The sequence below is a fragment of the Columba livia genome, chromosome 3 (genome assembly GCF_036013475.1).
Source record: "Columba livia isolate bColLiv1 breed racing homer chromosome 3, bColLiv1.pat.W.v2, whole genome shotgun sequence".
NCBI classification, from domain to species: domain Eukaryota; kingdom Metazoa; phylum Chordata; class Aves; order Columbiformes; family Columbidae; genus Columba; species Columba livia.
The window spans coordinates 62,794,941-63,038,733 of record NC_088604.1 but is presented as its reverse complement, the minus strand read 5'-3'; the positions used below and the strand labels follow the sequence as shown (position 1 = coordinate 63,038,733).

Below are 243,793 nucleotides of genomic sequence, written 5' to 3'. Positions count from 1 at the left end.
GTGACATGACTGCTACCATAAATAAATGAACTTGTGTAACCTTCAGATCGTTCACTGGATGTGGCACCAAGTAAGTCGCAAAAGGGAAAAGAATATTCTGCAAAATGTGTTCCTCTGATGAGGCAGAGCTAGTCTGGCACATTTATTTCCAACATTTTGGCTAGGCATGTACCTGTCTCACATACTTAATAAACACAAGATTATTTTCCAGAATTCCACTGAGTAATTTTTGCCATTAAACACTAAAAAGGAGAAAAAAAAATCAACCATTCACTATTAAAAGACTTTAATTATTTGGAACACTAACATCAAGACTGTTTACTTGAAAATGTTTCTTTCCACTTTAGTCCATCTTCAAACCTGTTATACTATATTCCACTGACTAGCATTACAAATTACGCTGACATATTTCCTCATACTTGTAAAAGATAGAACTACAGTAAATTGTTTCACAAGGTCTTCGGAAAAAAAGATATAAGAAACAATTCTTTCCCTCTTCCCTGATTAAGCGGAAGCTTAAAGTAATAAGAACAGTCATTATATAGCTAAATATACTTGACACATTTAACCTCACAAATAAATAAATATATACAAGGGAGGTTACAGCATGTCAACTACAAAGTAGAAGCTTTACATTGTAGAATTGACAGCATTCAAGAGCATCTAACTGACACAGACAGTTTAAGATTACTACATGGTAGTAAAAAAAGAGAAAAAAAAATCTTAATTCAGCAAAAATTCAGGTAGCTGTCCATTAAACTGATTGGTTACAGCTCAGCTTCAGTCAGGATACTGTGTTTGCTTTTTATTTATATTTTACTAATATGTTTTATCGATTCCTCATTTTTTCAGGAATGTTTGGTTTTTCTTCACTTCTGAACATCTTAATCAGGTAGAAATCTCACAGTAAGCTGCTATATGAACACTATTATCTACAGTAGTTAAGCAAGTGGGATGATAAAATGTAAGTTCAGTAAATGCTTGTACATAATCTCTCCCTAAATTATTTCCCTTCTTAAAGATATCTGATAACACTTATCCCTGTTAACAATTACATTTTAAATGAATCGAGTTGACTTTATTCATACCACCATGTAAGTAAGTCTTTGCAGTTACAAGACCGAGGTTTCGTTATGTGTAGCGACGGCAGTGTTTCTGGACAGAATACTGTCAGTCCATCCTCCTCCCGCCTGGTGTTTCCAGCCAGGGAAAATATGCCATTTGTGCGGTCACAGCATTAAAGGTTCTCTGCATGCAAAAGCATGTGCAAAGAGCAGAGAAAGGCACAAATCCACATCCCTAATCACTGAACATCCACCTGCTTGGCAACTGAAAATCTCACAGCGCGACTTTCTGGTCATCTTCAGAATAAAATTAATTTGGCTAAGAATATTTTGGTAAAAAAAAAAAACAAAAAAACAAAAAACCAAAAACAAACAAACAAAAAAACCAAACAAAAAACAAAACCAAAATTTCCATTAGGAGACATTATCCTGTGGAAACATAATTTGAAAACACTATTGATGTTTTGGTCCATGCTTCAGCAACATATACAGTTACAATTTTTATAAAACTTGTCATGAGGTGAGAGGTGCATTGTGGGGAGACATGCACTTTTGGCAGTCATGGCCACATGCTAACCTGTCACACATTTGTAAAGACTGAAATAAGTAAGCATTTTATGCTCTTGTCTCTTTGCACACAGACACTCCTCCCCCCAGCCCCCTTAGAGTTGCTATGCATACAGTATAGCAATGCAAAATTCCCTAATGTTGCCTGAACACTGTTTAAACTCTGTGCTTCCAACAACCTCAGTCAAGTCACTGAACTGGGGGGCAGGAGAGGGATACTGATAATGTTACATGACCGGGAAGAATTTATTTATTTGTTTGTTTGTTTGTTTGTTTATTACTGGTAAATGTACTCCAGGTTATCCTAATGTTGCAATGCCACCTGACGGAGGTGTCCATACACACAGTATGTCTGAAGTACAAAGCCTGACAAATGAACCCATGCGCTTACAAAGAATTAATCTTTAGCACGGTTCATTGTTTTTGGATTTTCTGTGGTACACATGGTTTCCTCTGTAATATTTTACTGTGTGCATTACTATAAAATGGGTGGAGAGAGATCTACCTATATATTTATATATCTATATATAGTTGAATGTATTTCAATTTATTTAGTGAAAAAGAACATTAAACACAGGATCACATACGTTGGCATAGACATTGTGTAACAAGTGTTGTGATGGGAGATGCCACATTTCACACATACCTATGAATAAATGCTGACAAATGACTTTGTGTAAACTTTGGATCTACCTGTGTACTTGCTCTGCACCAATGTGAGTGAATCATATGCATGATGGTACGTTTCCATATATGAAATTTGCAGTTACTCGCAACTTGCACACCCTTCTCAGCCAGCACCTCTATGTAATAAGTGTTTCTCTATGTACTTGGATACAAAATAGCCTGAATTTAGAGCACATAGTGTTTTGGTAAGCAAGATTTGCATGGTTAGGTCTATTTAGTAAAAAATGGTTTAAAATAACCCTTTAACATTGGTTTAGGGTTTTATTCACTTATGAATAAAGAACGGACAGCTCTAGACAGTCAAGAAGCAAGAATCTACAAGTGTCGTAGTGAAAATCCATATTCTTCAAAAGAAAAAGACCATCAGTAAACTGTTCAATAAGAGCTTGCCTGTATTGGGTGATGTCTGCTATTTTCTCCAGGAGTCAAGACTTGCTTCTGTTTGGAATGTATAATTTAAGAGTTAGGCTTGTGGCTCTTCAGTCTTAAAAAATATTTACACAGGATTACAATTAGCTGTCCAGACATCACGTTGGCTGGCACACATTTGAAAACAGCTCAATACCATGGTGGAAAATTGTCTTTCTCCACAACAGTAAAAAGACAGAGAATTGGTCCTTGAGTGGAAGCTGTTAACAGGAGAACATCATAAACTGGGCAAAAAAGTAAATAGATCACATTCTATGATATCCAGTATTCTCAGTTCCAGGCAGACTTCTGTCATCCTTTGGTTCAAAAAATTCAGAAGCCCAGTTAGAACTTTGTGCTGTGACTAAATGTGTCAGACATGATGATATTTTTATAGAAATTTTCGGAGTGAGGATTGCAGTATCCCTTGACTTTGTCAATAACCTGGTGGACAGGGATGATTGATGTCTGTTCTCCATCTTCTTGGGCAAATTTTGAAGATGGCTTGTCAAGAAAAACATTCTCTAGGAAAAGGAAAATCAACAACAAGAAGTTAGGGTTTCTTAAGCAAACTAATATTTTAAGAGGCATGTCACTCCCACATAGATATGCCTTCAATTACCTCTACTGCTGAATGAAATTACTGACCTAAAAGCCAACAAACAACTTTTTGGCTTGGCATTGCTGCTTCGCAATTCTTTCCAGACACCCGGTTTTGTGGGCAGACCTCTCAGGTCTCTCTTGAAATTATCCCCCTACTATTTTGCCTGAAGTGTAACTGACTCCTACGAGCCTTTACATATTAATTTACTGTTGATGCTTTGAATCTTACAAATTAAAAAAATTTTGACTGCACTGGAAAAAGGGTGACCTCCATAACATCTGGTAAATAACATACCCACATAATAAACCAGCAGAAAGTGACAGTAAATTGATTTAATTATTTAAACAGTGAAGATTTTAAGCTATGCACAGAAATTATGTATTCTGTGCAGAATGCAGCAGAAGATGACTTGCGTCTTAAATCAGATAACCAGAGCTGAAAGTGGCCTAAACTTTGTGCTTGCCTAGAATCACTTCGTCTTCTCCATCATGTGGAAGGTACAGAATGAACAACTGTGGGGAGGAAAAGATGCACAAAACTTGCATCCCTCCAGAGTTTGTGTATTATAAGCCACGAGTGGAGCTGAAAGGAAAAAAGGAGCAAGGCAAATTCCCAGCCAGTCTGGTTCAGCCTGCTTCAGGGGCTGACAGTATCGCTGTTCGGAGAACGGCCAGTAGGTAGAGCTCATGGAGCAAGCTATGAGAAGGAAGGAGCCTGTGCCTCATCTGCTCCAGTAGGTTGTCCTAAAGAGCTTTCTTATCTCTTCCACTGCAGTGAGAATACAGCTGGAATTAATTCTCTTAACCTAAGCAAGGTCTGGGCCATCAGAAGCTGATCATAAAATGGGAGTATCCTGTGAAGCAATGGTTTCTACAAGTGACATTTTTGATTGCTGCTTACAAGACCTTGGTGAAATCACCTTAAAAAATTCCTTGGAAAAGGAATTTAAAAAATTAGCATATTACTGAAACTATTATTTCATGCCTTTTTTTTTTCTTACAGAAATTAATTAAAAATAAACAGAAAAGTAACCCACCCCTGCAGAAATCATAATATCAAGCCATAAATGAGTATAAAGTGTTACAAAGGAGAAATGGATTGCAGAGTGAGGAATCAAAACAGTTTTACTCATGAAAAAAAGAAACAAGCATGTTTAGGCATATCAGGATGATTTTTTAAAAGCACGCAAGAATGTTCATGAATTGCAGCAGATAACTCCATGTCCGACAGCAAACTCCTGAGTTATGTGTGCCTGTCAAATGTATTAACTAGCTAATGGTACTGCCTTTTGAAGTCTTTCTACATACTGAGTATCTTATTACAATGATGAGAAGTTAATTGTCTGTCTTTAGGTAAAGTTTTTGGAATTCCTTTCAGATATGTACACTTTTTTTCACAAGGCATCACTAAATTGTTAAATACCAGTTATTTTACCAGTTATTTCCTCATGAAATTTGAAAGCAGTGGGGGCCTTTTTTTTTAGCTCAATGGGCTTCACACCCAATTACAGGGTTAAAATCCCACATCAGTGAAGCAAATAGGAGCTGTATGCCTAAATTCTCTGCAGAAATAATCTTAAATTCTAATTCATAGTAGACTATAACATGGTATTTATGTAGTATCTATAACAAGTTTGTGTCAGTCTCATAGAGACAGCAGTGCCACAAGATGCCAAAGTGATTCATTTTGTCCACCAGGTAGGGTCCACTCAATATTCATATCCCAGTAGGTGCATTCTGCATTCAACCAGCAGTTGAATTAGGCTTTCAGGCATATATAGTTTGTCATTCACACATACTTTGGGTGTGACTGGATATGAAAAAAACAATGGCTATAAGACTAATTCCATAATGGCCATAGTACACATAGAAATACAATATCTTAAAATTGCTGTAATAACTTTTAAAAATATTTAAAGTTTTTACAAGACTCAATCAGATTGGTTTTACTTTTTGATGTATGTTTTGTGTATGCGTATTTCAACCTACTCTTCTTCCCCCAAACTACTGTAACGCAGGCATTAATGTCAGGACATGGTCTGTTTTCTAAAATGCTATCTTCCAAATGCTCCATGCCCCATGCAGAGTTCAGACACCCAGAGCTGGAAGCACACTTATTTTTGATTTAGCATCAGTGGCACAAGATGTAATAGTGAGAAATAAGCAAAGTTTCTGATTAGCAAAGTTCTTTGTGTCAATGAGGACATCATGCAAGTGGCATCCCTCCACCCTGTATAACCCATGCATTCAGCAAAAGCAATTCTCACTTTACCTGTAATGCTCCACCACTGATGAGGAAAGGGCCTTAGAAGACATTATCTATACCACAAACACATGAATGCTTGTGTCAATTCCAGGGAGCACATTATAATTATATTAACAAGAGCTGCCAAGACATGTGGCTATCACATTATTTGACTGTAATTTAGCTAAAACATCAAACCGAGAAGTTTAGCTGTATTAAATATCAGAATCTTAGTGTTATTTTTTTATTATTTTAACACATGAGATCATACGCCAGTATTAAAAAACCTAACTTTAGTAAAAATTCCTTTGGATTATCACAAGTAAATGTGTTTTTTCAGATGTCAAAACAAAACTTATTAAAATATTTAAAATATAGAGAAAACTGTGATATTCCCTTAATGTCCAATAAATATCACATGACAAGATATGATTACATTACCAACTATAATCCCTTCCAGTAAATCATTTATACATGGGACAGTTCACCACTTTTGAAAAAAGTACATGAGCATGTTCCTAACGGCAAGGTTCTTCTAACTTACTTTTTATCTGGAACTGGTTTATTGTTTTGCTTCAAGACTGCATTACAAAACCTCCAGCACTAAGTCTCTCTAATTGTCAGACTGAGAAAAAGCCCAGAGTCCAGCAAAACATCTAAGTATATTTTTATTGCTAATCCCAGTGCCAAGGGTCTAAAGGTTGATCTGCCACAAGTACAAATGGGAATTTTAATATCTAAACCATTGCTTCTAGCTAATATTTTAAAGCAAGAAAATACACCTTTGGGTTAAATATGTCTGCAGATTTTATTTCTGCTATGTTTTGGAAGAAGATTCTGTGATTTTATGTGACTTCATACAGGACAAAAACATGGGTTCACAAAAACCCAGGAACAAAAAAAATTGGAACTATTTAAGTGATTTTCTGAAATATTATCTGAAATATAAGCAAACAGACTTGCAAATCATTCCAGCCCCTCTCTTCTTGAGCTCCTTTAATGTGTTATTAAAACAAGCACATTTTCATGGCATGAGTGGAATACAGGTGGGCCCTTTTACTACATACACCATTGACATCTAAATAAATAAGTAGTGGATATGGCTTGCTATTCGTAGAAGGGAAAGACAATGCGTATCTGGGGAAGACAGTAGCCAGACATTTCCAAGTAGCCTCCACTTGTCACTTCACCTATAAATGTGTTGCAGTGAAATGGAAGCAGTTTGACCAAGTGAATCAACTAGGATTCAGAAGACTTGATGCCTATTTCCAGCTGTTCTGCTAGCCTTTATGTTAACTTGGGTGATGAGTGTCCTATCTCTGTGCTTAGGCTACTCTTGGGTTTACAATGGGCTAATAAGACTTACCTTCTTTTAGCCAAAGAGGTGAAAGTGCTATAGAAGGAAGGTTTGCTTTTGTCACACCTACTTTGTTTAGTATGGGAACAAACTCAGATCAGAACTATATATTGGATGTATTGTATATTAGGTTAAGATTCTTTTTAAACAGGAAGATATATTTTGCAAAGGGTGAAAATATATGAATTGGTGACATTTTCTCATATTAACTTTTAGGTAGAAATTCCTACTGTACATTTAACATGAAACTACATATTTACAGATGTACTGTGTTACAGGGCAAGAACTCACCTGTATGGCTGTTTCGTTTACAATATGTATTTGTTGTAGATTTTGATTTGGATGTTAAGTAGGTTGAATTGGAGCCAATGGAACTAGAGGATAAGGATTTTCCAAGATTATCAGAACTCTTCTTTATAATATTGGTTGCTGTTTTGCTCCAATCTAAAAATGATTGAAAAGTTTTACATAAATAATTACCATCAGTAATAAATGCAAAATTTACTCAATTATTAACACTTCTAGTATCAGATGCATTTCTTAACATTACTTATTGCAGCCTATCATTTTCCTGTCAGGTAGCCACTTTGGTTCTTAAGAAATACAAGAATGATTCCAACTTGATTTACTTTGTTATTAACTACATTAGTTCAAATTGGTAGCTCTAACATGCTAAATATCCTTTTGTTGGATGTTAGAACTGTAAGTAAGAGCCAGCTTTCCAGTATGCAGGAGAGCAGCGAAGAACTGCAGTGGTATAAAGATGCCAAAGTTTCATCACCTGAACAGAGAAATCTGAAGGGATGGACAGGAAAGGGATGAATAGGAGCATTTACAGAGCTTTTATTGTCTGAGGGCATGATCTGATAAGGTAGATACTAAATACTAGTGGATTTGCACTTGATATAGGGATTAACATATTGGTGCACTATTAATAACAATGAATATTAATGTATATTTAATAGTTCACATTTGAAGAGTTTTGTACAAACCATTAAAACAACAGGATCATATACTGGAATGACTTCCAAAATTAAATAAAATAACTAATGCCAATAAAATTATTGAGGAAAACTGACACTGAAAAACTCATCATGTGTCTCAATGCTAGTAGCATAAATGCATCTTAACTACTTCTGTATCATATACTTGTAGGCTGGTACAGATAGTTTCACACTTTAGTCTCGTTGCCGTATTTCACCGTCCTGTAATTAAATTCACAAAAGAGAAGTCCAACCCAAAGACACATGGGCCATGCTAGCCTTGATTTAAGTCAAGGCAAATATTTTATCCTAAATGATTGCTATAGGGTATAGTTTACTATTTATCTGATCTGCAGTGTTGCAAGGCTTTGACTTGCTTGTCACTTTGCTCTATCATAGCACACCCTAAACTACTCTTAAATCAGATAGATATGTAAGTTCATATTTGGCATATATTTCACCATTCTACCTGAAAACTGTATTAGGTTCATGGAGAATAAAACCAGCTGGTGGTGATGGACTGGTTAATGCTAGGCGTAATGACAGCACATTAACACTGAAGTACTCAAATCCTTCAGGTTTTTATTTCTATCATACCCGCAAGCTGCCCAACAGCAGCATAAAAATCTGGAAATAATTTGATCCATCTGATTTTTCCAGTTCAGGAGTTACAGCATTGAACCACATGGAAAATGAACATATGAAATGATCTGGATGCCTGATCAGAATGAATACACTTTTCCTAATTTGTATTAACTCTTTGAAATCAGGAATCAGGTTTTCTTACTACAAAGTGAAAGCATAAATGTTTCATAGTGTACAGTGAGAATGCATTCCCTAAACAAAACAGAGCAAGACAAAGCAGAATTCTTGATGACAAAGCAGTTACTTAAAACCTTGAAACAACCCTTAGAGGCCTTGCAGCACTGCTTTTATCTGGCATAGGCTGGCTTAACTCACTATGCAATGAGCTGATGCCACCTTACATCAACTTTAGATTTCAACCCTGCTTGTTGAGCAAGAACCATATGAGCAAGAATTATATATTCCAAAATCGTTACTTCATAAAGCAAACCAAGATCTAGTTGTCTAAATGCAGGAATCTAATGCCATCTGAGATGGCCAAAGGTTAAGGTGATTATAAACACAGTATCCTCAGCGTTATAATTCGAAGCATCCAAACTAACTGTTCTCCTTCTGAGAGTCACAGGTAAAGATGAACTTCGATACTGTAACCCAATCAGCCTTCAGCTACAGGAATTTATTATGTTTTGAGTCTCTAATGGTCTCTCTGAATTATATGGTGAAAGACAGAACAGTTTGAAAAGACAAAGATCAAGGCAAAAGTATTTCTACCTGCCTTTTAAGATTTGCTCCTACATCAACCTAACAGTCTACACCATTCAGTCAACATACTGCAATGTAGGAGAAAAGGAATAAGATGGGCTTTTGAATGACAGAGTTTGAATCTCAGAATTATTTTCTCCTTTTTTTTTTTTTTTTTTTTAAGTTTCTCCCAGGGTCTAAAGGGCCTTCCAAAACCATGCTCATAACACCGCAAAATTTACCAACTGCCTTCAATGGAAGACTGAAAGAGAAGACTTGAGAACTTTTATGAAGTGATATCTGAAAAGTCCCTTGGCAATTGTTAGTACCGAAGTTAAGCGACAGCATATGATTAATATATTTTTCCACATCTCTGGCTTACATTGTGTTACATTAAAAATAACATAACAAACCGTTCACCTGGACTTTTATGGACTACGGTATCTAAGGACAGAAGTTATGAATTGCTTTTACCTGAATTGTCTGCCAGTCGGAATCTGCCACAACAGAGATGTCTTCTCCATTGTTTCTGCACATTTTCTTTCATAGCGCAATGGAATACAAATATAAATAAACCTGTGACGAAAGCAAATTAACAACAAATGAAACATGTATTTGTAAATACACAAACAGATTAACTATAATCTGCTAACAAAAGACTATGAAGTACAAGCAAAGGAAAAACATCTTAAAGTTTTCTTATTGTCATCTATGCCTCATTTAAGAAGTATGGACATGAATTAAAGCTTTCGCATCATCTAGCTGCTATATGAGTGTCTGAAATACCAGAAGAGAGAGAACCAGATCCCTTTTATTGATACTGTTGATTTAGATTCAGCTCAGTGTGGATCTTCTATTTTTTTTTTTTTTCAGTCTTAAAGGAAAATAATTAAGAGGTTTTGTCTTAGAACCAAATGAATATTTTGCACCCAAGAGAACTGCAAGAGCCAGATTGCAAAGTAAATACAGACACAACTATATTAGCAAGAACATATTTTATCTCCTCCTGTTCCACTTCTACAGAACTGTGGGCTATATTCTTTTAAAACCAGATGTCTTGTAATTGGCACTAAAGAGTCCCTTGAAAAAGCAACTTGGATTTATGTGCATCACATGCATGTACTTGAAATGATTATGAAAATGGTAAGAATATGTTCACAAGTACTAATTAGCTGTCCAGCTACTTATTTCTGAAGAAAATTACCTGGTTTGTGCATATAAATGCAATAAATGTGTTTAAGAATGTTTTTGTAGAGTCCATATTTCTCATGCAATTGCATAATTTTTATTTTCAAGACAAAAGATAAGCATCTATCATGTGGAAAAGAAGGTCTTTATGGGGCGTATGGTAAGATTTCATCATTTTACAGAGATACTTTGGAGCTAAATATAGGAACTGGAAATCTCATATGCTCCTGGCACTTCCCAGGCAGGCACCAGCTGTGGAATCTTCCATCATTCTCTGGCTTGGCCTGTTCTTGTTTTACTCTTTTTCACTGGGAGAGAGCCAACCTGGGGCTGAACACCTGATGGCAAAATGTTACTGCCAAATCCCTCATGATTATATCTTAAACATGAATAAACGTTACGTAATGTGGGCAAACAGGGCTAAGTGCCATCCTGTAAGACTGTTCTTTATGATCATCATGAATAGCTCCGTGTACTAACGCCTACTATGTCTCAGCTGGTGAAACACAATGGCAGGGTATAGCTTGGAAAAAAATGCTCTGAAGCATAAAATTATCCTCTCCTCTCCAAAGTGCCGAGGTCAACTCTTGCATGAATGCTTGCCTTTGAATTGGACTTGCATTTGCTTGTAGCCATGAGGCCAAGATAAGACCACTGAGATCAGTTAAATTTAGGTAAAGGTTGTGTCATGAAACACATTTTTTGCAATTTTTTTCAAGAGCTCATGGAAAAAAGAAAGAAATAATACACAATTTGAGAAAGGCAAACATACCTTAATGCATCCCATATGCAAGCTCTGTTGTATTATGGTTACTGTGTTTGTATTCAGTAAAATATTTGTGTGTTATTTCTTTTAAGCACCAAGTAATTCCAATGCAATCACTGGCAGCTCTTACAGACTTAGAGATATGCAGTTGTTTGTGGCCCAAAGTACTTCTTAAGACTTTTACACTGCTACAAATGTCCTAAATTGATACTTAATTAAATTGTGATGAATGTTAGGAACACTCTGAATGGTTAAAAAGGAAAATATGTATGTCTATAGCAATACAAACCAAATGTACTGCATTAAGCACTTTGCCTTTGCCCTATCTGGGCTTGGTCTCTGAAATTTTTTCTCTGTATTTCATTATTCATTAAGTTTACAATGTGCTTTAGTAATACAGCTTTGGTTTTGTTTCCCAGAGCCAAATCAGACCCTAGGCTTGGCTCTAGCTTGGCTCTGACTTGAAAGTGTTTGGCTTGCCGAGGCATATATATAAATGAGCAGCCAAAAAAGAGATGTTCCCAGATTTTTTACTCTGAGCATCAAAGAGAGAAAAATCATTTCCTATGTAGATGAAATAGCAAAGCACAGTAACACTAGTAGTTGCTGCAATTAACTTTTTCACTGCCAGTGTGCAGAAAATGGAGGCTGCAGGTATAGCTTAAAATACTAGCGCCGTTTTCAAAAACTTGAGAGAATAAACATATTTACTGTGGGCTCAATAATTAAGCTCATGCTAATACTGATGAAAGACTTGCCATGCTGAACTATTTTTTGCCGCTAGGAAATGCTTTCTGATACAAATCCTCATTTTTTTTTCCTTTGTTCCATTCCATTCCCTTACTGCTTTGTGTGTACTGCACCAGTTATTTGTGATTAGAAATATCCTCTTCCTTGTTTCCTTAGCTTCACCTGGCTCTTTTGGACACAGCAATAAGCATTTTCAGATATAGGATTGTTATATAACTTCCTGTGCTTGATATGATGTGCCTGAACATATACTGTGTTGTCATTGCTACCACAACCGAGGAAAAGTTCATCACTCCTCTTTTTGCATTTACTCCCCAGGTTTTTTAGTTTCATCTTCTGACTTAAGTGCTTTCCAAATATTAATTTGCCATTGAACAGTGCTATTATCCCACAGAGACTTGAGCAATGGTGGTCAACCTTGTGTGTACTCTGCACATACAAGCTTAATTGATTGTACTGGAAATTCTGGTTATTGAGAACTTGTTGAATTTGATCCTTGGCATGCTTTTCAGAGCTTTAATCCTTTTTCATGTTTTTCCCATACTTCTAATCTCTCTAGGCCCTTCTGATTTTTTAACACAGACACGTTGCTGCAAATACTTCATTATGCTGCTAGGGGAGTATCAGAATCTGTCCTTTGGAGAAAAAGACTTAAATAAGAACACCACATCCAAACATTTTTTGCCATTTTGCCTAGCATTTTAGGTTGAAACTGACCCAAACCAAAATCCACAACATTATTCTCTTTCCACGAAAACTCAATAAATCTTTTAGTGCAGTAAATACCTCTCAACTGTAACAGATAAAATCCACATAGTGTGACATTAAGTACTTTTTCCATAAGGGGAATATACTATGCCGACTCTGGGAAAATTTATTTTTTATCTCAATATTTGTGTGGCATAACACCTGCCCCTCCTGTGTCCTTCTTGGCTTTTTCTTTTTGTTATGTTTTCAGTTGTTCTTTATTAGCGAGTAGAGCAAGCGGAGGTGGAGATTCTTACGTCATTTGGTACACATGCAAATTTTAGCTCTGAGTTGAAATTCTTTTAAATGTTGGCTATATAATTCTGTAATTTATAACCATTTGATTACAATTTACAGCATTTTTCAGAAGGATGAACTACACTGGAAAAGTAAAAGATTCAAAAACTTCAGTAAAGGAAACAAAAATAAACTAACTATAACGGTCACTGGAATTTCCTTAAAGAACCAAAGAATATCCCATATATCCCCGCAATGCAACAGGACTGAATTTTTTTAATGAGCTTCTCAGTCCTTAATAAAACAGTTATGAGCTTTACAGATTCCCTACAGGAATAAACTAAGGAAAGAGGCTTCCTAGATTTGTTATAATCAGTGAAAGGAAATGCTGAAGGCCATACAGGATCTATCTCAACAGAGATCACTACAGATTGCTAGCTAGGAATAGCACTGTTTATAATACAGCCCATTTTATGGAAAAGACCTTGAAACATTAATTAATTTAACTAAGATATTCAACCCATATGTAGTTGGTATCATTATTCTACATAAGGAGAAATTAATGATGGTTTAGTATCAAGTAAATATCCAGAGAGTTTGGATCTGAGTTCCTTAGTCAAATCACTGGACACAATATGTCCCAGAACAGCTACAGCTTGAATATCACAAAAACAGAAATTCAGCTTACCTTGCAATGAATTGAAAATTGAGAAGAGGTAAAGGAAAGCAAGAGTTAAGGGACCCCAGGCAAAAAAGGCAAAGCCCCACGTCATGCCCAGGAGGAAGGTCAGGCTGACCACACTACGGAGGTTCCTCAGGATCTCTTCCTTCAGACTCCGATTAGTTCTTTTCCCATTCCTGCCACAGATCTGCACCATCACCACAATAAACATGGCAACATTCATCAGAAACATGATTCCAAAGTAGCCAGCACAAGTCACATAAAAGACAATATCATTCTTGATCCAGCAGCTGTAAAAAAATACAAAAATATCAAGCTTTTTTTGATAGTGCAAATGATACTCCAATTATTTATAAGACTACAAGGAAAATCAGTGTATGTCTGATACAGCTGATGCAGAGCTATACTTTAAAATGAAACATTTTCTGTTTGTAAATAGCACAGTGGCATCTTAAGTGACTATGGCCCATAGTATTATGATGTCAGAAATCTGATGGTTGTACCTTATTTTAGGTAAAACTAATTAAAAAGGAAATCTGACCTCCCCAAGCTGTGGGAACTGCGATCCCATCATGGAAAGTTTAGACTCAGTATGAACAGCTTCACCACTTTCATCTGTGTGAAGCACAGGACGCTTTAGTAACAGAATGGGCCAACTTGGATCTTCAGTGCCAAAATCTCAAGTTTCTGTCTCTTGGTCTAAAGAAGAACTCATACATCTGAGGAGAAGCAGCAGGATGGATAGCTCTTTGAGGTAGCCATTTGACAGTCAGACATGTGAGAGAATTAGCTTGTTCCTCTAGCAGCAAATGGCCAGAATGCTTAGCATGTTACTTTAATAAAAATATAGAATGACATTTTTATTTATCATTATGAAGCTTTGCCAGGAATGGAACAGAAGATGAGGTAACAGTCACATAAAAATTTTGGCATCTGGAGATCAAGAGAAGAACATACAAAGCTATTGAACAACACTGACAAAAGGCTGTTTTGTTTACAAAGGAGACTATTTTAATACTACTTCTTTCTTTGCTCTTACCTAAAAGCTATTGCTTTCATTTAAGATAAACCAAGACAGATATTTTTATTTTATTTTCATGACAAAACGTATGAATTATTTTTTTTGCTAGAAAAATGTTTGTGCCTGGCATAGGTTAATGCGGAATTCCTTCCCATTTTCTTATAGCCTTTTTCATGCTTCAGATTCATACAATTTAGATTATTTTGCCCACTTTGCTTGTTTAATGTACCTCTAAGTTTTTCAAAGCAAACTGACTGATGCTAATTTTTTGGATTGTAAATGCTAAATTGTAAGACATTAAAAGAAATACTCACAAGTCGTCTCCTCCTTGCCCGTTAGCATCTTTGCCATATAAATCTTTGCCATAAACATTAATTGCATTTGTATTAGCACTTGCTAAAACAATTGCTATCACCAGAGCTGGCAAACCTGTAACACAGGGAAGCTTGCAGGTTACTTTCAGATCTCCTAGACATTCAAAATCACCACGCAAAGCTGGATTATTGATGTCTCCATCCCTATTGCTTTAGTACAGAGTATCTTGAAATAGTTCGATGTCAGAAAATTGCACAGAGAATTAGCAGGAAACAATGTTTTAAAAAGTACAAATGTATAAATCTTCCAAAGTACTTAATGGGCATCAATGAATAAGCCTCATAAAGTTCTGTAAGGTAGAAAATGTTATTTTAGCATATAATATGGAAACTAAAGTAAAATAAACTCCCTTAGTACCCAACGTTAAATTTGCAGTTGCACCCAGGCTCTCATAATATAGTGAACAGAAGATTAACAAACTATTACGAAAATGAGATTTAATGGAGGGATGGTATCGGGATGTTTTTCAGGGATTTTTTTTCAGAGATACTAATGTCACTTGATTAGGCTGGGGAACATGAACTTGAACCTGTAATTTCTCCACTGCTTCTCTCAACTGTAAAAGTATTATCTTTTTCCACAGCATTATATATCCTTAAATTGTGTCCACCCAAAAATAAAGCAAACTTTATATTTTTTAATAACAAGGTAAAGGGAATATTTTGGTAAAATTAACAACTGTGCAGAAGAGAACTCTGTGCAGAGTGGTGCAGCAACACACAAAAGAAACATAAGTTTCCTGACATGCCTTATTTACATGTCTTATCCTTGCTACGACAAAATAGATTCAAAGGGGAAGAGGTTAATTTGCTTTTCCGACCACTCAGTCCTTGTCCTCTGCTGAGGTTGCCAAAGAGGATGCTAGTTGCCAATGGAAAGACATCAATTATCAGTTGGACTGAGGTCAGTGCTCTAGCCATGAGGTTAATGGTTTTGTATTGTGTTGTATTATTTCAAACACAATATGTGCATTCAGGCAGAAGGCACAGATTCCTGATATAGAAAAAAATGAAGAATAAAAGCCTTGCTGCCTGAGCCTCGCAGTTATTTTTCTATTTTATATTTTTCCATTTCAGTCCTGCACTGCTTAGGGCAGGCAGGATCTCTCTGTGGTTTAAACACCATGTTGAAGCTCAGGAAATTTTGGTTGTTTCTGATTCTGCCATAGGCTTTGTACTTGTTAGCAAGAAACTTTAAGCTGGATTGAAAGCTTTTTGAAAGTCAATGCAAAGATCCCCGTAGGCTTTGTATTAACTTCAAGTTTCTGAATTCACTGTGCGCCACGGTTCTCCATCTCTGCTATGGCACTAACATTTCCCTTCTCCCATTCTGGCCTCTCTGGAAAGTAAGACCAGTTTATCTGGTCACTCTGCTTCTCCTCGGGCTGTGAGCTGCTCCAGACAGAGAGCACCAGTTCTGGTGTGTTTGCACAGAACCGCAGAGGGAAGCCTGGGGGCAGAGAGGACCGCTGCACACCAGCAAGGCCGCAGGGCGGGGGGAAAGGAATGCCGGACTCGTTTTGATTCTGCTCTGCATTTGTAAAAGAGAGTTTTTATACAGAATAATTTCAAATACATGCTATGTAAACACTGCATCTACTGAACTCACCCCAGCCAATGATGCAAAACTTCAGTATGTATCGCCGTATATAGGTGTTGAACACTTTCACTAGAGCAATGTACATATGAACAGCTTCTAGTCCCATCCACGTAAAAGTGGCCAGAAGAAAAAAGTGCAGAAGTGCAGCTACAGCTATGCAGAGGCCATCTATATCAAACGATGCAATCCAACCATCAAGCAAGAAGATCAGGTTAAGGAATAGCAGGGCTGTGCTCAAATTCATCAGGATTTTGGATGGATAATCTCGTCGCAACTTCCTATCAGAAGAAATACAGGTGCACATGATTAATTAGCTTCAATCACCCAAGCTGCATACAGCAACTGGGTTTACTGGTTTACAGAGTAAATTAAAGCACAGGGATCTCGTCCTAGCTGTAAGCTCTTGTGGCAATAAGGCATAGTGACATGTACTTTTGTGCGATATCACTGAACGTTTCCACTGTATGAAGTGGAGAAAAACTACCACTTATTTGGGTCCTTATTGAGCTAATTAACTGCCACAGTATTTTAGCAACTGATGTATTATTAAAAACCTTTCAAATGAAATATAATACGATGTGGTTTGTAGTTTAAATGGAAACTGAAGAGAACAAAAATAAAACTTTCAAAACACTGCCTGCCAGAAACTCATCTCTGATCGTTTTAAATGTTGAACTTTGCTTAATTTTTCAGAATATATTTTCCAGTACATGCTTGTTGTTTTCTGCATTTTTTGGGGGGGGAGGGTGGTTTGTTTGTTGTTGTTGTGGTGCATTGTTTTGTTTGTTTGTTTGTTTTTGTTTGGTTTGGGTTATTTTGGTAGGTTTTTGTTTGTTTGTTTGTTTTAACAAGATCTTAGGAAGACTGAATTTTCTTTTTTAACTGATACCCATATAAATGTATGAACTGAGGAGCAAGCGAGCTTTGGCTATCTTTGACCAGAACATTTTACCATAAGTAATACAATAGGAGTGCAATAGTCAGAGATGTTTGGAACTTGAAAATCCTCTTCCCGCCTCACAGCAAACTATCCTTCTTGAGCAGCTACTCCGTCCTGTCCTGTTACAGGCAGAATGGTTTCTTTGTGGTGATATGACTTCATTTTCTCTTTTCACTGTTCACAGAACTGTATCAGTTCAAAATTTTTGCATTCTCTTCCGTCACTTTCACATTTCTGTAGGACTGCTGTTAAAGTTGTTGTAACACTTCACATCAATTTTATTTCTCTTCCCATTTCCTCCTCAAGAGCATTAGAATGTAATTTTTCTAGTTGGAAATTTCTTTTTACTTTTTTTTCTTTTGTTTATTTAGGACCTGCTCACAGATGCAAGTTTTGTTTTGTTTTTTAAAAAAGCGTGGTTGTGGATTTTAAAATAATGTGTATCTGTTCAGGATCTAGAGGGTACTGTACCCTCAAAGAGACACATTATCCTTGTTACCTGACCTGAGCAGCACAACACAGTGGAAATAGGAGGAAAGAGTCTGAACTTATATCCCCTTGAAAGAAATTTCCACTTACAACATTGTGATGATTTTGCAGTTTGTTTTGTTTAGTTTTGTTTTTTGAAACACTATTTCCTTTCCCAGACAAATAAGCCACGCCTACCATATTACTAATTTATTTTATTCATTACATGAAGGTACTTCCTTTGTGATTTTTTTTCATAGAACTAATACTTACTCAAATGCAATATATGTCAGAAGAGTTGCAGCTGAAAATATAGCAGATATTCCACAGCCAATGTAAGTGATAAAGGTGAGGACCCTGGTGTTCTGTGGGTCTATTTGTGTAGCTGTTCTCTGAAGGTCCTATGTGAGAGAGGAGGAAGAGGCATCAGTTTTAGCAAACACCTTTTCCAGGAGCACAACACTATTTCTTGGTAATTAGTCAAGTAAAACTCAAAAGCACTTTGGCAATACTACTATAACCCTGACATCAGGGTTCATGTTTACTGAGTATACTTAGTCTTTAGTTGTTACACCTCTCACTTCCTTCCCATAGCTCTTGAAAACATTGTGCTTTAAGTATTATAACTGCTGGGATCAGCAGAAAGACGGAGCCTGATACTGATCCTTATAACTCATTACCAGCCACTCGAATGTCCTTCTCTGGAAAAATTTCCCCTTTTCTAACTTTTTAGTTTGCTTGCTCATAGAATACTCTCTTTAAGAAGATATTTATGATGAATGTGCATTGAAAATGTAACTTAGAAGTATTAATAGTGAAATGTGCAACATTCTGGGGACTTTCTGACATCACTTCTCATTATTAAAAGATCATAGAAGTCGATGTAGCAAATCATCTATGGGTGAAACCAAGGGCAAGAGATTGCTTATTGGTCTTGTGGTCTGTTTTGACATGCAAACTACAGTTATAAATAGAACTGGTCAGAAAAATAGTGACCAAGACAACATTTTAAAGAAATTGGAAACAAAGCAGGAACATTCTGAGGATTTTTTTTCCAGTTTTCTGTCCAACTGTAATTGCCACATAGTATCGTCTGAGAATAAATGCCAGTGTTATTTCCTTTTTTAAGGACAAGAAAAAAACTAGAATGTTTGGATCTATATCACTGTGGAGTAAATGTGAGCAAATACTGACATATAATGGTGTCCATTCTACAGTCAGTGTCACTGTTGTCCCTAGCAAAATTATCCAGCAAAAAGAAACCACGAAAACACTACAAAACACTCTGTTCATAGGGAAAAGAAAGCATGGTATGCAGCTTTTTATACCCTGTCCCAACTTTATATGACAATTTGTTAATATATATATAAGGAGAGTGTTATTTTAAAAGAATTTAATATATAAATTAAAGTTGCAAAAGATTATTCAAATGAAAAAGCAATTAGAAGGGCCAAAACTGTGTAAAAAATCTATTGGAATACAGCCCAAATTCAAAGAACTTCTGCCTTATTTCCTACTGTCACAAAAGCATTCGGGGAAGAGAAGGGACTCATTGAATATATCCTAAAGAAAGCCTTTTTTTCCCTCCCTTTGACGACGAAAAGTGAAACAAGACCACAATTTAGCTTGCAAAAAGACAAAAAGCTTGTGGCTTTTTCATATCTACATCTGAGTATGACGTGAAGCAAGCAGCTCTACTAAGAAGGCTCTAGAAGGCCAAAGCTGAAAAAAGTCAGTGCATGTGGCTCCCTTGTGTGGCTATGTCCCATGTGTCACTGCAAGAAGTGAAATCAAACCCCAAATACTTCCTCTAGGAGCATTGTTGGGATCAGGAGCAAATGCTGTTTCTGCAAGTATGTTTTAGAGGCCAAAAATGTTAATTTCAGATGGAAAGAAAAGTTTTAGCCCATTACGGTGTATAAAAACTCACTAAATATTAAGAAAAGATGGCAGTATTCCATCCTTTTCATGTTGGGACTTTTTCTCTCAAAACCACTTCACATGTGGAAATTGCTGGAGGCATCTGAGTGCTAGAGGAGTTACGCTCCTGAGGCTGAAGTGCTCTGTATGGTTCCCTCTCATCTCTCTGGTAGGCTACGCTCTACCTATATCAGCCACTCAGTTGGGAGACTTTGCTTAAGGCTCTAATAGTGTGGCATGTTTCACACCAGGCTTCAGTGGGCAGATTTGTTTCCAAGAGAAGGCTTGTACTGCAAGGCATGCCTGAAGCTGACTAAAGCCATTTATAAGAAAACAGCAAGTATTGGTTTACACCTTCTGCAAAAGAAGGTGTAGCTTTACACTTTTTGACATTAGACAAATATAAATCTTGTCAGATTTGAAACCTAGATTTGCAAGGGGAAATTTAGCCCCTTGAATCTCAGGATGAAAGGAAATAATTGTGCTCCTTTCACTTTTCATCCTCATCAGCAATTGTACTGACTGTAGGACATTTTCTTTCCCTGACTGTTTTCCCTAACAAAATAAGTCTCTATTTTTTTTTTCTTCCCCAGAAAATGGCATCTCAACTTTTTCTCCTCTTTTTTTTTTTTTTCTGCAAACAACTTCCCACTTTCCTGATCTTGAAATTTCAAATCTACCTAGACTTGTTTCTCATTCATTTCTCTCGTTACACCCTCCTGTCTCAGCTGCATGTCATTTTTGTCAGATTATATTGTTAAGGGAAATGACGGGGACCCCCTGCACCTTAGGACTCATTAAGATCAATTTTATCTGTTTTGCTAGTAGAAGTGTTAGTGCTGGGCCTTGATTTTACAATCCCTGACCATCTTTTTGACTGAACTGTGTCCTGGCTTTGAAGTTTGATATTATAATATGCTATTCGTATTTTGATATCGCTCAGAAGTCTCAACCCCAGGTCTTCTGCGGTACAATATTTTCAAAATTTAGAATACTCCTAAGGGCATATTTTACTTTTTGTTTTATAATATTAAGTCATTTAAAAATAATAATAATTTTAATAATATACTTTCATTGCTAACTGTATTCACTACCCTATTCCTGAATCCTTATCATCACTAACTATTTTGTTATGAAAAGATAACTTTATGACAATAAGGGGGAAAACGATGTATTATTATTAAAAATACTGTGCAAAAGGAATAACCCAAGTAATAAAAATGAGAGTTGTCTTGACCCAAGACAAAAACTGCATTGGAGTTGCTAGGAAAGATAACTTAGTGAACAGTGACTTTGCCTACCATTAGGACCCCGAAGTGGGTGAGGTGGTTGCACAAGCAAATCGTCTCATTTTCATTGGACTCTGCATCCACTTGGCAGCCCATAGGGTTCCAGCCACCATTGCCACCTGTGAAAATTAAATGAGAGAAACCATCATTTTCAACAAACTCACGTCACCATCTCTTTTAACAGATTTCTCACTTTGTCTTGTGCAAACGCAGATGTGCTTTTTCAAATTGAATGAGTGACCATAAAAAGCAATCAGGAAAGATGCAAATGCCAGATTTCCTCATTTCTGCAGACAGTCACACCAGATGAGTGTCCCAGTAATGGCCTACTGAGCAGAAACAATGTATGGAGATCCATAATAAAGCTAGGAATTTTTTTGTGTAAGGACGCGTTTAGACACAACTTAGTTTTACCAAACAATATGATTGTTTTAGACTCCTTTTCACCACACCAGTGTGATGCCTGGACCTGTCTCCCTCCCGCCCATATATCCCCAGGCATTTAAAAGTGTTTATGGCCCAGGAGCAAAAGGTCCTGCCCTTCCTCTCTACAGCAGGTAATGCAGGTGGTCAGATTGGATAATCCCTATTATCCTTTGTGGCCTTAAGAAAAACGTGAAGTAAACTGTCCCCTACTCAGCCCACCTGAAAAGGTGACTCTGAAAAATAAGAAGGAACATTCTAATTCTAAAAATTAAATGTTAAAAAGCAAAATTGATATTTCTGATTACCTCTCTTCTCTTTTTTTCTCCCCTGCTAAAACACGAACTAATTTTGTGAAATAGTTCATATTCTCTGAACTCTTAAAGGCATTTTTGCATGACTCCAGGCCAAGTTCAGCAAATTATCTACTAGCCCTATAACTTTACCTCAAATTCAAAACATAATCTCTCAGAAGACTCTGAAGATATTGCAAAACCACTTAAAACTCTCCCCTACTCAAGCAGACACTGAGAATATTTTCCTCTCTGTGTGTTTCTCCTTTGATGTGTTTCTTAAGTTTAGCTTCTTAAGCAGACTTTTTTTCCACTCTTTTTTTATCCTTCTGCATTGTCCTCAGTTCTTCAGAATTTTCTGCTTTCAAGCACAACTCTGGGTAGCAAATTTTATTTCTTGCAAGACCCTTCGTACAGAACTCCTCCACCCCAAATTCTACTGATAAGGACATATACTTCTTCACTCTGTTTCATCATAAGGAAGAGTAACATCTCAGTAGTGATTTCTAAAATAGAAAGATCTGGAAAGGCATCCCAGAGAATGGCTTTGTCTGTGCAAAGGGCAAAGAGCCTGAGCATAACAATGCACACAGGTTAGCCAGTAGCAATGAAGAATGGGCTACAATGCTGCCTTGTTAATGTGTGTCTTCACACGGGACCTCATCGTTTACAAGGTGCATGAGGTTTGTGTAATGTAGTTCCTAACCTGACACAGAAGATAAAACAGCTTAAAATTTGTAACAGGTACAATCTCACAGTTAAATAACCCAACATTTTTAAAATGACCAGTTGAAGTATGGCTAAGAACCATTAATGTATCTGAGTAGCTTTACTATGTAATGCGCACATACACACAGATCAGTGAAAAATTGCTATCAGATACAGAAAAGTAGAGAAACTTAATCTACAAATTTCAAATATTAAACACATTTACTTTTAAAAAGAATACTTAACATCTGTTGTTACAAATAACTGTACTAACCAGCAGAAATTATACTGTCTAAAGACTTCATCTAATTCTGCAAGGATTAAGAAACAAAGTAGTGAAAAGGGTCAAGACTGTGAGTGGTTTTAAAACTCAGACAGCTTTATTCCCCACATAAAAGAAATCACCGTATTTTAAAACTTACCATTTTTGTTCATATCCCAGAAGACACAGGTAGGCTTAGGATCTTCCTAGGAACACATGCAAAAGTAGACTTTGTACACCTCTTCAGACATAAATCTCAACAACATATACATTTACAACAGAAGTTTTACTACATATCTTTTCATTTAATGTGCTGAAGACTAAATATCACTTGGATTGTTGAAATTTTGTCTAGTGTCAAGTTAGAACTTATTTTGCTAGAAACACAGATCTACCCAGATTATAAAATCTAGAGCACTGTTCCTCTTCACTGTTCCTTTTCCACATCCTCAGAATAATGAAATTTTATTGTCTCATTAAAGTTATCAGTGAGTATGATATCTTTAGAGTCTAAATGCTTTTTGCTTTTCGCCTCCTTAGGATTTGTCAGTGAATCTTCTGTGTAACTGGCCTTGAAAAAGTGCAAGAGCCTGCTGAAGGAGGTTGTTTTGCCTGACCTTAAAATAATAATCATAATGAAATGCAAGGTAAAGTTAATCAAACTGTGGAAATTACAAACCAGGTTCTCATTACCTAAACAACTTACCTAGGTATTGCATTTCAACATCTTCTTTCTTAACTTCTCTAGTGCTACTGTCTCTTTTGGAGTAGCCACTGGACAACACATCTGAGTCAAGCTCACACGTTTTTTAACTGAAACCATATGTGCCAAAAGGTTGCGTGTGGTCTATATTTCCCTAAATTAATTGTAGCCATCTTTTAACAATGTGGTTCTGTCCCTTCTTCCTTTGCTGAAAACCACATAACAACATAACTTGGGGAACTATGAACAAAGCCATTTATGTTTGATCAAAGAATATAAGTCATTCTGAGGTGCAGTGTAATAAATTGTGTCACTGGTCATGAACATGGTCATGAACAGAAGTTTTGCCTACAGTTATTGGCACAGAAATTGCCTCTGGGTGGCAGAATCAGTAGTCTTTGAGATAAATGTTACTAACGGAACATGAATGGAGTAGGAATGTGTGAGGATGGGAGAGATTATTTGTTACTGCTTTTTGCTTACTTGATTTTGTTCTAGAGTTTTTATTTCCATTTGAGTTTACGTTCCTACTCAAAATCCATCTAAATCAATCAGGCTATATACTCAGCCTTTACCATATACAGGGTATTTCAAAAAGATGGACACAGTTTCAAAGCAGTGTGATTTCAAATTGAGTCCGTCTTTTTGAAACACCTGTATAATCTGCATTCCCATTCCTCTGACTAATCAGTCTTGACTTACCTGAATTTTGGTATGCCTAATTGTAACCTTCACATAATCCTGAAGATCCTGAATGGTTGTGTTTCCGATACTGCATGCCACCACAAAACTGGTCAAATTCGCAGGATTTTCTGGATCCTTTGAAAGATTCAGAAAAATATAATAAATTCTTACACAGCACATAACATAAAAACCAGAGAACACAGTTTCATTTTTTGCAGTGTGCCAGAATAAATAAGTTGTCAGCATTTCTACACTTTTTATCATGCAATATAAGAACATTATGTTTACAAAATCAAATTATGGGTTTGCCTCATTTTCCCTAGAATCATAAACATCTATAGGCACAATTACAGAGAGAGGTTAGAAGGCATAAATTCCCCTTTTAATCATTATGTTTGATGCCAACAAAATTACAACTCAAACAATGTAGCAGATAACAACCCATGATATGATTAGCTCATTTCCCTAAACAAGAATGAACTAGCTAGCTTTCTTATCTTATTGTCAACTCTATCCTTTTTAGTAGATGCAAAGTTTATTGGAGAATAACCTGTTTTCTTTGTGTAGTTGCTAAATTAACCTCTATCTTACAATGAATCACTAAGAAGTAGTAAATTCAAAGCAATGTTACATACTGTAGGAGATAATATTTTTTACAAGGTCTTATTTGATGGGAATTTAAGTAGAAGACTGATGTTACCACTGAGCAATGCCATTTCTAACCTGCAATTAAAAAGTGCCAGGTTGAGAATTTTCCAAAGTTTTCCTTGGAAATGGATGATTTAATAAAATACACGTGCTTTGGAAATACTACGTTCTTTTGATGAACTTCCAGTGAAACCTGCATAGTTAGATGCCTGGTTGGCCTTATGGGAAGCTTGCTCACTGTCTGCAGTAGATCTTAGGTCAAATGAAGTATATTGCCTCTCACATTCCCTCCAAAAACCTCGGCTGCCCAACTCCTAAAACCACCCTAATTCCTCAGTCTAGGGGTTTTGTTAGCCTGACAAGATGTCAGCACTGGGCTCATGAAATCCCAGCAGTCATGACAGACAGAACAGTTTCAGTTATTAAGAACACATTATCCTGAGAAGAATATTTCATTTCTTAAGAAGCACATCCAAGACTTTTCAAACACAATATTTCAGATTAGACTGCAGCTTTGTGACATAATTTCTGAAAAAAAATTAAAATTGCAGAGGAACTAAAATGCAGTTTTCTAGACAGCTCTTGAGCATTCAAACAAGATAAAACTGCTTGGCTACCACCCAAATTTCAACATCTGACAAAGTCTATGAAAGTCTTTGGACAGATTTCTATGGGTTTCAGTGGATTCTGTCTCTAGCAGATAACAAATACTAGAAATAAATATCAGATGGTCTCTTTAGGGAAGGCAATGTAATACATTCTTACTTGTCCTTAGAAGGAAATATAAATAATGTGTGCATTAAAGTAAAATACAGTTAACTGCTTATTTAGCTATGAGGCTCAGCTAAAGTTAGATGTAAACTTTTAGCCAATAAAATGTACAGAGGTACAAAGTAAAGCAATGCTGAGACAAGAGTCAATGACAGAAATCTGGTCTACTCTAGACAATCATTACATTATCTATCATATTTGCACATTGTTTTCATGGCCTCAGAACTTCTGAGGATGATCCTTTCAATTTAACTTTAGACACATAAAATTAAGATGTCTAGAACAGATGTAGCCATTCCAGGGATTCTTAACATAGTCAATGACACGAAATGGGCACATCCAGGACATAATCCCTCTTACCTATTCTATACATCTAGGTTGAATACAGGTTGCCTAAAAATAAGTGTCCATTTTAGAGGCTTGAAGGTATCCTGCCCAGTCTCCAACTGCTACTGCATAAGATCTCACATCTCTTACAGGTTCATTGTCACATCTGTCAGTCAGTACTATGTTTCTACCTTGAGGTGTCTCAAATTGCACCATGCTCTTCTGTCTGGGGAAGTGACGCCTACTCCTGCCCTAGGATATGTGTCACAATGCAATGGTGTCTGCTCTTTTCCATAGACTGCCTTTGAAGGCAATTTATGGACAAGAGTTTGGGCATAGGTGTGCACATCGAACACGTCTGCCTTTGGTGAAATTAATCTCACACTGAATAGCTTACATCAATTTTTCATAGTCTTCTAAGTAATGTCAAGATCAGATCTTAATGAATGACAAGATAAAACTTACCAGCATTCTCTCAGTTGCAATTTAAAAAGTTGCAGTGCAGCAAAGTATGATGCTTCATTGTTATGTTGAATGCTTATAATAAATACAGCTAACAGCATTGCAATTTTTTTAATTGCAATTTTTTTAATTGCAATTGGAATAAATGTATTTATGAAATACTTTTATACTAATCAATAAAGTTATTTGGTTTGAGATGATATAAGGACAAATTCATTTTTAGGCTTTATTTATTTTAGAAGTACTTTATTTTTAGACTTACTAAAATGTGAGTTTTACACATTTTTAATTAACTGTGTTGAATATGTCACCCATGAATAGTTTGAAAAAACCACCAAAAAGTGGAAGAAATGTTAGTTGCTAAGTTAGATGCGAATTTTCCTGTTTTTTTGCTTCTCAGTGGCGTAGTAGAAACACATTCTAGCACCATTAAAGGACACATTCTGACTTTATATGATTTTATACAATTACGACAAACCTACATCTGTGTCCTTCTGGTTTCTTTATTAAATATATTAATCCTGTTTTTCTCAAAAGCAGGCTTAAAATTAATACTATTTTAAATAGTTAAAGATACTTTGGGGTGTATTTCAGAAGGCAACTAAGGGTCATGTGTATTTTTTTGCCTAGATTATCTGAAGAATCTGGATACACTGCCAATAAAAACGGTAATATAGGGACAATACAATACCACAGAGCTCTGCGGATGCACAAGAGCCAAAGGTCACCTGAAATACTAATGGGAAAACAAACTCAAGTTTTCTGAGGCTTAGTCTACAGTTCACTATGAAACAATATTTCCTTCTTAATGAACTCTTTTTTTTTTTTCAAAATAGTAATGGTTTTGGTTGTTTTTTCAAGCTGCAAACTCTTCCTAATTTTTTTTGGCAAGTCTACCTGCATCCCTTTAGTTTTCAGGTACAAGTATTGTTATCCTTATTCCATATTAAAATACGGTGTGCTTATAAGAACACATATATGAAAAGAAGAACAGTATGCATAAAACCATTTTTTCTCTTGCTCATGACCATCGGCCCAGAGTTTCCAACTGAATATAAGCAGTCAGCTGGATATGAGTGCCAACCAAGTTTTTTAAGGAAAAGAAAAGGAAAGAGTACTTGGCAGTGCTACAGGACAAATTCCTTTTTGATAGAAGAGCTGGCTGCACTGAAATTCAAGGACCTACATTAATGCATTTTAACAGAAGTTACACCGTTTAAGAGGCCTTGACACTGATATAAGCAGCTAGGATCCAGCTCTCAATAGATTAGCCTGAGAAAAAAAGTTTATCTTCCAGGTGCCAGGAATTTGCAGTCAAATCACTGACTTTAATTCAACTTGGGCACTTCAGCTATTTTGTCACTCTGAATATAACACTGTCTCCAGTGCCTATATCTACTATCATCTTCTTATTCGCATAACTCAGGAGATGCTGTAAACCAAAACTTTTAGCAGCTGCCTTTGAGTCATCCTAACTGAAATGACTTCAAGTACTTTAAAGTTTACCTGAAAAAGACCATTTTTATTGAAGAAAGTAAATTGAGCCCTGGATATAACTTCGAACTCGTCTTGACTCAAATTCTTCAGTAAACTTGGTGGCAGAACAACAGAAGCATAGGCATTTGTCTGATCCTTGTCAAAATCTATCTGTTTAAAAAAAAATAACAGAAGAAAATGTTCAAACAAAACCCACACCGTCTGTTGTCTACAACTGATTTCACACCCTTACACAAAAATATCTAAGCATGGAACTAGAACCAATCAACAATAATATGACCTGTACCTATGTAAGAGTTAATGAAATAAATAAATTACAAAAAAGATTGCAAGGTTTTCCCACCCTTCCATCATGAGATCAGCCTTCTCCTTCAAAAAGGTATTAGATAAAACAAACAAACACACAAACTCCACTGCTATAATAACGATTTGGAAATAATGAGATGGCAATAATTTGCAGTCATAATAACTTTCAGTAACCTTCAAGACATTTTTCCTCATACCTAACAATGTTGAGAAATGAAAAATATGCTCTGAATCCTTCTTTCTTGTATTATTCATCTTCATATGCACATCTGGTTTAATTATCTTATGAGCTTTTCTAGCTTCTTTGTTACAGAAGGGAGATTTAAAAATAATGATTAGTGTCAACTTTCTATATTTACTGTGCTATGTAGCACAAAAAAAGGCACTTTCTACCTTCATTATAAGCTTAATACAGTCTGGCAACATGTCAGACAGCTGAAAGCTCTCTTATAGCACAGGGATGTAACAAGTGAGCTGGAAATAAATGAGGATGCAAACTTGCATTTCATTAGCTACAGGCAGCAATTCTATGACTGCATGCTCTCCCTGAATAGCATACTCAAGGTGTGCCACCCTGCCAAGGAAACCAAGGGGAGCAAGGCATCTTGCAGTGGCTCTATAGTAAAAGTGTTGGAGAATTTTACTGTGAGATAAGGAAACTCACACTCTTGACTCCTCCTGAGGCAACTTGGTCATGTACTTATGCCTCTCATGACCAGTTGTGTGATAATAAAAGCACCATTAGCTAATAGAAAGTTAAAAGCCACAGGCTGCTGATAGTTTTATTTAACTTCTAAATTTGGAAACTAGTAAAAAGTGTTTCATAGATAACTCCCGACGGGTCTAAATGCAGTTGAATAAAAGGTTTTCAAAGGATTATCCTGCCATATTAAACAGAAAGTGTTTGTTTTAAAGATGTCCTATTAGGTATTGTCAGCAAATAGAGTGGAAGGGGCTTCTATAAAGAAGTATGGATATATTACAGGAACAATTTAATAATATGAATCACCAAAACCTAACTTAGTCAAAGGTTTGGCAAGAAACACAAAGACACAGGGGACTGAAATAGAATCTTTCCAAATTGCCATGGATACATTTGCTTGATTTCTACTTTAATAAAAAAAAAATGAAATAAAATCTGGAAACATTCTGACATACAGCTCGAAGAGTTTAATGCTCCCTGATGAGCCTGAAATAGATCATCACATCACTGGTGAAAAACCTGGGCTTTCACAAGGGAATCTCCCTCCAGCAGGGATAGCAAGTATCATTCCTAATAGGCATGGAAAATATAAAAGGCAATTACAGCTGCTGCAGACTTTTCTGGTAGGAAGGATGCTAAGAATTCTCATTCAGCCATTGGAAATGTAAGTGTCTGAGAACAAACTCATGTTCCAATAGGAACATTATAATTTGACAAAGTTTGGATTTTATGATTATTTAGACAGTGCTGTAACAAATGATTCCAGAGCAAGAAAATTCCTGGATGTCCTCAAGCCACAGATGGTAACTCTTTTTATACATGCGAACATCCCAAACCTGACTTCAGAATTTTTCCTTTCCTCTTTTCATAAATACAGGATGAAATCTGGCAGAGAAACATTCCTTTGATAACCATCAAAGAACAATCAGCTGTTGAGGTTCATTAAGAAGAGAGCTAAAAGCACTGAGGTGCCATAAGATGCAGAGAGGCATGTAGTGAAATTTTAAAAGTCTAGGCACCTTATTGCTACTGATTTCAACAGAACCTTTGAAATATCCCAAAAGGTGCTCATGTGCACCTCAAATGTTATTTCATAGCTTTTAGATGTCTGAGCCTTTCTTTTTATGAAAAAGGAAGAAAAAATATTTTTGAGGTGATGACAAATGTCTTAACTATAGCAGCCTGTCTAGATACGGTAGGACTGGAGATCATTCTGTGTTTTGAATTATCTGTGTTTCTTTTAATTTTGATGTCTAGGCTGGTCAAGCTCCACAAGCATGCCTTGAACAGCCTCGAACATCCCAAATGGCACAAGCCTATCAACCTGCGTGTGGAAAACTGTTATCAGCCTTAGGTCACTGTTAGCAATAGGTGAATAAACTCTACTGGAAGGTTGAACACCTATTGTATTGTCAGAAATTTACATGTAGACATGTAGACATTAGGTGTCTTGTTTTAAATCTGAAATGCTTTAACGGATGGTTAGCTAGTGGGTAATGGGTAATAGAGCAGACTGTTAAAGATTACTTTCCCTTTTCATTATTAAAAAGAAAAAAACTGAAAAGGATAAAGTCTGTTCTGGATTTGTAAGCAAATTACTTTTCATCCATATGGAACATATGAGTTTATCTGGGTTTCCTGTCACTCAAGGAGATACTACATTAATCTGTTTGGACAATTGCAGGAAAAAAGAAACAGAAAGTAGGGGGAGAACTGGGAGTTGGAAGTGGCTTTATAGAAACCAGAGTAAACACACTGGGAACAACAGGCACATTTCATGTATGCTTGCTCCATACCTGGAAATCAGATGCATTATTCTGTGGACTGACACTGAAAGAACCACCTTTGAATGAAGTTGAATTTACAGAAGACACTCCAAGTGCAAGGTTTCGTGTGGAAATACTCATGGATGGTCCGGTGAACTGGATCTTTAAAGCCAAGGTATCGATAGTTTTTAGAGCTCTAAAAACAGAAATAAGATTATTCTAAAAAATGAATACAGAGAAAAAACCCACTCTGCTCCAAATGCTCTCTACACTTGAGATGATCCTCTTATTTTTACTATGTTTCTATCACCCATCTGTGTATTCACAAGGAGACTGGCAGGCTGTAAATTTATGTACCTCTGTGGAAAACAGAAGCTCTTGATTGACAGAACTAACTACATATTGCTGCTTTTGAAATAAAATTCCAACAATACTTAAATCTATGCTGTGTCATATATCAGGAGACTTCTTTTCCATCCAAATACTTTGTCATGCACATTAATTTTAGTACAAGAAGGAAAATGTGTATACCTTATTTGGAAAATTCTTTTTGATGGAAATCAGGAAAGTTTGAATTGTTTGTCTATATATGGAAAGACGGATCCTTCCAACCGTGCAGGTTTTCTCTAAAGCTTGTCTGAAATGCAGAAATACTTACTCTGAAGATGATGCTGCCAATACACTGTCTGAACTGGTTAGAATATTGGAAAAAATTGTCACCACAGTAGAACCCAGAGATTCATCAATTTCTTCATCGTTCACAATTTTTTTGAGCTTCTGCACAACATCATTTACTTTGTCTGAGGTTAGCTGCTGCCCTTCACCAGTGAGATTCAGAAGCTGATTGGCTATATCAGCTGCATTTTCTGTAAGTGTACACGTGAAAAGAAGTAAAAAGAGAAAATAATGCATATCAGTTCTGAAGTAACTCAGAAATACAAATATTTATCCTTATTGTTGAAATCTAGAGCACATTCTGTGGTACTCCTTTTTTTTCACTGGGAAAACCAGTTTCACTCTTGAAGTGAAACAAATGCATCCAAAGTCACTATTACAGGCAAAATATTCCCTCTTCCAAGCTTTAGGGAGAAAGTCTGACCCCATTGTAAATGTTTTGATTCCTTCAGAGAACTGCACTCTTACTCAGAGGGTTGGCAAGCACAACAAACAAATTTCATGAGAAAAATCTTCCTGGTAAGTAAAGGTTGATAGCGTATCCTATGGCAAAACATTAGTGTAAATCTCTTGTTAAAATGTAAGTTTGATACCAGCTGGATAGAAAACTAGTTTAAGTACTAATGTTTTACAGCATCAAAATATTTGAGATTTATTGGAATTCAGAAGTAAGGTTTTGAAAGATCAGCCTTCTTTAGTCTGCAATTGCCTGGGTCTTTTTAATGTTGTGTTTTATAGTACAGCTTTTGCCACATGTACAGTAGAATGTTCATTTTATATGCAACAATGTTTTCATATAGCCTGGCTGCATATACTCAATCATCTAAGTCAGGTAGTCATGTTCCCTAGGACCCACCTGTCAGTGAAGAAAGAAAAAGAGGCTTCTCCAAGAAAGCAATTCAGAACAGGAGCTTACTGTAGGTGCTTGGAATTACTTATGAGAGTATCATTCTCCTCACTAGCTCTGGCAGTAAAAAACAGGAGCCATAAAACAGTTGTCTATTTATTTTAGCACTCCTTTAAGGCCAGAATGACATCAAGAGGTATTTTGCAAACTGAGAATAAATCTGAAAACGTCTGATCATAACCCAGTGAAGAGAGTGGTAGTCTTTCCACTGGCACCTATAGGCATTTGCAACATTTAAAAATTTGTCTGAACCTGAATATCATATTGAGGCAAGATACAAACTGCTTCTATTTTTGTTTAAATTACATGAAGAGCTTCATTTATTTCACTAATCTGTATCCAGACCTTTTCTTGGGTAGGCTGAGTTCAACTTGGTCCACTTCCCCAGAATATTAATAATTACTTTGCACTATTTTTTTAGAAAGATTTTAAACAATTTAGCATAAAGGAGGAAGATATTCTTCCTTAATATAACTTTCTTACAGTAAGCAGTAACCAAAGTCTACAAAACTATTCCTTTAGCCAAAGACCAATATCAATATACTCACCTGTGCAATTTCTAAGATCAGGCTGGCCCCAGTATGATGTATAATTATGCAGAGCCAAATAGCTAAAGAGGAAAAATTACAAAATTTACATGAAATACGATAGCAAAATTATGTAAATTATTCTTTTGTAAGTGTTAACAGTGGTCCACTCTTCTCAGTTCCCAACTTTCCTAGCAACATGGGCCCTAGTGAAATGAAATATGTATGCTTGACAATGGAAATACGTGATCAGTTAAGTGATAGTGCCAAGAGAAACCCCAGTTCTGATTTTATAAACATCAGTGGAAATTCTGGCCTTGTATTTCAGGAGACTCAAATGTTGACACAAACAGTTATGGCCTATCAGATGCTGTTTCTATAACATCCCTTTGATATAAACTGCTTTGATCAAGTCAATAGCTGGCATAATACCCCTCTGAAGAACATGCACAGGAGCTTTGTGGAGATACAACGTTATGTCACCCATGAAAACTAGGGTAGGTCACCATCAGATCCAGCTACAAGCTGAGGGGCAGATATAAAGATTTTTTTTTTTCAAAATGCTTTTTTTAGAAAGTGTTACCATAGCAAAATACCCAGATATGTGTTCAAAATTAAATACAATTTTTTGCCTCAGTTTTCTTTAAATAAAATCATGTTATCATAGTATGACAGAGGCAGGATGGATAATGTGAAAAAATCATCCTTCCACTGAGGACATGATAGAACAAAGTTATTCCTTAGTTGATCAGCTTTGTTATAACAGCACACTAGCAGGTAACCTTCTATTCTGCAATGCACAGGACTAGAAGAGACCAGTAGAAGAGCTGCTTCTTCTCTCCTAACACACCCCACCTGTGCTCCATATTTGTAAAGGCTGGTGCAGGCAGAGACAATGCAAGCATAGCACAGTGCAGAACATTGTAGTATTTTTTATGAGAAGTTCTGTACATGGACAATCAATGGCATTGTGTAGACCACAAATGAACAATAAAGATAAGAAATACTGTGGCAGCAAAGGCCAGAAGCCTTAATTTTTAATGATTCTGAGGCTCTGACACTGAAACAATTTGACTTCTGCACTACTCTACAACAAAAGTTGGTCAATCAGAATCCAGCAACTCTCGTACAAGATTAAGAGACTGAGGAAGTGAGCTAGTTAAACATAATGCTGGTTGCTTTCCTGTTTGGCACAGAACCTCAAAGCTGATTCATATCCATGTTGCCATATAGTTTTTTCAGAAAGTAAGAGATCTGGTCTTCTCAGAACATGTTCCAGATACAATGTGGGCGGATGAGACTACTATATTGTGTTTAATGGTGATCACCCTAAATACTGAAAAATGAATTTATATTCCATATTCCATCATAGCCGTATTCAAAGCACTTAAAGGAGATCAAAGCCATATTCTTTAGGTAATATATCAAAGGAAGTGGTAATATTCTCACTTTGAAAAAAAGAAATAGAAATACAAAGTATAAGTCTTTTGTAGATGTTCACAAAGAAAGGCTACATTAATGAAAATGCATCCTAAACCTCAAAAACACAAGTTCAAATCTTTAAGCAAAAGATTATCCCCACCTTTAATTATGACTAACTAATGGCAAAATGCTTGTTTTACAGGATTTATTTTACTTTCCCTTAACAAGATGAGAGGTTCTGGATTAAATCAAATACACATCTCCAGAAAATTTTGTTGAGAATTTCTTATACAAGTAAGATAGTAGTAGCAGAGTGGTAACAAATGTGAAGCTTATGTTTTGGTAACATAAACATCCTGACTTGAAGAAAGCAGTTTCATTCTGTAAGAAGGTGGTATTTTTATAGTCACTTTGAACATATATTAATTGTGGGATTTCATATGCCTTACAGAAGTGGTGAGTTCATTTTTTTTTCTTACCAATTAAGTACATACTCTTACTGCACACACATAATCTCTCACAGCATAGATATCATCTTCCTGAAATACAATACCAGGCAATGGCAACCATTATGGAGGACGCAGTTTAATTATGTAACCAGAAAGCTGCCACTGAAGCTCTCAGCTTCTCAGATTTTTAAACACCCACCAGGTTCTTGATGCAGTCTGAACCGAGCTCCCATAACATAATGTGAAGTTGGTCACAGTTGGTCTGGTATCTGGCCAAAAATAGTTTGGAGGGTTTTCTTCAGCTAAACATTTTTCTGTAAAAATAAAAATATATAAGTGTTGACACTAAGTTCCTTCATCTGATCCTCTTCCATTTCTTGTCCTTAGCATATCAACCAGTCTACAGCATAAATCTGTCTTCAGATGAAATGCTTGCTTGTTATCTATAGAGTAGTGCCAATGGAGGGGTGCACAGCAGGGTACAACACATACTGCTGCTGCTCAGGAGAGAGGACTGACTGCACACGCTGCACCCACTTGCACTGCACCAGCACCCACCTCCTCCCTCCCAAAGGAAGGGCAGTCTCTGGAAGAAGTTGGATGGGAAAAGACGAGAGATAAGAGGAGATTGATTAAGGGTGGCAGTTGGCAGAGGCACAAACAACAGGGTCGAGGAGTGGCCATGAGGGGCCTTGGAGGTCCAAAATGTCTTGTTATAGCTCTGGCTGTAAATCACATTTCTTTATCCTCAAACTACCAGAGGAGCTGTCAGGGTCTGTTCCAGCTTCTTTGAACCAGACAGCACAACACCGACTAAAGCAATCTGGACAACTGTGTTTGTGTTAGAAAAGATATCTTGAGCACAGCTCTCTGGTATTAGTGCAACAATGAGACTTAAAGGGACAATTAAAAATTTGAAACAGTTATACTGTTCAGAAATGTGTGATTATTATTTAACACAGATGATGCTTATTTATGGACAAACAAACAATATCTATTATGTAACAAAGCTGAAAACTACTTACCCACTGGATCAACATCTACACTATGAAGACGATATCCTCCTTCCATGGTCCCATTATTACTTATGAGCTTCTGTCGGATTTCTTCCTCTTCCAAATTGATGTTATTGGTAGCATTATAAACCAGAAGAGCCAAAACCCCAAAACTGCGAGAAAAATTATCCAAGTGTTTGAGTCAGAACACCAGAGGCCAGATGTGTGGAAATAAAAATATATGACAAACTCTGGTTTTCTGAATATGGAACAGTGTCACCAGGATAATGTTGTCCATTATCTGTAAATTATATATATATAGGACCATGACAAGAAAGTATGGTTGGGAAATTTCATCCTCTAGTTCCAATTGAAGAAGCATCTCATCAAAAGAGCTAAGGAATATTTTCAGAGGATTTAGATTTTAAAAAAGATATTAAAAGAAGAAAGCAAAAAGTTGCGAGTTCTAAATGGACCCTAATTAAATTAAAAAATCTGTTTGCTGATGGCTTAGGAACTTAAGAGCTGATTCATCACACCTTACAAAACTTGTCAGGATGGGACAAGTTATCCTCTAGAAGGTCTATCTCTCCACTGATTACAGAGGAAAACTAGAAGATCAACAAAGAACAGATGCCTAGCATTTAAATGCCTAAATTTTGATGGAGTGAAAAACACCCTGACACACTTCTGAGACTTTTAGTCCTCATTAGGAAAGTCTAGTTGCTCAGATGAATAATTCAAGTTTGAGAAGTAATAGCTGTTTTGTACTGTAGCCCACTGCTACTTTCTTGGGCATAAAAAGTAGTTCAAAGAGCCCAAGTTTATTTCCTGTGAGAGAAATAAAACAGTCCCCACCCTTGTCCAAAAACATAGCTTTTCTGGAAGAGAAATAATTAACAGAAAAGCACTTCTAACAGGACACAGCAAAGCAGCCCAGAGTGGAAGGCTCAAAAATTTCCCCCCGGGGCACAGAAAACACATGTTGGAGAAGATAATATGTTGGTACCCAAGAGCATTGCTTGGCTCTGGCTAGTAGGAGCTGATGCCATTGAAGAATGGAACATTGGATCTCCATGGGAGCCAAAATGTGGAAAAAAGGAAAAAGCAAGCCTGCTTTGGGCTGTCTTCATCTTCGCCTTGCCCTTGGATACCCAGTAGCGTGAATAAAGACAGACCTTCCCGGTGTGTGAGCGGTTCCTGGCAGCCTGGGAAGCAGCAGCACACACGGAGGGAACAGGGCACACATGGAACAAAGCTGCTTTCACCGGTGGCCCCCAGTGCAAGGAAACAGCAGCAAGATCTTGTGGTTCACTTGTAGAAGAGTAGGAGAAAAATATCTTTAGGGCTGCTGTGTAAGGGCTAGTAGGGTTTCCAGGTACCCCTTTCTAGACAGACTAGGGCTTCATTTCCAAAAATCTTCCAGAAAGACATCCCCATGATGACAGCTCAGAGCTGTGCTTTCCAAAGATGCCTACTTTGGTACAATATAAATATACAGCTTAGTGTACAGATGTTGCTCCTAGATGCTAGATTTAACCCTTTTTCTGTCAGACATCATTCTGAAAACTGAATAACTCCAAACATTAATTCTGATTACTCTTGCTAGTGAAATGTCATTAAAAGTGCTGGCATTACAAAACAACCTCTCAGTCTAGGAAAAAAATAAAAAAAGAAAAGCAAAGCCCAAACCTCATAAAGAAATAATGAATGTGAACTAAATACTCCACACGTTTCACTGTTGCAGATGTAAAGAAATAAGTAAATAAATATACACTGTCCCTGGTTGTTCATGTTTTTTTTTGTTGTTGTTGTTGTGGGGTGTTTGTTTGTTGGTTTGGTTTGGTTTGTTTGTGCATGCATGGTGTTGTGGTTTGTTTTTTTCTGTTTGTTTGTTTTTGGGGGGGTGGTGGTGATGTTTATTTGGGTTTTTTGGTTATTGTTGTTGTTAAGCACCAGTATACTTTTATTTTTTCTTTTCATATATGCTGTTTTACTGGTAACATGTTGCTGGAGAATAAGATAAAAATGTGACTGTCTGCTGGTTTGGCTTGTTTATTCCCCAATGGATGTATTTTAGTATTTTAGCATGGAAATTGCAGCTCTCCCTGGTCAGGTCACTCCTCCCCTGCTCCCAGAGATACTGAGTTACTCCTAACACTCCTTTGGTCTCCCTGGAGTGTTTAACATATGGCAATAGACTCAGTAGGGTAGATGTGCGTTAGTAGTCTTTTGCTTTATACTGCGGATATATTACGAGGCACAAATTTATTACAGCATTTATTTTTAGCAGAGGCATGGAAATTGCCTATGAGATTGCCAATTCCTTCAGCCCTCCAGTACTTCAGCCCCAGAGTCTCCTGGCACTTAACCATCTTTCCTAAAAGATCCTGGCTTCACTCATCTATTCCCTTTACTTCAGAGGAGGAAAACTTAATACACTTATGCCACTCCCTACCTCAGCACTTTGGCTGCAAAACAGAAGTCATAAGTGAACAGTCACCGCTATAACTATGCTGCCTATTGCAGGACTCCCAACTAACCAAAATTATATTTAGTACCCATAACTGTGCAGAGGGATAATGGCAAGAAAACAGAAGGGATAATGATAGATGAGGTAGAACTGGTTATGGTTATCTCGAACAATTACATAGAAAATATTGATTATGAAGCACTGATAAAAATAATCTGTTAAACCACTTTGTTACTCGTTTTCTGCAAAACTCGTAGAGCACAAGTTATGTATACTGTGTAATAAGAGCCTGTTCCATATTATGATGAAAACAATTTCTATAAACTTTTCAGGATGACTCATGCTATCTTTCCAAAGTAAATAAATACCTTTTAACTTGACAGGTGACGCAATATGAAGCTGAGTACTTCCTTCCACTTTTGAACACACTCAGATCCCACAAGGAAAACATTTTAATGGTAAAGAACAAAATCCTTGGACTCAGATAAATGGCGACACTGCCATGCACTGCTTCTGTGACTGGATTTGCTACATCCAACCTTACATCTTTTATTGTATGCCATATAAAAGCTGATAGATTCTTGCAGCAGTCATCAATTACAACTGACACATCACCTAGAATAACCTGTACTGCTAATATCACTGCTGTCAATACAAAATAATGGACTGTGGTATAGATAAACACAGTGGTGACAGCTATGCCTCTCTTTATTTTCGACTGAAATGGTGACACCTGGAGCAAGCAGGAAAGCAGGGAAAGATGGATGTCTATCCCACTTTGTCCTTTTAGGCTAAGCTGGCTCAGAGAGAGGAGTTTACAAAGCTGCGTCCTCATCAGAGGCCCAGGCAGCAGTGGGGGTGCCTGCCCTGCCATGGTGCGTCCCACAAAGACGGCTTTCTTCTCCGGCAGTGTGACTCAGAGCTATTCCAGGACAGTGTGCCTACACACGGGCTGTGGTCTCGCTGCTACGCGATGCGAGGAGCCTGAAGGAAGGATTAACAAACCATGTGAACCATGCAGCACAGACTGTCTCATACCTGAAGATATCTGGTTGACAGCAACCAATGCATATTTTTCCTCTTGCTTCAGTTGTACTAGGCAGGCTGAATTAATGATGAATTATTGTGTTCATCAAACTTTAACAAATTACATTTTTAAAGAATCTAAGCATTCAGAGAATCTAAATTTCCACTAGAAGTCACTGGGAATTTAATTCCTAACTATCCTGGGATATTTAAATAAGTTTTAAGATGTCAGCATTACATTCTTTACCTATCTTGCTGTTATGCTGGATTTGAAGATAAGCAGCTATCACTCAAGACTGGCAGTATGGGTAAGACCACACAGTCACCTGTAAACACTATTAACTTCTTCACGTTAACTGGACAGACAGAAAAGGAGCTGACTATTGCATAAGTCACTCAGCGAAGACATAATACAAACAGCAGACAGGTTAGAAAATATGCAGAGAAAGAAAGAGATACAAATGTAGAAGGAAATTGAAAGCATTCTACAATGGCATCTGAGATGTGGATAAACATTTATATGAGGTGATTTTGACTGTGATACCATTAAAAAGTTCAGAACAGACAGAAAAAAAATAGGACTGGGCATAATAGACACAGTCAAATCAATACCAAGGATGAAGAGGTTCCTTTCTCAGCAGAAAGTGATGTTATAGAAAAAAAAATAAAATCTGATACTTCAGGACACAAAACTAAAAATTGCAGCTACCTTTTTGGACTACTAAAAATAAAAGCATGCTAAGCCTTCCTTGTAAGTTAATGGCCATTGTATTAGAACAGTGCTGCAGGCAGCATTGTAATGCCTCTGTGTCCCTGGGCCTTGCTTCTTCTTGCAGATCTGGTGTGGGAATACAAACAACTGTGGCTTTTCAACAGAAAGCACTTGTAATATGCAATGATTTGGTATGAAGACTATTCTTTATTAGGGAATGTAGCAGAAAAGCAAAACAGAAAGGGCTGGAATCCCTCTCATTTCAACAGCTGGTCTTTGCTGAAACAAATTTTGGTTATGCTATGTTCCTAACAAGGAAAACCTGACTGCCCAGTTCCTAAAAATGATCTCTGACAATGTTAAACCTAGACTAAATCCAGTTAAAGTCAGCGGCAAGACAGACAAAGTCATTGAAAGTTGGATCAAGAGCAGGCAGCGTCAGCAGGAGACTAAGAAAGGATCACCCTTCAGTCATTTGGGAAGAATTCCCAAATTCCACCATCTGGGATGAAGGCTTTCTCTACAGGTCATGGACACAAGGTGCCACCAGGGCACCGTGGAGAAACCTGTGGATTTCTGCTTGGCCCTTTTTGGTCAGTTTTCCAAGTGGAAATACTACACATAACATATGCGGGGTGGTATTTTAAAATGTTTCTCAGCGCTGGTCAAAGCTGTCCCTTGCTGCCTTTGGTAACACTGAATCTGAAGTTAGGGGGAGTAGAGGCAGGCCAGTTCCAAGTTGTTCTTAAAGCCTCACTTCATTTATAACAAGAATAGCATTATTATTTAATAACTAATAGTTTGAAGTAATCTACGAAGAATGCAAAAGCCTAATGCTTTGCCCATTTTTCTTTACTCAGTAAAGATACTTAGGGCTATAAAAGCAAAATTATGCTGCTCTGATGTTGCTAACTTCTGTCTGAAACTATTACACAATCTAATTAGTTTAAGTTTTATCCAAGTGCATTAAACTTTCCATTAAGCAGCACAGCATCCACTGATGGCAAAACCCCCACAGACTTCAGAAAAGCAGGATTGGGCATGGGCCTCTCTGATTTCCTGCTTTCCTCTCTATTTTCATTCCTGGAAGAAGGCATTTCTGTTTAATTTTAGTGGTCTTTAGACAGATTGCTACCACTGTGTTTTTTAACTTGGATGAGTTGTCTAACAGTACTAAAATTAATGTTGTTTCACATAGCAGAAGCAACTGAACACAGTAAATAGGCCAAAATTGTGACAATCGAAGTACTAGAAGCTGGCGTAAGCATAATCTTAGTTGTATGTTGAGTGGAGAAAAGGTTACAAATTAATTGGAGCCTGAATTCTCAAAATTGCTTACCAAAAAAGAAAAAAAAGAAAGACTTATCAGGGGAGCTGAGCTGTTTAATAAAAACCAATTCCCTTACTGAGGCAGCCCTACAAGACCTAGGAACAGTAGGACCCTTCTGAGAAAAGCAGCAGTAGTCACAGAAAGTTAGGACAACAGTACAGTGTCATAAAAAGCAAAGAATAAATGAAAGAAATACACACATTCATGATTTATCTACATAAAGAACACAAGTTGGCTTCACTTTCAAGGGTTTGCGCAAAATAATGGAGGACAAAGCAACAGCTATATCCATAGCCCATTCTGAACTACTGTCTACTTTATTTTGAACAGCTGCTCTCATTAAGAGATGGAAACAGCATGACCAGAGGAAAAAATTAAACACAGGCATGAAGTCAAGTATAGCTGTGATAAAATAATGTCTATTAAAATAGTTAATATTCGACCAAAGTATTATCTTGACATACTGCTGTCATCCAGAGATCTCATGTTATTAAAGGTGCTGATAATAATATGCACTTTTGGACTTGGCACTCTATTTGTCTCTCATCACCATACACATAAACACATAATAAGCACAGTGTACTGAGGATTTCTCCAGCTCATAAGGCACAGCAATGAAAGAATAACAATCCACTTTCATATTTTTGTTTTGTTTTGCTCTTCTCCAGAATGCAGTACAGTTTAAAATATTTATTTGGAAAACACCTATTTTTACTGTGCCAAAAAAAGCCAGCTTCCTACCTCCCACTTCCAGCTTCTATTTCTTCTCTGAATCATTCTCTCTCTAGCGATTCTTCCTCTTTCATTTGCAAGAAGACTAGGTGGGGAGACCGATTACAGAAGTTCCTTGATAAGGTAGCAGGGTGGTAAATAAGGGGTGAAGCAAGGCAAAATGTATAGAAAAAGTGGAGAAAGGTTGTGGGGTTTGTGTTTTGTTTGTTTGGCTGTTTCTTTTTTAACTGCTATATAAAATACTAATCCAAAAGGTAGTTAGAAAAGATGCAGTCTCAATAAGAATATGAATTCATGCAAAGAGAAGGAAAACTTCTCAAAAAGCATTTTAAAGAATAATGATAGTGTCTTAAAAATAAGAAGGCTATAATCTTGTGGAAAATTCAGAAAATACAGATAAGGTTTAGAGAGTTAGATTGGTAAAAGTTAGACTTCTGTAAAAGATAAAGTTAAGACCATGATACTTATGGATTAGGTCTTCACTATAGAGTGAAATTCTGTTCAGATTAACAAGAAGGCAAATGGAATAAGAAATACTTAAAAACTATGGGAAATAGTGGAATGTATAAAACTGCAAGAGACTTATTGTTGATTATCCAAAATTGAGAAATAAATATTCACAGAAATAATTTACTGGAATATTTAATTAATAGAAACTGTATGAAATCACACTTTGAGCAAGTTACAAACAAGCACTCAGCCACAACATTTCAGTGGATCACGTGAGTAGGTGAGAAATTAACACTACTTCCATCAGGGATTGAAAACTTCCAACCTGTAACGTGTTAATTTTTTGTACCCCAAAATGTTACTCTCGTATCTTCTAGGATTTCCTTAGAAACCTACCCAGAACAAATCCAAGAAAGTGTAAAACCTAACGAAGTATCTGGAAAGCAATGATCAGGAAGTAGCAGGGAAAAAAAAAGTTTACTCTCTGGATTTCCAGAAATTCAACAGATTTCTTTCTTTCAAAAATCTGGAAACAGCTGTGTGAACATCAGACAACTGGAAACTGGGTGACTAAACCCAGGAACACTGATGACTACTGAGAAGAAAATCCTTCTTTTAGAAGGGAAGCAATGTACGGCGATAGACATATACTAAGAAGACCTAAAGCTGGGAGAACATCAAATTTTCTGAATTTTTTCGACTGTAAGAGGTAAATGATGTGTGAAATATATGCAAGACACAAAAAATACACTGAAAACAGCCAAAAAATCCTGTGTATATATATGTGCACGTATACTTCTATATACGTATTTGTGCGTACATGGTGTATAAAAAGAGTAATTTTCATTTGTCAGTCACGTATTATATAGCTCAATTAAATTGTTAATTATCCCTGTGTTGCCCCAGCTGGGTTTCTAGGTTGGGTAGAATCTTGATTTCTCTTTTTTCTTTTTTTTCTCCTTTCTAAGAAAACATGCACTGCGCAATAACCATGATTATTTGGAGAACACTAACATTGTTTGTGACATGATTAGCATTTATCCTAAATTATTTAGAATCATAACAAAATGCCATTTGGCTTTGACATAAAATGCACTAGAGCCCATGAGAAGACTAGTTTCTCATTAGGCCAGGCCTCCCTTGTAATATTTCGTGACATATTTGAAACATGCAATTCCATTGACTCTGAAATTACATATGATGAACAAAGTAAATAGGAATAGGGTTGCTTCCCCATAACAGTGACATAGTATTAGAAGTAATTTAGTGCTATATCCACTGTATGTCAGAAAGCGAGGAAGGGAAGAGGAAGGGAAGGGGGAAGGGGAAAGAAGGAAAGGAAAGAAAGGAAAGGAAAGGAAAGGAAAGGAAAGGAAAGGAAAGGAAAGGAAAGGAAAGGAAAGGAAAGGAAAGGAAAGGAAAGGAAAGGAAAGGAAAGGAAAGGAAAGGAAAGGAAAGGAAAGGAAAGGAAAGGAAAGGAAAGGAAAGGAAAGGAAAGGAAAGGAAAGGAAAGGAAAGGAAAGGAAAGGAAAGGAAAGGAAAGGAAAGGAGGAATTACTAGCATAATTTCTCCCTCTTCACCTCCTTTTTTATAGGCTGGAAAGAAGAAACAAAGTCCAGAGGACAGGATGGTGGGCAAGTGAGATGAGAAGAAATAAGGTGTTCGTTCTAGGGGAGAACAGATGCTGACAAGCTGGGCTACTAGCCTGGTAAAAGATGTAGCAATAAAGATGGGAAAAGTTTTACATTCCTCAGCAGTCTTGTACTGTTAGTAAGACCTGAGGCAAGGTCTCCACTTAAAAGGTTTTGCTGGCATAAGTGTATCATTTAGAAGTGTGAAAAAAAAAATCCCACCCACATCACTACACCCTACTGTAAATGTAGGTCAAGCAGCAAAATAGCCCATTCAGAGACTGGGTTTATCCTACACCAGTTAAATGGTTTTGCCAATAAAAGCTGTCTTTCTGCTGTGGGTGTGTGGGAAGGAGATAGAGCCTTTTACAAATCTTTTCATGTCTAGGTAAACTCCGTAGAACACTGGAAGCATCAGTAACTACTTCCTCATGGTAAATTGTGAATCCTGGGCTATCTCTGTACTTAAAAAGTCCATGTGTCATCATTGCATTTCTCAAGAGTCAGCAGTTAAAGTCCTTTCCTACGAACTCTTGCCTACACTGCAAACGGAAACATCCCATACCCACTTGTTCCCCCTTCCTCACATGACTACTCACATTTTCATTTCCTCTCCTTAACTTGGTCCTAAGGTTCATTCCCTCCCCATACGTCCCACAGATATCAGGCTGCTGCTTTCAAAGAAATCCTGTGAGACCAGATTTTCAGGGGGTGTAACCCACCCAAATTTCTTTGGCTGCCTTTGAGGCTGTCCCAACTCCAGTGCCTTTGAGCCCAGGAGAAGTCAGGAAATGAGAGCATATGGTAAATAGTTTAACTCACACTAGTTTGGCTCTCAATTCTACCATGAGTTTCCAGTGTTTCGCATCTAGTAAGGTGTCTGTTAAATGAAGAGGCTCTGGTTCAAGAGAATAAATGCAGTGACAGTGGGTAGATGCCAGCGTACCAAAGCTTGTTGTTAACGTAAGCTGGGTGTGACATACCACATACGTATGATACAGCTATTCAGTTTTGTGACAGATGAAACCTTAGCTCTGAAAGAAATGATCTGTTGTGGATTAAGGCTAAGTAGATTTAAACCAAAACAAACATGATAACCAGTATTAGGTTTCTGAGCACATCAGAGCGCTCAGCTCGACAGCAGTCATATATTTACAGACTGGCAGCATATGCTCAATAACAAACAATGAATCCAATAACAATAAAGACTGTTGTAAAGCCACTTGTAATAGCAGCCATTGCCTCTATCAAGAAAATGTCTTTAAAAATGTCACCTTTTAATACTTCTTTTTTCTCTTGCTCTTTCTTTTATGGAGCCAGGGTGGACGCTATAAAAGAAATAAACATTAATTAGGGTGGATTGATTCTCAAAAGGAACATACCATAAATTTCTTCTCCCTTCATTTACCTGATATTGACCACATACACAGTGTAATTCCAGTTCTGGAAAGTACGGTTTAGCTGAAAAACAGGAAGACATTGATCATATGAATGGTGAGATGTTAATGGGGCTCTTTGTTGCTTAAAAAAGAGTTAGAATTTGACCCTTCTCTCCCTTGAGAAGTCCCTTTCAGTTTTTCAAAGCAAAGAGAACACTCTGATATCAGTGAGGTGATTGTTATATTAGATGTACAACTGGTAGTGAGAGATGTGGGCTTTTTTACTGATGGAAGGAAATCTCTACAGGGTCATGACACAGTGAATAGGTGAGTGCACAGGATGCTGCACTTTTCCATTTCTCAGAAACGCTTTGATTAGAAAAGATTTACTGATAAAACTACAGGGTCACTTTTCACCTATAAGCCTACAACCTTATGATCATCTTTTTCCAGACCTTTGTACCATTTACTCTGAGTGGGAAATGGCTGCTCAGTTTTCCCCCGGGAGACATTTTTGCATACTCTGCTAGGGCCAAGTGAGACCTTTTGGGATTCTTTGGCTCAGGCACCTGTGTAGTTCTGCTGGCTACTGCTTCTAAGAGAAAAGCCTTGCCAGGTGAGAATGGCTGTATTTCTGGTTTGTAGGTGACTATAGGTGGCTTCTCTGCCTTAGCTTCTGAAAGCTGAAAGCCTCCAGGTTTACTTAAAGTAAAATACGGAATAATTGCCATATATTTATGGCATCATATTTTCATGTAAGTAGCTGGTATAAAGACTGATTACAGATTGTGTGATTGTCCCTATATGAACTATCAAACAGGACAGAGAATATATGTATGCAGGCAGAAGCATTCAGAGGCAGGAACTTCAAGAATTCTCCATCCAGAGGGCTCAGGAAGGAGAGCTTATGTCTGCTAAAATTGGCTGAAAAGCCAGGGCTACTAGAAACCCAAACAACTGACCTGTGGCAGAAGACTTCCGAAGTAGAGAATATTAGGGTAAATTGGAAAAGTGTATTGTCTCACACAAATGAACACTGCCTGGGTTTTTTTGTTATTTCTATTACAATATAACTTCAAAACCATGTTAGTATTTGGGGAGAAAACATTCACTCTGTATAGTGATGTTGGAACTTGGACATGATTCTCTTTCAGTGGACAATTCTGGGTTCTCCACACTTTCCAAAATCTCAGTTAGTATCTGTATTTCTTAAGAAGCTGACTTGTATAGTGGAGACATTTCAAAATTTTACCTACAGTGCCTAATAACCCCAGCTAGATAGGACTCCATTACTGCACAAAGCAAGAACAGAAAGATCTTCAGAGAACACATATTAATATAAGCATTTATTTGGTATTCTTTCTTTTGTTTCCTTTTCACATTGATACATCAACGGGGCAGATTCATACATGCAATCACGCAGGAAAGAAAATGTAACTTACCCATTCTGCAACCACATCCTGTACTTTCACTTCTGCGTTGGAGTTGGAACTAAAGACAGTTATACTTATCCTGTAGAACAGCCCACCTGTCCATTAAAAACAGCATTACAATGTTAGAAACTGAGCATCTTTACCTTTTTAATACTGAGACTTTGGTTTCATGATGAATATAAAGATTGGGTTGAACTCCAGCTAGAAGAACACTTCAAGCTCTTGCTAGCATTATACAAGGCTGGAGTGAACAAGACCTGTGGGCTTGGGCCCATGCTCACTAGTCCTGTTGAATTAGATAATAATTCCCCCCCCAATCCATACATTTCAAGTGTAGCACGCAAACTCACAAACAACATATATAAAAATAGTATTTTGTATATACCTTTAATGTGGTATGTAAAAGCAAGATCATGAAAGTGTAATGAATTTAAAAATAATCATGATTACTGAAGTCGGTAATTATTACTCTCGGTCACATTGTTATAATCCAGAATTCAACCACAGCAGATTAGATTTAAAACTTTGGGAGAGCAGATAAGGCTCATTAGTTGAAAGTAACCAGATAACTGAGGACAGAATTAGCTGGGAGAAGGGATTTCCAGCTCTTGTTTTCACAGCACGGTCTTTACTCTCAGGCCTGGTGATGGCCAGGTAGTAGAAGAACCCACATTAGCTTTACAAAACTGGCAGCTGAACAAACCATCTTTCAGTCACAAAACGTGTAACACTTGGCTTTGAGCAATTTTATATTCAGTAAAATTGTTTGGAAATGGCACTGGGTAAATATAAATTCTCTTAAACTCATGAGTTGGTAGGCAGCGTCACAAAATTTCACATCTAATAAATAACATCAAATAATCTCAGAGTTACTCTCTGTGTTAAAAGCCCATACTTTTCACAAGTCGAATTATTTTCATTAAGTTACTAAAAATTCTGAATGTCTGGTTGAATAAAAGTTCCCAGGATATTGAGGAGGTTTAAGAATTTCTGGATTAATTCACTTGCATGTATGGCACATGTAGCATTGCTCAGTTCAGGGCTGTTACCAGACAAAGTCATGTGTCTTGATCACAGATACATGTATTTACGTAAATCTTAATGAGACACTACATAGGGCTGAACAGAACATGACAATAATGATACAAAAATCCTTTCCTGTCTCTTTATTGTAAAAGAACTTCTCTATCTTCCTGAGCCAAAATAACAGATATTTTTATTGTAGTTATGTATATGTGGAATAAATTTCATCATATAAAACTTCATAGATTATCATTTTACAAGAGCTTGAAACAAAAGTAACGGGAAAAAAAAATGAAGTCAGTATTTTCAGATTTAATTGTGCATGTTGGTTACTACCTTGTTCATGAGCTGGCTTGAATATTCTTCTTTCTTTTCATATCACCACTATATCATCACTGACATCAGTATGAAAATTCCTCTGTGATAAAATACTAAAGAATCAATTCCTTGCAGGAAGATGGTTTACCAGTTATCTTTTTTGGTAAGCTCTGATTAAATTTTAGATATGAGTAGAATGAACTTGCTTCCTTTTTGATTTGTCTTTTTTTCCCTCCCTTAGCTCAGCAAACATACAAATTTGGTGTCCGGTTTAATCTGAAAATTTTAGTTTGTAATTACTGTGATGGTTGAAAATTTTTAAAAAAGATTAAAAAATAAGTCTTTGGAAGTAGAAAATTGGACTTTCAGCAAGTTGAAAACACTTGCAAGACCTGGATCTCATTTATATGTACATATCTCTGCATATACATATATGCAATTTTATATGTATAATGTAACATTTATATGTGCTATACAGATACACACATACAGAAAGTGTGCATTATATATGTTCTCACACATTGATATGTAATAATATGGAAAATTATAACCTTATTTATATAATTATGTATATGGACAAAATCACCTTAATATAGGAATATGCAAAGTATTTCTAAAAACAAACATAATAACTACAAACTAGTCAACAGCTTCAAGATCTCCATCAGATGGTGACCCAAGGCATGCTTTAATGAGGTGAAAAAAGAACAAGAACAAAGAACTAATCTATGTTTTTAAACACTCTCAGGAGACTGCAGTGGCAGATATTGAAAACTAAAAATCATTTCTCACTCTCCAAATCAAACAGTGGAAATCCCACCTCAAAATGCTGAATGAAAAAAAATATTTTTATGGGCAGAAAATTGATGAAAAGTAGCCAAAGATAATTTGAAAGAAAGAGGAAAAAAGAACCTGGAAAAATAATTCTCCCCACATTCACCATGAACTACAAAAATATAATGATCGATGAAATACCAGGATTTGTGGTGTGGTGTTTGATTTTTTTTTTTCTTTTTTTCTTCTGCTAGGAAAGTTTCTTTTGGAAAAACTTTGCTTTTTGGAAGTTAAATCCTCAAAAATATAGGAATACTGTAAGTGAAAAACATTCATACAATCTCAAACAATAAAATGGCATAAAAATATATAAAATTCATGGCAATCCAATGTAGTATTCTCACAGTCTCATGAGAGCTGTCTTAGAGAAGTACACATAAATTAGAAATCACACGTTAATGACATATACTACTACTAAAATGTTACAAATTCCCTTCTACTGTAATTAAATGACTATTTCAAAAGCTTTTCATATGCTAAATTGGTCTATATCTACAGGGTGAAAGCCAGCTACTTCTATGTTCAGTCTACCAACTGAGTATCTAAATAGATAAAATAATCTGTTTTTTTTCTACATCTATCTTAAGAATTTGACATACTGTAGTTGACCTCAGGTCGACACAGGCAGCCCAGTTCAGTGAAGGAGTAACATAAACAAGATAAGAAGACTGCAGGAGAGCTAGTAAGTTGATGCAGTGGTGGGTAAGGGGTGGTATTTTGTCTTGTCCCAGATGGTAAATTGTCCAAAGAATGAACATGTGCCAAAACTGATGACTGGTGGTGTGTCACAGAAGAAACTGGCATTTGGGACTGCATGAAAGAGTGATGGATTGCTGCAGGAGGTGTCATCAGATTGTGGTTGAAGGCGGTCTCTTTGTGTTGAATAATAACTCCACTGTATGAATATGGCAAAGATATTGCATCATTCATTATTGCAGTTCTTGATGACTCCAAAATAGAAGAGACATTTGCAAAATGTCTATAGTAAGCATTTTCAAAATCCAATGCATGAGTACTAACAATATTTAGAGGAGACACTCCTTCTTCGTGTTTGCTAAAGGATCGATACACCTCCCCTTCCAAATCCTGTTCAGAAAACCTCAGTATGTTTGTTGATGTCAGAATAGCAGAGTTCCTTATGTCTTCATTATCATCAATGATTTCTTGTTCTACTGTCCACAGACTGTATCTCAGACTGTCCACTTGATTTTCAATTGAGTTTGGTCCTAAAACTGTTAGATGACTTCTTGGTGTTACTGTTGTTGGCAAGCTTAACTCTGCTACATCCCACTGGGGGATCAGGCTTGGAGAAATTGTATCAAGATGGTTCTGAAGATCTGGTGGGAGTGGAGGTGTTGAGTAGCTGTTTGGAGGTACACTAACACTGAATTTTGAGCTTGAATGAAGAAGGTGCCCTAATTCTAAAGACAATGTCATTGGAAGGAAATCAGAACTCATAAAACTGATGCTTTTTAAAAAACCAGCTGCATCTATTTGAACATTACTTCCTGCTTTATCAATATTATTTATCACAGCATCATTCTCTGCAAGACTTTGAGACTGCAGTGATCGGTGCATTCTTGTACTATTTACCACACTCTCAGCTAGTGTGGGGATCAAGAAAGCAGCATGACTATCCCTTGAATGTGAAGGTTGGGTTCCTGAGTGTGTTGGAAGGACAGAAACAAGCTGCTGCCTACTGTTTAGGAAGGTCATGTTGGTTTGATTTCTTACTTTGTCAGTTCCAATTTGTGTGTGCAAACTACCAAATATCATTAATTTTTCTGTGGAGTTGGCAAGTATCTTATCAAAGGGACTTACCTCTACTTGTATAGAGTGTTGACTCAAAGGTACTTCCAGAGAAGGGAAAGGAAAATCAAAATAAAACTCCCTGTTTGAAGATATGTTTAGGTTTGCAAAGTTCACTGTTGATTGTAACTTGGTTATTGTCTTGGCATTACTTTGTGAAATTCTCTCTGAAAGGCCTGGAATAAATGAACTAAAGACTTGTGTTTCCAAAGCCGATGCATGGCTAGAGAAGTTCATTTCTTCAGCCCTGTTACCTAATAATCTAATGGCAGAAGTTTGTTCAGAAATACTGTCAGGCTTAGCATGTGAACTAATGGATGGCAATCTCTCTGTTGGTGAAGAAAGCAGCTTATTGAATAAGAGCCACCAATTCTCTGCTGGCTTCCCAGGAAACACTTGTGACATTTCTTTCAAATGATAGGAAACAGTCCAGAAGCGTGTTGTTAAAGAGGGGAAAATATCTACATATTTTCTTGTAAAATCCAAGTAACCCAAGTCCCAGGAGCTGCCAACTCTATTCGCGTTCTCTGGCTCTAACATGGTAAAAGCTGAGTCTTCATTTTGATTACTATAGTGAAATGTATCTAAATTGTTCTCTAGTACTCCATATTTGAAGGTCTCACTTGGTTTTTGAAAATGCACTGAATGTTTTAAATGTGACCAGTAATTGCTATTAGATATAAATGTGCTGTCACTTCCCAAATATACATCAGTGGACAATTGTTGATAAACAGGCATTGTCATTAAAACATGCTTAAATGATGAGCTTGTCCAGCCTGTTCCTACCAAAAGTGCTGAAAATGTTATTAGTTCTCTACTGTGTCCTAGGACTGAATTTGTCAATTGGATGTCAGGCATAAATTTTGTGTAAGTTTTCTTTAAGTTTTGAAAAAAAGTTGTTCGTTTTGCAGGTTGAGTCCCCACAGAGGTTAAATTTGTTGTGCCTGCTGAAGGATGTTCCTTAATGTGCATAGATTTTCTATACTGAAATTCACTGTTTGCTGCTAAGACAGAAAAAGGGTTCTTATTAGCATTGCCTTCCATCATTTCCAGGTAAAAATTTTCAGGTGTGAAGTCTAGCAAATCTAGCCTACTTTTTTGGAATGATGATTTCTGCTCTGTCAGTGATATAAGTAAGCTAGAAAGAGAACGATGTCTGTCTTCTTCAATGTCAGAAGTTATACGATTATGAAAGACAGTCCCACTCCACCAACTCGCAGGCTCCAAGACATTGCTCACGTGCATGAAATTGGTTGTGCTGCTGCTGCTGGACGATGAAATCCACAGGGTTTCTTTTTTGGGTTCATTAGCCGTGCTGCTGGTAACGGGAGAGCGGAACGCTGACTCAGAGTCAGAATGAACTGTCCCATCTGCCAAAGCCAGAGCTAGTTCCACATTAGGGCTTCTGTTTTGAAGAAAAGGAACTGCTGCACTCACAGAAGGCTCCGTAACAGCATCTGCTGCATCAGAAGTGCCATGAAATGAACTTTGAGAATAATTCAAAATGTTTTCATTCAGTAACTGATTCATCACAGTATTATCTAGGTCGATTTTTTCTGTAAAAGAAGCCAAGGTACCGTTGCCAGTCTCCTCAGAAGCAGCTGATGTGGACACAGTTGGAAGAAACAAGCTGTACGTGTTTTTTCTCACTGGCTTCTCATCTGCTGAGTTTTTACTGAAACGGAGAGGCTTTTGTTTCACTGGCCAAATAATTGGAGTTGAGATAATTCCTATGTTTCTGACCCCTTCTATCTTAGACTCTTGCTGCCTCTGTGGTAGTGAATGGGAGGATTCAGGTGAATTTCTCTTCATTCTGAAGATAACTGTAGCAGGAAGTCTGAATTCCTGCAGGTCTGTGTGTAGTAAGCCACATAGTTAATGGATTAACGAAAAATATATGCATCTTAACTGTCTGTTCTTAGCTGCCTGCTCTTCATCTAAAAATCAGCTTAACAAGAGTGGAAAATGATGCCAGTTAACTGAGTGAAAGTTTAGTTTGCATGTAATGTAAATGAACTTGGCTTATTTTTCTTAGTCTTTTTACTTCTCTTGGGAGTTTCAAAGCCAAAGGACTTAATTGTCCAGGTTTTATTAATACTAATTTAATAAGGCATTCAGTTCCTTCTGTAGTTACAAAAAAAGAGTTAACTGCTTACGGTGAACATGGAGTGAGTGGCTCCACAAAAATAAAACATCACAATTTGGAAGACATTTTCAGTATTTTCTTCTTAATTCTACAGCTTAGTAAATCCAAACAGGCTGAATTGATATAAATTCTTTCACAACAACTACTGTACTGCCTGATTACTAATGTACAAGAAATGATCTGCCAAGAGAAAAAATACTCTAAGAATTTCAATTCCTACGAGAACAACTGATGCATTTAGGGAAAACAAAATAAAACAATACGAAAAAAACAACCAATCAACCAAAAAACAACACAGAAAGAACCATAAACAGGTTCTATTTTACTTGGAGCACAGTGAAAAAAAAAATATTTACAACAAATATCTTGAAAATTGCAGAAATCTATCTCTGTGTTGGTAATAATGTTTATAAACTATTTTTAACAAACTAATAAATATTTTAGCAGCACCTCACAAAATTATGCTTAGGTTCTAGGAAACAGTGATATCATAGAAAACCTCAAAAGATATCCTGGCTTTTTTCCTGTGCTAATAATAGGCTCATTTACTACCTTATTTTTCCCCTAATCTTTCTAAACGTAAAGTAACTGATAGCTGATACTGTCAACATTTTCCCTAGTAAAGTCTAATCCAGCTCTTCTTGAAGTCAGTGGAAAGATTCCTGTTGACTCAGTGGAAGTGGCTTTGCTCCACAGGAACAATTTCACTTGGCTCCTGCTCCCAACCAGTGAGGAAAAGACAATCCCAGCTTACTACCGCCCTAGCTGCACAGACGGGAGCTACGCAGTGCCTCATCATCTGCAGCTTGAAACATTTCAAAAGCCTGATTCTTTTCAGACCCTTTTTAGAAATACTGGTCCCTTCCCATGTTCTTTGCATGGGTAAATAAAAGGGGTGACACAAAGTGAGTCCCTTGCATACAAAAGTCAGGTAAACAGGATACAAATAAGCACTGAATTTGGTTCTCTTCTCATTTACACCATTGTTACATGGCCCAATGAAGTTACTCCTGATTTATTTCAATGTAAATGAGATCAGAACTGAGACATGACCCTTGACATTATGATAGTATGAAAAACACACCTTAAAATACAACAAATTTGCTCTAGACACAGTACAAGGAAAAATGTAACACAGGATTTCTTACCATTGTTTGGCTTATCGGTTCTATTAGTATCGCGCATGTTAGTGGTGACAGTGGGTGGTGTAGGAGTAGTAGCATTTACAGTAGCTGGTAATAAAGATGAGAAAGAGGTGAACTTGAATGAATGTTAATGAGGTAAGACAAAATGGGAACAACGCATGATAATGTAAAATGAAACCATCTACACACAATGCCATAAATGTTAAATAAACACATATTTTTTCTGCACAAGGTGATGAATGGATATGAACTGAGGTCCCAGTCCTGCAATCTTTACTTTCACTGAATCCAGTGGAAATTTTGTCAGTGTGGCCTCATCTAGATGTTCCTGCTCTGGCAGGGGGACTGGACTAGATGATCTTTTGAGGTCCCTTCCAATCCCTAACATTCTGTGATTCTGTGAAAGGTTGTAGGATCAGTCCTATACTGCTTTCACAAATTCAAAATCCTCTTATGAGAACTTCAGATCCAAACAACTGTGCAAAGACCAGAAAATAGATCTTATAAGTTCTACTATGCATACACTATGAATATGGCTTATGAAAAGAATAATTGGCCCTACTCAGGGACTGAAGATGATGAACAAATGTGAAAGTAAAACACCCATGTAAGGATCCAATTAACTCCACTGAACTCCATACAATGAAGAGAACTGCAATCGGACTTGGAATAATGGGAGTGGAATATATATTTTGAAAGCTTCATGTAAGAACTCAGCTGTACTGTTCCCACTGATACTAGCAGGATTCATCCCACACAACCCTGGCGAATGTTCCTCAGGAGAACTAGCTAGAACACTTTTCAAATTCAGAGTGAGGAACCAAAACGGCACAGTTCCGCCACAGCGGACTTGAAGGATATACATTCTAGACGAATTAAAAGATCATGCCACTAAATTTTCAAAGAATAGTTTGGAAAATAATTTAATTTCATCTAGTAATTCCCAGGGAATGCAAATCCACTCACTGATAGATTTCTTTTTTCCTGAAAACTCTTTTCCCAATATGAAGGTTTGCGCTGTGTAATCTCACAGTGTTATACACCTTTTGCAAATTCTGAACAAGAACCAACATGGAAAGGTTAAGCAATTATATTTTAGTCAAGAAATTGCACTTTTGATTTTTTGTGAGGTTGTTTTAGCTAACCTTTTGAGTCTGAAAGTTGTAAACTCAGGTCTCAGCTTAGGGAACAGGTTCATGTTCACGTTTCAGTGAAAAAAGAATCTTGGGGAAAGAGAAGGAAGAGTTGGGAGACTGCATCAAAAAGGTTCTAACTGGGAAAGTGAATATATAACTCATTATAACTGGGAAAGTGATACCCTATAACAGAAAATGCTCTTCTTTCATATAACTTCAGAGCTACACTATCTGCGAGACAAGTTTTAAGGCTTCTTACTGATTGCATCTTCCAGACAATACTTAAAGGAAACATCTTCCAATGAATGAAAATATTTGCCAAGCATACTGGAGAAAATGGCTCTTTCATCAGGTCTAGCTAATATAATCTGGTACCCACAAATTCTGTTACAGGTGCTATTGCACAACACAAAACAAACAAACAAAAAAGAACCCAAACTGGCCTCTCAATCCAAAATAAGTCTGCAGTGCTTACAGAGACATACAGACAGACTTTTCTTTTGTGTGATTTTCATTATTATGACAATAAAGATGATGATGAGGAACAGGATAAATCTGATCTCCCACTTCCAAAGTGGTGAACACAGAACACCAGCGACATTTGACCAAACACTTTCCAGAGAAGGAAAAATTACCTTTGTGAAAGTACTCAGTGTTTATTGAAGATGTGATGGTCTAAGAAATTAAGAAAGGCAAATTTTAAAGGTAGCATACTTTATCAGAAGCAATATCTTCTACTAGACAAGTCAATAAAGCTGGAAAAAAGGACGAGGCTTTTAGAAATACAGGCTTGTTTCACTGAAAACATGTCCAATTCTGCTAGCATATTAGCTGACCTAATGAAAGATATTCTCCTTTCACACCATGTTATTTTGATAGAGAAAAATTCTCAAAATTCTTCCAAGAGAAAACACAAAGATCTTTATATGGTGGCTATATTACCCTTTACATATAAAAAGACTAACACTGAGTAATTGCTGCTGTCACCTTTACCTAAGTTATTCGAGTAGTATTTAGATAATATTGTGCTTTGTGAATACGATGCCTGAAAATTACTGTTTGAAATGCGATTATGGACATAACTGGAATTTCACTTTCCTTGTGGAGACCAGTAAAATATGATCCAAGACCTTGAACCAAATTTACCTCAGGAAAATCTGGGAGAAGTAAACTGAAGACTGACATAGATCTCTTACTGGCTTCCCAAGTGGAGTGCATTTTATTTTTTATTTTTAAGCTAAATCTGATTGCAAATGTCTGTTTTGGAAGAGTTCTGGGACTTCCTCCCTCTTTATACTTTATTGTCTCCTGTTTCCTTCTTCCACCATTCAGTCTGAAAAGGGTTACAGAGACAGACATTCTTTCTGGTGTATTTGCTATTGTGATTGAAGTTTAACATAGCATGCCACCTCACTAGCAGGTGAGTGTTCACAAAGTTATTGTGGAAATGAGATGGTGGAGCATATTTATAGAACTTCAGCCTCTATGCAGGACCTTAAAAATTCCTTTATGTGATGAGTTTTACACTATTAAACCAGCACTAAGTGTTGTAACAAGTGTTTCATTAACTAAGAGCTGCTGGATTTTGCAGTTTGATGTTAAATTTTTACCTGCTAATCTCAAAGTACCTAGCCTCAAACTAACTTATTAGAAATAAATGAATAACAGTCAGTTCCTTTATTTACATCTGTTCATCTTTTATTTACAGATATACCTACTTATCCTGGTTAATATTTTACTGTTGAAATGTTCAGGAGGAAAAGGTGGAGAAAGAAATGAAAGCATTTGATTAATTCAGTTTTGATATAATGAAGACTATTTGGAATATGTATCATCAAGGGAATAGCCACATTTTTTTCCATTTTTGTACATACTGGACACCCACACTCTTGAAGATAAATTTTATTTCTATTTTTAATTACAGTTCACTCTTTCAGAAACAAAAACAAAACCAAAAAATTGAATAAAAGACCCAAGGAAAACAGGAATTTCCCAGAGATGAAACTGTGAAAATGACCTGGGTTTCTTACCTTGGCAAAGGTTTCCCAGGTTTGCACAACTGGTTGGTTCAATTGTAGAAGAGGGAATTAGGTATGAGCCTTTAGATAAAGAAAGTAAAATAATTAGAAAGGTTTGGCTGTTGGACACAAAACTACCATGTCTCAAAATATATCTGGCAAGTGACACAGTCCCCTTCCTAATTCCTTGCAGTGGCAAAACTGATATTGCCATTTGCCTATTAAGACTTATGTGTCTTCATTTTCTCCTGTGGCTGAGGAATCCATGAGAAACCCGCTGACTTGCAACTTACAGTCACTCACTTATCTTCCCCAGGTTATCTTAGCTTTCACTAAATAACATCCCATTAAATGAATGCAGTTTGCGTGTACTCTGTGGAACGGCTTTAAAGCAGAGGGGTCAATATGGCCACAGGACTTATGCAATATTTACGGCTAATAACATGCATCTTGGAGAAGCAGCCGAGCTCTACTGGTATAGCACAGGTTACCCACCACACACTTCTGAGTAATCTGCCTGCGACAGATGCCAACCAGATAAAAGGTGATTAAACTTGTTCCCCTGCCCAGGGCGTGGACATGATTAATATTCTGGTATGCATGATTTGTAAGCAGATAATGTTTTAAGTCTATAGCTCTACTGAATTATTCATAACAACAAGCAGACACTTTGATGATCTGGAGACAAAAACAAGGCATATAAGGATGGCCACAGAAAAAGAACTGATGAAACTGCATTAATTACACTTCATGTATCCCAGCAGTTCGGCTGCAGATACAGCTGCTTTTGCACATTCTCTTAAAAATAATGGGGCCATAGAGCATGGCATAATCTGAACCTACTGGGAGTGTTGCCCTTTTGACTTTTGCTTTACCACTTCAGAATTGTATTGACTCAATGAGGTTCTCTCATGAAACATTGTATCCTTCCATAAAGTTAAGGAGCCAACACCCATCAGCTTGTAAAGATAGCTGGGAAAATATTTCCTGTGATGCAAGAACAGATGAAACACAGGGCCTCGACACAGAAATCATATCACACTACAAATACCATTACATGTATTGCTGACAAGAACAGGGCAGAATTTAAAACATGTGATCCTCAACAAGTATTAAAACTCAGCATTTCTCTATTTATTTATTTAAAATTTATTAGGAGATACCGGCAAATTCACTTCCTCGGCACACTACCTCCTGTGTGAGACTTATTTCCCCAAAATATATTTGCAAACATTAAACAGTCAATATCAAAACATACTCTGAGTTATTTCCTCTTGGTTCTGTGTCACAGAAAGATCACTTGAAAGTCAGCTAGGAAAATCTGTGGACATTCATATTTTCTTCAGCGAGTATTTAAAGAAAAAAAAATCATTAGTTTATTTGGTGAAACTAAAAAAAGGCTACTCCAACTTTATAAAACACTGAAGTCAGAAGACTATATACTTTAAAGAGCATTGTTTTCAGTGAATATATTCAATAAGCTATTTAAGTTGCAATTGGGTTGAATTCTGGCCAGACTAGACTTTCCCTCAGTGTCCAGTAAAGAAAATATAAGGATTTAGATGCAAACAGATACTCGGCAAAAGCTACTTTATGAAGCCAAGTGGTATGGTCAGTAATGTGAATGGCAGATACGGACCTGTATTATGGACACTTTGTGTGATATAGCTCATTCACTTCAACTGTCTAAAACTCAAACATACGTATCTGCTCATCATGCTAGACTTTCTTTATAGTCAGTGTAGAGGATTGGGCACTCCTACAGCAAAAAACTTCTCACTTCACTGAGACATCTCCAGTGTGAGATGCACTGACCTCTGAACAGCCCTTTTCATTCCACTATTCATAAACAGCACTGGAGGCAATTAGCTCAGCCTAAAACATCAATCAGCTGCCTAAAGCAGACAGATCCCACCCTCAGTCAAATCTGCCAGTGAAAATAAGAACTCCTCTGGCCTTTGGGAATGAAGGACTCATACGAAGTGTACATGAAGCAAAAACAATTGCAGGCGTGGACAGATGTGCAGCCGTGTTACCCTTAAACTGCGTAGGTCTTACCCTGCTAGAGGTGTAGCCAGTGCAGGCTCCAAGATCAGTACCAGAAACTGAATGAATGCTCCTCAGTTTGCCTGCACTGAGCTCTGAACTGGTGTTGTTACACTACTACTCTTACCTAGGCTACTTGTTTTAAAATTAGTCCGGATACCCAGGCTGTGTACATATATCTTTAAATGCAAGCCGTGTGAAGGTACAGCAATAAAAACAGAATTCCGTCAAGTCTTCCAGAAACACCCCACCATGACTGCACAGCTGTGAAAACATTAGTCTAAGGAATATACTAGGAGAAGGTAAAACTATGAAAAGATTATCTGGAACAATTCACGAGTGTTTTTATGCTTCATAAAACTACTTGTAAAAGCTTTGTTTGAAAAAACAAGAAAATAATTCACCTTGGAAAATGTAAGCACTGTTCAGGCACAGATACACTGATATCACTGCTAAATGCTTGATGACGTTTTTTTGGTGTTTTCTTTTTGGTTTGGTTGGTTGTTGGTTTTTGGTGGTGTTTTGTTTTGTTGTTCTGTTGGGGTTTGTTTTTTGTTTTGTTTTTGTTTGTTTTGTTATTGTTGTTGTTTGTTTCGGTTGTTGTTAAGTTACATGCCACTTCCCAGGGAAGCATTACTGGGGCTGTGAGTAAACCTCTTTTCTGCATAAATCCTTCCATTGCTGCTGAATGAAGCCTAATCAGCCAGAGTCATCTCCCCACTGTCAGTGGCTTATTCATGGTTGATAGTCTGACTCATCAACTCGCCTGTTGAAGGCTGGTTTTACAACGAAGGCTTTTATTAAAGAAGGGAAGAACATTCTAACAATTCCATCTCTGGGATTTGTAACCAGTTTTGAAATGGCACTGCATTCAGTATTTTATTTCAGATTATTTCAGAAAATACTCTGGTTCAGGGAAGTCTGTATCACAGGATGTGATTTAACTCCTTCAGCATAAAAAGACTGGTGAATTAGTTAGAGGAAATAGCAGTGCTTATATATAGATACATTTTAGGTTGCTTGCATAGACACCTGGGCCTAATATACAAACACTAATAGATGTTATCTAAAATAATGTTCTGCTATATGGAAAACACTGCATAATGACATCCCAAAGAATAAAGCTGTGGAATGAAAATAAGTGTGTTTTTTTCTATGACCAGAGCTATGACACTACATTTGTGTCACAGGACTGTACAGTCTTTAACAGAAAGAAGGACAAGACCCATACTCCATCCAAAATTAAATGAGAACACAACTTTTACAGAGGTCTTGGTAGGCTGTTTAGTGAAAGTGTTGTGGTATCCTTCATGGTATGATGGTGTAAGAGGAGTAACAGTTTCTAGGAACTTATTTTCTGTCAGATCAGTTAGCAATAACGGAAAAACAACTTTTGTGTCCAGAATGCAGTCCCAGTCAATATTTAGACTAGCATTTTCTTTGTTCAGGTAGATGGGTGAAGGCACCTAGTTGCTCATGTTTTTATAGAGGTGTTGCTTAAACTTTTTAGCAGAGACATGCTGAGAGCTGTCCCAGTGAGTCTAGCTGTGAATGAGTACCTCACCTTTCTGTTTGAGGAAACTTAAGCAAACAACATGGTTTTCTTAGCCACCTTAATCCGTCATGAGCTGTTAGATACAGAAACTAGCACACCTTACTGATGCCAGCTTCTGTTTTAAGCTAAGAATGCTCAGAGTGTTGACAGATGCTCTATCAGGAGACACTTATATTCATGCTATTTAAACTATGTTTAAACTGTTAAGTAGTAAGGTATCAGAGGAGTAGGAAGGTAAAATTGGAAAGGACACCATCACTTATGAAGAGGCCCCATGTGGTTCAGAGAAGAACCAAAATTTGTATCAGTTTACTAGACTTTTTTATTTTTTTTAATTACAATAGGAGGACTCTAACTCTGTGGACATGAAGTTTGATATCAGTTGACTTTTCACGAGCATCATATATGCATATATAGGCTACTGCTGGCCATGATTCAGATTTTCCCCCATGCATTTTATAGCTACCCAAATATCTCTCAAGTTTCCACCAACCTTTTTTTTTTTTTTTTTTAATAAAATACTGGTCCAAACTCACAGAGATTTCTCAGTAAGTTGGGGTATTTTGGTGGCGGTGGTGTGTGTGTGTGGTTTTTTTTGTTCTGTTTTGCTTTGTTTTGTTTGTTTCTTTCCTGGAAAAAATGTTCCAGGAGAAAATGGCTGACCAGTTGTAATAACATATACATATATAAAAATTACACGTGGACACTTACGAGAATCAAATGTCTGAGCCATGAAATAAGAAGAGGTTGGACAATGTATTAACATTTATCATCTGGAGTAATCTACAGGAAGACAGACCTTCAGTAATTACCAATTAAAAAAGGACCGACAATATGTTGTCAGGAAGGTAAATCTCAAAGATCTAAAACTCTTCCTTCCTGTCTGCCTCCTTTAATTTAATATTTTCGTATACTTTTCTGTCTCATATGCATTGTTGTTTTGCCACTGCTTTTGCTGGCTCTGCACACACAGCACAAGGCTAGGAAGTGCTCCTTTTGGCTAATCAAATGGCCAAAGGGCAGGTACAAAACCACTTACTAAATGGTTAGTTAACACGCTTTTTATTCTCCTAGAGGCCACTGTAATCTTACTTGAGGATAGCAGGTACCTGCCTGTTATGGCCATTTTGTATGAGTAGAAGGCCAATAAACAAATTGTTTAGGAAAAACTTTGATGTGTAGATCTTTTCAAGCAACAACTCAATATACTTAGGGGACTTGTTCTTCTCCTTTAGGGAATTAACTCCACACCCTTTCAAAGCCTCTGTGTGTGGTAAGAGCTGAACTGAAGTCTAAGACAGGTAAGACCTAGCTGTTTTTCTTTCACGGGAGCTCCTTTTTTTTTCTTCCATGCTGGTATACGATACATTCAGCACAATGCAGGAGTGTAGGGGGAAAATAAGCAAAAAAGATTTGGCAAGGCATACTCACCACAACTCAAATTGTTTTCTGCTTTCAGTGCTGAAGTTGGAATACTCCAGAATTCATTTTCCCAGTCTACAATGTTTCCTTTCACATCGCAGCTGAGGTTGGCCAGTGTTTGCGCATTCATGGTGAAATTCCAGAGGCGGAAGTTGTAAATGTCCCCATTTAGAGAGCTCACTTCATTGCTGTTAGAACCCAGCACCAGCCTCCCGTTTCCAGGGACAGCTTTACCAAAGATACCCGGACAGTACACTGTATGATAGGTGCTTTTGGCATAGATACCTATACTGCCTGCAAAGCTATCTGCTATGACACACAGCTGTTGAAAGGTGTCCGTGAAGAACTCTGCATTTCGGGGCAATGCATTCCCAAGGATACACTGTGTGTCTGAGATGAACAGAAAATGCCCTTCTGCGGTCTTCCCGAAGCTTAAGAATTCTGTTGACAAAGAATCGGTGTAGGAGAATACCTTCCAGTCATCGTTGTCATCGCTGCTGCTCTTGGTGGCTTCAAAGCACAGTGTAAACTGGCTGAGCTCTGGCACTGAGACAGTCTCTGACAAGGACACAGTGTCGACATCAGGAACCTGGGGAATGATGACCTTCTGATTCCTCAGAGACACGGCAACTAGAACCAAGAGCAGATAAGTAAATTAACAACAAAAAAATCATCATATAGAAATAAAGGCAGACTGTCAGCAGGGGTTAAAGTAACATTCATTAAATCAAACATTCATCAGGTGTTTTTTATCACTGTAATATACCAATAGTATGCATGAAGGGGAATTTGGCTTGGGAGTGTACTCAGCTGAAAATATGCAGAGTTCCTTTTCAACAGCATGGAGAATGCTGCGCTACACACAGATATCAGCCCCTCAAGCTGCATTAAGAGCAATATTAGGGCGTACTACCTACTAACTTCTAACTCTGCTTTAGCTCACTTTATAAAAATTACTACTCATTCATCTAATTGGGATACATTAGGCAATGGAATAAACCAGTTAATTGAAAAACACAGTATGACTTGCTTTTAAGATATATTATTTTAATTACTTGTCTGCATGACTGCATTACACCAATGAAGTTCAGGCCTTGCTTCTTTTAAACATCTCTATAGAAGAAAGCCCCTATTACGTTCCCTGGCAAACTGAAGCCTTTTGTTCCTGAATTGAGCTAAAGGGTTTCTGCAAAGCATTAGGCATCTTCTCATTTTGTCCCCAGCAGGCTCCTGGTTAAATACTGCAGTCATGTGTTTATGAATATTTATATCCAGGCTTTTCAGTATTTGTTAATATTTGGGTCAGCAGTTTTGCATTTTGCACAAGTATCTAGAAATTGCTAGTCCTCTTGCAAATACGCACTGCATGGGCAGAATTACTCTGTCTCTAACCATTATTAAGTATTCTGATTTGCACTGGCAAAATGGTAGTCACCAATGTGAAAAAGAGTATCAGACGACATATGCTTTTTCTCCATGAGTATATTAATGACAATTCCATTCACTCAACTTTAGAGAATGTGACTTTTCAAAATAAAGTGTCAATATGCTCAGTTTTATTGGTACATTTATGGCAGCAAAATTCCTCTAGTAGATTTCTCCACAGAAAGAAATTTCATGTTATCCATCATGCAAAGGCATCGAGGTCAACAAGACCATACTGCAGCAGCCATCAGTTTTACTTCTAGCTCTGCAGTTCAGTGGTAGATCACACCTCCAGCAAATGCCTGCTTCCTCTTTTACACATTTTCACAGTGTATAGGCTAGAAGTGAAATTGGATTTTACTTGACCTGAAGAATAATTGCCACAGTAGTTAATCTCTAGACTCCCCTGGGATTTTTAAATGATGCTACAGCACATATATTAATTACTATATCTGTTCCCTTCTCAGAATGAAATACAAACTTTTCAACATGAGAAGCTATGGGAATATAATGGAAGACTGATGAGGAGGAAAATTTTGAATATGCTCGAGCAAGTGCAGCTGGGGTGTAGAAAAACACATACATCACACTAACTGTTAAGCCTTGTGTGCTTCATAAATAGAATTTCTGTGTTTAGATAACATAAGCCTATGAAACTCTTGAAGGCACCTTATCGGACATCCTTGAAATTCCTGCTCTACAGCAGGCAAAGACCAAAGCAGTGTAGTAAACTGTGCCTGCATGAATCCCTAATACACAGGTGAAACCAGCTGGCTCACGGATCTTCTAGCAAGGACTAAGCTCTGCAGTGCCTGTATTCCCATTTGTATACCTCTGCCTGGGTGCTTTGGTGCTTTTTCAGAGATCCCCCAGTCGGTGAGGTAGCAAAAATGAATTTACTCTTTGCACTTCATCCATGGTTTCTGTTGTTTCTGCATCCTGCCTGTGTTGGCTCACAGAGGGTGAGACATGCCCAGGAAGGGTGCCTGTCACACCACAGTCAGGAAAAGAGACAGATATATGGGGTATAAAGATTCTGTGTAGTCTGTGGTATTGTATTTTCCTTTTGCCAGCTCTTGCAAAGACTCTGAGTTCCAAAACTACCCTATTTGGATATACACAAGTGCATAATTTGACCAATATATTATATAGTAAAAATAACATAAAGCATTGCACATTAACTGCCAAGACAGCAGCTGAAGAATGGGAGGGAAGAGAGATAAATAGTGGGCTGTTATAGTTACTGGATTTACTTCATAATTTTTTTTTTTTTCCAAGGGCAAAAGTATGTTGTAACCATTTTATAGACAGAAAATGTGTTCAACTCTCCATTGAAAATAGAGGCATTTTTTCATGGGTTAATTATACTGTAATGTTCTTTATGTAACATGGAAAGTGTTCCATAAGAATTATAAGGATTCAAGACTTAAAAAAGAAGAACGTTCATATGAGCACTGTCCAGCCTGTGTTAAGGTGGTCAGGAGAGTTATAGACCACCTGGCCACATTTAAACAGTATAGGAAGAAAAATAAACAGGGAGGATGTTGCTCCAGTGCTGAACAAGTCTAGTCAACTTTGCTGTACTGATCTGACAGATTTAACCACTGGCACCTTCCCCATACTGTGAAAGAACAAAACTGAGAAGTATTTTGTTCATGTAGAGAAAAAAACAGAATCATGCCACCAACATTAAGCACAGGCCTCTCTCCTAAATACTGTTGCACAGCCAGTCATCATACTGATGAATTTCAGATGTTAATACTGGAAAAACTGGTTATTCTCTGAGGAAAAATATACATATATTCTTGGAATATCCATCCAAGTGTTTAGACTATTTTCAGGATGATGTTAAATTGTTTCTGTTAGGAAGATAACTTGACTATAATGAACTGGGACTTTTTGGACACATTGCTATTTACTCATGAAGAATGTACAAAAGTCCTGGCAGCCCAGACACAGCAGGAATAACCAGCAACAGGCAACTCACTGTTCTGAGATTCACATCTGCTTTTACGGGAGCACTGCGATGATGTGAACCCTGCTTCTGCTTGCTTTTCAGAGCTCCTCACTTACTTGCAGCTCACTGTCTCACATCTCATGCACCCCTTCACACATAAGCAAGCCAGGAGTCCCTAGACTGTAATTTAAAATCCCTTGAAGGGAAAACTGTATTCCTGTCTGTTGATGAGCTTTGCAGCATGGTTTGATGCTTGAGTGGTGGCTTCTGCTGTTCCTAGCTTCAATGCTTTCTTCTGCCATTTCTCTGATGCTGGAAGAAATGCATCAACTTTAATGAGGTCTGCAAGTGTCTACATACCAAATACCTGTGAGGGGTTTTGTTACTGCCACACTGAATTGTGCTTTTAATCTGGGCTACTGCAGTACTACCCAACTGTGTGCTAATTTGACATGACGCTGGGTCAAGCATTTCTGTACTTACAGAAGTCTGTTGGCTTGCCTTCGTCTCCTTTTGGTGACTGAGCAACTTCTACTCATCATTGGAGTGATTACTTACACAGTTAACTAGAAAATTATTTACATGCCAGCTCCTCAGCTGGTGTAAATTGACATAATACCCTGAAGACTAGCAAAGCTGTGTTCATTTAATGCATCTCAGGATATGGCCCATCCATCTGCCGTTAGTGTGCTGCAGGAGGTGACAACCTGGAAAGCCAACATTGATGTGGGCAGCCAACTTGTTATGGGTAACAGGATGTGCTCTGTGAAACTGAGTTTCAGACTGCTCTTACATAAATCTGAGCAGTCACACAAAAGCTGTTCTGTTCTCAGCCAGTTCCCTCCCTAAACTCACCTACTCTCTATTTGTCTTTCCCCACATATATTTTGTTTTGTGTACATGTTGTACGTTAGGATGTACCATTAATGTGTTTTTAAATGCCATTTCTAGATAGCAAATTGCTATGTGTCTTTGAACAGCCCTTTACTTTCCAACTTTGCATTACTTTGTGAAAATCAAAACTGAACAAACTACTTATTATTTACATGTTATAATTTCTGAGAAATTAAAGAAAACATGCATATAACACTGTTCCCCTCACTTTGAGAGGAATTAATGATTTTGCCCAGGTATCATGTTCATAGTAGTAACAATGGTGTCAGCTCGACAACTGAGCTTTGAACTCCCTTGAGGATGTGAAGCAAGGGGGTGTGCAAATCTCTCTGATGGAGAGCTGCAGGTGTGTGATAATTTCTCTGTGTGTGTGCGTTGATGTCCTATTGTCTACATACTTTTACAACTTGAAAGGAAAGCAGTACTTTATCATCCCTTTGCCATGCTGCTTTTCTATATCCATTGCCAGGTTAAACATTGCCCTGATCTTTGTAACTATCTTCTGAACCCAGTATAATTGCACAAGTATGGGTAATAAGCAGAATATAGTTATACTTTGCCCTAGGTACATGCAGCAAGCTCTCTTGGCATCTACAGTCAAAATCAGTCAGATTTCAGGTGATCGGAGTAATGACACAAGATTCAGCAGCTTTAATCCAGATGTTTATGAGCAAGCCTTAACACAGTTTCTGAACTAATATATTTGTGAAATATCAAAATATAAGTCACTGGTGAAGGTCACAGATATCTTTACTCACACTGGGATGTGGTATTCCTATTCAAAATGAAAAGATATCTTCCAAAACTATTTAGTTTTAGTGGTGCTATCCATGAATGCAATGGCATGGAGGTTTCACAAAAATACACTACTATATGCAAATGGTTCTCTGACTATGTCTGTGGACTTTTCCTCTCCTACTCACTCAACGCATTTGAGGGCAATGTTGCATCTTTAAATTCCAACTGTAAGTCATCTTATCCCTTATAATCATACTTAGATATTGAAATATGAAAAAGGAATAAAAAAATAAATATTTTTGCATAATCTGATTGCATATAGTGTTTAATGATCCACTTGATTTCACAACTTCTTGCAATACAGCAAGAGCTGCTGTTTTCAAATACAGAAACCTGTCAGAAAATTTGCTTCCACTTTCAGAAGAGAAAAGGTGCTCCCAGAATTATTACTGCATTCATTTCATCAGCTTCTTCCTCAGTAGGAAGAGGTATTTTTAGTTCCTCTGATATGACACTACCTTTTTTCTTTTCTGCACACAATTTTTTTTCTGGTGTAATTAGGACTACTTTGACCTTATGATTCCTGTAGGTTACTACCTTAATTATTTTAAAACATATGAGTAAAAAATCATGAGGAAGATATGCTTGTGACTAAAGAGATCACTGCAAACCTCCCTGCCCTGTGTTTCTACAGCAGCCAGCCAACCAACAGACCACGAGTGAGTTACAATAATATAAATGCTCAATGCAATACTAATGCTCAGTCTAAGCTGTGTGACTTCAACAAAAAGAAAGCCCACTGAGAGCATACAATTATAAACTATAAGCCTGAAGTGGAATTAATGTTCAGTAGCATATGGGACCTGTAAGCAATCGTCCTGTTACCTCACTGTCCTTCAGCAAATTCTAATTAATGTTTTAAACAACAAAACAAACATTAATCACATGTTATTTGTACCCTTCTGGAGGAAAAAAACATGAGTGGTTTTGGTTTTTTTTTCTTTCCTTTTTCAGTTGTTGGCTTCTAAACATTGTTATGTATTTAAGGCAAAGAAATGTCAAGGAACTGGAACCAAAGGTAGCTGTTTTGCAGTGCCAGTTCATCCCTGGGAGTTTGTTCTGAGACCAGAAGAACCCCTGAGAAGTTCCCCCTTCTGTGCAAACTCCTCCTTGCTGATGGACTTTAAACTGGGCCAGAGGTCTGGGCTGGACTTGGTTCCTGCTCAACTAAGTCCCCTCTCATGCTCTCCTTTAGGTTTCTGTGTCCCTCTGCGGGTACCCTGACCTGGAAGACACTTGCCCTCCTTCCAAATCCCCCAGGATACAACTCCAGAGAGAGGCAATGTTAGGCCTGAAATCTTCGCATGTGAAAAGTTTTTCTAACTCTTTTGATGTCATGTCCCAGAATAAAACAATTTATTTTCATCCAAAGAAAAATAAATCAGCTAAGAAAACATAAAAGAGAAGTCTAGTTTTACCCTGCAGTCTCCGCATCCTTTCCCTTCTCATGGAGGATGCGTTTCCTTCAAGAACTGTCATTCTAGTCCTCACAGGACATCTCCTTCTAACATCTCTAAGAGACATTAAATGCTTTGGTTTTACTTACTTCGTACATAGGTGGCATTAAAACCTTTCTTTTGGATACTGAAGTCACTTTTGAATGACACAATCATTTCATTTCCGGTAGAGTTATAGGATAATCCTTTGGCAGTGATGCCACAAAGGTTCATTGGGCTTTCTCCATTGTCTAATGTCAGTGAATCATAAATGCAGCCCGGAGCTTCTTCAATGTCAAAATCAATAAATGTTAGCTGGATGATGAATCCATGAGGTGCTCGGATGATCCACTTGCATGCTTGGCTGTTGGGATAATCACTGGGGAAGCATGGAGAAGTGAAAACTCCAGAGGGGTCAGTTAGCACAATCCTACAGTCGTAACATCCATGAGCTGGCAACAAAAACAGAGAAAGGCTGGAGGTCAGGAAGAGAGATAACTTAACAGGCAAGTAATCATCAACACAATAACTAAATGTATTTCTATGCAGAAAAATATGAACAGAGGTGGGAGGAAGAAAGGCAGAAAAAGGCCTAGTTTCTAGTGGACAAAATGCTGGAGGAATAGTACAGCAAAATAATATTTTATATAATAAATCCTACACAAAATAAATATAAATTATACTGCTAAATATTCATTTGTGCACAAAATACTTACCTGCTATGTATATTGACCTGACACAGGCAAAGCAAAAGCAACATTGTTGAATTCAGAAAGGCAAATGAATTCTTAAACTGCAGCTTCTAAAGAGATGACTGGTATCGTTTACATTTTTTGGCTGCTGGTATGATGCTGACTGGTGGCTTTTCCAGCAGCTCTGCGCCATGCCATTGTTTCCAGTGGAATGTCCCTGGAATGCAGCATCACAAGAGAAGGGTCGAGGAGCAGCAGAAGCAGCAGCTCTGCAGAGCTCTCAAAAGTTAATCATCAGCATTTCTGGCAAATGCTCTTCACATCACCCAGAAGTGTAGCAGTGACCAACTGCCTTCTGAATCAACAGCAAATTACTGCACTCTTCCCATGCTGACTCACCACCCATTGACACATTTGTGGCAGTCAGGCTCTAAGAAACTGTTGATCTATTCCTCATACTCACCTGCTGTGCTTATCCATGATAATTTCAGGCCCAGTTACTCCCCAGGATTGTGTTTCTTCTTTGGTTTACATTTGCTCATTTATCATATATTTACTTGGTGTATTATACAATATAATTACCATGAACTGCCTGCTGCTAAAATCTGTAACAGTTTGCCAAAGCAGCACGGAACAAATGAGGTGGGAACTGAATATCACCAACAAACACTGAAAGAAACTAACTGGCACACTTACACTGAATTACTTTGCAAACATTTCATTAAGCCACAATCCTGCATCAAGTATTACAGTATGAAAAAATAGGACAATGTGAACATGCGTTATTAGTTGCCCAAGCTAAAAGCAACTCAAAGAGTTGTGATGTGTAAACTACACACGGAGCAGCTATAAAATAAGGATAAATGCAACAAACTTCTCCGAAGTGCCCTTGATGTTTTTTTTCCACTGCTTGGGTCCTGATACTCTTCAGCCACATTCAAACGGTGTTTGGTCTGAGCAAATGGACTCTGTGAAGTGGCTTGGCAAAAAAAAAGCTGTTTATGTCTACAGGGAGACTTGCAAGATGTATTTTACAGAGTTTTTATACTTTTTATTCACTAATCATGAATTCATATGGCCCCAACTCAGTAAAGAGATTACTAATTAATTGGGCTCTCAGAGCCAAGTACAGGCTAGTTACATTACAAAGGATCAGTGCGATGTTTATTTGTTCAAATGAGAAAAAAAACACTGAAAGATTTGCAGATAGCTTTGGGAAGTAGCAGCACTCAGGACATCAGAAAACTTATCTGTGTATTACAAACAGGAGTCTTCCCACTTGTAATTTCTTTGCAAATTTCTACCATCAGAGGACTACGTTCACCTGCTCTGAAACCCCCCTGTTCCATTTATTAACCAGAGAGGGAATATTTACTTATAAATCCTGCAGTTGTACAAAAAGATGATGGTTTCATCCAGTGGATTTTGCACAGGTAGTTATCAGTTTTCAGAGAACCACCCAGGACTGAAAGGAGGAGGAACAGGAAAAGCACACTCTGTGCCACAAGCCACTGCGCTCTCCTAGCCCAGGGCAAGTGAGCCCTTGGTGGGCAGAGGTGGCTCTGGCTGGAGCTGCCTCCAGCTGGAAGGGTCAGTGATTCACCCTCCTGCCTTCGTTATTGCTAGATGAGGGCTACAGGGCCTGAGGATTTGGCAGCACACCACACCCACTCTCCTACTCTTCCCTGCCAGAGAAATACATGACACGGAGCTATCTGGCCAGTCAGGAGACTTCCCTGTGCACCCAGATGCACCTGAAGCCAGGGACTAAGCTGTTAAGTGATGTAAATATATATAGGAACGTGTGTGTTGATGTACACTCATTCAGCCTCAGACTCCTAAAATAAATCTTAAGGGCATTATCAAACATTGCTGGACCAGGAAAAAAAAAACGCCACTTGTCAATAGAAGTGTATTTCTCAAACTGGTAGAATATTACATTCAACCTGAGACTAGAAAAGTCAAATTTGTCCATCAGAAAGAGCACAGACATTCTCAAGAAAAGCCTGCCTTAATTAATTCTATCGATCACCATCAGTTAAATAGAACTCAGCTCTTCTATTTCTCTCTCTTGAGTATTTATCATTGTTTCTAAGCTATGTAAACCCCCCCCAGATCATCAGTACTTGTCAAAAAAATACTTTTATCCCTCCTGTCAATCACTGTAAACACTAAAACATAAATGTTATTTACATTTTTTTTTTACTAATTTAGTCTTTTCACATATTTTCATTTTATAATATCCATATTGTTTTGTTGGTTTTACAGAACTAACACAAAAAAACAGCCCCTAAATTTAGGTAGGAAAATAAGTGCTCAAAACTTTACATACACAGAAGAAACAGATTTGGTGAGCAAGATAGTTTACTTTTTTGAAGTGGGTTGGTTCCATTTTGGCATAGTAACTATTCTGTCCATGACTGCAATTTGAAGGAGAAATATCCTGTTTTCATGCAAATGTCCATGGTAGTAAGCAAAAAGAAAAGAAAACAAACAACAAAACTATATATAAACAGAAAGGTTTTGAATGGAACCTTTTGCACAGCTTCTCATGAGACGGTTATTTTTCTATAAACACCACCTATTTTACTCATTAAAGAGAAAAATTGCTGTGGCAACCTTAGGCTGTCAGCCAAAGCTGACAAATATTTTGCAATTTCATTGGCCCAGATCAGTTCTGAACTGTGGATACTGAATACTTGTTGCAATACAGACCACAAATATTTCTGCAAGCAACTTGAGATATTTTATTGATTTTAATGGGAACAAATTTATGTGCGATGTTCTTGGTCAGGAACCCCACATACGCAGAATCTCCCTGTCAAGTATTTTTATTACCCTAGACCACAGGAAATTCACTCTTTAAATATATTTTAACGAATAAAAACCTTCACCTTTTCTCCCCCCTCTTTTCTTTCCCAAACCAAAACGATCACCCTCCCCATATAGCAAAATGAGGCACTTAATTTCAGCATTTCCTAAACTGAAGGTTTCTCTAGGCAATTCATTTCTCTCCATTAAGAGTATGGTTTTCATTTCCTTATAACTTATTTTTTCCCTGTAGGACTCATACTTCCTATAATAAAAGAATAATTAAGTATTTAGTAAGACACTTCAACACCATGCTAAAAAGAAAAATTCATAAATTCCTCTGGTGTATGTTAGAGCTTTCACTCAAGCTACTTAAATGATTCGCATATGGTAATTGACTTCAGAAAGCAAAATGACTGTAGGGGAAATGGCTTTTTCCCTCCTATGTTTCTATGATATTGGGCAAAAATGGCAAATTTTCCATGGATTTTGGGTTCACAATCTAAGAAATGAGAGTACTGATTTTCCTTAACTACTTACTATTTGTACAGCTTTTTATATGTCCAAAGCACACTACCAATGACTTTAAACTGCAGCTGGGAGAGCAGCCTGCCAATCTGGCCCACTGAAGAAAATCCAAAAAACAATACTTAGGGACCAATGGAAAATTTTGGTCAAAGTCATTTGGCTGTCTTTAATAGGAATTTATTGGTAAAGGCAGAGATAGAATCCCATTCCATGGTTGCCAATTTTCCTAACCATGAGCCCATTCCTTCTCTTTGATGAGTTTCCTGCCTATTTCACATATATAATTTTTAACTTCTATGAAGAGGAAAGTACCCTGTACTAGCTCTTACCTATATGATGCTGAACTGTCTGAAGACTGTCCTAAAGCTAAGTGGCTAAGGGAAACAGACCATGACTCATTAAAGATTGCACCATTCAAATAGACACGCACCCACACAAAAACCTTATCCTGTAGAAGAAAGTTAATCACCCAGCTTTCCTCCATCAAGAAATTTTATTTCTTTAGAACTCCTAGAACAGAATTCCATCACTTGAACTCATGAAGACACCTACAGGCACTGAGCTAGACAATTTGGAAGTGACTTCCACAAGCCATTCGTGGGCAGCTGAAGCCACAGTCAGACCCAGAGCTACAAAGCAGACGCACAGATTTGGAAAGAAAACAGTCTGTGTATAACCACATCTCATACCTTTGTACTTCTTTTATTTTAATTTCTTTTTTAATTTCTTCTTACATGACTAATACACTCCAGCCCTTGCCTCCAAAATCTGTGCTAAGATTCATATTCTCCTCTAGTTCCTCATACTTCTCTGCTTTTCTTCGTTGTCATCATTTTCCCCAAAAACCTCATCCTTTGCCCTATTGTACTCTGCACTTATTTCTCAGGCATGAGTTTTGACTTCTACCTCTCCACCTGCTTTCATTTCTGCTCTTACCTGACCTTGGAGAATTGCTGGACAAAAAATTATCTTTAGCCAAGAATTTTTTTAAAAGAGCAAAAGCAATCCAGCTTGAGACACTGCCTATTTCAACCCTAAGATCTAAAGTGTGTGAAGGTTAGGATCAAAAGAAAACAGGGTCTCTAGGGAAAAACGTCTGCTCTTGCAATTCATGTGTTATCCAGTTTGTTTTCACACTAAGTCAAACCTCGCATTGGGTTTTTCTTTTTCCAGCTGTAGCATGCAGCTGGCCTTCTGTACAGCATTTTCCACCTGACAGAAGTGTAAATGACTACATAAGCGTAGGCAGTGGCACAGGATATCAATGCTAGCTTGTGTGGGTTGAATTAACACTACTGGTATTTTTACAAAATCCATTAAAAGGCTCACTCATGAAAGTAAGACAGAATAATGCTGAATTCCATTTTGGCATGAAAGCAAGCTCTAGTTCTCCCTGTAGAGCATCCAACTCTCATATGAAAATACCTTGAAATAAATCTATGTAGCTCTGGAATTGAATTACCAGAAAACAAACCAAAACGGTTTATGTTAACTCTAGTTTTATTCACATGAACAATAAAATCTCCCTTTCCTGACAGAATTAGGCCAACTCTAAACCACAGAAAATCTTAGCTACAGTACCTAGCACTTTAGACCTAAAAAAAGCAGTACAGCATTAATTATAATTTTCTTTCAAGTAAACATCAGAGAACCCTTAAGCACTTCAAATACATTTAAAAAGGTAGCACTTGCAAGGATGGTCATTTTGAAGTAAGAGAGAAGCATAGGGAGGTGACCTGATGTAGGCACTTGCAAGCTTGTGGCAAAGCTCAAAATAGAAGTGAAACCTTACAATTGTCTACTGCAACAGCACACACACAAAAAAAATACATATTTCGACAAATATTAGGCAGGAAAAGTCTTCCTTCGTAAGAAGCAATTTTTTTTTCTGTTTCAAGGATATCATAACAGAAATATAGCCAAACATTAGGTTAAATGTATTTATGACTCCAAATAGATGAGTGAATGAGGTCAGCAAGGAACACACCTGCAGACAAGCAAGAGGAAGGGCCAAACCACGAAGATGTGGGTGGGCTGGAATGGCTACAGAACAAACAAAACCATGTTATTCTAATGAGACACAAACACTAAACCTAGAACAGCTATCACATGGCAAAGTCTTCAGCAGTAGCTTATCTTCACTTCAAAAAATAATTTCAGCTGTAAAGGGGATCTGGGACCTTCAGAAATACTTGTGTGCAAAATGTGAATATATTAATTGCAGAGAGGTGTCACATCATTCACTCTGGACATAAAGTAAAGCTCCACTCAGTGACTCGTAAGTCAGTTATGAGATAAGACTTATACAAATTTTTATGCAAAACATTAAGCATAGCACTCTTCTGGAGCCTCTGCACACCAAACCATGTTGTCTGCTCTTCACACAACCCACAATGTGTTAGAGTTCCATCTGAGAAAGTCCAAATGAAGACACGTAACAGGTTTACTTCGCTTCTTTATCTTCTGAATTGTAGAAGCTGTTTGACCTCCCCAAAAGATCCTTATTTTGCTGAAGTATGCTGGCCCTGATAACATATAATTTAATGTTAGCTTGCATTTAATTGTCAAATCAAACAATCCTAAATATAACTATTTAAACATCAAAATGTTTTGGTTTTTTGTTGTTGTTGTAAAGGGACAAAATCAAAGGACAAAAACAACAAAAAAGGATTATCTGTGTAAGAAATATTATAGAACAGAAGACTCTCATCCTGATGCATGTAAAAGCTTGCCCCTGCACATACAACGTTACAGACCTGAGATCTACTGATTGGAAATATGATTGTGTATAAGTGTAAATGTCCTCTGATTTGTAAGGATATTATGGAACCTCTTCTACTTCAGCATTTCTACAGTGTGCACAACCTTAAATTCACAAAAATCTTGTGCAAATGAAAAAATCTCACAGATATTATCTGGATTTAAGCATAGACTTAAAATTCAGCAACTGTCTGAAGTCCTTTCTTGCACAATGATGCTTCTGAGTCCTGTATTCGAAGCTTTACAAGTCCCATCTTCAGCCTGAATTTATTCTCAAATTACTTTCTGTATAAAAAACAGGAAAGGCAAGTCTTAATTCTAATTCAGTCATGAACTTTCTAAAAATCTTACCATGTCAAAGTATCTTATTCCCTTCCCACTTAAAAATAGAAGCATTATTCCTTTTTTGGTAGGGTTCAAACCCAACCTATCAGCCTTTGTTAGTAGTATATTATATTAACTTCCAGCTCTACAAAAGCATCAGCAGCAGGCTCTGAAGCTGGACAACTTGTGGGTGGATAAATGTATTTCAGTTCACCTTTTGGGGTTTTAAATTTCTCCAAATGCTGAACAGTTAAACTGCTGGTTGCTAAAATACATGGCAGTGTAGTGTAGGTCATTAGAAAAGGAAACCCAGTACCAGTGAAAGAATTATCTAAAACCTTCCTAAAATGCTTATTTATACTAATAGGCACAGAAAATACAGAATCCCTAATGGGATGGCACATGAAAACACCTGCATAGACTCACCAGTAATATAACCAACATAGTTCAAAAAGAAAAATCTTTTAAATTGCATAAGAGTGAAACTTCACAGTATCTTAGAGCTGCAACACATAATTGAATGCATTTTGCACAGAGTAAGTATAATAAAGATGTAATTAGGAAGAATCTTTCATCTCTGTGTTATTCTTAGTTTGCAAATGTGACTTTTTTTTTTTTTCCTCATTTGTAAGAAACAGTATTTTAAGCACTACTAAAACCTCAGCCCAGACTTTCATTCTGCATCATTCTCATTGCATCATCTGCATAGCACTCCCTGTACCCAGCAATAATTTAAAGCCTCCATATTCCTGACTGGAAATAGCACATAACCCTGGCAGAGCCTTTAGGAATTCAATGAAAGGCAAGATTGTGCTCTCACAAAATAATTTAACAATCGGGTTTTGGTCACTCAAGCCAGGAGACAAAGAGAGTACTATGTCCTGGTCAGTCATATCAGCTTGCCTTCCATCTTCTTTGCTGATGCAGTATGTCCTGCAGCATACACTTTAAATGGCTAAACTGGTTGGTGCACCTAAAAATAATTACATTATAGAAAAAAAAAAATCCTCACAGCATAATATATAGACATATATGAAAGCATAACTGTTGCCTGTGAAGTCACTTCTTATTCTGTTTTTCTGTTGCTCTAACCCTTCTAGTTTACCAGATTATTAACAAATTAAATTTTTCGTCACATAGAATTAGAACTGGTTATTTTCTCTCTTTCATAAGACAAGAACAAAACACTTCATTAGTGACATTATGTGGCATATTGAAAACTGATAAAAGTCAATATTTTTTCCTACATTAAAACATCAGCCTGCAGAACTCTGACCTGAAAACTATTAAGGCAAGGAGCATAAAATTCAGAAAGCCAACAGACATTTTTCCAAGTATCTAATAAGAACTCTGAATCCCTCCAGATATACAATAATTGATAAGGAGAAACATAACTGTAAAGGATTGCAAACCATACGGTTTATGCTTGCAACTGATTAGGAAAAGTATTAATAGCTCCACCTTGATGGTGGGCGCAGCCCCAGTCTCCGTGACTCGACTGCCTGTGCAGCTGCAGCACAAGGGTGACTCTGGCACCACTCGGGCCAGCCCAGCCTGCTCTTCACACCTCCTGGCACAGGCCAGGGACCATTCCCAACACACTGTCTGAATACAGCTGCCCATGTTTTTATAACCATGTGCACCTCGGACATGGCATGAGCTGGCCTCTGGGGCAGAGAACAGCCCTCTCATTTACTGGAGTAGGGGTGGCCCAGTGCACGCATGGGGAAGGGAAAGCAGCCGCACGAGGCAGAGCACGCGGCCCTGTCTTGCGTAGCTTACATAGGAGCCAGCACAGCAGCTCTCATTAGTTTTGGAGGTTCAAACAGTACACGTAAATCCGGGAGAAACAGGTGGTAGTACATCCTGTTTCTAACATGATAATCAAAATTATCTTTCAGGATACACTTGAGGTCAGTAATGATAATAATGTACAAAAAAAAAAAAAATCAGGAAGAGCAACACTTAATTTTCAAATCTGAGGTTAAGATTAGGAAAGCAGAAGTGAGAATAGTAAACTACTGACTCAGGAAGCATTTAGCATGAATGCAGGCAGTAACCAGCTCATACTAAAGCCAGCAGCAGACTTTTCACTAAAACCAAGAGAGCAGAAACTGATCTGCACTTCCTCATGACACAACTGTATAACATCGTCATTGATCACGAGAGATTTTGTTATTTATTGTCTCATATATATAAGCCAGACCATGATCCTTACTCCTTTTCATAAGTGACACAGATGGACTGGAACTTTACACCGATTTACGGTGTACTGTTCACACGCAGGCTGCTGAAATTTTGGACAGGATACTTCAGGGAACTGACCTCTTGACTTCTCAAGACTAGCACCTTAGCCAGCCCCCAAACAGAGTCATCCAAGTATTGACATTACCAGCATTTGTTATATCCCAGATCTCCAAAATGTTTTGACAGCCCTGGAAAGATCAGAGCTGATGTTCTTCATTCCCTTAGACTGGGATGCTAGCACAATACAGAGACCATTAGCAATTCAGTGTGTATTCCATACCACCCCCAGGCCCCATTTTATGATGCAATTCAGTAGGTATTTATTTCTGTTGGGTTATCATTGCCACTAAGAGCTCTGCCGCCCTTGATCGCTTAGCACCAATATCCTACCTCCTGACAGCGAATGACTTTATCACAGCAGTGACTCCAGCAAGTTTTGATTGATCTGGGAAATTGAGGGAACCAGCTACAATAGAAGAAAATATGTTCAGAGCCAGGGTGGGGGCCCTGCACTGCCTGTTTCCCTTTAGTTGTTTGGTTTTGTGCCAATGAAAATGGAAGTGGAAACAAACACACTGACTGGGTAAATCTGTCCTGACCCACACCAGTGGAGTTCACATTGTAGACAAAGTTATGGATTTCCCCCAGAGGGAGGGGGTAATGTGAAAATCCTGTGTTACACCCATTGTAACTTAAGAATATTTTCATTGGCATTCCTGTGATAATCTTATAAAAATAACAGAATTGACTCGCTAGTTTTGGCCCAAGATTTTTTTTTTTTTTTTCCCACAAAGTAGCAGAAGTTTGGGACAAAGAGTGGTATTGATAGCTCAGTTTAGATGTGCTGGTTAGAAAAAGTATTAACCAGTAAGTATACAGGCTAGTACAATAAGCACATAAGCTAACACACATCAGTAAAGGTAAGATTAAGTGAGGAAAGGAATAGGGTGGTAACAGGTGAGGTTTTTTGTGAGGTTGCTACATGTAATGTAATGGTTTCTAACTGAGATATACATATCACACTCTATCAACAAACCCTGCCAAGATTTACAAGAAGAACGGTCGTCAAGAATGTCACATTGTTGTCCACTCCAGCAAGAAGTTCCAGCTGCTGGCTTCTAGCTGTTCAGTTGCTGTATTGTTACAAAGACAATCACATCCTCAGCTTGAGTAAGTCCATGAGTGCAGTTAGTTCAACACAACTACACCAGACTGTATGGCTAAATAATTTCTTGGGTATCATTCATGCAAGCATCACGCTTACCTGGGATGCTGTTCAAAAATGAATGGGAAAACAGCTGACAATCTTTAAAAGAGGTGTGGTTTGTAGGAATTTGACATCCCACCAAAATGCACAGATGAGTTAAGATAACGTATCTGGGCACAGGTCATGTTCTACATAAAACTCAGTCATGCAGATGCATATAAGAAATACATTTCCTCTAAATATAAATTGGAAACAGACTAAAGAATGTGTTAGGACGAAATTTCTGCATAACAGAATATTTTGTGCAGTGAAAGTAGAAAATACTACCTCTTCATTGGGTGCTTTATCCCATGTATCCCACACACACCCAATATCCAAAGCAGTTTCCATTTAATCCATGATGCATTCAACATATTTTATCCCTTATAAGAGGCCAGTTCAATTGCAGAGTTTTCTTTCCAGGCTGCAATATTCAGAATAAGCATAATTCTTAACTCTTGTGAAGGCTTCTAGAAAACATGAGGTAGGGGGGTTATTGTACTGCTGGTCAGTGATATTCTTCAAGCTTTGCGTGTTCAGAGGCTAAATTTTGGATCTAGAATTTCTTCTAGAATTTTTTATCTATCCCAGAAACTCTGCTATTATATGGATCTCTTGCACTTTGCTAGTGTTTTAAAAGACACATAAATTATGCACAGTTATTTTACGCTGGAATTCATTATTAGGGTTTAATACCAAGGTATTCTGGACATACTGGGAAACACAGATTCAAAGGAAATTTCATACAGAGCCTTTGAACAGTTTTAAGGGGTTTATTACCAGTTTTTAAGCCATTTATTTCAATATGATTTGGGCTACTTATATTTCAGTACTTCAGTATTTTCTGTGTCCTTTCAGTAAGCTATCAAAAAATAGATGCTGTCAGGAATATATCTGTTTCATCTGATCTGCAAGAAGGAGCAATCTAAGTCAAAATACTTGTGATTTTTTACAATCACAAAATAAAGTTTTTCTATTACATACAGAAATACTCTCTTCCATCTCATCATAGAAAATTAGTCACATTTTCACCTTCCAAAGACAATAACACATTCAGTGTTAACCCTTATTATTCAATCAGTTGAGCCAGAGCAAGTTAAAAAGATGTTCTGAATAATGATATCAGTCATTTTCTTGTGTACTATTAATAGATGGCTGAGAAGACTGGAAAGGGGTTAAAGCCTCTTTGCTAATTGAAGCTTTAATGCATCATACTTCATTTAGGGACTTGCTGGAAACAGTGAGGCTATACAAGTAAATGCAAGATCAGAATTTACTTCTCAATAGTTTGCATTGCTAAGAACAGAAAAATGGTACGTATGATACAGCAAACTAATATCTATTGGGGGGTGTGTACATTTTTGACATTTAATGTTACTTTGACATGTCTAGTGCTGTTTTTTGCTCTATATTCTCAAACAAGCCATTCATTATAATTTGCATAATTTCAGTGATACAGCATCTAGAACTGCTTTCTTATTGTGGTGTTTCCATCAGATGTAATGATGGAAGGGAATGGCATACCTAGCTCAAAACAGTAATTCCTTTACTGCTGTATTATTAATTTCTACCCCAGTTTGTTGGTATATTTCTCCTTTACATAACAGCAGAAAACATTATGAATGCAGACAGCAAAGTCTTGTATTAAACAGTCAAGTGTCTTCCTACAGTTTCCATTAAGCTTACAATGACTGCACTTTGTGTGACTACACCTGAACCTTTTATTTTTGCCAGTTTGGACTACATGATTTATTTTTCTAACCTCTATGCAGTTTTCCAACAGCTCTAGCCACTGAACTCCCACTGCAATCAATCAAGTCTCCCTACACATTCCAGTGCTTTTTCCAACTCTTTCAGCTTTCTCTACCAGTTCCTTAGAGGAGAATATTCCATTGATGAATAGACTTCCAAGTTAGAAATTTGATTCTGATCAGACTATATGTATTTATTGAGGATGCACAATGATCAAATCAGAAATAAATAACTGATCTGTGTCTTTCTAGTCAACTATGACTACTTAACACACACAGACACACACAAAAATACTTGCTCTTTAGCAAAGAAACTGTGATAGGTTTGACTACGCATGGCTTGAAAGCCTGTTCAGTTTCAAAATGCTTTGTGTCTTATTTTTATTATTTGTCTACCCTACATCATAATGAACAGATTTTCAGATACTGATGTCATGTTTTAACATGTCTGCTACAGAGCTACACTGGTTTCTGTGTTCAGAACATGTAAATAAGCAATACTGGACTGTTTTAGCCCTCAGACACCAGGAGAATTCAATTCTCCACTGAAAGAGAAATTCTGCAAATACACTTAAAATTTCTTGTTTCCCCAAATCAAAATCAGCAAATTATACAGCTTACTCTAACAACAAAAAAGCTTTCTTCATCTTAACAGAACTATTCATGGGAAGGAACTATTTTCTGCAATGGTTCTGCAGTCATCAGCATTATTTGGAAACAACATCTAAAACACTTGCAACTTAATGGAAACTGCAGAGTTTTACAATCGACTTGGTCTGTAATTTCTGAAACCAGACCAAGCCAATCAACCAAAGGAAACCTCTTTCATGAATCTGTTATTTACATATAAAGCAGACAGGAAAAGGTATTTTGTTAGCTCTGGAGACACAGTCTAATGAGGTTTTAAAAGATTAGGAAGCATAATGACAGGTGCACAGTGTTCCTTGAAATGAGACGGGAAGTGAGTACGAGACAGAACTTCATGGCATCATCCTTCTACAAAACTAAATGGACAAACTGTTCTCACTTAGTAAGAACTATACGTTAATATTTACAACGCAGTATTGTATCTTTACTTGACCTTTAACACATTGTACTGCATTAATTGCCTTAAGTATTCAATTAATGACAGCCAAGCCCTGGTTTGTTCCCAAATTCCTTCTGAGATTATTTTAAAAAATATTTTCCTGAAGTACGAAACTCTGTAGTTTTTTTGTATCCAACAAAGCTCTGAAGTTCGAGCAAAGTAACGTGTCATCAACTCAAAACTTAACATCCTCACCTCGTTAATTTTTCAGCTAATATTTCTAGCAAATCCCACCCTCAAAGAACACCCATGACAGCAGTGCTCTCCCTTCTTAACACTTCATCTGTTCTCAAGGAAAGTCTATTTCAAAGCACAGTTAAAAAGTGTATTCTTTTTTAGAGCTGGAGTCCACTTATCAATTTTCTCTGTCTTTGAATCTGAAATATGAACTAATACAAAAGTATCTGTGTAAGATCTGCCATCATTGTTGAATATCTAGACAGAATATCTGGACTCATCTCAGAATCAAAACCCATTTTGACTGCAGGTTTACTACTGTTGAATTTTTCAAAGCCTCAAAGACTGAATCCTTCAAGATAGCAAGTCCTGGGATTTCCAGTGATGGAGCCTCACTGACATCTAAAGTAAAACGGGCTTAATAAAAAGACCCAATACAGAAAATAAACTAATCAAACTCTAATATCAAACACATGGCTGTTCAAAATGCCAAGAGTGCTTACAGTTCTCACTGCTTTCACAGTAGTTACCTTTGACTACAGTTTTTAATCACAATTATTCTGATTCCTTAAATACTCAAAATCTTAAAGTTCACGATACTGTAACTTCTGACCTAGCATTTGAACAAGCAATAGTGCATGCCCAGAGACATAAACATACCAGAGTGTAAAGTGTAAGTACACTTCTCAAAAAGAAGGAGATGTATTTTGCCTCCGGAATGTAAATTTACTTTGCAGTAGCAGTCAATAACAAGAGTTAGAAGCACACTGTTAAAACACAGTGTATTTTCACCCATGACTACAGCTTTGTGACTATGCAGAGTTAACTGCAAAGCTTGGAGGGAGAAGGTGAGGGCAATATCTTCTTGTCATGGCATAGAATGATTAAGAGAAAAGCCATTTGTCATGCCTGACAATAAAAAAGCAACAAAATATAAAACATATGCCAATTTCTATGGCACATGTCATTATATTACCAGTATGACCCTTCACAACGCACTAAGTAAAGCAGCAAGGTATTTAAACTTGCTTCCTACAATACATAGTTATATCACTGTTCTTGGGGTTCTCTTTTTTTCTTCCTAACTTCTTCACATACACCATGTAAACTATTAAATTGCAAACTGTAAACCTGGGTTTGTAAATAAACCCATCAATGACTTTGTCTCAGCTCTTTCAGGACTTAGCTCAATGATCAATTCCCTGCATTGAAAATTCACTTCAGGGGCTAATAGAGCATATCAGGGCTAATGAAGCATATCAGTAAAGTGTTCAAAGCAGCGTAAGAAGACTGGTGTGAATAGTGTCTTTCTCCCACACCCACATCCTACCATCCTGTCAAGCTTAGAGTGATCTCTATTCACTGTTGTCCACCCAGATGTTCTTGATATTTTGTTGGAAGTACACATAAACTCTTAAAAACAGAAATTCAGAGTAATAAATATAAAGTTTTGAAGAAGATATGTTTACACATATTAAACAAATAACATATATAAAAATATAGCTGATGATTTTAGTTTGAGATTCTGTGCTTACTAGAAGCTTTTCTCCTTTCATGGTCCTTGGCCAGACCATCTAGTTTTAACCTTCATCCAAAACTCTTAACTCAAAGAAATGTTCTCACTGTTTGCAGTGGAATTATATATAGATTCAAAAATTGAGAACTATAGTTGACATTAACAGAACCTCCAAGGGTGATCTGAGTGCTGGTCACGTACAGTTTCTGAAACAGAAACAAATTACCTACTTCACTATCTTAACGCACAAAGTTCAATGGAAATAAAATGGTTGCTTAAGATGAACACCTTCAGCCTGCCAATTTTTTATATGGAAAGCATACTACCTATGAATGGTTATAATATCTGATCAGAAAATAGCAGGCAACATAGTGCATAAAGTTCTTACTACTTCATAAATCTATAGTGTTATTTTTGAGTAATTATTGAAGATGCTCCCTAACAGGCATACAGAATGAAAATAAAATCTGCACAAATAAAAAGTAAGGGTAATCTGCCAAATAATTCCAACACTGTCACACTAGGTCCCTGTCAAAATCTATCTGAATGCAGAAAGTAATAAAAATTGTCAGATAATTAAGCAGATTGCAGAACATTTCTAGAGGGAAAGAAAAACACAAGGCCTAATCTGGGCAATATATTTCCTTCACAGAGGCAGTGTCAGAAAAGGCAAAAAGTGGCCTAAAAACATATAACTAACTGTTGCTTGGTGAGTCCCAGCTGTAACACAGAGTCAGGACAGGAAAGCTGCAGACAAGGAAAATAAGGTAAGATACACCATAACACCATTCTGCTTGCTAAATGATCATATGATTATGCTCACAGAAGGGCGGAACAGAAAAAGGCAAACAAAGCCTAGTCAAAAAACAGTGAGGGTTCTATCTGACTGTTCTTTTCTCCCAGTAGCATCTCCTTCTGAATATGATATACTGTATCCTGAGAGCAAGGATACCAGGCTACCCTACGGGTAGGAATTAGGAGAAGACATAGTAATGCTTCAATGTATAGGCTGGAACCCACTGTACAGAGTTGGTAAAACACAGCTCAGCATACTTATGTTGGTAAGTGTTCCATGCCATGCCACAGTGAGATATTTTTTGTGGGCATATTTCAGTTATGAAAGAGCAGAATGTGTCATGAATTATTTCATAACAGCTCTGCAGAAATCAGTCCAACACCATGGCTGTGGGAGAACTAAGCTGGACCAGCTGTCAGAGTACTGAAGAACAAGGAGAAAGAGTCTGAAACCATTATTAAGAAGCAGAGAGTAGAGGATAGAGTCTGTGTAAACAGGAAATAAAGGAAGTCTTGCATTTCACCCCAACCACAGTGTCTAATTACCATGGATAAGAAAAATTAAACAATTCCTTTCACACTGTCTATATGCATAACCATGTAATTATTGTATTCTGCATGCTGTCACGTCCAGCTAAATCCACCTTGCTACAGTTCAGTGACAGCATTGTTTCTTCAACACAAGTCAGTAACTGAGCCTAGAACAACGGTAGACTGCTGTCACAGGAATGACAAAATTTTTAGGTATATCATCTGAGTTTTACTTTGATTCATGACAGATCCACTTTGCCAAGACTAAATCTTTGGTCAAGAGTTCAATCAATAAAACTTAGTGACTTAATGTTTTCTTTGATCTAGATTTTTCTATGAAGGACTCTGAGCTAGTAACTCAATTAAGACACAGTCATTATCAAGAACTTCTTAGTTAGGAAAAGTATTCCTTCTTGTTCTAAGTACTCCAGCTGACCCCAATGCCAAGGCCTGCAGAAGAGCTGCTGTCCAAGAGTTAGAGAACTATTGTACCTTCCTTCTTAAAAGAGACAAGCTATTCCAGATCTCCTAGTTCTTATGAAATTAAACTTATTAAATCTATTTTAGTTGCCGTATGGCTGGCACTCGCACCAATCATTGCAAGTTTTTCAGTGCAAGTTACTGAGCCGTGTGTGCAAACGAACAGGAAGTCTTCAGTATGGTTCAGGATAGCCTCAGGACAAGGTGTAATGCGTTCAAACTGGAACACAAGAGGTTCCACTTAAACTTGAGAAGAAACTTCTTCTCAGTGAGGGTATCAGAGCACTGGAACAGGCTGCCCAGGGAGGTTGTGGAGCCTCCTACTTGGGACACATTCAAAACCCGCCTGGACACCTTCCTGTGTAACCTCACCTAAGTGTTCCTGCTCTGGCATAGGGATTGGACTAGATGATATTTTGAGGTACCTCCCAATCCCTAACATTCTGTGATTCTCAGTTCTCCCTCAGGCCATGAGGAAAAGTCAAGAAATCTTTTAAAACTTGCAGGTATTAAATCTAATATGAACCTAATACCTGGTCAGTTGACCCAGACATGTTAATTGGGTGTAGCAAAGAAGTAACTGCAAGATTAAAAATGTGATAGCTGCTAATTTGAACCTGCTGACAGTAAGTAGCAGACAAGAAATCTTATTTAAAAAAAAAAAAAAAAAACAAAAAACCTCCTTCAAAAAATATTCTGCAAAATAATATAAAATAAGTCACTTCAAGTGAATCAAAACATTTCATTGTTATTGCCTTTAAAAATTTTAAAAAAACTTGTTAAAACATTAAAGTCAATTCAAAACAATGACTCAAAAGTCTGCTTTGAATTTTTGAAGTGGCATTTTTTCTCCATCATCAAAATATTTCAGCTAGAATTTTAATCTTGTCACTCTTCTTCAAAACTGATATACTTTTTGTTTTCAGCAAAAACAATGTATTGGGAGGAAAAACAAAATACAAAACACAGTCTGATTTAAAAACAACACCATTCCTCATGTAAATAGCTTTCCAAGAATTCTGATATTTTCTTTCTTCTTCATAGTTTCCCTAAGTGTTACTGTGCAGTAAAGTCTGAGGTGAGACAGAGTGCTGGAGATCCATCTGCAGTCTGTAAAGCCTTCAGGTGTGCTAGACAGCTCTCCTATGACTCTCATGACTGCAGAGGTTTCTCCATCCAGGCAGTTCCCATTGCCTCCTGTATTCAGTCTCAAGACTACTCGGACAGAAAAGCCAAAACAGGCTCTGACAGTATACAGTGCTAACGGCAATTTTAGCATTTTATAATGTGTGATAATGGAGTCATTGCGTTCAGCCTGCAACAACTACAAGACAGAAAACTACCACAATAGCTCAGATGGTAACTGCTTGCACATTTTCTTTAGTTGAATCTAGACCAGTTATGAAAATAGCAGAACACTGCTTGATGATCTGCCTAGCACACCGTTGGGCGAAATACCTTTCTTCCAGCTGAGGAAGGCCCACAATGCTGAACAGACCCATTCAGGTACCCACTCATATCTATGCAATGTCATAGAAACAAAAGGTTGATACAATCCTGATCTAAACAGCCATGGACCTGTGACCACCTCTTCCAGCATTAAATCACATGCTGTACTACACGGTAGTAATGGTGGCAGGCTAAACACGTTTTTGGCTCATTTGGTAAATCTGCTACAGCCTGAACTCTAAACTTAACTAAAACGAACTGCCAGCAGCCACTCTAAGCAGTTTTTAGTTATGGAAAAGCAGAGGGTTGTTTGTAAGTCATCAGGCAGCTCCTGGATTCATCACCAGGTATGACTTGCAGATGTTTGCCAGAAGTGTCTTCTTTCATTTATGACTAGACAGACAACTGCACCTTTTCTTTTCAAACTTCTTGGCTGTTCAAAATTCTACCTCTACTGACAAAACAAATGCAAAATGAAAACAGAGACAAAACCATAAATACCATAGCCTAAAACAGTTGATCATACCAACTTTCCAAATGGTACAAATCAACAAAAAAACCCCACCACCATGCTTACATTCAAAACTTCCCAGTAGAGTAAGAATTATCTTATTTTGTCTGTCTGCGGAGAAGGAGCTGTGATGAAGCAGCTCCAGTGAAATATAAGGGACAGAGTGGGTTAAAGTGGCACAGGTATAGTGAAGAGTTGTCATGAGAGGTCTGAAAACCAACCTGGCAGCACCTACTGCTCAGAATGGGGTGTCACTGCTGCTGCTTGCAGGGGTGACCCTACCTCCTCTAGTATGAGCTACATGTTGACGTCCCTTCCTGAATGGCAGTGAGGCCACCTTGGGCTATATGTAGCAGGACTACAGCTCCTCTGTTGCCTATAGCAGACTTCTACTCAAAGCAACTCTCTGCTCTGTCTGAAGCTGGTCCTGCTCCCAGGACTGTCTCTCTAAGACTAACCAAAGGCTCAGCTGCCTCTAGACAAGATTTAGATACTGACTTCTTGCCTGAGACTACCCTTGCACACCAGTAACATCATTAATTTTAAAAGAATTCTAAGAAGTTCTAGTTATGAATTGTGCCCACTGTATTTATATATATTATTTTGTAAAGTGGAATGTGCGAAAAGCTACTGTTCTAGTTGTAGTGCTGATTGTCTAAAAGAATTTAAAAGCCTAATAGTTTAATTACATTAAATAATTAGGTTATTCTTTTTCATACTATTTTGTCTTAAATTCGCTTCAAACCAATTTTGCTACTCCTTGCAAGTGCAAACCTTGCTATTTCATACAAGTTACAAGCCTTCCTGTTCTGAGAAAACAAGTACTTTCCAGGAAGTAATAGTATCAGAAGTTTCTTGACATTTGGGTTTACTGAAAAAAAACCCACAGAACTAGCACAACAGTGTTATCTTTCACTTAGAACTGACTTGTGCATGGTCTTTCAAACAGGAAGGTATAAAACCCTCTTGAAGTAGCTGATCTCTGAACTGTCCATCAAAGAGAAGCAATCTATTCTATTTATCTGACCATATATGAGTCAAGATGTGGATATGTAGAAGTGCTCCATTTCTCTAGGGAGAGTTAGGAATGTCAGTCCCATGACTACCAGATCTGCACTGTGCAGAGTAGCAGGTTTATCTCTGCATTTATGAGAAAGTATAGCACACATGGTGAATTGCACGCTATCTCCATTCCTTCTGCACGTTAGTTTATTCCTGTCTCTTCTGCAGTTTGGAAGAAAGCAGAAATTCATGCTTTCTTTTTCCAATGATGGTTCTTTCCTCCCCTTCACAGTCTGAGAGAGGATTATATGAAAAACAGACATTTGGTTCCTTCCTTGAGATGGTCAAACTGTCATCTAGCTATTCACTGCAACTGGAAAGGTTCTTCTGCTTATGTTCACAGTTGTGAGTCACAAGAGCGGCCCCAGGACAAAATTATAATGAGGAACTACCACTCAAGTGAGCTGCTCAAACCTTTCATTATATTTTAATAAAGTACTAGAAGTACCACTCAGTCCTTTCCACTGCTTGTCAACATGATCATACACATCCTATTATTTTCAAGGTCTTTCTGCAAGATGCAGTCTCAGTCTAGAGCACTGCACAACAGTCTAATTACAAGTCATTCAGCCTGAATATTTGCTAATAACATTAACACCTGCAAAGGTTGCCAGAAACTGGCAGTCAGGTAAAATGGGCTTACTCCAATTTTATTTTTCTCACTGAGCAGCCCAGTACCTCAGCTACCACAGGGGATTTGTGGTATAAGAAATGCTAGAATTAGTGGACACCTGGATAAATAAAATCTATTTGTAAGAGTCAACAGAACTCCTGTAAAGTGACATTTTGTCTTCAAAACCTCTTGGAGTTCTCTGCAGAGTTCAGTCATGCTATGTGGGTAAATGTGGCCCAGCTGACAGATTCACTTGGATATCCAGAAAGTTGCTGGCAAAGACTTTCGCCAAAGGCTTTAAAGGAAACTAAGTAGCCAGTACATAATAAGGAAGATTCTGGCATGGACAGATAACTGGTTAAGAGGTAGGGCATAGGAGCAAATGTGAAGTTGTAAGAAGGCAAGAAAATCACTAGCAGAGTTCTACAGGGACCTTTGCCTGGATCCACGTTACTTAACATATTCAGAGTGTATCTGGAAAAGCACTAGAAGAGTACAGACAAAGTTTGCTGAGGATAGAAAGCTACTCCAAATAGTAGGTATCTAGAATACAAACTGTAAGAAACTGAAAAAATTAGTCCCTTTATAACACAGAGCAACTAGGCAATAAAACAGCAAGTTAAATTCAATATAGATAAGCATGACAGTGCCCTGAGTGCACTAAAAGCCCTTAATTAACTTTTGGTTCTTGCTGAACATATGCTGGAGGCACATCTGTTTCTGGTCTTCTTTCTGGCCTCAACTCTGCCTGCTCCTGACCTGACTCTCTGGGTGGACCCTGGACCTGATTCATTGCCTCACTCTGTCCGCTAACCCAGCTCAGACATGGTGGGATTGCACTCAGTCAGTGAGGGCCCTGTCTGTGCTTGGGTCACCCTGGCTCCCAGATCCTCTCCTCTCATCGGCTGCCCTGCTCCTACTGCTCCCAGCTAGGCTGACAGCCCAGGCCACACATGGCTGTCCCAGCCTGGGCTTAAATAAATCCCTTGAGCCACAAGCAGAGGATGGCTGGTGGGGGGAAGGTCCTGCTTGGTCAGGGCAAACAAGGAAGTAGTCAAGAACTCTTCATGCTAGGAAAGAGGTGACATAATGGAGAGTTGACAGAGATCTACAAAAGCTCTGTGGGTAAGAGGGAAAAAGTAGGGAGGGAGGATCTGCTCATTGTCTTCTACAACAATGGGCCACCAAGCAAGCCAGGTTCAAAGTAAGAAGAACAAGGTGGTTCTTTGTGCAGCAGGAAGCAGACACATGGCACTCCCTGCCTCATGTCAACTGTGGATGTGCAGGTTCAAAAGGAAAGTGGGCAACTAGCTGGTGGAAATCCATTGCAGACTACTAAACAGGCAAGCCACACCAGCTTCAGTGAGATTTTCATTCCCAAAATGGAAACAGCTGAAGGCTGGGGGAGTGTTGAGGGGAAGCATCATGCACGTAGGCCTTGTTTTAACTCTTCTGTTCCAGGTGCCCATCCACGAACACTGGGCTACTTGATCCCCTGGCTTAAACCAGTAACAGACCTACCTCTGTTCCACAGGCAGATGGACATCAGAACCTTGTCCATAGTTACAGGAAAATTAATTTATTTCATGGCTTGTTATTTGAAAACTGACACAGTTACTATACATTTCTTATTTCTGGAAGACTCATTTGTCCTACCACTAGCTACATGTCTAGAGGATAAGAAAAACAATCTTAGCCGTAAAGGAAATCCTTTTACAAATCTGATGTTTTAAGGATTACAATCCTTGTTATTTTTGAGGATGTTGGCACCAAAGGTGCTAAGGAAGCAGGGGGACACTTGGCAACACATGCCAGTTGGAGGCTTTCAGCTAGCAGAACATCTCCACATCAAAGATATTCTACCCTTGACTAAATATATTTATTTACTTATTTTATTTATTTCTGAAGAAGCAGGCATCTTTCCATAAAGGTCTGGGCATCCTTCCATTACTTCAGATACACAGAAAGATTTTATGCATTTCAGAGAACCCTACTTCCTAGCAAAATGCTGCCTTGATTCAAACCTCAGTCCACACAGGACCTACTCATCCAGACTCCAACATTCACCAAGTGCTCCTCCAGAGACTAACACTGCAGAAATAGAAGCCTTAAAAATCTCTTCTCTAGATGGATATTTTCTTGTCTCTCTTTTGCTAAGTGTAACACTGACTCCCTTGTTCCAAATGCAAAGTGTTTTGTTTTCTTCTTCCAGCAGAGTGACACTAATGAATCATGAATAAACTAAGAACTACAGTGCTGTAAAAAACAAACAAAACAACAAACAAACAAAAAACCCGCAACATACACAGTACTGCCCTGGAAAGATTATTAGGAAAGATGAAGAAAGGATATATTTTAGATGCGTAACCAGAAATCCCCTTGAAGTTATGGATGGAATAACAAAATCAAAAAGGAAAGAAAAACAAACCAAACTTACGAATGCTAATAACATGTAGAAGTACTACAACAGAATACCTCTCTGTTGCTTTTTTTTTTTTTTTTCATAATGAAATAATATGTTCTGGTGTTACAGAGGTTGTACAGAAACAGCTTGCTGTTGCTGTAACTGCTGGGTCACTCAAAGGCCACAATAAATAACTAAATGAAAAGGAAAGTTTTCTAAGCAAATTACTTCACAGTGAAGTGGCTTGATTACTCCAACCACTGTCAATCTCAGCTTCCTTAAACTGTCTCAAAAATGTGGTAGAGAACATCCTGATTAAGTGAAAATGAATGAAACAAGAAAAATAGGTAAATGACATTTTGTTAACAAAACCTTCCATTTTGCGTATGGGTTAAAATAAAATTCTAAGTATCTCTAACAGTAATTATATCTGTATCTGCAAATACACACAGAGATACTAACGTTATAAACCACTCCGAGCAACACGCAGACACCATTAGGGCTGCACAATCAAGGACTCTTGAAGTTAGGAAATGCCAGAGTTAACCTCTCTTTGGCATTTGTGCATAGATAAAGTCTTTAATTACATAATCACATACTACTGTTTTTGCAGGACCTTGTTCAGTGCACAGGAAGGACAAATCCCATGCAATAAGCAACTTTTCAGTATCCTGCTTTCCCTTCGTTCTTTAATGTGTGACCTGCAGCTTTGCAGCAATTCCAGTCTTCCCCTGAGACAGAATCACAGATTTCCTCGTGAGCTCTTATGTGGTATTCATTAGTGTAGCACTTGAATGTTTCCCCAGTAGTTATTAATTAAAAGCTTACAATATGACTATGGGGGCAAAAGTATTCCTAATTTCATTTTATAGAAGGGGAGTTGCAGAATATCAAGATCGGAAGAATCCTCTGACATTAGGTGTCTGATTTCAGACACACAGGACCTGATTTATTCATGATTTGTAGCACGGCATAGAGGTTAATATAATTATAGTTCTATTCACTCACTCCAACTGCAATTATAGGAGCAAATCGCTCTATAGCTTCAAATTAGCCACAGAAAATGAGACACATGAAAGACAATCATGAAAATAATTTGCTCTGCAACCCCTATCAGACAAGTGTCAGAGACAGCATTTTTCTAGCACAGTATTCAGCCATCCTGGCCATGAGATCTCCTTGCAGTCCAGTGCCTTGCTTAGTGTGTATGTTCTAACTCTGGCCACACATTAAGCAAAGATCTCAAGAATTGTTTTTATTTTCAGTCTCATAGCACGTCTGCTCTGTACAAACGTGATGGCCCATGACAAAAAGCAGGTGAGTCTGTAATCAGAACCTGCATCATCGCAATGGATGTGAAAACAGAAAATTCCACAGGCACTCTGAATTCTTCAGTTCTGTTATTTCCAAATTACTGAATTGCCAGCTCTTCAGCCTTAGTATTTTCTTCATAGTATTTTCTTCCTAAGGCTTTCTTCTGTTATTTAAAATAATTCTAACTTCGAAAAGTGCTATTGTGTGACAATGCCAGCCTATACTGTTGATTTATGGTTTCTTTCCACCACACAGGTCTCTGACATTTCAACAGAAGTAACAAGTGCTGATTCTAGATTATCATTCTCTATTTTGGTTCACTAGATAAATCCCTTCACCTCTTCCCAAGATGGAAAATGGTTAGAAAGTAAAAAAACAAAAAGTCTTATGCTCTATCAGAATTGTTAGGAATGAAGGGTTCTGTTACTTTAAAGCAGTAACAGACAAGCGAGAGATACTTAATACCAGGTGAAATTTCAGAAATAAATGTACTCTGTCATAATTAGAAAAGATAAATTATAGGGAAATTGCAATATCTGTGTGTAATTGGGACCCTGGATGTTTACTCAAACCTCTCATATTGCTGCTGATAAAAAGGTGCTAACAATGAAAACCATTATTGATTCAAGTCTCAAACAGATGTATTTTTCCATGACCAAAGCAGCCCATACTCAAGAACGTAATTTACTTAAAATGTGGACAAAGGTTCTGTGTTATTGGGCTAGACTTATAAATCTGTCAGCGCTCACAAACAGTACAGGAGATCCACCTGCATAATCCAAACGTACACATCAATGTGTTTCCATATGGATAATTGTCCTTAAGCTGTTCCAAAAGTTTAGCTCAACATTCTCCTGTATTTAACATTTATATTATAACTTTAAAAGGACAACTCCTATAGAGTTGCATTGTAACTTTAAAAACATAGCAGGTGAATTGCTAATCTTAATTAAACCTGTATGTCTAATATACATCATAACCTTAAGAAAAGTCCATATAGGAACATATTCACTAGATCAGAGTTTAGACTGAGCATATTGGTCTTTAGCTTTTTTCATAATTGTTGACAAGTTGATAAATATAGCCCAACAATGGTACCTAATTGTGCAGATAATCTCCTTGCATTTCAGGTAACTGCTTTGTGAACGTATAGACTACCTTGGCCATATAAAGTCTACTTGCATATTTGATTATCATATTTGTTATTGTCAGTATTGGTACACATATTTCTAACTTTACACTCCAACATTGTAAGTTTTATGAAGAGTTATATAAAAGGACCAATGGGGACTGTTTATGAGAACTATTTCGAGGGTCAATGTAAGAAATTGAACTACAAACATGAAGATGAATTATGACCAACTATAAAGAACAATATGCAAGTTCTACAGAAGAGCTTCTTGGCAAGAAAAAAAATGTTTCTTTTAATTTTCACCAACTGCTATTAAGTGATTTATGTTTATAACTCACAATGTTCATGTTTTGCTGACCAGATTCTAGTTTAAGACCCTTTATTTTGTTTTTAAAATACGCAAGTTTATTTACTGTTCTGCTGTCACATCATTCCTTACAAGGAATTCTGCAAAGGAAAGCTAATAGAAATCTAATGTGAAATATCACTAATTGTTAAAGGCTAGGTTCTGTCTTTTTGTTTGTTTGGGATTTCTTTGTGATTTGGGGGGGGAGGGGGGTGGGAAGTATGGCTTGATCCCTGATAATACAAGATATTTCTTCATATTTTCACATATTTCAAGTTAATAAACATGGCAGCTGATTAAGAGAAAAAGCATTGTAGACCTCACCCTAAAGATTAAACCTCTGGCCAGGATGAACTGTCTGCTCACTAGAAACACACACACTACAGTAAAATTTGAGGAAAGCTCAAAAAATATTTCATGCCACTATATTCAAAACAAATAAATTTAATGAGGAAAAAGAAAGCTTTCCTCTGTGTGTTAGGATTTAAAACCAGGCAGATTATGGATGGATGGATAGGTAGAAACAAGAGTGGGTGTCTCGATACTTATGATTGTTCAGTTGTTGGCTCTGCCAGTTCAAAATTCCTCAACAGGATGCAATAAACCTAGATGAAATAAGAGAGAGCAAAAATGCTCTCTTCTCTTCAGCTCAGTTTTTGGGAGTATTGATAATGGTTGTTTCCCATTGAATTACTGGGCATTTTAGGTGCTCATAACTCCTGCAAATGGTATAGAGTCCTGCATAAAGTATGAACAGTGCTGGAAGAAGCAGCCTTTCCATATCACTCCTTCCAAGGAGTTTGTGCATTTGAGATTTTTGTTGGAGCTCAAGTTAATTCTTAAGTACCAAGTCGGGATTCACATGACATGGGGATTACACAGACAAAAAGGAGAACACAAAAACCCTCTTCCATCTCAAGCATTACTGGGTGAGATCACAGTAATCTGCAGACAAAACCCTCAAATTGCAACATATAATCCCTGCCAAGTGTACACAGCAACTGTTCTTTCATTCTTTAAGCCTTTTTCCTTTCTGAGCACTGAACAGCAAAGCTGCAGCACTGTGCAAGTTAAATCTTTTAAAGGCATGGAGCAGAACTTTAGCTTCATCTAACATAACACTGTTTGACCAAGACACCAACTATCAAGTAGTTTCTATTTGGATATTCGGGGAAGGATTTCCCAAAGTGCGCAACAGTGGTGTATTTTTGCTCTTTAAGGGGGCAGTAAAACTTTCGGTGGGACCAAATAAAATCAATGTTATGCAATCCAGTTAGAATAGAGGAACCACCAGACTATATATAGTGGAACATTCACTGAAGAGTTTTCTTATATCTTATTCTGAAAGCCTACAAAACTATTTCAAGGTTAAAATGAATCTGTTTCAATTTCACTATGCCTAAGCATAAAAAAGCAAATTATTTTATTATTTCTTCAATCATGTTATTAGTAAGAGTTATTGTTCTTTAATTTCTTGAAATAAATATTTTTTTAGTTAAGAAAATAAATTTTTAGAAAAGGCAAAATTTTTAAATTAACATTATAAATTTTCCTTCAAATTCAGAGTATTTATTACATCAGAAAGCTGATTAAGATGATAAAGCAAGGTAAATGCATTGAAAACAACAGCTTTATAAACTGACTCTTATGGCATCTGATACTTTCTATTGTTGTGATGTGTCATTCAGAAAATATTTATGCAGCCAAGCACAAGAAAACAGGCAATTTTTTTCTTAAGATCTTGAGTTCAACTATTGATAATATAATGCCAGTCACTCAATTCTGAGTTTTATATATATATATGAATATAGATAGATAGATAGATCGATAGACAGATAGAGAACAATTTCAGATAATTTTGCTGGGGGAAGTAGCCAAAGAAGTCAGTGAAACAAGTTTTCTCTTTTAGGCAATTCCTGTATGTATCGCATACATCAACGCTACTGACAACAGGGAGAAAAAAACCCACAACAAACAACACAAACAAACAAAAAACCCTCCACAAAACTAAAGACAACTAACTGAGCCAAATGTATATTATTTGCAGGTAATTTCCAAGTCACTAGTTTTTTTGCCAAGGGATTTAGAAACCTCTCACTTGGTATTACCCACATGTGAAAAATATGTGCACATTTTAACAGAGGGAAGGAGAGAGGGAGAGATGTTTGCCTTATTCATTCTCAGTATGAACTTCTAATTGCCATGTACCACCAGAGAGAGAAATTTATTATTGTACCAGTGCTACTTCTACTATTTTGACTTTCACTGAGACCCTTCTGAGAACACAGAAGGGTTAAAGGCAATTCATTCTTAATGCAATGAAATAATCACTTAACAGAAGAGTAATTCCCCAGATGCAGAGACAGAGAGGGAAGCCCCAACTGTGGCATTGCTGCTATATAATATCATCGTCAGTTCTAGAGGCAAGATTTTAGCAGAAGCATAGCCAATTCAAGATAAGATCAAAATATAAGACACCATGGAAACAATATACTGCCAAAATCTGACAGGTCAGAGAAGAAAGCCCACCTTTTATAAACTAGTTACATGGCAAACTGTAATCAGAGCAGCTGGTGTACACAACACAGTGGATGCACCAGGCTTACACATGGATGGGAGTGGGCTCTTTGTTTTCATATTTACACTTCCTTAAATATTTTTATCAGTCAAACAATATTTTGTTTTTCAAAAGCCCCGCAATGTCTACTCAATGTACGAACAATGCCTTTGTTCAACACCGGCATTTTGCCCTTTTCTTTTTGTAAGTATACTACAGATACCATTTTTGAAATTTAGAAATTCTCTAAACCAAAGTTAAAATCCAAGATGAGCTGAACACGGTTTGGGTGATTTGTTGTTTGAAATACTGGATAGGTGAACAACCACACCCAGCACCCAATCTCTTAGTTATTTTAGATTTCAATACAAACCCCACAATATCGGTGCTCCTTAATGACTCATGAGGCAAGGTGATTTCAGCATTCCCTGTATACTTCTAGTTTCTGGGGCTAATGTAGTTTGGAATTGGAAAATATTTAGATGCACAATTAGAAGAAAAAAGAACCACACAGCACAAGATCTAATATTTAAGCTCGCTTATAAGCTTTGCCTGTAAATTCGAGATACTGAGAAACAAACACACTTCTCACTCCTTACACCACAAAACAAAAATCACAGAGGACTGTGTCACTTGTAGAAATGCCTCTGTGATAACTTCAACCATGAGGTCTTTTTCTCCACCTAAAAAGCAAGTTCTGATTTAAAAAAAATGACTTCAGCTTCATAGTATGGATTTGTCACTGCACAGCTCCTAATGACAAGAGCTGTGAGAAGCCAGAGCATGCATTTGAACAAAACAAACTCTGTTCAAGATAGGGAGTTGCAGTTTTCTGTCTGACACCCATTGAGAAGCATATTCATGAGGGAAAAAGCTGGAACTGGAAAAACTCTGATCCCATTGTATCCTTTCAAAAATTAGGTTAGCTGTGTGACGATCTTTTAATGGATTTCCCCTGTGTTCTGCAAGAGTTAGCTCTTCCAGATATTTAGCCCTGAAAAAAAGCAGTTGTTTTACAACGTACTGGAAGACAGTCAGACAGAAAAAAAAAAAGAGAAGTGGTTTCACAAATGGGAACTAACTTGCTGTCATTCTCTATTTGCGGGTGCATCTGTCACATCTACACAGACTTTTTCATTCTGCAAGAACTTCCAAAAAATATGTTTTCTAAAAATATGCCATGTTGACGTGTCCATAGAATATTGAGTATCTCTCATCTTAATTGATATACTTGTAGTTTTGGAGTATTAAGCAATATGAGCTACCACTGTGGTGGCCTCTCTTGTCAAAAGGGACTGCTTGCTATGTGGAAATTTGGACAAACCAGTAAATAACTGAAAAGCTGTTCAGAAATTACAGAAGGGGAAATTCACATAAGGGCAATTGGTGAACATGTTTGGGGCTGAAATCTCAAGGACAATTAGCAAAATAGTTTCCAACTAACAAATTGAAAACAGTCAAGATCCTGCTTAAACTGCTGTCATCCCAGTATCACAGACAATAAGGTAAAAACTACAATGTGAGAGCTGAGAAAAAAAGGAGTACAAATTCATAGTGGTACCAAAAATTTATTACTGGAAAGGACTTTAGAGTGGCTTGATTCTTCAAGAAAGGAAAATTAAATGAATTAGTGTGAATGATACTGGGAGGTCTGACCACATAAGCAGAACTCTGAATTACGCACTTAATTTTCCTGTGCTGTAGCAAGAGTCAGAGCTTAGTCTGTCATTTACAGGAACTGAGCAGACCAGTGAGCACTGAACCCAGACAAAACAAGAGCTGTTTCTGGAAGCCCTGCTTTCCCTTGATATGATTGCCTGTATTATCATATTTAAGCTGGGAGAAGTAGTTTTGGTTCAATGAGGGGCAGTAAGGGATGTACTTCTCTGATGTAAGGTATCATTATTACATTAATATTTTAGTTAACTCTGTAGAAAATGTTCACAGTCTAGAGCTGAAATATTTTCTTTTCCTCTAATGTGAGAGAAATTTTTCTCTTCCATGATGACTGGAAGAAATTCTGAAACAGTATGGATGAACTATTTAATCAAAGGTATTGCTAGACATAATCTGAACACGGAATGTGATTTTCTGGAAGGATTTCCTTATTTCTTAGTACCTTACTGTAACTAAAATTCCGTAACTTCATTTCTTCAAGGCCTTGTAAAATAAAAGTCATGTAAGTTTTTGTTCATTTTAATATTGTCCATACATAATACATGGGGTAAGTATGTCTTGGACATCTCTGTGCTACAGTTATAACTGAAATGTTAACCTTTGCATTTCTGTTATCACAGTGATAAATGAGGCCTTGATCTATTGAACGTTTACCTGTTATACCTTACGCAAATCACTTAAGCGATCCCATTAAGCAAATAAATCCAATATTCTAGCAAAATTATCATGGACATAACAATATACATCCAATATCTGCACTTCTTGTTAGTTGGCAAATGCTGACTTTACAGTGGTAATCACATCCAAAACATCCACTGGTATATGAAATCAACCATTTTAATTATTCTGTGTTCATTGTAATACATAGTAAAATGCTTGTCACAAGATTGCTAAACTTACAGGTACGGAACTTTTATTTGGAAAACTGTTCTATTTCCAGTTAAGACCTTCACTTCATGACGCAATATTTCTTGCATTACTAAACCACAAGAGAAAAAAGACTGACGTCTTTTAATGAAACAGAAACACATTTGGTTCTAAAATGTTCATTCACTTTATTGACAGCAACAGACAAATACCATAGAGAACTAGTTTCTTTACATAATGACCTCTATCAGAGGCAGCCTTTTGTAAAGCACAGTCCAGTTGGCCACAAGTCATTTTGGGATTGTTGGGGGATATAGCACTGAGCTTGATACTTGTATTGTCCATTTTCATAGGCTACAGGTACATGTTAGAGAAGGGTTAAAAAAAACAAAAAGAAGTCACTGTGCTTTTAAGGCAATATTGTTATGGTTAATGCAAGAAGGTCCACACTCTTTAAGGAAAAGAATTATCAACACCGTCAAAAAATTATATCTAAAAAAGTAAACAGAGGTAATGAGAGGCAGCTTCCTGTGAAATTTATTCCAACAGTGATTTACTTTTATATTAACGCACTGTCAACTAAGGGGAATACAAGAAAGCCAACTAGTAATTTTTTCTCCACAAGATTTATACGAACAGAAATTCTAAACACATGCCTCAGGACAGCAGAAATTTAGATATTAAACAGAACATAAAGAATTGCTTTTGATTTGTTTTGCTTTGGCTACAATAAAATATAAAAGAAGACTGACAGAGAAAAGGGAAAGAATAAAAATACTTTGGAGCTATTCATTAAATATCCAGATTCCTCCTGACTAATCTCTCAGTTACACATGACTTACGTATGCCTGCTTAAGGAAAGAGACCACCAGACTGAATGCTATTCTCAAACTTTCCAGGTTTTCTGAGTTTTTCCATAATGTTCAGAAACATGAATTTCCATGCCTGAGTCAGGGACACCACTCTCAGTGACATTCACCCTGTTCAGCAACAACATATGCAGGCCTGTCCCCACCCCAGGGATGCCATGGGACACATTTCACAAATTGCCAGTAAGAACATTATAAAATCATCCCCCACCTCCCTGTGGTACGTGAGGATTGAGTCCAACGACCGGGTTAACATCTTGGCACTGTGGTTCTTGCTGTGCACATGGTAAGAGTGGAAGATAAGGGAATGTGCTGACAACCACTTCATCATTTACTCAGCGATAGGATCTTTGGCCCATGTCTGGGGTGGGCACTTTCAGGTCTATGGTGAAAACAGACACTTCCTGACATGGGCTGTGCAAGATAAAACCCAATCCATGTTCACAGACAGCAATGTGACCGACTCTTGCTGTTAGTGTGGGTGGCAACAGCAACACTTCCCACCACACTCCCTTCCCATCCCTCATGAAGCTCCTGGGCCTGCAAGGTCACTGTGAAGCTCTCTCATAAACAAGGGAGGACTTTAATCCCTCCTTTATCCACACAAGCCCTATTAAGGAACACGATGGACAGAGATGATCCTATATTGGAGACCGTTATGGGCCATGTGGGTGAAGCACTGGCTTTCAGATTTATTCTTTTTTTCCTCTAATCTCTCTTGATCAATTAAAAATGGCACAAATTTTTGCTTTGAACCACCACAAAAACAAAAATAAAAAAATTTCAAGGACTGTAATAGAATTGAAACTTACTCTTTGGTGAGCTCCTGGAGATTTATTTAAGCCCTTTGAGGACACAGAAACGTGATTAGAGACACTAACACACTGCACTGGTGGGTGAACACAAGTACAAACGCTCACTTTGGCATTAACTACAGCCATAGTAATTCTGTGATAATAGCATATGGGGTAAAATGCTGAAATAGTGTAATAAAAATTTAAGGAGTATTCATGAATTTATTAAAATAAATATTTTTTACATCCTGGATAAAACTAAATAGGCTTGCGTGGTACTTGAAACATAAACCAGCTATTGACTTTTATGTAATTATGTATATGAAAATATGAGAGAAGGTAAAAACTCTTATGAAGATGTCGCAATCTCCACTGTGCAAGTGTTCAAAACCCTGGAAGTCCAGCACTGACAAGACACATGAAAGTAAGTTTGATTGGAAAGTAAGTTATGCAAATTGTAATCTGCTTTTAAGATCATAAAAAAAAAAAGTCCAGTTCTGCTCCTGAGTTACAACATAGACCACAGTCAAAACCAAGAGATAGCAAAACCCCGTATGTTTAAATGTTGTACTATGAGAGCAGAAACACAAAAAAGCAAGGGGACATTAAACTGAACATGTTTTGTGAGGTTACACACACTGGAAATAACTGATTTTTACTTTTGATACTGAACTGCTGCTTTCTTATTTCAAATGAGGCCACTGTAACAGGACAAATCATTTTGTAGGCACAAGAAAAGCACCACCATATTTTGAGAAATACCATTTCCAAAGAACCTCCTTATCTCCCAGATTTTGAACAAAAATAGATTCTATAGAGCAAAGATTTAGAAAGCCCTATAAAAATTAGGGAACTTTGGAAATAATCTAATATGTTACTCAGCCCCAAGGAAAGAGGGCTATATTTTTAAACCACTTCTGGCATATATTACTATACATTTTCAAAGACTGAGATTACCCAGTATTCCTTGGCAATCTATTCCATTGCTATCTATACCTTTTGATGAGATTTCCTCCCTTCATTTATCTTGCTGTAATTTAAACCCATTCTTTTTGCCCTTTCGACTCTCTATAAAGATCAGTCTATTCCTTCCCACTGCAGCTCCCTGTTTAAATACTCTACATTATTATGCATTCCCCCTTCTGCCTACTCTAGACCAGAAAAATCTTAGTTCTTTCTGTCTGCCCTCATTAGTTATGTTTTCCAGGACTCTGCTCAGTCTTTCTGTTCTCTTTTGGACACTCTGAAACCAACAAAATGTACATACAAACAAAAAGTTAGGAATGTCTGAATCTCAGATAAAACTAGATTTAACAAATTCTGTTTAAAACACCACCATTCTAACATCTTGGCTTCTATACAGTCCTTTCAACGTAAAACAGACCAGCTATTTACAAGACAGGCAAGACATATAATCATCACTACAGGAAGGGAAACTGAGGCACGGCTAAATTACTCACTCAAGGCCATCAGGATTGTCTACCCCAGACAGGAATGGAAACCTGTCAAGCTGCTCACTGAGCTGTTCTGTAACTTCACCCCATGTCTCACCCCAAAGCCTGAAACCAGTACACCAAAACAGTTCAGGCTGCTGAGTTTTTAACTGAAGTACATACTGTATTTTTATAATTTCTTTTTTTATGTTTTGACATTTCTCTCTTTCTATTTTGCATCAGAGACCCTCCACTGGTTCCTCTGAGGTATCAGACCTATATTTTGGGATCACAGTCCACTGCCACACCTGCTTGTCAGTCCCTTACAGATCAAATTGTGGCTAAACATCCTTTTCACAGACTATCCTGTCCCTGTTCTAAGTTTTCTGCTGTATAGTCCTTCTCCTGCGCTTTGTTTCCAAAAGCAGGCCAAGTCCTGTAGTTTTTCTCAAGTTAAACTGTACAATTATTATTTTTGCATTTTTCTCATGTCACAGCATGACTGATATTTTTATCCTTATGAATAGCCCCTTAAATAATCCATAAAACCTGTACTTGATGATCTTAATCCCTTGCTTGTATGTAACCTCCTCTAGGCAAAGCTTAATAAACCCCAATAGCTTTCTAAGCTTACAGCTCAGTGGTGAAGCTGGATGAATGTTAGTTTTATGATATTTCTACTCTAACTTGAGTAAAGCTTAAGTTGCCAGGGAGATTATGGATACCATAAGAATCTGCAGCCAAAGTGACCAATACCCTTTAAAAACACACACACAAAAAATGCAGAAGCAGCGGCGTTTTCCACCTTGTCTGCCTTGTGCTATTAGAAAGAACAAATGCAAAGACTCCATTTTGCAGTATCACCTAGCCTTTCACATCAACATAAAGCAAGTACCGCCAAACGACAGGTTGCTGTAAAGGTAAATGTCTCCATTTCAGTCAAGTATTGACAGCAGACTACGTATGATCTCTTTGGCTTCTGAACAGCAAACATTTGTCTGTTGAACCTGGGTGTTGCCAGTGTGCCTTATTTATCTACTCATCATTTAGGCAGATAAGGAAACGCATTTTCCATTTACTGAAAGTTTTAAAGACTTCAGATCTTTTTCCATCAAAACAAAAAAGCCCCCAGCAGCACACACTTAGGGCTCAGATTCCGGTCCTGCTATGATTTCCATCAGAGACCTGGTTCTGAGTCTCCTACGTGCTAAACCAGTGCCTGAGAAAGGAGCACAAACAGTAACTAGAATAGAGGAGACCAAATTAACCAGAACACTTTGGCTATTTTTACGTATCCAGTGGCACCAACTACTTTGTTGATGAAGTAGCTAGCCAGGGGCACATATGATTTTGTAGATGTGTATGCTGGAGTTCAGCATAGGGCTTTTGACCCATCTACTAGTTTGGTGCCAGCACAGGTAGCAATGGTGTGCTGCGATTAGCTGAATGCACAGATGAGCTTGTATTTGGCTTTCTCTGTCCTCACAGCACACTGGCTCGGACCTTCTGGCTCAGGGGACCTATTCTTGCTGTGTCACCTGCACTTTCAATAAATAAACTTTTATCAAGAAGAATTACCAAAGACTAATGGTCTATGGGTCTTAATGTTTTAGTCACCAGGTAACAGCCCACAGCACCTGTAAATTAGAGTAGTATTTGCTGATTTACTTTATGCTGAGGATGGTAGCTGCATGGCCCAGGATCATATATGGCCCAGGGACACAAAAGCCATCACTCAGCATAGCCACCAGTGAGATTCGGGTGCTAAGTACATTTCTGGCTACGTAATTTAACGGAAATGGAAAACACATGAAGCTGGAAACTGCTACTGTGCAGCTACTGCATTGTTTTTTCTCTAAATAAAAAGTGCAGCTCTAAAAAACCAAAACACACTGCACGTTTTGTTTGGAGAAAAAAAAAAAATATATCAAAGAAGCTAGAAACTCTTTCTATATATAAACCATTATTTTTTTCCAATGGCAAGTCTGTAACAGTAAAACCTCCCATCTGATACGGAATTAGCTGAGTTCTTCAAGCTGCTCCAAAATTTTCATATGCTCCAGAATAAACTCCAGAGATATTTTTCCAGTAAAGCAGCTGGAGCTCCTAAAACATTTTGCACTCTAGTGGTTAGGAAAAAACATTTAATAAATGAAATCTCTCATTCATATGTTTAAAGAAAACAGAATGTGTTACATTACTCTGTGCTCAAGTGTTACTACAGACTAAGATGATAAGTTTAAATGGATTGTTCTTTACAGTGTGTCCTCAGGTACATATAGCTTGTTGAGGAACGTTTCTATTATTTGATCATAAAATAGTGTAAAAATAATAACCACAGTAGAGTTATTTTACAGCTTTGAACTAGAGTGGAAAGTTACTGAACACACAATCTACACACACGAACAATACAAAAACGGAAAAGCAACGTGATTACTTGCTGTATTCAACAACCAGAAGAAATTCAAAACACAGGTAGGTGTTAACAAGGTAAAAGCAAAGGAAAAGCAAAACAAATAATTCGAAGTACAAAGTGAAAAAATAAAGCACAAAACCAAAACAAAATAATAACAGCAAAATTATTAAACACACACAAAACCACAAAACCAAACAGAAAATTTGGCAGTTGCAGAATATATGACACAATGTATTAAATTACAACTAATAATTGTAACACATCACTTTCATCAAAATACTATGTTGTATATAATTCAATCAAATGTAAGCATATTCAATCCTTAGCTATCAAGACTTCGGCTCCTAGACCATTTATTTGAGATAATTTGCTGACTTACCTGCTTGCTGCATGCACATAATATACGCGGTAAACAAGCAGAGACAGTGCTGCAGCTTCCATTTCCAGTGATAGCACCACATTTCACTTACATGAGACATCCTGTGGGGAAAAAAAAGTTCAGAGAGCTTTACAAATATCCAAGAAAATGCAAAATACTGTCGAACTAGTAACTAGCAGTAAATAAAGTAGCACTTGAAAATTACGGATGGCTGTAGTGTTGCTTAACAGAGACAAAAGCCTCTACACTTGCTTAAAAAAGTCAGAAATAATGTTGTCTGGTCCTTAGCAGACACCAAAGTGCAAGACTGGTGAGCGCTGGGCTTTTAAGCAGATAAGCATGGGTGGTATTTCAGTAAAAGTAGCTCATACAGTGCCTGAAATAGTTAAAGTGTACTTTTTCTGAGATTGCCAACTTTTAATTTACCTATTTACATATACGGATACATTTATGGTGTTTAAAAATATGTACATAATACATATATATTTGTTCTTAACTATATAAAGATGGGATGGGACAATTTGCCTTGGCCCTTAACCAGCCTTTCTGTATGTTTCAGTGCTAATATTTTGGTAGCTACAATATTTTCTGCTGACAACTTTAATGAAAATCCTGGAACTTTCATTACCAAAATCTAGGGGTTCATCTGTGCTGCCAGTGAAGTCAGGAACACCTTTATTATTTAACAAAACAAATGCAATTATATAAAAATCTTTATTAGTTATAGCTTGAAGTTCAGATTTCTTTTGCACTGAAGCATACATTAAATTTAATGGCTAAAATAAAATGCCCCCATACTGGATAGAAAAGGAAGCAAGGAAGACTTTTAAATATGTACCCAAAATGAATGGTGCTCAATTACATTCCTGCCTCATTTTATTCAACAAGTTAGCAACAAGCAAAAGCAAGCAACAAGTAATGAAACAACACACATTATTTTGACCAACTTCTTCTCCTGCTATCTGGCAAGGTTAACTGGCTTCTGTTCAGTAAGATACTATTATACTGGGAGAAAAATCTCTAGCAGAATCCCTAAAATATTTCACAATTCTGTTCCCAGCAGCAGTATGTGAAGAACCACAAATGAATAGACATGAAGAAACACTGATGGACACAAATGTCTTCCAGGTTAGTGCATATTAAATAGATGGGGGAAGGAAAAACAAACAAACAAACAAACAAAAAGAACCCCATATTTGGAATGGCCACTGGTGTGATTTATCAGGATGGAAATGTGAGAGAGGTAAGTGAAAGAAAGCACAAAGTTCATACTCAGTGGCAAGAAATTTAATTTCTTAAACTTGGAAAACTAGTCTTCCTTCTGCTCCACAGACATTGCTGTGACCCTGCCAGTGAAACTTGTGGGCAAATGTAAATCCTTTCCCAGTATCAGCTTCTGTTTCTTCCCAAAGTGGAGTTCTGTAATGTAGACAAGCCAAACTTAATGCAGCAAGATAAATCATTGTAAAGGAACAACTGATGTTTCAGTTTCAAAAGAAGTAACTCGTCAAAACACCCTCCTGGGCCAGATGCCAATGGGCTCAGGTAAATAGCACTTCAATAGGCTACTGCAATCAGTCAGGTTTCCCTCTGGTTCAGTGTTACATAGCACAAGTGTCTGATTACAAAAAAGACTCCCGCTCTTTATGGGTAGTTGAATCAAATTAGGAATTTGAGGCTGATTTATTTTTCTGAGATATTGTAAAGTCAAACTTAACAAGTGTTGAAGACAAGCACAGAAAACACTGAGCTCCGAAATAGAAGAATCTCTTTGATGAAGCCAGACACGAAAATATCCAGATTATCAAACAATAGAATTATTGTCCTTCACCCTAATGACTCAAAAATCCTTATTAAAATTTCAGACAACAGAATGCTGAGGTTTGGGAGCAGTTACTGTTCAATGTATATAATTCATAAATCCACAATGCCCTTCACATTCATTTAGAAAACTGACTTTGAACAGAAGTTCTTTTAAAACATGATAACAGTTACATGCACATGGACACACATACAGCATAGTACACTCACATATACTTACTGAGTATTGAAATGGAAATTTTGAGGATAACAGTATGGCATACCAGAGATATATAAGAATACTGCTGTTTTTACAGATGAAAAAGCTTGCATCTACAGATGAGATAAATGCAAGGCTGTTGTATGATCTACCAATGCTAGCCTGTAGAATGGGTTGCATTACTGTTTTTTGTTTGTTTTGAGCAAGCACAGTAAAGTTATCAGACTAGGAAACAGTCACAAACAATTATTAATTCAGAAGAAAGCTGTGTTGGTTTTCATTGTATTGATACATTTTCTGTGCATTACAGCAATTTTCAGTCTTGCTGTCTCTGTGAACTCAGCTGAAGTTTTTACTCATTGAATAGCTGGAGGATGCAAGACACAACTTTTGAGATACTCAAGGAAAAATAACATGACAAGTTTCTGCTGTCTAAGTCTGGCATGACTCTACCCAGTCAACATGCCTTTAATGCCTTTCTTAAAGAATCTGAGGTGCTGCATTAGTCTGAGAGAGCTATTTAATTTGGCCATTTTCTATTTGTAAATGTTTACTTGCGCTGTGGTAACGCTTACAAGCCAGGACTCTACAGTGTTAGTTTACAGTCTGTTTCCTTATCCTCACTCTCATAAAAAGTGCAAGTCAAGAAACATGGATAATCAGCAACAGAGCAGAGCATAAATAAGTGCAAACAACAAGGAGAAAGGGAGCAACTATAATTTTTTCCCCAGAGAAAAAGGCTGGATAACTATACAATTGCTCTAAAAAATATACAACTCTCCACTAAAATAAACAAATATGTAAAAAATGGTGAACCTGTGTCCTCCACTTATTATAGTCTCTACCACTTTCTTTACACCACATCATCTCAGTTAACAAGAAAGGTTTATAAAACTCAAACAAGAATGACCACAGAAGCAGCACACTACCAGAATACTCCACTAACGCAGGCATCACAAGTCAGATCTGTTTCTGTTGGAGAGGACTTTTGAAGAACTATGTTACAAAGCATGACCTCTAGCCAAGTACTATAAATGAGTGAGGAAATCAGTTATTTACATGTTCTTGAGATCTTGCATTGACAAAAAGCCAAAATTCAGAAACCTAACTGCTCACAGCCTTAACGCTGTGCTGTATGTACAAGCCATGGTCACACAAGAAGTGGTCAAAGATAGAAGTTAGCTAACACTTTGCCAACAAAAAGGCTTTTTCCATACCAAAATACATCCCTGATACTTTAATAATGTGATATCCCAGTTGGCAAACAATTATGGAAAGGGGCCAGAGCAACTAGTAAATACTTCCCAGGCATACTATAGTATAGTATATAGTATACTATACTATACTAATTACTAACATACTATACTATACTAATACTGCCCCTGCCTTGCCTCTCCCACCCTGCCCGCTCCCCTCCCGCAAAAAAAAGCCAAACCAACCAAAAAAGCCCCACAACACACCAGAAACCACAACACCCTTAGTTGCAGATATTCACCTGTTAATACCCACTATGTGTATATTTATTTTAAGGTTCATTTTTGTGATTATTAGTGTTAATTAACATCTAGAACCAAATCCAAGAAGCATATAAGTAATTCAACAGAAAAATTATGAAAGAGTTCTGGGCTAGTTTATAGCTTATCAAGGGATGATATGGTCCCATGCTACAACAGCACTGACTTAACAGCCCAAGAGACCCCTTTGGTCTTGTGTTCCTATTTTAAATAGTATTTAAAATATTTATTCTGTCATTTAATGCTCATAAATAGAACAGAGAAGGGATATTAGCACAGCAACATACTAAAACTCACCAAGAGTTTAAGTAAGCAAAGCACTCCATTACAAAGATCTCAGAACATATGCAGATTATTTCAGTCTTTAACCCTGAGCACATTAAAATTGCTGAAGATGGTTCCTAGTGGGTTTATTCTCTGTTTTGTTTCAATTTAAATGAAGGAGCCCTGATGTGTTGCCAGCTGGTAACATGCTAGCAGCCCTGAAGAAATCATTGCAGATTGTCAAACACAAACCAAAACACTTTACCCAATATATCTGGGAACGATTAGTATACCTATGGTAGGAGGAGATCCATTACAGTTGGATGTAGTCTCACAACAGCAACCCCTTTTAATTTGATGCTGTTGTTGTTTATTTTTTTCACAAAAAATGTAGAAAATTTAGAAAGTGCCCTTCTATGGAGTCTTATAGAAGAACTATTACTTTTTCTATGGACCGTCCTCATTCCACTGTAGACACTGTATGACATGAGCAGCTATGAACTCTAGCTGCCAGTTCAATAGAGTCCACAGCAACTCTCATTTCCTATAATATAGGGAGACAACGAGCTTATTCACAATTCATCCCAGAAGAGCAAAATAGACATGTAATTTATATAAACCATAAATGGATGGTAACTCAACATAGTTCAGGATGAAATTAATGGGAGTTTTGCTACATCTAACTACTAAACAATTTACTCTAGATGCTAACAGTGACCTAACCCAACATCACCTTTTAGGGAGTATACAGCTCTTCAAGAAAATATACACAAAATGTGAATAATCCTGGAGCATTTAATTTATATACTGTATGGTCTCAAAACACGCAATATGTATTTCAATGCACCATCTTCTTTGTTCAAGGATTCGGCAAAGTTCCCTGGAGTAGGATGTGAATTCTGCCCCAGGCAGACTGACAAGACTGTCTTTGGTCTTTGACATGTCTAAAGCTATTAAGGAAAAATGTTGCTGACGCTTTAATTTTAAAAGAAAGATAACATCAATTTCACAATTTTTTTCTCATATAGGTTGCAAACAAAAAGATTGTAAGCTTACTCACTCTTAAGTGGGACTACAGCAAGTGAAAGGCTATTACAACTCACACTTTATTTCCTACAGTTTAACAGAAAAGTTGACTTTAATTTTGAAACGCTTGCTTGAAACTGTAGTACACGAATGTCTTGAAAGTTTAATTACACAAGGCCACTTAAAACTTCCATTCTGTTAAGCATTACTTGTTCCTAATTATTCTTACAGTCAAACTTGAGAACACCCTCGCACTCATCAAAAGAGATGAAAAAAACAAGACATTGCCTTTTAATTCAAACAGCTCCAGCTCTATCAGATCAGCTTCACTCCCTTGGCTTTCCTTTCAAAGTGAACTTTTCCCAGTTTCAGGCAACTAAACTGCCGGCTGTTTGCAACTCCCTAGCACTGCAAAACTAGGTCTTCAGGAGCTACTTCTCATTTCTGCCTTAACTTCACCGTGCACTGGTAGAAAACCCTACCCTTTTCCCCTCACACTGACTCCCTTCAGGTCCAGCCACAGGCTGGGAGCGCACCGCTGAAACACCTAAACCCAACCCTTAGTCCCTCGCCTTACCTTCTGTGGGAGCCCGTCAGCAAAGGCAAAACATATCGGTGAAGGCGCCCAGAGGCCACGACAGTGGCCCGCCCGGGGCCAGGCGGCGTACGGACGAGAGGGTGACAAGCAGGAGAGCCACCGACCCGCCCACCCCTCGCCCCCCGACGGCGGCGGAGCCCCACGCTGCCTCCTCTCCACCATGCGCTGCAGGGAGGGGCGGTGGGGCCAGGAAGGTTTTATGGAGCCCGCCCAGCCCTTCTTCTCCTTTTTGCCCCTATTTGTGCTGGCACCGCACCTGGAGGGCTGGGAACGGTGCCTGTAGGAGATGGGGCTCCTCGACGTGAGCGACCACGGCCCCGAGCCGAGAGGCCAGGCGAGTGCCGAGAGACCGGCGCCCGCAGCGGGTGGAGCCGAGGGTTTCGCTCCTTGCCTCCAAGCACAGGAAAACTCAACAGAGCAGCCCGAAAGACGGGATTACAGTGCTCTGAGAAAGGCAGCGGCCGCCCGGGACCCTGCAGGGCACCCGCCGGCAGACCCGGAGCCCGAAGGGGGCAGAGCCCTGTCTGCCCTGCCCTCTGAGCTCCCAACGTGAAACTTTCTCGTTTCCCCATTCCTTCAGCCCTACCTATCTGCACGGCTCAAACCTGACATTACTCATCACCTGCTACGGGGCGGGTGGGGGGAAAGTGGGTGGTGGGAGAAAAAGCCCTGCCTATCTGGTCCCGGTTTCTTGCCCCACGAAGGCGCCTGGGAGGGTTATTCGCGCTTCCCGAGCGCCGCGGACAGCAAGTCGCAGCCCTCGCCCCAGAATCCGGAGACTTACATGGTGACATTACGGGATGCAGTATCTGCGGGTCTCAGCAACCATTCTGCCCCGCAGCAGCTCACTCTGGCCCGCTCCTCGCAAAGCTCATCGCTGCTCGCTCACCTCTCTTCCACGCCCGCCCCCGCACACACCGCCCGCGGCGACCGGGACCGCGCCGATCTGCTCCTCCTCCACTGCCGCCACGATGCGCCCCCGCGCCGGGACTCGCCGCTCTCGGCACAAGCCGGGGAAACCTCGGTGCCGAGGGAAGCCGCCCGTGCCGAAGGCAGGGGCCTTCCCGCCCGTGTCCCCCGGGGCTCAGGTGGAGGCTCCGGCGGGGCCCCGCGGGCTGGGCCGCCCCACCCGCAGCGCGGAAAGGCAGGACGGGACCCGCCGAACCGCCGCCACGGGCGGGCCCCGCGCTCTCCTCCGGGGACCCGCTCCAGGGGACTGAGTCGCCGCGCCGGGGTGAGGAGTAGCCACTGGGACCGTGCTACCTGCGACCCCCAGGAGAGGCACTGCCCAGGAGGCACCACACGCCACCTTTCACACAGTCACGGCCACCCAGCGCCCCCGCCCACCGGTTAGGGGCTAGCCCAGGGGTGCACAGTCCCCAAACACACTTACACCCACCAGGAGACGGTAGCCACAGGCCCAAAGTCACCCCCAAATGACAGACGTCATCTCTGAGGAGATCCCATACCAGGGACAGTACCCTGGGCATGCAGCACCACACAGCATCCCAGTGGCAGGAGGTTCCCTGGGGGCAAATACACTCCACCCACCCCACACACTGTGCATGGCACAGATGAGGACACATGGGGCTGCCTGCATACCTATGGGAAACAAACCATGCCACTGTGTCACAGAGTTGATGACACAGACCCGAAGGCACTTCAGTTGTGCCATTTTTCTCTGATGCACACAATGCACTATGCTTGGGATAGAAGATAGGTAAGCAGAGGTGACGCATCTCTGACCCATTCTCAGAAGCATACAAGGCTGTGTGCTGCTCCCATGTACAGTGCTGGCCTACACCTCACTCCTGGGTAGCATTGTTGGAGGAAGGTAGCTTGCACCATTTGCTAATGTTCTTATGTTGCTTTGTTCAATAAAAATCTGTGGTGAACATGGCACCGAAGTACAGCTAGGTAGGAAAACACTGAAATGTTATAAAGGAAAACACAGAGAAACACAAAGTCACAAAAGAAGTCCAAAATTTTTACAAAATTTTTCTCCATGGATCTGAGCTGGCAAGATTTGGAAGGATGGGGAAGAGAAGACTTGGCATAGTGAATCACTCAATGAAGTGATCAGCATGCAATGGCAGTTAGAAGCAAATTGAGTTTCTATTAAAAAAAAACCCACAAACAAACCATAAAGACATCGCTAAATGTTTCATGAACTTTATATTGAACATTAATATTCACTCGTTCTGGTCAATGTTTACTATCGGCCTTTAAACCCAATAAGCATTAGGCTTGTTTTCATTGTAACCTCCTGGTACTAAACACAGGTGCAGAAACTGTTGGGAAGTAAGTCAGCCAAATCTGTGTGGCCAACTTCCACTGGAAGGCAGTACGAATTACTTTGTACCCTGTCAGCCTTTACTCCGTATCAAGAGCTCTGTGTTCTGAGTAGGTTTTGCACTGCTTCCCACCCTGCTATCACACGGGGAATCCCTCTAGGGGACCATGGGAGGGACAGGGGGGGTGTACGTGCCAACTTTCCTCCAAGACTTGTAGTCAACTGGATAAAGTCTATGTAAATCAAGTTTATATTGCATTTGTGATGAGTCCAATGTATCAGTGCACATAAGACTTACTCTATTACATACAGTCAGTTTGTGCTTGGGCAATAAACGTGCAAGTTCTTGCCACCAGGGTTTATTGTACACACACAAATTGCATTTACCTCACATGCACGGCAATGTTTGTGCATCTAGAATACACTGGCCTCGCTGTACATGTGCAGATCAATTGAAGATTAAGCTCTCTATCTCCTGGGCATATTGGATCCACTGTGTATGTGATTTACACAGTAAATCAAGAGCATCTGGAAGAAGTCAATCTGCTGCTCATGCAGAGATTAGCAATATGTGTGTAGTGTGTATCTACTGGCTATGTTGGAAATTTACATCTTACTTCCCTACTTGGAAGGCATTAGAAGTGACTGCAACTCCAGAACCTGTGAGTCAAGCACGAAAAACAAAACAAACAAAAAAAGCCCCACAACACAACAGCAACAAAAGCCCCACCACCACCACAAACCAACCAAACAAACAAAAAACACCAAACCAAACCAAAAAAACAACAAAAAATGAGAAGAAATAATGGGAACTTTCTCCTGTCATGCTTTTGTTGAGCTATTTCTTGGTTAATTCTCCTGTTCTGAATTTGCTGTCATATATTTCTCAGACTTCAGTCTGCTTTCCTCTTCACAGTAGGAGCACTGCTGCTTCTGGATCCCCAAACTGAACACTGCCTGGTGACAAATGCCTATGCTGTCCCGCAAGGATAATGTGCAGTGCAGATTTTCTGGATTATAAAGTAGCAGGTTGCTGCAGACTGTCTCAGAGCTGCAGGGCAGCAAAGAACAGCCTAACTGCTCACAAGAAAATGCCCATCATCATCTGGCAGCAGCTCACTGTGCCACATCTGCCTTTAATTCACTGTCAAACAACTTGGTATGGAGCAGACGGTTGAAGAGGGGATACTTTTCTGAAGAAGGCATTTTTTGGATCAATTATTTGGCCTAACATCAGTAAAACAGAACCACTGAACCACAGAACAGTTCTGGCTTGGGAGGGACTTTCAAAGGTCATCTAGTCAAATCCCCCTGCAATGAGCAGGGTCATCTTAAACTAGATCAGGTTGCTATCATTGTTGAAATAATTCTATGAACATTCCAGAATTTTTCATTAATATTCTGAGATGATCAGTGAAATATTTTGTATGAATTTTGTAGGCTCTGATTTTTATGACTTTGTTCATATATTTTTTTAATTGTTATGGCGGTTTCCTTATGTTTTGTTCAACATTGCATGGACCTCTGAAAATATTTTATAAGAATGTTAAAGAATGTTTCATAAAATAATAATACAAAATATCATATTTTATATCTGGATACGTCATTCTAACCTTTGAGAAACATAATTTTTCTCAGAACTCCTGTTTTGAAACTTTTCTCCTTATTATAACATTTACATTTAGGAAAATCTCTGTTTACTTTCCAAAGAAATGCAAATACTGAAACTTTATGGCCTGTAATAGTGTAAAACAAAAAACACTTTAACACACAACAATAAAAAGGAAGCTTAATCTAAATAGTGCAATGCTATAAACCTATGAAGAAAATCCAAGATCATATGCATTCTCATCAAGTCCAAGGGAGGAGAGGGAAAAAGGCTTTGCACTTTACAACCATTCCTGCCTTTCTGCCTGGTCATTCTCCTGTCTTGGAGAAAACATGATAGGTACCCCCAGCTGAGTCTAAGAGTTCAAAGGTGAGCTCCCAGAAGCTGGTTTTGATGATCAAAGCCTGGGCATTGATCTAAATGGTGAAGGAGCAGATTTGATTTGAACTGCTGCTCCCAAGGCTGTTAATTCAGTTATTACTTCAGACTGTTGAGATATAGCAGACAAGGACTCTGGTTCACTATGCTATTACATGAAGTGATCTTCACAGTCCTGCAGCTCTTCCTTTTTAAAAGAGTCTTCTATCTGTCTGAACTACTTAATCAGCTTCCAGATTTCCCAGCCCCCATCAGCCTTGTTTACCCCTTGCTGGGTCACAGCAGAAGCCACCTTTCACAGACTAAAGGACAATCAGCCCGAACTTCCTGGCTTTTATAGTGAGCCTGCCAGAAGGTCTCTAAACAGCTCCTCTTTCCTCGTTTTCCCTTATTTGAGAGATTAAGAGCCTTACCTTTCTGTTTCAGGTGTAGATGATGAGATAACAGGAACAATCAGGTCTTTTTCTTTGTTCAGTTCTTGTTTCCAGGGAGGTGTTTTCCCTTCACATTGGAGATCCCATCCAGACAGGGCTGGTTCCCATTACTAAGAGACTGAAGAGAGAGCAAGTCAGTTTTCACTGTGATCCTTAATGCAATGGTTTCATATATGAGCTGGGCAGGGATGGCTGAACGCTGGGTGAGTGGATGTTTCTTGGAGGCTGCTGATCCAGCAGTTAAAGGGAGATGGGAAGCAGTTTCTATGCCTGACCAAGTACCAAGCAAGCACGGGCTTCCAGGGGCTTGGGACACAAGGAAGGACAGCATTGACTAAAGCTAGTAAATGGGGGCAGGGGGAGGGTGGGAGGGTGGGCTGGGGTTGTTTGTTTTTGTTGGTTTTTTTTGTTAACTCATTTCAACTCCTTACTCTTGATCAAGCACTCTGGGAGTCCTAAACCGTCGCCTGCTGGGGCATACTTCCACTGGTGTTCTCACACATATTTCTGATCTGTGGGAGGATGCTTGTTTTCTTTTCTTGCCCACTTGTAAAGGCTTCCTGAACTTTCATTTTTCTTAAAGGGAAGAGGAACCTCAGGACTTTTTCCCAGCTTCAGACCAGCGAACTTGGGAGCAATGCTCATATTACATGGTGGTGCACTCTATTTCTATGAAGAACCTGTAGGATGATGTTGAGATCATCCATGAACAATTAGCAGCAGCCTGATCTGAATTGGTGACTTGTATTTGAACAATATGATAAACCTGGTTAGCGAGAGCCTGTTGAATCAGGGGCTATGGAGGGAGAACAAGGCATTCCACAGGCGAAGTAGCACAGTGAACAGAAGATCACGGATAGAGAAAATAGGGGCTTAATCAAAAAGATCATTTACTTCTGTAAAGTATACTTTGAACTTATTAGATACCAATCATCAGGGTAGAAAGCATTAAGCTATCCAGTTATTTTCCCTAAAAATGTGTCTCTCTGGCTGCAAGTAATTTCAATGCTAAGATCAACAACAGCTGAACTTGCCTGTCTTCTTGAAAGACTAGCATTGAAATTCAAGTTATTTAAAGAAGCTAACACTTCTATCTAGGGTCTCCTCCAAAGTATTAATACTGTGAGGAAACACAGACATTTTTTGTAAAAAAAGAGATAACCTTTTCCGACCAGCATCTGTGTACTACCCTTTCATGCACGAATAAATACTTGACAGAAATGAGAATGAATCCCAACCCTGAAAGCTTCTAAAATGTCACCACATTTTAATTTTGCTCTGAATAGCTTTCTCAGCAAATAACCAGATTCTAAGCAGGAAAAGGTTTTACTTGAGGAGGTTATAGTTTCTGGTACCAATTAAGCCGATTCATCTCTAATTCTGGATACTTGATATTTTTTTCAGTCATGGAGTAACCAGTTTGCAGAGTTAAAAAAACAGTCGTTCTTCACCTATTTTTAGAACTCAACTTTTCCTATATTACAACTTCTGGGCAGGATTTCTCACTTCCGTTTTCTGTCCAGATGTTAAAGATTTGGAACAACTGGAAGAAAAGCTGATCTCATGGTATTTCCATCAGGTTCCACTAGTGGAACAACTGGAAACCTCATGAGGAAAGCCCTTCTCTGTCTAAGTGTTCAGACTAGTTTTGCAGACTCAAGGGCTTAGGAAACTTTGGATAAGTTTTGAGCAAGCATCCAAATATTTGGATGCTTATCAGAACCGAAACAAAAGTGAACATTATGAAGTTCATTCATCATTCTTTGTAAAAACCACACAAGTGCTAACAAAATAACAGGATTACATAGAAACAAAACTAATTGCACATCAATCATAATCAGTTAGCTTTTTCCCACGTCATAAAAAAATAATATACTTCTGAAGAATGGAAATCAGATGCTAAGTGGAACATTAAAAAACCATTCAAAGGGCAGAGCTGCAGTTGTAGTGTGAAAGCAGTAAACATACAGATGTATAAACCCTTTCTGACTTCTAAGAGAATGAAAGAAAACAATGACATAATGCTGTGTTTGAGATCAACTTGCTATCAATGGGCCTTCTAAAACTTTTCCCTGTATTCAGGCTGAATCTACGGGAGTTACACAGCAGTGTTTTAAGCCAGTGCTCTAAAGTATTGTTTTGAAGGTATGAGAAGAAGTTCTTGCAATTCCACTTTTCAATAAATTATACAAACAAGAACAATATTGGTTCAAAACTACATTACAATTTAACCTGCCTTTATAACTTAAATTCCATCTCCTATGCATATGCATTATTATAAATTACACAAGCGTATACTATCTGTTCCACAAGATGAGCAAGAAACATGGCAGTTTCTTGAGTCTGAAGCACATAATGGAGGGATACATGTAACACTTAGTCTGTCAGCCTTAAGCTCCCTGAAGCAGATTATTAGGAATGCTTTAAAAGATGAAGTAAATAGGACAGACTCTGGTGTGAATTTAGAGTAATGGTTAAACTCATGCTTCAGACTAGCAGAGCCCAGCCAGTACAAGAACAGTTAACTGAAATAAAAAGGTGCTTTTCATTAAGAGTGTGATCTGAAAAAAAATCCAAAACCTCAGCTTTACAAAGGACATTTTAAATTACTCTCAACATAATATCTGAATGCTTGATAACATAGCATCCCTGAGTGAATATGTGGACTTAGCCTTATTTTCCAAATAGAGAACTGACAGATTAAGAGCAAAATTATAGATAAGTGCTCACATACTAAGTGTCCATCTTAGAATTCTTAGGGTATTATTTTCCCTTGTGATTTCTGTGCTATATTTATAACACTTCTATATTTTTAAGATGTATTCCTCTTGAGGTCAGGCTTTCTCATGGTAAAAACTAATAGGGAAGTGGAAATACAGAAGCTAATAATGATTTTTTCCATTTAAAATCTCAGTGGCAGTGGCAGCAACAAGATTTTCATAGCTTCCTTTATCTAGTTTTTGTCTGTCTTCAACTCCTTTCCAACATCTGTTCCCCCTTTCTCACTGGTTGCAGGTATTGTGCACAGGGAAGAAGCATCTCCAGTTCTCCAAATAATCCTGCTTCTTGCAGGAATATGTATAGATTCCCAGCAGTGAATAAAACTGGGACCCTGAGGGTCCCTCAAGGGTGAGAAATGGAAGGTTATATCACAATATATACCTCTAGTTCACTGAGCTCCTCTTAAAACCAGATCACCTAACTCAAGAACCTCCGATTTTACTCCAACTTGACCTGACACTGATACAACACCCTTGTTAAGATCTGCAACTAAAGAAGAAAAAGCTGTGAGTGAAAACAGTTTACCTGAAACAGGTTATAATTTATTTACTCAAAGGAATACCACCAGATGAGCCAAAGTGAGTTCAGAATCACTAGATTAATGTGTATTTGCCTCACCCCAACCTGGACTTTGCCAGAAGATGATTTAGGAATCCACACCTATGAAGACCTCCTGGCTACTTCTTTGGTTCTTCTCTTTTCCTTTCACAGGCAGAAAATAATTAAAAGAAAAAATCTGCAGCAAAAAACCCTGTAAAGCAAAGGCACAGCCCCATTAAGTGAATGATACTAGAACAGGCATACCTCTTTATGATAGGATTGCAAAGGATGAGGAGAGGTATCAGCGGTGACTTTCCACAGACTCGCTACAGAACAGGGGAAGGAAGTCAGCAGCAGAGAAACAGGCACCAAAGTTTTATAGACAGCTTTAGTTCAGAATTGTAATAGAAGACCTAGCCCACCATCTGCACATGCTTAACTAATTGTGAAAGCTGAGCTAGATGTGTATGTTTTCAATTTATTTTATTTTATTTCTTTTAAAATATTGTTGTGACTCTCATAATAGAAGTGAGACTGCGCCTACTTCTACTGCAACGTGAATGTGCAGTCCCATGAATTTCCCCTTTAGTGAGGGATAATTAAGACTATGCTTGTAGGATGTGTTTATAACTTATAGCCCAAGTCACATTTAATTTTTTAAAAATCTTTCAGATACTTTGTGAAAGTTTATGTATTTTCTTCATTTTTTTAGATTAAAACATAGTAAAACATCCTAAAATGTAGCCTCAGGAGTTGAATTCACTTAATCTTTTAGTGTTACTTCTATGGGGCATGTGTTGGCTGGTTAGATCTATGTTTTTTTCCTTAATTTAAGAGAGAGTGCCTAAGAAAAACAGTTGAGGTTGTATTTCTTCGTGATGAATAAATAAGACCTGGAAAATTTTGTGGGAGAGGGGAAAGAAACAAGGAATGTCAACTTCTCTAACTTGAAATCAGGGTTTAACAAGTCACAGAAAACTATGCAAGGAGGAAAGAAAACATTTTCCATTTAGCCCTGTGTGAAACTTTGGTGTTTCATTCTTACTATTATAAAATTTTTCCTACCCTTCTTTCCCCCTTCTTTCCTTCCTGCCTTGCTTCCCCTACTTTCCCCACCCCTTCTCCCCTCACCTCCCTCCCTCCCAAATATTTGATGGTAAACTAGTTTTAATTAGAGATTCTTTTTTCAATGTTATTCAACCTAACTCTAAATTAAGACCTACTTAAAATGAAAAATTATTACATATCTTTTAAAGTATTAAAAATCTGTATTTTGCATGTATTTTGAAAAATAGTGAGATTAATATACGTTTGTGGAAAAAAACCCCAAACCATGATTTCCAAGCTTTTATTACCTAGATATATTCAGTCATTTCCCTGCATTGTATTAAAATTTTCAAAACATCATAAAAGAACAAACTGTATTACAGAACAAAGTCAGTCAAAACCTCTTCCTTAAAAAAAAAAACAAAAAAAAAGGTAAGGAAAAAACCACCTCTGACTTTTTCACACTTTTTAAGCACTATTTTGCATTTTTTGTCTTAGAAATATGGATCAGTCCTACCTTCAGTAGAGGTGTCTCCTGTACTCTTTTTCTAGGACCTGGAGACTGTTTATTTTACTTCCCTAAACATTACATTATATGCGGATATACAAAATAATCCTGCAGACTGTACCCCCGCGTGCCAGGAATTGGGGTGCCAGGAGGAATTTAAGTGTAGATACAGCCGGAAGCATAATATCCCCAGCGAAGAGCCCATAGCTCACCCACAGCAAGTTCCAGCCAGTGAGAAGAAATCACCTGTTACTAACTGAAGTGAGGAGCAAGCTTTGCCCATACATCAGGACACAGGAGGAGAGGACACGGACCCTACAGTGCACAGGAATTGTGGCTGTTCCTGTGTTCTCATGGCTCGTTTCATATTTCAGCCTTAAGATCTAGTTAATCAGGAGAGCTGCGACTACTTACATGCTCTGTTGTATCTTATATTAGGATTATTGTGCTTCTAAGGCAAAAGAAATAAGCAAAATCTGCTCTTATCATTATTAATACTAATTACTACTTAGATACACTCTTAATCTCTGGAGTGTATTGCAAAAAATGGTGACAGAGGGAAACCATTGGAAATAATGTAAATACAGATACAAGCTTAAATAGTCAAGATTCCTGAAGTTTAAAGATGTTTGACTATCATTCCCATTTAATGTGCTCATTTTGCTATTTTCATTAGGAAACGCAATCAAAAGAATGCAGAGGGTTAAATAACAAATTCCGAATAAATCCCTTGTAAGAAAAGATCTGAACTTAGTTTAATGATAGTTTTTGATAATCCACAAAGATTAATTTAAAAAATACAGTAATGCTTTTGAAGTTCACCATTTTCATTATGATGTTGAAACGTCTTCCTGCAGCTAATGTTTGTCTAATCTATCCTGAACATACTTATTTATTTTTTCAAATAAAAAAAGGAAATTCAGATAGTTGAATGTTAGTGCTGCTTATAAATTTCACAACATTAATATTGTCAGCAATTTATCAAAGTAGAGGTATTTGGTGGACCAGTTACAGTTAATGACTCAGCAGCATAATATGTCCCTAAAGCAATGATCTCATATACAGGTTCTTTTATGTCTTAAGTCATTGGAGTCTAGTTCTCAATGACTCGGTTTTACCAACATGATGTCATAACTTTAAACATCTGTCTTGGGATCTTTATGTAAAGTCTCAGGCGGAGAAGTGAAAGGAACCATGGTTAGAGCCGACCTCTCTCTTATGGTAGCTATATACCATTCAGCTTATGGACAAGACGTGTTGCTGATGACTTGGGGAGGCAGCAATATCTTACCCCAAACTCCTCCTATGAAAAAGTAGTCTGCAGCACTAGAGCCTCACTTTCAAATGACTGCCTTAGGGCATTTAAAGTATTATGCTGGAAATATTAATGTATTTGTAGAGTTATTTTGTCTATCATTAAATGATCCTACTATAAAAGACTGCATTTAAATATTCAGAGTGGGTGTTCCTGTGGGTACTGCCCTTTCTCTCTTCTTGCGAAACATGCTTCCTCACCATCTCTTCTTCGCCCTTATTGCCTCATGCGTTTTGGAGGACGATGAAAGGGGAAACAGCACTGTGTCCACAGACTAGTCATCTTCCTTCACCCCCAGGCAGGCAGCACTCCCCTCCACCTTCTCCTTCCCCAGTAATAGGCAACTGGATCCACCCTGCCCTGGAATTTCGCACATCATCTTAGCAAACAAGGCTATGTAAACAAAGGAGTGCAAATCCCTAAGAACTACTGAGGAAGAGGGGTTAATGTGTGAGGTGGCATAAGACAGGCATCTGTAGGGTGATTAAGAAGATACAGGAAATCTCAGCAGGTGGAAAGTTAGAAGGAAGTCACTGGGAAAAGGGTAGAAGTGAAGATGGATTGGTGGAAGAAGGCTGGATGGATAAGTGAAAGAGATGCTGAAGAGGTGGAGACAGGACCACATAATGGAGAGAAGAGAAATGGAAATACTGCTACGGAGTGGAAAAATGGCAAGAGGAGTCATGGTAGCGAGAAGAGGAAAGAATGAAAGAAGGTAGAAGGAGGTACAGAAAGAAAACAACACATTAAATTGGAAAACTTGAAAAAATATTAAATAAGCACTAAGTTTATAAAAATTAAAATTATTAGATCAAAAGGAAATGGGTGTGAAAAGGATGATGCAGAAACTTGGAGTTCATACACTGCAAACAAATATTTTTGTAAACATTTTAACAATTTGCACTTTTCAGAGTACTGTTTTCAGGTATCACACATTATGTGAGAGAATGAAAGGACGAAAAATATAAATCATTAAAAAACTTGAATTTACAAACATTACATTCTTCCTCTATTTTCCATCCCCCATTTTTGTGTTTGGTTTTTTATTTTTTTTTTTTTAATTTTTTTTTTTAACAAACTTGAATGCAGACATCCATTACATTAACGAGGAAAATGGAGCTGAATTTGCTTTAGTCTTCCTGGAATGGCTCCCAGTGCTGCTTGGTTCAATAGTAGGATTTGAATCTGACTTTTTGTAGAGTTTCCATAAATAACCAATTCAGATTCAGAAAGGTCCAAACACCCTAAATTCCTGCTGAATGTCTGTTAAGCTGCTCTCCAAATTTTGTCCCTTTGTCTTGCATCAGAAATTCCTCTACCATTAAAAACAATCTCCAGACAAAACCTAAGCCTTTTTTCCTGAATTATGATTACTAAAATACCTTGTATTATTGACGTAAACATTTCAAAAGACAAAAGGAATCATTATGATATCTCCAGTGATGGTTATTAATGACATGGTTTTCAGAAGCTGTACAGTTCTTAATTTCTTTGCTCTCAGTAGAGAAGAAAAAAGTAATTTATCTTCTGTTTTTCTGGCAGCTGATACTACTTAAGCTTCTTAAAGCACAACTGAAAAAGTATACTAGTAACTTAAGATGTCATCAACTTAGCTGTAGTGTTGGATTTCAGGACAGGTTACTGATTTCAACCAGTTCTTATACTGTAATCAGCAGTGGAAATAATTTGAAACTGCTCTGCCTACACAAGCAGAGCTGATTCCCCCTGAGGTCAAGGGAAAGGTTCCCACCGACTTCAACAGGCTTTGGATTAAGTTGTGAGTAAGGAGCTGCACAGGGTAAATACTGGTGACAGAATCTGGGGCTCTGCCAGATGAACACAGAAAAAGAAATGGGGAATTTCAGAATGCTTAATTCCTGGAATAGATGAGACTTTCTATCCTTTGTTTTTTAGCTCTAGTTATTCCCCATCCAAAAAAGGTCAAGGGGAAAGAAACAGGAGAAAAGACTGAATTCCTTGCTCTCAAATCTTTAACAGATTACGAGTATATTCATGAGAAATCAGCCTGTTTTACATAGTCTTTACATAGTCTTTACAAAAACCAAAACATGGGAAGGTATGGTATAGGAAAACGGTCAATGGTACAAGAACCCATGGACAATTCTTCTAAAAAAGGTTTCAGGTTAAATGTCAGAATGCACAATGGAGAATTCCATGTCCTGTCAGCATCCATTTCATGGTTGTTTGGAAACAGCCTGAGGATTATCATTGGGATTTCCTTTTTGACATAATATATAACTACTTCCCTTTTTATTGAATTTGCCAATATTAAAAGCCAAGAAATATCCCTTTTATTGAGTGTTCTTTTTATTGAGATTATAGCAAAATATCCCTCTAAAAGCTTATTTTGTGTGGATAAACACATATATTTTGTGCGGATATACACATATATTTTGTGCAGACATAGCAAAAATTCTAAACTATAGTTATGTTTCTCTTGATTTTCCATTTGTTTTCATGTTTGTAAATTAGTTAAGTATTGATACCTTCTGAATTACACTGGATTTAAAAATTGTTATGAAGAGGAGGGACTTGAAAATAAATTATTTATGTACTAAACCAGAATTAAATACATTGATTTATTTTCATGGCATAGGCTGAAGAGGTATTAAAATTGTCATATTAGGTACTGCACATGGTTAAACATTGTACTCTTTAGATCAGCAATGGATTAATCACTATTTTTGTTTTAAAGTACTTTCTGCTCAAGCAGACATATGGTTAAAAGCAGCAAATGTGAGCAACGTGTTAAATTTATTGTGGCAAACTGGCATTTTTAAGATATAACAAGCAGATAATTTTTATCAGAAAACCATGTTTGAACAATGACTGGTGTAGGGACTCAAGTTCGTAAAGACTATGAGCTTCCAGGACAGAGGAAAGAATTTGTTCTTTTCTGAGCCAGAAAGCACATTCATCTTTCCCAGTGTCAGCAGTGCAAATACGTGCAAATTACACAAGATTGTCGAAGCTTCTGAAAAAATGTCGCCCTTGAGGCCTTCTTCTTTAGAAAATATGAAGTTAAGCTTCCCACTAACATTTTTTTTTGCTGGGAATCACGTAAAAGCAGTTGGGAAGTACAACTAAAAAAATCCCTTGACCGTAACCCATTCACCACACCCCTAAGTCCAAACTTAGTAGGAAAATAATAGTGATACAGTAGGTTGCCTTACCATGACATGCCTAAAAAAGTCATCTTAACAATAAGGTTGTTAAAGCATGGGGCCTTATTCAGTGCCATTTTAGTTAATGATGCAAAAGTTGTTGCAGGTAAGTTGGATGCAATATTTTATATTCTGCTTTTGTTAGCTGATGAAACAGGTATGTGAATCAGCCTTGATGAGATTGCAGGTATTCTGTTTGTTTGGGGTTTTTTTTGCTTTTGTTGTGTTTTGTTTTTTCAGCATGGAATAGGTTTTTTTTTTTTGGTTTTTTTTTCTTTTTACTTTAAATGCACAGCAGATCCAAATGCCTGAGTTTTTTGTTTTATTTTTCCTCGAGGTAAGAGTTCCTTGGCAACTAAGCATGCCTTTTCTACTTGCTTTGCATAAGAAACAGCAGGACAGTGTGATTAGTTAGTACAAAAGACTTCCTCTTCAGAGAAAATGTCACCTGTCATGATCAAGATACATTCATATATGTCCTATACACACACACATATATATATGTGTGTTAACTCATAGCTAATAATGTATTGTCTGCATGGGGATTTAAAGAAACTAAAAACTTGTAGATGCATGCTGAAAAATAAGTGCTGTATTCAGAAAAAACAATCAGCTTGCTAATACGTATATTGCTCAAGTAAAATATTACCTTAATAAAGGAGCTAAGAACCCACTTGTGTCTATATAGATGTAAATATATTATAGTTTATTATTTTAGCACTAGCTTATGCTAGAATTACTCATTTAAATTACTGATGTAACAAAAACAAGTCTTGCACAGCCCAGTGAGTGAAATCACCAAGACAACAGTTAAGATCCTGAATCCAAATGAGGGTAACAAAACAAAACAAAAAAAAAAACAAAAGACAAACCAAAACAAAACAAATCAATGTTCCCTCATCTAATGTTTTACCCATATATTTCTATGTCAAGCTGCTTAAGCCATGGCAAATGAAGCCTTTTAGTCACTCCGCTCACAGTCATGGTGCACTAAAATTTCAAAATTGCCTTCTGCTTCGTGGGTGCTGAACCAACTCCCCACGGTGTTGATACCCTGACAATAGAAAGCATCCATCTGGGGAAATTTTGGTACTTACTGTACGGTCTTCCCTCCAACCCACATACTGCCCACCTCTTCACAAAAGCCCCTTCCTCTTCTGACCCTCACTGTGCTGCGGAGACCCCTGCCCTGCAGCCTCCATCACATCGCAACTAACCTCAGCACCATCCCCTGTGGTGCTCAGGACAATGCGAGAGGAGAGCAATTTTGAATCCTTTTCTCAGTCTACTTTCCACCCTCTTGTGTCCATAAAGCAAATAATTTCATATACCGTCTTTTTTTTCAAACCACAGCCTTTTACCTACATCCCTTTCCTTTCACAGTCCCTCCACCCCAGCCTGACTCACTGCAACCTCAGACTCTGGAAGCAGATCTGTTGGATGAGAGAGGCAAGCTGGCACGAGCCAGACGAAAGAAGGTAACTGGTAGAATTTAACTGACCTGTGGGCTGTTCTTAGAGAAGAGTGAACCTCTGTGGAAGTGGGAAAGCTGTCTGACCCATTAAGGAAACATCCGTGTATGTAAAACTTTGAGAATAGCTTTGTGGCTTTTCTCAACAGAAACACAGAAGGAAAACAAATAAGCTAACACCAGGAGAAAAATTTTGAGCCATTAAATTATAAGTTTTCTCACAATGCTAATGGACATTTGGTCTGTGGAAGCAGTGTGGAATTTATAAGTCATTTTATAACTGAAAACATAGAGTGACATTCATTGAGTGGGTAAAAATGAAGCTACCTAGAAGATAGGTGTGTAGTCTTATATAGGTATCTCTGCTACCTCATTCATTAGGGGAGAGAGGTGTAGAAGAGCCAATCCATGTCTTTTGGAGACCTGTAATCAGATGGGACAACTTACTTGCTGAAGGATGCAATAACCACAGGAGTGAAGACAATCAGCTTACTGTGGATGCCTAACGCACTTGACCCATGTCAAATGAGATGAATCCTATACTTTGCAAATTCTTCATGCTCTCCTTTCCCTTTTATCTCATCAGCTATTTAGACCCACTCAGTCAACTGTCATATAATCTCCTGTATCTTACAGACCAACTAATTATGATATTTCATTCTGTTTCTCTATAGAAGAGGTATGGTAATATGGTGATAAAAATTGGAGGAATTGAGACCAGGGAGAGCAAAGGAGAGATATTGCCTGATGTTGTGCCTAGGAGAGGGGGAGGAAAGTTGTTTCCCTTGGTGTTTGTTTAATTGTGTATGTTTTCTTTTTCTGAATCAGTAATTAGAAGTTTATGTTAACTAGCAATAAATAAACTAAATTTGACAGTTTTGCCTGCAACAGTTTTGGAGACCCCTTCTGGTACTTACATGCCATTGCAAATAATTTTTTTCCTTTTATCCTAGCTCTGCGCTTATCAATCCTGTGTCATGACAGGCTGCAGCTACTTCTCACACACAAGAATGTTTTTCAACAGTGTTTTTCAAAAAGTTTCAGGTACAGTTGTGACCTTAACTAACACCATTAAATAAAAATTCCAGGAGCAGCTAACTCACTGCTGATCTTCTTAACAGTGTGAATGTCACTGATAAACATGTTGAATTTCACATACTGAGACAACACAGGCAAAATCTTCCTCCCTGTTAACTAAGGCTTATTTTCATGAAAATACATATATGTATGTAAAAACCCCATAGAAATGTATATATACTTTTATATACATATGTAAAAGAACCCCAAATTCCTATTATGCAATGGGCAATATCATGTTTATTGGCTGTTGCACAAAATAGTGAGAAGCATTTTTAACTGGTATGGTACTTTAAATATAAGACAGTGAGATGAGAACTGAATAATTAAATTCAGTACCAAAGAACTTCATATATAACTCTTGACATACCCTGTTATAAGCTTTAAGATAGGAACCTGCAATTTCCCAGTACAAACAGTTATTTTAGGCTCAGTCTAATCAGAATGACTGTAAACCAAACTGAGGGCAGTTTATGCTGTGTGCACCAAAATAAAATGACTAGACTTTCCTTAAATCACCACCAAATGTGCGAAGGAAAACCTTTTTCTAATGGTTGCCATGACCATTTATAATATTTGTTAGTTTGTCATCCACTTCTGCTCTTTCGTTTACAGAATTACTAAAAAAGAGAATAGACCACAACTTAATCCAATCACAGCAAGCAAAGGATGGAAACAGACCCCACACAATTTCCTTTCTCTCTTAAGAATGATGCTGGCATCTAAACAAAGAAAATTTGAAGAGAGGGAAGCTGGCTTTCATTTTTGGAAAGTATAACAATAAGACAACAACATGTTTATGGAGACAGTCAATAACATATCCATCTCCACAATGGCTTTGGCAGTCTTCCTTTGGTCTCAGTTTCCCATTACACAGTGACAGAACTCAAGGTACAAATATTCCTTCCACCTGGTCCAGTCTTCCTTCCCCTCTGCCCTCCCAAAGCTTACTGCTTATGGTGAATGAAGTGTCAGCCTTCAGGAAGGTTATCCACTAAAAGAAGTAATGCATAGTCCAGACTGGGACATTCTGACTCCTTTCCCCACACTGCTCCCAGGAATCTGAAGAGTTTCATGAGTTGTCCTGTCATGATCATAAAATCATAGAATAATTTTGGTTGGAAAAGATCATCAAGTCCAGCCATTAAGCTAACACTGCCAAGTCCACCTCTAAACTCACTTGTTCTAGCCTTAGCACAGCACCACCTCACTAGATGCCAAGTGAGATCCCATCCCATCCCATCCCATCCCATCCCATCCCATCCCATCCCATCCCATCCCATCCCATCCCATCCCATCCCATCCCATCCCATCCGCCATGTGACTTCATTCACCTCGCTGGCTAACATCTGCTGCTGCAATGCCATCAGGCTTGGTAGGGAGAAAGATTAAGTGATATGTATTCCAACTGAAGGAGGAACTCAGTTTCAGTATCAGAAGGAGAGGTTAGGTGGATTCCTCCTGTCACCGTACAAAATTATGCTCCCATTTTCTCTGTTGCAAGATAAGACTATGCCTTCTATCTGGATGCTCTTTGCATGTACTTGTCAGGAGGACCCAAAGTTTACAGCAGAAGCCTTATCTTACTATGAACTACAGAATACACCCGAATGCTCTATGGATCAGCACTTCTATCTTGTTTTTTACCAGCCACATCAGCAAGAAACCTCCCTCCACCGTTAATTGGAAATACACTAATGATATAGTTGACAAATACCTCTGTTTTCCATTATGCAAAGCAGAAGTCTATCAATAGTCAGGGGTCCAGCTAAAGGATGGTGGGACCAACATGCAAACTCTTTAGAGAGCATGTGTGCACATTTATCTACTGAGCAGACATACATCTAATGAAATGAGTGGAATATTGCAAGGAGGAGATATGGAGGCTTGTCTTTGTGGCCTTTTTGAAGACTATGACCTTGTAAAACAAATAGTTCTCTCTGCAGGAAATGTAACTTCCACTGAAGTTGAAAGATGCTGGGAGAATATGCCAGAATAAACGTGATTTTTTTTCTTGATAGGTACTAGACTCTGACCTTGTCAGAGCTAGTCAGGGTGAGAATCACCAATAGCGACACTTGGCATTTACAGCTGACATAGAGCACACATCAATTAAGCTAAGATTTCAGTACGTGAATGGGGTAGCAAACCCTTGTCTGGTTGCATTACAGTCCACAGCTAAAAAGGGCTACCTTTCTAAAAATCTATTTGCTCCTCTGTTCATTAAATGAAAAAATAATTCTTTACCAACACATCAGTGTTCAGAGTCAGAATTTAAGTTTTAATTCTCCCCTAAAATGGCCCCAGGTGATAGGCTGTTTTTCATTCATGACATTACAGAGCCATACAGAACAATTTTTAAGGTGTATTTCAACACTCAAATAACAAGTTCTTAAAGATGACAGTAATTTACTTTTCAATAGATGCTATGACAAATACAACTTCTGTCCTGTAAGTAGCTATCATTCCCCTTGTCTTTTTTGCTTCCAGTTGCTCCAGGTCAATGCTTCTGACATCTCTGTTCCTTTCCCTGTTGCACAAGAAGATTTCAAAACTGAGGCTTTCCAATCCAAAATATTTTTACACATGGTTTACTAGTTTGTGCAGCACATTTTAAGATATGGGAAAGGAATCTAATGATTACTATGTGTAGAAGTAACCATGTTTTTGACAGTAAGTGGAAAGGGGCAGGGAGAGCATACACAGCACTCCTTTTCATTAATTATTCTCTACTCATGCTGTCCCTCTTTTTGCTGGAACTCTTTTTAAGAATTGGCATTTCCTTTAGAAGAGCTTGCAGGTGGCTGTTATACACACTAGTTGAGTATATTATTTTAGACCTTTTTTGTTTACTGAAACTGCTTGCCAATTTGCAAATGATTTACAGTTTTTTCCACTACTGAGAATGCCTAGTGCAGTCTGTTTCATATGGGCACATACTGCTTGGCTTCCATTAGAAAAATATTTTATAGAGGCTAGCACAATGCTTTAATTATTTTGCTGATTTCACTGCACTGCACTGGACAGATAGGATGCCTGTGCACATCTTATTTTTCATTTACTTTGTTTTGTTGTAAAAGACATCTATTTTGGCTGGATGCAACTATCACTCTATACCTGTTCATTAATTTGGCAGTTTCAAATTCAAAATGCTACAAAGTATTATACACTAAGATTTGATTTTAAAAAAATAGAGAAATTAAATATAAGGATAATTCCAGAGGTAATGAGTACTCCCTATATATACATATATATATATATATATCTGCCTTCTTTGCACAGAGAATTGTTGCACTTTATCAACTGAGACAACTGGTGCAATCATACCCTAGCACTGACCTGCTAATATTGAAATAATTTACATCCATCTGGAGGGAAACTATGGCAGTAAAAAAGTATATTGATGCTCCCAAAAGGCATTATATTGATGTAACTCCCTACATAGTTCTACCAAACCAGATATCATACAGATCCATCCCTAAGGCGTCACTGAAAGCTGTTACTGAATACAATCTCAATTACCCAAATCAGCTACAGAATTACCGGGTTTGATGTAGCAACTGTTCAATAAAAACCAGAGCCAGGACAGAAATACACTGTTTCTCCCCATAATAAAGTCTGGGTAACTGTATATTAAATGAGGATACTGAAGGAGAAAATGTTGCTATTGTCTATCATTAACAAGGCTATAATTATTGTAGCCCTCAGCACTAAGATTTAATTAAACAGAAACAAACAAGCAGTCCCACAATAGGAAGAGACTTAAGGAACAGCAGAGAGTCGATTTTAAGGAAGGACTTATTTTTCATGCCTAATCTACTATTTCCAGTTATTGTTTACAACTCTTTCATGTCAGAGCACTGCCCTTAATGAAAACATTTCTGTTTACTGCTTTTTACAGTTCCCTCAAAAACTGAAACGTTATTTAGCTTCTCTAGAATTAATAATTACAATATTAATTTACTAGTTACAAAGTACTGCAGGCCAGACAAAGCCAGTTAAACTCAACTTTAGTTCAAAGGCCAGCAAATAAAGGCTAACAGTGCAACACTGTGCAACTAGGAAAGTCGGGCTCCACTGGGAAGTAAAGCACGTGTTTACAGAGTCTTAACAGGAGGTGAGCTAAGTACAGCTGAGAACAGTAATGCCTAGCAGAGGTGCAGGCAGTTCCTTCACTTTTTTTTAATGGCAAATCCTCTATCTTCCTCACTTCTTCAGGTAACACTCAAATTACAGTTACAATTCATCTTTTCCTGCTTTAAAAAATATCTTTTGCTCTACAATCAACTACTTTCTGTATCTAACGTATTCAGATACTGCCTGCAGACTGGATACAGCTTTAGCAGTTTCCAGAATGAAGTTTAACTGCTGATGAGGAGCATATTACCTAGAACTAAAGACTGGAAATGTAGTTTTGGAAAGTTCACCTCCCTAGGATAGTCAGCTTTGACAGATAAACTTTTCTACCTGTATACAGAGATGGAAACTAGAGGTCAGTGAGGAACACATAGTGCAGCTTGTCATGTGAATACGTTGCATGAATTTTGCTACAATGGCTCACTTGGCTTCAGGGAATTTGGGTGAAATTTCCACTGCATTGTGTTTGAAAATTGCATTTAGCTGTAGTGTATCAATACGATAAATAAATTACATTTATTATAATTACTTCTTTATCGCAAGTTTTGCATTGATATCAAAGTATAAAAGGTCATAAAGACTCTTCTTCTCCCAAGACACAGTTCTTTTAAAAGTACGTTATCAGAAATGTACACAATCCGCACGAAAACTACTTTTAAAGTATCTAAATTTAATAAGGAAACACTTTTTTTCATTTGGAAAATTAGCAGTTGGACTGGATGACTGTTAAAGGTCTCTTCCAACTGAAATAGTTCTGTTCTATTCTATTCTATTCTATTCTATTCTATTCTATTCTATTCTATTCTATTCTATTCTATTCTATTCTATTCTATTCTATTCTATTCTATTCTATTCTATTCTATTCTATTCTATTCTATTCTATTCTATCCTATCCTATCCTATCCTATCCTATCCTATCCTATCCTATCCTATCCTATCCTATATTTCTCTTAAAGGGGTATATTACTGAAGTATACCTGATGCCAAATGCTTCTCTACACCTGTTAGCATGGCTTTTGCATGTAACCTTTGAAAAACAGGAACCATTTGTGCAAATTAAATTAGATTTGGTACAGCTCTGAAGGTATTTCAGTGCACATCAGTTTTAAAATTGACCAAATACTGTATAAAAGTAAAAAAGTTCTTCAAAGGCATTTTGATCTGAGGGAAATCATAGACTGTAGTTTCTGCACTAGCAGAAAATGCAGATTTAATGCATCAGAAATAATATTTCTAGAGTAAGCCCTTCCCCAGTATAGGGCATCACCAAAATGCTTAATTTGACAGACAAGAGAATAGCTGAGGACACTGTTACATCACCATTCAGAGGAACCTGTTTAACAGTCTAAATTTAATGATTTAAGCATAATCAGACTACTTAAATAGTAACATACAGTGACCAATATTTTAATAATCCACTTATTTTTAACCATCTACAGTACTGATGGCAGTAAAGCACCCGAACACAGGCCTCACCTTCTGCACTAGCACTCCTGACCTCAGGCCAGCTGGGATAACCAGCAACACTGGAATCTAAGCTGCCACAATTTTGCTGTTAGCAGTATTTAAGATAACGTTGATAGGGCTACTTTTGCTGCAGTAATGATCCTCACTTGAAGTTGAACAGCCTTCAAAAATATGCCCTTTCTTTTGCAGATGGAAACAAAGAGCTCCCTTTTGGCTTTATCAGTTGCTCTAAATATTCTGGATTTCAACAGCATGGGGAGGGGGAAAAGGATATTTACACTGCCCAAATTTAAGCACTTAACGTACTTCCTTCCCCCTCCCCTCCTGGTCTCCAGTGTCTGCCAGGTTTACATTTGCCACAGCTATAGCACTTCTGTCTCCTCTGGGAACAAAACACCAGGAACAGCATATCGCTTCTAGCTTTCTGATAAGCAGCAAGGAAACAGGATTTAAATTCACATGACAGGTACTCAGCTAATCATTTTTCAAAAATGATAGGGCTATTATATTAGATATTAAACAGGGAAAATGTGTTCATGTGTACAGAGCCATCCATCTACTTCAAGTCATATACAGAGAAATACTTTAAGGATCAGGTTCTCATTTACTTAATTGATCTTTTTTTCTCCACACACTTATGCAAGATTATGATGTAAGACAACTACATCAACAGTTCTGGTGAAATAACCACTTAAGAGAGATGTCAGAGAATATCACCTGGCTTTCAACTACGCAAATAACTTATCTGCAGAAAGCTGTCAGTGTCATCCAAACTATCACTGAGATGAGGAACATTAATATAAAATCAGGAGGCTGCCTTTGGAATGGACAATGTTGGTTTAGTAACTATAAAGACAACAGAGTTCATAAATACATCACTTTCCCTAATTTCCTACTCTTAAAACTATAGTTCTTGTAGACCACACATACCTGATGCTTCCTCATCTTGTTCCAGATCGTAGGGGTGTATGGAAGCTGCTGCGTGGAACAGCAAATAGTTAATTTAAACAGAACAGGCATCTGTCTGTTTTTTTGAAAACACAGGATTATTAAATAGTACATATCAATGAAATGCAAAGGTTTTGCATCACTATGGGCATTTTAGAATGGGATGTGAAGATTGCACAGTTTTATTCTATACTGTACCATATGGTCATACATGGAATTATTAATGCTGCCCACCTGGATATAAGAAGAGGTGGAAACAGAAACAGTGACAAAAACGAAACTTTAATTCTTGATCAGTGAAAACGTGCTGTAAATTCCATGCAGCCCCATACTGTGCTCCTTCAGCAGAAGAATTAACACCATGTCCTTACAGTTTATCCTCTTCCTGTATATGCAGTAAGTTTAACATGATCTGACCTGATGAAATATCAGTAGGTATTTCAGTATAGCTATTTCTCCCCAGTGAAGTCTTTAGTCACGAAAGAGGGAAACTGAAGGGCAATTAAAGCTCCCACTTATTTGGTACATTTGAAAGTAACTGTTACACTGTCTGTGGTCTTCTCAGATGATGTTTCTGTGTATCTGTCCAGAATTGGTGTGTTAAAAAGATGCAATTTTAATATTGACATTCTAGAGCATTAAAAAGATATATTCAGATATTCTTTATCTCACTTGGACAATATGATTGTTCCTATTATACTCATTTACTTGTTTATATACCATTTGTCTGTTTTTCATTGTGATAATTTCCACAGTGAATGGTAGTATAAAGCCTTAATTTGTAACACCTTGTTCAGTTGTTCTCAGTCCAGGAGTTGTGATGGCTAGGTCGAAAGCACACCTGAAACTCAAACACCAGCAGAAATGGCAGCATGAAACTGGAAATATGAGCTATACTGAAAATAAAGAGTTGGTTTAGACTTTCTAGAATCACTACACTTGTTGCATTCCAGGCATGATTTATTTTCTCATTCTAGCATTTGGATAAGTTTTGTGCCACGTGGAACTGTGGGTCTCCTGTGTAGTCCCTTAATGATGCTGAGTGCTTAGATCTTCTTCTGTAAGATTTAGAACCTGTTACGGAAAGTAGAAATTACCCAGATATACTCCCCTCAAATTACTTGAATGGTTTACATTGTTTCCCAGTTTGCTTCCTTTTTTTCACCACTGGAGCCATTTATATATAAATTATTGCATTAGCACACTTCAGGATCAAAGGTCCTGCATTTATACAAAATAGCAACTTTTCTTAAAATGTATTGGTTTTATTGAGCTTGTGCTACAGAAAATAGAAAACATGCTTAATAGAAGAAGGGCCACTAGTTGAATGAGACTCATAAGAATTTACTAGTAACATAAAAATTATAACTCTAAACATTATAATAGAAATTCACCACTGAATCAAAGTAAAAACTGGATTTTTTCGTTTGGCTGGTTATGTGTTTTTTTGTTTTGGTTTGGTTTTGTTTTCAATTTGCTGACAGTCCCATGTTAGGGATGATTCATAAAATAATCAAAGTTAAATATAAAAATACACCGCTCTTCCTTTAGAAGTTCAGATCTATTAGGAAGGTGGGAAAGCCAAAGGCCCATCTGATCCTCTTTTCTCTGTATGGCTCCTAGTTTTGCCAAGAAGTGGTACACAATATCTGTTGACTCCAAACTGGCAAGAATAGAAAGTCTAATTAGTCTGCAAAGAGATGGTTATTCCTTTGTCGTCTAATTGACACTGGATATACTTCAACAACTTAATGCACTCCCCTTTTTAAAAGAAGAAGGGTGCTTTGTAAAACTCTGGCATGCTTACATCCCATTTCTTTACTAACGCATCACACTGTGGTCAGAAGTACTGCTCTTGGATACCCATCATAGCAGCTTCTCAGACAAAATTAATACTTACTTAAATCTTATTTTGTTTTCAGAACAGCACTCCTGTTTGAAAGAAATTAGTCAGAACTAAAGGAAATCAAAACAGCACACCTCTTGAGCACGTAAATCCCCCATACAGAAAACTGGCAGCTGTTATGCAGGGTGATGACAGTCAGTGATGTGAAGCTGAGGGAAGCTGTTTGACACAGCCATCCAGTTCCCACTCTCCTGCCTGAGTTCCGTCTGGGTTTGTACCCCAAAGCTTTGTTATCAAAGAATCTTCCAAAAGACAAAGCAAAACTTGATCAAAATGAAGTCTGCACTGCAAAATACTGACTCACACCTTTTTTCCACCTTAAGCTAGTCTTGGTTCACTGGATTCTTATTTTGGCAAATCTACTCAAGCTTCACATACAAAACCGTAATTAGAGCAAATAAACAGAAGTGTATCCTGTTAAGAAATAGTACATTCAAAATTATAATGGAAAGAACAACCGAAAAAACAATATTTGCCAATGTAGAATAAAGCTATATACAGAAGAATCATAGGAAGTGATGTGATTTTCTCCTTCTACTTTAGCAATTGTTTGTCTTGTATAAGATGCTCAAGAAAAATATATTCAATATTATCTGTAAGGAGAAAAAAAGTTACCTTGGTTAGTCTGCTGACTTTTATGAGAGCTGGCAAGATACAGAAATAAGTGAATCTATTCAGAGTTTGGCTGTATCTTGAAGAAAAAAAAAAAAAAAAAAAGAGAATTTTTTGGAAACCTGTCTCCCAGAAGAAAACGTAGGGAAATCCTATAGCATGCCAACATTGCCATGGCACAGGCAGAAAACTGCACTCGCCAGGAGTGCCCAGATAGGGGTATGTCAGCTGATAATTGCAACTTCAATTCCCAAGCAAATCTTGGAAGAGGCAAATACCATAAATGTAGGAAGCAAAATACCTGAACAAACATGACACACAAAAGCCTTCATAATATATGGATAACTTTTTGTAGTATGTGCTCTCCAAATACCAGATCAAGCATAGCAAAGCAAGCGGACAAAATCACGATAGTCATCGATGAAATTTAGTCTGTGTTGATAGTATAAAATAGTGTTAAGAAAACTTAGAAGCACAGTTCAACAGCTAAAATCCTCAGAAAAAATAAAGCCCCAAACCTCTAAACTGATTCTTAAGAGTTTTTCTGTTTTAATAATCTTTGCTTCCTCTTCGGGCAATCTGGATGTAACTTCTCCAGCATCCTCAAATTATTGCCTCCCCATTCCTGGAAGTTTTCCCCACTTTTCCTTTACATGCTCTGCAATCACATCACCAAAGGATACCAGTCCCTTCTCCAAGAACCTACAATTCCTGTAGCAAGTATACAGATTCATGGAAATCAAGTTTGCATCAATACAAAATAGCATACATATATATAAGCATGCTCCATCTCAGGAAAACAAAGCAAGCCATTCACCAGCAAGTCACGTAATTTTTACAACATAATGTTAATAAAAACAAGCTACTGACAAGTCTGAAGTACCTGCCATTACTATGGCACACTGCAGGGGTGGGATTTGGTTTCTTTTAAACTGTTTATGAGATTTGCTCATGAATCATGGCAACTCCAGGAACCAACAGCTGGCTGCATGCATGAAACAGTAATTGGAAGCAGCCAGAGAGATGTAGGTAAACAGGGGAAAAAAACCCACAAGTTTTCTTGCACAGAAACATGAATATTGCATAATCTGCACAGGTTTGCATATACTTATTGAAAGTTCTAAATTTATCCCCAGGAAAGTGCTAATTTAATCATTTTAGCGAAAATGGCTCTAGATTCCTCCTCCCATGAACACAAAACTTACATCTAGACACTAAATTAGGTATGACAGACATTACTAAGCTGGAGACCAATGTTCATATGCTGAGTTTTATCAGTTTTTTTCTCAGGTGCAATCTGACCAGGTCATTTTCTTCTTTCCCTGTCTATGTTGATGACAATAATCAAAACGTGGTGTTGGGAAAAGGAACCACTGAAGAAATATTTATTTGCATTCAACAGCTGAATGCCTGCAACAGCTTCCAGGATTTAGTGTGATCATTAATGTGGTGGCTTGTTTGCAAATGCCACAATGCAAGTTATAAACCTCCATCTGGTGGCAAGTGTAGCATTTAAAGAAATACCAGATAAAAACGGGTGTGCCACACTAACTTTTAAAGCCATCCTCCCCAAGTGTGGTGTACGTTTAAATGTATACGAGGCAAAATACAAATTTGCATCATTTCCCAAACTTTTTACTATCTGGTCTAAAATACAATTTTAGATTCAATAGTAGTTAGTTGAGCACTTTAACTTAGTAAATACTCTGGATACAAAATATCTGTGCAAATCTCCTTCATTCTGGACAATCAAATGAATCTATGGTGTGATCCACTGAGAAAAATACTTGAAGGATGAGTGAATTTTGCTGGTTAAGTTTCCTCTCCCACTTCTTGCCTCTCTTATATTTTGCTGCTTTGAGACTTCAAATACATAAACCCTCTGGTTTGAATTATATCTTGCCAGAGACAAAATTAATTACATTAAAAACTATAATTTCACTCACACTTACAAGAGTTAAGCACGTACTCATCTTTTGATGTCTACATAGAATAAAAATAGAAGCTTACAGTACTGGAAGCAGAAATTAGCATGTCCTCAACACCCCCCCACTGCAAGAAAGATGTAGGCAGTTCAATTTTCAACACTTGTTTTACTTTAGAATCTGAGCCCATTTTTCTTTCTTCCATCCACCTCTGTGTGGAAACTCTGTGTGGAAACTTTTGTGTGGGATGTGCTTTCCAAATAAAGTCCTTTTACCAGGCACTGCCCAGAGCACAACTGGAAAGAAGGATAAACATGAACGTTCACCCTAAACTTCCAATTATTTTATATTTTGCATGTACATTAACTTTACAATTTATATTGCATCTTCATCAACAGTATCTTCTACGGTCATTTTAGCAATGAAAGGTGTCTTAAAAACTTGTATGAAAGAGATTAGTTACCTATAACTAATTCCTTTTATTACCTACAGATACAGCAGCATTAGGCAGTGCATTTCTGTTTTCAACCACCTCCATCCACTCCTTTACAATGGTGCATTTCCAGCAGCATTCACCCCTTTGTCATCCTTCTACATCTTTCCATGTCACCTGTCACAGTCTACTGAGACGACCTCCACACCAATTGCCAACTGCTTGTAGACGCAGATGTGAGGACAACCTGAATAACCTTTCCTACAAATAGAAAAAGATGAAGCCAAGACAGCATTCACCTAGCCTCAGTTCTGTGAATAGGGTTACAGATTAAGACAGACAACAGTTTCAAGTGAAACTTTGATACCTGTTTTCAGAAATAAACTTGCAGTGAATCTTCAAAGTAGCCTTCTCCTCAGAGGTTGTACAACATCAGGTTTGTACTCTAGAAACTGACCCTTTTCCTACTCTCCTGAGCAGATGGATAGCTAGTAGAAAAAGCATTTGTTTTCAGGAGACAGAAGAGCTCTTGGTCAAAAGGCTGGTAAATCACAATAAGGATCCTGACTTTCAATAAAAGGAAAAGCCATCACTGAATGCTTCAAACATAGTAGGAGAGAACACTCAGAAACCTGCAGCTATGATCACCAGCTGCACCTTGGCTTCTGTGTTCAATATGGAGGCACTTGATCCATTGACTGAATCCCACAAAAGTGAAGAGGACCACCCTCTGGGACTATGAAGAGGACTCTAATTTGGAATTGTCCTGATCAGGTCCAATTTAACTGCGAAATATGAACCACTGCAGATGACATCTGTTATATTCTTCACTTAAACTCAAAACTATGTTAATGTTTTTGAGGTTTAAGACTGGCCTATGATATATTCATTTTTGATGACAAGAAATAATTTTAAATTTCCTTTCTCCTGGGCATATTCTGAGTCCGATTCTATTAGCAAGTCTAATAAGGTAATGGGAGAAGTTCGAGAAATGAAACAAAAGAGTTCAAAAGTTGTGAAGAAAAGCTCTTTCATAATTTTGAGTGTGTCTGAGGTTACCCATTGTCAAACATGGGAGATAAGTGGCATCTAAAATAACATTAGGTCGAAGAGGCCACTCCTAGTACACAGAGGATGAACAACCTGGATTGAATTCCACAAAAAGATATCCAAACAATTCCTTTATAGCTAGAATGTGTAACATCAGAGTTCATATTAGTACCTAACACAGAGATTCCTATATGGAGTCTGCAGAAAGCTGCTTGTGTGGGATTTTGGAGATAAGAGGAAAAAAGCATAACATATACAATAGACTTACTATTTTTTAGTGAAGGGAAATCCCTTAGAGAAAATAAGTATCAGGTAGATATCCTTATCAAAATGACAACCTCACTGTACAGGTGCTAAACACAGTTTCCTTCAAATGATGATTTCCTGTTGCAGGGTACATTTTCTTCAGGAATCAAGAGACACAGAGCTGACATTAATGCATGTGCCTTGGTATCATCTTGTGAGGCCCAGGGAGTTGTATGACAATAGTTTTGTGCTACTAGCACATCCAAGTCCCAGGTGAAATTACTTAGCGAGTCTTCAAATGTTATCAAATTGTCAAGTGGTTGATCATCTTCTACTATACACAAAGCCACTCAGTTCTTGTTTGTTCACTTTTCAAAGGCTGCAGTAGACATGGTAGCTACTGTGTTTGGCTGCGTGAACAAAACAAGCCCCTTTTGCAGTATTTTGCACTTTTTGTCAATGTTCCTAGATACGAGTATAATGTCAGGTATTTTGAACTTAGCCACCCAGCGAGTGCCAGTCAGCAAGACCCCTGTTTTGTAGTGATGGTGGAGGAATCTACAAATATTTGGACAAACTCAACATATTATCCTTGTAAACTATTTCTGCCAGTTGCTTGCCAATATCTCAAGAAACTACTTTAAATCACAGTCTTAATAGACAACGAGTTTCAGAAAAATTTCTGATGGTCTCAGGTCTTCTCTAAAGTGCCCTACAAAGGGAAAGCCTGTTCAGTATCTGAGAACATTCTGTCTGGAAAACTCAGGGTTCCCACCCTGTGTTTTACATTTCCCTTTTCTAAAGAATGTGGAAGAGCTTTTACGTTGGGAGGCATAAACAGATGTTTTCTCTTGGGGGCTCTCAAGTCCTTGTATTTTGCATAGCTGAGGACTAAAAGCACAAGGCAGTTGACTGAAGATCAAGAAACTTCTAGACAGACTAACAGAACACTAGCCATTGAGAGCCAATGCTTGCAGAAAGTGATCTCATTTTTAATCTAAGACTGGAGATGTGAGAAACAAGTGGAAAAGAAAGTGGGTTCTTCTGAGGCTTGTCCTGAAAACTTGCACAGTGCACAGATGTTTGTGGCAGCATCTGTGTCTACAGTGACTGGAAAGATGGATCAAAGCAGTCAAAAGAGGCAAGATGATCACTGAAAAGATGAACTCTGACAGACGAAGAAGTGGAATTTCAGTAGACATCTTGATAGGTATTTCCATGGCCAGAAACTGAAGAAATTGCAGGCACTAGAAATGCAGTAGTAAGGTGTTTAGCATACTCCAGTGTGCTGAGGTTCAGAGCTTAGCGATTTGATCAAATACACACGGATCTGTAAACCTGACATTTACAGGTAGAAACATTTACAGATTACTTCACAGAAAGCTGACTGAACAGTACCAACAAATATTACAGAGTTACTACGAAAAGTGGCTGTAGAAAGAAATTTTCACATTTTACAGTTTGTATCTCACTTGAGCTTCAGCAGGGACAACTGCTAAGTATTCCAAAGAGTCTGTGGGAGAAATACATCCTCTAAAGCTCTGAGGTAAGGGGAAGAAAGCTCCAACAGTGTTCACAATGCTCTCTTTGAAAGAGAGCTGAATGTTCTGATTTGGGTAGGTAGCTGAGAGTGAACACGAATAGAAGTTGCCCTTTTTCAGACCACCTGCAGTATACATAGCAGGGCCTGTACTGCAGGGCCTGTGCACATTCCTGCAGGTGTTGCTGAGAATAAAAAATTCATAGCTAAAAGAAGCTGTGTTTAGATATATCTATACCATGAAATACAGTGATAGAGCCTTCAAAGGAGTACTGTCCTTTTCTGCAAGTGCAATTAGGTTCAGTAAGAATTATCATTATTATTTCATATATAAAGTAGAAATAAAATCTCTGCATTTTCCAACAGAAAGCATGAAAAAGAGTCATAATGGAACATCAGAAACAGAAGACATGAAAAAAAAAATCAAAACTTCTGTCTCAAAATCTGTCAGTACAAAGACGAGAACCCCCACACAGGAGAACTAACAGCATACCACACTTGGATCCATTAAAGCCACTGCCACTGTTTTAGCTGTATTTTTCTGAACAAGAAGCAGAGCTTTCTACCCGAACACAACAAACGCTTGTGTACATGAGTACTCTTATTGCCTCAACAGGACCACTCACATGGGTGAAGCTCATCAGGCAAGTAAGTGTAGAATAAAGGACACATGTGTGCAAAGCTATTATCAAAGGGTTGCTAGGTTGAAGTGCAGCAGTCGTGAGCACATATATGCCTATTTTACAAATACAGACTTAGTATCTATAGTGAATAAAGTATTTTTCCCAAGATTTTGCTGATACACTTGATTACTTCCAGCACAAAACAAAATACTTGCTGTTTTCTACAACTGCTTACAGGGATTTCAGTATGGGCTAGTTCCTGCAAAGCTGTATTCACACCAAAAGATACGGCCTCTATTTTGAGCAGTGCTGTACCTTGACGATATCTATACATCTAAATCTTTGTTAAACTTACCATATTACAAGTTTATTGCAGACTGTGGATATTCTTCCATAGTCCCAAGCAAACATACACTAGGTATTGAATTAATACAACGCATAAAAATATCTTAATTCTGCCTCACACTATTATTCCTAAAATGCTTACAATGCATCATAACAAACATAGACCTAATAAAGACAAAATGATGTACCACTGAAAGACATTAGGAGGAATCAGGTTATCACAATGTCTCATGTCCTGCAATATATATATATTTTTTTTTACACAGTAACATTTCCAGGTATTTTGGGAGATGGACCATTAATCAAGGTTGAGCAGAGGCCAGAAAAACCTTTCCAAAAGCTCATTGACTCATCAACTCTAGAACAACTTCAATCTTGCAATCCAATCCAATACATACATTTATCAAGATGCCTTAAAATACATTAATGCTTTGGCCCTAATGCCCTAAAAAAGTCATTCCAAACCTAGACTTAATCTTTCTTCAATAAGACTTTCAGCATCTCAGTAGCTCTTTTTTACACCTCTTCCTAGTAAATAACTTTCATCAACAATAATCAGAATCAAACCCTGTATTGTAACTGACAGTGTACTTGCTCCCTGTACTGAAACAATCTCATCCAATGCATCCTAAATTAGCATTAGCCTGCTCAACTAGGTAAAGCCAATCAGAATTCCTTCAGCTTCCATTATCCTAACTTTTATTTAAAAATATTCTCTTGTTGGAACCCAAGTGACTTTGTATTTTGTGCTTTCAGTTTCACTCCATTCTAGTCCCTCCATCAAAGTCACAGAATTTTTCCCAGTTCTCTGCAGTACTTGCAATACTTCCCAACTTCATCTCATCCACAAATTACTTGTGACTTGGATGGTGACCTCAACCTAAGTCACTGAAACCCAAAACGGGATGTGTCTCTAGTCTGATCTCTATAGAATTTACTGCAAACTCTTCTTCCACCATCTTTAATCCATCTTTCAATTCTCATGTTAATCTATTTCCACCTAAGTATTTTTAGAGTCCTATGTCATGCATTACTTCATTTTAAATAAATTAACTTCATTGCATTAATTTTCTAAAAACTTAGTGTCCCAAACCATCCAGGGTGCGGGGCAGAATGAAAAGGCTAGCAGAAAACATACTACATACTATCATACCCATGTTAGAACTTTGAGTCTTTTGTTCACAATGTGAAGTAAGCTTTTGCTTAACCTTGTCACTAAACTAAGAGGTCACAACATTTTTTAAATGCAATTGCTTTATTTGCTGTTCTGCTACTGTAAAATACTGTGAACTTACAGATCCATTAACAGTTCTTATTACTGGATTTATATTTATTTCAGTACTGTATAATGGAGGTTATGTTGGTCCTCTGATAAATCCAAAGTTTTAGGACAAGCATTATATATCACTAACCCATATAAATTGCTGGCTATGACTTACAAATACATTGTATCTCTGATCTCCTCATTCCTGTCTAGTGTCCCCTAAATTATCCTAGGAAGTTTTTTTTCCTTCTGTTCTCATTATACATCTTCTCATTAAATATTAATGCCTTTTCTGCCTCTGCTAAAAACTCTACAAATTTATTTTGGGAATTTGTTACCATAATCAATCCTTGTAATTACTTGTCAGGATTACAAAAATCCTGACTATATTAAGAAGCGTTAAATCCAAAGCAGCCCATTTTACAGAGGAGTTAATAGAGGCAAAGAAAAGTTGACAATTTCACCAACTGCTTAGCTGGAGGTCCCCAAACATACAGAGATCTGATTGGAAATATGGCTCTGAGTAGAGTTAATTTTCACATACCCTTCTTTAAATATTGCAGTCATACTGCTGCTAAAGCCTCTGAAGCTCAGAAGGGAAATACAGTTGCTACATTTTTCTCCACAGCCCATACTGTGTAAAACTTAGACCTGTTAATCTTCGCAAATTACCCAAGAATGTTTAAACATGTGGGCCATCACTCATACTTAGCATTGTTTTCAACCTCCCCTCTAGCTACAGGAACACCACAGAATAAATGCAGGCAGTGAAAAAGGAGAGGCAAATCATGATAGGAAGGAAATCCCCAAATCAGGAGACATCATTTTAAGGACAAACGTGGGTCTCTGTAGTTCACTGCAGATACCATGCAGTTATTCATGTAGTCTCCTGTTTTCCAAAAGGGCCATATCAAATCAATTTTAATTATTTAATAAATATGACATTTAGTGAGCGCAAAGGTTCCAAGAACGAGTTCTTCTCCTTTCCATTTTCAGGATGCTGTCAACTTGTATTTTTTTCTCCTCCCTTTTGGAGCTACACCTAGACTCACTAGCATTTCCTCAACTAGGTTAACTTCCTCCTGTGCTATAACACGTTTTTCCCAGTTTGCAGTAAAAAAGTGGGTTTTTTGGTCATTCTAGAGCTCATGCCCAACTCTCCTGTCTTCCTGTAATCTTTTGCCTCGGGCTCAAGTTTCCTTCTCAGCTCTTTCAAGGTTCTAAAGAAATCAGCCAGCAACTCTAACTTCATTCCAGTCACTGCCCTGCTCCCATCCCATGTGGGATTGTAAGTATTTCTTCCACCTTCTTCTGCAATAATTTCTGTGCCCCCTCCCATTCTGTGGAGAGTGTGATTTATTTTTCTTCTCTGGCTTATGTCTCCACTCTCTCTTCCAGTTTGTTTTCAATGCTCTTACTTACAAAGTTCTTATTCTGAGATCATTTAGGGCCTTACATTCAGAACAAACTCTATGATCAGACTGTTCCAATACTCTTGTGAGCCAGAGAGCTCTGCTGGCAACATAAAATTCTTGTCTTGCTGACAGTGAAATATCTAATGCAAATTCATGTTTTCTCCAGTTCTCTTGTTACTACGGCTGTGCACTGAAAGGTGGCGATGCAATAAGAAAAAAGCATTGCTTCTTTTTCCAACAAACTTGGTTAAGATTCCAACATTTAAAAATAGGTACTCTGAGGTGATTGTGAAGAACAGTTGCAGTCAGTATCAGGATGCACTGGTGGTTTAGAAACTTAGCATCAAACTTTGGGTTTTCCCAAAAACATTTTTCCAGACATCCAAGCTCTAATCCATAAACTGCACAATAAAAGACATTTTAAAAGAATGCAAGAATTATAAGCAAGGCCACCTTCTAATCTCAATCAGAACATTACCACAAAGACTTTACAATAAAATAAACTATCTTTTATCTTTTGTAAATCTAACTTTCTGTATAATTGTGTTCTCTTTCTTTTTGTATCAAACTTCTATTTTACTGTTGACATGAAAAAGGAGAAAATCCAAGATCATTTGCATCTGGAACATTGCACAGTTAAATGCTAACTTTTCACACTATATTAGGAGATTTAGAGTTTAGCGTTAAGAACAATATTTGTCAGCAGTATCTACATACTTGTATTTGACATCTTCCCAATACTTGTAAACAAGGTACTAATTATGTTTGTTTTTGTTGTTTTTTTTTGAAGGCACTCTTACAGCCCACTATTGAATTTACATGCTTTATATTATAAATGCACAGACACATATCTGCACACAAATCACCACCTCTCACCCCTCCCAATTCTACTTCAAACAGTAAGCTTCTCTGTTGTTAATTTCTCATATTACATAGCATGAAATACTACAATTACAATCACATTCTGGAATATGATCATACTTAAGTCTGTGCTTCTGAAACTTGACTTACACAGACCATTAAAAATTCCACCTGAAATTACTGTGATAACTTGAAATGAACACCTACAGTATTAACAAATCCAATTAGTGCACATTTGAAAAAATTTCCACCATTTCGTAAACCTGCTCCAAAAGACACTTTTCAAAGACTTTTTGTAGGAATCCTGAAGTATAACATAGAACTTCCCCTGCAGAGAGGTGAAAGCAAAAAGAACTGCAAAAACATTAGGTAATACCAAAAGCCTTTTAAGTAACAAAGATTGAAGAGATTTACTAAAATTCTAGCTTACATAAGTAGCAAAACTGAACATGGAACATCTGACAGAAAACATTTCTTTCTCCTTTGTTAAGAAGACTGAGAAGGTTGAGAACTCACAATCCAAAGGAGAAAGGCCAACAAGCATGTAGGTGGCAGCCATGCTGAAGAAGAGCGAGTTGTCGGCTGTAGCATGCAACAAAAACAGCATACTCCTGTATTTAATACTGTACTTGTGCGTGCTGGGAATTGGTTTAAGAGGAGCTATGCCTTGATACTTCATCATTCAGAGCGGCTGTAAAATGAATCAGTCAACACTTAAAGCTCACACAATATTTAACAATGGGGCCATAAATTCCAGTGCCTACCACAAATTCCCATTTGGAATAATTACAGGCTATCTACCTACATTCTCCTGCTGTTTTCAAATATGTACACTTCTTGAACTGTTCTGCAACATTTGTTTGTACTTTTGGGCTATCTGCCACATTTAACGCTGTCCCAGAGGCTATATTTAATGGAATGGAAATGTTTCGCTACAATTTACTTTAGGCATTGGTTTGGATGATACTCAGTGTCTGCTGCATCAAATGCTAGAAGCTTAAAGATGTGGCTGTAACAGAAGTTCTTGATTAAGAATAAATGATCAGAGCAAAATTTATGCAAAATAAAATTCAATATTCTAATTCAGGTGTTGTGGTCTGAAGGTCAGTATTGGACATCTTTAATTTTACAGAATTGATGAGACTTTTAAATCATAAATCTTCTAAACACTGATATGTGTTCTGAAAGAACGTCCTGATAGCTTCTCTAAGAAATTCTTAAACTTTTGTGTTAGTATTTTGATCTCCACTCCCCCCAGGGACACATATTTTTAATTTCTTTCTAGGCAAAAGGTTACATATTTGTAATTGATAACTCAAGAAAATTGCTTATGCCTTTCCATTGCATATCACCTTTTCCCTGATGATTCCCTTGTTTCCTCAAGGAACTCAGAGGTTCAACATAATCAAGGTCATTTTTTATACACCTTAAGAAATACTTAAATTTTCATTTGCAACTTCCTAGTCATGTACCTCACTTCATATAATTCAATCACCAAAAACATATTATCATTTTTTAATTGAAAAGCCTCAAATGAATACAGTATTATATAATAACTTATTTTCCATGTAATACAAAAACCCCAAAGTTCTTTTAAATATTTTGCAAACTAAAACAGGAAAACTGACTTTCCTCCTTCAAGTGCTGGGGACTGAAGCTGATAATAGTAAATGATGGTATGATCCCCAAATGAAAGCAACTTCTGATTTTTTATAGTAATGCAATATATATATTCCGACACAGATCAATGTTCTGCATCCTTCTTTCAACTGAAAAGCAGCTTCTCCAATCAAGTGTAACACCACAATAATATACATGGAATAATTTACAGTAACTCAGTTTGATACTGAAGTGAGGGATCTATCTTGCATGAAGCATCGTACAAAACAAAGGCTTATTACCCAGTTCTGTACTGCACTATTTATTCTGAATATCTTAAAACAATTAAAACCTAATCCAAATAACTGTCAAGATTAGAATGCTATCCCATATTAGAAAGCAATACAATACCAGACATTTTATTTATTAAATCTCAGTCAACTAAAATGCTTAAGCATATATTTATAAGTTTCATCTGCCCTTTTCAAACCTGCTGTCAAAGAGACTATACTTTTAAAGGGATACGACCAGCTAAATTTCAATGCATGCTTATACTTGATTTTCTTTTCCTCATCTTTTTGCTCTGAATATCAGACTTATTTTAGGCACTGCAAAACAGTGCAGCTATAAAGAATATGTGGATTCGATCTGGCAGCTTGAAAGGAAACACAGATCACATAATATGTCATTAAAATTATTACATAAATCAGACATGCTTTATGGTGTACTCAGTTACTATGTCATGTCAGTTAAAAGACAACTTGTCCTTTCTTTCAAACAGCATGGATGGATTTTTAACAATCAAGAGCTCTATAATTGGAAGGACAGACCTCATAAAGACTCAAAATTCAGTTTCCAAGATATTTTAATTAAATCCCAAGACCAAAAAGTCTCCACAACAAAGCAGACAGGAAGAATATTAGCTGGAAATACAAAGCTCTATGACACTAATACCAGAGATGAACCCATACTGCTTTAATGGCTGAAGAAGAGGACTTTTTTCAGCCTCTTAAGAATATGGAACGGCTATGAAGTGAATCTCTGCAAAAGTTCATGTTGTTTAGAATCTCTGACTTCAGTTTCAGGATCATCTCTGATAAATATTAGTACTTTCTCTTAATTACCCATACACGTACAAAATTGTAAGTGTTCACACCAAAGGAGCAAGAACCAATAATCAAGAATACATCTAGCAGTCCATACAGTTGTGGGGGATTGGGTTGGAACAACATCAAAATGGCTCTCTCTGAAGTATCAAGAGATGTTTTTTTCCAGCATGTTTTAAAATCAAATAGAAATGTCCTCAGGTCTCCCTCAACTTTGACTTATGTCTCAGATAATACCCAAATAAATTATGTATAGAAAAACATCCTTTGCATTGTGGGTCTGTCAGCCTTCTCACATGCTTTCATTTCAGGAGGAAAGCGCTAATCTTAGTTACCGTTTTAAAGTTATTATACTTATTAAATAATTGTTTGAAATAATAAAATCAGAGTAAGAATTTTAATAGAACATTCTTATACTCAAGTTTTTTACAAATTCTGCATTTTCCCATTCCGATATCTAAATATTGCGGGATGAATTCTAACTTTTCAGCAGTGTTCAGAGTCCTTTCTTCAGTACTCTGCTTACGTCAAGCCACTGCATTCTTATGTTTCTAGATCCACTGTTTGTAAAATGAAGAGAGATTCCTACTGTACCATTAATTGCTAACCTGACACTGAAACAGTGATTTCATTGTCACGGGTGACAGGATTGAGAACCTCTGTGTAACTCCAGTCCCCTAACAGGTACAGTAATAAGGTGTTAATTCTGTAGGCAAAAGACAAGAATCTGTTGGATAAAGGCTTCATTCTCTGCCCGTCATCAGTAACTTGAGGGCCTTCTGCAGATTCTGCACAGCAGTGCTCACATCTTCATATTGCAAAGCACTGCCAGCATATTTGCAATATTTTTGAGCTCTGGCAAAGTCCTCTGGAGTCAAACGGACTTCCCCTGCAAAAACATAAGTATTACAAAGTTACTATAAAAGAAATCTGACTGAGGCTTCCTTTCACATGATTTCTGTGTTTTATTTATATTTGTGGTAATATTATGAAAATCAGGCTAATACTTGTGGTAATATTACAAAAACCAAACCAGCATGGTTCTTCTGTTCACTTTTCTTTCCATTCATATAATGCTCAACTTCTTTGCTGTTGGCATTTGAAAACTATAAGAGGACCTTTCTAAACACTGGTAATTTGTATGACCCAGTGCCTTTCAAAAGTAAGTCAATACCTTTGAGAAAGATCTCTTCATCTAAGGCAGCAAAGAAGAGCTTTTTAACCACCATAAGTTAGCTGTAATCATATTACAACCTGCAAGAAACAAGGACAGTGGTTTTTGTGTTTACAGTAGAATTACTCTGCCCTCTTCTACAGGAATAATACACAGTTAGAAACTGTTCCTTCTCAAATGGAATTACTTTTCAAAATGTAGGAGCATTTCTCACTGGCATGTTTCTACACATTTTATATTTCTGGCTTATCCAAGTAATGTTTACATTTCCAATTTTTTTAAGGTGACTGAAAACAAAATTGATCCCATTAAATGTGCCCATATTTGTAATACTGGTGAATGCTAGCAAAAAATACTCTCATGATATAGTATAAAACAATTAATCATTATTTATTTATCAGAATATTTTCTTGACATAAGTTAAAACATTGGAAATTCTGCAACCCTCAAATATTCAGTGTACTACAAAGTATAGTAGGGACTTACGCCCTAACTGGCAGAAGTTTTAATGTGCGAACAGCGTCACTAATGTGTGCATATAATAAAGCACAATTATGTCACTGTCCCTTCTTCTAGCCACAAGTTCATTAGCAGTTTTAAAACTAATCCCATGCCACTCCATTAACCTATGGATAAATTGTAAAATCTTCACACATGCTCTTTCAGAACAATGTAACTTGTAAAAGACTGATATTTTTGGACACAAATAATTATACGCAATACTGAATAATTATGTATTTATTTAATAGGCTTCCCACACAGCATCTTATAAGCAATGAACATATTTCCCAGATTAAGAAAAAAATGCATTTAAAAATGCACAACAGATTTTATATAGAAAACACTTAAAGACTTAGCTCTCTAAGTACAGCTTTCTAATTTTAAGCAAGGAAATGAATATACTTAAATGCTTTTTTATGGTACAACTTCAGTCAGATGGACCTCTTTCTTTCAAAATAAAGCTGTTGTTAGCAATACTGTGAGAACACTTGCCAAAGAATCTCAGTTCTTATCAGAAAATGTTGATTGTATTTGCTTTTCCTTTCCCCAGTCTTATTATTTAAGAACAGCCTTTGAACAAACGAAATGGAAAACCTGGGAATATTAAAAACTAGACCAGTCTCCTGGTTTTCAGAACAACCCCATCCCAATAAAAAGAAGGTAAGTGCTCTTAAGATTATCAACTTTTAAAGTATACTCTAGAGTCTATTTATTTTCCCTCCAATAAATAAATATAACCACAAAATAACTGTTGAATTTTGAGGCGCATGACAACTTGGTGGGCTCAATATCACTGCAATGAATATTAGTTTACTGCTGAATAAGTGAAGCCACATTAAATCTCTTAAAATGCATATACATGTGGGTAAATATGTGTGAGGGAGTGCATAAACAAAGGAACACACATTTAGGTTATTTTGCAACCTAAATAAAGTCACAGACTAAAAGCAGCTGGGGTCAATCTGCGACCACATTACTGAACATCTTTAAGAAATTAAAACGACCAAGTTCCCTTCAAAGTGACTTTATGCTACGATGCCAAAAGAAACTACAAAATCATTCTTTAAAAACTGTCCAAGGCATCAGTCCAGTATTCAACTAATTTATTGGAAAGAAGCCTAAATTCACCAGTCTAATCTTATTTTTACAGTATGAGCTCTATTAATGTTTTGCTGGCATAGAGCCTTATTTATTATGAAATCCACTTCAGATGCTATTATGACATAACTTGAGGAAAAAGAGTTAACAATTTAAAATTTATAAACCAAAGTTTACACAGTAAGGGTGTTGATCTTTTGATGTGCTCAGTGGCCTCAGCTCCTATTGAAGTCAACACCTCACAATGGACAAATAGAATAGAAATAGAACAGCTCTGTGTTCTTGGGTTTTCAAAATAATGTGAAACTTAACTATAACATCTGAACTTACATCAAAGGAATAACCACAAAAGTAACTGACTTCAATTTACATATTCTAACAGTTAAGCAGCTTTGGAGAAAAGGACTGGGGGGTCCTGATGGACACCAAATTGTCCATGCGCCAATAACCTGCTCTTGCGGCAAAGAGGGCGAATAGCATCCTGGGCTGTACTAGGGTGTTGCCAGCGGGTGGAGGGATGTGATCCTCTTTACTCAGAGATAGTGAGGCCACACCTGGAGTGCTGTGGCCAGTTCTAGGCTCCTCAGTACAAGAGAGAGACTGGAGAGAGTTCACTGAAGAGCCACTAAGATGATGAAAGAACTGGAGCACCTCTCATACGAGGAGAGGCTGAGAGAGCCCGAACTGTTCAGCCTGGAGAAAAGAAGGCCCAGGGCAATCTTGTCAATGTACATAAATACCTGAAGGGAGGGTGCACACAGGACAGAGCCAGGCTCCTTTCAGTGGTGCCCATGACAGGACCAGAAGCAATGGGCACAAACTGAAACACAAGAGGTTCCTGTCTGAGCTTCAGGAACGACTTTTTACTGTGAGGGTGACTGAGCACTGGCGCAGGTTTCCCAGAGAGGCTGCAGAGTCTCTGTCCCTGAAGAGATTCAAAAGCCGTCTTTTGAATTAACAGTGACATTTTTCTCAAAATTCTGCCTTTGGTGCTGCAAATGAAGCCATAGGGAGAGCGCAGGGGCAGAGGAAGACACAAAGGATATCGTCCTCAGAAACTCATTCTACAGGACCCTTGCTTGAACAGAGTGTTTGGACTAGATGACCTCCAGAGGTCCATTCCGATCTCAAACATCCCATGATTCTGAGCTCTAAAAACGCCGAACAACATCAAGACGGGAAAAGTATACTGTATTTATCCTGAAATAAACCTGCCTCTGTGTTAATCTGAAATTACTAGCACAGTAGTTATATTTACTACTGAAATATGACAGGCATATGGAATCCACAACTAATGTAATCAAATCTGATTCTTCTAGTTTAAAAGGAACACAAAGTGAAAACCTAAAGGCGATTTGACTAGAAATGCTGAAAATCATGTTGGGAAAAAAAGCAGTTTTGAAATGAAAACGACATGTATTTTACATGATGTATCTGCTTATCCCTGGCATCCTTTTCTATCCATCAGATGTTTTTCCCTTTTATGAAGTTGCCCAAAGACAAGGCAGCTGATTTAAGAATATTTTAATAATGTGACTTGATGTATAAAACCAGTGATGGCAAAGATAACTGAAATGATTTTTGAAACAAGATGCTCTTTTTTTCCCATTAAAGCACTGAAGATACTTGAAATACAAATCTTCAAAAATTTCTTCTTAGGATCATGAAAACACATGCAAAGTCAAATTATTATTTCCACTATGTGTGTAGAAAATCAAACACGATTATACACACAACTAGAGTAGACAAATGGTTTTTCTATACTATGCCACCTGTGGAAGGGAGCATATGGTAATATAAGAAGACTTATAAAAACTCTGTGCAGCACAACCATGAATGCATATAGTGTTCACAAAATCTAGGGGTAATAAATTTTTTAAGCAAACTACACCAGAGAAGTGCACGCATACATTATACAAAGCTGCTGTGTAGCTCTGCATTCTGTTGTCAGAGACATTAACAAATGCTTAATTGCATAAGCTTTGACACTTTAAAAATTCACTGTTAAACTCTGAAACCTATTCCTACAGAACACAACAATTATTGAAGGATTCACACTGACTAAAATCAAACGAATACTGTTGCTTTAACTTAATTTTCTTTTGATAAAATATTCCACTCTTCTCCACCAAAAGTTTCTCTGTCATCATAGCATTAAGCAAATTGCTTCTCCTGTGCTACAGGAAAGAAATAAAATATATAATTTATTTTAAAAATATACATTTGATCTTACTACCAGAAAGAGTCTTGTAGGAATATGTGGAATATCCTGTTTGGTTTTGACTATACTAGTACATTCAACAGTGCCAGGGAATGCATCTCAGCACTCAAACTTGACTGCCTACACTGTCAAACTGCTGGAACAGACTCCAGTATGGTTTTGGCCCACGCAACCTCACATTTTCCCAAACAATTCCTGGGCACGACTTGTGGTTAGAGCAGGGTAGAGACCAGGCAATATTGGCAGCCTTCACAAACTACCTTGTTCAGAACGTTTAAAAGTTTAATAGTATGGATGTGAGTGGTTCTGTGCCAGCTGTTCTCAGTGTCAAATATTTACAAGCATGTTTAATTTAGTAGTATAGACACAGACATCGTGTCTAAATCGTGGAGCAAGTGTACTTTGAACTGTGCCAGCTCTGTGGATCTACTGGAGGGCAACACTGATTCCTCCTTCCTGTCCAAAGGAAACTTCAGTTGCATAGGAATGGTGCACACCAAAGTCTAACCTCAATATTCAGCCAGGATCTAGCCTGAAAAAATATATATATATTTTAGATAAATATTGGGGAGGGCTCCTAGGTTGCACAGTGTAATAGGTCCATTATGAGATCCAGAATTCATGAATCTACTTGCAGGTTAGGGAACAAGGCTACTGTGGAATAAAGTACTGTTGGCACAAAAAGGACTCCGGAGCAGCATGAAGAGAAGAATGACATCTGCTGTTACATGTACAGCTGAAGGGACAATGCTTTGGGTAATGACCAAGCATGCATGACAGGATGGTGACAGGCAAGAACAAACACCTAACATTGCTCTCAAGCTTCTCCATTCTATGCATGCAAACAAAAATATTATTGTATCTTTGCTGATTCACACATCCCTTATGCCCTCTCAAACTCCTGCATAACTGACACCATATTTTCTAAACTTTGAGAACTGAGACTCTGTATAAGCTGTATCACATCTCAGGGTGCACTTTTGCAAAACTCCCTCATAAAGATGTAACCGTTTAAGTTGTTTCAAGACCCAAATTTGTAGTGACACAACAGATGTACAGAGGAGGAATGCAGGCATGCAAATACTCAGCTTAGATCAAGTTACAAGTTCATCACTTTGCTTAGTAAGGGTCTTAATCTCTTAATTACAGGACAGTAGTTGCTACGAATTTTCATAAACTCAGGGTATCTTAATTAATTCATTTCCTTTTTCTTTGTGTACTTTTAAAACCAAATTATCCCAAGTTATCCCAGGTAAGTGGCTAGAGAGAGCAATGCACTGATACCATCCAGACATTGAATAATAAAACTTGTAATACATAATGAAGAATTAAAGTTCAAATAAAAATCATGACATTTTTACAAATAAAATTAAACACTGAAACAAGAAACAATGATGACTAAAATTTTCAGAATAGTTATTCAAAAACCTATTAGAATGACTGTCTAGAGTATCATGATAAGCTGGTTAAATATAAAAGCTTTCCTGCCAAACACAAAATTTGTTTTCCAACTAGCAGTTACTACAGAAAAGCTTAAGTAAAGCCTTCAGCTGTTTAGGTTAAGGAGCTACTGAACCCCAACATCCCCCAAAACCCAAAGACTATCAGCAAGTTTAAATAGTTCAGCTATGGGTCTGAGGTATTGTCTTCAATAAAATGAGTTAACTATCACGAGAAATTACAGTAATACACTAGACAAACAAAAGGATGTGTCTTTCGTTCTTCAAGAGAACACTAAAGGTTAATATGTCTCTATCAAAGGCAAATTTCGTTATTTTTATCTTTTTAAGACATCATCTACAAAAATGGCTTCCTTATCTACTACAATGGACACATTCTTAAGCATTCTTATGACAGTAGACTAAAATCAAACTAAACTCCTATTACTGTGATTGAATAAAAAAAAGCTTTTTCAGCAAAGCTGGTATTTTAACATGGACACCCTCTTCAACAACATAATAAACTAAAATATCTAACACAATTATTTTTAAGTGACAATATACAAGAATATACGTATCTAAACTCAGTAGTCATAACAGGCTACATTTGACTGTATCTAGGACTGTATCTGGGACTTAAAACATCAACTATATACACTACAAGCTTTCCCTGGTAAGGATAAACTGTAGGGTAGAATATGAACAGATTTCATACTAGGACTTCTAGACTTCCTTCTCACTCAACATCCATGTTATATGGCGAACAAAAATCTGATTATTGCAACCAGATGTAACTTATCTTTTTATTATCTCTATTCCACAGAGAGAAGAATTCCTGGAAAAGTTAATACTTTGTCCAATTGCATATCCCTGTTCAACTTCGAATATAGGAGGATTCCAGCTTTACTGACAGTCACTGCTATTTCACAGGCCATGGTTTCCCTAGGGTTAGCATTTATGTGTGCACTTTGAAGTATGATATATACAAGCAGACATGAAATACATGTAATGTAAGTTATCAGTTATTTTAACATGAAAGACAGATGGCATTTTAAAAGATAAAAGCCTTGATTAAATGGTACATTAAAATGCAACCATTAGAAGTACCTTAAAAATTATTTCATTTAATACAGGTACTGCTTATAATCAACAAGCAAACATAACAATTATGCCACAACAAAAACCACCGCTAGAATATTATAATTATTTAATAAAGTGAATAAATAGCTTACATAATGACTCTGTAGAAGAAATTTTAAGTAAGCAGAATGTGTATTAACTACCAAAATACAATTCGTCAAGGCCATCAGGAATGTAGGCTTTGCTAAGTATATCAGAACCTCATCTCAGAAGCAACATAAATAAAAAAGGCTAACACAATGCTAGCTCATTGGTTCAAAAAAGTCAGATCAACAACATGAATCATACACTATAGCAAAGCTCTCAGAAACTATCAAACTCTTAGCAACACAATGTTTAGACCACATCCATTCTTTTCAAAGTTTCTGAATTAGTAGCATTCAGATAACGATGACACTGTTTCTCAAACTTCCTTCTTCAGTGCAGGAGAGACACACAGGACACAGCACGCCCATGTACAGACAACACAAATGCCACCACCTTACCTGCAGACTGAGCACTGTAAAGGGAAGGATCGACTAGAGGAACATTCTGAGCAGCAGGCTGAATGGTGTTACTTGTCACTCCAGAAAATCAATGCAAAAAAATTGAACTTGGATTATTTTTACTTACAGACTTAAAAAGTAAGCAGACAAAACAAGAAAGCATAATAGGTAAACCAAATAACTAAATTATTTTTAAATTAAGCAGCCGATAGCTTTCCAATTCTGAAAGTTTATAACATTTTAAAACCCTCACTTCAGACTATGAATATTTTATAAAATAATACAGAAGAATATACAGGCTGTCATTCATTTTATCAATACAGTATTTCACAGAAATTTAATTTCAAGCATCAAAAAAAAAACCGAACAACAAAGCAAACACTTAGTCCAAAAGACACTGATTACCCTAGACATTGAGGAAAACCTGCTAAAGAAGACTAGGAATAAACTTTTACATCTGAAGTTTAAATTATACCTTTTAATATCAGTGGGAGTCTCCATTACTGTATTTTTAAAACCCTGTGCCTGCCATCTCAAACTTGCAAACCATCTCCTTCCTAATTCCTTTGAAAGCAATTGGTGAGAACAAAAAAACTAACTGGATTTAAAAGGGAAATGGTGATGCTAGAAGAAGAAACAGCACTTTACACTGTGAAGCATTCTTGAATTTGTGTTCACATTTTAGACACTCATTTCCATTATTCCAAAACTACATTTTTTGCAGTATGTCCAGAACATACCAGACTTACAAAGTTATTTCTACAACATCTGCTATGTCGGAAAGATGGTATAATCACTTTTCTAAATTATCTGTTATTTCATGGAATGATGGCTGTGGTTAAAACTATGTAATGCAAAGAAAAAAATGTATTCTAACAAGGTACATATTCCATAATTTTCAGATCCAGTAAAAACAAAGAGCTAAATGTTTATCTAGGCTGAATGTAAAAAAACAACAGTGTCCCCCTCCCAAACCCAAAAAACCCCACCTATCTGAAGGATTTCCCTTTGATAAAGCTGAAAAAAGAGCATCCTGAAGTTTTCATGAGGTGAAGCATTTTTAAAATGAGAAAGTAAAAGGAGGGGCTATGTGACAAAAACATCTCATATGTTCTGTGATATTAAAATGTAGCTGAACAATCAAAGGATCATCAGGATTTAAATCAAGAGCTTTAATTTTTCAGTCTTATTAAACATAATTAATTAAAAGGTAACATGAGGTGAAAAAGTTGCGTTCACAAATCATTTAATACAGCCTTTTTTTTTGTAAGGCAACTGGGAAGAACATTGAGTTTTTAAGAACTGGGTTTTTAGTCCAAAAATGACACAGAATAAAAAGCATGTAGGAGCCAATATGTTTAGCCGTAGGGACAAAATTTCCATTAACAATATTGTTTGAGGTCAATCACACTAAAGTACTTGTATGGGTAAACGAGCATACACCACATGGAAGAAGGGTATGAATGGCACATCAGGCATGACTGTTATAGTGATCTTGTTAACAGTTTCAACACTATGTTGGATATGTTCCCAGATAAAGAACAGCGGTCGATCTGCACAGGGAAAGCTAAATATGAAATGAAGTCATCTAATTTCATCTATCAAGGGAAAGATTCGAATAAATAGTGCTTTACAGTATAGATGTAGCAACACATGAACCCAGAGAAGAAAAAACACATTCTGTCTGCAGGAACATTCACTCTTTCCATCCGTACACATCTCTCTGGCAAAGTGCTCCAAAATATGAATTATGTATTTAAAAAAAAAATAAAAAAAATTTCTGATGGCATTTTTATGACGTTAATTTATGAAATTGCTTCTGCTATAGAATACCTATGTTATTCAGTTTATATGTAATAGAAAGAGGGCTAGAATTCACCTCTCAATAAGGGCATGGATTTCTTGTGTGTGATTGAGCCCTACCTGTGTTATGAGGTACTTCAGCTGGAGTGTTGGCTGGTGCATGGGCACCTGGTGGTATATGTATGCCAGTGTAATTACTAGACGGTATGTTGTTAGCTTCATACGTAGATGATGATGCTGGTTGAGTTGTTCCACTATGGACAGAAGATGACCCTGCTTCTTCCCTCTCAACATCTGCTAAGATAACACAAAATAGGAATTACTGTAACTCTTCTGTACAAACACTTTAAAAAATTAATCTTTCTTTTAAAAACTTCTTTCAAATTTTTCTTTTAAAACCTCTTTTCAAACTTGAATTGCCAGCACAGCATAACATAAAACATCCACCCAAACTGCAAACAGTTGATTTGACAAAGTAAAAAGCAACATACAATAGGATAGAGATCTAGAAACTCACTTTCAAAGACTTCTTCTGTTTAAACTGAAAGATCACCTCATTACTGGTGTGAATATAAGCAATATGTCTCATTACTACAGTCCCTCATACTTCCACGTACTGCATTCACAGTAGTTGAACAAGATACTACAAATATGAAGTAATCTATATTTTAATATATCCACAAACCAGAATATGGAAAATTGTATTTGCCTTACAAACTCTTCATAAAAATAAAGACAGTGCCAATCTTTCTATCCCGTATCAGTTAAACTAACCACAAATAAATAATAAAAAAGGGGAACTTTGGGAAAGTAATACCAAACAAGAAAATGAAATGCCGCTTAGCAGAGTCATAACTGTATCTAGAACACAGTATGTAATGCACTATAAGAATGAGGTTTAATATATTCCATAGCATGTACAAAGAGCATAGATACTATTTTTCAACCTAGTCATGTTATTAACGTTCTGGTCTGGTTTATTCAATGTTGCTTTGAAGGCTGCAAAAGTAATGGTCCAATTTTATTATGCTAAAGACCCAGTTAATTTAGAATATGGTTGATTTCTGCTCCTTAATTTGAATTCAGTTCAATTTTCTTTTACTATGTGTGTGTTCATCTGTATCAATAATGTCACACGGAATGAGCACAGTTTTGGGAACGGCTTTGTTAACTTTTAGTTCTTGAATGGGAAGAAAACAAATACAGGACCACAAAACTTCTGTGTGTCTGGAGCTGGCGAAAGAGATGCTTTTTCTTTATGAAATCCACATTGGTCTTCAACTACACAAGATTATGTGTTATGCAAACACCTCTCCTGCTTAATAATTAAACAGTCTACTATTACAAATATCAGAATTTTTTCCCATGTAAGGTCCTTTTCATCTCAGAAAAAGTTCAGGTTATTACCTTTACTAAAAATTACTAAACGCCTTCTAATTCACAATAATATTTAATACAATATAAGGCTATAATGCAGAGCAAAATCAACAGTGTTCTTGTTAGGACATTTTTTACCGGACATTAATGAATACACAGGTAAATAATATATTTTAGTTTATATTGAAAAGTGGTAGTAGTTTACTTTCATTCAGAACATCTGAGTATTACTACACAAATTCACAAATCCTTCAAATCCACAGTCTTAATATCAAGAATCTTTATCTAAAAGTATCAAAAAGCAAAGAAACCTAGAAGCAGAGTTCTGTTAGGAGTGTCAAGCACTGCTAGCAAAATTTAATATGAAAACACAGAACATGCTAAAATTTTGTATGTCTCTCTTGTGAAAATTACTTTCACTTGCTGCAACCAGTTATTCAAGCTGTGGTTTTATGAAGCTATTTCTGAAATACGCAAATGTATGGCAGACTTCTGGAAGACAAAGGATGTATTTTTTGCTAGTAACTCATCATACTGCAATATCATGTGGCTAAAATGTTTGGAAGTAAAATTAAATGTGTTAAAACACAACATGAGATTCAAAAGTAAACACTAGATATGCTACCTTTTAAATAATAACAATGATAGGAACAAGTAATTGGTTGAATGCTGTACTTTTCAGTGGTTTTGGTGCTAAGTAAAAAAAAATTCTGAAGACTATTTCGGAAAATAAAATTGTACATAAGATTAATGAAACAGTTAACACACAACACTAATCATGCTCTCTGAAGGTAAGGCTGCCCAAGTTTTTTTGTAACACTGTTATCAATTATCTATAGCTTGATCAAATTGTAGCCATAGAGTTGGATTTTTCATGTTGGGTGCCTGCTTGAAACCAGTACTTTGGAAAAGCTGTTGTAAAAATTACTAAGCCACTTTTGAAAACAAGGCAGTGGGAGAAAACATGCTTTCATTGTACTTAGTATCTCAATTTAGATAAATTACCTGTAAGTTCTTGTCCTGACTTAAACTGTTCATGCATTTATTCCATTATTTTGCCCCCTTGTGGCTTCCTGGTGCCCTTATCTGTCTCTTCAGTCCCATTCTGATTTATCTTTCCCTGCACAAGGACTTCACATCCCATATCTGCAACCCTTCGCCCCCATACTTGTGTCTGTCTTGCACTACCTCCCAATCTTCTCTCCAAGACACTCCCAGTTTCAGCTTCAAGCTTCCCCACTGGGTAAGCTTGGCCTCTAGTCACTTCAGTAAAAACGCAGTGCTCTAGGCAACACTGGCCATGGAAGGTACAAACTCAAATAGTTAAAGTCCGGCAATATGATAAACAAAAAAGCAATGGGAAAAAATGACCACTCTTAATAACAGTGTCAGTAACAGGCAAAAATCACAAAAGGGTAATATACTTTTTAATCAGGCATATCTATCAAGAGATCAAACTGAACTGTTTGATTTGATCATTATGCAATTGGTAAAGTTACACTGTATTAAACATAAAAGTAGCTTTGTTTAAATTAACTCCTCTTAGGTGTTTAAAGTGCTCAAATGTCATCAAAGCACTGTAACTATTATTTCCACAAAGTAAATACTTAAAATATTCTTTATCAAAGATTAAAGTATGAGAACCATTTTGAGATACGTGCTTGCAGTATTTGTGCAGACTTTTAACAGTAGTGCTGAACAGAAGGATTTCAGGCTGCTGGAAAAGAACGTTGAATTTAACAAACTGTTTTTAAGTTCTGTAGTTAGAACATCCATGACATTATTGAAAAACAAATCTTTTCCAGGGAACAGGAATGAACACTAGGAAAAATAGAGAATTAATTTATCATAAAGCAGTATTAACCTGGAATTTAAAGTGCCTTGCAATTTGCTTAAGGATGCTGAAATGAGGCTCTGAAACAGTGAAACAATTGTTTCACATTCAGTTACAGATCCAGCTGCATTTCTTGTCTTGGAACTGCATCAGCCTTTGTGCTTGGTTCCCAGCATAATGAATCCATATGCTCTTTGGATTTTCCTTAGAGCCACAGTATACCCAGACTATCTGTTTGTTTCAAGGTTTTTTTTAATTGTTATTTATTTATTGAAGGCAAGACTTTGTGGAATATGGTTGATGCCCCTGGCCCCATAACCAACAGTTCAAAGATAATTTCATGTAATAGCATTCCCTCGTCTAGTACAAGGAAGCACTGATCATGACTTAACTTCGGCAGCCCAGAGCACTAAATTTAAAACTAGCAATTTTTTTTATTCTTAAGGAGTTCAGACTCCTCCAGATCTATGGATTCCTATTTTATGGAGTTCACAAAATTAAAAAGGCAATACTTTTGGCATCGTCTATTAATTTGAATTTAAAAAACATTCTCCTCATTCTGTTGCACTGGTTTTCTCAAGCTGGAGTTGTTGCTAAAAGACGCACAATGGAAGGTTCTATTGAAACACTGTTTTTGCGTTCTCCTCCCAACTACCAAGATTGAGAAATGGACTCAAAAATCCATCAACTCTTGACATGGTGTTCATTCTACTAGTTGGGACTATACAGGTTTCCTGGAATTCTGCAGTATAAATGTACAATACATATTATGTATTGCAGTGAAAGTGGTGACATCTGATGTATTTTACTATGGCTATACTGTGACCATTTAGGAACTTTTCCATATTTGAAATTACATTTTTCATTTTTTTCCATTAGTATCAAATCTTCTTGGATGACCTAGGGCTACTGCTAAGTGACCTTTATGTGTACTCTAAGACTCATATTCCAACTGCATTAATAAATCAAGGGTGTTATTTTAAGGTTTTGATGGTGCATCCTGGCAAAACTATCCATAAATCCAACAGCAGAACTGCATAAAGCATGCCTACGTTACTATAAAAACATCTCTAAGAGTTACAGTATGGTTTTCAAGAATCACAAAGGAAATAACACTTTGGAAAAAAAAAGGTAATTTGTCAAGCTACAGAGACCTAGTTTCACTGTTTAAACAGACTTTTTCCACTTTTAAGGGGAGGAAGAAAATGAGCAAGCAGAAAGGAATGGGGAAGGTCCAGTCATCCATTCAAACAATGCTGCTTTTCTTCTCTTGATACACAAAGCAAGAATTGACATTTTTCTACTGATTCTTCTAATAAAAATTGATTTGCATAAAATTTTTGCCTTGGTTGTGTAAAGCATTATGGACACCTACACTACCAAGTTCATTTCCAAAAATAAATGTCAAGTAGTGTTTTTGATTTCATTGCTTAGAAAAAAAAAAAGGGTGTGAGAAATTCTCTTATTAAATGAAACACAATTCAACATATAAAAAGTTAATAACAAATTACAGATACTGCAGGCTCACTATGAATAAGGATGTCAAAATTTTGGCTCACTCAGCATTTGTGTCCCTTTAAAGTTGCATGTAGATAGACATAACTTGGTAATGTAAGCAACAGTCTTCACCTATTCACACTACCACTTGTAATGACCTGCAATGAACAGTAAGGATTTGAGTAAAGTCTGAATTCTATTTTCCGTTCTACAACAGTTTCTTCTGCAGCCTTCAGCAAATCAGTTATTTTTGCCTCCACATTAATAAAATGAAGAAAGACCCTATTTGTTGCTGCTGAGGAACAGTTATTGTTTCTACACAAGCTGGAGAGATGGTGACATTGTATTCTATTTTTTATCTGTAATGGTGCCCGCAGATATAAATGATAACAGCTTACACTGTAGAGAGCCACTTTTCACACTTTTTTGGCTAAATTTGAACCTCAGAAGCACTCTTATCTGGCCCTCTCCTCTTTCCAACCATTGATTCTCTTTTCTGTATAAAACGGAATGATATAAGAATTGTAAAAAGGCTGAAGGATTCCTTGCAGGTTACCTGGTCCAATTCCTCACTCATAGCAGCACTAACACAGATCATGCTGCTCTAGGCACAGAATGGCTGAGGTTGGAAGTGACCTCTTGAGACTATCTAGTCCAACCCCCCATTCCAGCATGGTCAGCTAGCATCAGTGGCCCAGGACTGTGTCTTATCAGGTTTTGAACATCTCCAAGGACAGAGATTCCCTAAACTCGTAACTTTACAGAACAGATTTAAAAGAAGGACTGTTGGTAGTGTTTAAGAAATGCACGGTTCTGGCCCAAAGATGACAATGTCTTCTCAGATAGTAGCTGTACTGAAAATTATAATCTCCACTACAGAAGGAAGAAAAAAAAATATTTAATAAGTCAATCAAAAAGTAAGGTGCAATAAAAGTCACAGCAGGAGAAGCAGAAAAGCAAAAGCAGAAGGCGGCTCATCATGTATGGAATATTAAACAGGGAAGCAACGCCTCCTGTAGGGTGCTCCCTGGAGAACTCTGCCTACCACCATTTTGGTCTTTTAAAAAGAAAACGGAAACACGTACCGAAGCTCTCCCCTTCCATTCCAATAGGCCCAGGCTGAGGAGTCTCCCCATTCTTCAAGCAGTTGTGAATGTACGCTGCCTTCCACCTGGCGTACTTCCTGTGCTGGACGTTCTGGGGAAAAGAAAAAGCCAGACATTTTAACCACTCACTTCTGTGAACTAATGCATTCAAAACAGAAATATAAGCGGGTTTTACTGCCCGAGAAGAAATTATAAAACTAAACTGCTTTCTCTGCTATCATTTGATATCCTTTTAAAGATAACCAACAGACGTTAAATTAATCAGTGAATTAAAAAAAAAACAAAAACAGAAAGAACAGCTCTAACAGGATCTCAGCATGAAAGGAAAAGGTAGAGATCTGCAATTAGTGCAGCATGCCAGGAAAAGGAAAAAAATCATACCAGGACCAACTAGTATGAAAGACAGAGTACTCTATGTATTAATTGCTAATGTGAAATAATAACGAAAACTTCCTATCTCCACTATCTTAGATGATTATTTACTTTAGAGATAAATATCTGAAACCTAAAATGCTACTCCTACTGATCAATATTATAAAAGCTTTTCGAATTACATGATTTTAAATTTTAAAAGTGTACTTAAGAGCATGAATACAGAAATGCTGCTGTAGTTGCAGATTAATGTAGTGTGTGCCTGATATTCTAGGACATACAATATTTCGATTTAATGTCTTCAAAACTTAGCTAAAAATCAGATGAAGGACTTTAGCAATACATAAACTACCTACAGAGTGAGGGGTTATGATAATAACTACTTTATGTAAACTTTATATAAACTGGTAATGACAAGTTTAATAGTTCATTTATTAGAAAAAATATTAATACTTCTCAAAAAATTTCTTACTACACTGACAGTCAATATAATTTTGTCAAATTTCATCTTCTGAAATTGTGTCAATGTCAAGCAATGGCAGTGAGAAGTGACTCTGCTGCTTGCCTTTCTGGTTCAATTTTCATGGTAACAGTTTGAAATTGAAAAACTGTGGCAGTAACTTCAGTATTATTAAAAAAGACCCACAACCAGCCAACCAAAAAACCAACCAACCAACCAACCCCACATGATTTTTCACTATTTTCAGTTTCAGGGAAAAAGGAATTAAGAAAAACGATCTTACTTGGGTTTTCACAGATTCTTCTTTTCACAAAACATGAGTGATTGAAATAAAAGGTAATCTCAATTATTTTGAGATTTTCCATTTCATTTTTAAAAAGATACTTTACTGTTCTTAGGTACAACTTTAATATGTCAAAACATGAAATGAAGATGGGCCACTTTATATCTCTTAAGACTGTTACATCAGTGTTTTTTTAATCCAGGAAGAGCTCTCAAATCTTAAGAGAAATCTTAAACTGATTATGCAAATCAACTACTTCATCAAAAGTTATAAAAGAAATAAACAGATCTGACATTTATGAGATAATATATTTCAAGGAACAAGGCTGAATATAAACAGAGATGAGAAATGTGGAAGGATGAGTGGAATAATTTGGCTAAGTGAACAATGCAGGTTGGCAGCGTGTTTCACATCAACATCATCACCTGTAAGGGATTGGTGAACCCCAGTTTCCACTGTAATAATCACAGGTAATGTGGCTTGGAAACCGAGGTAGATGGAATGATCTCTCTTTAAAAGTCCTGACTGAAATTACATCAAATATTTCTGAGAATTAATAAACTAAAATTCCAAATTATACTTCACAAAGTCTATTGCACTGTATCTAGAATATGGCAGAGAGCAACAGCATAACAGATACCGCCAGCTTAGTAGCATAAGCGTGGAAGCCTGTAACACTCAAGCATGTGAGAAAAAAAAAAAATAAAAAAATCTTTGTAGATTATCTGTGTGGATTTAGGTGTCCTGAGACATATTCAGCACTCACTTGATCAGCACTTCCTGATTTTGTCTCAGACTGTTTAGCATCATTGCTGTATCATATTTATTTTTCTAGGTATTTCAATCTTCCTTTACCAATCTTTCAGACTTATCTTCACGAGTCAGTAGTAGCTTTCTCTAATTTTTTTTCTTTGCCAGAGGTTATCAACTACACCATTACATTTTTAAAATGAACCCTTCAGTTAATTTAGCAAGGAACCCCCACTTCTAATTTTCAGAACAAAGGATACTTATATTAACAGTACTTGCTCCTCTATATCTGAGATTAATTCTTCTGTGGGGCATGAATAAGAGACAGCAGCTCATCACTCACCTAACAGAAAAGGTTGTTTTAAAACAGACCAAGAGATTATTGTGGTGTGCCTTAATAAAAGTAATCATGATCTTGTTCAGCCAATTCTAGAATACTTATTTGATTAAAAAATTACCTGCCAAGAAAAGCACTTTTTTAGTTACTTTAGTAGATTATTTTTTTAATTAAAACATTTATGTCCTAATGACCAGATAGTAAGCCATTTTTATGAGGTAAATTCATAACCTTCCAACTTAGCACACTAACTTTTAAAAGTGGGGTTTGTTGCAAACCCAAAAATTTTTATTCTAACTAAAACTGTACACAATTCCACCTCGATTACTAGCACCAAAGTTCTTGCTTGCAGGGTGAAAAAAGTGAAGGTGGAAAAAGCCACGAACCTTCCATAGTTTTTCCCCATAATCATTCCTACTTGCTCAATGCAATGCTATGTGTCCCACAGTAATAATCTGACTTTGAATTTCTGATAATAAAGTCATGAAGCACCTTCTAACAAAAAAGTTATCTAACGTTTCACACGTAATTGATTTGAAATACTTAACACAATTCATTTTGACTTATTAACGTGTATTTGGCTACACAATTAGAACGTATGTTCTTTGAAGTTCATATTCAACAAATCATAAAAACTTTACAGAACTTGAACAACAACTTCCACCTGTGCTAGGAAAAGCAATCAGATAATACACTGATATTCCTCACACTTACCTCTTCAGAGAGCTCCCCAAATACTGTTAGAACATCTATCAGGAGACTTGCAGTATAAAAGGACTTGATCATGTTTCTGTAAAAAGAAAACATTTCACTAAATTAGTAATGTCAGTATCTCAGGATTTTAGAAGTTGGTGTTTTAGAACATACTGGATTATTTCAAACCAATCATCACTAATTTTTTTTCTTTCAATCTGGTGTTACAGATCTTACTTCTCAATGTTTAAATTTAGCAATATATTGGCTAGTCTCCTGACAACTATGCAGAAAGTTCTCAGTATTTTTTAAAGCTGGTCAAATGTTCTGCATTTAGTTTCTTGTTTGGAATGTTCAATATAGGACATAGGACATCCTGTATTATCTTAGAAAAAGCCTAGCAAAGCCACTAACATGCTGTAGTAATTGCTGTAAATCAAACTACAAAATATATCATAACAACTATTTTAATATCACTGGGCAGTAGAAACTATAAAATGCTTTATGTCAAGCTCAATATTAGCCCGGGGTTTTACAAGGCTTCCCAGTGGGTGACCAACCTCTTAGACAACACAAGGAGGAGGATACCAGAGTTAATGCATGAAGCTAGAGACAAGTAGTAACAACTCAAGTTTTATAAAAGAGAAATGAATGTATTCAAGCCCAGTTCTTCTTTCCAGACAAATTAAAGAGAGTTTGGATATTCAAATTTCCTGACCAGTACCTTAATTCAGATAACAAACCCAAAGTTTTTCACCTACTTATGAAATTGCCCAGCTCTGTCTTCATTGTCTGCATACAAAAACATTTTCAAAGCATAATTCTCCACATGAGCAGAACCAACAATTTCCTGAGTAATTGCTTCATTATCACCAAATTGCTTTTTCATCTGAAAAAAGTCAAAAAACCCCACATTAATTACCTATTAGACCCTAGCAATTCTGCAATCTAATTCAAACACAAGCAGAAGCTGCTGATTCAGACAAAGCTAAGCACAATTTTAAAAAGAAACAACACATACTTTAATTATTTTACAAATCTCCAGCTTCTAACATAACAAATACTAAAAGTAGCATGCTTAAGAGGCAGCGTATTCTTTTTGGAGGGAGAAATATTATGAATAAGTAACCCCGAATGTCATCTTCAATCACAAAACACTTGAAAAAACCCACAAACCAAAATAACTAATCTCTTAAAAATGAACACAACTACAAGATTGTGAAGGAATAGTTACAGATATTTTTCACCTTATTACCCAAAAAACCAAACACAGAATGACAGAATCACACAGAATCACAGAATGTTAGGGATTGGAAGGGACCTCAAAAGATCATCTAGTCCAATCCCCCTGCTGGAGCAGGAACACCTAGATGAGGTTACACAGGAAGGCGTCCAGGCAGGTCTTGAATGTCTCCAGAGTAGGAGACTTCACAACCTCCCTGGGCAGCCTGTCCAGGTGTTCTGTTACCCTCACTGAGAAGAAGTTTCTTGTCAAATTTAAGTGGAACCTCTTGTGTTCCAAATTGAACTCATTTCCCCTTGTCCTACTGTTGGTTGTCACCAAGAAGAGCCTGGCTCAATCCTCATGACACTCACCCTTTATATATTTGCAAACATTAATAAGGTCACCTCTCAGTCTCCTCCTCTCCAGGCTAAAGAGACCCAGCTCCCTCAGCCTTTCCTCATAAGGGAGATGCTCCACTCCCTTCATCATCTTTGTTGCCCTGTGCTGAACTCTCTCCAGCAGTTCCCTGTCCTTCTTGAACTGAGCAGCCCAGCACTGGACACAATATTCCAGATGTGGTCTCATCAGGGCAGAGTAGAGAGGAAGGAGAACCTCTCTTGACCAACTAACCACACCCCTTCTAATACACCCCAGGATGCCATTGGCCTTCCTGGCCACAAGGGCACAGTGCTGGCTCATGGTCATCCTGCTGTCCACCAGGACTCACAGGTCCTTTTCCCCTACACTGCTCTCTGATAGGTCACTCCTCAACCTATACTGGAACCTGGGGTTGTTCTTACCCAGATGCAAGACTCTACACTTTCCCTTGTTATATTTCACTAAATTTTTCCCCACCCAACTCTCCAGCCTGTCCAGGTCTCGCTGGATGGCAGCACAGCCTTCTTGCGTGTAAGCCACTCCTCCCAGCTTGGTGTCATCACCAAACTTACTGATAGTACACTATTCCCTCGTCCAAATCGTTGGTGAATGTATTGAATAATACAGGCCCCAGTACTGAGCCTTGCAGCACTCCACTAGATACTGGCCTCCAACTAGGCTCCGGCCCATTGACCACGACTCTCTGGCTTCTTTCTTTCAGCCAGTTCGCAGTCCACCTCACTACTAAATCATCCGGACCACACTCCCTCAGTTTAGCTATGAGAATGCTGTGGGAGACTGTGTCAAATGCTTTACTGAAGTCAAGGTAGACCACATCCACCGCCCTGCCATCATCTATCCACCTCGTTATATCTTCATAAAAGGCTAAGAGGTTGGTCAAGCACGACTTCTCCTTGGTGAAGCCATGCTGACTGCCTCTAATGACGCTCTTATCCTTGATGTGCCTTGAGATGGTACCAAGGATAAGTCGTTCCATCAGTTTCCCAGGGATGGAGGTGAGGCTGACCAGTCTATAGTTACCTGGGTCCTCCTTCTTGCCCTTTTTGAAGACTAGAGTGACATTTGCTTTCCTCCAGTCCTCAGGCGTCTCTCTCAAGACTTGGCCAAGATGATAGAGAGTGGTCCAGCAATTACTTCAGCCAGCTCCCTCAGCACCCGCGGGTGCATCCCATCCGGACCCATGGATTTATGGATGTCCAGACTGCCTAATTGCTCCCTAAACCAGTCACCACCAACCGAGGCAAACTCCTCCATTGTCCTGCCTTTCTCTAGGGCCTCAGTGGTACAAGGCTCCTCAGGAAAGCCTCTGGCAGAGCAGACAAAGAAGGCATTCATTAACTCTGCCTTCTCTGTATCTTCTGTCACCAGGGCACCCACCTCATTCATCAGTGGGTCTACATTGCCTCTGGTGTTACTTTTATCTGCTACATATTGGAAAAAGCTCTTCCTGTTGTCCTTGACCCCTCTCGCCAGGTTCAATTCTAAGGAGGCCTTAGATTTCCTAGTTGCCTCCCTACACCCTCTGACAACAGCCTTATATTCTTCCCAAGTGGCCAGCCCCTCCTTCCACAATCTATAAACTCTCCTCTTCCACTTGAGCTTACCCAGCAGTTCCCTGTCTAACCACGCAGGTCTCCTGGCTCCCTTCCTTGACTGCCTACGTGTCCGGATGCTCTGATCTTGAGTCTGGTGGAAGCAGTCCCTGAACACTAACCAACTATCTTGGGCCCCTTTTCCTTCAAGCAGCCTTGCCCAAGGGATTTCCCATAGCAATTGCTTGAAAAGGCCCAAGTTTGCCCTGCTGAGGTCCAGGGTTGCAATTCTGCTTGCTATTCTGTTCCTGCCACACAAGATCCTGAACTTCACCATTTCATGGTCACTGCAACCAAGGCAGCCCTCGACCTTTACCGCTTCAACCAGACCCTTCTTGTTAGTGAGGATGAGGTCCAGCAGTGCACCTCTCCTAGTCAGCTCCTCCACCCTTTGCATCAGGAAGTTATTGTCAAGGCACTGGAGGAACCTCCTAGACTGTGGCTGGCTGGGCAAGTAGTCCTTCCAGCAAACATCAGGGAAGTTAAAATCCCCCACCATAACCAGGGCCTGTGACTGTGAGGCTGCTCTCAGCTGTCTGTAGAAGGCCTCATCAACTTTCTCACCCTGATCTGGTGGCCTGTAATATACACCCACAACAGTATCACCCCTGCCAGCCTGTTCTTTATTTTTCACCCATAGACTCTCAACTCGCCCCTCATCCGTGCCTGGACAATACTCAATACATTGTAGTTGCTCTCTCACGTAAAGAGCAATTCCACCACCACGCCTGGCTAGCCTGTCTTTCCTGAAAAGGGCATAGCCATCCATGACCACATTCCAGTCACGTGGTCACGTGTGCTGTCCCACCATGTCTCTGTAATTGCCACCAGGTCATAATCTCCTGACCAAACACAGGTTTCTAACTCCTCCTGCTTATTCCCCATGCTGCATGCATTGGTGTACAGGCATTTCAGAGAGTAAGCTGAGCACACCAATTTCACCCTAGGGGTATGCGAGGCCTCCCAGCCTTCATCAACAGTCTGCAGCCTGCGTCAGGATTCTACCCAGTCCAATTGATAAAGTAATGCACACTTTATAAAGATACTGTAGGTCAGACTGATCATGTATCTTCTCTTTTGTAAGGTTATTTCACTGCAGTTCATTACATCTTTCCAAGTATCTGAGCCCTACCTTGACAGGTTTAGAGACTTACAGATTTACTGTAATTTTCAGTGTAAGCAGTGTACACTAATTCAATGACCTCTTTTCAAAGACATTAGAGTACAAGAATCCTCAGGTTTCCTACTAAAAGTCAGTAAAGCAAACAACCCTCTAACTGTTACAACAGGTGGATTTACAGCTTCTGAATAGGCTTACTGTTCACACATAAGGAAATCTCAGGTTATCCTTAGAGTACAAAAACAGAAACACTGCATGATACTAACCTGCAGCTTTTATTTTGCCAAAAAATTTTAAAACAATCTCTGAATAGCAGTTATTTTTCATTGTGTGTGTGAAGGAAATTTAATCATGCAGGCTGCATTTCCATATTTTTTAGATCGCTGCCAACTTTTTAATACATAGAATGTTGCCAGGAAAGTTACTTGATTTCAGTAGTGAAATATAAACCTTCCAAATAGAATTTTGAATTTGAAGACTTTTGCCAAACTCATACTCCACACAGTTTTAAAAATGTATTTCTGTTTTAGAAAGTGTAATTGTTTTTCTTGTGAGTATACCACAATTTATAAGTTATATAACTGAAATGAAACACTGAAGCTGAGGAAGATAATTATTTGTTTATACAGGGTGTTTTAAAAAGATAGACCCAATTTCAAAGCAGTGTATTTCACAATGGCAACATGTTACAATTACACAATTTTACAAAACGTTTAATGAGTTATCAAGCAGTAATCATTTGAAACTCTATACCCAGCCCTTTCCAGAGGTAAGTTTCATTCATGGGCGGTTGGTGGTTCCAGAGACATAGTGATTTCAAGTTGGGTCCATTTTCTTGAAACACCCTGTATATGTGTATTTCATCAGGCTATGCATACACCTTACACTCAGAAAATAACTTATTACTATACATGATCTGATGTGCAATGGACACGATTTCAAACACACAAATGACAGTCATATATGCTTCTAAAAATATTAAAGTTAACCAAGTTGTTTACTTTTGAAACTACCCTTCACACAGTCTGTGATTCAGTGCAGCCATACTGATGTTTTAAATGATGATTCATGATCTGAACCTAAAATCATGCAAATTTGGTTTAATTTTACTAAAAACTTCTAAATAAACAGTCACCTATTGGAAAACCAAAACAACACAATCATACGTAAAAATATTTCTGACAGAAATATGCATTTTGGATACAAAATCACTGTGTTTAATTAATTCACATATTTGGAATATTATGAAGTTTCTTGCAAAGAACACATCTGATAATTTCCAGATATATCTACACAGTTTATTCTTTGCTACCATAAATTTCCGTATTGTTTGTAAGCTTCTGTCTTGATCTCTGAAGTAATCAATTGTGGCAACACACAGAAAGCTGTGAGAAACACTTAGCCCAGACCTGCAACACCTCTTTGTGCCCCCTCCTGGTTAATGGCTGGCTGCTATTGAATTACTGTGGAGGTCCAACCTCTCTACATACAGTCCTAAAATTACATTTGGCCCCAGTGAAAACGAGTTTGACACCCCTGCTGTATAAGATCTGCTTAAAAGTTCTCTCTCCATCCTTCCACCACTCGGCTATGTAGAATGAACTCCAATACCTGAGCACCAGTTGACACACAGACAATCTTATCAGTAACTGAAAGATGAGACCATGGATTTCTGCTGATTTTCTAGTCTTTCCAAATTTGAAATTAAAGGGGTAACTGAACACTGCAGACAGATTAACTGCTGCAGTACCACAATGGATCAAATACATTTTAACAATTCTTAGGGAATAAAGAGAAATATCTTTCAGAGTTTTAATCACCTCTTCTGCCACCTTGCTTTTGAGTGTGAAAATCAGACCAATTATAGATATTAAAATTTGATGAAATAACACACCAAGAGGTCACTGTACACTGGATTTTCCATTGTGTTCTGGTTTTGGCTGAGATAAAGTTAATTTTCTTCATAGCAGCTAAAAAATCAGAGATAAAACATAGCAAGAAGCACAAGGTACGAGTAAGAGACAAGTGGTTCACAGAATCACAGAATCGACTGGGTTGGAAAAGACCTCAGAGATCATCGAGTCCAACCCTTGGTCCAACTCTAGTCCGTTTACTAGATCATGGCACTAAGTGCCATGTCCAATCTCAGTTTAAAAACCTCTAGGGACGGCGAGTCCACCACCTCCCTGGGCAGGCCATTCCAATGCCTGACCACTCTCTCTGTAAAGAATTTCTTTCTAATATCCAGCCTAAATTTCCCCTGGCAGAGTTTAAGCCCATGCCCCCTTGTCCTATTGCTAACTGCCTGGGAGAAGAGACCAATCCTCACCTGGCTATAACTTCCCTTCAGGTAGTTATAGAGAGTGATGAGGTCACCTCTAAGCCTCCTCTTCTCTAGACTAAACAACCCCAGCTCCCTCAGCCTCTGCCCATAGGTCTTATGTTCAAGTCCCTTCACCAGTCGTGTTGCTCTTCTCTGGACCCGCTCCAGCACTTCAATGTCTTTCCTGAACTGAGGGGCCCAGAACTGAACACAATACTCCAGGTGTGGCCTCACCAATGCAGAGTACAGGGGAAGGATCACTTCCCTTGTCCTGCTGACCACGCTGTTTTTGATACAGGACAGGATATCGTTGGCCTTCTTGGCCACCTGGGCACACTGTTGGCTCATGTTGAGCTTCCTGTCAATTAGCACCCCCAGGTCCCTTTCTGTCTGACTGCTCTCCAGCCACTCTGCGCCCAGCCTGTAGCGCTGCAGGGGGTTGTTGTGACCAAAGTGCAGCACCCAGCACTTGGCCTTATTGAACTTCATCCCATTGGAATCAGCCCATTTTTCCAGTCTATCCAGATCCCTCTGCAGAGCCCTCCTGCCTTCCAGCAGGTCGACACTCCCTCCCAGCTTGGTGTCATCAGCAAATTTGCTGATGATGGTCTCAATCCCCTCATCTAAATCGTCAATAAAGATGTTAAACAGGACTGGACCCAACACTGACCCCTGGGGAACACCACTAGTGACTGGCCGCCAGCTGGATGCAGCCCCATTCACCAGCACTCTCTGGGCCCGGCCCTCCAGCCAGTTCTTAACCCAGCGTAGAGTACACTTGTCCAAGCCATGGGCTACCAGCTTTTGCAAGAGTATATTATGGGAGACAGTGTCAAAGGCCTTGCTGAAGTCCAGATGTTTCATTTTTTTTCTGAAGAACTAAAGGCTGTTGCACTAGTTTCACACAAACTCTTCAGGCATTGCTATGGCTTGTTTTTAGATATAATCATTAATGCTGAACACAAAAAGAACCGCTGCTTCATTCTTGAACGCTCCTTTCTGCTCCGAATAAGCACTTAAACCTTAAAATTCACACACTGCTTACTTTGAGATTATTAAAAACTACACCATATGAACACAAATAGCTCCTGGAACTCAATCTGACCATCTATACAATTACTTTCTTGGTTGTTTGCTCTTTAATACCACCAGGTCTACTCAAAAGAGCGTGGCATAGCTATCTCTTACCCACACAGATAAGACCATGCTTACAAGAATTCATGGTATAAGATCCCCAATCTCTAACAGAGGATATGATCGAAAGTAGCTTAATCTTTCAGAGAATGTTTTAAAAAACTCCCTGGGTACAACAGGTTAGGTAAAAAATTTCAAAAGCACCAAGGACTAGGCTAGCCAGTCTCATAGCAGTGAAAATAACTCTCACAGACTTCAAGGAATCAAAGATAAATCAACTTAAAAAGTCATCTAGAACTACATTTATTTAGTAATGAATTATAATTTCTCATGAGAATATGTAAAAATAAAGTATCGCAATTTATGTTGTCTTGGCAAAACATTATGAGAAATGTCTGTTGTATGAAATTTTAATTATGTTTGTGCATGCGTATGTAAACATACATACACATATGGCTTTATGTTCTTTCAATCCTTCTGCCAATTTATTACATACAATTTAAATTCATACAGTATGCCTGCATACAGAATCATTGCATCAATGACTGACGACAGAGGAAAGATAATATTTGCAGAAGCTTAAATAAAAATTAAAGTAACAATGAATCATTTTAGAGAAAAGCAATAAACTCTACTTACAGCTTCCAACTGATCCATAAGTTTGGATAAAAATTTACGGCATTCTGGGGTTTTACTGTCAATCTTCATCCCTGTTTGCATTGCATACAAACGACCTTTAAAGGAGACAAAACACACCAAAAAATCGTGATAGATTATCTAAAGCGAAGCCCATAAGCAAACAATGCAAAACCCCTGCAACACATCTGAAAGACAAAACTCATCTTGTGGTTTAGCAATGTACCACTACAGTACTACTGATATTAGTAAGGGTGACATAAATTCAGAATACCCTTGGTCAGTACTGGATATAGAGTTATCTTACTTGCTGAAGTATGCCCCTTCATATCTCTTCCCTCTGTTTCCATATAAAAAAGAAATCTTGCAAATGTCTGTAGTCTTGAGGATCAGTTTAATCATTAAAAGATCTGCTTATTTGTTATTTGCTCAATTGTTACTCTTCTGTTACCTATATGTGGCATTTTTTCCACATTCATTGCAAATACATCCATTTAAATAGTGAAAGCAAGGTATTTTCTTCCTCACTAACACGCAAAAGGGGTATATTTACAGGGCTGTGAGATCTGTATGTTTTGTAAGCAGCCCCAAAAATCCAGCCCTCTCCCTTCTTAGGATTTCAGAGACTGACAAAAACTCAAAGCCTCCTTCAGGCATTCCAATTAACAAACGCAGAAGAGAGTCTTAAACACACAGAGAACACAGGTCAAAGAACAACAGTTACAGATAAGAAACATGTTTTTCTTGTCTATATATAAATTTACACTGTGGGTGACATCAAGCAATGTTCCATACCAACACCACTTTCCTGCTAACAAAAGACTCTGGAACTAAGGTGCCTAAGAGTCCTCGGGTCATTCAAGATTGAAGGACCATTATCCAAAGTGTACACAGACTGTTAAGAATGAAGATGCTCTAGCAGCAGCTTGACAGATATTAAGAGCAGAGACATCCTACAGACTGACTATTAATGTCACCTGAACCAAGACATGTGTTGCACCTGTCCAAGCAATTACATCTCTGTACCACACAACTGACTATACCATTTAAAACAACTAGCCACCAAACCTCAACTTGTATCAACATCTATATGAACTGGAAAGAAGATTTCCTGCACGATCATACTAACTGGCAAAAGGTCAAAGCACACTTAAGTTACCCTAACAAGAGAGTCTACTGCAATCATTAAGAACTTTCAAAGTTCAGAATTTGTGCACTCACATCTCCACATACAGTAATGTTCAAAAGGAGTACTGTATAACAAAACCTGCCCAGAGACAGGCCTCTGATGAGACAATCATAGAAGGAATAGTTTTTGCCTTTACCTCATTCTCAACTAAGTGGTGATCAAGAAAGAGTATGATGCTTTTGAAAACTACTGTCAACAGAGCATCATTACCTAGTAGCATTCAGTAGTGAAAGGGAGCCTTGACTTGATAAAACAATCTGATTGTAACAAAAAACTAGGCAACCTGCAGGTCAGAAAATGCCAACCACACTCTTCCACTCAAAATGCCCTGGAAAATCAGTTGCAGCTGACGAACTGAAGATCCAAAGGGAAGTATACTCTCCAGTGTTTGAACCTCATCAGTAATAAAACATTAAGGCACTTACTGCTTTACTCAATGCTGCTCTAGTCAAGAGTTTTTCCATGTCTGCACGTTTTGTGATCCTTCTCTCTGCTCCTGATAATTTTGAAATGTCCCAAGTATTCTATATGAAGTATATGGGTAAGACCACGTTGGTTTTGATACTACTACTTCTGCCAATTAAGGTGTCAGAAGTCCCTCACATATCTTTTACTTTTGTGTGTAGTTTATCACACAAATATTACTTACGGTAAGGATACATGACAGTAACTGAAAGATATGCTTTGATCTAGTGAAGGAAAATTATGTCTTTTTCCTGTTTAACTTGCAGCAAATGGGCAAACTTAGTTCATTACTGAACTTTCAGCTGCAATGAGCAAAACATAATTTTCCTGCATTAATATCATCAGTGACATTTTAAACTGGCAATTAATGGTCAAAGAACTGTCCTCCATGTTTATGTTGACAGGTAATCTCAGTAGCAAAGAATTCCTAAGCAAGAGGCCAAAAGTCTACTGCCTCCAACATCTCTGCTGAGAAAACCAAATGGAACATGAGTTCAGTTCCCTCCCCCGCCCTGCCCCGAAAGAAAACAGTAATTATTTACATTCCTTTAAATACTGCTGTTCTGGTTGTTATAATATTGCAAAAGCAGTGGAATGTATTATTGCTGTGCTTGCTAAGTCATAAAAATTTTGCCTTAGTGCAAGTGGTTCCATTCCTAATAACTGGAAGTTAATCTCCTGAATGGCATGGACACCACAGGAAGAAATCCTCTTAGTGTTCTGTGTTTCAGCTGCATTATTTCACCTTTTAGAAATACTGCACTTGAGATGCCATTTTACATCAAAATGATTTCAGTGTTGTTCTTTTCAGAATTTCTCGATACAGTGACAAATGTTTAAAGTGCATGTCCCTAATGACCACAGTAATATACTGTAAAACTAAACAACTAGACTTACAAGAGGCACTTGCTTGTTAACTTTTGATAAAAAATTCCGCTGTGAAAAGCCAAGCTGCTGAAAATTCTGATATAAAAAGACAACTAAAACCATACATTGTAGCTGCAAAAGTTTTCAAGTTTTTAAAGCCAAAATTTGAAGAACACAGACAATCTTGGAAATAAGTGACCTGTAATACTAATCTCTGTTCACAATTTGTGATGAAGACCTAGAGTACCTGGAAACAAATAAATTAATCCAATGATTAATCCAAGCTTTTAAAGCTTGTTTTATGCACTTGGCTTTATAATAGACACAATCTACATTTTTTGTCCCCTTTATCCCAATCAAATGACAAAAAAGATTTTTGTGTGTCCAACAACAGTAGTAACTGCATGAAATAAAGCAATAAGGAGGTAAAGGAGGCCACACAGAGCTAATGTCTAAATATTAATTAATATTATAAGTAGAGCTAAAGTAATTTGTAATCTTTTACGCATGAAGACAGAACTATTTTGCCAATTATTAACTAAAACAGGGTTTGCTCTTGGTTTGCAGACAGGACATTTATCTTCAAATTCATAAAGACTTGGCAAGTAATCATTCTCAGAAAAATGTTTAGCCAAGGCAACTACAAAATTTATGTCTTGATTTGTTGCCCTTAATCTTTGTTCAGCAAATACTAAGTGTGGGTGTGCTGGAAGGAATTATACAGTGAGCTTTACAGAAACTTCTCTGCTTTTATTTATGTCACGTAATACCACGTTATTTTTCCTTTGCTAATACACAGCACAATTTCAGAGAGAGTATTTTGTCTTCAGTATGTGCCAAGCATTCATTCCTAACACACAGTAAGTTATTCCAGATTTATGTTTGGATAACAACTGAAACTCCCCTCACTCCCATTTTAAACTAACTCAGTGCCAAGTAAAAATACAGGAGAACAAAAGTTCCAGCCAGCAAGCATGCACAATAGGTTGATTCTATCTTCTAAATTCTGTCCTAATATCCATTTTTCTTTTTCCTGGCCTAACAGGATCAAAATATTATAGTTGTTTTCACTCACGTGTATTTAATTCTCAAGTATAGAAAAAAAAAAAAGACTAGGAACTGGAATATTTTTGACATTTAACAGTAACAAATTGACAATAAACAGTAAGAAAAAGCACTGCCATAAGCTTTAGCAATATTTTGATTCTGATTAAGAGGTGAAAGCTTTTTCAGGCTATAAATTATTACTCGTTCATATTCTACACTTCCCTTTTGCCTTTGTCAAACAGCTAACAGAAAAATATTTGTTAACTGCTTGGTACAGGAAGACAACAGTTGGAATACAAATGTGGGAAGCAAGGGACACAAAAACATTAAATTGGATGTACTCAAATTACTGCAACTGTATTTTCATTAAAAATGAGTCTGCAAAGAAAAATAACTAATAACAAATATATAACTAATAAATAACTAATTTTTCTTGCTTCTATGAACATGAATGTATTATACTTCTGCATGCAGGTCATAAATATATGCTATTTCTACATGGCTAAGTCAAAGTTGTCTGAACTCAAATACTTTTAAAAATAAGTTTAACAGCACTGACAAACAAGCTTCAAAGGGTCTGATACCTCCTCTTCATTATATGATGCTGAAAGAAACTGGCAAAAGGTTATTAGGCTGACAGCATCAGTTCAAAATGTAAAACATTCGAGTGAAAACAAATTACTTTTACATGCTTATTTTCAAGTAAAATTAGTTTAAGGAGAAATGCAAGAAAAAAATCCAATACAAAAGTGGGAGAGAGGAAGACACAAATTTAATTAAGAAATTCTAACCACAAAGGATAGTATCATGACCCTCTCTTCCCCCCAGATTCTTTCATAGTATTCTAAATTCTACAGAGGAAAAATGGATTCATAACAGTATATTCCAAGGTTATGTTACATGCTAGACAAACTTTGTCAAGTCAAAACCATATAAAGGAAAATGTCTTTTACTTAAAATTATTGAAAGTGATACTAAATTACATTAGAATTCACTGTTATTTGAAGAATAGCAAGTTGTAAACAAACTAGGTGAAACAGAACTTGCAATTACAAACAAGAGTGGAAATTATTAAGGTCAGATGACAAAACAAGTAATCTAATAATATCGATTATGACTTCTGTGAAATCACTCGGAGTTCATTCTTCAGTGTGGTTTAAGGCCCAATTTTGGTCTCTTGAGTAAGAGATCTGTATGTGGAATTCACAGGCTTCTAAGCTTTTACACAATATTTAAATTACCAGTATTTTTCAAAATTTGTCTCTATAGTCTAATAAAGAAAATGAAATATTTATCATTAAAACAGATAAACTACCTTAACTGTAGGATTTACAGTAACTGAGATCTCAAGAAGGCAAAAGGAGAAGGCAGCTACTCTGGATTAGTTATGGTCAAATCATGCAGGTAAAAAAGCCTGTAGTTATTAGACCACAAACCTGATGCACTCCTGTGGAACACCCTCCAGTTTATTTTAAACTGGAAGAAACCTATTTCATGCTCTCAAACTACTCTATGAGGTGAAACAAAGCACCCTAGATGGGCATGACCATGAGATAAGTTTCTGAACCCAACCTTAATTGCTAACAGTGTCCATGGCTGCATTAGGAAAAGCACTGCCAGCAGGTTGAGGGAGGTGATCTTATCCCTTCTACTCAGCACTGCTGTGACACACCTGGAATTCTGGGTCTACTTCTAGGAAAGTTATCTTCTCAAAAAGAGAAGGCTCAGAGGGTCTTACCAGTGTGCATAAATACCTAATTGTGAGGAAGACAGCAGCGGGGACAAAACTAGACACTTCTCAGTGGTGCCCAGTGACAGGACAAGAGACAATGGGCACAAAATCAAATACATAAAATCCAGTTTAAACATAGGAAAAATCTTCAACTGTGAGGACAATGACCCACTAGAGCAGGTTGGTCCCAGCAGCTGTGTAGTCTCCATCCTCGGGGATATTCAAAACCTGCTTGGACATGGTCCTGACCAATCTTCATGAGTGATCATGCTTTTAGAAAGGGATTGGAATAGGTAATGTACAAAGTCCCTTCAACCTCAATGATTCTGTGATTCTGCAAATTAGAATGTTGATATTGATGTGTCCCTTCAGAAGCAACAGAAAACTCAGGCAGCAAAAGCCAGTTCTTAATTCTACTTCCAGAGATTCAAGTTGAATTAAGATCTACCAGAATACTGTGAATTATATGGTGGAAAATGCATGCTAGTGTATTTACACCATAGAACTGAACTTTAGGAATTTTGTACAAATATATATACCTCAGAAATACAGTTTGAATCTCTGAAGTACACTTGTTCTTTTTTATGTTCTCATTTGTATCTCTGTCAGAGTAGATTATTTTAAAATATTACATATGTCATCAAAGCAAGTGCCAAAAATAAGACACAGTAGTTAACATCATCTTCAATTTTTGTTTCTGCCCACGGTTTGCTTTGAGGGCTATGGGGTTTATTTATTTTTGTTATTCCGATCACTTCTCAATGTTTTTTTCTCCACAGACAAACTCTGAGAGAGTAAAGTTTTAAGGTCACAGTTTTCCCACTTACAGATCTTTCAAACAAATCAGAGCAGACAAGCTAAGGTTGAAGATAGAAAAAATTAGAAAGCACAGGGGAAAAAAAGAAACTGAGAAATATTTTTAGTTCATACTCTTAGCACAATCAAAACAAGTTTCAAAGCACACTATGAAATGGGTATCTACTTTTTAAATATTTGGCCATTTCAATTAACTTATCCCGACTAAAGAACAGATTAAGTCTGCTCTTCAGTATGTAATCTCTAATAACAGGCTTTAAATAATTTGCAGTAGTAGTAGCACACAAAACTGTTTTCTGCCACCAGCAATGTAAGAGTATGGAAAATTTACTTTCATGAATGGATGATATAAAACTAGTACAAAAAATTTATATTTCAATGGGAAAGCTCAGGAATTTGATCTTACTAGATAAGCAGTGTTAAAAGAACATTATTTTATGCATTTCAATTCTAGAATATCCCACTTAAATTAAGTCAGCATGTGCAAAATCACTGCAGTGAAATACAGCAAATACCAGTTACTTTAATTTCCATTAATACTTCTGAATTACATGCATCTTCTACACTAGTCATTCAAAATGCATCTAGTTAAATAAATTAAAAGCTTAATTAAAATGTCTGTTATTAGTTCTCTGTTTTGAGGAAGGATCAGTAAAAATTTAACAATATTACAGTTAGAAAATTACACAGTAACTGCATTTCCCAAATTCTGAGTTGGGCCATGAATTTTATTTTTTTTTTTTAATTAAGAGAGTCTTACAATTGATACGCACTGAGAAGCTTGTTTCATGGAAGCCTGACTAAACTTATAAGTAAAAAGCCAGTCACATTTAACAGATGGGTATTTCCTTTAAAAGCTGATTGACTTGATTAAAGAAGTTGTCAACTAGTTGTGGAAGAAAAAAAATGTCTCTTTCTCTTTTCTCTCCTGCTTAATCCCACAAAACCAGAAATGTCAACACAACAGTAAGATCTTTAGGAAGGACTTCTCTGCTACTTTTCTATTTCAATAATTTGAGAATTGTAGGAGATTTTCTTCACACCTTTTTTAAACAGATCAGGTCTACTGATCTCACATGAATACTTTCTGATGTTTAGCAGACTGTCACAGCCCTGCTTTTCTGAAGTTAGTAGAACATTTTTTCATTGTATTCACTGGATATCCAAACACTGCTGTGTGTCAGGATGTTATTTATCATGGAACATCAGTGCTTTTCTGGCAACTCGCTGGCATTCTCTCAACACTTTTGAATTAGAATATCAATGGCCAGTAAGTACAGAAATATAAAATAAACTACCAATCGTCTTTGAAAAGAGCTTAACAACACTACTGAAATGCTGAAACAACTGCTATTAAGGGAAATCTTGCTTAAACACTGAAATGCAGTTTATAGAAGACAAAACTAGCTCTCAAACCTTCCAGTTTTTCAAAAAGTAACTTCTGAGTCAAGTTGCCTATGGCACAGTTAGAGATCAAATTTCTTTAGTTATTACACAGGCCAGAGATTATTTTTTAATCAAAGCCTGCCTCCTTGTGTTTGCAGAATAACTTCTCCAAGTAGGCAGTCAGACTCATGTAAGTTTTCAAGATAAGAAAGTTATCTTATTGACCACCGATCATTTTCCTTTTGCTAGGCAAACAATGAAGCATCCTTTACTGGCATTCCCTTATACCTATCCAGTCAGCTGACCTTTACTGAACCTGAAATAGGTACCTACCTAAAGACAAAAATTAACAAAATAATATGAAATACAGTATCATATGGGGCAGCAAGCATTTTAAAAGAAGATGGCAAATTACTGCAGTGCTGAACACTTGTGTAAAAGCGTCTAATCTCTTTAGAAGGAGAATTATTTTGTGAGATCATGTCATGTATAACTTAAAAAAGTAAGCTTGGTTTCTTTATTTCTCTACAGTTATGTTCTAAGTAGAACAAATTTTACAACCACGTAAATTCACAGTGCATACTCTCAGGAAGCAAATATATGTTTTTGCTTTAATCAATTATGTTCATCTACTAACAGTGGCTACAGCTAAAAAATTTAACTGTTTACAAACAATGTATAAGCTACTGATCATATACTGTTTTGAATATGAATACCTAAAATTGGAGTTAAACATGAAGGCTTTGTAAGGAATATACAGGACTACCAGAAAGAAAACAATTTTTTAATTTTTGCAGTGTTTCTAGCAAGTACCACAAAAAAAAAACATCTGTGATATGTTACAGTGCACAAGAACATCAATGTTGTTCTTTAATGTTTTACTTCTCATGTGGAAAATTATGTGGCAGTTGAAAAATACAAATCATCCCTGCTGTAGCTACCCATATTGTGTAAAACAGATATTAATGTTCATCAAATTACAATTTATTTAAATCAACACATGCCAGCAATATCAAAAAAGGAGTCTTCTCATTGTCCCAAGCCACTGTGTCTTGTTCCATGTCTTTTGTCTCTGTGGGAGCACAGCTGTTTAAGCAGTAGTGAACTGGCCTGGCTGAAAACCAGCTTGTTTTTCATCATACATCAATGTTTGCTTCTGAAGCACATTAGGGTCGGGAATGAGAGCACAGAGAAGGACTACAGGATCTTCTTTGGGTGGTAGCGCTGGTTTATGCCAGTTTAATGCTTCAAATTAAGTATACTTAAAAAATGTAAGAGAAAAAAAATTAAAATGGTGTAAGTTAATAAAATGTGTAACTGCCATTCAAGTTCCCATGTTTGAGAGCACACCTCTAGCCCCACTGGATGCTGATGAGAGACAAAAATATTAACATGAGCAGTAAGTAGTTCCTCCTGACAATTTTATTGCTAAGCCATAGAAAATAATATTTTAGGTTGCAAACACATCTTACTTGAGTTCACTTACTTCTGATATTCAAATCAGTTTGTGTTGCAGCTCTTATTTTCACAAATATACAAGTGGAATTTAACTAAAATGCACATAAATCAAAACCTAGCATATGTCCATACTGAAAACTACTGTGCCATGGAAACATAAATATTAGGACCAAAGTTTTTTTCTAGAGATGAACCACTTCAGGCAACATTCCAAATCTATAAGCACCTTACTCTTTTCTTCAGACTGATAGTCACATCCGTCATATGATCAAAATTCAGATGTTTCCCCTCACATGGTGGCTGTGCAAGCAACCGTGTGATGGAACATGGCAGCACTGTTCCCTCACATGATCTTTTACTGCAGGGTCCCCTTGGCTCCTGGTCCCACAACATGCACAGTGCCAGGCCCATACCTGTAGACAAGCCTGGCAGAGAAGCACAAGCACAGAGAACATCACATGCTCCAGCACACATCAAGCTTTCCTCACATTACTCCTTCCTACACAATACCTTATAGCAATGGACAGAGCTCCTCCAAAACACATTTCAAAGGCTCAACAAAGTGATGTTCAGCTTTTTTTCAGTGAAGCATCTAATGAGAAACATTGCTTTAACTCCACATAAAATCTGTGTTGCTTTCAAAATGTTATCTGAAAATTGTTACTATACTTAGACTTACACTTTTAAAAAGCTACCTTTTTAGGAAAGCTTTTATTATTCATAGTTTGCTAGAAGTATAGACATTTTTTTTGACAGTAGCAATATTAATAATTAATATTATGGGATTCTATATAATTGTTCCAAACCCACAATGTTCAAAATTAATAGTTCATATACCTCATTTTTGCTTCAAAGCCAGAAATAACAACACCACCACCACCACAAAAACACAACAACAACACAAAAAAACCCACAACCACCAAAACACTACAAAACAGAAATTCTGCATTTTAATCAATCCAAACTCATCCACCATGGGTAGAAGTAAGTGTCATCAGTGGACCACTGGTGAAAATTAATGCTTTTCCTTTATGTATTTAAAAGAACAAAGGATCCAATCAAGACCTGTCTTGAAAAAACAGTCACCGATTTTTACTTTGTGTAATAATGTAATGAGAAAGAGATCTCTGCAATATAGTCTTTACTACAGTCAGTAATAAATCAGATGTGCTGAAGTACTCAAATGAAAAAACAAGATGTGCAAATTTTCAGGCTACTTGGGACAGACAATACAAAGGACTTTACAGAAAATTCTAATTATTCGACACAGGGGTTTTTTTTCCTCTCTGTATACTGAGATTTACATTAAGCTTCAGAATGGAAAAGACATTACGAAACACAGACATCAGCCACCAAAACACTTTTTAAAATACAACTAGACCTGTATTTTGTTACCTACAATAAATGCTAGTATTTTTATTGTATAGCCAGACAGGGTCTTACACCTGACAAAAAAATGCCAAAGAAATAAAGAAAACAAACAAAACCCCAAACAGTGAAACCTGACCTAGCTGGTACTTCCTGCCACACCAGGTATGACTTGTCCTGTGTCTTTCTATTAAAAAAGAGTGGGTACTATCAAGAACATTCAGTGTTCTAATATGCGACTATCTCACTTCTCTGGTGGCATTTTTCCACATCAGCACAGTATTCCTGCGTAAGACATAAAAATTAAAATTATTGTTCTGACACTGAGTTGACAGTTTTTTTCAGAGATTTCTGAAGCCTGAATTTCATAAATCCATCCTTCTAAACTTAAGATTGCCTTACAAATTAGACTAACAGTTCTACCTCTATTTTTATTTAATTCTCTTTGAAGACAAGCTATTGCCAAGGAAACCCACAAATGACCTCCTCACACCTCACGAAAAAAACCAAACACAAACATAACATTTCTGGTGATCTGCTAGTCTCAGAAATTTTCTAACTGTGGTGATTACCTGTGACAGGAATTTAAGACTACTAACAAAAGTCTTGCATTCCTTAATTAACTGTGGAAAGCGTTTTAGAAAGGCTCACAGACCACCCCGACGACCATTAGCTTAGATGCCAAAAGTTACCCTGAAAAATATAAATACTAATTTGAAAAATTTACAGTAAGATTTTGCTGTGTTCATTTCAATGAAACTAACAACAACAACAACAAACAAGCCACCCACTCTCTCCATTACAGAACCCTGAATAAGTGACAAAGCCTAACAAAAACTAAAATTAACATTATACTATAAGGAATTAAAGACTCTCAAAGCCAAATTGCTTACTCGGATACAAGTGGTCTTTTCAGCAGCAGAAAAAAGAAAAGACTCTCGAATGTCAGTTTTTTGCAATACTTATTAGAACTATCCCAACAGAGAAAACTTTAATTCATACACGTGCGTACAATCATGTATTTAAGCTGCTGGCATATCCACTACGACTGCAAAGAGGCTTAACTCTGCAAAACAGAGCACACAAAAGACGGGGCGGGGCTTGCAGCTGAAACGGCGGCCAAGAAAGACCATGATCAGCCCGCACCTCCCCAAGAGGTGGGGCCTTCCCCTACCCCACTTTCCGTACATCCCACGGGTACTCTGCACAACCCAACCAGCCAAGCGGAAAGAGGGAGGGGCGCGCTCCGTCCGACCCAACGACTGGTGGCCGGGGACGGTGGCGGCCCCAACCCCGGGGAGCCGCGGGCGGGGCGGGACGCGATAGGCCGGGGCGGGCCTGGCCCGGGGGCCGGCGCTGCGGCCGCCTCACTCACAGTAGTACGCCACCACCGGCTCGCGCTTGTCCAGCTCCTGCGCGGTTCGCAGATGGTGCTGGATGCTCTTGAACTGCGGCGGCAGCGGGGGAAGCGCCGCGGCCGCCATCGCGCAGCGGCAACCACGGGCAGCCCACAACGCCTCTCCCTCCCGAGCCTGGCGCCGGCCGCTTCCGCTTCCGGCGTGGGCCGTCGGGACACGTACGTGCTGGGCGGGCTGCCGCTGGTGGCCGTGCGCCCGGGAAGAGCGCCCCCTGCTGAGCGGACGTCGGGGCGGTTTCCCCGGACCTGGGTCTCCGCAGGCGGGCGGTGTGTCCTGGCCGCGAGGAGGCGCAGCCTCACGCGTCTCCGAAGTGTTTGAAACGTGTCCCATAGCCACCGGGGGCGTGGAGACCTTAGGGCGGCCGGGGCTTTTGCTGGTGCAGCCGGGGGAACAGCGGCCCGGCCCGGCAATCTGGGGCTGAGCGGCGATGCCCTCCCTAGCCCTTCCCTGTCCCAGCCTTCTGCCTGTCCGCCCAAAGGGCTGGCACACCTTCCCCGTGGAAGTAGAGCTGCAAGTAAAATCCCTTTAAAGGTTGAAGAACTTCCCCTTGGGCTGCCCTGCTAGAGAAGCCTTGTGCCACCAGCGCCCTGGTTAATGGTGCTTCACTGGGCTGGGCTGCTTCCCAGCAGCTGTCAGCCCTGGAAGGTGCATCTCACAGGATCACCGGTTCCCAGATGTCTTCTTTGAGGAACCTCTGGGCATTTCTCTTTTGCTGAGAGGGGATGAGAACAGGAAAATAAATGGGAACCATTGCAGCAAAATGGTTTCAAATGGATCTCACAAATTGTAGTATTAATTACTTTAGCATTTGTCATCTTCTCATTCTGACAGCATAGTTAAATCCCCATTGCCAGACTTCCTCGTGGTCTCAAAAGGGCCATCTGCAAGGCAAGAGAGCGGTCAGTGCTCCAGGGCACAGAGGCAGATGCATGTTGGAGGGAGGCATGAGGCAGAAGAGGTGGCTGTCTTGTCTCATTGCTATCATGGGAGAGTTCTGAAAAGAGAACACAAAGGAAATGACGGATGAACAGCAGAAAGGAAGTCAAGAAAGGAGCAGAACATAGAGTGGTTATAGCACTGGGATTTTGCAGTGGCGTACTAGAAGCTGTCTGGCCCAGAGCAACTATACCGTTGATGTAAAGGCAATCGCATCACTTACTGAGTGTATTTAGCTTGTTTCATTCAAGATGATGGAGGGAGCAATTATGGATTTTTGTTAAGTGAGAAGTTAAATGGGCATGATGTCTGGCTAGAGACAAAACTGACTGTAACACACAAGCTGGGGATTGCTTTGAGTGCTGTCTGTGGAAAATGAGGCAGCCAGAATATGGTGGAAAACAGTGAAAAAGTCAAAGCAGTGCTTATAATATGACCCTGATGTAAGCAAAGAAAATACTTCCTACTGTGTTCTGGGAGACAGAACTTCATGTTCGTTGTGTACAGAAATACAATTGGATCAAAGAATCCCCCAACGTATTACATAATTCCTTTCATAATGACAAAAGAAGGCCTTCAGGATAATCTCAAATATTTGCTAAGCATTCGAGCTAAAATCAGTGAAACACTGAGAAATGCACACAGGCATATTATAAATCTCAGAGGGAGTAAGGGTGGAAGGAAGTTGAGAGAGAGCGATGTAAATGAGGATAAAAGAGTTGGGAGTTTGGAAGACTAAGAAAAAGAAAAGTTTAAAGATACTTCAGGACATAATGAATGCCAGGAAAACAAATGGCAAATATAAGAAAGAGAAGCATTGACAACCGTGGGGAAATGGTTTCTTTATGTGGATGTAATATCTCCATCAACGTGTTTGGGAAACTGATGATGGAATCAGTCACAGAAAAACATTTGTGTTAAGACAACAACACACATTTTGTTTTTAAATGAAAAACAAACTGAGGAATCTGACAATTTTAATTTCACAAGAAATTTAGAAAAAAAAATCTGTGTTGTCAATGCTTTGGAAGAATATATTTTGATATGTTCCAGACTTTGACCACCAAGGGAAAGCGCCTGTTGGTGGGTAATCCAGCTCCCAGAGCCCCACAGGGGTCCTCAGGCAGTCACAGTTTTGCAGGGCTCTTTCTTGACAGCAATGGGGAAGTCCCCTGAGGGGCTGTGGGTTTTGGCACTCCTCTGACCTTTCTGAAGTGATTTGAAATCTACAGAAGAAGAATAACAAGCAATGGAAATATGAAGCACCAGGGAAAATACTGACAAGGTCGTGATGAAGTTATTTTATTATGATACAAACACCTGATTAAGTGTGATTTGAGTATGGTTGGTCACCACTGTACTTAGCACATGGAAGTAAATTCTTTTTAGTAGCAATAGATATTGTATTTTATTTATAAATAAAAATATTTTTGCCTGAGATTACAACTTTAACTTGTAGAGAATAATTCCAAATGGATACCAATGTATATTAAAAAAATTTAATGAGTTGACCCAAGCACATGGCATGTTATGCAAACAATAAATTAGCACAGTGATTCTTATTCTATTTTAATGCTTGCAAATATCAAATACCTAGTTTAATATTGCACAAATCTGATAGTGTTAACTGGACATGTATTTAAGTCAACATTAACTTCTATAGGGGAAAAAATAACACAACATTAATACTTTAGTACAGTGAATGTATTGAAATTTATCATATTGTTCTTCATCAGCTCATCAAAAAACCACACATCTAGCTATGACCCACTTTGATTTAAATGGCCCAGAAGCAATCGAATCCAAGACACCTAAATCATGGAATTCTATTTACGTAATAAGGACTTATTTACGTAATAAGTTTGTGGTTGAGATTTACAAGGCTCTTATAACACTACCTCACTTGGGACTGCTTAAGCAACAGTTGATGCTAAAAGATTTTGTAATAATTTTTCAAGACTTTTGCAAATATTCCTAAAAGGACCCAGATGCTGTCACCGGGATCTCAACTTTTTATGCTTTTCTGTTTGATATTTTTTCAATTCAAGAAGCAAATATATTCTTCCCTTCAGTGTTACAGGCCTCAAAATGTATCCACAGATGCTTACAGACTCCTTTTAACTTTCTGGTTCCTGGATCATTGCTAATTAGTGATGGGTTTGAGTCTCTTGTTTCACTGTGATTCAGAACAGAAATTGTTCAATTTAGTAGCCATAGAAAATTATGAAAGAGGAAGAAACTTTCTTTTTTTTTTTTTTTTCCTAGAAATTGAAAATATTTTAAAAACAAAAGGAAAATAAATAACTAATTATTATTATTTCTATTTGTACATATATTATACAGGAAACTACCTCCTCCTTTCTTTCCAGTTCTGAAATTTTTTGGTTGTTGTTGGTTGGTTTGTTTGTTTGTTTGTTTCCATTACCTCACTTAAGCACAAGGAATGAAATAACTTCTAAGTTCAAGATGTCTATTAGTCCTTAAGAAGAGACTGTCACACACAAAAACATCTGATACTTATATAATAAGTTCAAGGCCTAACCTATCCAAATACACTTCTTGCATAGAATACTTTTAGTATGCAGACTTCTTTTTAACTGTTATTCTAGCAATTCTAGTCAGAGCAATGTGATGTGACACACACAGCAAGAAGTTCTGTGGGCCCAATTCTGCAGTCATGTACAAGCAACTCTCACTGAAACCAAGGCATAACTGGACCCAGAAAGGGCTTTTCTCCATTATTTTATTTTGAAACTTTTAAGTTTCTTATGCAAAACTAAGTCATAAAGCCCCTTTACTCCTTCAAAATGTGATCATACAAAATTGGTAAAAATCTTCAACATCATAAGTTGAAACATAGTGAGGGTAAGGCATTCCAGTCAGTGCAAAGAATATCATGGTATTCTCTCAGTTGTAAAAGGAGATTCACAGCTGGCAGGTGACACCAGCTGGGCTACTGCAAAGTCAGCTGATACTGGTGGACCTTTTGTCACTGCAGTCTCACCAGGAATCTCTGCCTCTAGGGTGTGAGATGCAGGTTGCAACAGGGACACTGCCTGGGAAAAAGTTTGAATACTTTCTGGTACCCAGAGCTTAACCACCATTAGCGCTTAATTCTAAAGCCATAAGAATCTGTAAGAACTCTGGAATAATTTTTCCTGGAAGGTCAATAACCTTATTAGCTCCTTATTAGTATCTTATTAGTACCTGTATTCGTAAAAGATGTGAATAAAAATATGATTATAAATAACCTCCTTCTCACACACAGGCACTCCTCTGGAGGCAAAACTGTTGTATGTGGCAGGTCATGAAAACATGCTACTTTTATAAATGTTATTGCTTTTGGTCTTGACACAGAAACAAATATTATTCAGGTAATGCAGTGTTTTTTAGGTGAGGAGTGAGTGTCAGATGACTACTCTGCAGCAGTAATCATCTCTTCTGCAGCACTGCATAGAGGACAGGAGTTTGGTTTTTTTTTTGTTATAGCTTGAAATCATTGCTATAAAACTGCAGGTGGACAGGGTGGTAAATGACTAGGAGTGATTGACTTCACTGAGTTTTTAAGAAACCTAGCCTTCTACATGAGATCTCAAAAATTTCGGCAACACACAAGACCACTGTAATCACAGTAAATGTGTACATTGCAATAAGAAAAATTGTCTTTTCAAAGTGCTCTGGCACCATGCACCGGGTAATGTTAAACTTCTTCTCAAGAGTTCCCACATTACACATGTAGATTGCGTTCACTTTGAAACCAAAGAGCTGAATCTGAAGCCAAAAAGCCACAACTTCAAGGATAATCCTTAAGAAAACAGTGAAGATATAAAAACCAGTGTAGAATGACTTTTGGAGGATTTCTTCCTGTGTGATGCTCTTACATGCAGCACAAAGGTGAAAAAAGGCTCCAGGTATCAGTACAATCGCCAGCTGTAATGCCCAGAATACCTAAAATGTAACGGAAATGTAGTTGTCAGATGATTTACAGCAGTATCAGGACAGCTAAACCACGCACATATTGGAACATTTTGCCAGTCTGTTTTTGATATGTCTAAGATGTATAAACACTTACATTATGATAAAGGTAGAAGTCACAGTTATGTTTTAATTTTAAAAGTTCAGTTGGTTTCTGAAATGTGAATATCATTGTTATGAAGGATAGAAAGCACAACACCATATTTATTCACATATTAAAGGTTATTAAAAGGAAAATACTCAAGAAAAAGGTGATAACTATCTCAATCAGTTATTACTTCTCATGTGGAATAATTAGGTTTATTTTTTTGCAGTTTATTTTCTTAACACTGGATTTATACAATTAAAAAAAACAAAACCAAAACAAAAACAAACCAAAAGATAATTACCTGAGGGGTTATAGGCCTGAACTGGTTGTAACAGAAAAGATTAACCTCTCTCTTGTCTGGGTCACAGCTGAAATGCAAGGCCTCATTTCCATAAACAGCAAAGCCCAGAACACCAAGGAAAAACATACGAACTGAGCCAAAGAAAAGGGTGTGGAATTGGCCGATCACCGTTGGTGGCCTGAGCTGGAGATCACAGGGTTATTCAACATGAAAACAAAAATGGACAGCATTATTCTTGAGGGCCTATTCGCTAATTTTCGTTATCTGAAATATTTATTTTATTCTACTTGTTTTAAAAGGAGAGGGTTTGCCTGTGAGGGCTGCAGTAGCTTTCTAACAAAATAATGGATTAGAACACTTAATTGTTGCTACTAATTTTATATAAACATTCAGTTTTCTCTGTTAATTTGTTTCACTGCCTTTATCTGTATTCTGCTGTTGCAGAATGTGCCAGGCAGAGCTGGACGCTTCGACCAGAAGTCCATTCATTTTGCTATTGTATCGATTCTACATGATGTCAGGTGATGGCAAAAGAAGGACCGCCTGTGCCATCATCAAACCTAAAGGTACTTGTTATTGCAAATTAAATTCCAGCTTCCCCAAGGGGTCATTTGTAGCGCCCAGACAGGCCCGTTTCCCGTCCGGGCAGCCCTGCTGCTGAGCGGTTCATGCAGGAGGCAGCCGGCACCGCTGCTCAGTGCTCGGGGGATGGGGGTCGCGGCCGCCGCGAGGTTTTGTGGCCGAATTCCTCGCTCCCGGCTCTGGCTTCGCGTTACTCACACATCCTTCCGAGAAGCTCCGCATGTAGTTGGGGGACATGGCTGGGGAAAGCGCTCTGCGCGGGCGGCGGCGGCCGGAGGCAACCCCAACCCCAGCCCCGGCCCCGGCTCCGGCTCCAGCTCCGGCTCGCTCCTCCCTTTGACCCCCGGGCGGGCCCCGGCGCTCGGGGAGCTGGCGGCCGCAGCGAAAGCGGACTCCGCTGGCGCCGGACGGTAATCCCCGGCCAGCACTGTCAGCAGCACCGTCCGCCACCGCCACACTGCTGCCGGGTGCTCCCCTGTTCTTGCCTCGCTGCCTTGCGCCGGCCTTTCACCCCCGCCTCGGGGTATTCACAGCTCCGACCATCGCCCCAGCCCGGCCGCAGCTCCCCCGCGCTGCCTCTCTCCCGCGCCGGTCGCGGTCCCGGTCCCGGTCCCGGGGGCTCCGCAGTAGGGCAGCTCCGACGCGTTCGTCTCGGACGAGCCGGGGCTCCGCGAACTGGGGCGCAGAGGCAGCCTCCTGGGCTGCTGACAGGTTCAGTTTACACCATCTAGAGCTTAATAACTTGTATTTAACTAAGTCAAATAGAAAGTAAGGATGCAACTGGACTTGGAAGCTGTATGTACAAGATTCTGAATTCAAAGAAATCACAATTGAACTAAAACAAATAATATTAGCCACTCCAATATTATTACAAATGATTTAATGGCAAGAATTGCGTTTAGTAATTTGACAGCCTACTCCATATGCACAGTTGAAAGAACTCCAGAAGAGCTGTGCATGTGCCAGACACTCCTGGTCATGAACATCTGCCCAGTGAAACACGGGGATGTACCTCAGCATAGTAGTTTGAACCTAGTGGGAGTTTTATGAGAAGGTAGAGGGAAGAAGGGTGGAGGTGGGAAACCAGAGGAGGGGAAGAGGTAGCTCGTCATTCAGTTGGTGGTGCGCTGTAGCTTATTCGGTGTTCTGAAAAGGATGCACAGGAAAGTGAAATCCAGCCACCAAATACAAAAGGGGGCATTTATTATTTTATCTCTAAACTTATGAGAAAGCCTCCTTGTAATTGTTTGCAGTGTGACTTCCAGATGATGTAACAAAAGGTGTTGTTCCCTCAGTGATGTATGCTCATAGGCACGGAAGCAGGAGGAGGAGGGAAGAGATAGGAATCATGGCTCATTTTTTGTATGGGTTCGACTGCTGTGACTCTAAAAGACACCACAATGACTATATTAATGGCATGATTAGAATAGCTGTTTCAAAACATCGGGACACCCTTTGTAAGGGGAACCTGCCCTGCATCTGCTGAAGTAGGTAGATGATGATGAAGGTGAAAAGTGCTTCAATAACTATGTGTTATTTACTACAGCTCCTTTTTCAGGCAGTTATTTAAATGTCTGTGTATCTCCTGGAGGGCTCTAAAAGGTGCTGTGGTTGTAGTACTGAGACTGAGTTTCTAAACTTTTTAAAATGCAATCTGCTGCTCCACTGTGTAGAGAGAATGCCGAGGTTTGTATACATTGAATGAACTAAAAGCGATAATCTCCCAGGTATGTGACCTGCAATAAAATATTGTGGTTCTCAGGATGTGTGACTAGCCTTCACAAAAATGCAATAATTGTTTACAGTAAATTGTTTTTCTTCTGCTCATAATACATATGGAGTTTAATTGTACTCAAAAAGCAATTTTTAATGTTTCCACAGTACTATAAAATTACTACGTTAGCTCAGCATGCTGGACAGATGTTTTATATCAATAATATTTTAATCACTTAATTTAAAAAAAATGTAAAGCCTACTGTTGAATATACTTCAAAGAATACTTGTATTGGTATTTCTTAGAATCTCTTTAAGCAGAAATGTTTTAAAAGCAATAATGGGAGAGCTGAAAACTCCTACTTCTGCAGTCCTTTTCAGTGCAGTCTGCTAAGGCAACTCAAGCAGTTCCTTGGGACTTTCTTGACAGAAAATCATTATTCATTTTGAATCTGCAGGAACAGCTGTCTATTGCTTGTCTATCATGCACACATGAGGTGGAAGATATTGATATCACACTTTTTTCTAAGTGAGTCCTAAGTCTGGCTTTCAGCTCAAGGTTGCAACTCAGCCATGTGCTCTTTAACCTTTTAATGAATTGAAATCCTACTGAATAACCACAGTTGAACAGTTGGAAACTGAATGCGTGCATCAAGCTGTGCTTGTGCTTAGAGTGATGAAATGTGTGTTTAACATTAAGTATCCAGTTAATTGCTTTATTAGTATGGTTAAATGTAATGACACCTGTTAACCTTGTGGCATGAAAAAAAGGCACCATAGAAATCACACAAAATGACATGGCCCAAAAAAATGAACTGGCATCAGTAAGATAAGATTTTGTATACCAAAAGAGAGCTTGCATACCTAAATCTTGGAGAACACTCTCTTTGGCCAGCTTTTCAGCTTTGCTCAGTGCTGGAAGCACCTGAATTTCCCTTTTGGTTTGCAAAGTTCCCCACATTGAAGCTTAGACACAGTGGAGGCCTCTACTAGCTGCAGACTGGTGCCTCGACTGCAGTTCAGACCTCAGATGGAGGTTGCCTCACCTTCAGCTAGGGCAGGAGTCTTAGGAGGCAGGTGGCTTCCTCAGATCCTCCTGGCTGCCTGCTGCTGTGTGTTTAGCACAAAGAGTAGCAGGCAGCATGCAAAGTCAGGGAGTTGAGGATAGACTAAGGAGAGTTTGGGTTAATTGCACAGGGATATGGGCTCAGCCATGGTGCTCAGTCTGGGGAGATGTGTGTCATACCTAAGGCTTCTTCCTCACTATTTTTTTAATTGAATTAATGCAAAACCTGTTTAGTCTAACAAGAATTTTTTGAAAAATTAAGAAATAGGCATGGTGAATCACTCTCTATCTTTCTTTTCCACCATCACCACATCCAGTCATGCAGACCTAATGAAGAGGAATTTCCATATTGGTGTTTTTTGCAGCTTTGCCAGGCCTGGGAGGTCACAAACTATTCCTCCTTGCAGCCCAGTGCTCCGAGGACATAGTATTGCTGATGGACACAGCTCGGCTCTGACCACATAGCATAGCTACTTCTATTATCTGGAATCCTGAAACTGTAGTTGAACTCAGCATTTCTATTTTGAATATATCAAATTCGCTAGCTTATGCCAGTTGTGAGACTCTCTACATAAGTCCACAACAATTATTTTTGAAGTAATTCTTCTCATATAGATTTCTCCCAGGGAATGCACTGACATTGCATATGAGACTATTGATTTTCAGTGCTATTTTACTAGTAAAAGAGTCACAGAGGTTTGTGGTCTAGCCTTAGAGAGGTAGCCTTAGAAGCCAATCATTTGTCCTCCTTCAAGGCTCCACAGCACAGTGTTTCATATCCACATAGAGAGCCCTTGTTTCCCTTCCCTCCTTTCTCCATCTCTGGATACTCTTGCTGTCAGCTTCTTGGGTCCACTTCCAGCTACACTCATAAGTAGCAGTAGCAAACCCTGTTACCTATTTTGAAACCTGGGGATAAGGGAAGTGATCTAATTCTGTATCCTCTTGTCCTTTAAATAGAGCCTCTGACCCAATAAGTTGAAAGGTAATGGAAGTCTATGCCAAAACAAACCTCAACCAAATTAAGAAAGCCTATATTTGAGTTAGAAGAAGACATGACTTACTGGAGGTTATTGTACATCTAACTGTCTGAGAGAAGTGACTCTGCTACAGTACATGTCCACTTTTTCCAGCTGTATCTGCTGGTCTAATGCAAGATACGACAAAAATTTCTCTAAGGTTTGGTTCTTAATGCTCAGTGTTTAAAATGAATACTATTTGTTCCTTGTTTGTTGTCCTGTTTCTTTTTAACACATGACTGATGATCAGGCCTTCAAACATGATCACTTCCCGGGTTGCATTTGGACACGGGTCTCATTTAGTTTGAACCATGCGTGATTAAAGGCTACTTACTGCGGGTAGTCTTGGTGACAGATATGCTTGGCTCTTCATGGGACTACACAGTTTTTTGTGATATGCAAATTTGGAATTAGCCCCAGAATTATCAAGCACCTTAAGCTGCACAAACGTGTGAAAGGAGCCTTTTCCCCTGTTAGAAGCAGTTCTCAGTAGAGGGGGTTTTGAGATGTGTGCAGTTCCTCACTCCTACACAGACTGATTTTGCATCCGTACATTTGGGATTTACTGATGAAGCAGATTTCCCCCCACGTTTCCAAGTTGTTGCAGTCCCTGCCGTGTGATGTTGAACTCCCAGATATGCTGGATCTGTGCTGGCTGATTTCAGCCTGTGCTCAGTTTCTTTCCCACTAAGGAGACTTACCTGTGGTGCTCTTTCCTTTGTTCTTGTTTTAAGTACTGTGTCACAGCTGTACAATGAGAATTTCTCTAGACTGCAAAGTGAACTAACATCCAAAGAGACAAGTGGATTCTTTTGTTTGAAAACAGAATGATGGACAGTTTGTATGTGGGTATCCGAATTCCGGCTGGTTTATGTCAGGGTCTGTGGATCATTTTCCTCTCCTTTTTGCCTCTGCAGGAAATGATATTCATGCTGTTTGAGTATATTCCCTTGCCCTTACACAGACATCTGTTGAATGACATTAGAAGCATAATCTAACTTTCTGTTTCCTTTGAGCTGGAGACACTCACAGTCTCCAAACCTTATTTCCTTGCTGTTTGGAGTTCTGAAAAAATAGACTAGAGAAAATCAAGTACTGGTAAAAATCAGGAAAATAAATTCCCACTGAGTATGTTCCTAATTTCTTAACCTTAGGAATTCCATCCCATGGACTAAAGGACAGGTAAAACTTACTAGGATGGAATAAATTCTCCCAGAGGGCAGCAGTAAGAGTGGTGTGTTGTGCAACAAAAAGCAAGGGGTCTCACCTCTCTCCATGCAAACTGCAAGAAGTTTATGCCAATAGAAGTTTTTGAAGTGTTCTGTTGATACTCGTTCAAAAAGAGTTGGCTTCCTGTTGTTCCAGATAAATCAATATTAAATATGTGTTGACTTTAAACTATTCTCCCAGTGGGAATCATATTGATTGTTCACACATAAGCCCATTTTCAAATAAATTAGTGAAGGGGCCATACTCTGGGGTTACAGCGTTAAAGGCACATATTGGATCCAACTAATGGGAACGAAAAAGACTGATTCAGACTGCTTGCGGAGACCTGAATGTTGATGGTCTTAGAAAATTTTGTATATGCTCAGCAAAGTAGAGAGTACCAGCAGCTGTGATAAATATCCAAGACAACAGTAAGGGTGCTTTGAAGGGAATGTAGTTGAATTTGATACTAGTTTAAGGAAACTTGATCAGTAAAAAGAATCACTTCCAGAGGATCTCTGTGACCATTCCTATCAGCTGACTAATGGTAAAGATGAAGTCTCTAGCCTGCTCACTTCTGAGGACTAGCACTGGCTGGGTTTTCTATTATAATAAAGTAATCAGTTTTATATGAAACAGTAATTTGCACAACTGTAACATGTTCATATATTCACGGAAGCGAGAAGAGTCACAAAGACCAATCAATAGATACAGAGAGGTGTAACTTTTAAGAAGTAATATTACTTTTTGTTTGATATCTTAGAAAAAGGTTATTTAGGATAAATCGCTAATGTCTGTTAAATTAAATTCCTTCACTGGACAGCATGGCACGAACAGGCTATGTATTAATGCTTTTCTTCTGGTATTTCAGTGGTCAAACTCTTTCTCTCACTCCAGCAAGTCCTCCATTCATTTGTTTGCTTTCTCCATACACCTGTCATAAACCCATAGGGCTTCAAAAGAACTATTTTAGTAATATGAACAAGCAAGTTCACTGCAAGCTCATACCTTCTCCCTTTTGAGAAGAGGAAGGGAAAGAATCCATCTGCAGAGTATGTCACTGGCAAATGCTGTTATTCATCTGCCTTAGCTCTTTATCTTGAAAACTTCAGTCCAGTAGGTCTGCCCCTCTTCCAGCATATTTGCACTGCTACCTATGTTCATGGCTTCTGCTGGAAACAGTTGGAGCTGTTTGGAAAGACTACACGTGCACACACTAGGAAGTAAAATGTATTATCTCACTGGAAAGCAAGAAACATTAGGAATAAATGCTGCACTTTGAAGAGGTGAACAACGTTCACCACTCTGTTATACCATTTGAATAGTAAGTCATGGATAAAACAGCTCAGCTGCCCCCATTTCCACAGTCGACAGTAACATGAAATGCAGCTTCGCAAATCAAACCATGAAACTTTAGAGGCAGCTGATGTCTTCAAGCAGGGTCTATTCAGAACCCATAGCTGGATAACAGAAATAAAATCCCCTCATCTCCAAGTCCCTCGCTCCCTGTCACCCTGCATTTCAAAGCGCCGTGGTTTCACCCGGGTAAGATACTGGACGACGGGCTTCCCGCAGGCGATCCCGCCTTCCGCCCGACGTGGCGGACAGCTCCCCGGTTTGCCGGGCAGTGCCTATTGGGGCTGCGCTCCGCGTTTCCCCTCCGCGCAAGATCCTTCTCGGCGCCTCGGGGGTTGGGGCGAGAGCACGAGCGCTTGCAGGAGGAGCGGCGGGGCGGCTCCTCCCAGCACCAGGTATAAATCGGGACTGCGGAGCAAGCCGCGGGCTTGGTCTGCGCCTCACCCCCGGGTCCGGCTCCGCCCGCAGCGGCGGGGCGAGCAGCACCAGCGCCGCTGGACAGCGCCGGCGGCTCCACGGCAGCGAGGACCCGGCCCGCGGTTCCCCCGGGTGTCCGCTCTGGCCCCCGCGGGTGCGGAGAGACGGCCGGACCGCGGCTCCGCGGCGGCGGCGGCGCCCCGAGGACGCTACCGGGGGCGAGGGCAGGCTGCGGTCCTGATGGCAGTTGGTGCTCAGGAGGCGCAGGATCTTGCCCTCCCTCCCCCCGGGAGCGGGCCTGTCCGAAGAGCTGAAAGGGAGCGGCGCGGGAGTTTTTACCCCCCCCACCCTCTGCCACTGCACAGGCGGACAGCGCTTCCTCTGCATTTCTGAGAGGAGAAAACTCGGCAGAGAAAAAGGGGAAGGAAGAAAGGCAGAAGGGATAAAGTTGGTTGACTTGCAGGGAGGTGAAGCTTTCCAGTGGTTCCCATTGCACTTTGCACGGGACAACCCCGATCTGCCTGAAGCTGGAGGATGGAGGGAGAGCTGGCTCCCGAGCTCACAGCATTGCCCCTCGGGGAGAATGGGAGCGCCCGGCTGGTGCCAGACACAGCCCTGCTGTCCCCAGCACGGGGCACGGCCATGTTCATCATCCGCTGTGTGATTCCTTCACTTTACCTGCTCATCATCACTGTGGGCTTGCTGGGTAACATCACCCTCATGAAGATCTTCATCTCCAACAGTGCCATGAGGAGTGTGCCAAACATCTTCATCTCCAGCCTGGCTGCCGGTGATCTGCTGTTGCTAGTGACCTGTGTGCCTGTGGATGCCTCACGGTATTTCTCCGAGGAGTGGCTCTTTGGGGAGGTGGGCTGCAAGCTCATCCCTGCTATCCAGCTCACTTCGGTTGGTGTCTCTGTCTTCACCCTCACTGCCCTCAGTGCTGACAGGTAGGAAAGCTGGGCTGCCCTGTCTCAGCTCTCTGCAGCTTGGGCTAAAGCTAGCCAGAGCTGGCATGAAAGGTGAAGCACCCCTCTGGTAAGGCATCCCTGGTTTGCAGTTCCCTCATTCCAACGTATAAGGTGCTTCTCCTTGCCTCACCGACTCATGGCAAGTCTGGTTGGTACTAACTTAAGTTAAAGGGTTTCTGAAGATGGGTGCACGTGGGCCTCCAACTTCCAGGATACCAGATGCTAGAACTGTCTCCTGCACCTCTGAGATGGTTCTGTAACAGCTCATATATTGAAATCCTATTCATTAGAGGAAGATTTTAGACCCTAAATACAGTCCGTGACAAAACACAGTGATAAGTCAACAGGCAGTGAGCAATTTAAACCAAGTCAAGCACAGAGGTATTTTTAATAGATTTGTTTCTTTCTGCTGAGAAACTGTGTGTGTGTGTGTGTGTGTGTGTTTGCGCACTAGTAGAAGAGCAGGTTACTAGAGATGACTGCCAGAACTTGTTCAGCCTCTGGGAATTTAAAGGCACCAAACTCTACTGCTGTAATTATCAATGTTAAACTTTTTGTTCTAACATTTTGGATTCTTCTGAACTTATAGAAAAGAAAAAGAAAAGAATAAACTTACTCAAAACAAACTAGAAAGTAAGACTGCCATCTCTAGCACTTGTCAAACTAGGAAGAAAGAAAGACCTGGACCCCAAACTTTTCCTTCCAGATAACATAAATAGATACTTAAGGGTCTTATAGCAACTGAATGGCTATTGGACTGTGCTCCATGCTCTGAAAGACAAAATCTGGCAGTGTAATTGGCAACCTTAAATTAAATGAAATTATCTTTCCTCCATTATCGAAAGATTTTTTTTTTTTTTTTTTTTCCCAGCGAGAAATGAAAATGTTCAATTGCTTCAATTGCTTCTCCATAGGAAATGTCCCATTTTCTTTTGTTTGGATTTTAAGTCGAACAAGTGCATTACATTGGTGCATGATGTAAAAGCTTGAGTTTAGTAATATGTCTTCACCCTTACAATAATGTTTCTTTAAAACTTTAAATCCTTTCTTTATAGACTATTACTCTTTTTTGCCTTTTTTTGCCTTTTTTTTTTTTTTTTTAAACCAGTTCAGTAAATCATTTGACTCCACCTGAGAGCAGTCTTCAGTGGCCATCAATTTCAGTGGTGTTTGAGTCAAGACCTAAACTAGTTGTGTGTAAACACTTTATAACATATGCAAATGGATTCTATTTTTGAATAAAAGCTTAAAAAACATACTTTAAAGCAAACTCCTGTAACCCCCTGGTTAGAAGTGAACACCTGTAACTCCCTGATTACCTCAGTTTAAGAGTATGTAAAAAACTGTCCTTGGAGGGCCAAGAAAACCTTGCAGTTTTATTTCTGCTCTATTTCCTGTGTTTAAAAGCATAATTACAGTATCTTATTTGAAAAGGGAAGAAGTTATTTGCAGAGGAGGTAGTATCTGTAGTGAAATAGAAAGTGAGGGAATGCTGGTGATTTAATATTTAAGGATTCATTTACTTTTTCTATAGTTTTGGACCATCCATTGTTTGCTTTTTCCATATAATTGTATGTGCTTCTTTTAACATCAGGAAAGATTAAAGAAGTAATTATGCTGGATCCATTTATATTGAATGCATTAACTACAGATGGTGTGCTGTGACCATATAAACTCATAACAAATACATTCCTCTAGGATTTTTGAGTCCACAATATAGATGAATATCAGAGAAGGTTATTTTAAGGATTTGACAACTCTCTTTCTTTATCCTTTGTAGTTATATTTTCAGTTACTGAGAACAAAAACCACTTTTTTTTTTTTTTTTTTTTTCTTATCAGAAGAGCAGTCACTGACTTCAGAGACCCATGTCTTATCTGCTAGTGGCCAAGCCATCTTTGAGTGAACTTGGCTGGACTCTCAGTGGAGTATGGGTTGGACTCAGGTCTACGTTTTTGTGTGACACTTGTGTCGAAATAAAGGGGAGGCACTGGTGTGGAGACATTTTTGTCACACTAATTCATAGCCAGATCCTAACATGTGTCATCTTTACTAGATCAGCTAGAGGTAATTATGTCAGAAGATCAGGAGTGATGGCAACATCCTGCATCTAAGAGGTGCTGAGGAGGTGAGGCTTGGCTTGGGACAGTGTTAACTCCAGATAGGCAAATCTGCCATAGGATGTTAGCAATTTGGAAGCAGTGACGTTGCTAAAAAGGCTCCATTATAATCTAGTGTGTATTTTATCTTCTATACAATGTCTTCTCAGTGACTCCTTCTTTCACAGATAGTGCTGATAGAATGTTTTAGTATATGACCATTAAAGCTTTTCTTGCTTTTTATTCCCTATTACTACAGAGTGTATAGAACTCCAGACACTGATGGCACTAAGGAATGAATCTACAAATATTTAGAATCCTTTACAGTGTGCCTATGTGAATTAGGATAAGGGAGGTTGTCTTGGTTTCCACGGTATAATGAGCACTTATTATTTATGTGGAAATTCTGCATGGCAAATTACATATATATGGTACATTTAACAATAACTGCTACAGAAGCAATGAACTCTGAATGATTGTTACTTACAAATTGAAGCTACAGGGAAGAAAAAGTAGTATTCATTGCATATATTTATTTTCTAAATTTGCTTTATTTTGTATGAGTTATTGTCACAGAAGTTCAACTCAACATCACTAGTGCTTTCAGTGTGACAAACATGCACCTTCTTTCAGAAGCTTCCTTATCTAGTACTGAGGTGTTTTGTTGTTGTTGTCATTTTTTTTGTGTGTGTGTGTGTGGGGGGGGGGTGTTGTTTTTTGTTTGGTTGTTGTTTGCGGGTTTTGTTTTTCTTTTTTTTCCCAAACATGATATGCAACTTGTAACGGTGCTTCTCAGACTTTCCTAGAAAATACTTGGAGATTGAAATTGGCAAAATGCAGCAGATCTGCCCAAGGTTGCCCATCAACATCCCAGGAACAGCAGTTGGTCCCACCAAACAGCCCTTCACACCCTTGAGCTCCTGTGGGTCTTGCTGCTGTGGGTGAGCAGTGGTGCCTTGCTGCAGTCCCACACATTTTGGGGCAGATAGGGGTGGGAGGTCAGCGGCACTGGTGGGGATGGTGTCAGCAGAGATGATGCAGTGGTGGCACTGGTTGTGCAGCATGTTGTCATTGGGAGAGGGTGGGATCTCTATGTCTTCTGGGGTACAGAAGGCAGCACAGGAACAGTGCTGCTGAGCCAGATGTCTCCTCCCATTGCTGCATGGGAGATAGGCAGGGACAGAACCCCTGTCCCTCAAGGCCACTACTCCTCTTGCTGGGGGACAAAAATGTACAGAAAAATTATAGGAAACTAAGGGGGCCACAGAGCAGAACACCCCCGATAGCACTCAGCACACCCTGAAAGTGCCCACAGAGCTGATGCATCACAGCCAGTGGGGCACTTCCTAGAGGTGTAGTGGCACAAGGAATTAAAAATGGGTCCCCCTGTTGAGCTTACTTCTCCAGAGGCTGGAGTTTTGGTCAGGGCTAATGGATGTTGATTAGAAAGTTCCAGGACTTGCTGTGGTCTTGGATAAGGAGGGTAAAAATAAAGAGGTGAGAGGAGAAGTGTAGCCAGAGGGACTACAGCATGGCACACATAAAGAAAAGGTGTGCCACCATGTCGTTACTGCAGAAAGGACAGCAACTAGGGATGAACCTGACTTGAACTATGCCTGACTTGAACCATCTGTGAACTTCTTCACTGCTCCAGGGAGCAGTTTTTCAATTTACATTCATGGTGGGCCACGCATTTTAATCAGAATGCAACCTGGGTCCATGGGGCTCCTCACCTTCTCCTCAGAGTGAGAGATGTTGCTGCTTTGTGCCTGAGTAGGAATTTAGGGTAAGGAAACATGTTTTCAAGAATGGAATGGAAACATGTTTTCAAGATGCTTTTCAGAGCTAGGAGTCTGGATGACACACAAACCTTGGTGCAGAGAGGTGGCTGGAAAAGTTCAGGGGCCAGTGGATTAAGAAGGAGTGCTACAGTGTGCACCTCTTGCCATCACTGCGTTATTGTGTATGCTGATGAAAAGCAATTGTACCCACGAAGTGCCAAGAGACCTGGGGTGAATAGACTTTGAGGGAATAAATAGCAGCCACACAAAACAGCTCTAGATTTGTCCCACATAGTCTTTCCTTTTCTCTTTGACTGTCATTTATGCCTCGTTTTTATGTGATCTGTAAAAATAGCATTAAATTTAATTCTGCTACTTTTTCTAGATTGAATTTTCTTTTTAATGAAGAGTTTAAATGTGTTAGCTCAAATACAGTCCTGCTGCACTCTAATGAAGACAGTGAAGCTGAACAGTGGAGCAACTCACCCTACTGCAATTGAAATAAAATCTTCTTTGTGTTCTTCCCAAAAAGTGTGACAGAAAGACACCTTTGATCAGGCAAATACTTGATTAACCAGGTAACTGAGTTATTTTTCATTGGTGCTGTGACTCCTTTCCCGTATCTTAATAACAAAGGAGTTTGAAATGTAAATTCATTCTTAAATAACTAAATACAGTGCCTGACTCAGATACTTAAAATGTATTCTATAGATTTGCATAGCTAAACTATTTGACCCTTGTCTGTTTGTTTTATTTCTTTATTTATTTGCTTTAAGTTTGGAAGATTGCAGTCTGTGTTTTTTAAAGTGTAAAAAGACTCAGAAACATTTTGTGCAATTTTAAATCTATGGTGTGCTGACTTCTGACTAAAACGATAAGAAAACCCATTCTGGCTCAGTTTGCATGTCTACTATCTCTTGCTTCTTGGAGGACTCAGGAAATATTTTGAAGACATTCAGAAGTGTGAAAAGATGCCCTAATAACTACTTTAGGATTTTGCATTAATAAAATCACCCTTAATAAAGATTTCTTTTTACTCTTCAGAATTTATTTAAAGCTTCTTCTTTTGTTAAGTGCTGATCCAGGCTGAAATATAGTGATTGGAGACCTCTAAAATCCTGATTTCTTATTACAGGGGCCATTACCAACAGAAGTATAAACTACCTATTTTATTTGGATGTAGTAGTCTTTATTGGGAGATTAAAGAACTTAATGGAATGGTTATAGGTATCCTGCCAATCCTGTCTGGCCTCCAGGCTGAAGAATAGGCTCTTGTGCTGTTTAGTTTGCTAATATACATGTAGCAGATGTTTTTGTTAGATTTGGCTCCTCAATGACTTGGAATTATCAAACTTAAATATAAATCTAATGGGGATACTGACATATATGCACTTTTCTGAATAAAAGCCAGTGAAACCATTTGCTATTACTCTTCTCAGGAAGAGACCTGAAGGAATTACTGATGGTACTTTTAACTAGTGCAATTATAAGTATATGGGCTTGGACAAGTAGATCTAAAAGCCAGAGTGTAGGCAGTGAGCTAGCATTGCAAGGGTTATATGGGCTTGTAAGACATACAGTTAGCTCATGTGAGGGGAATGGCAAGAGAAAGAAGTAGCAAGAGAATAAAAAATTAGAAGAAAAGAGAAATCTCTCCTCTGAAACACTGGGTGGACAGGAAAGGTAATATATTTCATGCTAAAACAAAAAACAAAACACACACACACAAAAACAAAACCAAAAAGAAACAAACAACCCTACCCAGCCAACTGAAAAGTAAAAACCAAACCAAACCACAAAACTAACAACAACAACAACAAATCCCAAACCACAACAACCAAAAAAACCTACAGAAACAAAACAAAAACATTCTGGAAAACTTATGTTGTAGTTCTCTTCCAGGTGGAGAAATCATCATCCAAAAGACTTAATCAGACTTTTTTGTTGAAGCATTATTGATAGTTTTTGGCTCAACAGAGCATATTTCTATGGAGTAGAAAATTTTTTCCATTTAGGAAAATCTTAGCATTTTCCCCTTGAGAAACAGACCACATGCCATTGACATTCATTTTAGTTGTGCTTACATATGGTCTGCTAGTCTTCATTTCAAATACTGTTTATTAATATTCAGCTATCAGACCTCTGAGATGCTCATTCCTGGTAAATGCAATTCTTGCATAGAACAAAAACATTAGGACTAACTATAAAAACAAAAAAATCTACTTTAAATTGCAATAATTTTCAAGAATAGAATAGAATAAATGCGAATCTCGTGCTGTGTAGGTGTTGTGAAAGAAGTTCCCACAACAGTGGACATCAAATGATTCCACATTGTTCTCTGCTAGATAAATTGTTCTCCTCTTCATGATGCAGCTGGAGCTGAGTCAAAAGAGCTGCCCATACAAGGAAAAGGGGTTTGACCCCACCCAAAATCTCATTCTACTTTAACGGAGTGAACAACACCTGGACACGGTCATAGTATTTTGGACAAATATTGACCATACAGCCATGTTTCCTATTCTGATATATTTATATAATTTTGTATTGTTAGGCTAAACTCTGTCTTTTTGTATTTGAAATCTTCATGTAATGACACAATAAGATGCAAACATATAAATGTTTTTAAACAAATAAATGTTTTTCGTCTAGTTTGCAGGAAACACAGTCCTATGACACAGCAACATCACTAAAAACAGGAGCTTTATGGTAAAGCCAATACCAACTCCTCCAGATCCAGGATTAAAATGCAATCTAAAGTAGTATGGATTGGCCCAGCCTGAATTAGGTCTCTGTTTGGTTTATGACACAGAATCACAGAATCACAGAATGTTAGGGATTGGAAGGGACCTTGAAAGATCATCTAGTCCAATCCCCCTGATAAGGCAGGAACACCTAGATGAAGTTACACAGGAATGTGTCCAGGTGGGTTTTGAATATCTCCAGAGTAGGAGACTCCACAACCTCCCTGGGCAGCCTGTTCCAGTGTTCTGTCATCCTCACTGTGAAGAAGTTTCCTCTCATATTTAAGTGGAACATCTTTATTATTTTATTTATTTATTTATATTGTGATGGCATGTAGGAAACTAGGTGATAAATTAGGGTCCTATAGGTGGTATATGAACAGGAACAAGAAGAAAGTCTTTGACCTGAAGGACTTTTAAGTAGAGACAACAGACAACACAGAAACAAAAGAACAAGGAGATATTGAGGTGATTCTGCTTAGAATGGTAGGCTGTAATCATAGTCCAGTGGCTGCCTACGTGTTATCTAGTTGTTTTTTTTTTTTTCTCTTTTTATTTTGTTTTTGAAGGTCATCACAAGAAAGTACTCTAGAAAAAGAGGTACTGCTGCAATGGAGGGGTAGCTAAGGACTGATCATGGAGCAGCTTCTTTTGAAGTCAAGTGTGTGGGAGGGGAGAAGCTTTATGGATGCAGAAAAGACAGGAATAGAGCTTTCCATTCTAATGGGGAGCTGAGAAATACTTTTATGAAGGCCTTTGAAAACAAAGGTGTGGAGAAGCAGATAAGCTATACTGGAGTTTAGAAGTCAGGAATATGTTATAACTCAGGAGGAAGAGGATATTCTTTTTTCGTCATTTTTTTGAGTTGTGTAGAAGGAGGAGATTGCTTTATAATGAAAATATGCTATACAAACAAAACCAATATCTGCAGAATGGGCAAGTTTGTGATTGTGTCTGTTGGCAGAAACCACACCTCCAAAGAAAGGAAACTTATTATAAAAGTATTTCCTCATCTGGGGTGCCTTTGTTAGCAGTGATAATGATAGAGGATGTAGAAGACATAATTTACATGAAGACTTTTAATTAAAACCAAATGCATATTTATAATTACTTCCTGAACTTCATGGCAACCTATAATTTTCTTTTTTATTTTTGTCAGTGAAGTAAAGGAAAAGATGGATTTTGCTTACTAATTTGACTAAATAATTTGCACCCTTACTCTGATGTACCAGTATTGTTTTATTGATAGAAAATATGCACTTTGTAATTTGAATGGTTGGTGGTACGTTTTAGCCTTATACTGGTTTTATACAAAGGAAGAGGCTGGGTGTTCATTTTGAGAACACTTCTGATTTCACTCAGCTTACATTTGGTTTTATCTGTAACCTGTCTCTTTCTACTCTATGTCTTTTCAAAGATATAAACAAGATGACAGATTTTGTAAAGCACTTAGTGCCTTTTCCTTCCCATTGACAGTGCAGGGCTGAGCCCTAGGAAGAAGAATGCTATCTTGTAGTCAGCTGAAGTAGCAAGTAGAATTTTGATAGAACTAAATAAGAGTTTTTTTCTGGGCTGAACCCAGCTGTTTTTTTGAAAAAGGACACTCTGCTCCAATGCCTTCCAACTTGGAATCAGTCATAGCTCAGGGGAAAGCATGCCGTTTGCTGAAACAGCAATATATGCCAAGGCACAAATATATGCCACATTTTCTGCTAATGTAAAGGCTTCTGAAAATGTCTCTCATTTAGATACTAACCAGATCAAATGCTGCTAAAACAATTAATTGTGACGTGGTTGTTGTCTTGGGTCGTAGGGCTGTGGTCAAAACAGTTTGAAACAATGCAATGGGAAAAGAGAGGGTGAAAAAATATCTGTAGTACAAAACACGATTTTTATCCAAAGTCATTCCCCCTCTCCCCACAGAGTACCCAAGCCAGCTCTTTCCCCCGCAATGTAGTTTTAAAGAAATGAGTATATGTAAGGACTTGACGTAACTTCAGTTGAATGAAAAGAAATGAAATGAAATGAAATGAAATAGATGGTCTGTCCTTATGTAATGCAATCAAGGCAGACAGCAATAGGAAGCAAATTATAGAATAATAAGGACACAGTTTGTGCTGGGGAACACTCATGCTTTGTGCAGAAGCTTCTGTCTTTCCTATGACAGTTTAAAGGATTTCTTTACACCCTGGTGTCCAGGGACTTTCTCATTGTGTGTTAGAAGAAATGGTAAACATAAAATAACAGAGATGGTTTACTGAGTTTTGCTTTTTACTCTGTGGTACAGGCGAAGACACAGTAAAAAACATCTCTCTGAATTCAGAGAGGATATGAACATAAATAGCCATTATTTTTAATTATTTAGTGATAAGACAATTTATCACCATCCTGAGAGAGTCCAAGACACATTTTGACTCAAATATTCTCTGAAGAAAAAGTTTGCTAGGGTACAAAGACAGTGCTGTGCTCCAGACATTTTCATGGCATAGCCCACTTTACTGTTGGTTGCCAGCAAACTCACAAGCTGCTGCATGAGGGTGTAGCTTTTATCTGCAGTTCCTCAAAGATCTGCTCAAGGTCTTGAGGGGTTATAAAGTACCTGTCAGGATCTGTAAATCAGCCATAAAGGGTATTTGAGATCTCAACTCCATTTCTCAGCATTCCCTTCAGCAACTGCATTATATTTAGCCATAACCTAGCCCTTGGCATGTATTTAGACACCTGTTCATACCCATAAATATTTATATTTCTATATGCATGTATATGTATCTACATGCACGGATAAAGAGTTTTATCACCAAGTAGAGATGCCTAAGTTACAGTTCTTCTCACTCTAAGCTCATTGTATCACCAACAGAGAAAAATAAGCACCTCAGAGAGGGTTTCAACACACCTAAAATCTGAACCACTCTTTCAAAGTACACATCCACTAACTAGAAATATCTGAAGATGAATAAAGTTACATACACGGAATATGAATCTCTCCTGATTCCCTTCTTCCTGTTAAATTTCCTTCAGATATTAAAGAAAAATAATTTTTCCATTTCTCAAACCTTCTTCAATTTCAGAAAAAAACCCACCGATCCCAAATCAAATCGAAACTAGAAACCAAAAATTGAAGAAAAAAAAAAAGAACACCAGAAAAAACAACCTTTCAAATTACCACAGCTTAGACAAGTGGAAATGTTTTGTTTAATGTTCAGTTTTTAATAAAAACATTAAAAGATAAGCTACCTACATAATGAAAAAAAAGCTTTCAAAATATATTAAAAATTGACTCAAAACATTAAGATTTCCTTGTAATATTTTTCTCAAGTTAGGTTTGGCTTTCAAAACTGACCTTTTCTTATAGAAAATTTTACTTTCTGGAACAATTTTTTATTTTTTTTAATGAAAGAAGTCCTGACCAGACTCTACCTCTACCTATTTATTTTCCTTTGCTCTAGTATGGTATCTCCATTCTCTGCAATTCTTCCTCTTTTCATTGCAATGGTTATGAAATTATCAATTCCGCAAAAGTTTATATGTACTCGTATATTACGAGACAGTTTCCCAAAACACAGTATAGAGCAGGAGCTCCCAACTATTGTTGTGGAAATGTTTACTTTATTTATAGTAAGAGTTTAATACTTCTGAACAGGCTGTTGGGAGTCATTCCTGCCTGCCTTTATGAAGATATGTGTATTCCAGGTGTTATAGTTGGGACTGCATGTCTGTGTGCAGAAAGGTGCTGGGCTGGAAAGCCAAGAGCCACCACTGCAGTGGTTGTTGCTGGTCTGACAAGGGGTGGTTAATGCTGATAATTGCCATGCACTCCTAGAGGACTGGTGGAGCCCGAGAGTGGGAAAGCCATAGTGGTTGGCACGAGGGGATCCTGGGCTGTGGGAGCTGAGGAAGAAAACAAACTCTAGTGTGCATGTGCTGGTGTGAAAGTGAGGTGGAAGTATGGAGGTAGGATGTGCATTTGTGGATTTGCTGGGAGGACTTGGGGAAATAAAGAGCGGAATCATGGCTGCTTCTGCCCTTTCACGAGGATGGCACATAATGGGCACCTACAGCCACCGGTTGTATCCAGGACTCCTTTTGCCACTTCTGGTGGATATATGTCTGCAGGTGAAGCTGAAGATTTAGAGAATGCAAAATTAAGAGAGATTACAAACCCATTGACATGTCAAATAAGAAAAAAATATGACACTATTTTAATCAAAGCTGTGAAGTAGCCTCATGAATCACATGTTGAATTTGAAAATATACCTTTTAATTTGCATCTGTTTTTTTTAAATCAATTTTAGGTACAAAGCAATTGTAAATCCCATGGATATCCAGACCTCCAGTGCAGTGCTATGGACCTACGTTAAAGCCATTGCCATCTGGGTAGTCTCCATGCTCCTAGCAGTTCCTGAAGTGGTATTCTCTGAACTGGCCCACATCAATGACACAAATAATGCTACTTTCACAGCATGCATACCATACCCCATGACAGATGATATGCACCCGAAGATCCATTCTGTGCTGATTTTCCTTGTGTATTTCCTTATTCCTCTTGCCATTATTAGTATCTACTACTATCATATTGCAAAGAGTTTAATAAAAAGTGCTCACAACATCCCTGGAGAATACAGTGACCATTCCAAAAAGCAGGTAAGAAATTTGCTTTTTACATCCCAATGAAAGATTTGTGTGCTGTATACACTCATAAATGAAAGTGCAGGAACTATAACATCCAAATTGTTGGAGTTTGCAGAGGATTATTTCTGTTTCTACATGCATGAACTAAGCCAAGGATTATCTGTAAAATCTTCTTGTTTTCACAATTACTCAGTATTAAGCCCAGTAAGTAAATGATGAGAAGTAAGAAAAAATATAAATTCAATGTAATCACTTCATACTCCCAACAAGAAATAGAATTGGCATATGAGTTTGTAAGAGTTGTTAGTGTAACCATTACTTGTATTCTTACTGAGGAACAATGTTTTTGTAGCTAATGCTGCTGGCTTCACCTATCTCCATAGGCAGCCATTTTGGGAAGAAATCTTACATGGACTTTTTTTTTCCCTCGTTTTATTTGTGCTTGGAAATTAAAAAGCTGACATCGGTAGAGAAAATTTTCTTAGGGGGATCTAAGGTTCTTCTCAGACCACAGAGTGCTGTAAATATGAACACAGAGCATGAACTGGTTATTTTTTGACTTTCTCTGTAGTTCTTTCTTGGATACAATCCTGAACTCACACTTTTCTAATATCCTTTCTATTATAGATGCTATAAAACTTTAGGTATAGGCTGGACGAAGTCAGCTTCCCAGCAAGGCACAGGAAGCAATAAGATTGCAAAAGGCTGTTCCTTAGCAGGACCATTTCTGTACACAAACAGTAGCTTTTGCAGTGAAAGTGCCTCAGCCACTTTACAAAAGTGTTGTTATTGACAGAGAAAAATACTGATGCCCATTAAAACAGTTTGGAAGGGTTTTCTCTGCTAATATTTTAGAAAATACCTTTACAATCACTGAAATATCTTTGTGTATATAACATGTATGTAGTCTTTTAAAAAGAAAGACCACATTCCCTCATGTCCTTTTGCTCAGCATTTCATTTCTATTCTAGCCTGTTTCTTGTCAAAAATGTGTACATATTAGCCCTTCATGTATTATTTTATTTTGCTGTGAAATATAGAGAGCCTTTTGGCTGAACCTTCAAGATGGAAAAAGCATTTAATTTATATCACATTTCTAAACCCACATGTTATTTTCAAAGTAAGAACATATTTTTTCATTCTACCTAAGTAGAATGTTAATCTATGAGGCTCAGAAGAATAGGAAATTCCAGTGTACTTACATATGTCCCAGCAAGAGAATGTAAATTCGGACTATTGTTATCAATTCATGTTTCTTTAAGCCATAGCACAGAAGTGTAATATTCACCCTATAACTCTGTGCCTTTTAGTCTGCCTTTGCAGTCTCTCTGAGTACAAATCCTGCCAAATTGGAATGGTAGAGTTTTCCCATCTTTTGTGAATTCCCCACTGGTTTTGATTTAGGTGAAGCCAGGAAAACCACTTTAGATTTATTTCACAGATTTTGAGACTCTGTTAGAATAAATTCCCTTGAATTTTTTAGGTTAAAACTGATAGAAAACTGAGCAAAGCCAGAAAACTTTCCTGCCTCTGCAAAACTTTGGTACCTGATGTGTGTAATAAATCTTTTGGGAGGAATAGGTAGGAATCTTCTGCCTCTCTTTGGTACCTTCTACCTGGGCAGCTGCCCTCCCTCTCTCAGTTTGGAACCACTGTGTAGGCTCCTATCCTGTCAACTTTTCAACGGCTCTCAGTGTCTACATTGTAATCCAATTATACTTCAGCACTGCAATTAAGGTACATTGCTTTCAGGTCATTATTGAAGATTAACTGAACCTTTCACCTTACCCTGGAATTAAGAAGCTTCAGACTGCGCAATGCAGTTTTGGTGGTTTGCCTAGGACAGAGGTGCAAGCTGGCAAAACAATGGAATGTAAATATCATTGTATAGCTAACATCCTAGCATATCTCTCCATTTCACTCACAATGTCTCTACATTTCAAAGCCAATGGTTTCTAAATAGCTTTCTAATGAAAGCTACCTTCAAGCCAAGCACTGAGATCTCATTAGAAAAGGTTATGTTTCATGTTATAGTTTGGTTCCTACTTTCAAGCTAAAAGCCAATGGTTGCTTGGATCATGAATCGCTCTCGCTGTGTATATCATATAGAAAGAGCAACCTTCTGTGACTGTCAACAGCCAGGGTCTGTCACTGAAAGTAAACTGAAAGTGGAAAGTAAATGAGATAGAAAAAGTAATTCAGCCACTGAAGGAAGTCTTTTTACTGCCCTTACTTATGGTAGTTGTTAAAGTGAATATGAAGTATAAATGTTTTAATTAAGCCTGTTACATGGAATAATTCTATTTGCTATTGTTCATTTGGGTTCTCTTCTTCTTTTTAGATGGAAACTCGGAAACGTCTGGCAAAAATAGTTCTAGTTTTTGTTGCCTTCTTTGCTGTCTGCTGGTTTCCTAACCATGTGCTGTACATGTACCGATCTTTTAATTACAATGAGATTGATCCATCGACAGGACATATGGTTGCTACCTTAGTGGCCCGAGTGCTAAGTTTCTGCAACTCTTGTGTCAACCCATTTGCGCTGTATTTTCTCAGTGAGAGTTTTAGAAGATATTTCAACAACCAGCTTCGTTGCAGGAGGAAAGCTCAGCAAGAGAGATCTGCCAGCTACTTGCGCAACTCTTCTGCCATTCAAATGACTTCCCTGAAAAGCAATACCAGGAACATCGTGACTAGCACAACACAACTGAATGGGCACAACTTGAAACAAGAAATGTCATTATAATTTAATAAGTGTGATTTTTGACTGTGGAACAAATTTGAACTTTTTCTTTGCAGTTTGTACCTCACTTTTGGCTCTCTTATGCTTAGACCATCTGAATCCTCAGCACAGAGGATCTGTTAAAGACTAGCCAATCTGAGGTTGTTTTACACCTAGTCTTTTAGATAGAAGTGAAGAGTATGGTTTATTGAGAAAATAAAACTGATTGGGTTCATATTGTACTTTAAAGGATATGCTAATATACGTTTAACATACAAGAAAAGAAAATAGTGAATATTAGTGTAGCTGGTCTAAATTTGCTTTAAAAAGTACAGATTTTCTGATATGAAAATATGTTTTTTTAACTGAATATTGATCCAAACTCATGTCTTACTCTAATAGATTTTGCATGTTTTTAACTGTGCTGTGTGTACAAGCATTGCTCATTAAGACTGATAGGCATTTTTGGAACCAATTAAGGAGTCATTGCAATGCATAGATTCTAGTTTCAGATTAAAAAAACCAATCAAGTATCCAGTGCCAGATCTTTATCTCATTTAAAACTAGCTTGCTTTTTCACTTTGGTAGACATACAAACATTCTCAGAATTTACTTTTTGGGGTTCTGTTTGCTGTTGGGATCAGAAGTTTATCTGCTAAATTTATATTCCTTTCATGATTATCATGTCAAAAGAAAAGTGTTGTGCAACGTGTAGGTTTTCTAGAACTCAGTGTCTGAAAACTCATTTTTCTGATTCGTTAAGTCTGCAACATTGTTGGTTTAGAGTGTTTACATGGTTTATATTTGCTACAACTTGCTGATATCAGTACACAGCTAAGGACACTAAGAGTAATGCGATAGCTGAATACTAAAAGAGGTAAAGTTCTGAGTGGCTTTTTCAAAGTGGGTCTGCAGCAAGGCTTCCCCCAGCTCTGAGCAGTCTCAGAGTGCAGGACCCAGATGACTAGCAGACAAAACCAAACTGAAAGCTGCCCTGTAGGAATACATTTAACATGCTCTGATCACTAATGATCATCCAACCCAGGGGACCAGACAATCTCCAGTCTGAAATAGCCCCCAGGTAGTGAAATGTGGTCAGTGCAGGTCTGGGACTAAACCAGCAGAGAATGGTGGGTGAAACTGTAGTTACCAATTACAATCCTGTCTAGAATGAATTTGCTAGAAGGGCTGCTCTCTCTTTTCATTCACATTCCTCTCCTGGGGATACCTTATACAAGGCTTGCAAAGGTGCCCTTCAGACCACAAGAAAGCAAGCAATTAGGCTTTTAAGCACCTCTTTTTTGACTCCTTTTTTCTTTTAACTCTTTTTTCAAATCAGCCCATGTGTTAACACAGCTAGTCAAATAGGCATAACAACTCAAGCTTGTTGCTGCAAAAACTCATGTAAGGCTACCCACAGGAAAATTTCTAATCTGTCTCAGGGCTGCACCAGCTCTTGCTGAATGAGCTAATGGGGTAGGAGCTGATTCCTCTCTTATACAGCTGTGTGTTGTCAGACTAATAACTGTTCCCCAAGCCAGGTGAGCGGTTAGTTGGGGCAGGGTCTATTCTGGGTCTGAGCTCCAAAGAGGAGATTCTCACAATGTCCTTAGGAGGAAGGGCAGTACTGGCTGACAATGGCATCTTGTGGAAGCAGTTTTTTTATGGCCAGTTCAAGAGCCAAATGTAATTTTAAATAGATTTTTCTTTTAAATTGGGTGGAACTGCTCCAGCACAGATCTGTCTCTATCACAACAGTGTAACTTGTACTTCTGCAGTGACTTCTCCAAGGTGAACAGTAGAAAGTACACTAGCAATTTAGATTGGATTTCAAAATTAGTTGCAAGTCTTATAATTTCAAAAGCTGAAGTGCTAATACAGTGTAGCAGGTTATAGTTGCTTTTGTCCTTATTAATGCACTTGCTGTTAATTTAGTTCTAGTTGTAATTCTGTGGAACCAGCTGAAGTTCCAAATTTCTTCCCCAATTCACATATCTTCAAGGCTAGTTATCCTCCTACTCCAACTTTATAGCAACAAGAAGATATATTGATGTAAATCTGTATGTTGTTTTAGTTGATTACCTGAAAAAAATCCCCAGCTGATAGCACTCAACACAGAAACTGACAGATTGAAGATCTGCATGTCAAATCAGCATGGTCCAGCTGGTGGAACCTACAGTATGTAACGTAGTTAAAGCTGTGTGCAGCATTCAAATGACAAAATTTATGAAGTTCAGAATGGACCAGCTCCATACTGCTTGCCCTAGCTGACTTCAGAGGCCCTGTGGCTTCAGTGACTCCTTGGAAGCCTTCATATGAAGGAGCAGATTGACATGGTCTTGTAAATCTACCTGCAATAGTTTAGGAAGTTGTCATCTATAACTGCCTAGCACTGCCTCATTCTCCTCTTGCTCCATTTTGCTCCATTATCTCTTTCCGTGCCTTAATTCTGCATGAGCCCACATGTTCTCAGAACCCCTCTTTAATTTTATTACACTAGTTCTTCCAGAATGCCAGTCAGAGTTTTGGATTCCTCTGCTCTGATCAGTATTGAATAATTTGTACTCATGGATATTTTACACCCACAAAACACGAAAGCTTAAAGCCTTCCTTTCTCAATTCTCAATAATGATCATTGACTGCGATCAGGTTTCACTTTTATTTCTGCATTTTTTTTTTCTGGTTCCCTGACTCATTTTGTTTGGCAATTTTTCTACACATCATAACATTTCATAGAACTTCTAAATCCATTGTGTTTTTTTACTTCTTGAAAGCATTTGTCTGATGTGGATATTATCAGATGACACAGGTAGCCTACCAGAAAAATAATAATCTAATTTATAGTAGATTTGATGCTTGTGTTTGATTTATACTCTTGACTCAGTGTCTTAAATTGCAATGTGTGGTATGGACAGCTTAAATCTGCCTTCTGGAGAACTGCAAGCTATAACCTGTTATTTTTTTTTGTTGTGTGCTGAAGGTGTTCCCAGATAGACCATAACTTCTTTTTGTCAGGAAATCAGCACAGTTTTGGTTCTTTATTTCCCAGGCCTAATATTCAAAGCCTGTTTTGAGTAAGTAGCCTAAATTGTATATGCCTTCTCTCAAATTCTTGTGGTGTGGTGTGGGGGAATTAGTTAATCTGTCTGGAGCTTTACTAAGCATATTGCTAGCCCAGTCTGTACATTTTGGAAGTGTCTGTTACTGTGCTTTTATACACATTGTACATCTGGATGTATGATGCTATTTCTAGACAACACTGCTTACTAACCATTAAAAAGATGATTGTAGAACACATTATATGAAGTATTTTCTTCTAACTGTAGTCAAAGAAACCAAATGAGATCAATACAACTTTTCATGTACTACCTTGAAGTCTATGCTAAAATGATTGTTAAAATGCCACTTGATTTTTGTTGTTGTTGTGAAACTTTTTCATTTCAGAAACATCAGTTCTTTTCTGTCTTCCTCTCCTGAATTTTGCGTTGCTTTCTTTCAATCATATTTTTGCAACAATTGAGAAAACTACCATGCCTTCTCACAGTATTTAAAAATGAGAGATAATTACTTCCTCTGTGTAAAACTTTTTTTTTTTCCTAGACTAGATCTAGCACAAAATAAGTCTGATAGCATCTTATCACCGTATCCTGCCTGTAATAGAAACATTACAAAGCTGGATCTTGAAGTGTCAGTATGGCTGAATTCTCAATGTACTTGGGGTACCTCATTTAGCATTACACAGTGCTATTTGTCTTCAACAAAGCCACTTTTGTTACAGTATAGAACAATGTCTTTACTTTTCACAACACGTCTGCCCCATAGATATTTTTCTTAACAGTCAGAACAGATTCAAAGAAATAAAAGCACAGGAAGAGTCAATTTGGGAGTAGAAGAGAAAAATTCTTTCTCATAATTTAAACAGATTCATATTAAGTTGAAGATTTGCAGTGTTGATTTCCAGTGTAATTTCTTTCTTCACTTATTTCTAAAATAAAACTCTGTTGCACAATAGCCAGCCTTTCAGTGAAATCACAACTTGACCTCATAAAATCACTGAATGCCTTTGAAAATCCACCTGCATGTTTGTAGTACTTGTAACAATATCACAGGGCTTTACAAGGATGCTTGGTGTTACCTACTGCTGGCTTCTTCCTTTTTGCTGGTACGATGATGAGTCTCCCCATCCTCCTGCCTGTGTAAGGCTAGTGGGGCCCCATCCACTGTGATGGAAAGGGGTATGGGAAGAAGAAGAATGAGAACAAGGATAGACCAAAAAGATATGTCTTCAAATGATCTTTGCTGGCTCAAAGATTGCCAATGTGACTGCAGTTTGGCAAACAGTTTAAAACATAGAAGTTTTAATCCCTTAGTATCTGGATGAGAAAGACATCTGAAAATGTACATGCTGTAGCTCAAGCATTTTAGCTTCCTGAAGAAGTTTTATATTTCAAGCTGTGGAAATATACAGCAAAGCCAGAACAAAGTACAATTCACAAGTACATTCAGACACTTTTGGGACTGGTTCTGGTCCAGTAGAGAGAGGAGGGAAGACTGACTGAAGAACTTGACTCCATGCCTTATGTTACTGCATATTTTGCAGCCACTAAACTGTCAGGTCAGCACCAAAAGTATGTTGCTTAGTCACATCTGCTTTTGATTACTTATTTAATTTAGACAACTGTCTAACTTGGTTTTGAAAAGTTGCCTTGACTTCTGATAGTTTCTGACTTATTTCTGATTCTCAATATTACTGCTATTTTTGTGACTAGCAATAATGTGAAATAATTGTGTTTGCTTTCAACAAACATCCCCTGATGAATTTTATGATACAAGTCAACAGGAAAATGGCAGTATACTGGAGATTAATATGTTCATTTTTCTTTTAGAGGGTATAGTTGAAGATTGTCAGCATACAAGGTAAATAAAAGAAGTTTGGATTTTTTATTACAAAATGATACAGTTAGTAAATTTCTATAGCATTGATTTTGAACAGAAACAATATAATACATGGCCGTGCTTAATTGATCTGGTAAACTGTTTTTTATTTATCAGGAGAGGGATTTTGTCACTTCGTTCTTTAAACAGGGGGAGTAATTTGTGACTCAGAAGCTCTGTGTCATTATTGGCTCAGTACACTACAGATTCACCATGAAGTGTATGTTTGATTCAGAAAATATATTTCTCTTGAGTCAATGCAAGAAGATATGAATGTTGTCTCTCTCCCAAGAGCAATGGTACTGCAGCATACCTACTGTTAACCCTTCCTGATTCTGAGTTGCTCCATGAACTGGTCTGTATTACTGCTGCCCAGTGCCCAGTTTCCCATGTATGTCCAGAAACCTACCTACAGCACACTCATTGTGTAAGTGTGGGCTGCAGCTTTCTGCCTTAGCTCCCATAAAGCTGGAGGGTCCCATCTACATGGCATCTGAGATAAGATATTCTTATTGACATAAGCAATCTTGCAAGACCTTGCTCTATTGCAGACAGCCCCTCCAGCATTTGTACCATGTAGTACTCACCTGCCTGTCACAAAAGATCCTTCTCATGTCAGTTCTTTCTCATGTCAGTTCTTTCATGCCCAAGGCATGTATCAGTCAGCTTCTTATAGCAGCTGGCATCTGGAAAGGATGAGAAGGAAGTCTTTCAGATGTATCCTATATATGCTTGTCCCCTCCCTGTATATGCACAATGAGAAATCAGCTCTGCCATAGGTGAACACCTTTGGAAAGCTAGCTGTGCTTGATGCAGCTGACTGCAGTCCATCTGAACTTCTGATAAAAATGCCATATATATTTTAGGCATAAAAGGTGAGTGCATCGCAACTGTCACTCTTCCAACTGCAAACCTCAGACTTACATGAAACCTATAAACACAGCCCAAGATTCGTCTCCTGTTGCTGAAACTCTTTGCAGCACCTGGCCTGGACAGCTAGCCCCTGCCTGAGTGACATGACTGTTGTTGTCAGAGCACCTCTATGTCCAGTGGCACTTACTGTCTCTTGACCGTTTTCTGTGCTGCTCTGCAGAGCTGTGCACAGCCTTTTGCCTGGGCTGAGCCAGGGAGTGCATTCCAGCCTTAAGTTATGCATAGTCCAGGACTAAATATATTTCAAGAGTTGTGAGAGACGGGAGTCATACTTCGAGCAAAGGGTGGGTGATGTCAAGACAATGAAATAAAATCAGTATGATCTAAAAGCACTGCTAGTTCTAAAATGACAAAGTACCTTTATCTCGGAGCATCCCAATGTCTGAAACTAAGTGCTGACAAGCCCCCATCAGATTTGCTGGCCTAAGAACAGAGTTACTTAATTTCTGTAACAGAACACCCTTTTCGGAAAAGCACAACACAATTTTGGGTGGGCTTGTGAGTCTACAGCAGCTTCCCTGATCTGATCTTTCAGCTGTGGAGAATGAAGCTGTCAGCAGCAACAGAAGTATCCACAGGAGAGAATGCCAGCAACAGCAAATTTAGCTTTTACTGCATACCAGCCTCAGTTAAATGCTTCTCCCATGTCTAGACATTGCTTTCATTTCCTCTCTAGACAAAGACAGATGTATTTGCCATGTTTCTTCATTATCACTTTCCTACAGATTCAGGGAGGGAAACCCAGGGACTGTAGCAGTGCTCCACTCAGTGAAGGAATGACACTATTATATAAACTACCTTTGCACCCCCAGAAGCTCTACGGGCTCTGGCACCTCAGTTTAACATTTTATCCATGGTTGCTCTAATAGCCTGGCTCAGCTGCTGGACCTGGGCTTTGACAAAGAAGCCTCCTGCCTGGATTTTGACTGAGACATAATAGAGTTTGTTGTTACTTCTAGGACCACAAGCTCTTCCAGTCCCACAGGGCTTCTCTGTATTCATTGCACAGGGCAGGAGCTGAAGATAGCAAGGTTCACTGTAAACTCAACATTTCCTAATTTTGGAAAGCTTTGCTACTTAAAAAATGACCTTTTACTATGATTTTCTTGAACGTTCTCTGTGATGTTTACAGAACAAGATTGTTTTTGTGGATTTAGCTTTTATTGAAACAAAGTGGCTGGGTCACCCTAACAGCTTGTATCACAAGAAGGCAGTCTGCATTTTCTAGAACGCTGGCCAATACTAACAACAGGCTCAAGAACACGTTTCAATTAAACATCAAAGCTTCAAATCAGCTTATACCTGGACATGATTTAGTAGCGCCTCACCAGAAGAGCAACTCATAAGGACGTATTTCCAAATAATGTTATTAAAACCTGAGCAGATGCAAGTTCACAGTTTGGCTGTTTTGCCCAGAAGTGCATCAGAGAACAAAGAGTATGTGCAGAGGAGAGGAAATGCTCTTTCACATGTTATGTACAGGAGGGCCAGTGTGCTGATAATCACACCCTGTGAGATTCCCAAATGGGCAAGTACATGCTCGGAAGTTAACCAACTTCTCAGCTCCTTTCCAAAGACATGAAGATGTTTCATGAATATTTTAGAATGAGAGTAGCAGCTTCAGTTGGGTTTAAAAAAAGAGCACAGTGGTATCAGTTTTCTACCTTCCAACAGTGTGTATTCAAGCACTGAAAGCTGCAGATCAATGATTATTTGTGTGGAGTATCACAGAGTCCTGCCTCCTCTTTAAGAACACCCATTAGTTTTCTGTGGCATGCTTGGATTGTGGATGCAAGTGTGATCTGAGAAGTTACATGGTGATGTACAATATCAGCCCTCAGTGACATTTAGCTGCCAACAAGGACAACTGTTGGAATTCCCATGACATTGTCAGATCTGCAATCAGACTGTGTAACTGGAGAAAACAGATACAATAAGAGTATTTTTCAGCCTCTTGTATGTAAGAAAATGAGAGAAATTGAGAGGAACTTTCCATAAAAAAAAAAAAGAAAAGGTTTTTCAGGACTTAAAAAAATACTTCTTTAGTACACTGACTTGGTATCTTGCTACTGTTTGGCTAGCCTGCAAAACCTGATCATCATATTGATCATACAGAAAATTGGTCTTTTTAAATATAGGTTGCTATCTTACAGAAACAATTTTGAAAATACAAAGTGATCTCTGGAGGACATAGCTTGAACTTACCAAGCTAGCCTAAGTCCACATCAAAATTATCTTGTAGGAAATGTTAAGTAACTACTTGCCACTTAGTCATTAACATTTCCCGATATTAAAAGACAAGCAATTGCGGCTACTTCTGACTTGAAATTTGACAAAAAAAATTTTAGAGCATGAGTCAAGAAGGGTTATTTCTGCAGACCAACTGTTTCTTCACTGTTTTTTACCTCGCTGATTCTGCATTGTCTTGTACCTTATGTTGTCTCTTACGTAGAGAGAGCATGAACATGTTTTCTACTCTAAGTTCTGGTCTTGTAATTAACTAGTAATCCTGAATACAAGCCCTTAGAAAATGTCAGGAATTCTCTGAGAGAAAAATGGTGGAGGGTAAGAAAATAGTCAGGCAAAATATCTTTGGGTGGTTTTTAATTTAATTTAATTTTATTTTATTTTTTAAACCTTTTTTTTGTTATGGATCACCATATAGCTTAGAAATGTTTGTTAGATCTCATTTTAAGTATGGAATAACTATAAATAATGAGTTCATAAATATTATTTTGGACTCACATTGCTGTAAGCGGGTACAAAATAGGAAAACTTACTCTGTATTTTTTAGAAAGGGTTTTCAGCACTGAAGAATTGAGGTGACACAGATATTTCTAAAGGATTTACATACTTTCCTCTTTACCTTTCCAACAGAAACTTTAAGGTCCTGAAATTTAACATGAATTTATACATGCCTATTCTTCACAGTGTAAACCCATAGTACATATAGCATGAAATAGAGATTCTTATATGACTTTATCTCAAAATATTCTCAACTATATGCAAAGCAGCCATACAATTCTTATTGATATTAAGAGGAAATGCATGTGAATATAGAGGACAATAATGTAATTCTTCAAAGTGCTTATAGATTATAAATTAGACCATATGGGACCAAGCATTCATTGCACTACCTCAGCAGTTACTTCAATTTCAGTATAATTGGATTCTAATTAAATTTTACTTTTGGAGAAAGGCTGCTCAAAATTAAATCTTAAGAGCTTTATTTTTCAAGCTGAGAACATGTTGGCAAGTGTTCATTGTAATAAGCCTGTTAAAAATCCATTTATTCATCTCATTTAGCCTCTATAATTCCCATGGAAGCACAAAACCAACAAAGAACAACTGAAAACAAAACTCAGGTGTCCTAAGTAACAGTTTTCACAAGGATTGTCTGAAAAATGGAAATACTTTCTAAGAAAATAAACTATACAATAAATCTCAACACTTTTTTTTAAAAAAACACATAGTATGTGAAAGAAGTAATTCTAAGTCCATTAAGAAAAATGACAGTTCTGTTTGAATCTAAGCAAAAAGCAGAGGAAAAACCTCAGATTTTATACTTAACGCCAGAAATTTTCTGGTTTTGAAGAGCAGAAGCACCTGAACTTCCCAATTCAAACTCTCTGGCATTACTTTTAAATCTAGGAACTGTTTGACAGTCCTCAGGCAGCAATGACATGTGGAAAGGTCAAGTTATAAAGAATCTGTCCTGTGTACAGAAAATTTGTACCTGAGAATCCCCTTTATATTTTATTAAATTACATGTGACTTTTATTTCATGTGAAAGATATTGATATGAACAAGCACAACATAATAATTTGACTGAAAGGCAGAAAGTAAAAATGGTTAATCCATCAGTCTGTCAGGCGAAAATAAAGATATTTTCTGAGAAAGTGCTGTATCAGACACTGCACAAGTGAAGCCATGGCACATCAGAACCTTTCAGCGTGTTCCCAGAGATTGTGCAACAGCAGAACCAAGCAAAAGTTTTAATGCAAAAGCAGTTTCTTTTCTTATTGAAGCAAAAATGTACACACCATATATAGTCCTGAGGTACACCCTGAGTCGTGTAAAATAGATTAAAATCTTTTTTGTAAATTGTCTTTCATGAAATCCTGTTGGATTAATAACTGTGCACAATGCTCGCGAAGGACAAGAGAAAATGTCAAGTCTGCGACTTTTTGATTCTCCTGTGTTTTCAAAAATATGACAAATAAAACGTGACAAGTGAAACATTATGTGTGGTATAAACAATGGGAGAATGCTGATTTTGCAGTGCATCTGTTTTGCGCTTTCTTTGCTAAGAGGCAAATAGGTTTAGAAAGATACGAAGCCCTCACAAGCCATAAACATGTAGCAGAGAACCAGAATAATTCACATAGTTGGTACTGCTGAGTGGACAGTCACATAGGGCTGCTGAGGGCTTCTGTACCCTTCAGAGAGTGTGTTGCCTTATGGCATTGCTCAGAAGTGGAGACAGCTAACAGCACAGGACTCATCAGGAAAATGGAGTTGACAAAATCCTGCAAAACCAGACCAGTATTGGTCTTTAGATTAAAAAAAAAAAAAAAAAAAAAAAAAAAAGAAAAAAAGATGCAAATCCTTCCTACTCTTCAGGACTCAGTAATAGAAGAACCCCATAATCTGCAAATAATGGTGCTCTGCCAGGAGAGAAAGGCATAACCTGTGTAAGAACAGTGCTGAAAGCAGAAGTGGTTGGGTATCTCAAAGAACATCACCACAGTGCCTGCTTCACTGACTGCCCTACACAAAATAGCCCACTTCTTGGCGGAAAACACAGCTTGGTCAGTCCTGAAGACTCCCCCGCACTGTTCAATGGCTACTTGGTTGAGCATTACATGCAGTCTTAACTCCTCACTACAGGGGCACGTTCACCCAGAAAGAGGAGTTCCTCTGACATGGGATGGGAAAATAACAAGGAAGAACACAACAGAAAAGTACCAGAGAAGAACCTCCTAAGGTTTCCCCAAACAGGAGGCATTACTATGGAAACCTGACTTGGTTTTGTCCTGGGACTTACAGTGCAAGGGGAAAGTGGACACGTACTTCAAGGACCTCATTGCATTTCTCAGAATGGAGGACTAGAACAGGTTAGTGCCATGTAGGTATTTGTACATCTTCCTGGTAAGGGAGCCCTTTCTGTAGGAAGATTCATGGGTACAGTGTGGCATGAACAAATATGAGGAATCTGGCAATACATCACCAGGGATTTGTGACAGAGATGGATTGTCTCTTGCTCCCTTTCAGTGGGAACTTCTAATTGTTTATTATTATACAATGTCATACACACACAAGTTTCCCATTCTATCAGGTATTCTGATAGCTCACACCATCTGGACAATTTCATATGCTGCGATTTTTACTATAGTAGTTAAGAGAGATATTTTTTTCTCTTCTTATTCAAATTCAGTGAGTTTTTCAGTTCCACAAGAGAAAGAAAATACCCCAAAGCTAGAAATTAATCTTTCATATAGTAATATCATGATAGAAATGCCTTAAAAGAAAAAAGGAGAAATATGATCTGCTCAGTCTGTTTTTACACCCCCAGGCTATGGTGATAAATAACATTTTGCTTTTCTTCTTCTCCATTCCTGTGGCAGTGTTAGTGCTGTTCCTTCTGGAAAAACTCCATGGTTCAAATAACAAGGTAAAACCACTTTCTCCACAGTGGAAGTTGAAGATGGAACATTAACTTGAAAGATCAATGGTCCTTATAAGGTTATAATTTTATGGAGTAGGAAAAAGAGACATCTGAGGCCAACCTTTAAATCTCAAGAGGTAATATATGAGACTTCACAGACTATGCAGTGCTAACTTTACCTACAGAAAGTTTATGGTGCTTAGAAAGGCAAATAACTTAAGCTGTCTATGGACCACTGTCTGTGATGTACCGGGAAATGTAGCATGTGCCAGGGTCTTGTGATTATATGAAGCTGGGATATAGGTAGGGCATTCATCCAGACCTTTAAGTTGAAAAAGTGTATAGCAATACAGACACGTGTTTGTAGCACTGATATGCCTTTTGGGAAGCAAGAATACAGCTTCATTGAGCCTGGTCTCTAAAACAAACACCATGTATATAGAGTTTTAGTAAAAAAGAAACTTCTCTTTTTTGTGATTATCTTAAAAAAATGGTAGGTCTTTGTGATAGGACCCTTGTAGTGATTTGAATGAACACTTTATTAGAAGTCCAGCAGAGAGAGAGCAAAGTAGCTGAGAAGGTAGGTGAAAGGACCATATACTATTATTTACTTTAAAAGTAAATTCCAGCACCCTGTATTGGCAGAAGAGGTCTTATATTTTTTTCGAAAGCCTTGCTACCTCACCCCAGGAATAATTCTCAAACTATTGTGGAGAGCAAAAGCTATCTTTTTTTTTTTTTTTTGGTCTTTACATTAAAAAACTACCTGTTACTGAGGCCCTACAAAAGACTGATATATGTCATGCTCCTGGAGCACAAAGCTGAGCACTCTGGTGCTCAGGGCACTTGGGTACTCACCATTTGCAAGCAGCAACATGCTGGTTTTTTGGGCACAAATATCTCCTATATATTGGCTTGTGCACAGACTAGAGACTGCTGATGCATATGCTACACATCCCTTAACTCCCTTATATAGGTACATCTGACAGTCACAGGCTTCCTTTCTTATCTCTGGGTACAGCGCAGGAAAACAGAATCATAGTCTATCACAAGAGTCCAAACATGCCCTTAACACATACATGTACATAAGTATTAATATTAAATGGATTGTCCTAGTGAAAATTATGATCAGCAGTAAATCTGAGATGTTAATTTAAAAATTTATGCTTTGGCTCCAAGTGCTTGTATAACTGCACTTTCCTTGTCATTTATCTAGGCTCATGCAGCTTTAGGTGCCTTACAGTGAAGGTCACTGCTAAGATGTTCCGCTTGTCCCAAATGATGAACACAGATATTACAATCAGTGGTGCAGTCTTTTCCTTGCCATGACGTGTTTTAAGATAATGGTCCTGCATTTAATTTCCTCTTCTTTCACTGGCTCGTCTATTTATTCTGTAAATATGTGTACATGCAGTTCCCTTGAAGATGCTCACTCTTTATTGTTGTTTTAAGCATTAGCATAATGAAACCAATGCTAATAAAAATAATGTCTCATCATCTATTTCTGAAGTCCGGGTGTAAAGTTAGACAAATATTTTCAAGACATCCTACTCAAAAATATCTACTTAATAACTCCTATTCTTCTCTGTAAATGCTGATGTATAAAGTCCTTTATTTTTGTATACTCTGTGACCTTCAGTGCTTACCATTTGGGACAGTAACACTGTGAGCCTGAAGTTTACTGGTCTTATGGTTTATTTCTAAAAGACCATTTATAAACTCAGACTTATTGTTTCCTGTATGAAGCCAACAAGTAGGCATATCATTAAATTATATAGACATTCATTTACTCTTCTGATGTGAAATATTTTTCTTCTTTTCACTATCTAGGTATGATAAATACAATCTCACTTATAAGTAACAATACTGGTCTGAACTGTGCATCTTAGCTCTTATTTGAAGTATTTTTTATAAAACTGACAAAAAGTGATTTGCTTGATTCCTTGGTCCCTCTCTCTAAAACTGTTTCATCCAGCTGTTAAAAAATGTAAGAACAATATCCACAAAGGTGGTTATTATGTGAAAAAGAAGGTGAAAAATCAGAAACCTAATCACAAGTCTTAGTCCAGTACTATGCCTCTCCCTTAATAACAATAGTCAGTACCTAGAACATATAATAAATAATTTGTCTCGGGTGGACCTCCTGTTTCCAAAAACTGCCAGCAGCTGCTTGGTTCCCAGACTCCATGTTCATTCAGCTGTCGGCACATCTGTAATGACTGCCAAGAAGAGAGCTGATTAGTACAAACTATGGTAGCTTTTCTAATTAAGGCTTTTCTCTCCAAGGGTATGAAATTCACATTTTGGTAGTATGCCATAATGGATTAGACACTTTGTTGACACAGCTGAATGGAATTTGAGGTTACTTAATCATCTAACAACTGGCCCCTCAAACTTTTGCCAGTTCACTTCCCCCAGAACACTATTTCATAACATGCAACCTCAAACCTCATTTTTTTCAGAAGTTTTCAACGTATTATTTTAAGCAGTATTGTTACTTTGTACTAGTTCTTGGCAAGTATCCTGGTTCTGCAGAAAATATAATGTGTTTTGATGCAGGATTTCCAAAGTATTAGTGTACTCAGAATTGACCAAAGAGGTATCCAAATATATAAATTTATCTCAAGTAACTAATTCTCTAGCTGTTTGCCTAAAGCCGACTTTTTTGTTATGCAGATGATATTTTATCAATATAAACATAGAGAAGACTTAGGCTTCTTGGGAGGAAAAAATGAAGCTGAAGAATTAACCTTGAAAAAAGAGAATATTTCTCTTTCTTGGGCAAAAAGGTGTTCTTCTAGTGTGCCTACAGCAATGTGATTGATTGTAAGTAGCAATGGTTCAGTTTACAAGTCATGAAGTGTCTGCAACTCTGCAAGCCATGCACAAAAGGATGGTCTTACTTAAGAGGAAGTATTCCCTGAGTGCCATATTTGGGGTTTTAAAAGTCACAAAAGCATCAGAACAGGTACTAATGAGGTAAGTAGACAAGAAATTGAAACCTACAAAATGAGTTTCAAAATCTAAATCTTATTCACTAGTATACCCTACCAACCTACCACTTTCTCAAGGGATTCACAATGAATTTAAGTCTGCTAATTCTCCAGCTAGATTTCTGATTAACATATGTAGGATATGTTCCCATCCTACCTTCCATCTGAGTCCTGTTCTGTTTATCTCTGCTATAGCGTGTGTTCCACTAAGGCTGCCAGGGAAGACTGTAGTCCTAACGGAGTGTGGACCACCAGCAGTTTTCATGGATTGCACTGAACTGTGGATCCCAACTCTGAAACAAGGCTTATCTGCTGGAACAAAGGTGACAACCTTCTCATAGGCATCTTGGCCTTGAAGTAATTGGTGACAGTGAATAGGAGGGAAAGCAGAGAGAGAAAGTGATTAATTTACTTGCCAGCATTACCTAGAGTGGAGTAGGTGTTAGAAGATAGACTAGCTGTTGAGAGTAGGCAGATGCCAAGAGGCTGTCATACAATGGGGATGTGAAAGGACAGACAAGAAATGTTGGGGAAGCCAGATGAGACCAAACAATCACTTGGGATCAGTCAGCTTGGAGATAAGGCACCACAGGGGGAAGGGGCAGCAGGGAATTGGGTGGCAGGGAGCTGGATTAGGGGAAGTTGAAGCTACTCTATGTGTGTCACTAGGCTGCTGTCACATATGCCTTTTGGCCATGCAGAAGCTCTCACAGCTTCAAGAAAGACAACTGCACCAAGATATTATCGCTCAGTGATAAAACTGTGCAGCACCTGTGGGACTTCTTCTGGCAGCTGCTGTAACAGCTTGATTTGTTTTCAATTTACTATATGTAGTTTTCTGTGAAAAAGATCTAGCTGGGAAGCAAGGAGGAAGGTTGCTTATTTGTAGGTGATGCTGCCTGGCTCCTGCAGCACTCTCTGGAGGCTTCTTCTGAAAGCAACTGAGTAACAACAGGAAATAGATCTTCTGTACACCTGGATGGGTCAGGCAAGCAGTCAGCAGTTAGACAGTAACTCCTGGAAAGAGTGAGGGGAGCTCTTATAATAGAAAGGAGGCACATAAGTGTCAAAGAGAAAGAAATCCAAGGAACTGGAGGGAAATGATGGAAAGTTCTGGAGGAAAGATCTTGTCCTTTAAGGAAAGCGTGGAAAGGGAGGAAACCTACAGATTGAGCCCAAATTACATGATACCTTAATTACTTTAAGGTAATTAAGAATGTTGATTCTGGGATGGAGTGTATTGGCTTCTGTCAGTACATGTCTGATGAAAACTACCCAGGACAAATCCTTCAGGATCCATGCTCCACAGAACATGCGGGTATTTTCGGTGACAGCTTCCATGGTGCAGGCAGAGGTGAGTACACCTGAGAATGCCTCTTGGAGAGACAGGTTCAAATAAAGAAATGGACAGCAGCCTTGTGTGTCTTTCCTGAAAGGTCCAGATCCTGGCTCACTGGCAGCTGCCAGCAATCACTGTAAGTTACAAAGTCACTAGTTATAATATTTAGGTAGAACAAATTGGTTTGCCCTGTACATTAGGGGCAGTCAACATGGCTTCACCAAGGGGAAGTTGTGCTTGACCAACCTCATAGCCTTTTATGAAGATATAACGAGGTGGATAGATGATGGCAGGGCAGTGGATGTGGTCTACCTTGACTTCAGTAAAGCATTTGACACAGTCTCCCACAGCATTGTCATAGCTAAATTGAGGAAGTGTGGCCTGGACGATTGGATAGTGAAGTGGACTGCGAACTGGCTGAAGGAAAGAAGCCAGAGAGTCGTGGTCCATGGGGCAGAGTCTGGTTGGAGGCCTGTATCTAGTGGAGTGCCTCAAGGGTCAGTGCTGGGGCCAGTACTGTTCAACATATTAATCAATGACTTGGATGAGGGACTAGAGTGTACTATCAGCAAGTTTGCTGATGGCACTAAGCTGGGAGGAGTGGCTGACACGCCAGAAGGCTGTACTGCCATCCAGTGAGACCTGGACAGGCTGGAGAGTTGGGTGGGGAAAAATTTAATGAAATATAACAAGGGCAAATGTAGAGTATTGCATCTGGGCAGGAACAACCCCAGGTTCCAGTATAAATTGGGGAATGATCCATTAGAGAGCAGTGTAGGGGAGAGGGACCTGGGGACCCTGGTGGACAGCAGGATGACCATGAGCCAGCACTGTGCCCTTGTGGCCGAGAGGGCCAATGGCATCCTGGGGTGTATTACAAGGGGGGTGGTTAGTAGGTCGAGAGAGGTTCTCCTCCCCCTCTACTCTGCCCTGGTGAGACCACACCTGGAATATTGTGTCCAGTTCTGGGCTCCGCAGTTCAAGAAGGACAGAGAACTACTGGAGAGAGTCCAGTGTAAGGCAACCAAGATGATTAAGGGAGTGGAGCATCTCCCTTATGAGGAAAGACTGAGGGAGCTGGGTCTCTTTAGCTTGGAGAAGAGGAGACTGAGGGGTGACCTTATTAATGTTTACAAATATACAAAGGGTGAGTGTCACGAGGATGGAGCCAGGCTCTTCTTGGTGACAAACAGTGGTAGGACAAGGGATAATGGGTTTAAGTTGGAACATAAGAGGTTCCACTTAAACTTGAGAAGAAACTTCTCAGTGAGGGTAACAGAACACTGGAACAGGCTGCCCAGGGAGGTTGTGGAGTCTCCTACACTGGAGACATTCAAAACCTGCCTGGACGCTTTCCTGTGTAGCCTCATCTAAGTGTTCCTGCTCCGGCAGGGGGATTGGACTAGATGATCTTTCGAGGTCCCTTCCAATCCCTAGCATTCTATGATTCTATGATTCTATACATGTGTCTACCTAAAATACACCTGCTAGGTAGCTAGCTAATTGCTAGCTAACAGCCTTTGTACAGAGTATGGCAGGATCTCTTTTCCATTTCAGATAATATTTTGAGGTGGTACAAATTAGCGGAAAGCTGCTTCAAATGAAAAACTAATTTAAAGTTGCTCTAGGTAACACCCCTGTCATTGCCAGTTGCAGTGAGGGAGCGGTCTGGCACAGGCAGGCTGTGTGGCTGTGTCTTCCCAGTTCTTACTTCATATAGCCTTAAGACTGATTGAGATCAGCCCTCAGCAGCAGGAAGCCGGAAGTGACATCTTATAGTTTCTAGTCATCCTTCCACGAACAAACATTTTTGTGTGCAAGAGGAAAAATCTGTGCTAAACTTGAATGTCAGGAAAAGATTATTATTCAAATACGTAGTATATATTGTCAACAACCCAGTGACAGTTGTTTCCTGTTGCTTAAACTAAGAATATGATAAAAAGAACTATTTTTAAGTGTCAGCAAAATTCAGTTGACTAATTAAATAGCAGGTTATACAAATGATGATATAAATACTATGCTAATTAAATTTTCTAGCTACTGAGTTTCTAAGTGTCTACAGAAGATTATTTTCCATGTGTGCATTGTACTGAAATAATTCACCCCAAAGCTGGTGGTGTCATCTGTGACCATGACAATCTCATAAAAAAAAAAGCATGTGGGTACAAAATGATCTAAAAAGTTACTTTAATTGTCAATGCATTGATGCTGATATCTCAGACTTCATTATTTCAGTTTTGAAATTTTAACACTTTAGACAAAGGTTCAACTGAAAAAAAAATCACGGTATCAGACCTTAGAGAACCAATCTGAAGACAGATATCTGGTTGACGGAACTAAGGCCGCCTATTTACTTATCCCAGAGGTGTATTAAAGATTTTGCAAGGAAGTCTTTCTGTTTTCATGGGAAATGGACTTCATCTTCTAGTAACAGAGAAAATAAATTTTTTTCCTCTGTTTCACTCTAGCTATTTTATGTACTTATGTATTTATTCATTTATTTACCATGATGGACACCTAGTTGTGACCTAAGACAAAACCTCCAGTTGTTAATGATGGCCACTGAAAAGCATGGGATTACATAGGTATAACCTGAGTATTTCTGACCAGGATATCAGCTCAGGGTATGTACTTAGTTTTCTACCATTCTTCACTGCAGTCTGCTAACTCATATGACAACTACAAGACCACTTTTCCTTAAGATTAATTACTGTATTTCACCTGCCACACTGTGAAAGTGCCTTTTTCAAGGCCCAAAGAACCAGAAACCCAAACAAGAGAGTTTAGGCACTCTTTTCTCACTGAATTACCTGCAAATGATGATAGAAAGATGGGCAAACTCATTTTCAGTAATATGACAAGAAAGCTCTAAATTAATGGATATGCAATTACAGAAAAGAGGGGATGATTATAAATGAAGTATCTTTTATTTAGATCTGAATATGGAGATTCGCTTTGATGAGTTAACAAAATGTATTGCCTTTTCAGCATAATATTAGTTCTTAATAGTATTAAAGGCATTTAATTTCTTTTACTGGGAAGAAAGCCAATCCTAATCACAGGCACCGTAAATACTGGTCAGGTCTCTTTCTCTGTTTTATCTCCCATGTATTAGCACAACAACATTTCTGCTTGTCTAGTCATTTATATGCATTGCTAACACAGCACAGTCTTCCAAAAGGTATGTTATTTAATTCTACAAATGCTCAAAAATGGTTGCTGCAGTTACTTAGTAAATTTATTCACCACATGGACACCATGTATTTTTGGAAGAGTGTGAGTTACTATTTCTACAAGTATTGTAGCCAAGAGTGAACAGAAAAAGAAGAAAGAAAACAGAAGAGTTGCAGGATAAGGACAGAGAATAAAAAAGTGAATCATCATACTGAAAGGAAAAGAAAATAAGTTTTAAAATTCTGTTTTATCTACTTGTCATAGCTCCTTCAGAGGTAATGGACTTGTGTGATTTTATGGGAATTCGGGGTAGGGTTAAATACATGCAATGAACATTGCTAACTTCCAGAATAATTTGTCTTGTCAAGAAATCTCAAATGCAGATTTTTCCCATGTTAAAATAATAGTTCATCTCTCAGGGTGGAAGAAGAGGTGTAGAGGAAAAGCCTAACAAAACATGAATTAAAAAGAACTTAAAGGCCTGCACTGTTGGTTGTCTATAACAGCAAGTTTAAACCCTGATATTTTGTCTCTGATAAAAAGATGTGAGGTCAATCTTGAAATCAAAGGATAATCCATAATGTGCCTCTCCAATGAATATCATTTACCTGATGTTTGATACACTGGCTTTATTGAGCTTTCCTCATGACATTTAACCTGACTATTTCTTGTGTATGTTAAGAGGGCAGTAACTTATTTTGTCATCTGAAGTAACTAGAATGGCTGCTTCATGCCCTAAAGTGCTAATTTAAATGACCTTTGTCAGAATTGTCTCCCATTCCCTTTTTCTCTAATAAAGCATTACGTCAGACAAGTGTCACTAAAAACACCTCTGATCCTTAGGAAATTATTGTTACCCTTCTAAATTATATTCATTAAAATATTGGCTTAGACTCCTATCTTATTAAATTTAACTGAAAAAAGGAAGGCACTTCAGAGGAAATAAAAAAATGTGATCTTTGATTTTCATACTGGAAGGTTCCAAAGAGGTTTTCATTTTTATTTCCTAGAAGTCACCCTTATGCTGGAGTGTTGCTAGGAGCACCGTCTAAGCCATTAAACATTTCTACATGCCATGGAAAGAGTGTCACACCACTCCACAGCCTCAGGCAGGTCTCCCAGGAGATACACTTTTGCAAAGGAAAAAAGCTTAGAACTGGAAACACCTTACTGTGCTGACAGAGGAGTGTCCTGTTAAATGTCTTTATATTCCCCAGGGCTTCTTTCACTGTAGTTGCAAATACATCCTGTAAAACTTTATAGCCCCTTGTACAAATCTGCTGCTGGCTATTTGCACAATGAATATAGGATCATGAAATGGGATTTTAAGGAGCTACATGTTCAGGAGAAAAGAATATTAAGGCACAGGAAGTTACCTGAATGAATCATTATTTTCTGCCTCTTGGGCAGTAAAAGGGAAGTCGTCATGGACTTAACATACATTCGTCATCTCACATTAACCTAAACAATATCTGTGAGGGTCCAAACAGTAATTATACAGGGAAACACTACATCCCATGGTGTTCATGACCCAGGCCTGCCAGTTTCCGGTTGGTTCCATAATGGCACACATCTAACGCTGTGTGAGATGAGAAATGAAGGTCTCTGTATTCATACTTAAATTATATTAAAATAAATTATAAATATTCCTGCCTGCTTACCATAGGAAAGAGGGACAATGATTTGCTATGGGTTGTATTCTCTTGTTCTCAGTTTTTTTTATCTTTTAAAAAGTAAGCTTTGCTCATCTGACCATGTTAAATATGAAGACAGGACAGATCATTTGAGTACTCTTTCTGTGTAGCTCTTAAAGCCTGTGACTTTCTGAGACACTGATGTTAGAATACGGCAGGGGCACCAAAGAAAATAGAATTGCTCTTAACATTTCTTAATCCAACAGATTCAGCATTTGTGTTTGTCTCTATAATGAAAACAACTATGCTTTTTTGTCTTACTAGGAGTCAGTACCTCCAGCAGCAAAATGCCTTCTAATATTTTTTAGAGAATATGTTTGCATGGAGTTTGAGGAACTGAGCAAGTGGAGTTTCTTACAAAATAAAACTGTGAATAATATCTAATGCCAGCACAGACTGGAAGTCTGAATGCTAATTACACTTAATTACATTAATCAATGCGGTTCTATTACTGTTTCCACTAAAGACAAAATCTTGACTTATCTGCTTGAATAATTGCAGGTTGTGATCAGTCACCTGACTAAGCTTTTGAAGAAGAATGTCCTTTTACATGAAGATAAAGTGGATGTTCGCTCTTCTTGATGCTTGTGTAAAGTTCATCTCGTGAACATGTGGTCTCTGATTTGCTTTCTGAGGAGAGAATTAGTCTTAGGCACAAACACTCTAGCAATGCTTTCTAATACCGTAGGGTTTGTAGGTGTTATGAGTCTAAGTCTAGCATTGAAAATTAATTTCAATACATCACATGGCTGATTTAGTTATCAGCTTTTCTCATTTTGAGTCTGAAGATAGCACTGTCTTCTGATGGCTAGGCCCGGAACAATAAGCAGCTTTGCAAGCTACTAGGCAAATACTATAAAAAAATTATTTTAAACATTTTTAATGTTTTGGAATGCATTATTATCTCCAAAATTAGTTTTTGTTCATTTCTCCCTATTGTTAAAAAGTATCGTTTAGTAATACAGCCCTTCCATTTCTGGAGATCCCTATGGCATCCTGTCTGCTTTCTTCTGCATGATGGTCTGTAAGAAATAAGTTTTCTCTCGCCTTCTGACAAAAGTTACTGCTCCACATGCTAGCACTAGGACCTTTTAACACCAGAAACAGTGCTAACATTTTACTTTGTGACTACCTGGACCTTGCTTCACTTGCTCATGGGGAGGAAGGAAGAGAGTAGGGGCATGCAGTGGCCAAAGTGCATACTTCACTAAGGCAAGGAATTTAAACTCTTCCTTTCTACTTTGAAAAGCAAAAGGAAATGGTTATCTCACGTTTTCTTTCCCCTTCTCTTACTCCCACCAGTTTTATGTGCAACTGCAATGTGTGCTAATGTATTTGAGGGTTTAAAGTGTGAATGGAAACATATGTGGCTTGAAATCTGTAGTTTTGAAAATGTGCCTTATTAATGGGACCACTATTTTGGGCTAATACAGGAATGGCTCTGTATATGTGTGAAACAGACTAATCAAATCTTCTCTGTAGTGTTTTTTTTTTTTTTTTGTCAAGTATAATTCCTTCTTTGGAAGCAACTTAATACAATCTTAACCCAGTATTAGATAGAGTGCAGGCATATTAATTCGCACAGTCAAAACATTGAAAAGTGAATGCAACTCTAAGGAGTGTCTCAGTCAATTATTTTACTTCCATATCTGAATATCTCTACCTCTATAGCTGCATCCTGTTTTAGATACTGTAAAAAGAAGAATCTGCCCTTTCATTCAACATGTAGACAAAACCACATTTATTTCCCATTTGCGACTAAGTTCCCATATGCTGTAAAAGAATAATAAAAGCCCTTGAAGTGAAAAAAGAACCACACAATCATTACTATAAATAAATAATAGTACATCAATTGATCAACCGGAATGAAGCCATAACAATGTGAAGTTCATCTTTGGTCCAGCTCAAAGATTTAATCCCATTTGCTTCTCTACCACTACTGGAATTATCAGCATGTCAAGATGCCATTTGCCATAGTTTTGTGTCTGTATGTTGCCTCAAGTTGTGATAGCAGCAGCACTTCAACATGTGTGGCTGTACGAGCAGAAACCCCAGAGTCTCCTATGGGCTTCAGTTCCAAATTTGGTCATCACTCTGCCTGCTGAGAGGAGGAACAAGTGATACATCTTCAACACATACAGATGCCTTTGCAGCCTCACCTGGATCCTGGCAGTGAGCATCATTTAGACTCCTGGGGTGCGTCATTTTCATTCTAGGCTGACACAGTGCTCTGTGGCAAAATCATATCTCTGTATTTTCAATAGCATCACAAAGCACTAACTCTTTTTGCAATTACAATGTCTTTTTTTTTTTTTTCTTCCTATAAATGCAATCAGTTCAAGAGGCAGAGACCTCTTGCAAGTGGAATTCTGTAATCCATGAATTAAGCACTTTATTTATATCACGTTATATCAGTGTTAAGTACATCATACAGTAACACAAAATGTTGGCTTCCAAAATTTGTATAGAAACAATAGCCTATTTTTGCTTTTGGGTCAATTTTGGGATGAAAACCTAAAACATTCAAAGGTTTTATTTGATGTCTGACTGATTTTTTTTTTTTTTTTAATAGTGAAATATTAAAATAAGAACAATTAAAAAATTCCTGTATTTCATTGCACCTATTCCAGTAGCTTAGTTCTCTTCCTGTTTCTATTTGTAAAGAAAAAAAAAAAGGATAAAACTAAGTTTGATGTGTTTTTTTGTAATGCACCTTTATAATAAACTGTTGTTAAGTAGTGTCCTGAGTTCTGTTTGATTCTTCTGTTTTTTGCTAATCTGAGGAAAGAATTTTTGTTACATTTCGACACAGCATTTTGATAAAGGATTTTATTTGTTTTAAGAATAACCTAATGTATTTTTTTGTTATCGTCACCTCATATAAAGCCATAATTGTCTGTGATTTTAAGACAATGTTCTCAGCAAGAGACTGAAACACCACAGAGAATAATCTCCTGGTGAGAAGAAGCAAAAGACAGATTTCTCTCAGCAAAATATAAATTATTTTCATGGGGTATTGCTCAGCATAACAAAAGGAACGATTGCAACATAAGTAAGCATAAGTAAGTAATTGACTGACAGGGCTGGGACAAAATTAGAGTGCAAAATCACCAGTGTTCAAAGTTTGCAAGCGAAAATGCAATAATACTTCAAGTTTTGCATTTGGATTCAGAATCCATACAAATTCAGGGATAAATGTCACAGATAGGTAAGTTTGAAATCTCTGGGTTGCATTTCTACTGATATAACAAGTTTCAATAACTAGAAGGGTGTCTTATGAAATGCAAGGCTTTGTGCGGCATGCAGGATGTTTGATGGTAAGTTTCCCAGGTCCTGGAGGTTCAGTGCCTTAGAAAGATAATCTGCCATGCTGGTTATTATTGCTTATATTACACTGATTGACTATCTTAATCTTTTTCTGTAGACACCCTGTCAAGACACCAGCATCAAATGCTGTTTTACTCCTCCTGCAGACCAGACATTATTTTTCTTGGAGAGTCACAGTCTACTTGGGAATAATAACAGAAAAAAAACAGACTGGATTCAATCCATAAAGAAGTGATGAAAGAAAATATTCTTAATGTCAGTCACTGTAGCTCCTGGTGGGAGGGCGCATGGTGGAAACAGCAACAGTAAAAAAACTCCAGGAGATGAAAAATTCCCCGGAGTATATCTGTTTTACAATATATGACATCATTTTGAATTGAGAGAATGACTTCGGGTGATAAAAGCTCTGTAAAACACAAAGCCATTGATAAGCAGTTTGATCTGTAATTTATGACCTTCAGAGTGAAAACTGGTGTTTACACACGACATAATTAGATGAGAACTGAGCTGGAGCTTTCAAACCTTGTCATTAATAAGAAATAACAGGTGAATGTAATTTCTAGTGCTGGAGTTTCCATTCAGGATTTTCAAGGAACAGTTTTCAGTATAGCATGACTCAATATATTAAGCAGTAATCAAGAACCAGATTAAAAAAAATAAATGAATACCAACGTAACATTATACAAAGATGACACTGAGTGCAAATAGTGAAATCTAGATAGTCATACATTCAAGTTTTGTTGAATAATTTCCAAAGAAAAAGTTGTATAAACATTACAAGACCCAAATACAGAAGTTGCTGCTACACATCTGTAATGGCAAAATGCATTTTCTAAAGAGGTAACTTAGAATAAAATCACAATGTCACATTGTAGCAAAAAGTCTAGTGTTGCCCTTATTTACAGAGGGAGGGAATTATTAATAGCAAAGAAGAACATGGCTTTAGCTCTGTAAATGTCTTTTTTCGTACAGAAAGAACTTACTGAACCCCATGGCTATCCGCGTTTTTAGAAGGATGATGAAAAACTGTACACAGGGAGGTGCAAAGACTAGAAGTGATGACAGGTCTGTTGCGATGATGAGGAACGATGCATCCAGATGCAGACAGAGACTCACAGATACAGAGTTCTTGTTAACAGTGAGAGCAGAGCAGAGCAGAGCGGAGCCAGGCTGAGCTGACTAACAGTACTCAATTTATAGGTTTGCAGATACAGGCCTGGATCAAGAGATTAAACAGGATGCTTTTTCAAAAAATATTCCAAACACACCACACTCATGTTGTGACTATTTTCAGTCATGTTCTCATGCATATCTTGTGGGCGGTGTTCTGACCCACTAATTCAAAACGCCCAGGCTCAACATTCACACATCGTACATATGGGGGTGGTTTTCTGACCGGAGATATCATTCTCACTGACCTGGGCTATCACTTCTTACACTCATAAAAACCATGCTTCTATATAACCTGTCCAAGGCCCTTTAGCTGGAACTGCACATCCTGCCATCCCCACAGTCCGTAACACGTCTTTCTTTTAAAGAATAAAAGGGTTTGCTTTGTTTAATATATCAAAAGGAAGCGTGAGAGGTGATGTGATTCAGTTGTAAAAGTATCTTGAGAAGGAGAAAAGACTAGGTTTATTAAAAGTTTTTCACCTCAGTGAAGAATAAAATTTGATGATCTGGAATTAATGCTGAATACTTTTGATGAGAAATTCAGTACATTTTTACAAAACTCATAATTACTCAATTATAAAAACTGCCAAGACAAGCAGTAAATACTAACAAGAATGGTATTTTTAATATCACAATTACTATTGCTTAAGGTCTTCAAATAAAGTTTCAATTATTTCTGGGAAAACATGTTGATCAAATTCAAATTATTGAAGTTAGTATGGAACTGAGAGAAATTCAAGGTACACTAGAATTCAAAGAAATAGCTAATTCTCCCCAGCCTTCAGTTTTTGCATCAACATTTTCAGGTCTATTTTTTAAGTAAATATACTCTGTACGTAGTAGCAATGCATAGAACAGACATATAGGATGTGTATGTGGAAAGGAGTAGTGATGGAAGGGGAAAACTACTGTACAACTCCTGCAGTACTTTTCTGTCTTTTTTCGTCTCTTTCTCCAAAACTCTCAGCATAATTTCCTAACAGTAAGCTTGCATGCAGAAGGATTTATTTTACAAGGATAAGAAAGCTCTATGGAGATGGCAAAATGCTTTTATGTCTGAACTACCAATAGTATTGCCAGTTCAACTGATAAATGCATAAAGCATATTGGAGGAGATGGGGTGAGGCTGTTTCACATATCCGTTAAAAAACAGCTGCCATAGCTAATATGATCTGGAGAGCAGTAATAAACCCCACTGTTCCTAATTTCTGCTCCAAAATGCAGTAAAATGTAATTCTTAGAACCAAAAACTGAGCAGATGGACAGTCAGAACAACACCCTAGCTGACATCAGAACCTTGCTTATAGCGTTGGAATCCTGTGACTGTGGCTTGCTAATCAAAATGCTTATGATGCAGCAGTGTTTTGTTTTGTTTTGGGTTTTTTTAAGTAAAATTGCAGCATCCTAAGCTGCTCATTTTCAAAACAACAGCCTAGGATTAGAAGAAAATCTTAGTAAAGCACACATTACATAATGCAGAGATTACCTGATTCTTTTAGTATGGAAGGTTTTATACAAGAAGGTCAGTTATTTTGCATTGTGCAAGTCTCAGGAGACTGGGAGCAGCCAGAGATACCTGGCATGCTTGTGGGGTTGTGATGAATTCTCCTGATTAATTTAACATTTTCAGAATCAGAAGCAGCAGATACCATGGAATATTAATGCTCAGGATGCCTGAGAGCGTGCTCACAGTGCGAATGGAGACCAAGGCAGAGAGTCCCTAATTTAATGTTGGACATCAGTACACCCTGTGTGGCCAAATGGCTTGCAGGTATAGCAGGTGAGATACAGGCATGGTCAGGAGGTACTGTCTCTAGCCAGGACATGCTAGCTTAGAGATGGTTTTAGGTAAACACAGCTTCTGGGATTAGTTTTGGTAGACTGTGTAATGGTAGCAAGACTCTGAGCAGTTTGTTGGCATGAAAGTCTTCTGGAAAATTTTACCTCAGCAATGAAGGTATTGAACCATTAGCTGCAGTAATATACCATCTACAACCTCAGTAATTATGCTGAAATTTCCCTCTTAAATGCCCATGCACATAAAATGGATTGTTTATGATGCAGCTTTTATATGAGAACAGCTTTTCTTTATCACATGCTGTGTAATATATATGTTTTTCTTCTTAGATCAGTACCAACAGATTTTCCTTGCTTGTCTTATTTTTTCCCCTGTTTATCCATGACAGAGACAATCTCAAGCTGTTTGACGTCAGCAGAAAGACTGCTACAGACCTAAAAGGAATATGGATGTGTTTTTAAGAACATTTCAGAATAAGCCTTCTCGTGTGCTAAAGGATCATTTAACTAAGGGGATATGAAGTGCAGGCAGAGGTAACATCAGGCTCTGTCATACCCTAGAGAAAAGGATAGTTCTTCCAAGCAGAGCAACTCACTTGTGCACGTTACCTGTCATGTTTGGGAAGGTGTGTATAGGATGGTATTGAGCAGTCTAAGATGACAGAAGCCATTTTCATTTGTGAATGGTGACAAGGCAAGAACAGATTGTAAAATTAAAAATCTGCTGATTGAAATGGCTATATATCTTCTTCGCAAAACATCTTTGCACTGAAAATGTTTCCTGAGTCAAATCTGATTTGATCTGCTTTCATCGAATCTGCTAGTGTTAATTTCCCTATTCCAGAGTCCCACACTTCCCCCCCATACAATCTGATTGATTTCTAAAGGAGACATAATAAATTTCTCTTTACCTCTGACACATTTTGTAAGCCAACTTGACTTTGTCATAAGATCTCAAACAATGTGAAATTTTTACTAAGAAGAGGTTCTGATTTCTGCATCTGGAATGGAAGGAATACTATACCAAGACTAATGGCTGCTTCTGTCTATTTGCTTTATGTTTTGCTAGAGTATCCAGATATACCAGCTGTTTGGGGTTTTTTTTGCCTTGTGCAAGGGAAAGCACTTTATCAGTCTGCTCCGCAAAACACATCTAGATTAGTCCTCCCTGCAAGGCTAAAATTCATGAATTTAGTGGTTTTGTTGATTGTCAACAAAACCAACTAAAT

General features: G+C 38.0%; 4 protein-coding genes across 33 annotated transcripts; 1 reads left to right on the top strand and 3 right to left on the bottom strand.

Moving 5' to 3' along the window:
• Window positions 1–269: 269 nt before the first annotated feature.
• ADGRG6 (adhesion G protein-coupled receptor G6) lies at window positions 270–147,125 on the bottom strand. 20 transcript variants are annotated; one of them, XM_065057193.1, is made up of 26 exons: window positions 146,996–147,125; window positions 115,763–115,901; window positions 105,648–105,748; window positions 68,990–69,331; window positions 62,379–62,999; window positions 57,359–57,427; window positions 54,196–54,279; window positions 46,927–47,012; window positions 45,514–45,566; window positions 45,380–45,433; window positions 35,781–35,923; window positions 34,955–35,069; window positions 32,906–32,967; window positions 31,434–31,641; window positions 30,806–30,971; window positions 28,010–28,150; window positions 24,314–24,430; window positions 23,069–23,114; window positions 21,235–21,341; window positions 18,287–18,414; window positions 16,615–16,883; window positions 14,946–15,060; window positions 13,617–13,900; window positions 9,715–9,816; window positions 7,223–7,375; window positions 270–3,250 (listed from the first exon to the last, which is right to left on the bottom strand). In XM_065057193.1, exons 3-26 carry the CDS (start codon window positions 105,745–105,747, stop codon window positions 3,072–3,074), a joined length of 3,744 nt encoding a protein of 1,247 aa, XP_064913265.1. In that variant the 5' UTR covers window position 105,748; window positions 115,763–115,901; window positions 146,996–147,125; the 3' UTR covers window positions 270–3,071. The 20 variants fall into 20 exon arrangements, 19 of the variants coding, with proteins under 19 accessions (XP_064913265.1, XP_064913264.1, XP_064913280.1 ...); XM_065057192.1 differs by lacking the exon at window positions 146,996–147,125 and adding an exon at window positions 119,183–120,174; XM_065057208.1 differs by lacking the exons at window positions 54,196–54,279; window positions 146,996–147,125 and adding exons at window positions 5,602–5,648; window positions 119,183–120,174.
• Window positions 147,126–148,925: 1,800 nt separating this feature from the next.
• VTA1 (vesicle trafficking 1) lies at window positions 148,926–188,093 on the bottom strand. Of its 8 annotated transcripts, none has more exons than XM_065057218.1 (9): window positions 187,887–188,093; window positions 176,187–176,281; window positions 168,516–168,643; window positions 167,776–167,851; window positions 164,839–164,950; window positions 159,166–159,342; window positions 157,243–157,320; window positions 150,359–150,438; window positions 148,926–150,073 (listed from the first exon to the last, which is right to left on the bottom strand). In XM_065057218.1, the coding sequence occupies exons 1-8, from the start codon at window positions 187,993–187,995 to the stop codon at window positions 150,380–150,382; spliced, it is 834 nt and encodes a 277-aa protein (XP_064913290.1). In that variant the 5' UTR covers window positions 187,996–188,093; the 3' UTR covers window positions 148,926–150,073; window positions 150,359–150,379. The 8 variants fall into 8 exon arrangements, with proteins under 8 accessions (XP_064913290.1, XP_064913288.1, XP_064913291.1 ...); XM_065057216.1 differs by having other exon boundaries at window positions 157,243–157,324; window positions 159,167–159,342; XM_065057219.1 differs by lacking the exon at window positions 150,359–150,438 and adding an exon at window positions 187,084–187,204 and having other exon boundaries at window positions 157,243–157,324; window positions 159,167–159,342; window positions 187,887–188,026.
• A 2,058-nt stretch (window positions 188,094–190,151) lies between these two features.
• Window positions 190,152–200,978, bottom strand: GJE1 (gap junction protein epsilon 1). Of its 2 annotated transcripts, XM_065057222.1 has the most exons (3): window positions 194,010–194,542; window positions 193,230–193,412; window positions 190,152–192,813 (listed from the first exon to the last, which is right to left on the bottom strand). In XM_065057222.1, exons 1-3 carry the CDS (start codon window positions 194,046–194,048, stop codon window positions 192,418–192,420), a joined length of 618 nt encoding a protein of 205 aa, XP_064913294.1. In that variant the 5' UTR covers window positions 194,049–194,542; the 3' UTR covers window positions 190,152–192,417. The 2 variants fall into 2 exon arrangements, with proteins under 2 accessions (XP_064913294.1, XP_064913293.1); XM_065057221.1 differs by lacking the exon at window positions 193,230–193,412 and having other exon boundaries at window positions 192,675–192,813; window positions 194,010–200,978.
• NMBR (neuromedin B receptor) lies at window positions 200,600–218,828 on the top strand. Of its 3 annotated transcripts, XM_021294872.2 has the most exons (4): window positions 201,408–201,541; window positions 205,828–206,020; window positions 212,476–212,824; window positions 215,154–218,828. In XM_021294872.2, the coding sequence occupies exons 3-4, from the start codon at window positions 212,498–212,500 to the stop codon at window positions 215,553–215,555; spliced, it is 729 nt and encodes a 242-aa protein (XP_021150547.2). In that variant the 5' UTR covers window positions 201,408–201,541; window positions 205,828–206,020; window positions 212,476–212,497; the 3' UTR covers window positions 215,556–218,828. The 3 variants fall into 3 exon arrangements, with proteins under 3 accessions (XP_005507783.2, XP_064913283.1, XP_021150547.2); XM_005507726.3 differs by lacking the exon at window positions 205,828–206,020 and having other exon boundaries at window positions 200,600–201,541; XM_065057211.1 differs by lacking the exon at window positions 205,828–206,020 and having other exon boundaries at window positions 201,286–201,458.
• The last annotated feature ends 24,965 nt before the right edge of the window (window positions 218,829–243,793 follow it).

What these genes read in the sequence shown, in the direction of transcription:
- ADGRG6 (XM_013368715.3), bottom strand. An exon ending in TTAGGCATACCAAAATTCAG is followed by an intron (nt 23,115 to 24,313) that starts GTAAGTCAAGAC and finishes ATGTGTTCCTAG; the next exon opens with GAAGATCCTAAGCCTACCTG. An exon ending in AATTTTCAATTCATTGCAAG is followed by an intron (nt 9,817 to 13,616) that starts GTAAGCTGAATT and finishes CTTTCGTCACAG; the next exon opens with GTTTATTTATATTTGTATTC.
- VTA1 (XM_065057212.1), bottom strand. Translation starts at nt 187,995, where the DNA reads ATGGCGGCCGCGGCGCTTCCCCCGCTGCCGCCGCAGTTCAAGAGCATC. An exon ending in TTGGGGAGCTCTCTGAAGAG is followed by an intron (nt 164,951 to 167,775) that starts GTAAGTGTGAGG and finishes TCTTTTCCCCAG; the next exon opens with AACGTCCAGCACAGGAAGTA. An exon ending in AATGGAAGGGGAGAGCTTCG is followed by an intron (nt 159,343 to 164,838) that starts GTACGTGTTTCC and finishes GTGTTATCTTAG; the next exon opens with CAGATGTTGAGAGGGAAGAA.
- GJE1 (XM_065057221.1), bottom strand. Translation starts at nt 200,978, where the DNA reads ATGCAGAGGAAGCGCTGTCCGCCTGTGCAGTGGCAGAGGGTGGGGGGG.
- NMBR (XM_005507726.3), top strand. Translation starts at nt 201,126, where the DNA reads ATGGAGGGAGAGCTGGCTCCCGAGCTCACAGCATTGCCCCTCGGGGAG. An exon ending in ACTGCCCTCAGTGCTGACAG is followed by an intron (nt 201,542 to 212,475) that starts GTAGGAAAGCTG and finishes AATCAATTTTAG; the next exon opens with GTACAAAGCAATTGTAAATC. An exon ending in GTGACCATTCCAAAAAGCAG is followed by an intron (nt 212,825 to 215,153) that starts GTAAGAAATTTG and finishes TCTTCTTTTTAG; the next exon opens with ATGGAAACTCGGAAACGTCT.